This window comes from Lepidochelys kempii, chromosome 2 (assembly GCF_965140285.1).
Source record: "Lepidochelys kempii isolate rLepKem1 chromosome 2, rLepKem1.hap1, whole genome shotgun sequence".
NCBI classification, from domain to species: Eukaryota; Metazoa; Chordata; order Testudines; family Cheloniidae; genus Lepidochelys; species Lepidochelys kempii.
The window spans coordinates 79781246-80037947 of record NC_136381.1 but is presented as its reverse complement, the minus strand read 5'-3'; the positions used below and the strand labels follow the sequence as shown (position 1 = coordinate 80037947).

The following is a 256702-nucleotide window of genomic DNA, read 5'->3' as shown; positions in this document are numbered from 1 at the left end:
GCCAAAATGTGAACCCATTGACCCGCAGGCCATGCTGCAAAATCCATCTGTTTGAACCAGCTCCTGGGGAGAGAGGAGAACAGCCAGGACTGCTGTGCAGTAGGATAAGGATACACAATTTCAGCTACGAGAATAGTGTAGCTGAAGTCGACGTATCTTAGATCGACTTAGAATCACTTACTTCGCATCCTTGCTGCGCGGGATTGACGGCCGCCACTCCCCCATCGATTCCGCTTCCACCTCTCGCTGTGGTGGAGTTCCGGAGTCGACGGCAGAGCGATCAGGGATCGATCACTACCTGCTGATCTGGCGCGTAGTGTAGGCGTGGCCTAGGCTGCAAACTTTGATTTGGGAGCTACGAAAGACCTGCCCCAGCCTAGCCAAATTGCTGCCACCTCCAGGCATAGTTACACTTCACCTGTACCCCTTATACAAGCAAACCTTCCCATAGGAGTTTTGCCTTGCAAGGAATACAAGATAGAGTAGGAATTGGTTACAGTAGTGCCCAATGCAGATCTACCTGAATGAGCCAAGCTGTGTTTTCACATTCTATAGTCAAGAATGTTTAATTTCTAATCCTTGTATCTATTTAAAAGAAATAATTGTACTGAAATTCTCATAAAGAAAACATGCCATTGAAGACTCAGATCAGTAAATCAGGAGCAGTACCAAGAGAGCAGCCCGGCAGCTTCGCAGCCTGTTTGAAAAGCTTAAGCAGGTACCACTGCAAGCCAGTTGTCCACCACCTGTAATAGTTACATTTACTGTAGTGGTTAAGGTGTTCGCCATTCCGAGTATATGAAATATTGAACTAGAGATAAAGCCCTAAATATACAGAAGTGCTGTTGGGTGCCCAATATGAGACACCATGAGGCCTGATCTTTCAGAAAGTGTGGGGTTCCTGCCCTTGGACAAGCAAGCCCCTTTAAGTTGCATCAAGCTGGACACCCAGAAGATGGAGGGGCTCACAAATCACTAGTCCCTTTGAAAAATCCAGGCCAAAGCCTGAGATGGAATAAATGGCCTTGCTTTAATTGTGCAAATTATCAGCGTAACAACACTTGATTTTTTTTTTCCCATCAAGAAAGGTAACGCCCAGCTGGCTCTTTGGGAAAAGTTTAGCTCTGTTTTAAAGATACATCTTAAAATGGCCAAGTAATTTGCAGCGTAATGGGCAAGAGACTTTGGTGCTTAGCAACACACATAGGAAGACAAACACCCCGGTGGAGCTCCCTAAATAATATCTAACCATATGTGTCTTCATGTCTCAATCAGATGGTATCTGCTTTACCAAAGTCATCAGCCTATTTTGCAATAAAATGTATGCAGCATTTATTAGAACCAAGGCCTCTTACTACTCACTGATGAGCTATTATGCAAGAAAATGTTCCTTCCACATTCCTTGCTGAAGCAGAAGCAGGTGTGTTACTTTGATGGTTGAATGAAATAATCTTAACTTTGCCTCAGGATATTTATAATCAAAACATACACAATTATTGCGCCATAAAGCCTGCTTCTCTGGGTCTTGCTGATTAAAAAGAAAAAAAAAAAAAAAGAAAGAGAGAGAAGCTAATGTAATTTAAAAAAAAAAAAAGAGACAAGAACACCAAATATAGTCCAGATCTTCAGCACTATATAACCCCAGCAATGCTTCCATACAATTTAAATCCTAAGGAAAAAGCCAATTCTGTTGAAACACTGCAAATTAACAATAGCACTGGCCCTGTACATCACTTCTCCAAGACAATCAACTCATCAAATACCTTTTCTTTGTGCAGAGGCACTGGGGAGGGTGGGGGTCGGGGGGAACAGCATGAAAGTGAAATGGTTTCTCTTGCTCCCTGCCGCGCTGGAGGCAAATGCCAACTTTTGCTGTTGTAAAAGCTACGGCAAAGCAATCTAAGGAGTTATGGAAGGAAAGCGAATACCACCCATGCTCTGGCAGGCAGAACAAGACAGAAGCATGTTTAATTGATGTGAAAAGAACACAAGGATACAAAGCTGGCATTAGAGAGTAGAGTCTTTTTTCTCTTGATGCCAGGCACCCATTTAAAAAGTCTGGCTTACCTGGGCACATCACCAAAGGGCAACATGAAGTCAATAGCCCTATGGTGTTTGTCCTTGGGCAACTGCCAGTAAAACTGGTTTCATCTAGCAGATGTGTGTGCAAGCCACAGTAATTGGTGTGTTCTTTTCTGTCCCAGATTTATCATCCCACACTCTATTTTCCCATTACCTCCCTTGTTCAATCTCTGTGTTTCTCGACAAAAAAAGTATTTACATTGAAATAAACGAATGGGAAGAGTTTCTAGCTCACATCACAGGGAAACACAGATGCAGGGGAACGCCAAAAGCAGTCAATACTGCACTGACAGCAATTTCAAAAAGAACCTAGAAATAGAGGACTTTTTCTTGTGGGACATTTTGTAGGAAGAGAAAGGGTTTAAACAGGTCCTGTTTGATAAAGAAGTCTAGCTTAGCTACAGCTGCCACTGTAGTTTAAGGATGCAGTGCATCGCAGCCCATAGCTGTGTATCACAACTGCAACTTTCCCCTTCAAGAGCATTTTTTTGTGACTGTTTGAAGAAAAAAACCTACAAAGAATGGCATATCAGAGAGTAGCGTGAGGAATTGCTCTGCCCTTGCTCTATCAAGTTTATAAAGAATCATAACAGACTGGTGCCAGGTCTACAGTGAGAAGGCTTTGCCTGTATAGCTATAGCAGTACACTATGCTCTTCCCGGGGATGCAGCAACCCCGATGAAAGTGAACTCTTGGCACTAAACTCTATTGCCATCTCCCTGAGGAAAATAAGCTGTATGGGGATGGGTAAAAGCAAAGTTTTGTGGCTATAGCTGCATCATACCAGGGACTTTTCTGGGCCCACCGATGTTGGTCACAACTCATGCCTCATTACAACCCTGACTGAACTGTGCCAGCAGAAGTTTGAAGATCTGTCCTGGGATTAAAAGGAGCAGTGGTGGCTTTAGCATGCAAATAGAATAGGCCTGGGGCAGAAAACTGTTAGGGACAGCACAACACTCAGGCAGCTTCTGAGTGAGTGACTGGGCTGGTAGGGACTGCCTTTTCTTGGGCAACTCAGCTCCTAGAAGAAGTTGGGGAAATATATTTCTTACCTCCTCCCCAGGCTTTTACTCTTGAATATAACTATAGCACAATAATTTGGCATGGCATTTACAGAGACTGACAAAAGATACAGCCCCTTCTCTGAAAGTTAGATCAACATTTCCAGACCAGGACACCTTCAGTTAGGCACCTAAATCCATATTTTGGCACCTACATACATGTGGCCTGACTTCCAAAAATGGCAAGCATCTACAAACCTCTTGAAGTCAATGGGAGCTATAGGTGCTTGATACCTTTGAAAAATCAGGAGTTAGAAGCCTAATTTTAGCCACACAAGCTTGAAAATGTTGGCCTTTACAGTCTAACAGCCAAATCCTGCTCCCACTCAAATCAGTTATCCACAGGAGCAGAGTGGAGTTCTCAGTCGGCTAACACTAAACCATGATAACAGACAAAGGCAAGAGGTAAACAAGATGGCACAAGGATTAATATAATAGAATTATGTTAAAGATCCAAGAAGAAAATTGTCCAATTGTACAGGATTAGAAGAGAGAGATGAGACAAAAGGCGAAAAATGGTAAGTGAGCTATTGAAGAAGTGGGTTTTCAGGAGGGATTTGAAGAAGAATGGATGAGGGATGTAATTCCCAAAAGAGGGAGAGGTGCAAGAAAGGCTCCCAGGTGAGTGTGGGAGGAGCCAAATGGAGGAACAATGTGTGGAGAGCGTCCCAAGCACACAGGGTGAGGAGCAACCAGAGATATGAGCAAGGGAAGGGCCCTAGAAAGCAGGGTGAGGAGTTTGAACATCATGAAAGAGACAGGGAGCAAGTGAAGGCGCTTGAGGAGGAGCTGACATGGTAGACAGTGATTTTAACAGTAGCATGTTGAATGTCTTGGAGGGGAGTGGGAATCAGAGCAAGGAACATGGGGTGGAGGAGGAACACAGCTGCCCTTCCTTTGCCAAAAGCAGAGGGAGAACTCTCCTCATGTGTGACAGGAGCTGGGATGGTGAAGAATATTTGGAAGTGGGAACATAAGGAAGACCTGGTGCTTGCTGAGAAGTTTCTGGGGCTCCCAGGGGTGGAACAGCAGCAATAGCAAGAGGAAGCCTTAAAAATAAAAGAGGGCCAGCTTTTCCAGAGGGGCTAAGCCCTGCTGTTCTCATTCAGTTCCATGGGAATTGAGGGTGTGCAGCACCCTTTAAGGCTGTATTAGTTTAGGTTCCTTCATGTGGATTTAGAACCCTAAATTTAGGCCCCCAAGTCTGAAAAGTTTGGCCTTTGTATGTTACCAGACTCTCCAAAGAGAAGCAATAGGGGTCACGTTCTGGGGTGCAATTCAAACCAGTGAGATTGTGTCGCTGCTTGTCTTATAACCCTGAGTGCCCCCAAAATGCTTCTGCTACTCGTGGATCCTTGCCTGGAACATGCACACAGCCAGCATACACTCTGTGTTCTGTAGGCTGTTCAGACCTGATCCCAACACCGCCCCAGTCCTGAACTTTCCCAAACGTATGTGCTCTGCAGTGTCCAGCCCCCTCCTGCAATGTTCAGAAGAAGATCCATTTGCTTCTTTAAAGAGACAAAACCCACCAGTTTGCTGCATTAACTGTCGTTAACTAACATTTGAATTCAAATAGAGCACTGTTGGTTTAGATGAAAAGTAAAACAAGTATTGTTAACAAAAGAAGAGAGGATTTTAAGCAAGTTTAAGAGATAAAGTTGAAATGGTTACAAGCAAATAAAAGTGAAAATTTGCATCTAAAAGATTAAAACAAATCTAGCAAGGTATAGACGGTCTTTAAGATGGCTTTTCTCACTCACAGTCTTCCAGCAAGATGGTGGCTGCCCCCCATTCAGGATCTCCTCCAGAAGCCCAAAAGTGCTGGTTCCTTTGTCTTCTTAGGTGAGAGAGAATTTGGGATTTTCTGCCCCTTTCTTTTATAGTCCAGTGAACCTTTGAGGTGGATTCTAGGTTACCCCTCAAAGTACAGTTTATTAAAGCTGTAGGGAAGCCAACATGGAGTGTGGTGGTGAAGGAAGCTCCAGGCTGTTCCCTTCCCCCCATTAGTATTTGCAGAAAACTGCTAAAATGCAAATTGTTTTCTCTTCACCCTCCGTGTCTTGATGGTCGTGTTTACTGCTTATATGTAAACTGAAGTTAACCCACCTTCCTTTGTCTAGTGCAGACCTGTTTACCAACTCCCGCGACATGCCTGAACTCAGCACACTTCAGTCGTAATTTTAGCATATATCCACAACTTCATACACACTGCATACATACATCACACTAGAATATTAATGATCAGCAAGTTATTTGTTTTCAAATGATACCTCACAAGGCATATTTTGTACAAGGAGCATTACAATAATGCGTAGGGTGTGAATACCTGCATGCTTGGGGTTACATACTGTCTACTCCACTTCCCACTTTGTCCAGTATAATCTTTGCCCAGCACCCATTGTAGGGGCTCAGCCCCAGGGAGTTTAACAAACACAAACACATATTTTTAAGATTTGTAAGCATGATGAAATGAGGCAGCTGTTTGTTTTGTCTATGGTGGGTAATTTAACTCAATGTGATGCTGAATTCATTTGTTTAATATACCCAGATGCTACAGCAATGAGTACATAAAAATCATTCAATAAATAATGGAAAAGTAGATTTTTACATTTAAAAAAAAGAAAATGGCAAAAGTAGTGGTTTGCTACTGTACATCAGTTATTTAACATGACATCTAACTGTAGTAACATTCCATCAACATCCACTATTATTCATGATTCATAAATAGGTTTATGACTGCAGTGGAGCTGTTACTGCCAAGTCAATTATATATATTTACAATAAATTATATATATTGAACTGAGAATGCTGGCGTGTTGATTGCTTGCATTTTTGTAGGGGGGGAAATGTGGATCATGGAGTGATTATTAGGGTACTGAGAACACAGCATAAGAGGATGCTAAATCTGCAGTTATTTTTACTTGGGGAAAGATTTAATCCTATGTTACCAGCACTTAAAAAAAAAAAAAAATCAAAAAATCAAACCAAACCAAACCAACCAGACAACCAACCAAACTGGCTAAACCTTTCCGATTTCTTCTATCCCCTCTTCCTTCTGGATACCTATGCCCCAGCTCAGCAAGGTACATAAACATGGGCCTAACTTTAGCATCATGAGTAGTCCCACTGAAGTCAGGACTACTCAAATGCTTAAGTATTTTGCTGAACTGGGGCTCTATATACAAACTCTAATAGGTTCTGGCACTAGCGATTCCAGTCAGCTTTCTAAGTCCTCTATCATTCATTCTTCAATAATGAGAAGTAACTATGAACTACTGTATGGTTCTACAGTTCATAAAACTTTCAGGAGTATTAACTTTAATATAGTCTCTCACAGAAAGTTCTGTATTGATACCTGACTGTGTATTTCTAATCTGCAACTATGAAAGATTGTTGTAAAAAGTCTTAAGACCCCAAGCCTGGTCTCTTTGTCTAAAGAAAAAACAAACCCCAGAGAATGGGAAAGGAAGGCAGAAAAGGAGAAGAAAGTGGAATGACGGTTTTGGGAACCTGCAGGACAGTTTGATGCTTCAGCAGTGTCCAACATAGCTTAAAGGTGACTGTACAGGAAGAGACATGTTTGTGTCCCTTTTTGCATCTTTATAATGGACAAGGAACCTTGAAAGTATGCTTCTGATGGCTTTTTATTCTAAACAGAAGGCGCGGACTTTCCTTTGCTTACAGAAGGACTAGAGAACTAATAGGATTTAGATATGAAACTAAAACAGAGAGTGTAACCAATTTTTAGACTGTTTAAAATGTTTTAGCTTTGTGTACACTTATTTAACTCCAACTCCCAAGAAGCACTGGGGAGAAAAAGCTCTTTCTGAAAGATTCAACAACCGTACCCTTTTGTGTGATGACTCAGAAGTCTTCCCCTGCAGATCTCTGCTTCCCCAAGGAGTCCTGTAATTTCTTTTGCTGTTACTGGTATGATATTTCCCAGGCTCCAAAACACAAACAGAACAAACATTTTTAAGGGAATATGTGTGGGAGGGAAGGTCAGGCAGTCAGTATATATAAAAGAGTAAAAAAAGGTTATATTTCTTTTGCAGGTCACTTTTAAAGTCCATTACACACTTTGTTCAAAGTATAGTGAGGTAATGGTCAAGCTGAAGACACACATGGTCTGTACAGCAACATACAAATCTTGGGGAGGAGAGGAGGAAAAAAGGCAAAACTTAATTTGCAACAGAGCAACTTTTCCCAGAAGTCTCTTCTTCCTTGCTTGACATAACTTTAACATGGCTGACTTGTCCCTTTCATCACACCAGGAGACATAAATTTCCTTTTCCCCTTCTTTAAAGAATGAAGGAATTCAATGCCATGCACCCATCCCCACTCCTATGCTTGACTTAGGTCATTCTGCTTCCTCCCACTATTATGAGTTAAGGAGAAAGTACATTGCTGTCTTTTACTCCCATAAGTTTCATACTTGTAGACATCTTTAGCACTCCCAGGCTGTTGGCTTGCCAATTCTGTTCACAACGGACTTCAGTCCATGCAAAATACTACTCCCAGAGTTGTCAGTGACTCTCAATGCTCACTCCATGCTAATACTGTGCATAACTCTTTCCATCAGCATCTGGTTATTTTGATAGCTAAGGCCCTTTCTGTTTGCATAATATTGCTCCTTTGTATCCCCACGTGCACTTCATGCTTCTCTGGCTCTGAAGTTCAGTGTAGATTAATGATCATGGAAAGCTAGGACTGGATGCTGCAGTGTCCTGGCATGCTGGCCCCCCATCCAACAAAGTACTCAAACATGTGCTTAATTTTAATAAAAGGAGGACTTGTGGCACCTTAGAGACTAACCAATTTTTTTGAGCATAAGCTTTTGTGAGCTACAGCTTATGCTCAAATAAATTGGTTAGTCTCTAAGGTGCCACAAGTCCTCCTTTTCTTTTTGCAGATACAGACTAACACAGCTGCTACTCTGAAACCTTAATTTTAACGTAAGCCTATAATTAGTCCCACTCTACTGCTGTTCTACTTTCGCCTCATTCTCAAAAGTTAGGCATGTGCTTAAGTGCTTTGCTGAATCAGGGCCAGCACGCTCACTGTGTTGCAGGTCCCTAAAGTCTTTTCATGTAAGGCTTTGTGGGTCTTCTCTGGCCCCTTTTCCCTATTGCTCTTTTTAAAAACAGCTCTTGAAGATGTGGCTAATTTCTCCAAAGTGGTTGCAAGCTCTAGACTCAGACTGCAATTTGCTCATGTAAACTGTTGCTTCACAGCACTGTGCAATGGATGCATGGCACTGAATCTTGTCTGGACCCACAGTGAGGACCAAGTAGACACTCATGTACAGTGTGTGTGTCTGTGTAACCTCGCTATATGCCCACCCTTGTGTTGTAAGCTCTTTGAGGCAGGAAGTATTTCTTCATTTAGGGTGACCATATTTCTCAAAGTGAAAACGGGACACAGTGCAGGGCGGGCCTGAGCCGCTCCCCTCCCCTCCTGAAAATTCCTTTGTGCCCAGTTGGTGGGGGGGGTGCACCCCACTATTTTTGTAAAAAGTGGGCGTTTATTCTGTTTGCTCTTGCCAACTGAACATCAGAGAAAACAGGACAAATGCCAAGTTTTGCCAAAAAAAGTTGTGACATCTGGGACAGAGCTTAAAAAGGGGACTGTCCTGGCCAAAATGGGATGTATGGTCACCCTATTTTTATTTACTGGCCATGAAGTGGCTGTCATGCTTTGAGCACCCTGACAGACACATTGGCATAAGCAGTGCTTTGGTGTTACTGTCCTGGTGCATTAGATGTCACAATGGTATAAATTCCTGAGCCCTGTCTACACTACTGTATCCATCATTGCTACCATGAGGTTGTGCTGATGGTGAATTATGGGTAATTTTTACTGTTCATGTTGTGATCTTGACACTTCCCTGTTCAGATCTCCACTGGATTAGCTATCACCAAGCGATATACCTCATAGACAGTGGGCACCATTAAAAACTAGACACTTACCATCCAGAGTCATTTACCACAATATTTTTCATTTTAAGATTAGGGAATGCCACCTCTTGTCTATAGAGGGCCTAGCACAATTGGGTCTTCTTGGTGCTTCTGTAATACAAACTGAGTAAAGCTAAACAGTGAGGTGTGGTAAATATCCAGTTTTAAATGAAACTCACTATAAGAGGCAATGTGTCCTTTACTGGAGCTGTTGTTGTGCCATTGCAAAGAAAACATTCAGCCTAAGATGTGGCTGACATAAGGGTGGATAAAAATCAAGGTTTTAAAAAAATAAAATAAACCTCAGACTTTATTTAAAATCAGATTTTTTTGATAAAATGCTTTTTGAGGAAAAAACCTACCTAAAGATAGTTTTAATTAAAATACATTATAGCCCAAAGATATCTCATCATGGAATAGGGATTATAAATTCTGACTCTATAGTATGAGACAATATATTCATGTAACGTTTAAGAAAAGTTTTGTAAATGAGTTCCAATAGTTCATGGATTAGGGACCCAATCTTACGGGGTTCTAGGGGTTTCTGTATAGATTACTTAGGTTAATCTTTTTATCTACCCAGCGGGACTCAGTACTCCGTCTAGAAGATACCATCAGAGATGCTTAGTTTTGCAGTTCTCAAACTGTGGATTTGTGTCTCCAGGATAACATTCTTGTTAACAGCAAAAATGTTTTTAAATAAATAATATATAGAGGTGAGAAACAACAGACGTCAACCCTATTGTCCCTCTGCAAATTTGTGTACACAGAGTCAAACCCTTACCTCTCTCTAAAAGTGCAAAGTTTCAAAAAGTTCAATGACTAGCAGATTGTTGGGGGCGGAATAGATCTGGACAAGGAGAAGAAGTCCGGAGATAAATGTGAGAAAACTGAGCAGCATATTCCAGAAGTCTTGAGGTCTTTCTGAGTGTAGCCTTCATTGATTTGAGGTCTACCATACCATTCTCTCACTGGAAGGGAAAACCTATAATGGCAGCAGGCCGTAAAAGAGACCCAGTTTGGGAATAAGAACCATTCAAGAAATATACATTTGCTGATGGTGTTTTAAAGTTAGTCACACCAGGGAACTGGTGGAAGTCACTTAAGCACTTGGATTCAGAGACTGTTGAAGTGATAATCTCACTTCTATCAGCAGTAGCTTCTTCTGCCAGTGTAAAAAGAATATTTTCTTGCTTTGGACTAATTCATTCCAAACTGAGAAATCGTTTGGGATCTGAAAAAGCAGGAAAGCTTGATTTTCTTTTCCAGATTATGAACAAACAGGAAAATGAAGGTGAAGACGACTGAGTTATCTGCAGAAGCCAGTATTTTAAGTTTCTCATGTTGACCTGGCTGACACAGTCAATTTAATTTTTTTAAAAAAAATGTCATTTAACTATTTTAGTTAAAAACAATTTTAACAAAAACAAACCTGATATTAAAAAACTTGAATGTTTAAATTCAAAAATTCATATGCTTGTTTTGTTAAAATATTATATGTTTGCTGTTGAAGAAAAAACCCCAGAATACGTAACATTGTTGTTTTAGTTAAATAAAACAATTTAAATGTCTGTCTGGTGATGTTCTCCACCTGATACAGCATGGCAAGAAAATCCTCCAAATATTAACGATTAACCTGTTGAATTGGAGATCATTCACCGCCCAATGACTTCATAAATATCTGCTTCAATTACCTTTGGTAAATGAAATAACCAAACACTCATTCATTTTCTGATATAGCTGTAAAACTAATCTGAAAAGTTTTCAAATAAATCACTTTAAAAATGTATAGTGTGTACCTTCTAAAAATGAAACCTACATCCATCTCTGAGTTGTGAAGAATATGTATGAAGGTTATAACAACCAACAAGAATGCACTTTTATGTAAAAAACCATGATTAAATTGTGTCTTCCTGTCTAGTGATTTAAATCAAATCCATCCTGGCTGACACGGTGTACTAAAGAAGAGAGCAATGGGGTCAAGTATGTGACCAAAAGGGCAGACAGGTCAGGGGATTCCAGAAAATGGGAAAAGGTAACAAAGTAGTACTCACCTACCTGTAGGTGCAGAAACATCTCCCTTCTCACCTCCTGACCACAGCACAGACTCAGGTAGGTATGTAACACTCTCCCCCAAAGGAGATATTAAGAGGCCTATACAACATAGAATGGGGAATGGGAAAGATACATTTCCTAAGCTTTGTACTAAAAACACTTATTTTCCATCAAAATCTGACTATATTCCAGTCCCTTTGATATATCACCTCAGCAGCACTGTTAGGGCTTGATGGACACATTAACGTTAAATATGTGAGGGCTTAATAACTTAATATACAATTTACAGAAAAGTATTAGAACAGATCAATTTATGTTACAGTATCTTGAAAAAGTCAGCAATGTTCTGTTCACTTTATAAAAAAGCCAGCTGTGTTTAAATGCATCAACGATAAAGTGTGAAGAAAACAGAAGTGAGAGGATCTCACTATTTAAACTAGTGCAAGGAACAATTTAACCCAGTTAGCTTGGCCATACAAAGATTGCCAGCACTCTTGGGTGTGAATACGGATTTGCTCACAGAAAAGAGACATGGGTCTTTTAAAAAAATGTTTCTCCAACAAAGGGGAAGATGAGTCAGAAACAAATATGAATGCATCAGACATGTTAAATACCCAAGTTATATGGAATATACTTGATTTTTCCTAAACATTGTTTCTTTGTACTTCCCTATTAGCCTTCAAAAGTACTTAAAGTCCACTGCTCATGCAATGTCTGGCAAACAGCATGGCAGTTTGCCTGAGTAGAAAACACATTACTGAAGTCTGTATTCACAGGTGACTAACATTCTAAGGAAAGTGCTTGGGGTTTTTTTAGCCTGAAAGTGTCACAAACATGAATAGAATTATAGGCTTGCTCTCCCTAACCCTCTTTACCTTAGGATAAAATTATACACTTCCATTTACAGGGCCAGTTAAGATCAATACAAAGGTGGGAAAAATAGATCATTTTTCTTATGGAAGTAACTGTTTTCATTAATTTTTCATTAGTCCTGCTTTTGTTTTGCTATCCATCACTGGAAGAGCTGATATGAAGTAGATTACATTTAGGTTATCTTACATGCTTCCAGGATTTAGTAGATATTGCCTGATAAAGCTGCAAGTTTTATGGCTTTAACTTATATCTATCAGTAATGCATCAGAAGACTATTTTGAGCAGTACTGTTATCTCTAAGCCAACCAGTAGAGTCTTTAAAGGTGCATTGGCTAAGGTTGTTAATATGGTACTCTTTTTAAGCTACTCATCCAAACACAGTACTACTGTGAGAAAGATAAGCAGATACTGAAGGACCAAGTTAATGTAGAGGTTTAATCCTCATCTTTTTTATTTTGCAATTTCAATTTTGGATTGTTTGAAGCTAAAATCAAGCCATGCCTTGAACAAACATATCCATTAGCACCCATAACTTTAAAAGACTCCTGTCATTGATAAAAATCAAAACTGAACTGTAATCCCTTTAAGCAGGTGTATTTTCCTGGATTTTTTTTTTCAGATAGCTAATATGAATTACCAGGCCTCTTTCACTTATTATTATACAGCTTTTTTTTTCCTATGATCCCTTAGTTCTATGGAAGGGAATTGAAATCTCAGAAATAAAAGACTACAGATATTAATTAAAGAACTGGCCCAGAGGACGAAGATAAAGAACCAAACAGAGGTTATTTAAACACGTCAGTTTTTTGTTTTATAACTGGAACAAGAAAAAAATCCAAGAGAATATGCAAGATCAACACAGGAATTTTAAAAATTGAGACTGAAAGGCAGTGGCTATAAAGCTTCTATGCCATATTTGAGCAAACTGTAAAGTAATACATCACAGTATATCAATGTTCCCCAAGTGGTTTTGTATAGCAAGTGTAACTGTGAAGGAAATGAAAGGACAGTTAATGGCATGGTGGATTAGTGCCAAGAACACCTGAGTGTGAATCCTGGCACTGCTACCCGCTTTGCTTGCAGCTTTGCACAAATCATTACTCTCTAATAATTCAGCTTTCCCATCTGTAAGAGGAGCATGCTTGCACTTACCTCCCTCACAGGTGCCGAGATGTTTAATTAAAGATTTGTACCATCTTCTGAGCAGGCAAAGTATTACTATGGAACTTCTCAAATACACCCAAGCAGAACAAATACAATATAGAGGAAAAGACAAGTAGATTCACAACCAATTTCACCATTTATCTGACAATAACTGTATTCAATGCAAGACACCAAATACAAATCTGAAATAGGTTATTTATTAGGAAACTGTAAGGATTAGTGAAACAGCTGCTACAGATTGAACTAGCATCCCATGTGCTGATTTGTATACCAAGTGTAATTTCTTCTGGATTAAATCAATTGAAGCATCAAACATCAATTTATTTGATCCTCACTAATCCATAAATTTGAATGTAATAGAATGGAAAATCAGAACAAATACAACTAACAGTACATTAAGCTAGAGTGTCAACGTAGACTTTATGTATAGATTAAAAAAAGATTGGACACCCAAATTGAGGTGTGTACTTAACATGTTGCATACCTATAAATTTCAGGCTGCTTAATAGTGGTGACTAGGCAAGGTCAGGCATCCAATATAACATATTTTCCTCAGAAAAAAAATACTGACAAGCTACATAGTAGAACAGAAACAGAAAGACTATTTGGTGTTATAGATGAACTCATTTATCAGTCCCAACTCAGAGTACAGAGACAAATCACATGGATCTTTCTCTTTCCTCCACCATCCATCCACAAAAGCTAATCAAAGCTGTACTCTTAAATGCAATAGAGCTGACCAGTGTAGCTCAGCAAGTGCTCAGCATGACTTACACGTACAGACACAGGAGCTGGTCACTTCAGGGCAAATTTTTCACACTAATGGGAAAATAGGAGGAGTTGTCAGGAATGCAATGTTTAAACTTTGCTGTGAGATAAGGTGTGTTTCTCTCACTCTGATCTGATATTAAAATGTAAGGTTTTTTTTTAAAATTTTAAAATACAGGATTGTGGGCAATTGATCATTTTGGTCCAGATTCTGACCCCCTACCCCCATTACGTAGCGCATTTCTCCATGAAATAGTCTAATCAAATCCAAACGAGATTAATTAAGGAGTAAACTACTATCCAATGTGAGCAATGGGGAGCAGAATCTGGTTCTTAAAAGAAAATCTGAAGTTAGCTATTGATAATTTCTCTTGTTTATTTCATGGACATATGGCACAATAATGTATTAAACTGCAGGCCAAGAAAGTTATAAAAATATATATATTTACAGAAAACAAAAAGTATCCAGCATCTCCCACGGGACATTTCTACTTTTGAAAACAAGTGTCTTATCCAAAAGAAGGACAATTTCAAGTGCTAATATTAACATGCCATCAAATACTGAAGTTAGTCATTGGCTAATATGAAAACAATGCTCTCGCTCAAGTTACAGTTATAGAATGTTGGGAGGAAACTTTTGTACTATCAATTCAACTATATATCTTGCATCTGTGTTGGAAGAGGGGTGGTGATTTGATTTCAACAGCTTCTATCTCAAACACAGAACATCTAATCCAACATACTCAGTTTATTTCTGGGGGTTTGAATAACCAGCTCGGTGAGGTAATAGCCAAAGACAACACAGAGACTTAATGCAAAGTATTGATTTTGGTGCTGGTGATCCCTGCAGCCCCTCAAGAAATAATAAACCATTCAAACTGAAGTCTGAGAAAAATCAACTGGTCTAAAGGCCCTGAGGGTTTCTTGGTTTCATTTCCACTGTAAATAAACCACAGGCAACAAGAATGCCTGCATTCAAATCCCAGTTGTCCACTAGAAATGATTCATAATATAGAATTTCTCAGTAAAGAAGTGACAGATTCGAGTAAATTGTTTTATTTCTCTAAAAAATAAACACTGGTCAATAGAATTCCAAGTTATCTGTTAAAAAAATGTGGACTTCAAAGAGAAAGTGTATTTGATAATTCACTCATGGGAATGCAAAACCTTATAATTAAAGTATGAACCAATTTGAAAAGGTCTATGGAAAATATTCAGGGTCCACGAACAAGTTATTTCTTTGTAAATTAAAAATCAGCTCACGTTTAGCATAATAATGTACCTTCAGATGGTCCTCTGTAGCCAGAGTCAGGCTCCACTGATGTCCCTGCTGGCTTTTGTTACATCTTCAGTCATATGACTTTTCATCCTGTGGATTAACTTCACTGTGCAGCATGACCAACTTAGTCAAATTTCAGTGTGATACAGCCCTCCCTTCCTCCCCCCAAAATTGCTTCCCAATTACTCATGCCCCTGCTAGCCAACAATTGAAAATATGAGCCTGGTGACCAGTGCAGTTTAAAAGACACAATTCAGCTTTCTCCTAGATTCATGGCAATGAATTGGGAAAAGAAATTGCAGAATGGAACTGGGCAAAGCTCCTGTTATAAGAGGAGTGGGGAACAGAATTACCAACTACTTTTTGGTATGTAGCAATTCTACAAATGTGACTAAAATAGGGACTTAATTTTTTCCCACCTGATCAAAGGGAGAAAGGATTGATTAGTTCAGTTTAGGGACTCATCAGATCTGGGAGTTTCAAGAGTCACTATATATAAAGACTTGCATTACCTAGTGTATATTAAGGTTGAATTTGGGAAAGAACTGTACTGCATTTCAGAAGTGAAACCTTTGAGAGCTACTTGTAAAAATCCAGTGTTAACTTTTCAAAAAGCAACAATGCTACCACAGTTCTTTGGAAGTCAGAATTTTTCCTCCTCCAAAATTTTATTTCAAGGAAGGGTGTGTCACGTGGCATTTTCAGAGTACATGCACAGCAGTCCCTTTGATAGTTGCTTAATCAACCTGCCAGACATGTAGAGTTGGCATTCATTGCCATTTTTCCACTTGGTATAGCTAAATAAAACACCCACTGATGGCATAAAATACAGTTATACTAAAAAAATAGATAAATAAAACTATTGTGCAAGTAAAAATTATTAGCCTCCAGAAATGAGCTGTCCTTATACTCATCCTTTCTGTTTCTCTTACTGGATATTTTGCTCGTGTCTACTGATCAGATTTTCTAAGCAACATTTTAAAGACACATTGTTACAAGCGTGACCTTCATGTGCACAAAACTAATCTGTTTCCTCTCTAAAAATCTATGTTTTGTTTATTCCTGCATCTTATTACTTTTCATTAGTCATTACTTTGTCTGTGACCTCTTACTCCATAACTACAACATAATTACAGTGACATTTACATTCAGGGTCTCCGAATGATTTATGACTCATTTCCTAATGAATGAACATTCAGTGAAAGCATATCTGGCCATTCAGGGATTTGGAAAGAACAGGAAGTTTCTCCGGCTTCAGGGAGCTGAACAGGTATGTTGTATAAAGAGCCACAAAACTGCCATCTGAACAAAACCCAGAAACTTGAAAAAACAGCAACAAAAATGTTTTGTGGTAGAATTTAAGAGGAAAGATAAAGTGAATTCTTTTGATGCCTGTTTCCCATCCACCCCAATGATCTCTGTGCTTACACAGACCAGAGGACAGACAGGTGCATTGTAATAAGTCAAGGTCCCAGTAGCTACACTACACTCAGACAGCCTGGCAGAGTTTCCATAATGTATATTCAAGTTTTTCAGATTCAGATTCAGTTGCAACCATTTCAGACTACTTTGCACCAATGCAAATATCAATTCCTGGGCTGTGGGTTGTTGTTTTTCAAAGTCACAACTGTTATTCGACCATCTCCAATTATGTTCAGTTTAAAGATTGGTTACAATATTTATTTCCCATGGATTCAGCTGTTTCCTTTTCCACCTCTGTGCAAACTAACAACCAACTTCGGGGGGGGGGGGGGGAGTACAAGCATTTATTTATTTTGTAAGAGGAGTACTTACTATTACTCAAAAACAAGCATTGTTTTGCAGCTATTTTAGCTTTTCCTAAGTGTATACCTACAGATCAGCAGGAAACTAAAACCTTATAACTTAGATTTCTGGAGTTCCTCTCCCCCTCCCCCCCCGCCGTGATTCCATAACCTGCTCATTTCAAATCACAATGGGATGCACTGCCAAGAAAATATTAAATATCCCTCCCTCTCCTAAATGTTAATAAAAACCAGAAAAAATGGTTTACTTTTTTCAGTTATCAGAACTATATTAAAAACCTTGTTACATGGAGTATTTACTTTTCACAATGTTTTTTTAAATAAATAGCAAGGTCTCACTGAAATGAATGGAATGCCTGCACCATTGATTCAATAGGATTTTCCATAGTAATACACAGTCATATAGTGTAATATTGCATAAAGAAATATTTTGGACGAAAGATAATGTGGTTGCTGGTGCCTCTTATGTGATAAAATCATCAACCCATGAACAGTTTGTGCAGTAGTGTCATTTACGCATTATGTTTACTTTGCAAAGTCTAACTGACATCAACTGGGCACGTGCACAATTGATTTCAATGAGATGTTGCACAATAAGAATAACTTGCAGGATAACTGTGTACAAAGTTACTGCCTAGTAATAAGAATAATAAGGTCAATGGTGTAGCCAAAGGGTCTCACTTCCAGGCAGAAACTTATTAGCCCTAAATGAGGGAAATTAACAACATTAAAAACAAACATTCTGACTTACAGTCATTAAGGTAATTCAGAGTTACAGCTGCCAACTCCATGTTTAAAAAAGGAATGATGTGACTATTATTAGTTATAGGTTTCAGAACATTTACCTGGCATTATTTTCATGACTGATTTCTCTGGGCCAAACTTTTATTATTATTATTTTAAGTTTTACCAGTATTGAAAATGGTCCCATACCACAATAGCCTCTTTTCAAACTCAGACAAAGCTTAAAAAACTAGTGTTGAATGTAAACCAGCAATATAGGGTGCACCAGACAGGTTTTCTAATATAGGCCAATGAGAGCATCTATTTCCTGTAACTCACTCTACCCAGCATGGGAATTGCAGTTTGCTCTCTGTATGCAAGATAACTTGCTATTCTGCAACCCGAATAGGACTAGGGGAAGCATAACAGAGTGAGCTACTGACTGATTATTTTAATTAAATTTCTTTTGCTTTTGTTGGTTTAATCCACACCCTCATTATTTTAAACAGAGTTTATTGTATCCTATCATTATACAATTTAAAAAATTGTAGGAAAGCAGCTGATTCAAACTAGAGCAACTCTACCAAGTATTAATTCTGGTCCCATTGCAAAAACAAAAAACTCAACTCATTTAAAACAAAAAAAGAGTAACTTTTCACATCTGTGAGGGCAGACAAAAGTGTTTGACATCTGTACAGACTATGTTTAAAATCTCAGTCAACTATCTTTCACTGCAATGGATGGATGTTTCCTGAAGTCCTCCTGCCTGGTTACCTCTAAAAAGACACCGACACAAACCTCCATATGCAAATAAACTTGAATCAAGACATACACATGGGAAAGTGGATGGACTCTGGTAATGGAAAATGTATAGGAGAACTCTGTCTCCCCTCTGATGATAATGGCTTGTTTACCGTTAAGTGGGCCTAAAGAAGGCCTAGGACACTTAATGGCTATCACAGCACCAACCCTACCTTCCCATTTCCCCCCCCTTCCTTTGTTTGCATTTCCTATCTTTTGACATATAATTACACCTTGAGGTTATTATTATTACGATTCAAAATGCTCCCATATTAATTCAGGTGTGGTCTCTATATTTCATACAAAGGCGTCTTTATTCAATTTTAGTTCCAGGACTTGTTTGGTGTCCAAACTGCACATGTAACGTCCCTTTTTTGCATAAAGAAACATGTCCATTTAGTCCAGAGGCTCTTGCTTTATTCGAATGACGGAGGGTGCACGAGATGTCCTTCTGAGTTCTCGCCTCAGTACGTATTCACTGAATTGGGAAGAGTCCACCCCTCCTCCACATGAGCCAACAATCTCAAAGCCTCTTTGCTGCAACCTCTCAAGTACCTGCAAAGAGAGAAAATAAATGTAAAATAAACAACAAAAAACCAAGACTGCTACTGCTGGTGAAGGATGATCAACTTGCAGTAGCTAGATTGCGACCTTGTATAAACTGTGATCCAGGTGAAGAACAAAGAATGCACAGCTCTGCTAACAGACTCTGCTAGAATGTCTTAATTAGTAGCTTTCCTTTAGATACCATTGCATTCCCCCCCACCCACAACTTTCTAATGCATTTAAAAAAAAAAAAAAAGAGAGGTTACTTACCTTTCAGTAACTTGAGTCCTTCACTTTGTTTTGTCCCTATGGGTGCTCCACCATAGAATGTGCGGGCCCATGCGCTACCAATCAGAGATTTGAATCGACAGTGTCCGTGTCCTTGTGCTCCAGAGTGAAGGTATATAAGGAGGATTGAACCCACTGCTGCTATGGTTCCTTCTCAACTACAGAGTCGGAGACTCTGCAGATGAAGGGAAGGAGGGCGGGAGGTGAAGCATGACCTCCAGAGCTGAACACCCCCTTGGGAAGCCAATAGTACTGAGAGAATCTTCATGAAGACACATGGGGCAATGGAGAGTTAGAAGGGAAGGACATGGTATTGATAGTGTTCTGAGCTGTCGATGTAATGTAGAAAGCGTTTTTGGGAAGGGTGCATAGCAATGTGAAAATACATGTCTTGAATGTCAAGGGTAATAAACCAACCCCCCAGATTCAAGGATGGGATTATGGTAGCCAGAGTCACCATCCTCAAGTGCTGGAAAAGAATGTAGGTGTTTAGTTTCCTGAGGTCTTCAATTGTCCTCCAGCTGCCATTTCTTTTGGAAACCAGGAAATATTTAGAATAAAAACCTTCTCCCACAAATTCTAGGGTAACCGGCTCTATTACTCCCAGATGCAGGACAGGCTGAGATGGGTTCCTGAAAAAGGAGTGGAAGGGGGGACAGAATGGAAATGAATAGAATATCCCATCCAAACCACCTTCAGAATCCACTTGTCTGTGGTGATAAATTGTCAAGTAGGTAGAAATTGGGCTAGGCGGTTCCTAAAGGGAGGATGGAAGTTGGGTTCACAGAGCAGATCCAGAGGGGATTGCTCATGTCCCCTGACCCAGCTGTCAAAATAGTTATTTAGAAGGAAGCCCAGGTAGGGGGGTTGCTGTCAGGGGTGGTTCTCTCTTATGAGGTTTGGACCTTATAGGTGTGATAGGGTGGGTACTGGAATGGTTGGAATCGTTGTCCTGTCACGTATATAAATGCCAAGTGACCTTAAGGTTGCCCTTGAATCCTTGAAGGAGTGGCGGGAGGCAACAGTATCACCACTGAACAACTTAGGCCCTTCTAAGAGGAAGTCTTTCACCATGTTTTGCATCTCCCTAGAAAGGTTGGAAGACTGGAGCCAGGATGCTTATCAGTCATCACAGTAGTGGACAGAGATCATGAGGCTATGTCAGCAGCATTGAGGGCGGTCTGCAAGGAAACTCTGGTGATTAGTGGACTTTGGAAATGAGGGCTTGTTACTGCTCCCTCTTGTCCTGTGGCAAGTGATCAATAAAATGAGTAAATTTTGAACAGTTGTTGAAGTATGCTCCGGTATGAAATTGCAGAAAAACCTGAGAGTCTCTGAAATAAGTTTAGAAGTGTGAGCAACAAGGGTGATGTCGTGGTGGGAGTCTGCTACAGACCACCGGACCAGGGGGATGAGGTGGACGAGGATTTCTTCCCGCACCTAACGGAAGTTACTAGATCACAGGCCATGGTTTTCATGGGAGACTTCAATCACCCTGATATCTGCTGGGAGAACAATACAGCAGTGCACAGACAATCCAGGAAGTTTTGGGGAGGTATAGGGGACAATTTCCTGGTGCAAGTGCTGGACGAATCAACTAGGGACCGAGCTCTTCTTGATCTGCTGCTCACAAACTGGGAAGAATTAATAGGGGAAGCAAAAGTGGAGGGGATCCTGGGAGGCAGTAACCAGGAGATGGTCGAGTTCAGGATCCTGACACAAGGAAGGAAGGAAGGAGAGCAGCAGAATACGGACACTGGACTTCAGAAAAGCAGACTTTGACTCCCTCAGGGAACTGATGGGCAGGATCCCCTGGGAGAATAACACGAGAGGGAAAGGAGTCCAGGAGAGATGGCTGTATTTTAAAGAATCCTTATTGAGGTTACAGGGACAAACCATCCCGATGTGTAGAAAGAATAGTAAATATGGCAGGTGACCAGCTTGGCTTAACAGTGAAATCCTTGCTGATCTTAAATACAAAAAAGAAGCTTACAAGAAGTGGAAGATTGGACAAATGACCAGAGAGGAGTATAAAAATATTGCTCAGGCATGCAGGAGTGAAATCAGGAAGGCCAAATCACACTTGGAGTTGCAGCTAGCAAGAGATGTTAAGAGTAACAAGAAGGGTTTCTTCAGGTACGTTAGCAAACAAGAAGAAAGTCAAGGAAAGCGTGGGCCCCTTACTGAATGAGGGAGGCAACCTAGTGACAAAGGATGTGGAAAAAGCTAATGTATTCAATGCTTTTTTTGCTTCTGTCTTCACGAACAAGGTCAGCTCCTAGACTACTGCACTGGGCAGCACAGCATGGGAAGGAGGCGACCAGCCCTCTCCGTGGGGAAAGAAGCGATTTGGGACTATTTAGAAAAGCTGGATGAGCACAAGTCCATGGGGCTGGATGCGCTGCATCTGAGAGTGCTAAAGAAGTTGGCGGATGTGACTGCAGAGCCATTGGCCATTATCTTTGAAAACTCATGGCGATTGGGGGAGGTCCCGGACGACTGGAAAAGGCTAATGTAGGGCCCATATTTAAAAAAGGGAAGGAGGAGGATCCGGGGAACTACAGGCCAGTCAGCCACACCTCCGCCCCTGGAAAAATCATGGAGCAGGTCCTCAAGGAACCAATTCTGAAGCACTTGGAGGAGAGGAAAGTGATCAGGAACAGTCAGCATGGATTCACCAAGGGCAAGTCACGCCTGACTAATCTAATTGCCTTCTATGACGAGATAACTGGCTCTGTGGAGGAGGGGAAAGCAGTGGACGTGTTATTCCTTGACTTTAGCAAAGCTTATGACACTGTCTCCCACAGTATTCTTGTCAGCAAGTTAAAGAAGTATGTGCTGGATGAATGGACTATAAGGTGGATAGAAAGCTGGCTAGATCATTGGGCAGAATGGGTGGTGATCAATGGCTCCATGTCTAGTTGGCAGCCGGTATCAAGCGGAGTGCCCCAAGGGTCAGTTTTGTTCAATATCTTCCTTAATGATCAGGAGGATGGAGTGGGTTGCAGCCTCAGCAAGTTTGCAGATGACACTAAACTGGGAGGAGTGGTAGATGCACTGGAAGGTAGGGATAGAATAAGAGGGATCTAGACAAATTAGAGGATTGGGCCAAAAGAAATCTGATGAGGTTCAACAAGGACAAATGCAGAGTCCTGCACTTAGGATGGAAGAATGTCATGCACTGCTACAGACTAGGGACCGAATGGCTAGGCAGCAGTTCTGCAGAGAAGGACCTATTTTATTTTAGGGGTTCCAGTGAATGAGAAGCTGGATATGAGTCAACAGTGTGCCCTTGTTGCCAAGAAGGCCAATGGAATTTGGGCTGTATAAGTAGGGGCACTGCTAGCAGATCAAGGGACGTGATCATTCCCCTCTATTCGACAGTGGTGAGGCCTCATCTGGAGTACTGCGTCCAGTTTTGGGCCCCACACTACAAGAAGGATGTGGAAAAATTGGAAAGAGTCCAGTGGAAGGCAACGAAAATGATTAGGGGACTAGAACACATGACTTATGAGGAGAGGCTGAGGGAACTGGGATTCTTTAGTCTGTGGAAGAGAAGAATGGGGTGGGGAGAGATTTGATAGCTGCTTTCAACTACCAGAAAGGGGGTTCCAAAGAGGATGGATCTAGACCGCTTTCAGTGGAAGCAGATAACAGAATGAGCAGTAATGGTCTCAAGTTGCAGTGGGGGAGGTTTAGGTTGGATATTAGGAAAAACTTTTTCACTAGGAGGGTGGTGAAGCACTGGAATGCGTTACCTAGGGAGGTGGTAGAATCTCCTTCCTTTGAGGTTTTTAAGGTCAGGCTTGACAAAGCCCTGGCTGGGATGATTTAGTTGGGGATTGGTCCTGCTTTGAGCCGGGGATTGGACTAGATGATCTCCTGAAGCTCCTTCCAACCCTGATATTCTATGATTCTATGAAATCATATTTTGGCATCAGGGCATGACAATTTGTTACTTAAAATTGAAGAGCAGCGGACGAGTGTCTCTTCCTGCTGGGGAGGTCTAGGTATTGAGCCTCTTTTTCAGAGGGTGTTAATCTTGAGTGAGTTTGGTGGTTTTTCTTGTTGGCTGCGTCCACCACAACGGAGCTGGGGGGTGGGGTGAGGGAAGAAATACTCCAGCCCTTTCACTCATACGGAATATTTTTTGTCTGTCCATTTGAAGGTACATGCAAGAGTGGCAGGGATCTGCCAGGCTAGAGGCAAGAGCACCTCATTAATAGGCAGAGTTATCTTACTTGCGGGTGGGGGATGGGGGACACATAGAATATCCAGAGAGGGCTGAGATACTTGTACCTCCTCTGAGGAGATTTGAACAGATTTTGCAGGTTGTGTCATTAGGTCCTGGAATACCATAACATTTTCTGCATAGGAGGGTGGTGGCGGCGGCAGCATCGCCACACTGTCGGGCGGGGGAGGGGGGCGGGAGGAGAAGGACTTGTGTGAGGAAGTAGCTCCTCTTCTGCAAGTAGCTCCTGAATGTCCTCCAATATTTATGAGAAATATGGTACAGGAGACTATTGCTGCCATGCCAAAGGTCGTTGCAGCCCCTGTGGGAAGTCAAAACACGGCTTTTTCCATACAGGAACCCTACAGAATTGGTGCCCTTAAGACGTCCAGCGATTCCAATAAGGTGGGTAAGGGGAGAGTTGCCAGGAATATTCGTGTTCAAAATGCCCAGAGTGCCTTCTGGGTTCTGGTGATTTCTCGCTAGGGTACACCGCAAGCAGTGTAAGATGGTACAGCAAGGAAGAGCCCTGCCCAGACGTTTCAGAGTCTGAGGTAGCGTCCCATGTCCAAAGCAGAAGCTCATGGTGTTGTTGCCAGAGACCGTGCTGGGGGCTATGAAGGCACCGGAGGATGGGTGAGTACTGGGAGCCCGGCTCCTAGTGTGAGATGAAAGAAGGAGATAACCAGTGGACATATCTGTATTGGCAGGTAACTTCTCTCAGTGCCCCTTAAGCGGTAGAGACTTCAGTTCCTCTGAGATGAGCAGATCCTCCTCCAAAAAGAATTGCTAAGGTGCCAGAGGCCTATGGCAATGGGCAGTTGGAACTGGGAGTGGTACCGAAGTTCTAGCTGCTAAAGAGAAGTGGGAGCTGTTGACGTCGGTGGTAGAGTGGCCACTGAAATATTAGCTCTATGCTCCAAGTGCATGCCACCCAAAGTTAATGGTACTGGAGAGGGAGCAGAGGCTTGAAAGGGTTCTATCTGACTTCTTGGAAGGCTTTAGTACCAGCATCTCAGATTTTCTTGAGTCTTTGGATTTAGATGAGTCCCGATGTCAAGATGGTGCTGGGGAAAGTGCTTATCAGTGCTGTTTGCTGGTAGGCTAATCTGAACAGGACCTCTGCTTAGGTGGTACCGAGACCTCAGTGTCAATGTCTGTTCGACCCTTGCAGGTACTCATTATGGGACATGAGGTCTCCCTGGGATCCATTCTAAGGAGGTGACTTACCCCTTTTTCTGGAGGTTCTCTCAGAAGAAAGGCTCTCTTTTCTTAGGGTGCTTCATCTCTGAAGCAACCTCAGTCACTCCCGAAGCATTGCGGGGAGTGGAGGAAGGACTCGGACCCTACAGGAGTGTGCCATGAGGAGAAGCTTCAATCTTACCTTCCTTTCTTTGTGAAACATGCTTTTAATCTCTGTGCATCTTTGCACTTAGACATGATGTGAGAGTTTTTGAGACACCAGAGACAGCTAGAATGCCTGTCAGTCTGGTGAAAATTCTATTGTAGGTCTGGCAGGATTAGACTCCTGGAGCCACTGGCATACCCCAGAAGTTAAGCCAATGAGGAAGGCCAAGGAGTCAGTGCCAAGGAACCCAGGGTGGAGGCGGTCACAAATAAACACAAATTTATGCAAAATTTAAAAAGGAAAGCAAATATTGAAACAAAACCAAAACAAATACTGAGTAAATAAAACAAAAGAAATAGCTTCCAGGAAGCAGTGGACACCTCAGTTGTTCCAACTCAAGTGGCCGGCATTTTGGAAGGAACTGGAGTGGTGGTGGGTCTGCTCCTCCCTATATACCATTATTCTGGAGCACAAGATTGTGTAGTGTGCAGGCATGGAGCCATAGAACATTGCTGATTCAAATCTCTGGTTGAAAGTGAATGGGCGCACGCACATCTTACAGTGGAGCACCCATAGGGACATATACTTAAAGAAGAATTACTTCTGAAAAATTATTCCTAGTCTGTCTTTAAAAGGACTGACCTCATCTGACCTGGTCACTGAGTGTTACATATGTAACATAGTGATGGGTGAGTGGGAGAGGAAAATGTGTAGGTCTAATTTAGAATTTTTTGCAGATACAAGTATCTCTGTGTAAAGCATTGCACAGGTGCATCTAAATAAAAACAACAACAAAGGTATTGATGAAAATTCCAGAACTGAAAGATACTTTACCTACAAACACTTGTTGAATATGGTGCAGTTGCTAAAAGAAGAAAATTCCTTACTGTCACCAATCCAGGGGATGAGGGAGAGAACACTGCAAGTGACTAGTTTATTACAAACTTACTCTAGATTTGCTAAAAGAAAAGGAGTACTTGTGGCACCTTAGAGACTAACCAATTTATTTGAGCATGAGCTTTCGTGAGCTACAGCTCACTTCATCGGATGCATACCGTGGAAACTGCAGCAGACTTTATATACACACAGAGAATATGAAACAATACCTCCTCCCACCCCACTGTCCTGCTGGTAATAGCTTATCTAAAGTGATCATCAGGTTGGGCCATTTCCAGCACAAATCCAGGTTTTCTCACCCTCCACCCCCCAACACAAATTCACTCTCCTGCTGGTGATAGTCCATCCAAAGTGACAACTCTTTACACAATGTGCATGATTTGCTAACATTTATCTCTCAGGGTTCCTCAGCCATTTCAGGACAGATTTATTTTACACCAAGGCGACTCACTTTATGTACTATTGCTTCTCATTATTTCATAATAAAATGGAAAAAATATCCAAGAACAACAGGAAGAAATCAGCATGTTTCCATGGACCCTGAAATAAATATGCCCCACTTTGTCAGAAGCAGACACATGTCCTCACTGATGTTTCCTCATAGAACAGGAAGAAAGAATAGATCTCACATCCAACACAAAACATAAATGGCAACACAACATGCACCAGGGTGCTCCTGATCAAACACAAAACACTTGACTAACACTGGGGAAGTTGTATGGTTTTCAAAGTAATTTGTTTCAGCAATGTTTGTTCTTTTGCAAGGATGTTTAGGAAATATACATGTGAAATAAGTTAAGGAAGTCAGCCCTAACCTGTGGAACTAAACCTATTCTTACTAGCCACCTCAAAGTCCCCAGTTGCTTTTGCCTACTGAAACCTTCTGGAGTTAAGGTAAAGAGAGTCAGTCCGTTGGCACAAAATCAATCATTGGTCTACTTTTAAAATGATACACTCATGACTTCGTACCTGAACTGAGTTGAGGTGACAGTATCCATTCAATGGAAACCTGATGACATGGGTGGAGTCGTGATTCCAGCCAGCATTGACGGAATTACACATCACGTCGCCAATTTCTGGAAAAACTTCTTCTATCAAAGATTTATCGCCACTCAGCGTAATCCTCTCTCCAAGATCTGGGGCAACACGCACCACCAAGCACTCACAGGACCTTGAAAAACGGCCAGTCTCCCGATCTTGTTTCCATCTTTCCATTTCACCTAGCATGGGCTGGAGCTGAAAATACTTTGCCTCTTCATATAGCAAACTGTAGTCCTGAAAGATATATATTTTACTGTGCACAACTAAATAAGATGCATTGTGAATATACAGTAACTGCTTATTTGTACGGTTATTCTGGCAAAGAGGCTAGGATAGCTCGAGAGTTGAAACCACTTCTACACGTTTCATAGTTACTATATGCACAGTTAAGGAACAAGCAAAAACGGTCTCTTAAAATCTACTGACTGAAATAATACGTAGAAAAATGTTTTTTACTGCTTTTTTTTTTTTTTTAAAAAAAGAAGTGTGTATTATGGAGCACATCAGATTGTCGCAATCCACCTTTCTCTAAATTTTTATCCCCATAGTGATGTCATAAAATGACAACCTCCCTGAACAGATGGAACAGAACTAAATCAGGATTCAGAAAATCCATCATTAGGATCCATCATGTCTTACAGCAATACTAGCAGGCACAGGTATAAGCATGTAAATGAGGAAGACGGCAACTTTTTTAAAAGTAAAAGGATTCAGATATTTGCATAGTGATTTGCATATATTACTGCAGTTTAAAAGTTAAATATTTTGAATATATCCCATTTTGTCAACAGTATTGTTTTTGCTATGTTGCCTCAAACATAATAGAAAATGCATTTTGAAGCATTGCAAATAGACCATATGCTCTTAGGTTTGCTTGCTTCCAAATTTTATATTTCTATTTTGTTGTTGCTGTATCTTTTTTAGTTTAAAGCATGTATTTGGGAAAAAAGTGTCTGGGTGAAGAAAACCAATGTGAGAATCAGGGAAGGTAGAGGAATGTAATGACAACAAAGGAGCAGTAGTAACAAGGTCAATATTGCACTGAAATTGAGCAACAGACAATGCTTAATAGGCACATGATAAATGGATAATTGTCCATCTGCATTTATAATTAAATGAGAGTCATCAACTAACCCAAGCATCTGTCCTGAAGAGGGAGAGCTATTTGCTTTAAACATGCGTCTTTTTAGAAGACTCAAAACGTGACTAGAAGGGACCTGCTGAACACCACAGTGAACGTGCTGTCAAGAGCGTATTTTTTTTCATTTTCAGCAGAGTTATAATATAATTATGTATTAAACTACTCTGCAAGAGTGCACTATTAATGTTATGAAGAAGGCAGCCTTTAGATACCTATGTTACTTAGGCGGGTCTATACTAGATATGTATAAAAAAGGATAAGCGTGTTGATATCAGAGATTATTCAAAAGGTTCCTGCAATACAGCTCTTAAACTGAAACTAATGTTCAGTTCACCAGCCAGGCAAATTAATTTTCCTGCTACTTAAACAATTAGGGCCAGATTTTCAAAAGAGCTCAACAGGTTACATGCATTTAAAGATGAACAAAAAGTTATACAACATTCTAAACTGCCTTCCATGTCATCTTTCCTATCCCATCCTAATGTCATGCCTCCTTATGTAAGCATGTAATGGCGGAACACAATGCATACTCAGATGTACATTCACAGGGAGAAAGGATGATAAAGATCCCTTCTGAGCCAATCTGTGGCCTCTAGTTTGCATTTCACTGATGACCCTCCCCCCACACAGGAAGTTCTAAGATTTTCACAATTTTCATTAAAAGAACTCACTCTCTCTCAAAAAAAAAAAAAAAAAAAAAGCTTAGACCAGACTGATAAATATCTGGCTTAGATAATGGGGTTGCAAGAACTCACCCTTGATTTCTCAGCAAAGATGCTAAGAACAAGTCACATGTGTCTCTCTCAGAGGTTAAGGGAAAATGAAACTCTGCAGTTCACCCATTATACACATTTTAACGTTATTTACTTTTGGCTGTCAGGACTCACACATCATTCTTCCAGTGTCAACCTGTGATCACAGGACAGAGTCCTTTTAATTGAAGAAGGAGAATTGATGGGGAACCCTCTGCAGAGGTCATATAGTTTAATGCATAAGCTATACTATGTTACAGTCAGGAAGGCAAAACTTAGCATTAATACCATTCAAGAAAAGGCCAACGGATGTCACTTTAGTGAGACAAACCTTACTTCTGCCAAGTGACTAAAAGCATTGTCAAATGCTCCAAAACCCACTCCTGCCTCGTAGACTTTTAATTACACTCCTAAATGTAGTGTAATTACACTCCCACTCTGAGGAGTGGAGACATTTGCAGAATAATTTCAAACACACTTAAGTCACTTAAAATCTCACCTTGAAATCATCAGGAATTAGGAGTTTTGATGTTCGTAGAAAATTCAAGATATATCTGAACATTTGCCCATCTCTGTCAATGAAATAGTGCTGCTTGAGACTGTCCAAAACAATAGGCTCCGTGCCATCAAAAAGCCTTCCAATTCTGGAGAGGAAAAGAGGCGATCATCAAGGTCAAATTACAAACCACATTTTAGCCATTAACTACCAACATTCACATGAGCAGTTCAATGCCTTCACAGTAGTAGCTCCTTGACTTCAGTAGGACTATTTTTGCATGTAACTACTACTCAGTGTAAGGGCTCCAGATTCTGGCCTTTAAGGAATGCTACTGCTTACTAGGGAGAGCTACATAACAGAAATTGGAACTTCAAGACACTTTTGTTAAACCATGTACAATTAAATAAATTATACGAATAGTGGGTGAGGAGATTTCATAGTAGAAATTTAATGTGATTGTAACAGGTGCCTATTAACTTTAGAGCAAGCTACAGGCACTTTTGTTCACCTTTATAACATCCCCCTCTCCCAAATCTCATGTGCTTAATCTTCCCGCAACATTAACCTTTAGGTCTGAAATTTTCTAGGTTTGGTGTCTAAGGAAAATATTTTTTTGATGGGAGAGGGGAAGAGGGGTGTAAAGTTTGAGCTAAATCCCTCATGCTGTGTTAGAATTTTTTTCAAAGAGAAAGAGTGAGTGCGCATGTCCGTACATTTAGTCACTAAAACTCACCTAAGGTCACTTTTGTGAACAGAGCTGCATCAAATATTGCATAAGTCTGAAATGTTACATGGACAGTTTTCAGGGAGGAAAATCGGGGCTTTGCTTGATTTGCGATCCCACAATTTTAGAGCCCTGTTGCAATTTGCTGTATTCTGCAAATTCTACCTTTTCATTTTCTTAATGAAATAAAGGCTCATCTCCACACAATTTTTGTACCGATTTATTTATATTGGTTTAAAGCTGATCTAGCTAAGTCAATGCAAGCTCCTAATGTGGAAGTTATACTGGTACAAAAAAGGTATGTATAAGCTATACAGGTATAAGCACCTTTATACCAGTTATAACTGTCATACCAGGAGGTGATACCAATTGAAACAATATTGGTTTCCAAATCAATAAAGTTAAACCGGAACAAAAACTCTGTACATCTGGCCAAAATCTCTTTTTCCATTTGGAATATACAGTCACCACATGTAAACTACAGAGACTGTTTTCATACTAAAATAGTAATAGCAGGAACAACCATCCCCTCCCTCCCCCGTCCCTAACTATTAGATCTCAAATAACTTCCATTGTTGTATGCAGTGTTGTTTTAGACGTGTTCGTTCCAAGATATTAAAGCGACAAGGTGCGTGAGGTACTCTCTTTAATTGGACTAACGTCTGCTGGTCCAATAAAGAAAAGGTCTGCATAAGCTCAAAAGTGCGTGTCTTCACCAACAGAAGTTGGTCCAATAGAATAAATTTCCTCATTCACCTTGTTTCTCTAGGTAACAAATAAGACAAACAGTGTAAGCATTTCGTGATCATAACCCACATTTAAAATCTATTCCATTTCAAAATTATACAAAGAGCAATAAACTGACTTTAAAATGAATCACATACCAGTACAGAATAAGTAGCAAATATCTCAGTGACATACACTATATTCAGGCTAGGATTCAAATTTAACCTGCTTTTTCTGATCAGCTTGGAGAGATGACAACTTGAAGAAAAACAGAGGACCATTAACCTTAGATGGTCATTTAAAGTTCTGCAGGAAATGCCCTAGGCTGAGGTAATCATTGTTATTACAGTTGAGTGAATAATTTGTAACACATAACTTACTGAATGAATTCTGCTTCTTTCTCTTTCAAGAAAGATTGCATAACAGGAATAAAAATAAATGATATTTTAAAAAATATATACTTTTAATTTAAAATCAGTTTTGCTAATTTAAATTGGATTTTTTAATTTAAAGAAAATACATTTTTCTTTTTAAAAACTAATTTAAAATTACATTTGAAATTATGGCAATTATAAGCTATTAAAATCAAAAATTAAATAAAAAAATATTCAACAGAACACGTTTGCTGGCAAAATTTTCAAAGAAAGTCAAACCACTGAACTGGTAAAAGCTAAGCACCAGAAACTAGAATTTGCCGAAATGCTCAACAAGCCTGTGCCAGCAGTAGCCTCTTCTGCAGGCACAGAAAGAATATTTTCTTCATTTCAGTTTATTCAACTACTTCAGTTTAGTAATTAATTCATTTAAAGTTCAGAAAGCAGTTTAGAGCTGAGAAAGCAGGAAAGTTTGTTTTCCTTTTCTAATCTATGAATAAAAACTAGATATGAGAGGATGAGATCTACTAGTTCTAAAATCTTGAAGGACATGGTGACCAGAAACAAATCAGTTTACTTTCTTTATTTAATACATCAGTTTTAAACACAAAATATGTTTTGATAAACACTTTCCCCCTTCTGTATTCAGCAGATTTAAGGCACTTTTACTTAACTAATAAAAAATATTAAAATGCTGTTTTTGTGCATTTTGATTGAATTCCAGTTTCTACCAAATACAGCTTGGCATAAATCATGAGTAAAAAATTTAGTCATTATCTAGTAAATAAGAAATGTGTCATTCACCATCTTTTAACACAATAAAATTGTGTAAGTTAAGAATCTGAATAAAATATTAAGCTATATAATTGCTTGCATCCTCCTGGTTAGCAAAAAGATGTACCAAATTTAGTGTAAGATCTATATTTAGTTGCAAATCAATATGTGTGAATAGTTATAAACCAATGAAAATAGTTACATTTCTGAAAATAGCTATGAAGTACAAATGTAAAACAAGATTTGATTTAAATCAATCCACCCTGGGCTGCAACAGCAATTTTCTATTCATAATTATTCAACAAACTTGTTCATGCATTTTATTTACTATTTGGCTCACTACTCAAAAATTCAAGTTGCGACTGGTCACACAATATAGATTCTGTTCACTGATTTGATGAGCATAATTTATAGCCAGGTTTGTGACTGTTTGCGTGAAAGTGTGCTGGTGAAAATATGCCTTTAAAACTCACTTTCATCATCATTTTGAGCCTGTGACCTTAGCATTCACACTGGAATGCACAGTGTGTGTAAACATGGCTAAGTATAACTTGTTTTTATCATCCAATCAAATTGATATTCACAAACAGCGTTTTGCAGAATGGTTATTTTAATTAAATATTTGAAACCGTATGGTTTTATTTCATTATTAATTGGTTAGGAAATTACAACTGGTAGCGAGGACAGAATCTGGCCTGCAAAATTGTTAACTACTGACAATGATGACCCAGGATTAGAAACAGAGAACCCAGCTTGATTTCAAGTTGTGAGGTTGAGTCTGCTGGGTTAGAAAAGCTGTATTAAAAAGTAGCACATTTGATCTACAAGTCTCTTAGAAACAGTAAACATGGAACCCCAGAGTGCCATTCTTATAATTACTTTCCAGAACAGAACCAGACTTTAATATTAATAGCGAAAGACTGCAAACTCCAGTCAGATATATTTTTGTAAGAATTAACAGCTACTTCATTTTTAGATAAAATTTGCAATTTTTCAATTCCCCTCCCTCAAAAATCAAATCAAGGGAGGGGCTTCTGAACATTGATCTGATAATGTGTGGAACGGGAGCCACGAACTTAATGCCCCTAAGCAGCAACTGCAGCAGTTGTGTCTAGGAGCACTGCGCTGTGCTTGAGATCAAGGAAAACGCTCTGTTCCCTTCCGTCCTCCCTCTGCATTCTAGCTTCCTTGGAAGCTGAGCAGTAAAAATCTTTGCCGAATCTTGCTTTGCAGACACTGCCACCTCCCAGATACCTGGTAGGTTCAAGCAATGCCTGCTCTCCCCCACCTGTGATAGGGCTTAGAGGGCCCCTTCTAATATGCTGGTTTACAGCGGAAGGGGGCAAAGAAGGAACATTTATTTTACAGTCTTGTCAGCTGGGCCTCCTCTGTTAGTGAATGGTAACGGACAGCTCTTCATCCTACACACACTTTAAATATTATAAGGTATCTGCATTCTCCTTGGGAGCTGCTCTGACAACTTCTGCCCTAAGTTATTTGTAATGCAGGAGCATCTAGGCTCCAGAGCAGGATGAAAAATCATGGAGCAGGTCCCCAAGGAACCAATTCTGAAGCACTTAGAGGAGGGGAAAGTGACCAGGAACAGTCAAAAGGATATAGAGGGCCCTAGACAAATTAGAGGATTGGGCCAAAAGAAATCTGATGAGGTTCAACAAGGACAAGTGCAGAGTCCTGCACTTAGGATGGAAGAATCCCATGCACCGCTACAGACTAGGGACCGAATGGCTCGGCAGCAGTTCTGCAGAAAAGGACCTAGGGGTTATAGTGGACAAGCAGCTAGATATGAGTCAACAGTGTGCCCTTGTTGCCAAGAAGGCCAATGGCATTTTGGGCTGTATAAGTAGGGGTATTGCCAGCAGATCGAAGGACGTGATCATTCCCCTCTATTCGACATTGGTGAGGCCTCATCTGGAGTACTGTGTCCAGTTTTGGGCCCCACACTACAAGAAGGATGTGGAAAAACTGGAAAGAGTCTAGCGGAGGGCAACAAAAATGATTAGGGGACTGGAACACATGACTTATGAGGAGAGGCTGAGGGAACTGGGATTGTTTAGTCTGCAGAAGAGAAGAATGAGGGGGCATTTGATAGCTGCTTTCAACTACCTGAAATGGGGTTCCAAAGAGGATGGCTCTAGACTGTTCTCAGTGGTAGCAGATGACAGAACAAGGAGTAATGGTCTCAAGTTGCAGTGAGGGAGGTTTAAGTTGGATATTAGGAAAAACTTTTTCACTAGGAGGGTGGTGAAGCACTGGAATGCGTTACCTAGGGAGGTGGTGGAATCTCCTTCCTTAGAAGTTTTTAAGGTCAGGCTTGACAAAGCCCTGGCTGGGATGATTTAGTTGGGGATTGGTCCTGCTTTGAGCAGGGGGTTGGACTAGATGACCTCCTGAGGTCCCTTGCAACCCTGATATTCTATGAAACACCCATTGTCCAGGCCAGTGGTTTTCAACCAGGGGTCTGGGGTCCCCCGGAGGGCCATGAACAGGTTTCAGGGAGTCCACCAAGCAGGGCTGGTATTAGACTTGTTGGGTCAAAGGCAGAAAGCCAAAGCCCCACCACATGGGTTTGAAGCCCGGTGACCCAACACCCGCCATCCGAAACCTGAGCAACTTAGCTTCGGAGGGTTTCCTCTGGCTCTATATGCAAAAAAAACAAACAAAAAACAACAATAGTTGTGAGCTGTGGAGTTTTTATAGCATGTTGGGGGGGCCTCAGAAGGAAGTAGGTTGAGAACACCTAGTCTAGGCCCTCTACAAAACACACAACACATGGTCCCTGCTCCAAAAAGCTTATGATTTGTCATCAAGGCAGCGCTCCCCCAGCCACCCTAAGTCCCATAACAGAAATTGCAAATTTTACTTTAAAGTAGTAATTAAAAAATTATGTGCATGAAATTACACACACACACAAACCTAAACATTAAATATTGAAAGAGTGTAGGTAAGCCAAGAGCCATCCTTTAACAATGCTGTGAAGTTTTTGCACTTAAGGTTTTGAATAGAATAGTGTTTGAATAAACTCTCACCTATAACTCAGCTTGTCCTTCTGCTTGGTCTGACATAGAAATTATAATGCTTAAATGACATCAGTCTGCTAGCATGAAACAGGATTTTGAAGTTATGTTTATTAGAATTTCACTTCCAACGAAAGATAGGAAGATATGGTTTCCACCCCATGCTCCCTGACAATCTTGGTTTAAAAACACACAGTTGATGATCAGCAAAGATAGCAAAAAATTTATGACAAATTAACAACAGATGAATGGATTTCAAAATACGGAAGCGGTTTGAAGGTAGCTTGCAAAGCAAGTTGATAATAATATACAGATTTAGCCAAATAGCAAGGGTGAAGGGTAAAAAAAGCTATAGTACATTTAGAGGAAAATGTGCTTAAAACATATTTAATTAAAAGTTAGACTGGAATTTTCTGTATATAAGGAAAATTAACATCCCATGGGTTGAAAAGGTGACCATCAAAGAGCAATAGTTAATTCTTCTGGCTTTAAGTATCATATTCCACAGACAGCAAACTATTGCTTCTAAGGTTGAAAAAAAAAATCTACTCTAAAACTCAACTTCAAACAGAGAGTTTTATTTGCAGAGCCTAAAACCGGCACTATTATTTTTGGAAAGGAGGGATGGGACACAGAAGAGACCAATCTTTTACTCTAGTATGTACTTTAGAGGACATTTCCCCCACGAACAAGCACACAACAGAATTTTCAGTCTGTGATTCTCTCAAGAAAATCCAGACATTTGAGCAATGGAAGGTGACATTACTAAAAGGAACACCTGTCTTCTTCAAAAAACAACCCCCAGTTTGGCTGTTAAATGAAAAGCCTTGCTGATACCCCGCCTGCAGGAAAATTATAAAAAATTGATTTTCTGCTAGTGTCTTGTGCCTCAGTAGAGAATTCAGGGAAGAAGAAAAAATGGCCAGTGCCAATGAAAAACAGAACATTGGCACAGATTTCATAACATAACATAATACAATCCTGCTGATTGATGATTGGTGACTTCACTGGATTACAGGTGACAAAAAATCCTCTATACTAGACAGAAACATAGGAGGCTGAAACAGAAGCAAACACTGATTGTCTACAAGTATTTGGATCATTACATTACTTTTGGTCTAAAGTAGAACGAGCACAAAACAAGGACTGCAGAACGAAAGTATGGCATGCAAGTTTATTACTGAATATACTTTTGTTTCCACCGACACTATTAACTAAAAAAACAAAAAAATCAATCTGACTGAAAACTGTATATGTTCTATTTTATAGACAGTACCGAAGATTATTATGACAAAACAATAATGGAAAAAAGTTATTTCCTTTGTACGTCACAAGATTTGTTTTATATAGTCATCATCACTGTTTTCTCTTTCCTTTGCATCTTGCACAGAGAATGGGGAAGAGGGAAAACTGCAAGTTAGGAATGCAACTGTTTAAGCCACAAAACTGGCAGGCAGAATCCACAGGCGGGTGAGTACAATGAACTACTGCAACTCTTTTACAAACTGTCTAGATCTCAAGGTGACTGTGTCCCTTTACCAAAGGTTTTCCCTTCACAGCCTATTTTCTCCTTTTGCTTGCTCCAGCAATGAAGTAATAATCCTGTGTTTATGACACTACAGCATGCTGATGGTACTGACTGAGGCTTCATGATCAATATTAAAGATTTCTGCTGGAGAATAAAAAAAGAAGGAAGAGAAGAGCTGTGAAGGAGCAGAGCACTGATGAAAATAATTATCTCATTAAAATTAACATATTGGATGGTAAAAAATTTCTTCAAAAAAAGCATTTAGGGACAAACCATACTCAACCTTACTCAGGAGACTAGAGTTACTGGAGTCACCTGAGTGAGCACAGCATAGCCTTAAAAGATAAATGGGTGTAAGTTTCAGTATCAAATCATTTTGGGGAATGCTTACGTACAGTTGTTTTGAAGTTGGTTATTGAGGCAGTGGATTATTGGCAATGGGTTTTTATTTCTGCTCAACCATTATATTAGTTCATGTCATCTTTATTAATTTTTTTGTAGTTCTATTTTGTTAAGTGCTCAAAGACAATTTATGTAAGAGCAAATTAGAAATCAGGTCTATTTAAGTGTGTGTTCATTTCATGGCAGTTTAGTTTTACTTCCTAGTAAGTTTAAATAATATTTTGAAGGGTTTTGTTTGTGTTTGTTTGTTTGGCCATAAAAAGATACTCTCCTAGAAGCTAGCACATACCAAGGGACATTCACGGCAGAGAGAAATGCGCAGCTAGACTATTTAAGCTTGGTACAACCATATGATCCTGAGTTTTTAGTTGTTTTACAGTGGACTGCTTTCATCTCAACAATCTGCTTTTCATCTCACAGACATTTCCAGAATGACTGAATGCAAAGGGAGATTTGTCTCAATCTGCATGACAAAGATGCCATGTAAACATGAAGCAACCACAGAAATGTGCATTTTTCAATGACAAAATACACAACATAACTTTAACCAGATAGTCAGTTGTAACCCTTCACTGTGAATATTACGCTAACCCTTTCTATTTTAATCATCTCTGCCTCTCTATGTATAACTGAAGGTTTTAAGTTTGAGAGTCCTGGAGATCTCCTTGGAATAGATAGGTCTTACATTATTAGATTGACTAAAGCTTAACAGAAGAGGCATGAATGCAATAAGTATAAAGAGACAGAGCAGTGAGGGAACAGTGTATTAAAAACTAACTACCCTAGAGATGAAGTTTGTATAAAAAAGCCAGCAGAGAGCAAGCAAGCATCAGGTCCAACAAGTCAATTATGGACAGGAAAGGAGTATTAAACACCGAGATACATAGGTCCTGCCGCACCCCCTGGCTTGAAGTGGTTTCCATTATATACAGGGCTTACAATTTGGTTCAGTGGCTCTCAGCACCCCCACTATACAAATTGTTCCAGCACCCCTGCTGAGATATACAAGAAAATGTTATAGAGAAAACTCAGGGGGAGTTTTTAAAAGAATTCTCTACAGAGACATCTTGCTAAAGAATACTTTACACAAAGGCCATTTCAAACATTGTAGGATTGTTATTTAAATGTGGAAGCAAAAGAAATATCGAAAGCAAAGGTCAACACAGGGGGCTATACAATTCTCATTAGAAACTGAGATAGATTCAAGATTCAAGTGGCAAGTAGTCTTACATGCAGAATATAGTTTGTAAGCCCCAGATCGGGAGATCTGAAATGATGAGCAAGGTGAAATTATTAGGGGACACATCAGAGACAATAAAATGAAACAAGGCATTTGCTATAATCTGCCACATCACAAGCAGCACCTACAGGAGACAAATGCAAACAAAATATTTGATAAAATGAACTAGTAGAACTAACCCACATGGACAAACTGTCACATTAATTGGAAAAGAATAAATTGAGCCACACATTTGTAATCACAACAGAAGAATGCGCCATATCTTAGAGAGAGAACAAAAAAGAAGGACTTTTTCATTAGTTTTGGGCAATAAAGACAAGACTGGAGATGTAGAGGTGAGCAAGTAACTAAGTTATACCAAACAGAAGAGGAAAGTTGGGACACAATACTGGAGCAAATGTTGGGGAGAATTCAAGTGGGACGAAGCAATAACGGGAAGAGGCCCCTCCCAAAAGAAAACCGAAGCACCCTAGTTTCTAGCTGCTTGATAAATAGCTTGTTTTCCTTGAGAGGTCAAATCCCTAGTGTCACCGTTTAACACGTGATCTACCAACCTAGGACACTGACATCACACTGGCAATAACCACCTAGCTGTGCCTTTATTAAGAGCTGAGGTTCTTGATTCAGAAATGTAGATCCAAGCATGAGTGTTGAATGGGAGGGAAGCTCTGCTACTTCAGAGTCACCAATATGCTGCCAGCTGCTAATATCCTGGCCAAACTAAAATAGTGTTTCACTCCAGATGGTGAATTTACTTACCTTTAGTTACCTGAAGTAGAGAAAGTACAGCAATTCTCTTTGGCTTGTGTGACATATTAGTGCAAAGTTCACAGGTAGGGGTGTAGTAACCAAGATGGAAGAATTTCTAGTAGAGGTAGGCTGCAGAAAGTAGGCTCTGTACAATCGCTACAGGGATATTTCAAAATGCTTGTGGCCAAGTAAGGGAATATAAATTTACTAGCTCTGATGCCCATTTGTAGAAGTGAAAGGAGTAGATGGGAGGGGATGCTAAGAACTAATGATTCATGGCTGGAATACCACATATGTGGGCAGAAGGAAGCCATCTCCCACAGGCAAGCCATTAAATTCAGGGTAAGGCCACAGAGCAGCATTCCAAAACTTTAGGTGATGAAAAAAAAAAGTTTTGCTGAGTTTCTTTTGGTTCCCATTTGAGTTCCCTCTCTTGCCGCCATACATTTCAGTCAGTTTCCATGTGTGCCGTAGAGATATAGAAAATGCAATATAGGAACAAAAGCAACAGGATGTGCGACCTGAATATATACAATTACCCTCTAAACTAGGCAAGTAAGTAATCTAGGGGTACATTCTATACTCTGCTATCTATGATCAGCTCTCATGCTCTGTCCCCTTCCCCACTAATTTTTCAGGTTTCCTGCACACTGGATCTAATGAAGAGAAGAATAGAACCAAAACCATAAGGGTCCACATCGCCTATAACACCTGTTATCTTGCAAATATGCCTCATAAGTTCCTCATGTTTTAAAACACATCAAAACATTTTTTCATAAAATTGCTTAAACTGATCAATCATGCAAATACTTTCTCCAGCCACATTTTTGTAATCAAGTTCCTTTGGCTACAACAACATTTCACAGAAATTTTAACAAATACTCTGCTTGCCAAGAGAATTTTACTAAATTCAAATCCAATTCCATTGAAGTGTGTTATTTAGAATATAACTTGAGGGAGGCTTCTTATTAACTTAGTAACAACCACCATGTCCTTTTGCCCAGGATATTACCAAGTTATCAGGAAGTACCCTCCAATTATTCAAGTGGAATGCCAAATTAGCTACTTTGAGGCTAATAATTTGTGAAGGGTTTCTTTTATCAGGTTTATGAAACAGAAATTTAGATGGACAAGTTTGTTGCCAGTGTACACAATACAAAGGATGGTAGGGAAATAAGAGTGTGTACTGTACAATTACTGAAAATCATCAAGCAACCGAGTCATTAACAAATAGCATCCATGTGCTCTGGCTAGCTGAGACTATTCTATCTGGTGTATTTTAGGATATTGAGCCACTTTTGCAATCATTGATATTATAACACTGAACTGTACTTCAGAAATCATATTAAAAAAAAACAAAACTTGGTCCAGTCCCCCTCTCATCTTAGTTTACAAAACTTGCCTTTAAAAAATATACACATGAACAATGTCTATCTTTAAATAGCTTCAACTCTTGCACACTTAACTTCTACATTGACACTGGAGAGTTAATGCTACTAAAAATGAAAGCTAAAAGAGAGTAACAGTTACCTCTGAATCAGCAAAACCACAAAAAAGTCTAAAATTCAAGAACAGTAGATAATTCAGAGTTAAAAATAATGCTTCTCACACAGCATACACAGACAACCCTGACTTTGCCCCTTTCGAGGAGGATATTAAAGAACTGGGTGTCACACTGCCTCAGGAAGAAGTTGTGCTGGACACATAAAATGACAACATTGGTAAGAGAGCCATAAAGAACTTAAGTTTCCTTGTTCCTAGTGCCATGATTCTGTTAACTGGGGCTGCCTAGCCACTCAGCTAGAAATTCCGTCTATTACTATTTAAGTAGCAGTTTCCTCTCACTAACCATTTCTTCCTCCTTTCCTCTTCTCTAAAGAGGAGCTTCTACAGATATGGCAAGAATGCACATTCCTTTCCTGTTGTAAATTACACAAAACTGTGTCCACAGTTAAACCCATGAGGGTAAGATTTTGCAACCCCTTAGCTCTGTGCAATGGATCACAAGCTTGATTTAGCAGTTTATCCTATAGGATTACCCCATAATGGAGAAAAAAAGCCACCTGCTGAATTAAGGCTGCAGCAAAGCCTCTCACTAACTAGCAAATCAAACCAACAAGTAAGGAACTTTTAAAAACCTTCCCTGGTTAATCCCCAAGCCTCTGCTCTAGAACTGGCATGCAAGCAAAGATGATATTGTTACTCAAAGAATTGTTTCTTGTAGAGCATAAATCACAACAAAAATTACATACTTCAGCAAAAACTAGCCAACCAGTTTAAAGGTCACGCATTATGCAAATTCTTATTACAAGAGGATCTGGTAGCACTGCCTTTTATTAAAGTTGCCCCATACCTCCCATTATAAGACCCTGTTTTCAGTTGCTTATAATTTTGCCACTCTTTTAACCGTTTAGGCTGAAATTTTCCACACTGGGTATCTGCCTCCAGCTGATTTTTTTTTTTTTTCAAATTTCACCCAAAAACAGTTCAGCCATTTCTGAGAAGGGGGCTAGGGAAAATATGTTGTTTTGTCCATGTTAAAAACCCTGGCAAACTTTATTTGAAATGCTGTAGTGCAGGGGTGGGCAAACTTTTTGGCCTGAGGGCCACATTGGGGTTCCAAAACTGAATGGAGAGCCAGGAGGGAAGGCTGTGCCGCCCCAAACAGCCTGGCCCTCACCCCCTATCTGCCCCCCTCACAACTCCCAACCCATAAAACACCCCTCCCCCCCTACTCCTTGTCCCCTGACCTCCCCCTCCTGGGACACCCTGCCCCTAACCGCCCCTCCAGGATCCCACCCCCTCTCCAACCCCCCTTGCTCCCTGACTGCCCCAACCCTTATCCATACCCCCACCCTCTGACAGGCCCCCCAGGACCCCACCCCCTATCCAACCCCCCCTCTAAAGCCCCTTTCAGAATGTGGCCCAGCGAACATGGGCGGAGGACTCAGGAGGAGCAGGTGCAGCCAGAGAGACGCGACGGTTTCCCCTTCAAAGCACCGCTTCTCAGTGAGTGCCCCTCCAGACCGCCCCTCAGTGAGCACCTTCTCTGGAGAGCCCCTCCAGAGCCTGGAATCGAACCCAAAATTCCTGAGTCTCACCATTCCTCTACTGTCAGCAACTATCTGTGAAACCCACTGGCAAAGCAGGTCCTCGTCACTACTGAAGGTCCACACAGAGAATGACCACCTCAGCTACTCTGTTAGTTCAAGTAGTGGAGGTCTGGGCAGTGGATCTAAAGGTTCCAACCCTGCTGATGATCCATGTGGGTGTCAATATGATGCCACTGAACGCAATTTGTTTTTTTCCAGTTTGCTTTTTTAAAACCTTGGAAAATTATACCCGCCCGCCCCCAGTTAGAACATTAAGATTGTAAAATCAAACACTCAGAAGTTAGAAAATACTCAAATTAAGGATTGTTTGCGCAACCCTAAATGGGCCCTCCTGTGTGCTTGCATTATGATACAGTCTTGAGTTTTGTGATTGCATACTATTTTTCCCACAGGACCCTGGCCTCCTTCAGTGCACAGCATGGACGCATTCTGGGGATGAATCAGGGGTGTGTAGCGAAGAAGGCGGTTGTCTGTAGGACCCCTGATAGAACTCACTGGCCCTCAAAGGAGTCTAAGGAGTCAGTGGATACTGCCCAGAACCCTGCACCGATGAATAACTTCACAAAGGATCAGAAATAGGCCCCACAATTGCAGAGCACTGCTCCCTAACCCCAGTCCAGCTTTCTCCTCCTGGAGCGATGGACAGTCATCCTAGCCTGCACCAGGAGGCTGACAAGGTGTCTCACAACTTTGGGGGACCATGGGTGGGGTGTGCATAAATGAGATGCAGGGAGAAATGTAGCCAGAACCTCAGTAAGCTGAAACGGGATGCAATCTGATGCACCCTACACAGAGGGGTAACAGGGTCTCCCTTTTGCTGAAGAAAGGGCAGGTGCTGCATTAATGAATCGCACTAGGTACACACCTGTGCTCACAGCGCCGTAGAGGAGCTGTCAACTAATATCCACGGCAGGTCATTGAACTGGAGTAGAGTACAGACTGGCCCACCAGGGTCCCTCCTCAGGTGGCAGCAGGTCCCATCAAGTGGTGGGCCATGAGGCCAGGGAAGCAGGTGATGTGAAGCACAAGTGCGCACAGATGTTTTCTGGGTGCGGTTCTGAGGCAAACCAGCTGGATATTTTTCAGCCAACTTGGGGGCATGTCAAGTGCGGCTGGGGAGGCTCGCAGGGCAGGGGCCCAGTTATGATTTCAGGAAGGTCGGGGTAAAGGGTAGATGGGGAGCACCCTCCCACAGCACCCACTTGAAGAGAGAGAGAAAAAAGTAGTGAGAGGCAAGGCTGCTCTCACCTTCTCGAGCACACGACAGGGGACAGTGGGACATACAGGGTGGGCACCCCCATGCCTGGCTGAGCACTGGTGGGCAGGGGGAGGAGGGTCCACTCCACTCAGTCCCTCTGATTGTAGTCTGGGAGGCCTCAGATTCTGCTGGCACCAACCAGGACGACCCTGCGGTGCACCATAGGGGACTCTGCCACCTGTGTTGGAGTGAGGCAGGGCACTTCAGGAAGAGAAAGGAGGGTCTCCTTGTTAAGGCAGTTGAATGCTGCACTGGAGAACTGGATTTTATCCCTGCCTGTGGGGCAGCATTCATTTGTGATGCTGAGCATGTCACTTAAACTAAACTTTTCACATGTGCTCACTGATCATGTGTTTTCCATTTTTGGGTGTCCAACTTGAGACCCAGGGCCCTGATTTGCAGAAGTGCTGAGCATTCCCAGCTGCAATTGACAGTAGCAGGAGTAGTGCTTTGAATATCTGAAGTCCTACATAATATTACTTAGGCTGAGCAATCACATTCTCACCTCATAGTGGGCACCCAAAAATAATGGACATGTTTTGGCCTTAACTGCTCTCTGTATCAGTTCCCCTTCTGTAAAACAGAGTTTTACTCTCATCTCACAGAGATGCTGCGAAGACAAATTAATTAATTGTTAGTGAAGCACTTGGCTATTCTACTGCTGAGCACACGAGGAAATTAATAATTCTGTCTTCAGAACAGGGGTTTGAATAGTGTGCAGTAAATCAGGCCTTGGGCCACATAATGAACAATGAGAGAAAAACAAATATTGAATAGCTGCTTATTAATTGATCACCATCCATTCTATGCACCAAATGAAGCAGAGGTACTGTTGAAAAAATAGTATGCAATCACAGACCATCATAATGCACATACATAAGGGCACCAAAATAAGGTTGGGAAGGCAGCCTTAATTCTGGCATTTCCTAACGTTTTAGTGCTTCATTTTGAAACCATAATGATGTTTTGATAACTTGTATGTATAATTTTATTGAACAGAAGCTGTAATGTAGTGTATATATTTTATTATATTCTTTACTCTTTCCCACACTCTTATAGTGTTACTTAACTTCTCAGGGCCATAGTCCACCAACCCTTACTCATGGTGAACAGTAGCTTACTCTACTGGAGCGTAAACTCTTTGGGGACAGGAACTACTTAGATGTAGCAGTATCTAAGAAGCTGGGGGTGGGGGAGAAGAATATTACCTATACACAAGTAAGCAATAGAAGTTGAAGAGTCTGTCTACACGGTGTGTGTACTGCTATAACTATATCAGTTTGTACCCATTACAATGAAATTTACATGCTCCCTAGCAAGGCCACAACTATGCTGGTATGAAGTTGCTTAGATCTGACTAACTTATGCCTGTACGCAGGTTAGTTCTGATCGTATTGGTCCCAAGATATTAGAGAGATAAGGTGGGTGAGGCAATATCTTCTACTGGACCAACTTCTGTTAGAGATTTTCGAGCCACACAGAGCTCCTTCTCAAGTCTGGGAAAGGTACTCTCAGCATCATGTGGTTATGGTGCTGTAAGGCTGGGAGTAAAACCTCTGTATGGCTCGAAAACTTCTCTTTCTCACCAGCAGAAGTTGGTCCAATAGAAGAGATTACCTCACGCACCTTATCTAACTTATTCCTGTAAATTTACAAAAATATGCTATACTGATAAAGTACAACCTCTAGTGTGAAGGCAGTTAACTTTCTCAGTTAAAAAAAAAAAGTCACACCTCTAACCAAAATATTTAAGTCAATACAAAACCTGTGAAGACAAGGCCAAAAAGTTTCCAGACACAGGAAATTTCACATCAGAACAAGTTATAGAGCAGTTACAAGCACTAAGTAGCAACTAATGCATGCGGTAGAAGTGTTGGTCACACCTGCATCCTGCTTATAGGGGAGGTGAGAAATACAATTCTAAAAAGCATATAGGTAAATGTTTCAGCTGACAAACACATACACAAAGCATTAGTTTTATTGTTTATTAGGTTAGTTGCTGTCATGTGTGTATACTCCCTACAGCAGTACCTTTCCCTATTGAACTAAGAAGGTATTTGTGCAGGGGAAGGTGAAGATGGAAGAAAGTTATTTAAAATAGGAAAGAAAAGAAAATACAAATTATGAAAGCAGTAACATGATTCATAGACCAGTTACTGGACAATAGTGAGTGGCCAGGTGAGCTGATATCATTAAGGACTTGTATGCAGGGAGAGTTATTCAAGAAAACTGTTCCACATTTACTCTAGAATCAGAGCATACATAGATGGCATTAGAATACTTTATTCCTGTCATAAATATAAAGGGAAGGGTAAAACCCTTTGAAATCCCTCCTGGCCAGGGGAAAGCTCCTCTCACCTGTAAAGGGTTAAGAAGCTAAAGGTAACCTCGCTGGCACCTGACCAAAATGACCAATGAGGAGACAAGATACTTTCAAAAGCTGGGAGGAGGGAGAGAAACAAAGGGTCTCTGTCTGTCTATATGCTCGTCTTTATCGGGGATAGACCAGGAATGGAGTCTTAGAACTTTTAGTAAGTAATCTAGCTAGGTATGTGTTAGATTATGATTTCTTTAAATGGCTGAGAAAAGAATTGTGCTGAATAGAATAACTATTTCTGTCTCTGTATCTTTTTTGTAACTTAAGGTTTTGCCTAGAGGGGTTCTCTATGTTTTTGAATCTAATTACCCTGTAAGATATCTACCATCCTGATTTTACAGGGGGGATTTCTTTATTTCTATTTACTTCTATTTTTTATTAAAAGTCTTCTTGTAAAAAACTGAATGCTTTTTCATTGTTCTCAGATCCAAGGGTTTGGGTCTGTGGTCACCTATGCAAATTGGTGAGGCTTTTTATCCAACATTTCCCAGGAAAGGGGGGGTGCAAGTGTTGGGAGGATTGTTCATTGTTCTTAAGATCCAAGGGTCTGGGTCTGTAGTCACCTAGGCAAATTGGTGAGGCTTTTTACCAAACCTTGTCCAGGAAGTGGGGTGCAAGGTTTTGGGAAGTATTTTGGGGGGAAGGACGCGTCCAAACAGCTCTTCCCCAGTAACCAGTATTAGTTTGGTGGTGGTAGCGGCCAGTCCAAGGACAACGGGTGGAATATTTTGTACCTTGGGGAAGTTTTGACCTAAGCTGGTAAAGATAAGCTTAGGAGGTTTTTCATGCAGGTCCCCACATCTGTACCCTAGAGTTCAGAGTGGGGGAGGAACCTTGACATGGTGGCATAGTGGTGGAATTAACCTGAAATCATTTTGAGATCCAGTTGAGATTTTTTGAACTAGAAATACAGATTTTAAGAAGGAATTTTTTTTTTCCTGTGGAAAGGAAGTCCAGAAAGCAGCTTTGAAACTGAAAGCAGTTTGTTTTTCTCTGCTTTGTGGCCAAGCAGAGACAAAAGGGGATTATCTTGTGAATTGCAAGTTTTCTTTGCCTGGAGGCAGGGTACTTACCTCCTGCAGGGAAATTCACAGTCTTCCAACCCAGAGGTTTTTTTTTCTTTTCTTCCTAAAAGTAAATAGGGGGTGTGTGTTCTACCCATTTGCTTTTTCTTTGGGCTGGGTAAGCAGGTTTCCAAGTAGTTGGAGGTTTTTTGCTTTAATTTGGGCCCAGAGCAGAGACGAGGGAATTGTCTTTTTCTGTAGGCTGACAATCACTATCAGAGAATAGGTATTCTATTCCAGCACAGCAAAATTTTACAGCCAAGTTTTGTTTGTTTATTTCTAAACCTCGGGTGTAAAGTTAGTTAAAAACAGAGAGGTTAGAATGACCAAATCCTCAGCTTGACTACAGCTGGAATTAGCCAAATTTCAGGCTGAGGAAAAACAAGGGGAACATGAAAGACAGATAGAACTCATGCGGCTGGAGAAAGAGGTACAGGAGGCTGCCCACAAGAGGGAAATGGAGGCAAGGAAGCATGTGGAGGAGGAGAAGGAAAAAGAGAGGAAGCATGTGGAGGAGGTGGAGAGGATAAAGGCCCAGCAGAATATACCAACAAACCCTAGCAATCCTTCTCCAGGTACCACTTCCCATCCCAGAAAGTTCCCCACCTACAAGGCAGGTGATGATACTGAGGCCTTCTTAGAAAACTTCGAAAGGGCCTGCCTTGGGTACAACATCTCTATTGACCAATACATGGTAGAGCTGAGGCCGCAGCTCAGTGGACCCTTAGCTGAGGTGGCAGCTGAAATGCCTAAAGAACACATGAACAAGTATGAACTGTTTAAATCCAAGGCGAGAGTCAGAATGGGGATAACACCCGAGCAGTCTCGTCGGAGGTTCCGAGCCCTAAGGTGGAAACCAGACATGTCATTTACCCGACATGCCTACCACATTGTGAAACATTGGGATGCCTGGATATCAGGAGCAAGTGTTGAATCTCCAGTAAATTTGCCCTTCCTAATGCAAATGGAACAATTCTTAGAGGGTGTTCCTGAGGAAATAGAAAGACACATCCTAGACGGGAAGCCCAAAACTGTAATCGAGGCAGGAGAGATTGGAGCCAGATGGGTGGAGGTGGCAGAGAAGAAGAAAACTGGTCGCAGTTGGAGCGGAGACCAGAAGGGACCACCCCAGACCACACCCTATTACCGGGGGCCGCCCAAAGCCCCACCTACCTCCCAAAGAACCCTCCAGACCCCTTATTGTCCCACCACCCCGTTCTCCAGCAACCCTCCTTGCCCCAGTGACCCGTCAGCTGGACGATGTTTTAAATGTAATGAGCTGGAGCATGTAAAGGCCAACTGCCCCAAGAACCCCAACAGATTACAGTTCATTGCACCGGAATCACACCAGAGGTCCACAGGCCCAGATACCTCCCAGATACCCTTGGAGCGGAGGGAAACTGTGAGTGTGGGTGGGAAGAAGGTCACCACGTGGAGGGACACCGGAGCACAAGTGTCAGCTATCCATGCTTCCTTAGTGGACCCCAATTTAATCAACCCAGAGATCCAAGTGACGATTCAACCCTTCAAGTCCAACTCTTTCGATTTGCCTACAGCCAAGTTGCCTGTCCAGTACAAGGGCTGGTCAGGAATGTGGACTTTTGCAGTCTATGATGATTATCCCATCCCCATGCTGTTGGGGGAAGATTTGGCCAAGCATGTGAAGCAGGCCAAGAGGGTGGGAACGGTCACCCGCAGCCAGGCTAAACAAGCCGTGAGGCCTAGCTCTGTTCCGGAAACTTCTATCAGGACCCGGTCAGAGGTGATGGACCTGGACCCCAGGCCAATGTCTGCAACAGCAGTAGTGGATCCAGTCCCAGAGACCCAGACGGAACCAGTCCCAGAACCGGAACCAGCCGAACAACCAACACCAGACCCCGTGTCAGCACTGAATCCAGTACTTGCAACCTCAACACCAGAGGGCCCCACCGAACCTGAACTGGCAGCAGCCGATAACCCTACACAAGAGGCTCAGCCGGAGCCTGAATCCCAACATAGTGCACCAGCGGAGAGCGGTTCACAGTCAACAGAAACAGCTCCTCCTATATCGCTTCCAGAGGGACCAAGCCTATGTCCCCAATCCAATGAGGGACTGATGTCTCCAGCATCAAGGGAACAGTTCCAGACCGAACAGGAAGCAGATGAAAGCCTCCAGAGAGCTTGGACGGCGGCACGGAGCAACCCACCGCCTCTCAGCTCTTCTAATCGATCCAGGTTTGTTGTAGAAAGAGGACTTTTATACAAGGAAACTCTTTCTGGTGGACACCAGGAAGACTGGCATCCTCAGAGACAGTTGGTAGTTCCAACTAAATACCGGGCCAAACTCTTGAGCTTAGCCCATGATCACCCTAGTGGCCATGCTGGGGTGAACAGGACCAAAGACCGTTTGGGGGGGTCATTCCACTGGGAGGGAATGGGCAAGGATGTTTCTACCTATGTCCAGTCTTGTGAGGTGTGCCAAAGAGTGGGAAAACCCCAAGACCAGGTCAAAGCCCCTCTCCAGCCACTCCCCATCATTGAAGTTCCATTTCAGCGAGTAGCTGTGGATATTCTGGGTCCTTTTCCGAAAAAGACACCCAGAGGAAAGCAGTGCATACTGACTTTCATGGATTTTGCTACCCGATGGCCGGAAGCAGTAGCTCTAAGCAACACCAGGGCTAAAAGTGTGTGCCAGGCACTAGCAGACATTTTTGCCAGGGTAGGTTGGCCCTCCGACATCCTCACAGATGCAGGGACTAATTTCCTGGCAGGAACTATGAAAAACCTTTGGGAAGCTCATGGGGTAAATCACTTGGTTGCCACTCCTTACCACCATCAAACAAATGGTATGGTGGAGAAGTTTAATGGAACTTTGGGGGCCATGATACGTAAATTCGTAAATGAACACTCCAATGATTGGGACCTAGTGTTGCAGCAGTTGCTCTTTGCCTACAGAGCTGTACCACATCCCAGTTTAGGGTTTTCCCCATTTGAACTTGTATATGGCCGTGAGGTTAAGGGGCCATTGCAGTTGGTGAAGCAGCAATGGGAGGGATTTACACCTTCTCCAGGAACTAACATTATGGACTTTGTAACCAACCTACAAAACACCCTCCGAACCTCTTTAGCCCTTGCTAAAGAAAACTTACAGGATGCTCAAAAAGAGCAAAAAGCCTGGTATGATAAACATGCCAGAGAGCGTTCCTTCAAAGTAGGGGACCAGGTCATGGTCTTAAAGGTGCTCCAGGCCCATAAAATGGAAGCATCGTGGGAAGGGCCATTCATGGTCCAGGAGTGCCTGGGAGCTGTTAATTATCTCATAGCATTCCCCACCTCCAACCGAAAGCCTAAGGTGTACCATATTAATTCTCTAAAGCCCTTTTATTCCAGAGAATTAAAGGTTTGTCAGTTTACAGCCCACGGAGGAGACGACGCTGAGTGGCCTGAAGGTGTTTACTACGAAGGGAAATGTGCTGGTGGTGTGGAAGAGGTGAACCTCTCCATGACCCTTGGGCGTATGCAGCGACAGCAGATCCAGGAGCTGTGCACTAGCTATGCGCCAACGTTCTCAGCCACCCCAGGACTGACTGAACGGGCATACCACTCCATTGACACAGGTAATGCTCACCCAATTAGGGTTCAACCTTACCGGGTGTCTCCTCAAGCTAAAACTGCTATAGAACGGGAGATCCAGGATATGTTACAGATGGGTGTAATCCGCCCCTCTGAAAGTGCATGGGCATCTCCAGTGGTTCTAGTTCCCAAACCAGATGGGGAAATACGTTTTTGCGTGGACTACCGTAAGCTAAATGCTATAACTCGCCCAGAAAACTATCCCATGCCACGCACAGATGAACTATTAGAGAAACTGGGACGGGCCCAGTTCATCTCTACCTTGGACTTAACCAAGGGGTACTGGCAGGTACCGCTAGATGAATCTGCCAAGGAAAGGTCAGCCTTCATCACGCATCTCGGGCTGTATGAATTTAATGTACTCCCTTTCGGGCTGCGAAATGCACCCGCCACTTTCCAAAGACTTGTAGATGGTCTCCTAGCGGGATTAGGAGAATATGCAGTCGCCTACCTTGACGATGTGGCCATATTTTCGGATTCCTGGGCAGACCACCTGGAACATCTACAAAAAGTCCTTGAGCGCATAAGGGAGGCAGGACTAACTGTTAAGGCTAAGAAGTGTCAAATAGGCCTAAACAGAGTGACTTACCTTGGACACCAGGTGGGTCAAGGAACTATCAGCCCCCTACAGGCCAAAGTGGATGCTATCCAAAAGTGGCCTGTCCCAAAGTCAAAGAAACAGGTTCAATCCTTCTTAGGCTTGGCCGGTTATTACAGACGATTTGTACCGCACTACAGCCAAATCGCTGCCCCACTGACAGACCTAACCAAAAAGAAACAGCCAAATGCTGTACAGTGGACCGAAAAGTGTCAGAAGGTCTTTAACAAGCTTAAAGCGACACTCATGTCTGACCCTGTACTAAGGGCCCCAGACTTTGACAAACCGTTCCTAGTAACCACAGATGCGTCCGAGCGTGGTGTGGGAGCAGTTTTAATGCAGAAAGGACCTGATCAAGAATTCCACCCTGTAGTGTTTCTCAGCAAAAAACTGTCTGAGAGGGAAAGCAACTGGTCAGTCACTGAAAAAGAATGTTACGCCATTGTCTACGCTCTGGAAAAGCTACGCCCATATTGTCTACGCTCTGGAAAAGCTACGCTCTGGAAAAGCTACGCCCATGGGGACGGCGTTTCCACATGCAAACCGACCATGCTGCACTGAAGTGGCTTCACACCGTCAAGGAAACTAACAAAAAACTTCTTCGGTGGAGTTTAGCTCTCCAAGATTTTGATTTCGACATCCAACACATCTCAGGAGCTTCTAACAAAGTGGCTGATTCACTCTCCCGTGAAAGTTTCCCAGAATCAACTAGTTAAAATCGTCCTTGAGATGTGGAAAATATTGTTAGTCTTTATGTACTTGGTAGTATATTTAGAGATGCATGTGTCTTATTAACTCTGTTTTTCCTAGAGCTCCAGGAAGAAATCCCAGCCAGTGTTTCACCCTAGCTGAGATTTGGGGGGGCGTGTCATAAATATAAAGGGAAGGGTAAAACCCTTTGAAATCCCTCCTGGCCAGGGGAAAGCTCCTCTCACCTGTAAAGGGTTAAGAAGCTAAAGGTAACCTCGCTGGCACCTGACCAAAATGACCAATGAGGAGACAAAATACTTTCAAAAGCTGGGAGGAGGGAGAGAAACAAAGGGTCTCTGTCTGTCTGTATGCTGGGTCTTTGCCGGGGATAGACCAGGAATGGAGTCTTAGAACTTTTAGTAAGTAATCTAGCTAGGTATGTGTTAGATTATGATTTCTTTAAATGGCTGAGAAAAGAATTGTGCTGAATAGAATAACTATTTCTGTCTGTGTATCTTTTTTGTAACTTAAGGTTTTGCCTAGAGGGGTTCTCTATGTTTTTGAATCTAATTACCCTGTAAGATATCTACCATCCTGATTTTACAGGGGGGATTTCTTTATTTCTATTTACTTCTATTTTTTATTAAAAGTCTTCTTGTAAAAAACTGAATGCTTTTTCATTGTTCTCAGATCCAAGGGTTTGGGTCTGTGGTCACCTATGCAAATTGGTGAGGCTTTTTATCCAACATTTCCCAGGAAAGGGGGGGTGCAAGTGTTGGGAGGATTGTTCATTGTTCTTAAGATCCAAGGGTCTGGGTCTGTAGTCACCTAGGCAAATTGGTGAGGCTTTTTACCAAACCTTGTCCAGGAAGTGGGGTGCAAGGTTTTGGGAAGTATTTTGGGGGGAAGGACGCGTCCAAACAGCTCTTCCCCAGTAACCAGTATTAGTTTGGTGGTGGTAGCGGCCAGTCCAAGGACAACAGGTGGAATATTTTGTACCTTGGGGAAGTTTTGACCTAAGCTGGTAAAGATAAGCTTAGGAGGTTTTTCATGCAGGTCCCCACATCTGTACCCTAGAGTTCAGAGTGGGGGAGGAACCTTGACAATTCCAAATCAACTTTATCCACTTTGAAGCAGATTAACTCAGAATCAGGCACTCTGATTCCAGAATAAGGGTATCTACATAGTTAATCCAGAATAGTTAATCCTTTTAAAATTTACTCTCTATCTTATTCCAGATTAACGTTAATGTGCAGACAAGCCCTAAATCTACTGGTCACTAGCTTTCCAGAAAATACCACATATCAAGTCACTGATTATTACTCAAAAACATGTTTAAAATGTAGGTGGCTCACATGACTTTCAGTAGCTGGAAAATAAGTGTAGTGAAGTATGCATATTAACTACAAAACAGCATTGTATTTTGATGGACATCAGCATCTGGAAAAAAGAGAATGGATTTATGTGATAGAAAATGATGTGAATTTAAATATAAAACATAACACAAGCTAGTGGCATTACTAGCTAAGAATCAATAACATCCCTAAATCTACGCATCCTCTTGCCCTCAAGCTTAAGAACTGATTTTTTTATGCTCTTTCCTAAATCAGCTTTAGCAGAGGCAATTATATAAAAGATTACCAATATGAAGTAATATGAGACAAGCCCATTATATTAGTCCCATATTTTCTTAATGTGTGCACTCATTTTTGTGTATGACATACACACATTTAAACTGGGGATGTGCAAGTATGATCATACAGGATAAAAGTTACAGGACAACTGTAATCTAGCAACTAAAAAGGATTAATGAGTTCTAAAATGTGAACACATGGGCCAGGTATTCAATTAAGCAGATACTCCATAGGCCTCAATATAGCTAGGTGAATTACACCCACCAAGGATATTGTCCTATGTCTGCTGTTTTCTTATTGGCTGGAAACCTGGCATGACTGAAAGGCCATCACAACCATCTGTGGATGCTAATTTACTAGAGTTGCTTGAGCGCTTTAAGCAGACTGAAGAATACTGGTTATGGAGCAATCAGATTGCTGTTTTAACCTATATTATTCCTTGGAAACAGTTATTATTTGTGAAGAGTTAGAGGGGCATTCCAGGTTCTTCCAAATTTTCAGATTAAGAAAACAACTGATTTAACTAGACTTGTATCAAACACAAGAGATTGTCTAAGGTCTTGTAGACACTGCGGGTTTGCCCTGATCTAAGCTATTGGTGGCTGGATACTGGTGTAGCTGCAACCCCTCATATATAGACAAAATAAGATGCCATTTGCACTGGCATAGTTTATCCCAGTTTCAGTCAGGGGTAATCTGCACTGGTGCAAATCACCCTTTTACCATGTCTACACTAGGAGTTTATTCTGGTGCACTAATGGCTGGTCACTGATAGTTGGAATATGCAGCAAAACCTGAGCACAGATAAGGCATGAGAACAATAAAAATGGTTAAAAAAGTAAGTAGAAAACTTACTCAAAAGCTACAATCTCCTACTAACAGGCAGAAAAAAACCAAACAACAACAAAAAAACCAACCTCTGCACCAAAATCAATGGGAAAAGGTCAGGATTTTGAAGGCTGAATTAGAACAACTAGGTACATTTCAAGAGTTTTCAGGTAAGTCAGGTTTGATCTAAAAAAACCTTTGGTATTTTTACCACTAGATGGTGTCCAGCATTTTCAGAAGATGATAGGATAACCTTGCTCCAGATTTTTTGAGAAATGGTGTTTCCCAGTCTCTGTTCTCCTCTTCTACTTCTTCAGTCTACTCTTCTCAGGTGAGTTTCCCAGCCCATCCTTCCTCCTTCCAGCCCTGAAACCTGAACTCTGAATTAAACTCCACATAGATTTGTCTCCACTAGAGAAGTAGTAACAAGAAACACTCATTCCCTATCTCTCTCCGTTCCCCACTCCCTACCACACTGTTCAATGGGGCAGACAGGCAGGGAGCAGTTTACAGTGGCTGATGATAGTAGTAATTTTTTAACAGAAAATCACTGCACAGAATCAGAGGATTAGAAGGGACCGCAAGGATCATCTAGTCTAAACCCCTGCCAAGATGCAGGATTTGTTGAGTCTAAACCATCCAAGACAGATGGCTCTCCAGCCTCCTTTTGAAAACCTCCAATGAAGAAGCTTCCACAACCTCCCTAGGCAGTCTGTTCCATTGTCCTACTGTTCTTACAGTTAAGAAGTTTTTCCTGAGATTTACTCTAAATCTGCTATGCTGTAGTTTGAACCCATTGCCTCTTGTTCTCTTTTGCCATAGAGGGCAAGACAACTTTTCTCTGTCTTTTTTATGGCAACATTTCAAGTATCTGAAGCCCACTATCATATACCCCTTAATCTCCTCTTTGCCAAACTAACCATACTCAGTTCCTTCAGCCTTTCCTTGTATGGCTCGCATTCCATCTCTTTGATCATCTTAAGTCTTTTGCCTCTGTATCCTTTCTATACATTGATGACCAAATTTGGACAGCTGAGTAGAGTGGTACTATCACCTCCCATAACTTGCACGCTATGCAACCTAAAATTGTATTTTGCTTTTTTTTGCAACAGCATTGCATTGCTGACATGTTGAGGTCGTGATCCACCATAACTCCCAGATTCTTCTCAGCAGTGCTGCTGCCAACCCAGTTTGCCACCATTCTGTATTTTTATATTTGTTTTTTTTTTAAGTGTAGCACCTTACATTTGTCTTCGCTGAAGTTCATTTTGTTGTCTATAGCCCAGTTCTCCAATTTATCAAGATCCCTCTGAATTTTAGTTCTGTCCTCCAAAGTATGAGTGGGAAGGACGTAAAAATTAAAAAGTCTGCAGCCACAGTGACAGCCCATGCAGAACGTAGCCTGTGTTAACACAATGCTTAAAGGCACTACCAAAAACCTCCAGGGCTAGACAGTACATAAAGGCAACATGTGATACAACCTTTTCACGAGTGTAGTGTATCAGCTGATGGATTGCAGATCCTAGTTTGCTACACTCTTGGGGAGTTACGGAAGCCTGACTTTTCCCACTCAGGAGGTTTGTTAGATTTCTGGGTAAGACAAGCCTCTCCCGAACTCACAAACCCACTCCAGTAATTTATCAGCTGAACCACCTGATGGTTTCCACACCAAGGCCTGGAATAACTGCTCTCTCTTCTAGACTGGGATTTCCAACAGAACCTCATCATCTAAGGGCACAGCGGTCTGGAATAAGTTTGAAATAATCACACAGCTGGTGCTGCCCAACCTTAAAAAGTCTCCCCCATTAATGCGATCAAACAGCACCATCTTGCCTTCAATCACTCTTCGGCATGTTCCCCTACCATTCTGCACTTCAGTGAGTAGCTTAAAATGGTCTCCTGCCAGGTTGATGGAAATCAAAATGATCCTTCATCACCCACGGCTGTAGAGGGTAACCCAGGTCAACTGAAATGGGCACAGAAACCGCAGCGAGGATTACCGCTAAGAGAGAATAAAGTACCAGCTTGCCTACAATGATTGGACCTCCTGAATACCCAGGCATTGTACACTCTACATAGGTGCCCACGAATCTGCCACAGTTATCTACAAAGGCCTGCATAATGACAGCAGTAATTATGTCTGTCTATGATAGTAATATTATTACAGTTATAGACAGACATAATACTAAGTAATTATTATCCTTTCCTGTTCATGTACTTATTTGCTGCAAACAGTGGACATAGGTTGGGTACATACATGCCATCAACAGCACCTGCCCAGCTCGGGAACCCCTTCTGCTCAAAACCTGCAATTATTTCATAGTTTAACTATCCTGAGTTGAAGTTGTAGCAGTAAGTGCACTGCAAAACACCCAGACTGAGCCAACCATGGAATTGCCAACCACAAGCTGTTTACCCACAGATCTGTAACCATTTGGGCTTGCCAGGTTCCACAGGGCAACAGCAACATGGTTCTAGATGGTTATTGCCTCTTAGCTGCTTGTTCTAGTGCTGAAGGATGAGGGTGAGCTTCTCAAGCAGGTCCAGGAATGTTGTTTTCCCTCACATGAAAGTTCTGGGCTCAATGACTGTTATCCCACATTTGTGTCAGGATGTACTCCTACCACTCTGCGTTTGTCATCCTAGTCCAGAAGTAGTGGTCTGCATAGGGGTGGGAGGTCTGCCATGAAATACAGCATCAGCTCAGTACATGCCTCCCTATCTGCATGATGTTGACCTTTTCTCCTTCTCCTTGTAACAGCAATCTCTCTGCTGTCTTCTCAGGGCAAAAAGCTGCCTCTTGAACACCTGCCACTATCACTTGACAGGAGCGCCTCCAGAGACATGCTATAGAAACAACTGCCTCCATAAAAACCAGAAACTGTCAGTCCTGGTTAGGATGAGCGGGAGATAACAGCACACCAGCTTGGGTCCTGCCAAGAAAACAATTTTTTGAACCTAGACCATTTCCACTCACAATCCCCAAACAAGACAGAGAAGTTGTTGCACAATACCCTGTGAAAGTGAGAACAGACTGATAGTAAGTTACAGTGCTAGGAACCACAGGATATGCACCGAGAAGTCTTTGCCTCTCTCACAATTGACCACAGTGCCAATGTGGACTTCACTGCTGTTCTACAGTGCGGTAATTTTATATCAGTTTAGTCATCTTGCTTTAGCCTAACCTGTGATTACCCAATTCAAGATTACACTTTGAAGACAAAAGTCGCACACTTGGTTCCTGCATCCTGATCTTTTTTTAAACTCTACCCAGTCTCTGTGGGAGTGGTTTGGCCTGGTATAAGAGTACCAAGAAAGTGAAAAAAATCAGCCACAAGTTTCATAAAATGGCTTGAATGGAGGGAGCGTACCTACATAAATTACCTTTCTTCCTGCCTCTTCATGGATTAAAGAGGCAAATCCATTCCCTTTCTTTCTCGTTAGTTTTCAAACGTGTTTCTATTGAGAGTCATTTCTTAGGAGACTCTCTTGTGGACCATCCATCCTCATAATACTGTCCCTATATCTTTCCCTGTCCCTATGACAGTGTTTCATTAATACAGACTAATAATATTAGGACTATAATAAGACAAGATGAAAATAAATATCCACTGATGTGGTCGTGAATGTGCCTCCATTTCACATCCGCGCTGTTTATATCACCACCCTAATGGTATTGATTTTGTGTTTCTCAGCACTAGATTTCCCTTGCTTGCCTATAGTCCCCACTGATCCTTTCTCTCTAGGTCTCATGCCAGTTTTGTTTTGGCCTGAATTTCTTCACTCTCTCTCCAATTTTGGTGTCATACAGTTTGACTGTTGCATTTACTTGGAGGAAATATCTTTCTTTGTTGGCTGTTAACGAGCCAATCAGGTGCTCTATTTCTGTCTTCCACATTCTGAGTTTAATTTTTTAAGTAAAATAAAAAACCTCACTAGAAACCCTTAAAAAAGGTTCTGGATTGAGCTTACCCAACAGAAGAACCACTGCTTGAAGACAGACCTAATACAACAGGAGTTCTGAGGACCACTAGCAGGCTTTTGAACATAACATGAAAACAACTGCCTATTTCACTTCCACAAAACAGAAATGCATTGTAAGCACTGGATTTTTCTGTGGTACCAAAAATCAGTCAGTTCCCAAATCCCTTATATCTGTCACACTTTCAGTGTTTAAGTAGTACACAGAGGGAAGGATGAATTACCTCTGATTGAGCTTAGATTTTTAGAAGAAATAAAACTAAAATGACTCAGTTGGGATAGTGCCACTGAGGCAGCAGTCAGGCCAGCTGTTCTATTTTCAATCCAATGCTTTTTGCCTTGTAATGGTGCCAACCAGGCAGCAGCAGCTTTCAATAACGTCCCTTTTAACTTTCACTTTAAGTAAACAGAAGAGAGGCACGTGAAACATACCTGATTTAGGCTTTTGTTTCTATTTTTAAAGTAAAAATGTAAACATTTACCTGAACCCAGGCCTCTTCAGCTCTTAGAAAGCAGCAGCCATTCAGTTATGGAAAGCTATTCCATTAATCCAAAGAGAAAGTCAAAAAGTGATTACAGTTTTGTTGCTATTAGCCAGCCAGCTAGTAGCCGGATGACTAAACCTATTAGCTAGAAGTTTGTATGAAAGATGAGCTCTGCCCAAGGCCCACCTTTGGGAGAAGACCAGCTACTGGGATTTGGAAGAATATGGCGATTCTTATCAGGTTTATACCTGCACTACTCCTCCTTTCATATCACCTTCGTCAGTAGGTGTCTGATAAATTTGAAACTCTCTGTATTCATCTCTTTGGCTGCTGGAAAGAGCAGCACTCTTTCCATTCCCTTCCACTTCCTGGGTGCTGGGGAGTTTGGAAAGGGTGTAAACAGGAATCTCTGCTACTTTACCCCTCCTCCAATTTACCAGCTCCTGTGACGAGAGTCATCTTCACTTCTCTAATTTTGCATCCTTCTCACCACTGAATAGGTCTAATACCTGCCTCGGAGCTTTCCTCAGCAGAAATACAGTTTCACAGTACCAATAAAAAAGATCTTTTGGGGGAAAAAAAAAATCTCTGAGCAGCAAGATTATTAATTGGCACTATGCATGACAATGAAGTCACCGGGCCAAGGAAACTGTGAAAATGACTCTATAAGCTGGGTGGTTAAGACATTCATGTAGGATGTGGGACACCTAAGTCTCTGCGCCAATGAAAATTTATTTATATAAGTGGAACATCTTCAACATGAGACCCACATCAAAATATCCCATAGCCAGGTCAATAGGGTGCTCTCCTGTAATATGGGAGACCCAAGTTCAAATCCCTTCTCCACATCAGGTGGAGGGGAGAATTTAACTTAGATCTCCCAGGGCCCTCATGACTGGACTGAAACGTATAAGGAAAGTATTACCACTTAGGGGGAGACACCATACAGTATTTCTTGGCAAATAAACTACTTGTCAAAAAATTTTGCCTAGCTCTACTCAGGAGTTACCATCACCATGTAACTCACACACCCCTTCCCCACCCATGGCGAATTAGGATTCTGAATCGTGTCACTGCAGAGATAGCCTAAAATTCCATGTCATAAGTCAAGTATCAGAGGGGTAGCCGTGTTAGTCTGGATCTGTAAAAGCAGCAAAGAGTCCTGTGGCACCTTAGAGACTAACAGACGTCAGTAGGGTATCTCCAATATCATTTGGAAACCTCAAGTAAGAAGAGAGGCTGAATACCATTTGAGAATATTTGAAAGGCTCTATCATTCATGTCTAAGAGACTAGAAAACACTTAACTAGTCAGACTCTTGAGGGTATGTGTTATTGGGTAATAACTGAATAAGTTTGTTGACAACATTCTGCCTTTGGGATCATCATGACCAACAATGCACCCCGGTTTGTATTACTGTGTAGGAAGCAAAAAAAAACAAAAACAAAAAAACCCAACCCCCCACAAAAAAAAAAAGAAAAAAAAGAAAAACTAAGATCTTTTCATGCCAATATCTGATAAAAAAAAGAAGAAAAACCACCCCAGGATAGACATTTTTAGAACAGAAGAGTTTTCAAAAATGTTCCTTATTGTTTAGGTTGTGGCATGCTAACAACAACCAGGAAATTCATCGGAGAGGCCTAAATTATGATCCTGTATCTAACCCCATAAACCTTTGTCAGCAAGAGCTAAAAATGCAGTGACAGTCAGTTTCCTTTTTTCTTCCTCTGCTTTATCTTTTATCTATCTTTACCAACTTATTCTTGTAAGGATGCATATGATAAAAATATGAAGGAAAGCAAACAAGGTGTTCTGATCCAACGCAACATACGTGTGGTTATAAATACTTAACTATATTTTTCATACTGAAAAGAAATGCTTGTAACACTTCTAAAACAATTGCTTTACATTTCAAACATGTAAAATGTAATAGGGTTAATTACAAGAAGAGAACACAGTATCAGCTTTCCATTCCCTGCTCTTTTTGAGTTTACCCTACTCATTGTGAAACTACATTTAAGCATATTGCACTATTTTCTCTGAATTTCACCCTAGAACACCACCTAATTCCTTCTGCAATGTATCGTCAAGAGGATGATGTTTTGATGAAGTATCGCACATGGGGCCCTCAAGATAATGAATTCAATGGGATATGCTTAAAAGATCATTTTTCTCTTTTGTATTGACTGCTCACACTGCTCCAAGACAGGAAGGGTTTTCATTTTTTATGTAAGCTGTAAAGGCCCGCAGGATCTCCCAAAGTGTTTAAAAGAAATCAATTTTCAGATGGGTAGAAGGGGCCTAGGAAAGCCTAATGAGCCTGAGCAGCAGTTTTGGATCTCATTCAGCTTGAATCCCAAACAAGTTGAGACAAGCTTAAACCTACCTTTTAGCCGAGTAGCTCTCCAGCATGGAGAGCTTCTCAGCTCTCAGTATTTGGTACTGTTTAGAACAATGGTTCTCAAACCTTTTTTTTCGCAGACCACTTGAAAATTGCTGAGGGTCTCGGTGGACCACTTAATGATCTTTCCAAATGTCGTTTGTACTGTTAGCTGACTATTGTAAAGCGCTTTGGATAAAAGCGCTTTATAACACCCCCCCCCCCCCAAAAAAACACACCTTTACTTTTTTTGTTCTACAAATAAAAGTACACAACTCATATTTTGTAACCCCCAAAGAGATTACCTAGATTCCTGGGGCTCTGTCTGCTGGCAGTTCAAGGAGAGGCACACTGTCCCTGGTCAGGAGGCAGAGCCAAGGCAAACTCAGAGTCTGCCCTGCAACCAATAGGGAGTGAGATGCCCCTGCCAGGGAGTTCAGGAAAGGGGAGAAGCTATTTTTGAGCCAGCCAGGGCAAGGGCTAGGGCAGGGCTGGCTGTGCTGGGAGCTGGTGAGTCCCAGGCCTACATACAGGGTTCCCCCTGAGAACTGGCCTCTAGGGACTTGAAAGCAAGATCCCTCATCTGGGCTTTTCCTTCTCCACTAATGATTCCCCGTTTGGTTTGTAGAGTTTTGCTGTTAAACTTCCCCAGCTAGGCCGAGTTTGCCCTCCAGCTCCCTAGGTGAGACCCGTTACCACATGGTCAGCTCCGCTCTGTCTGCTAGTTCAGGGCTGCTCCCTGCTGTGCATGTGTCTAGTCGCTGGGCTAGGAGGCTACAGTTTGGATTTTAGTACAGTTATGTAATCTGCACCTTGAGCCCTGCACCCCTCTGTGGTGAGGGGAAATCCTGGGACCAAAGCAGCCTGATTCCTGCCTGAAGAGGATCCCCGCCAGCAGAGATCAGCCCCTCTGCACTGACTGAGGAGTCCAGAGTCTTCTCTGAACCTGAGGATCATTCATGGAGTTTGTGAGTGCACTATCTTTTAGTCAGTCAGTTAGGGAATTTGTTTTGGGGACCCCCTACTCCTTGAACTGTGTCCCCAAGCCAGGGAGTAAAGGTTTGGGGATTTTATAACCTGCTGCATATTAAACCTGTGGAGGGATTTACCACCTTCTCCCACTTGTGAGTCCTTTGGGCTGTACTGAACCTAGTCAGCCACACTGCTAAACCACTGCAGAGAAGAATTTTGTGGTCATAGGTCATCAAGGGCCCCAACAAAGTACGCGTACCAACAGGACACTAACTTTACATTTGCTACATCAAGTCACGTGACTGGGGAAAGTCACAGGTATTAGCAGCGTGGGCACCAGTGAACTTAAAAATAGTGTTTTACCCTGTTATATTTGTCTCCTGTTTAATATAATTATTGTGTTGAATATATTGTATGTGTTTGTGTTATTTCTTGGAAGTCTCCAACTATCTGGCAAGTAAGTGGGGATTACCCTGTGGTTAGAATTTTCCTCCCAAACTGCCCTGGTGACCCTGCCAGGAAGGAGCGAGGTGAGTGGAGGTATCACCAAATAAATTCATAGGAAAAAATAAAGAAGATACACCCTGCTGAGTGGGTGGCAGGATCCAGAAGAACCCAGAACTGTCCATCCAAACGTGCAAGCAGATTGGCATTAAAGAAGGTAAGCAGGTGGAGAGGGGGTGCTACATTTTAATATCAGTAGTTTACCCTTCTAATACAATGGATATGCCCTCTCTCCCCTGCCGCGGCAGCCCCTGAGTGGGTCTGGGAAGCAGGGAGGTCTCCCCTGCCTTAGCAGCCCCCGAGCTGGGCTGGGAAGGGGGTGGGGGGGTGTCTCTCCCTCTCTCCCCTGCCGCGGCAGCCCCTGAGCTGTGGCTGGGAAGGAAGGCCGTCTCTTCTCGGCAGCCGCAGCTCTGGAGCTGGAGAAAGTGGCCTCTTTCTCTGGCTGCTGCAGCCCTGCACATCCCAAGTTCCTCCCACCCCTTCTTCTCACCCCACTGCCCCCTCCCACCTACCTCTTATTCCCCCCAAGGCCACCACCTCACCTTACATGGGCGTCTTCTCCAGGGTCCAGGCACCTAATTAGTGGAGCCACGCCTGCGCGGCTCCACTAATTAGGCCCTTCATTGTCTTGTGTGTGGCTGCCCACGCACGCACCTTAGAGGGAACTATCCACAAACCACCTGAATGGAGCTCACGGACCACAGTTTGAGAACCTCTGGTTTAGAATTTGTGGTTAGCTTTTGCATAGAGCTATACATTATACTATGTATATGGGAAACATGATAAGAGAAGTTGCACAGAAATGCAAATAATCACCACTGCTAAAGAAGATGAACAACAGTGGAGTTACTAAGCAAGCTAGCATTTGGCACTGATGTAGCAGCAGGAAACTATTATCTTGTGACAATGCTCCAGTCCACTGAAGTCGTAGCAAAATTATATTCAGGCAGCCCAGAAAAACAAGTACATTGTCTGGCAGAAAAATATTTTCAATTCAATACAACAAATCTATACACACACATTTTTAAGATGACGGTATAGTAAACAGTTCAGGGATTTGGGGAGTATGTAGTCCATTGTATGTTCAGAAGTGACACTTTTATGGGAAATGCTCTATATGTTCTAGCATTCTGTGTTACAATAAAGTGTCCATAAGCCTATTCTGAGGCAAACAATGCAAAGAGTTTGGGGACCAGGGCTTGTGGGATGCTGAGTGCCCACAATCTCCCTTGATGTTCATGGGAGCTGAGGGCACTCCACACAGTGCAGAATCGGTCCCTTAATCACTAATTTCAGTTTGTGTGCGTTTAACACGTTGTAGCTTCCTATCTGACAATTCTCAACAGAGAAGAACTTCCAGTCCATATGAATATGGACTACTTGAGAATAAATAATGTTTTAATGAAAAGCAATGGCATTTTCATAGTTCATTTCAAGAGCAATAATGTATTGCATTTTGACTTGCACTGTAACTAACACACTAACAAGCTCCATTGTGATCTAGTAAACACACACCTAAGCTGGGTGTGTAACTAAGTGCCTTTATATATTAATGGACCAATAAAATATGTTCTGTCACATTTAATACCATTATGCTTAACTGTTTAGATATTCAAAAAATCCTATCCTTTCACTATAAAAAAAATAGGTAATAGCAGCCATTCTAGCATCTTCTTCAGAGACAGTACAAGCTAAGCAGGGTTAGCTCAGGTAAGTACTTAGATGGAAGATCTTTAAATCAGTGAGTTTCCAGGTTTGTTACCCCATACTATGGGCTATTTAGCAAAAAAAAAAAAACTGGCTATAAAACAGTCCACCTTCCTTCCCAACCTACCCCTGCTTGGCTCTTAAAATGACCTGGAAGAGCTCTCTGGACCTCAGGTGATCCACAGACTGTAGTTTGAAGTAATCTCTTTCAACTTTGACTACCTAGTTTCTGTAAGAAATAGCGTCAATGATTCAAAAGGTTGAAATCTTTTGAACCAGCAGGATTGTTAATGTAGAAAGCGTACATGGCACTTTACAAAACAAGCTTCTGTCAGGTCACTGTTCAAAGGCAGCTTACAATGAACAAAACCAAACTAAAGTCCAAAGCAAGGATGTGCTGGACAAAACTGGTGAGGAGATCAGCACAGGAAGCGTTCTTGGAACAAGCGGGTTTTCCGGAGGCCACTGACGGCGCTCAGTGTACAAGAGATGGGAAGCTGTTCAAGGGCAGGAAACAGCATGAAAGAAGGCACAAAGCAGAGAGGAGGTGGAGTAAAATGGAATGCCAGGGAGAGCAGACAATGAAGAATACATGGATCAAGAAGGAGAAGAAGGAAAAATGAGAGCAGAGAAGAAAGCTCATCTTGAAGTCTTGTCCTCTATTGTTTTCCATGACCAGGTCCTCTCCTGCCTCCATAATCAATCTTCAGCAAGTCCTTCGGAACATTCTCTTCATTCCCCCTCCAACTTTGTGTATGGGTTCTTGGTCCCTCTCTCTTCTGCTTCTATGCCTTATTTCCAGGTAATCTCATCGGCAAAACACAAATTCAGATGCCATGTCTATGCTGACAATTCACAGATCTACCTCTCTACTCCAGATCTGTCTGCTGTACAAACTAAAATCTCAGACCGCTATCTCATGTCAGCTCAAGATAGCTAAAACAGAGCACCAAACCCCCAACCCTCCTCGTTACCTCCTTTCTCAATCATGGACACAACCACCCTCCTGCCTGTGACTCAGACGCGTAATCTGGGCATCATCATCGACTCAGAGCTCTCTCTAGGTCCTCACATCCCGATTATGTCTGCATCTTGCTGATTCTTTCTGTGTAATATCTTTAAAAATCAATACTTTCTAATCCATTTCCACAGCTAAAACTCTCATCCAGTCTCTCATCACCTCACATCTTGATCACAGTAACATCCTTTTCTCTGGCATCAACAAATGCAGTCTTGCACATATCCATTCAGAATGCGGTTGTAAAGATAATATTCTAGCCCATCGCTTTGACCATGTCACCCCCTCTTTGCATCCGTCCACTGGATTCCTCTCCTCTATCGTATCAAAGCACTGTCTTCACTTTCAAGGCCATTCACAGCATATCTCCACCCTACCTATCGCCTCTCATTCAGTATCACAGGCCTATCAAAAATGAGAGTCGGCACCATTATGGTATGTTCCATAACCCACTTGTTAGATTTTCAAACAGGCACCTTTGGGCTTTCTCCCATGATGCACCTTGCTCTTGGGAGGAGCTCCCTGTAAACATCTGCAAACCTAATTAATTATCCTCCTTCAAACCCTTCCTCAAAACTCTCCTTTGCCATGTCTACAAATAACTTGATAGTGGTTGGGTTGCTGGTGTGCTGAGACCCATGCTGACCAATACTGTCTCATCGCTTATTTCTACTACTCTGTCTGTACCCATCGTCTTATACTTATACTCGTCTTATACTTATACTGTAAGCTCTTTGTCTTTTTGTTCTGTTTGTACAGTACCTAGCACAATGAGGTCCTGGTCCATGATTAGCGCTCCCAGGTAGTACAGTAATCCAGATAATAAATACATAAATAAATAAATAAATAATGAGATTAAACAAGCAAAAGATGATACGATGTATGGCCTTCAAGGAGAGGCAATAGGCTGAATTTGATGCAACAAATGAAAAAACTTTATAGGCTTCTTCAGGCAGGGATCAATGTGGTCAGAGTTGCAGGAGAAAAAGATGAATTTTGCAGTAGTATACTGGACAGGCTTCATTGAAGAGAACTACCTTACAGCAACACAAGTTTCTTAGATTTTGAGTTCCTGGGAACAGAGACCTTGAGGGCTTAGAAAACAGCTAGCACATAGTGCCCACTATGATAAATTAACAGTAATGGGGAGGTCAGAGAGGCAGTGGTTACAGTCGTTACAAAAAGAAATGGTCACTGCTGGTTTTATCAGTATGGATGGGCAAGGAAAGAAGTGGATCATGTTGATGTTACAAAGAAAGAGAACATTTTCTGGGTATGCAGGGAGAAGGACAGAGTGAAAAAGGTCACTGGGAGATGAGAATAGTAGAGCTGTCAAAATGGAGATGGAAGAGGGAGCAAAGAAAGAGATGAGAAATGCAGTTTAGATAAACTGGGCTGAATTAATAGCTTGTGTTTAAGGTATGTTTGTACCTGGTAAGTTTGGCCAATTGAATTTGAGATAGTCGTGCGACTTCCAGTAAGAAGAAGTGTCAGCAACCGATAGAGATGTGTGGCGATGGAAACTGGTGACATGAAGAGAGGTAGATATGGAAGCCATCAGCAAGAGGGATGTAGCTGAAATTATGGAGAAGAGGGTACGTGGAGAAGAGATGACCAGGGTTGGACCACTGAATGATGCCAGGGAAAAAAGGAGGGGGGAAAAACAAGTTGTCACCAGAAATGGCCCTGAAGGAGAGGTCAAGCAGAAGACCTAGGAGCACACAGCTGAATAAGCCCGGCGGTTGGGGAGAGAGGAAGAACAACTAATAATATTGTAGGCAGCTAACCGATGAAGTACAACATGAACAGACATGATTCTTTGATTCTGCTAGGAAGGAGTCACTAGTAACCTCCATAAGGGTGGTTTTTGGAACAGAGAAGTAAAAATCCAGATGAGAAAGGGATCAAGACACAAGCTGAAGTAAACCTGGACAGCAGAAATAGGCAGCTGGTGAGGATCAGGAAAAAGATTTTTTCCAGGATGGAGGATAACAGCATGAATGTAAACTACAGAGATGCCAGAAAAGAGTGAGAGAGAGACCCATAGAAGAGGGGGAGGATGACAAATGGCAGCAAGGGATGGAGCCGAGGGGGCAGACATAGCAGCTGGAGAGGGACAAGGGAAGGAAACCTCAGAGTTGGACACTGGGGTGAAGGACAGGGTAGAAACTAGGGATAAGTGAGTATGAAGCTAAGACTCTACCTCATTTAAGAAAATAGCTAAAACAGTAAAGCCAAGCTTTACTGCTACATGCTACAGGAACAGACAACATATTCCATTGGCTAGTACCTATGCATTACTTGCACTGGTAAGTGTGGTTACCATCAGTCCCTGGGCAATCTTCCCACCCCACTTACCCTCTCTTTAAAAGAGTTCTGCAAAAGGAGTCCCATGAAATAGGAAACGTAAATGGATGCTAAGGCAGCAGGAAAGCGGATTACTGCCAGAAAGACACATTCCAGAACTTGGCATGTATAGCCTGAAGCTCCAAACACACCCCATGGGTGGCTGGTGGTATTGACTCCAAAAGGTGGAAGCAGAGTGTGTTTAGATCTGCAATTATATATGTAACGTATGCCAATTTGCTTACCAACTACACTGCAATTTAGAAAAGACCAATATAACATAAACCAGTTATGTGGGAGTAAGATCATATGCTAGGACAAACGTACAGAATTTCATGAATACAGAGACTGAATAGCGTAGGGGCGTAGTGGTGCAATACAAAGTATTTAACCTTGAGATCACTGGTTCAAATCTAGCTTGAATCAGAAACTACTACTTAGCAGTTATCTGATGACTCTTCAGTGTCTTATGTGAAATCATCAGTCCAGTTCCTAGTGAACCTTCATCACATTTCCTTTCTCTGAGTTAAAAGGGCCACAGATCCAACTCTCCCTTGTTTTGAGTATTTTGTTGGGCAGTAGGGTAAAAAGTCTTATTTGGTTCATTCAGATGGGTTCATAAAGTTATACTGTGCAGTAGGAATTTACAGTTTGTTGCTGTGGGAAAATACTGCAGAAGCTTTGAACTATGAAGGATTAAAGTATTTAGTATAATCATAATTCAGCATTCTGATGCCTCCCTTTTATAACTATGTATTACTGACAATACCAGGTGTATAGGAGGTTGAAAGTATTTTAGATTCAAAATGACAAAGAGGAAGATATGTTTTGCACATTATAATCCTATTGGTTAAAAAAGCATATAGTTTTGTTTAAGCTACATGTTTGCACTCCACAAGTTTGACAAAAGTCATCAATTGCTCGTCTCAATTACTGGCTTCTAAATATTTGCATTAACACGCTGCTTTCTTTTAATCATGATCTCAATGCACTTTACAAAAGGTGAGATTTTCATTATCTTACATAAGAGAAATGGAAGGACTCCATAGTTTCGTAACGTGTCTCAGGTCACAGAGCAGGTCAGTGACAGACAACAAATAAACCAGATCTGATTCTTCTCCAGCTTCTAACCTTTAAGTCATGCTCCCTTCTAAGCTGAAGAGCCAGCCAGGGGCCATGTAAAATAAAAGCTAAATAACTAGATGAGCAAACCTGAAACTTTGCTAAAAATTTGGAATGAAATCAAAAATATAGAAAGTTCAAAAGTTTCAGTTTTCTGCCTTCAACTTTCATCCATAGTAGAAAATATTGAAAAACTATAACCTAGACCATTGACATGATATTACATGACCTGCTGAAGTCCAACAACACTGGAAATCTCATGAGAAAATTTGATCTTTTCAGAACACTTGTGGTTTGCCCATCACTAAATGTAAGATGACTCCTCAAGTCCTTAGCTATTAGATTGTTATTGTGATTTAAAACAGCCTACAGGCTAGACGCATGAATGTTCCCACTCCACAAAGGGTCACCAAAAAGTTTTACAAATAAAAACAAGTAGATATAGACTGCTGTTGAGGTTAATTCTGAAATTCAACTAAAGAGGTGAATGCTGACCAAGATTAATAAAATAAAATCCACATTCACATTGCAGGGAAATGAAATTGGATGTTGACTGAAAACAGTAGTTTAACATAAACTAAATTAAGTTTTCCCTCTTTTTGCTGGCATCTCTTTCAAAATAAAGATTGCCATTAGCTAGCAATATCTTATCTTTATCTCAGAGAGAGGTTACCTACCCTATTGCAACTGGGGTTAGAGATGCGTTGCCCACACAGACTCTACTCTTGGTATGCATGCTCTCCATGTACACAAGATTGGATTCTTTTGGTCAGCAGTGTCTGCTGGGACTGCACCTGCTCCATAGATGTTCTCATGTCTCCTCCATCTGAAGGCATAAAGGATGTAGCAGGCCCAACCCTTCCTCAGTTCCTTCACCAATACAGAACTTCAGAGCAGGAGGAATCCAGAGTAGCGGGGAAGGAGGGTGGTTAATGGAAACCATGTGGACAGCATATCTCAACGAAACACAGATATTGTAAAGTGAGCAACCATTCTTCTTCAAAGTAACTGCTCACACGGATTCCACCCTTGGTGACTAACAAGCAGTTATTCATCTGCCTGGAGGTGAGTAATAGGAGCCCTATTTAAATAATGAATGCAGGACAATCCTATGAAATGGATACCTGATTTGGAAGCTTCTGCCAAACAGTAGTGCTGGTAAGTGTGTAAACTGAGCATCACATAGCTGAACTAGAGATTTCAGAAATAGGGACATTCTGATATTATATTGAGATCCCAAGAGGAAGGGGTCTCCTAAATTGGGGAAAAACATGAATAAGGCCCTTAAGGAATATTGCCACTGTAGGATGAGAAAATACTGCATTGCCTTGGATAAGATGGCAGCGTGCAGATATTGCTGCTAGCTGAACCCTTCTGAAACAGTTTGCGCTTCGTTAGTTCCATAGCTAGGAAATAGTCCAATAGTACTGAAATTGGTGATGTCCAGGGAGACAGCTGGTGCTAAGATGCTCAGATAGAAAACCTCTTCCATTTAACTTTGTAAGCCTGACAGTATCCTGTTTTGGAGCAGAATGTTTTTGAACCTCAGCTGAAGAACTTCTTCAATGGATGTCAACCAGCCAACTTCCAGGCTGTCAGATATAAGGAAATTGGGTCGAGGTGTAGGATCTGACATTTGTTCTAAGAGACTGATGCAATGGAGGACTGTGTTGAAAGATTCATCATCAGATCTGAATACCAGAACTTCTTGTCCCATGCTGGGATTATCAATCATCAGTCCTTTAACTTGCCTCAGTTTCCTCAGAAACCTTTGTATCCTGGAGATTGGCAGAAAGGTAGGTACCAATCCCAGTGTCCCGCATGTGAGAAAGGTATCCAGCAGGGTTCCTGGGCTTGCCTCCCCCAGAACACAATGTCTCACGCTTCTTGTTCTGGTCTATGGCAAACAGGTCTATTTCTGGAAGGCCTAACTTATGAAAAATGTTTTGTAGGATTGCATCTTTGACAGCCCACTTATCGTTGTCCAAGAACTGCCTGTGTATTTGATCTACCCAGGGTGCTCTGAAGGCTGGGAAGATACAGAGAGCCACCAGTGTGATTTAGACATGAATGCACCAATTCCCACGCCACATGCCTCCTGATAGAGCCTTTTCACCCTCTCGCTCTTGCCTATGGGAATAATGCTAGCAGTCGTGCTGACTATCAGCACTTGTATTGTGAATACCTAGAGATTGGTAAATGGCTAGAGATACAGGATATTTATGGGAGGCAAACTTCCTGAGGGGACCATAGGCCTTGATTTGAAAATCATCTAGATGCGTCCCCGATGCCTGAATAGAAACATCCATCACAAGAGTCTTGGTAGGTACAGGTGCAGAGAAGAGTACTCTGTTGCACACTGGAAGAGGATCTTTCCACCAGACAAATGAGAGGACTTCTTGTGGGTCTGTGACCATCGTGTCTGTGCAATGTCTGTTGGGTAGATACACTCATTTCAACCACTTCTGTACGGAGCTTGGTGAAATCTGCCAAATTGCGATGCACAGGTGCACGAGCCCATATGTCCCAGAAGTCAGAGGCGTGCTCTCATCAGTGTTTCTGGGTAAGCTTGAAACTCGTTGATGGAGTTTACTACTGTCTGACTTTTTCCTGTGGAAGGTAAGCACTTGCTGATCTGGAGTTTAAACCTATTCCTAGGAAGTCTATACTCTGAGCTGGAGTCAATACAGGTTTTTTTTTTTCTCTGTTGACTTGGAGGCTCAGCAAAGCAAAGAATTGTAGGGTTACCTGAATAAAGTTGTTCACCTGTTGGAGTGATTTTCCTCAGGTTAGTAAACTGTCAAGGTACTGATAGACCTGGATTCCTTGTAGTCTTGGATGAGCTGCCATGACCTCCAAGTACTTTGTGGATATCCTTGTGGTGGAAAAACCAAAAGGCAGGGATCCTGTACTGGTAGCATAAAGTTTCTAACAGACATCGGAGGTATTTCCTGAGGGCTAGACAGATTAATGTAAGGGAACAGGTATCTTGTAGGTTGAGAGCCATAAACCAGTCTAGAGGATCTAACAAGAAAATTGTGGAGGCTGGAGTCACCCCTGAACTTGAAATGTTGAATAAAGCGGTTGAGACACTGAAGGTCCGGGATGGACCACCGATTGCCTTTCTTCTTTAGGATCAGAAAGCAATGGGACTAGAAATCCCTGCCCTGAAATCTAAGGGCACCTACTCCACTGCTCCCAGCTGTATAGGGAGTCCACTTTTTGTTTTAACATTCTTGTAAGAAAGGTTCCTAAAAGGGGACAGGAGGAAAGGGATGAGAAGGGACTGGAACTGGCTGGAATACCCCTTGTCTACAATCTCCAGGACCCCTCAGCCTGAAGCAATCCCAGTCCAACCTCCCCCAGAATAAGAAGCAGTTGCCAAAATGTAAGCAGTTAGAATGGGGAAAAATCCTGGGGTGATTCTATTAGGCTCTCAACATTAGCATCTAATCTGCTGCTGCTAGGAGCCCTAGACTGTGGGGCAGAAGAGGGCCACATATGGTGGAATCTGTGTCTTCTTCTTTGGCTCTACGCTCCTCTCTAGCTGATAATATTGGGCAAAGGTGCACTGCCTGTAGTTATCCTTCAGACATGTTTGCTTCTTCCTTGAGGATGAAACATTACAGCCCCAAAGAGTGTAGAGTCGCCCTTGAGCCTTAAGGAATAAAGGACCTGATCCTTTTCAGAGTTAAAGTTTGTTACCCTCAAATGGGGGAAGAGGGAGATCAATTGTGTGGATCTCCCTGGGGAACTCCAAAGTCTGAAGCCATAACAACCACCTCATTGTTACTGTCGTGACCATAATAATTGGAGCCCTGTCAGACACATCCAGCATTACCTGCAAGACAGTGCAGGCAGTCAGCTGATCTCTGATCTCTTCCTGGTGTTTGGAAGCTTGTCTATAAACAGACAACGTATCCCAATTTAAATAGTCACATCTGAAGAGAAGAGTGGTGATTCACCACCTGTAGCTGGATCCAGCTGATGAATACACCTTCCATTCAAAGAGAGTTCCAATTTCTTCAGGCCCTTCTCTCTTGGTGTGGGTTTCTGAGGTCCCTGTTGTTTTGACCTCTCCTGAATAGCAGCCACTACAAGACAACAAAGTGCTGAAGGTGAGTAAAACTATTTCAGTCCCTGGCAAAGAACCTGGTACCTCCTGTCAGCTCATTTCAGAATGGCTGGAATGGATGATGGTGCAGGTCATGTGTTTTTCAATGGCGTCAAGAGTCGTTCATTTATGGGCATGGTGTAGAAGCATGTAGAATCTCCAAGAGTTTTAGGTCATTTCTCCTTAACTACCTCCAGGGGCATACCTGGGGGTCTCTGCCATGTGCATTATGAGATCCTGGAACACCTTGAATTCATTCACTGAGGCAGACGTGGTCACTGCCTCATCTGGGGAGGAGGAGATTACAGCAGGGATAGTTTTTCCTTCTCTTTGCAGCTGATAATTTTCCTCACTTTCCTCCTCCTTTCTGTCCAGTATCTGAGGCTGTACCAGCTGCTTTTGTGACATAGTTAAAACTCTCTTTGGGGAGGGTGCTCTAGTCTTGGAGACAGTGGATAGTACAGGTTCTCAGGAGTACTGCTATGCCATAGGCATCCAATAGGGCCTCAAATGGTAAGGATATGAATACTGAAGTGAGGGACACCTGGAGGGTAGAAAGAGGGCTATGAAAAGCAATGTCTTTTCCTGATACCTCTCACTGAATCTTTTCCAAACTCTCACTGGGCTACCCAGGAAGGGGTGGGAGACTAGTCCCTACTATGCCCAGAGAAGAAGGAGAAAAGGTGTATTCTTCCTCCCAGAGAGGGGCCACTACATTGAGAGGATCTTGTGCCTGTATGGAGGAGAAGTCACTACTGGAGATAGGATGCCTCTTTAACCTGACATACAGATGATTTTTTACTTTATTTATTTATTTTTTATCATAAGACCTAGTGGTTTTGATACCACCACACTCAATCTCTCAAGGAGAGATGACAGATACTGGGCTCACAGTAAGTCACTCCGTGCTATGTATGGTTTAGATACCAAGATAGCTGGTGCTGAGATACTAACTACCACAAGACATTGTTCCAAAGCTCCAAGTATTGAAGCACTCTTTGTCAACGCTCCTGTTACCAATGCACTCTGCGCTGGGACCTGTATCAAGAGAAACACACTCCACCAATTTAATTTATTGTATGTGCACTCCTAGCAGTTGGTACAGAGACACTGTCTGGTGCCTTTGCAGGCTTTTAGCCCTTAGAAGATGGCACCTGAGACAAATTGTGTCTGATGACTCTCGTGTCTCAATTTGCTAGGTGCCAGAGATAGTGACCTGTGCCTTGGCTCATCCCTTGAGCAATGCTCCTTTCTGCCCCTTTCAGAGGATAGAAATACCAAGATAGTAGATGAATAGGGCCTTTGAGGAGATGGGGCTACTCGGACTGGAATCTCAGCTCTCTGGAGCAATAAGGGTATGTGCAAAAAAACAAAACCAAGTTGTGGCAGCAAGTCTCAGAGCTCGGGTCAGCTGAGTAGGCTCATGCTATGGGGCTAAAAATAGCAGTGTAGGTAGGGTGTTTTCACTTGGGCTGAAGCCCAGGATCTGAGGCTCACCCTCCATTATCGGGTTTCAGAGCCCAGGCTCCAGGCTAAGCAGGAACATCTACACTGCTATCTTTTGTCTTGTAGCACAAACCCCATGAGCCTGACTCAGTTGACCCAGGCTTTGAGACCCATTGCTGTGTTTTTTATTTTGTTTGCAATGTAGATGTACCTTAAGGGAGACTGATTATATGAGTGAGGCCTGGCTGTAGCCTTCCTCTCGGTGTTCAAGGAAGCTTGCATTGAGCTGTTAAGAAGGAACAACTTCACGTGAGCTTCCCTGGCTCTGAGTGCGTTTTGAGAAGAATGACATGCCAACATTGCTACTGGAGGCGTCTCTCGCCTAGGCAGAGTAGGTACTGGGAGCACCAGTTGCCATCAGGCATAGAAGCATATCATAAAGGACAGGTTCTGAATCTTGGAGATTTAGCTTCTGCCCTGTTGCTAGCACATGTCTATAGAGCTAAAGTAGGATCTATCCTAATTGAAGCTTATTTACAAAGCTATTAATAAGTATTTAGTCAATAGGCTATTAACTATTCAACTAATAAAATAAAGTAACTAGTTAGGATTCCAGCCAACTAAGCAGGACTAACCAGTGTGCAAAGAAAGGATGGATGCTGTACGGGTTCCATCTCACAGCTTTCGGCAAAAAGAAGGAACCAAAGGATAGTTGGGCTTTATGCCCTTAGGTGGAGGGGCTGGGGGAGAAGGATGTATGAGGGTACTATAGGTGCAAGCATGGCCATAAGCACTACTGGCCAAAAAAAATCCGATCTTGCGCGCATATACACCCAGAGTGGAATCCAGGTGGACAATCACTCAGACAAGATCTCAGCTGAACCATGTCAGTTTCATGGTTTGTTCTGGGGAGATGTGAAACTGTGACCTTGTGCCTCCAATGATAAACAACAGAGGGCATTTAATATAAGGTCCACATTTTTACAAGAATCATGCCTTCTTTCTGTTTTCCACCTTAGTCAAAGTAGAAATCAACAGTAACACTGATTCAAGTTCTGGAATTTTGCCACAAAAACCTGCTAATCCAAGGGACCAGTTATATATGTAAGGTTGAATGTCAGGTTCTTGTCAACTACTGGGGCTAAAATTTAATGTAGTGTATCACTGGAAAGTTTATATTCCCAACTCTTCAATAAATATAAAAATAAATGAGTGTGCTGGAAGACTGTGAGATATCTGACCTTAAATAAAAATAAAATAAAAGTCACATCATGATTACCATCTTATCACCTCACAGCCCTTGACTTGACTTCTAAACTGGTTTAGTAATTGCTCTTTTGAGGCTGCCAATACTAAAAATTGTGTTTTAAACTTTCTAGAAGTGGCTGTGAATCCCCACTATCAAGTAGTTAATCTGTGTAACTCACTCATCTACTGGTTCAAGAGACACGGACTACTAAAACAAACAAACAAACAAACACACACACACACACAAACAGTGCAGACTTGAAACAAAAGAGGTTATCACAATGACATGAAACAAGACAGCTGTTACCTAGCGGTTGTGGGTTTTGTTTTGTTTTCTTTAAAGTCAGTACTTTTGCTATTACATTTTAAATTTATTAAATTCTTGATTCTAACATAGGCAGCTGCCATTTCCACTTTCATAAAGTGTTACAATGGCACATTGAACAGAGAGGAGAAAAGATTAAGCTGAAATTCCGTCCCACCCATATGATGTTTTATTTTGGTCACTTAAATTTGCTGGACCAGCATATTGCCTCTAACTTGGAAACAGTAGCTGCATATATTAGCAGAAATGGTTTCTCAAATTTCCTAGAAGAGGAAAACAAGAGGAGTAGAAATATTTCTTTAAAGCTTCCATGACTGTATCAATAGCCTGATCCTGAGACATGCTGAATTGCCCGAACTCCACTTCATATGGTTGTTCTTCACTTCCCTAAGAGAGGTTCCCAACAAGGCTAGAACCAGTTTTGCAGACCACTACAAATGCTTTCAGGGTTAAATTTTTTCCATACACTGTTCCTGGACCAGGAGAAAAATTTTCAGTTCTTGGATGAATCACATCTCTTGTATTTCTTTTGTCCCTTCATGATGCCTTGGTCTCCCCCTTCTGATACACACACACACACACACACACACGAGGCAGTGCTCCTTGTTCTGAAAATAAATGCCCTATCAGGTAGGATAAACTTTTTATTTTCTGTTTTTCTTTCTTTCCATAAGCATTCTCTTCTCTCTCTCCACGAGCCTTTAGTATTATAATACTATTGTCACCCTTACTAAAACTATAAGCTATATTGCATTAGCAGAGGGAAGAATAAAAAAAAAAAAGTGTCATTGCAGTGATGTGTATGCTCAGAACAGAACCCTATGCTTTAAAATGGACTGTATGTGCTATTAAAAAAAAGGAAAGTACAGCTACATAACCTGAAAATTTTTTTAACCAAAAAACAGATAAAAGCAAAGAGCTTAAACTGCTAAATGGTTTAACAGCATAATTGTTCCAAGGGTTCTATTATTGTTATTGAACTAGATGAACAGTAGGTGTGAAGTGTGACACTTAGAGCAGTCATGTGACAGGACTGTAATCAGGAAATATGGTACTTTGCAATGTGGAGGAAACTCAAAGCAGAAGCAGTACACTGACTTGTGCACTGAATGTACATTTACAGCACTTGTAAAATGCCTAAATTATACCTGTGATTTAAACAGGAGGGATATGGTGCCACCAACAAGAAATACTATACAAGAGGATGCTTGAATAGCCCAGCTGTGATGTTCTGTACAGAACTGGTAAAAAAAAAAATTTAGTCTGAATGATTTACTAACAAAAAATGCCCTCTTTGCAAAACTTTTACTGCAGAATTTTCCTTTTCTCTGACTCTCCAGCTCCTGGAGCTTGTGGCTCAGGTGAACTGAGCAGCCAGAGGTTTTTGGTTCTACCAAGGCTGATTTTTTTCTTGAAATCTCTTCCTGTGACAAAATTTATGTTTTTGATGTTTCATCCCAGTTCAGGACAAAAATGTTGCAAAAACTGAAATTTTTTGTGGAAAGGAATTCCCATATCTTGGCCAGCTTTAATTTTGAACATCACTTTTGTGCATAGCTCCTTTTTTTCGACTTTGGAGTGAGACTTTTTAGGTCTTTATCTATTAGAGTGAGGAATTAATATCTTGCCCATGTAAAGCTTATCAAGAGTATGTTCAGGGCTTTTTTTTTTTTTTTTAAATAAAAGAGAATAGACACCCCCCCAGCTCTACGATGGAACTTTACTCCATTGACATCACACAATTGGTCTGTGGATGTAAAAATTTCCTAGCATTATTTAATATTCATGATCTATGGGGATCCCCAAGCCATTCGCGTATAATTGGGGATATAAGAGCAGATTTAGGATTCCACAGATAATTGCAATTGTTTTAAAAATACAAATGATCTAATAAGGTTTTAAGTGAGTGCTATTAGACATGTTACAATCTTAACTGTATTTTAAAACAGTGCTGTCTGGGATTACAGGTCAACAGTGTGGGAAAGTAAATGGTGCTAAAAATGTTGTTTTAAATTGTATGTAAATTTGTAACCATGTCATTAGATTTTTCATATATGAAGACAGAGAAAATTAGTGCATAGTAATAGACTTTATGCAAGGGTTAAGAACATCTGCCTTGGTGCCAACTTTATTTTAGGTCATAAACAAAAGGGATTTGCCAATGTGTGTGTCTTTAGTCTAAGGTGTACGGTAGGAGAGGAAGAAAGATCAACCTTCCACCTACTCAGAAACACTAAGCTCATTTTAAAGCAAAGGAGTGAAATGTAACATTTTGAGAATAGAGTCCCATAACGTCTAAGCATAAATCTGAATCAATGAATGGCAAAATACATGCAATGCAATCTTTACCCTTACCTGGAGTCAGGGTATTTAGTAAGCGTGGCCAAGCTGCTGGTGTACATGTGCCCACCCACATCAATATGAACTGGTGCGTTGGATTTTGTGAGCTGTGCTGGAGTGGGGATGCCTTGATTGTTCAACGGAGATGCAGGGGATCTAGTGATCAGAGGTCTTGACATATTTGGCCGACTGTCCTGTAAAGAGACAGACATGAGTCAGGAATTTCCTTAAGGCTGCCCGGCTGCCCCAAAGACACAGATGCCCACTGAGCAGCGAATAGCCACCTATCACTAAATCTCATTTTCAGCCTGCAACTTTAATTTATTGCATCAGAGACTGGTATTAGTTGTTGGGTTTTTTTTTTTAATATCAATTCAACTTTTAAACTTAAATATTGTTAAGTTGAATAAATATAAAACCCACAAAACAAAAAACAACACAAACAAACAAAACAAAACACAGAACCATTAGTGTTGAATAAAAAAGTCTGTTTCCAAATACTATTAATTATAAAACTATTATATATAAGATAGGAATATTCGCTTATTTAAGAGCTGGTAAAGTCACTAACAAATACTAATAGTTTTAAAGGAGTCAGAAAGGATAAAAACAATACACACTTTTTAAAATTAAAAAGCACACAGGATTTGGGTTTCTTTCCAAATCCCACCCATTGCTATGCAGTTAGGACAGACAAATACAAACCCTCAGCTCTTCCATTCTGCAAAGGCTTCTCTTGAATTTCCAATCCACATATCATGAAAACAAAAGAGGAAACACCTGGACTAGCCAACTGTTCATGTACTGTAAAACAATGGGTACCGACAGCCTTTGAGAAAGACATTTTCCATTAAAAATTATACTATAGTGACAAGTGCCCCTATGTGCCTCAAATAGACTGCTGTTCTGAGCAGCTTCCCAATCCAAAGCAAGCTCCAAAAGTAGAACAGAAACAGATGCTGATGAAACAAACTTTTAGTCACAGAGGAGGAATAGGTGTAGTGCAATCTGTGCATGCAATAGGGTGGGGCAGGGTGAAGTGCTTTGCAGAAGCCAGTAAGGCAGGCTATTTTCAAGGCTCTGGGATTCAAACAGAAACTCAGTCTAGATTTGTTTTGAGACCATTTCACTTCTTACCTACAGGAAGGATACATATTCAGTGGTATCCTATTAATACATGCTGAGAACTGCTAATTATTGAATTTTTCATTTAAAAAATAAGCAAAATAGTGAGAAATCAAAAAAACATGCTTTGTTCATTTGGCAAGTCATTTAGTTGTAAGAGGTAATACATTCTTAGTACAGCACTATGATATTAAGTCTTTGAGAAGCAGGGAGAGAAAACAGCTGAGTGCAAGAATTATGGGGTATTCAGATTAATGATCAGAGGGGTAGCCGTCAGATTAATGAGGTTCTTTTGTGTTTAAAATATTTATAATTTTTATATTGCTCTTAAAGACTCAAACTAGAAAGGCAGCATGAGGTAGATACTTGTCTATCTGAAATAATATAGTGGCCACTGTTGCCAATAAATTCAAACACAAGGCATCTATAAACCATAATATAGTTAAACAACTAATTTTCTCTTTCATACACAAAAGTGAACTTGGGTCAAATATAGATAAGAGGGAAGGGGACGGAGTAAAAAGTCTGGCTAATTTTTGCTCATAAAATACACCTTAACATTTGCAGAATATCAATCTTTAACAACTAGAATTTCTTGAGGACCTGCTTGGGGCAGAACGAAGACAAGTCCAGACAAGATACTAGATATACACGCTACACAAAACCCTGGCATCTACTATAAATGTGGTGTGGCACAACCACCACTCCAAGATGCTACTGATCTGCATAATAAGATTGGGTTAAAGGTATTCAAAATAAAAAAGGCTACGGGAAAATAGCTGGAGAAGTGACAGCGAAAGGAAAATGCAAAAATGACACAAACCGGAAATAAATGTGATAAGTAATAGCCATGACAGGAGTGAAGAAAAGCACATTAAAGTAAGAGCTTTAAAAATTAACTAGAAAAGGTGATTAAAACCAAAAACAAATTCTGTGAGGTGTATGCAATGTACTATATTATCTTTCTTTCTAGTATTTTTTTTTTTTGGTCCAACACACATTCCTGTTACAATTTAGCATACTGCAGCTCCATGGAGTATGAAATAGTTTTTCGGTTGGACATATCGTACTGTATATCCTGCCTCAGGGTTCTCAGGAGAAAATGAACATATTTGCAGGGTTAAATAATGTAGTTAGACTGGGACCTCATTCAGCATAACTGATTGTGCAAGGTGTACAAATTGGTAAAAAAAAAAAAGGTACAGCATAATAGACCATTGCAAGGATGGTAGATTAAAAACTGTGGTCACTCCACAGTCTAGGTAAGTCACAAGAGGAATGAAAGTGGTTTCCAGATGTAAGCTATAACCAACAAAGCTATCATTCATAAATAGTTTTTACCTTAAAATTCCATGAAATAAAGATGCTTTCCTACAAAACTTTTGCGATCCTGTTAAATTCTAGAACATTCTTCCTTTCAAGCCACCTGCATCTGTTGTTCCTGAAGAAAGAATGCCCATCTCTCAAAATTTAGTTGCTAAATAGAACAAGTTAAAAATTTCCTTCACCCTTAGCTTACTATTTGGCACATCTCACTGGACATGTCTAGTTAGCTACAGTTTTAAGGCCACTCTGAAAGAGGACAATATGACATGGTGGTGCCTAGAGAACTTAAATCAGGATGGGTTCCAATTGTGCTACACACCACAAGAAACTGTTTATAATCTTAATAGGTACAACCCTCAAGCATAACATGAAACAACACCGTCCAGTGGACAGAACACAAGACTATTTTAATAAATTGTTCAGAATTAAAAGGCAAATCAGTGCATGCCATGGGAGAGATGAGGATGTAGATTTGATGACCGAGTGACCAACCCAAGAAATACATTACTTGTCTGGGTTAGTATGAATAAGGAACTGAACAATGAAGGGCAAAGGGGTTGAGGGGAAAAAATGTTCATAGCCAGAAATTGTTAATGGAAATTATTGATCAGACAAGACATTTAATTTGGCATTTGTATTGTGTTTGTGCACAATTACAATTCCCATTGTCTAAACTGCTTACAAATACAGTTTCCCTTAAAAATAAAACACAAGAGGGGAAAAAACAAGCAGGTGGTAGAAAAGATCTGAGAACACTGTGAGCCTGCCTCCACTTCTGTCGTCTCATGTGGCCATTCGGGACACAATGGATGGAACAAATCACTGTTTTAAGACTGGGGACATTTGGACATTGTTCTTGAAGCAGACAACAATTTGGTTTATAAAAACTGAGTCCATTCGTTACAGAGGGCACTGTTAAGCACAGCTACGGAGCCCCATAGACAGCAGCTCCCATAGTTTTTTACCCTCTCATCTTTCACTTTATTCTTGTTCATAACAATTTTTTCAGTCCTGTTCCAATTTTAAAAGCCAATGCATATTTCAATTATTTTGATTCACTGAAATGTTGTTCAACATGCCTGTTTCAGATACCTGTGAATTACTGATCAGCAGCAGAGTGTTTGAAGGGATTTGACTCCAGGCACATTTCAAAAGGTGACCTTGGATCCTAAATCCAGGAACACTTTTTAACTGATATTGGGGTCAAAAGCACTACAGAAGCCTACATGGTAGGCAGATTAATTTTTTATAATTTAGCCAAGTTCAAAAAATTTTCAGTTGACAGTATGCCTTTCAAGGCTGTGATTGAGAACACTGAAATTAAAAATATTTAAAAGCAGTTAAGAGTTTCTCTGCTTCCTTGCTGAAATTTACAGGGGTCTTCTCAACAAAGGACAATGGGTGGTGCAAGAACTCCACTAAACATGCTTAGACCTGCCCTCCTTCCTGCTCCTCTGTGCCCACTCCTGCCTGCCTGTTCAACAACAGCCTAGGATGTGAGACCGTGAGAGACTTCTGTAAGTCCTAGGGGAGGAGGTTCGGAGTCCTTGGCAATGAAAAGTCTCTTCCCCAGACAGGGGTCTGAGGAGTATACAGAAGGCAGTCCTTGGCTCCCTCTTTCTCCTCCAATTCGTGCTGCTCCCCAACACCAGAGGTTTTGAAAAAGAGATTTTCCTGGCCCAGATTCAGAAGCAGCAGCAGCCCTCTTGCAGGGATTGGGGAAGAGTGAAGTACATGGGAGTGATGTCAACATGCTGGTACATGAGAGAGGAAATGCAATTATCATCCATAAAACAGGGAAAGAAACTTTACATAAAGATTAGCATGGTGCATTTGGCAAACCAACTGAAAGACAACAATTCCCCTCCGTCTCGGGTAATATCCAGACTGAAGCATCATTTACCAGTTGACTGTAAATTCCTTTAAGCAGGAAACTGGAATTATTTTACTCAAGTCAGAAAAAAATATAATGGTTCTCACTGTTAAAGTCTAATACAAACAGGCTGAGGTAATTCACTGGGGAGCAGACATCTAGAGATAAAATTCTAGCAGAACCACAGTAAGGATAGATTCACCATGTCATTTTGAGTATGCCCAAACAGAACTATAATCTAGGTAACATGACACACGTTCCACATATTCTTTGTAAACCTTTAATTTTGGGTCCCTCTGACTTCCTTGAAAATTTTATTTATTTATTTATTTATTTGGCCTGCAGTTTCATAAAATTGAGACCTAGAGTTGCACTGTCTTGCTGTTAAACACAAACATAGGTAACTACTTTTTTTTTTTAAAACTATTGTTGTCTCTTGTGGGAGAGCTCCACTTCCCAGTAGAGGGACAAGGACAGGACTGGATGGACTGACAGATAAGGTGGGGAAGCCTTAACGCTTTAACAGCTGATCTCCACCAGCCCTGGGCTCAGTGAGGCTTTGAGCAGCTCTTCTAGTTTATGCCAATGATAGAATGGACCTTATGTAACAAAGCTCTGCTCTGCCATATTCCTCCCTGCCGATTTCTTTCACTGGCACACTCCTATTCCAAGGAAATTCCCTGCTGGCTACTTGTGGCCAGATTCCGGCTCTCTGCACCACAAAGAAGCCAGATATCATTTCAGAATCCAGCCCAAAGTTTGTTTCCATCTGCCATGTTTGTTTTCTTAACTGAAAGAAGTTTGAAGACTTTCAAATTAAATTTTCCATGGACTCAGTCTTCATTCAAGACACCTGACTCTGACCCTCTGAAGAAGTCTCATTTACAAACAAAGCTGTGTTTGGAATTTGCACTAGACTGCACACAAGTCAGATTTTGCATGATCAGAGGCTGTATTGTCAATAGAATTTTGTAGCCTTTCTAGAGAAAGCAAAATTTAAATGCATCAGGCATAAGGTGTCAGAGTAAAGCCCAACAAATCTGCTGTGACTATTCCAAGGATGTCTAAGTGGGGGAAGGACACCTATAATTTCAAACCATTTATTCCATTAAGATGCTTATCTCAATTCTTAGCTGGCTTGTACTGTACTGAGGTAAAACTGTGCTTTTGGAGAAATTGGGAGGATGTCTGATTTGCTTCCTCAGTTTGATCCTTCTATACTATACAAACTGCCTGATTCAATAGGTTTCAAGGAGTGTATACAAATGCATCGTAGTGATCTTAATTAAGCTACCACCACCAGAAAGGTAAAAGAAGAGAAGATTCTGCCAGATACAGCAAGAGAGAGAGTCAACATTTGCCAACAGATCTCTTATTCTAAATAGCACTTTAAAAACGTTAGCGCCTCCAGGGAATATCACTTTCAGTATCGAAGACCGACTCAATAGCAGCCCTATGGCCACCATAAGTACAAGACACTGTCTCTAAGCTCCTGCCATTAGAAACAGCTTTCCTGTAAATTTAATTAATTTCTCTTTAAACCCAAAAAGATCTTTTCTCCCTTGCTTATATTATAGATCAAATAATAAAAAGTGAGACAAATCACCTGAGTTTTATATGAAAGAAGATATACAAGAAGGTGTGTGCAACATGCTTTCAATCAGTTTTTCAATTGACAATAGGACCGAAAGTACTGCATGCCCACTAAGGTCAGTTTTCCCTTCTAAGCACTTATCACTGATGCCAATGAGTAGCAGGGTTAAATAATGAATGAATATCCTGGACCACTGAACCCTTGGTATGGCAGGTGCAACTTGCAAATTACTTTAATAGATGCTGCACTTAGAAACATCAGGGCTAAATTTAGTCCTTGGTTTTTGGATGCTAGCATTATGTTGTTACTACAGCATGACAATACTACCTGAACAAGACAGTGGACAAAGATCTAACAATATTAAAGCTTCTTTCAAGTTCCTCTTAAGAATTCCCTTTTCAGTCTGTACTTGGAAGAAAATCAAACCCTTCCTCTTAAACAAAGAAAAAAAAATGTAAGAATCATTAAATCAAGGATTTAGATTGCCCTGATTTATCAACTTCAAGTGGAGATTTCTGCCCTAGCAGGAAGTTCCTATTTTTGCAGTGTCTTCACAAGCAGTGGAATAACATTTGCTTTTATTGATTTAAAGGGGAAGAATTAAGGTCTTTCTGGAGTTGTGTTTGTGCATCTTGAATTTCTAGAAAGATCACTAACTTCCTAAACATGTTTCAGAGTAGCAGCCGTGTTAGTCTATATCCGCAAAAAGAAAAAGGAGTTCTTGTGGCACCTTAGAGACTAACAGATTTATTCGAGCATAAGCTTTTGTGAACTACGAAAGCTTATGCTCGAATAAATCTGTTAGTCTCTAAGGTGCCACAAGTACTCCTTTTCTTTTTTCCCCAAACATGGTGTCAAAAAATGAGTAAATACTGGTCACGCTATTCTTGTACTGAGCTTATGGTCTTAATCCTCTTGCTGAGAGGTATCAGGCTAACAAATACCCAAAACCAACAAGAGCTACTAATCCCCCCCCCTCCAAATTAAAATTCTCTCTCTTTGGTATTAATCTTCCTTCACATATCAGCAATTATAAAAAGTCACATCTGAAGATTTAGGCATGCCCATTTTAAAAACCCACATCTGCTATAGAGAAGTCTTCTTCTGAGGAGACAAAGTAGATCATCCAGTAAAAGATACTGGCTCAACTACTGTTGGTAAAAGAAAGAGAAAGCTTTCAATGAGGAAGAGCTCTGTGCAGCTTGTAAGCTTGTCTCTTTCAGGAACGGAAGCTGGTCCAATAGAATATATTACCTCACCCACCTGGTCTCTCACATATCCTGGAACCAACACAGCTACAACAACACTGCAAACTTCTTCTGAAGAATCAGTTAACTGTCCATTTGAACAGGATTTTTTTTTTTTTAATAAAAAAATCCAGTAGCGTTTTTTTAAAAGCACAACAAAAATATATACAAATCAACTTTGCATGAGAAAATTTCTACTATAGTTTCTGGAGTACCTCCCCTTGGCAGTGTTCCAGAAGACTGTCTACCTCTTTACAAAGCGAGGCTAACACCCATTGTAAAACTGCCAGAGGCACATTACATGTTTGTTCTCCCCCTAGCACTTTCAGCCTCAGAAGTGGAAGGAACACTGCCAGTTACCATCTCTGCTGAGAAAGCACGAGATTCAATTTTACCCTGGGAAAACTGCTGAATGGGAATCTTCTGGTGTGGCATAGGCCTTGCCTGCACAATCCAATGGCTCTTTTGAATCAGAGAGGCCTGAAACAGTGCTGATGAAAAGCATAGCATCTCCCTTACAATCAGCTAGGTTCCTGCTTCCCTCTGTACTTAAATATGTTTTATTAATTTGCCCAGCAGCAGAAAGAGATCATTCTAACTCATGTGTATTCTATAAATTTTTGGCAGCAGCAAATGAGACATTATCAACTTGAAGTCCAAACAATTAAGAAAGGGGATTAGCTGTACAGGAGAAACAGTGAAAATTATAAAAAAATGCTGTCAAATGCAAAAATTGACAATACTGGGGGGGACACGGAGAGAAACAAAAACAAAAAAAACAAATGTTTCTTGTAACAATTGTTGGCAAAATCTTTTCATACTGATGTGCAATTTTAAGTGGATTGGGTCCCTTTAATACTCATAGGAATAATAATTTTTAAAAAAATCATACAGAAAGATATTTCTAGCAATAATCCAATTACAGAATAACAGAAAGGAAAAATAATTGATCAGAAGTACAGCAAGAAGGTATTTATAATATACATAATTTGAGGTGAAAACATAAAACCAGTACCATGAGTAAGCCACTCCAATTCAGAATCTGGTGCAAAATTAAGGAACAGCAGTGTGGAAGAGCAAGCTTGTCTTATAAACTACTCATACCAGCGTTAATACAGTAACTCCTCGCTTAATGTTGTCGTTATGTTCCTGAAAAATGCGACTTTAAGCGAAACGATGTTAAGCAAATCCAATTTCGCCATAAGAATTAATGTAAATGGGGGGGGGGGGAGTGGTTAGGCTCCAGGGAAATTTTTTTCCAAACACACACACACACACACACACACACCCCCCCCCCAAGTTTTAAACAAACAATTTAATACTGGTACACAGTGATGATGACTGTGAAGCTTGGTTGAGGTGATGGAGTCAGAGGGTGGGATATTTCCCAGGGAATGCCTTACTGCTAAATGATGAACTAGCACTTGGCTGAGCCCTCAAGGGTTAACTCGTTGTTAATGTAGCCTCAAACTTTACAACAGTGGTTCTCAAAGCCCTTGGCCCGTGCCACTTCCTGCAGCCCCCATTGGCCTGGAGCGGCAAACCGTGGCCAGTGGGAGTTGCAATTGGCCGAACCTGCGGACTCGGCAAGTAAACAAACCGGTCTGGCCCGCCAGGGGCTTTCCCTGAACAAGCGGCGGACCGGCTCTGAGAACCACTGCTCTACAAGGCAGCATGAATGCAGGGAGGGAAGACAGCATGGCAGACAGAGAGACACACCCTGTGTGTTAGAAAGAGAGATGCGCATTGCTCCTTTAAATATGCTGACCCCACTCTTAAGTACACTGCCTTTTTAAGTAGATCAGCAAGCTGAGACTCGACTGCTGCCAGTAAGCTCCTTCCGTCCTGAGCCCTGTCCTGTGTCCCCCCTGCTCTATGGAAGATGGGGTAACTGGGCTGCAGGGGCGAGGAGGACATCCTGACATTAGCCCTTCTCTTCTCCCTCCCCTGCACCGCACAGCAAGCGGGAGGCTCTGGCGGAGGGCAGGAGCAGCACATGGCAATGGGCGGAGGTTCAGCTGAACTGCCGGCAATTGTTAGCCTGCTGGGTGGCTGCACACAGGGAACTTAGGGGAATGGAGAGCTGATAGGGGGCTACCGGTCCACCCTGGTTCCAAGCCCCCACCAGCTAGCTGCAACGGGCTGCTCTTTCTGCAAGCAATGGACAAAGCAGGCGGCTACCAAATGACATTATAAGGGAGCATTGCATAACTTTAAACAAGCATGCTGTCTAATTTATCAGCAATGTAACAACATTAACTGGGATGACATTAAGTGAGGAGTTACTGTACAACACTACTGTTCATGGCCAGAAAGTGTTCTCTGATGAGAGGGTTTTATTATTGTTTCTGGCACCGTCAATCAGGTGATAGATAATATATAAAATATAAAGGAAGGCATGATCTCTGTCCCAAAGGAAAAAACACTAAATGCATAAAAAGTGGTGGAAAGGGGATACAAACATAAGTAAAGTGATCAAGACATGTCAAAGTGTTGACTTTGCTAACACTTTTTGTGGGTGTTTTTTTGTTTATTTGAAGTTCTGGTTTGATTGTACGGTTTTGTAACTAGTAAGTGTGCTCTAAATTAAAACTGCATCTTTATGCTTTGATAGTTTGAAAAAAAGTTTTGTTTTAACCATGGGACAATATTCCTGCCTTCATCCCTAAATGTACCACACATATGACTATTAGGGATCGTTTGAGGAATACGGCGGCAGGGGAGGAGGAAATAACGTAGAACATAGTTATTGGCTTACAGAACAGAATAATTCTGTGCTTGGCAAGAAGGAGAACATCTGGCATATGAACAAAGAATATTTTATATTTGGTTCATTTGAATCCATTATGTGTAAAAGATACTTTGGGATCCAAGGCTAAGAAATAGAGTTTTGAGGATTACTGTTTTCGGACCTGTAGGGATTTCTTTGGGTAGCTATAGGAGCTGCCAAATGGGTGTTTGTGTCACATAAGATAATTTTAGCATTTTTGCCCACAAGGGTGGATTAACCACAGATCCATATAACCATGCACTACATAAGGGGACCACTGCTGCCACCACCACCAGACAGTTACTGCTGATCCCATGAAGCTGTGACCGGCTAACTAGTTTAAGGCAGAATTATCTGTCTGAAACTAACTTAGCTACCTAATAATGAGGCAATCTACTGAAAATGTCACAGGAAGCTCTTCCCACTCTGGGATTTTATTTGAGAAAGGTTTTTCGTTGATACCATAGCATGATACATCGTACACATTTTCTTGAGAAGTGCAGACAACTTTTTAATTCCATAGAGATTTGCAGGTGAGATATGCAATCCAAGCACTTCTAGATCTGGTTCATGCTTCTTTGGTTTTAGATGCCTTGTGAAAACAGATGATAGAGATTCTATGTTTGATTACTTAGTGAAGATTTAAAACGGTCAAGCCTGGAGAAGAAACAAGTTGATGGGCATGAGAGAGACATATAAAAGAGAATGAATGACATAAAGAAAGTAAATGGGGCATTCCTATTTAACTCCTCTGATAACAGGAACAAAGCAAGAAATAAAGAGACTTAAAACACACACGCAAGACATAACTCATTGCCACAACATTAGAGGGCAAGAGCGAAGGAAGAATCACATGAGAATTAGACAATTTTGAGGAAATCTTAATTTAAAGAAAACCCACAGCAACAGGCAGTCACAGCAGGAAGGCTAATGCCAAATGTAAAAACACAAAGATTAAAGCAAGCATATTAATTACAAACTTCCTAGGAAATACAGATCCTCATACTACAGAGCAGAAACCAGCAGTTAGCAGAAGCCAATCACTGACTGGTAGGGGTTAGGAATAAGTTATCTCTATGAGCGAGTTACTCCTTAACTGCCTACTTCAGAGGAGCATACACAAGAAACTCTGAAGCATCTGGTACTGGCCATTTTCAGGCACAAATTATGGACTAGATGGACAACAGACACAGGCAAAACTCTCTTTATTTGATAGAATGCTCTTAAGACATTATAAAAGCTAGACAAAAGTTACATTGAAGCCTCATCTCACTGATCAGCAACTAGAAAACACACCCTAAAAACCACAGACTCCCTACCACATGTATTTTAAGTCAGAGTAACCACAATTACACTGGTACAAAGCTAACAGTGTATGAATTTCTGCTAGGAGCTGTGCAAGTAGAGATTCTCGCCAAAGGTCCAAACCTGACAGCTCTGAACTGCCTTTAGCATCTCTGAAGGATCACACACTACAGAAGGATGGGGAAATAGATTGACAGAAGCACTGAAAAAAATACAGTAATCTTCTTAATACTAAACTTAGGTTCAGATACTAAAATGCACCTGAGCTCCCAGACCCTGCTTAATGTAAAAAAGTCAATTGTAGTTCTGAGACTTAAAAAAAAAAGACAACATTTTAAAGAAAGACTGTATACCACATTACTTAGATATGGCTAATTCACCAGACTAAGTAGTGGATGTGGTAGCTCATTTGTTATCTCTAAAAAATTCTGTTTGCTTTTCAAACACCCCTTTATTCTGTGTGTAATATGGAGCGTGCCACACTCTCTCATGGAAAGTAGTTAAAACAATATATTAGTAGGCAAATCAATTACAGTACAGTATCTTTGCATGAGTAACTAACTTGAACAGAGGAAATACTTGCCTCACTCTTAGAAAAAAAGAGTGACATTTCTCTTGCAAAAATACTATGCTATAAATCCATTATAGGTAGGCTGTACCATTAACTACTCCATGTTCATAAATTACAATAGAATTACATGTTCAGACCAGATTTTTCTATAGTCAAAGTTGGATTTTAATTCTATAAAATGGATGCTTTAAATAAAATAAGGAAAAATAATTAGCCCGTAATTATGCTTCTTTGAAGCTATGTTACAGGATTCTCAACTCCTGGGTGTCATGCTCCCAGCATGAGAGGGAGAGGAAAGAGCTCCCTTCACACTAAGATCTGTCCTCTGACATAATGTAGGCCAAGGAACCAACAATGCCTTCTCTGGAAGGTAGGAGACAGAAAGACTGAAATGCTGCTGCTCCTGCAAGGTGAGGAGGAAGCAGAGGCATCAGGTAGAAAGAGAGATGCTGTGAAGCAGAGGGCCTCCTGCAGGAACAGCAAAGCTCTACAAGAAAGGACGGGAGGGGATAGTTAATGCTCTGCCCTCTACAAATTAAATCTAAGGGCAGAGCTGATTTGACTGGAGGGTGGGGAAAAGAGTGAGGATGTACCAATGGAAATTAAATAAAGGTGAAAGTTAAGGAATTTCCACCCCGCAAGCCCTGTACATATCCTAGGCAAGGTATGTAACAATGCCCATAGTTAAGGCTGCACAAGAATTTCCTTTCAAAAAGGCAGTCTCTCTATTTCTTATTACATTGTTCAATGCTTCTTTCAAGCTGAAATTTTTCGTCTCAGCTCAGGAGCAAGTGTTTGGAAAGCTTTAAATTTAGCAGCAATTCTTAAGTCACAGATTGCTTTGGGTGGTCACGTTTGCCCAACTTGGTTTTAGACACATTTTGGGCATGTACATGGACTTTTTTTAAAAAAAAAAATATATATATATACATCATTCAACAAAACTATTAAAACCAGTGGAAAGCACTAAATCTCCTACCACTTTCGTTGGCACTGCCATGCAAAATAAACAATTTCTATCACAAGGATATGTGGGAGGGTATGCATATTCCTCATTTCATATAATATTTGAAGGAACTACGCATGAGATACGGCTAATAGAACTTATAAATCCAATCCTAACTGGAAATAGCTAGATGGCAACTAGGGCAGGGGGTCTTGTCATCCAGATATGACAAGAGGCCCTGTTCTTTTGATTCCTCTAGTAATTCAGGAACTGAAGAGATTTTTATATGGAGATATGCCATAAGTAATAAACACTATTGCAGCTAGAGGGACTAATTGTCACCATATAGCCTGAGCTGCTGCTTGCTGGCTCTGACAAAACCTCTGGGTGGGTTTTCAAAAGTGCTCAACACCTAGCAGCTTCGTTGAGAATATCAAGTTCCTGTAAAGAGCTCTTCACTTGACCACAAGCAAGAACAAGCTGCCGGGGAATTTCTAGAAGGCTGAGGTAATGGTAGCTGGTGGGATGGAACCAACAGGGGTGGGGAGGTCACATGATGTTATCCATAGCCACTACCTTTGGAGCCAAAAAGATTTAAACAAGGGGAGTTATGCACTGGGACTGTGAAACCCAAGAGAGAACACAGCAAGTATGGAATGCTTAGAGCAGTACAGGTTACATGGAAAATCAGAGTTTTATTTAAAAGAATTGAGCAGAACCCCAAATTAGCTATAGTGTATATATACAAACTGGAATCAATGGGTCATGTTTTTCATTGATATGTATGATAAAGGGTCTAATGATTTACTGCAAGCCACTTCCTTCCATCCAAAATCTGGTGTCACTTGGTATCTTTAGCTTAAGAACATGAGGACCCATTTTACTTTCCTTCTAGCTTGTTTGCCACTCTGATGCTTGGTTATATTACTCCTGTTTTGAGCTAAATTAAATAGGAGAAGCAAAGCTTTAACTCAGTTGTAGTAATAAATGGGGTTAGCCTGGCACTGATCTGTGTAAAGGGGCCAAAGCTTGGACTGCCAGAAGCAAAATGTGGTCAGTGAACTCTACTGCACCAAAACAACACTGACCTGCAGCTGAATTTAGCCCAGATTACAACAGAAGCAGACTTGCTTCTCAGAACAAAGGATATTTCAGGCAGCACATTAGTAAGTGAAACTGTTCTTATAACAGCTGATGGAGGAGACACTAACCATTAAAAAAAACCAAACACTAGTATATTTTAGAAAGGTGACTAAAGTAATACAGAACACACATGTATCTTGTTCTGCATTTCTGTTGCACTGACCAAACACTAGGACCACACTCCAAAGAAACATCATCATTATTCTGCATCTTCAATAAATATCTTCAGTAAAGGGAGTACACCACTGCAGGACTTAAAAAGCAACTATTTCAAGTGCAGCATGTTTTAAATTTTAATGTTTTGCAGAGTGAGGTAAAACAAGTCTCAAAATCCTACAGAACCAGGAGTCTTGAGTTTCCTAAAAGGGAAGGTCCCTTTCACATTTATTACTTAAAATTCAGTCCACAACATTTACAGAATGTAGTATTCCCACAATAGTTAGGAAACATGGCCCAGATTAACTTGGTTGCTTTGTGCCACTGTACAATGCAAAACAGCTGGAGGGTGCCGATGAATCTGGCCCCATGACCATCAAGTCATGTAAACACACACTACACATATGGTTTAGAACAAGATGCTTCTTATCCATGCTATGCTGTGATCACATCTGAGCTCAAGCCAAGCAGGGTTAGTCCAGGTCAGTATTTGGATAGAGAATCTAACACCTAGGCACTACAAGAACTGGTACTGGCAATTTCAGTAGTGCCATTCAAAGTCTGTACTGAGTCAATCAGGCATGACGTTAGGGCACACAATATTTCTGGAAAGGCCAATAAATGAGGTATTGGCCACTTGTAAAGATCCAAAGAATCACCTTTGGATCTTTGACCACATTTTGTAAAGGTAAATTTGCTGTTCAAACTCCTGCAGGGAGCAGTGAAATTGTCAAAAATCACCATTAATTTTATACTGATGTTTGGCAAAGTTAAGAGATGATGGCTTGTGGACAATCTTTGAATTCACAGCATTTGTTGTTAGACACTGTACCAAGTACCAGTCAGTGCTCATTTACAGGATTTAGAATTGCAGTCTTAAAGCTCAATCCAACTTCCACTGAAGTCAATAGGGATCTTCCCATTGACTTCAATGGAAGCTGGACAGAGCCTATTGAGAGTTTCTACCAACAATAAAAGGGGGTGGGGGAGAAAAGAGATGTGCCCCAGGAGTCTGTACTGAGAGAAGTCCTATTCAACATATTCATCACTGATCTGGAAAAAGAGGTAAACAGTGAAGTGGAAAAATGTGCCGATGATACAAAACTACTCAAGATAGTTAAGTCCCAGGCAGACCACAAAGAGCTACAGAAAGATCTCTCAAACCTGGGTGACTGGGCAACAAAATGGCTGATGAAATTCAATGTTGATAAATGCAAAATAATCCACATTGGAAAACATAATTCCAACTATACATATAAAATGATGGGGTCTAAATTAGCTGTTACCATTCAAGAGAGCGGAGTCATTGTGGCTAGTTCTCTGAAAACCATCCACTTAACCATCCACTTAATATGCAGCAGCAGTCAAAAAAGTGAACGGAATGTTGGGAGTCATTAAGAAAGGTATAAATAATAAGGCAGAAAATATTATATTGCCTTTATATAAATTCATGGTATGCCCGCATCCTGAATACTACATGCAGATCTGGTCACCCCCATCTCAAAGAAAAAAAAAAAAAGATGTATTTGAATTGGAAAAGGTTCAGAAAAGGGCAACAAAAATTATTAGGGGTAGGGAACAGCTTCTGTATAAGGAGAGATTAATAAGACTGGAACTTCACAGCTTGGAAAAGAGAAGACTAAGGTGGGATATGATTGAGGTCTATAAAATCATGATTAGTGTGAAGAAAGTGTTATTTACACCTTTTCATAACACAAGAACTAGGGGTCACCAAATGAAATTAATAGGCAGCAGGTTTAAAACAAACAAAAGGAAGTATTTCTTCACACAACACATAGTCAACCTGTGGAGCTCTTTGCCAGAGAATGTTGTGAAAGCCAAGACTATAACAGGGTTCAAAAAAGAACTAGATAAATTCTTGGAGGATAGGTCCATCAATGGCTATTAGCCAGTGTGGGCAGGGATGGTGTACCTAGCCTCTGTTTGAGGGAAGCTGGGAATGGGGTACAGGGACTGGATCACTTGATGATTACCTGTTCATTCCCTCTGGCATTGGCCACTGTTGGAAGACTGGATACTGGACTAGATGGACCTTTAGTCTGACCCAGTGTGGCCATTCTTATGTTCTTAGAAAAGACCATCCTAGATCTGATTTTTTTAATCAAATCAACTGGTCCTACAAAGTGCTGTCTTTCTCTGATCAATTTTCATAGTTTAAACTCTATGTGCCAATTAACACAAACATTTATTTTAGAATGAGAATAGTAAAATACCCAACCATTGTCGAAACCTTATAAGCAAATTGTAACAGTCCTCCTTCTCCATGCTGCCCAGGAAGCCTCATACCAGCACTATTTTTAAATAAAAGTTTTGGGAAAAAAAAAAAAATCCACCACAGTAGACAGACAGCTTGTGGGAGGTCAAGTAAGTTACTTTGAAAAACCATATGGCTCAGATCTGAGAGACTTTTGAACTACACTTGAGATATAAAGCTGAAATACTGCACTACACACTTAAATGCCACTTGTTTGACCCTCCTCCTTCTCCAAGCCCATTATGGTTTGGTTCCATTCTTTAGTGGTGTTTTGTGGTAGCTATGTCATCAGAGCACAGGACATGTGGTTGCCACAACAGAGTGGAAACAGGCCAACTCATTTATGAGGACTTACATGGACAAAACCAAAAGTTTTTGATTCACTTATATGCTGAATGCCCCTTTTACCTTCAGCATTTTTACATTTAAATAGTTACATTTATCTGAGGGTCAGTACTCAGCTCCCTTCAAGGGAAGGGGTAACTAATTCAAGAAGTTATGTTAAATTTGATCGTCCGTTAAGCAAATCACAAATCATTTTCCTCAATGTTCAATAGCAAGATATTCAATCGCCCAATTTTGTAACTAAATCTGTAACAATGTAGCTCTAAATTACCACAAACTATTAACTGAAACAGTAATAGCAAAAGGTGTAGGCCCTTAAATATTTCATTTCATTACTTAAATATATAGTTATATGTACTACTTTAAGTTCACATTAATTCTATAAGCTTTACATAGGGCAGACACGCATTACATAAAAACATCTTAAGTCTAGCATTTTAACTTCTTTAGTCACCTTCCACATTAAATGTTTTCAGAAATATTCTAGGACACATATAGATTCATAGAAGGTTAGGATTGGAAGGGACCTTAGGAGGTCATCTAGTCCAACCCCCTGCTTGAAGCAGGACCAATCCCCAATTTTTGCCCCAGATCCCTAAATGGCCCCCTCAAGGATTGAACTCACAAATGGCCCCCTCAAGGATTGAACTCACAACCCTGGGTTTAGCAGGCCAATGGTCAAACCACTGAGCTAATGAAGCTACAGCAACATGTGCAACTAAATTCATGGTCGTATGCAACATAAAACTGAATGCTATTTCTTCCCCCACTCCAACTATAGAGCTTGGGAAAGAGGGAGGGAGATATGTAGGTTGTATTTCTGTGATAAGAGTTTGTTAAAGAGAAAGCAGTCATGAAAGAATGCAAGTTCCTAAACATCATTTGAATCCAGCTGCAAATAACGCAGCAGTATGTTACTCAAAAACATTAATCAGAGTCAAAACATTACTCCGAGTGAATAAATATGTTCTTGATACAGTAAATTCAGCACTAGATAGTTTACCTTTAAAAGAGTCACCTAATCACACCAATCAATTTAGAAGTGTCCTTAGGAGGGCAATTTTGACAGTGTATTCAACACACTTACGTTAAGTCTCAATCATGTAATAGTAAATACTAAAGACTCAATATTGAAGATTAGCCTTCTTATGTTTTAATATAGTTCCACTTCTGATATAGCATTAGAAACTGTTTCCCCATTAAATAATTACATTTATACAATCTTATATAATTCTAGTTTAAAAGAATAAACAGTAAGATCTTTTCCCCCATATACTATGTGCCAACATAATTATGTAATACAATGCACAAGGTTTATATACCGCAGATGGCACTCATTAAGGGCAAGTTTTTTTTTGTTTTTTTTTTTTAAACTAATGGTTTATCTGGAATTTTGAAATTACCAAGAACTGCACTTGAAATTACAAAAAAAGCTGGTCTACACACAAACACATTGAAATAAGTAGATCTGTTCTAATTCATCCTGCATTATTTCAGTGCAGGTCTGTGCAGCCTATTTCTATTTACGTTATACTGATTCCTCCCCACACCCCGAGTTAAGGGCACTTATTTGTGACACCGCCAATCTAATTAAACCTTTCAGTGCAATGCACTGTTACAAATAAGCCACATCCACTGTTGGCAAAAAAAGATGCTACTCCATTAAAATTGATGCATAAACACAACTTTAAGTGACAAGAAGATTGGAAAAATATAAATAGGAAAATGTTTTGAAGGAACCTTGGATACTGTTCCCCTAACTAAAGATCTAGACAGAAGCCCAGTTTTAGGCACCACTGAGATCCACAAACTTGGCTACCGCTTAACCGCATAGGCACCTAGATTTTGACTGTAAAAGTTCTCTAGCCACTAAGTTTCTGCCTCTGAGCACATGCACTGCTGCATCCCTCTATGAATCAGGGTACCTAAACCCCAGTGCAATTTTCAAACCAGGGGAAGACAGACACTCCTCCTCCTGTCTGGTCTGCAGGACTCAACCTGGTAGGCATGCTCCGAGCATCCCTATTGGATTGGGCCCCATTCAAAATACTGGCAGCAGTGCAGCTTCCCATATACAGCTTTAGCCCTGTGGTTAGAGCACTTACCAGGTATGTGGGAGAGCGCGGTTTAATCCCCTTCCTTCCTCCAGCCTGATAGGGAGAAAGGATTTGAAGATGGGTCTCTAACCTCTTAGGAAAGTACCTTAATGACCAGGCTATGGGACATTTTTGTGTAGGCCTCTCCTGCTATTGTTCCGCTTTGGAGAAATACTTAAGTAGTCATTGGGCCAGAGAAAGAATGACTCTATAGCCTGGTGTGTACAGCACCCACATGGGGGGTGGAGGGGAAGATGTGGATTCAAGTCCCTCTGTTCCAATGACCAATTATCCAAAGTGGGACTACTTCAACAAGAGAGACTGAGGGATCCACCCATCAGAATATTCCATAGCTCAATGGTTAACCACTTTCCCTGAGAAGTGGGAGACCCCTGTTCAAATCATCTCCCCAACAAGAAGAGGGCGGGGGGAGAATAGAACTTGGATCTCCCACATGCCAGGAGAGTGCTCTAACAGCTGGGCTAAAATTTTTAAGGTAGGCACCACCATCTCCTCCATTTCTAGCAATAATGTCTTCGGCAACTAAGTTGTCTGACTCTAAGGCCATGTCTTCATTACAAAGCTAACTAGGTGCTGCTGCATTGAAGATTTAGCGGGTCTAATGAAGACGTGCTAAAACCGATGGGAAAGCGTGCGCGCCCGTCAATTTGCGTACTCCACTTTCCCGAGAAGAGCAAGGTAAGTCGGTGGGAGAACATCTCCCGTTGACACAGTGCAGTGTAGACACCGCTGTAAGTGGATCTAGCTATGTTGGCTTCTGTTACATTATTCACATAACTGAAGTAGCATAGCTTAGATCTATTTACTGCGGTAGTGTAGACCTGGCCTTAGAGAGGGATTCCTGGTTGTGGATTTCAAGGAGACACAGGTACTTCCCTGCAACCCAGATTTAGGTGCCTAACTCCATGAGAAGGGCAGGGACTACAACTCATCTCTCTTGTCAGCATCTGCTATTGGCTATCTTAGGCTACTTCCCATTTCCTGTGCTGGCTTTTGAGGATCCCATTCTCAAGTCCCTATCTCTTCCCATTCACTATACAAAGAGTCTAGGCACTTAACTCAGGCTTTGTCGATCCCATTGTTGTTCCATTGATTTTCTAGGTGCCTAAAAAGCTACACTGAGCATTGCAACACCTAGGTCCCCATTGTAGTTCTGGGCCTGAAAAACCAATTGATGCACGGACCCTAAAAATGGAGCAATAAGAGAAAAAAATATTTTAAAATTGCAGAGGACGTGCCAATAAAATTGACAAGGAAGATATTCAAATTTTGGTACCTCTTAAATGGGCTTGTGACCTCTTTGCACAATAGGCTACACCAGTTGAAACAAACATTCCCGTTCAGTCAAAAGGAAAAAATTGTGACTGAACAAGGCAGGGAATAAACATAAAAAAACCCTTTATTTGTATATTGTATATTTGATTTTAATTACTGCAACTTAAATAATCATGCATTACGCGGAGTTTCTTACCTCTGGGGAGGGAAGGAACTTCATAATTTGTATTATTAATGAACAAGGTACAAACAAAACTAAGCTTAACTATTACAAACTGCTTCTGTATTATTATGATGGGTGTGCCAATACAAGGGACTTAAGAAGGTATTAAAGTACTGTTAGGACATCATTAAAGAATTTATTCTCCACTTTTACCCTTTTTGAAGCTTGGATTCAGCCTCAAAATGTATGCCTTAGACTACAGAAAGAAACTAACTTATATTTGCTCTGTCTACCTTAAGTACTTATATGGCACCGATTATTGCAGTATCTGAGCACCTCACAATCTAGCCACACTCCATAAAGGGAAACTAGAATACTAGTGGTAGCAAATGTATTACAAGCATTTTTTCATTTGTTTTAATCAAATCAAAATCTGATTTCTAGATGCTAACTTGACTCCTCAGAGTCAGGTTAGAAGGGGCTGGGCACACCAAATGTGGAAATATTCTTTGCTCCTTAGAATGTCTTTTATGCTATCTCTGTCTGTCTGCGTCTATGAAACTCATATACCTCCTCCCCGGAAGGAGTTGGAAACAGCTTTCGCCCAAGGCAGGAATCAAAGTGGTGGAGGGAAACAGCAAGGATTTTGGGGGACAAGAGGACCTCACTCCAAATCCAGACAAATCCCTAAACTGATCTGCTAATTAAGTGATGAGTAAACAAAAAACATCAATCAAAATCAGGTCAATTACGTTTCCGAGATGTCAAAACCAGAGCAGAGAGCAATGATGCATGTTTTTCATCACTCCCATCAAAAAGTGTAAGGAAAGAGTTAAGATTTGGTAATGAGTCTTAGTCTCCCTTAAAAAAGGGGAGGGAGTCTGCTACTTTTGAAAGGTATCACACTGACAGTCCAGGAGACCATCAATAGAACAAATACACCATGGGCAGAGCAAGTTTCCTCACACTGCTGTCAGTGTGCCTTGACCTGAAGAAACAGACCTCTAGGGATGAATGTGGTTTATTCTCTATGCCCATTTAATCCTTTAACTCTCTACCGAGACTGCCATCAACAGTGACAATTAGTGTCAGTTGCGATGGTTTCTTTTGTAGTGTGTCCACTAGGGACTGAACTAAGACCACCCATTCTTGTATGTACGCCACCAAATAGCTTTCTGAATATCTAACAACTTTCAAATCACTACATATCTGGACTTGGGTTTGAACCAGCAATTTAGAAGTGAAAGGCCAGGAATCCCATTACCAATCTCTTAGACCAGCAGTTCTCAGCCCCACCGCAGCAGGACTGAAGCTGAACCCCACACCCAAGCAACTTAGCTTCATGGGGCCCCCTTCGGCATGGAGCCACAAGCAATTGCCCTGCTTGATACCCCATAACACTGGTCCTGGCTTTTATATGCAGAAAACACAGTTGTTGTTGTGGCACAGGTGGGCCCTGGAATGTTTATAGCATGTTGAGGGGCCGCAGAAAGAAAAAAGGTTGAGAACCTCTGTCTTAGACCACATGGACTATTCCTGCTTAACCCCAAACACTTCTATTTCCTGCTTCTGGAGGAAACAGTATGGAGGAGCTACTACTTTAATCCTAAAGCATTAAAAACAATGTTTTTACTACACTGCTCACTGTAGTGACAAACAATAAAAAGACTTGTCCACTTTTATAGCTTCTCATAAAATTTTTAAACTCTATTTCCTATCACAACTAAATGGCATCTTCTACAGCAGGGATTCTCAGCCTCTCTCTCTCTCTGAGCACCCTCAGCCCTCCCAAACATGCTATAAAAACTCCACCACCCACTTATGCCACAACAGTTTTTCTGCAATATAAAAGCCAGGACCAGCATTAGTGGGTAGCAAGCAGGGCAACTGCCCGGTGCCCCATGTCACAGAGGGCACTGTGAAGCTAAATTGCTCAGGCATCAACTTCCGCCCCGAGTAGCAGGGCTCAGGGCCCCGGGCTACAGCCCCATGCAGTGGGGCTTCAGCTTTCTGTCATGGGCCTCAGAAAGCCTAATGCTGTCCCTGCTTGACGGACCCCCTGAAACCTGCTCACTGCCCCAACCTGGTTGAGAACCACTATTCTACAGTGACACCCTATCATTTTGCCAAAACACAGTAGAATTGTTTACCGTGACTTTACACACTGTTAGAGTATAGCTAACAGATCATAAGCACTGTCTGATTTATTACAAACTGTAAATTAAAAAAAAAACCTCACTTCAATTACACTTGTAAAATGAGAGTTTAAAAATACATTGAGTCATGCTCTATCTTTGCTTATGGTATGGAGGCAAGTGTGATTTATAATGAATTTTTATTAAGGACTACAAGCTTGAGAAGACTACTTCTCAGAACTGAGATAAAAGGAGGGTCGGTTCAGAGTTTAAGAAATGGTTTACAAATAAATTATTGGGAAAAGATTTATACATTTTATAGTAGTTATCCTTTTACAAATAATCAGTTTGATCAAAATATTTTATCAAGGATACCACTGTACCAACTGGAAACTAATATTTCCTTAATTCTAAGGCTCTGAGTTTGCTTCTCAAGGTACAAATAATCAGAACTCTATATTTAATAACAGAACATACCACTGAAGTATGCAAAGTTGCCACATAGCATATAATTGAATGCACAATGAAAATACTGCCTTAAGACAGAATAGCTAGAATACAAAAGAGTTTCTCGAAATATGCATTAGAAGGAATAATCTAACAATAACATTAGCATTTCACTAAGAGACACTGGAAGGTGTTTGACTAAAAAAAAGGGGGGGGGGGTTAAAGGAATTTGCTCATCTTCCTTTTCCCTAAAACCACTGACTCCATCAATCCTGCCCCCACCATACTGTCCCCAGCATACAACCGCCACACACAAAACAAGAGTTTGTTCAGCTATCCCGAAGGAATATGTCTTACTCTGAAACGAGAAAATCACTGGGTTCTTTTCAGGAATTTTAAGAAGCAGCTTGAAGAGTAATGGAGTATCGAAGATCACCAGTTTATACAGTAGTTTGATCAAAAACATGTTTCCCCTATTTCCTTATGGAGTTTAAATTAGATGGGCATGAGAAACTGATCCAGACACTACTTCACAGGAGAAATTTCAAGTAGCTTAGGGAAATTAGTTTACTGTGCTTTAGAAGTAAAAACAGTGTTGTCCCTACATGCCACATAAACTACATTATTGAAAATTGATTTCTTATTCTTCAGGCACTTATTCAAGAGCCCAGACTTGAAATAAAACTTTGAAATAAAAACTTTATGGTGATCCATTGGTTTAATTTCAGCTTTGTTTCAGGTAGGAAACTTTCATATGGATGATAGGAACCCAATATTTCCGTTCGTTTTGTGACAGCATCTCTTAACTGCTTTGATAGCTGAAGGAAATAAATCAAATGCAAAACCTATTTCAATTCACTGTTCTTTTGATTTTTCTCTTATGCCTCCACCTTAAAGACAACGATTTGCTCTTTTTCTCCCTCCTCACATCCCCATTACTTATCTCTAAATCTTCTCCACACCTTTGTTTCAGTCTCTGCTCAGTTTATATTTGGCTGATTCACACACTCCCCTTCTCTCTTTTCTAGTCACCTTTCTCCTATTCTATTCTCACCTCCCGCAACATCACACATGCACAGATACTCCAGCACACCGTGCTCAACCACAGGACTGTTTTTATGGGTTTTGGGGTGGCCAGTGACCCAATTCTTTGGATTCTACCAGTAAGTTATCTAATTTAAAATAAAGGGGGTGGAGGTTGGAGAAGGAAGAACAGGAAGGAAATCACGACACAAACCCCAGCTTTATTTACTGGATTTGCATACATGGTGAAGGTTATTTCAGAGAAAGAAATATGAGATTAGCATGGAGTCTAAGGATACATCTACACTGCATTTTAAAATCCACGGCAGCATATCTCAGAGCCCAGATCTACAGATTTGGGCTCAGAGATTACACTACAGCACTAAAAACAGCATTGTAGATGTTGTGGGTCAGGCAAGAAAGACCACCCCTCTCCATGGGCTCCACTAGCCCAAGCCACAGCTTCTATACTGCTGTTTTTAGTGTAGTGCTGGCTCAAGTTTGCAGACCTGGGCTCTTACACACTCTGCCATGGGTTTGAAAATGCAGAAAATGCCCTAAAGGGCCTCAAAATTCAAGGAACACAGAGCTGCAGGTTCCATAACCTTTAATGTAGGGTCACAGAGTTTGGGTCTACATTTGCACTTCTAATATTTCTATTTGTTTGTGTGAGAAAGAACAAAATCAAGATCATGCTCCTATAGCACTGCAGAAAGACACAGACAGAAGTAGTAAAAATGTACATCACTGAACTAGGCAAATATGACTACTACATAGGAGGAGCATGTACTGTAAATTGAATAATAAGATGCTATTGTTGTGGAGTCCATTTTTTGACTATAGCTACACTAACAATTTGTAACTGACCCCATCTCCCTATTAAATCTTAGCTGCAGATTTCCTAGTTTTGTTATCAATTTCACTGACATCGCAACCCACATAAACAAGATTTGAAAGAAACATTCCCCATTTTTTAATTTCCTTGCTTTATGGTACTTCTTTATCCAAATATCTGAAGTATGTCCGACCACCAAATTAGCAGTGGAAGTTGAGGGAGGTTTTTTAAAACAATGATTTGGGCATAGTCTAGTGTAATATCTGATACATCATTTGCTGAACAACTACTGCATTCTACCCTTACAGGAGAACAGACTTCATCTGATGGCTCTGTACCTCTAAATACTATGATCCTAAAAATCTCTAAACAACTGAAATAGTATGCAAAACCAGCTGAAATTTTACTGTCAGAAATCATTTATCACTGTAACAATTACTACAAATTCTGTACTCAGTGTGTCAGGTCTGGGACACCTTTTGTATTTGTGACACTGCATTAATAGTCAGGAAGTGAGTATATTTATAGAAATTTAAACATTACTATAAACTATTCATTTGTCTCAGTTTATATTTTGAAGAAACTGACCAGGCTGCAGTCACATTTTAAAAGGGTTCCCCTTAGCTGTGTTACTAACACCATGTTCGTGAACTGAATACAAAAAAATTAAAAATCTCTGTTATTTCTGCTATGTTCCCACGCTTCGCAATTCACTTAAGTATATTTTTAGTTCCATACACCAGCACAATGCTTGGGTTTAAATAATTAGTGAAAATGTTACTATTTAATAGAAGATTTAGTAACATTTTAAAATATTTCTAGTTTTAGGTCCAAGCTACTTGATAACAGCAAGTGGATAATAGCCTATTTTGAGAAATTACATTCCTACTCCGCTATAATGAACTTGGGACACTTCTAAGCTGCTCCTCAACATTCTCTGATTTAGACATTTTTGCAAAATGCTTTAGAAGTAATGAAACAGCTTATGTTTAAAGTGCTTTTAATGGAAACAGTCATAACAAATGTAATCAGCAAGTGTCAAACTGTACCCAAGGCTCATTTTGGAGAGAGATGTCAATACAACATATGACAACTGAATGTTTTAAATTTGAGGAAGTATAGTTTTTGACCAAGTTGACAAAATTAAGAGATGCTTTTTAAAAATAATGCATTATTTATGCTGGATATCTAATAGAAGGTGACTTCTAAATGTTTTTGAAGAGATGAAAAAAAATAGGACAGCTTTAAAAATGTACCAAATACTCAAAAACAAAAAACCTAGGACGAAGGGAAGGAAGCTTTCAGCATGTGTTTAAGAAATGTCAGATTAGAAGTTCAGTTTATTCACAAAAAAATTCCTTGGCTATACTACAAATACCACTTTGGATTACCGGAATTGAACATCTTAAAAATCTAATTTGTTTTATCACTAGATCTACTGTTGGCAAAGACAGCGACATGAGAAAAGGTAATAGAGCAGAGTAGTCAGTTTCATTTTTATTTATAACTGATATCTGGAAAATTTTACTGGCAGGCTCTTGGGCACCATGTTGCAATGTTTGGGTTGCAACCACGAATGGAGAATGTTCATTTTAAATGTTTCCACTGGAATTATTAAAACACAAAATTAACTCATGGAAACACTGGCCTTCAGTTTGACAAAAAGCTTGGTTTTTACATAGCTGTAGGGACAATTTAGCTTCACAGGGTCCCTTTAACTTCAAAAAGGGACTTTTCATCACCTTGCAGCCCCATTTTTGCTGGCTACTGTTTGGTGCAACCTCACAGCACGCGTTCTGTTGGTGACATCACACTCAGTATAGAATCCCATTGTAAACAAAGCATGTTCTTATATACAATAATGCTTTAGTGTCTAAAAATTTAGGGTTTGCAATATAGATATTTTTTAAAAAGTCTTTGAAGCCCGTGAAATAGTATACAGAAAATACTTAGATATGGGCCTGCTTCAGTGCACAGCAGAGTCCTCGTAGAGTAGGAGAACACCTGCAGTAGTGTCACCAACTAAAAGAAAAATGCAAGATGTGTTAAATGTAATGCCCCCATTTCTTTGGTAATTTGGCACATCACATTTAAGTTATTTTAATTTTTATACTCCAAAACAATCTCTGCAACTCATCTTTTGTCTTGAAATTCTTTATAAAAAGATCTATTGGAAATGTAGGAGAGAGAGAAAAAAACCTCAGTTATAGACCTGCTATGGGTTCTAGACAGCGCATCCAGAAACAAATTTTAATCAAGACAGAGGATACACTATAATAAAATTCTTGTACCAAGGCCACAATCACAGTTCACTGAATCAAGTTTAAACTCATAATAAAAATCTTTCCAAAAAGGGTCCCTTTAAAAAGTGAGATCTTATGTCTATTACAAACTTTTTAAACTGTAGAATTTCTAAGCCAATTACTTGCAATGAATGGCAGATTCAACAGTGATGGGCACTGAAGAAAAAACAAACCTTAATTTTCCATATCAACATATCAAATATTCATAAAATTCAAGAGCTGAATGATTAGAGACAGAGGAGAACCCTTAAACAGGTAACTAATTTGCACATATTCTGCATATTTTTATATATGCATGCTATTCAGCACCTTTGATTCTTTAGCCTGTGGGGTTGTCTATTATGACAGCTAAGCCCCCATCTATGCTTTCCAACTCATCTGCAGAACTATCACTACTAGATGCCACCTCCCCAACAAGGTTTCCTTCTAATTATGCATCAAGACTGTACGTGATAATTACAGCACTTACAGTCACTTACACATTGCTAAATAGCATGCGATCCTTCCCTCGTATTACATCAAGCATATGAAAAGTAGCTATTTGTCCCTTATTAAAAAGGGGTGAAGGAAGGAAACTACTTATCCTATAATCTGAAATACAGCCAAGACTGGGAGAGAGGAAGGTTAGGTGTAAAACAACCCAAACCAAAACAGATCATCCCAGCTGAATTAAGTTCTTGACAACATTGGCTCCACGTCTAGTTGGCAGCCGGTATCAAGTGGAGTGCCCCAAGGGTCAGTCCTGGGGCCGGTTTTGTTCAATATCTTCATAAATGATCTGGAGGATGGTGTGGATTGCACTCTCAGCAAGTTTGCAGATAACACTAAACTGGAAGGAGAGGTAGATACGCTGGAGGGTAGGGATAGGATACAGAGAGACCTAGACAAATCAGAGGATTGGGCCAAAAGAAATCTGATGAGGTTCAACAAGGACAAGTGCAGAGTCCTGAACTTAGGACGGAAGAATACCATGCACCGCTACAGACTAGGGACCGAATGGCTAGGCAGCAGTTCTGCAGAAAAGGACCTAGGGGTTACGGTGGACAAGAAGCTGGATATGAGTCAACAGTGTACCCTTGTTGCCAAGAAGGCCAATGGCATTTTGGGATGTATAAGTAGGGGCATTGCCAGCAGATTGAGGGACGTGATCGTTCCCCTCTATTCGACACTGGTGAGGCCTCATCTGGAGTACTGTGTCCAGTTTTGGGCCCCACACTACAAGAAGGATGTGGAAAAATTGGAAAGAGTCTAGGGAGGGCAACAAAAATGATTAGGGGACTGGAACACCTGACTTATGAGGAGAGGCTGAGGGAACTGGGAATGTTTAGTCTGTGGATGAGAAGAATGAGGGGGGATTTGATAGCTGCTTTCAACTACCTGAAAGGGGGTTCCAAAGAGGATGGATCTAGACTGTTCTCAGTGGTAGTAGATGACAGAACAAGGAGTAATGGTCTCAAGTTGCAGTGGGGGAAGATTTAGGTTGAATATTAGGAAAAACTTTTTCACTAGGAGAGTGGTGAAACACTGGAATGCATTACCTAGGGAGGTGGTAGAATCTCCTTCCTTCGAAGTTTTTTTGGTCAGGCTTGACAAAGCCCTGGCTTGGATGATTTAATTGGGGATCGGCCCTGCTTTGAGCAGGGGGTTGGACTAGATGACCTCCTGAGGTCCCTTCCAACTCTGATATTCTATGATCAAAAAGTGAAATCCTCTGTTTAGGCACAGGTTTGGAAACCTGTTCATTAGGCTAAACACATCACCTTCCACATCCAAAAACAAAACAAAAACAATTATAGGAAGATCAGAGCTCTCAATGCTTCTTTCCCAGATTCTCTGTATAACCCTGCCATAACACTTGGTAATTTACCCATTGATGACAACGGGTCTCACCAATAGGGAAGTTTCCTGTTCTAGAGAATGCTTTTGATAACCCTTAACTACCACAGCAGATACTCATGTGCACAGATAGCTTACTAATGAAATTAGATCCCCCGCCCCAATCAATAACTCAAACCCAAGCTCCTTGTTAGACAACACAGAATGCTATCCATTTAAGATTCTAATATTCTTTAGCCTACCTCTAGCAACTCAAGACCAAACAACAAAAAAATTGCAAACTGTTCTTCATTCAGTCCCACTGTGCTTTGTTGCCATTTTAAGCCACACTGCAAGAGCATATATTTAACATCATCACACAAAGTAAACACATTCATAAAGATAGTACAAACTTAAGGATAGAATGCCATTGAAAGTTATGGAGAAATCCTATTTGGAATTTCTCCAAAAACTCTTAAGGATTCTGAATATGGAAGAATGAACATGCACAGATTAAATGTAAACATCTTAAAACATGTTGAGACTATAGATGCACATGAACAAGTTATGTTGAGATTCTCACAGAAATTGTGGTTCAGTCCCCATGTGCATAAGTAGTAGCATGTGTACTGGAGGGAGAAGATGAAACCTTACTAGCGAAAGGTTAAAACCAAAAATTGCCTTTCACATGAACCGTTGTATCTTGTCTCCCATCTACAGAATGCCTCATATCAGAGCACTGCCCTCCTCCAAACAGACTGCGGAGCTCCAAACTTTGGAACGCCCTCCACCCTCCCCACACACGCTTTATAGGATCAGCAGAAGAAACTTCACTCTTATCCTTATCCTCATAGCTGCTCAGTATTGAAAAGCTACACTCAAATGTTCTTCCCCACCCTACAAGCTACCAGGAGAAGAGGTTGGAAAGAAGAGAACTGTTTCCTTCCTGTACCACTAAAGGATTTTTTGGGTTTAGTGTCAGCAGGAAAGTTAGTTCCCTTCCTCCAAAGTTGTGTTATTGTATTTTATTTTAATAAATCAAACGTTTATGATATAGAACATGACAGCTCTGGTTGCTGAAAGGAAATAAAAAGTTATTTTTAATTAGTGCATTTAATCTTTAACAAAGATGAATTCATGTAGTTTTATTTCAATTGCAGTCCCTCTCCCTAAAAATAAGGGAAACGAAATATAAATGTGCAGTGTGAAATTTAACTGTTTTCATATGTTTATGTAGTCAACGTGTAATTCATAAAAACATGGAATGTCTGTTTAATTAAAATGCATCTGTCTTAATTACAAAAATGCACAACTGCAAATAGGCATGCATATTTCTGTGCATGCATGTGCCTGTGTGTATTACAAGCACCATGTCTTGGGAGTCACAAAGCTTAGTGGAAAGTTATATACTCCATATGTAGAAAAGGAGTTCAGTTATTTCTAAAATTAAAAATTACATTCAAATACATTAAAGGTACTTGCCTTTATTAAGAATTAAGTGCTTAGGACATTTGAAGTTTTCAGATTAATTTGTTTGAATTGTCAGAGTGCAAAGATGCATGCAAGGTTGTAAAAAAACAAGAAAGGGACGTTTTTTCATATGGATAGCTGAAAAACAACCAAATGGGATTATCTCTCATGTCTGCCCACTATTTCCCCAAAGTTATATATAGATTGTATTAGCATAAAAAAAATCATCTCAGGAAAAAGAGAGAGTCCCTCAAGCATAATTGTATACATTTGTTATGAAATAGATTTATTAGTGATATCAGACAATTCCGTCACTGACATTTATTCATTGAATCCAAAACATATGATATATATAAAAAAATTAACTGGCACAAAGATATGTTACCATATCCTTAATTATTTCCCCCCACCTCCAAAAGAGTGTATGTGCTTCCGAAAAAACAGAAAGGCAAAAAAGGACACTTGGAAGAGAGATTATGAACAAAAACTCTTCTAAAGTGACTGAAAATCTACAACACAGCTAATTAGGTTCCAGCTTCTAACACAATAGTGGGTATACCATGGTCTGTTATCAAGTATATAGCCAACGGCACCAGACAATACAACCCCACATTCAATTTAATTACAGCCCATGGCTTTTGCAGAAGTGGTGTGTTTCAAAGGGTTTAAGCACTCATTTATTTCTAGACCTACATGAAATAAGGCAGCTCACTGTCATACAGACTCACCAATTAGACTCAACAGTTTCTGATCTCTTGCTCTCTGGAAGGAGAACAGTGGGCAACGAGAAGCCTTTTACAGCACAATCCCACAAGCTTTTTAAAAAGCTTTCGGCTTCCTGTAACATTAAAAGTTTGTGCATTTCAGCTTTGATGTTCACAGAACAAGAGTACTGACTTAATCATTTCAGATTCTATAGAAGAGTAAAAAAAGCTTTGTCAATGCAACACTCTAGTCATGATGCTCTTTTCTTTCCTTGATTGTATCAAAAAGGTCATCTGTCTGATTTATACAAAATTGATTTCTTGTTGCTTCTTATCAAAGTCTTCTGAAGACTTGCCCCATGAAAGTCTACAATAGCTCATTTTGATCAAATGGCATGATGCAATTAGCAGAAAAGCCTGGTCAACTCCTACTTTTTATCGGGCTGTCAATTAAATCGCAGTTAACTCACGCAACTAAAAAAATTAATCACAATTAAAAAAAATTAACCGTGATTAATCGCGCTGTTAAACAATAGAATACCAATTGAAATTTATTACATATTTTGGATGTTTTTCTACATTTTCAAATATATCGATTTCAATTACAACACAGAATACGAAGTGTTCAGTGCTCGCTTTATATTATTTTTTATTACCAATATCTGCACTGTAAAAATGATAAAAGAAATAGTATTTTTCAGTTCACCTCATACAAGTCTTGCAGTGCAATCTCAATCACAGAAGTGCAACTTACAAGTGTAGTTTTTTTGTTAAAAAACTGCACTCAAAAACAAAACAATGTAAAACTTTAGCGCCTACAAGTCCACTCAGTCCTACTTCTTGTTCAGCCAATCGCTAAGAGAAACAAGTTTGTTTACATTTATGGGAGATAATGCTGCCCACTTAGTCACCTAATGTCTGTTTTCACTTTTCACATGGCACTGTTGTAGATGGCATCACAAGATATTTACATGCCAGATGTGCTAAAGATTCATATGCCTCTTCATGCTTCAGCCATCGTTCCAGATGACATGCTTCCATGCTGATGACGCTCATTAAAAAAAAAATGCATTAATTAAATTTGTGACTGAACTCCGTGGGGGAGAATTGCATGCCCCTTGCTCTGTTTTACCTGCATTCTGCCATATATTTCATGTTATAGCAGTCTCGGTTGATGACCAGGCACGTTTGTTTTAAGAACACTTTCATTGCAAATTTCACAAAATGCAATGAAGATAACAATGTGAAATTTCTAAAGATAGCTACAGCACTCGACCCAAGATTTAAGAATCTGAAGTGCCTTCCAAAATCTGAGAGGGACAAATTGTGGAGCAAGCTTTCAGAAGTCTTAAAAGAGCAACACACTGATGCAGAAACTACAGAACCCAAACCACCAAAAAAGAAAGTCAACCTTCTGCTGGTGGCATCTGACTCAGATGATGAACATAAACTATTACTTACAGTTTAATAATTAATAAATAATTAATTATTAATTACTATCCTTGCAATAAAGCCCATTGCCAACTGTGTCCACATATCTATTCAGAGGACACCATCACAGGGCCTAATCACATCAGCCACACTATCAGAGGCTCGTTCACCTGCACATCTACCAATGTGATATATGCCATCTTGTGCCAGCAATGCCCCTCTGCCATGTACATTGGTCAAATTGGACAGTCTCTACGTAAAAGAATAAAATGGACACAAATCAGATGTCAAGAATTATAACATTCAAAAACCAGCTGGAGAACACTTCAATCTCTCTGGTCACTCGATTACAGACCTAAAAGTGGCAATTCTTCAACAAAAAAACTTCAAAAACAGACTCCAATGAGAGACTGCTGAATTGAAATTAATTTGCAAACTGGATACAATCAACTTAGGCTTGAATAGAGAGTGGGAGTGGATGGGTCATTGCACAAAGTAAACCTATTTCCCCACGTTTATTCTCCCCCTCCCCCCATTCCGCAGACGTTCTTGTCAACTGCTGGAAATGGCCCACCTTGATTATCACTACAAAAGGTTCCCCCGCTGGTAACAGCTCACCTTAAGTGATCACTCTCTTGTTACAGGTTTCAGAGTAGCAGCCATGTTAGTCTGTATGCGCAAGAAGAAAAGGAGTACTTGTGGCACCTTAGAGACAAACAAATTTATTTGAGCAGAAGCTTTCGTGAGCTACAGCTCACTTCATCGGATGCCCCGATGCATCCAATCTTGTCTTTTTTTTTTTTATTATTATTATTATTATTAATAAAGTAGTGCCTGGAGTCCCAGTACCATTGTACTATGCACTGTACTAACATATACCAAAGCAAGGGCCCTGCTCTGAAGAGCCTACATTCTAAGTGGCTTTGTTATCTTATATGCTTGTACAGCATCCAGCACAATGAGGCTTTGGTTTTACTATGGTACAAACAAATTTTAAAGCAAACAGAATTATTTTTCCACTTTTATAGTAATGTTATATTTCTAAGTTTCAAGAATTAAACCAAGTAGATAGGTTCTTAACCAAAAATGAACCAAAAACCCCAGACAGACTTATCAGCTGTGTCTGCTGCATACTTAAGGAGATAAAGTACTTCACCCCCCCGCGCTTGCCTTTTCAGAACTTGAAATCAGAACCAGCTTTCTAATTCTGTCAACATATGGCTTTTCTCTGAAGCATTTAAGGCAATGAAAACTCTCATGCTCCATAAAAGAAAGCTAGCCCTGGTTTCAACTTTGAAAGCCTGATGAACACTTGCAACATAGAGTGATGACAAACACAAACACTGCTCATGCTTTAACTATTATAAGTTTGATAGGATTTATATTTTGATATTTATGGAATTCCTCAGAAGTACCTAGAACACAACTATGCTACAGAACCATCATAGCAGAAGCTTTTTCTGAAATGATGGGTAATTCCCCCCCAGGCAGAAGCCGATCTGTTTTTCTTAGATCTCTTTTTGGCTATTATAACTGTACTAAGTTCAGTATGTATCAAGTCTATAAATCTCAACAGCTACCACATTGCAACATCAAAAGCTTAAACTTCAGCTATTATTCATCTTTCAATAATACTAGAGATGAACAACAGCTAAATTACATCCCTCTGTCATCAACTTCAGCTGAAGTACTGTTGTTAGTGGCAGGAAAATTGCTACGCTTCAGAGCAAATAAAGACTGAAGTGAAGGTGGTGGCACGATGGTACGGTAGTGTATGTTTAAAATATACTGTATAATGTCTCTCAGGACTGCAACCTAAAGCAATAGCTGGATCAAAATGTGTCAAGACGAACACTTAATGTACCTTTCCCTGGCTCAGGAGGAGGCTCCTACAGCAGTTCTGCAAACAGCACTAAAAGACATCTCAGGGTTAAGAAGAAAGACGAAGCAGCAATGATAATCCATAAAATTAATAGCCTTATCAAATTCTGAACTAAATAAATTAAATAAATCCAGTTTAATACTTTTGTTTCACTCCTCTTTTATATCTTGCTTAAAGTCACTAACGCTATGAAAAACACACACATACACAGCACAAACACACTGTAACCCAGTTTTCATGGTGGGCCAGATTCTGCCACTTATTCACACTGAGTCGTACCTTATGCCACTAGGGAGGCAGAATCTGTCCCTTTATGAATAAACTCATAATAGAGGTCAATAACAGCAGTCTGCAATTGTCAAGTTGACAAATATTACTGATTTCTTGATAACAATGGACTTCAGTGTCACACCGCTTGAGGAGATCTACTCAGTTAATAAGGCCTAGAAAGTCTTTTTTTTTTTTTTTTATAAGCAATAATGATGGAGGGCCAGGGCATTTCCTGGGGATTAATGACCAGCTGGGATAGCTGATGGTTTGAAGCGATGCCTCGGGCCATTAACCCGAGCCAGTCATTAATTTCCCCAGGAAATACCCTGGACCTCAATCATTATAGCTATATTATACAAAAGTAGCTAAAGGAGAAAAAGTTTAACATTGACTTTCTATTTAAAAATGGCGGGGAAAAAAAAATTCTATCCCACATTTACAAAGCAACGGTATATTTTCATTCTGTGATATGTCCCATAAGAAAAAAAAAAACAAACACAACTGCTCATTCCAGCATCAGTTGGAACAGCAAACTTCCCCCAACTATCAGTAAGGATTTAAATTAATCAGTTTTGTAAAGAAAGCAAAATGAGTCTTTTCTTCAGAAGCGAGTGTGTAGTTTGTTCACCATTAGATGAGCTATACAAGGATGAATTGGACGTTCCCATATAATTACTTCAAAATTGACGCTAACGTTGTCACTGAGTTCTCATTTTCTTTCTTGATATAGTCAAGAAAGAAAACAAACATCTACTTTATATATTTCTGTCTTAATAGCCTGGCTTTTTGTCTGTAATTGTCATTGGTATTAAAAAAAAACAAAAAAACAAGACAGTACAGCACTTACATAAAGCTTACCTAAGGGGAAGTTTAAGTATTATAAGCAGCAGTAGAAATTTCAAGATATGGCCTGGTATCAAACTATACAGTATTATGACTCAAAGATAACTACATTAACTAAGACGAATAAAGTGGCCCATCTTGATAAAAGTAAAAGTGTGTTTAACCATAAACATCTGTCTGTCAAGCTCAGTTGCCTTATTCCCTTTGTCTCTTCCTTACTCATGTACACAGAGCTATTCTAAACTAAAATACCTTTAAATTTTTAAAATCTTTCCAAGTCATAAGCCAATGAATGGGTAAGTTTACAGTTAAAATATAGTGAAGAGAGTTAGCTTATATCTGAAATAATAAGCTAAAACAAAAACACTATCTGCTCATAATCAACCCTCTAAGCTATTCAAAGACACCAGATATACACAGCAGGAGATCAAACTACAGTACTGCACTCAAGTGACCAAAACCCCCCACTAGTAAGGAGAGGTCACATTTATTTTAGACAACATAAATACTATAATTCACAGAAAGATTCTTTTTTTCAATTAGCCTTCAGGCTGGTTGATTAGCTGGCAAACTGTTTGAAAGGGTCAGTTTGTCCAGAACTGGTATTTCCACTTTGAAAACTGCTCAGGCATGTCATATACCTGTGTTCACTGAACACTGCTCTTTCAGGCCTATGACTGAGATGATTATTGCTTGACACCAGAATGTCAGAGGGTGTTTTGTAATCACCTACTGCAGCTAGCATTAAAAGTATTGCCCGAAACATAGTATTTTACAGAGTGCAACATAACTGAAGAAAGTTTTACAGATTTAGTTAGAATGAATTCCTACTTCCAACTCAACAGAAAAAGTATTCTTCGGTATATCTTTTAATTAAGAGTCCTAAGGTAACTTTGGGTTTAAACCCACCAAGAAAATCAACAGGAAAGGATTGGGAGAAGGGGGAATGTGTATAGGTGGAAGGGTTGTTGATGCATACACCAAAACCTATACCTATTCAATGGTTCTGACAAGGCTAATTTGCTTACATGAAACATACCTACCCAATCTCATCTCCTTCCACAGTTACACTATGGCTAACTCAAGGAATTTTGCTGTTGCTATATATTTTGACATTATCGAATGCTGTCTATTTTGACGCAATGGTAACTAATGCAACTGTGCAACTAAAGCCAATTTACTTTTTTTAAATAATGGTTGCCAGGAAACAGAGCTATTTTAATAAACACACACAAGATGAATGCAATTGTCACATTAACTCTCTTGAAAACTTCTACAGTTTAAAATTACACCCTCTTTACTAAGGTGTAATTGAGTATTTTCTTGACTGGTTCCTGCATTTATGAGGTTATTTAAACAACTCACTAGCACATCAAGATCATGCATGCTAATTATCTTTCAAATTCTTATTTAATATTTTGACTTGATTTATGTAAAACTCACACCTACTGTAAAAAGAAAGCAGGAGCCTGCACAGTCCATTTACTAATCCTATCGTTCTGGGAACACAATTCTAAACTTTAGCTTAGGAGTGATTTGGGATTTCATACCTCCTTCTCACAAGGAAGGTGATTAACTCTAAGCTTGCTCTAAGTCACAGAGAGCCCAAACTTGCAGCTTTAACATCAGAAATCAGGAATCAGTGCAACTACTTAGAGAGCTCCATGGGGGGCGGGGAATGGGGGGCGGGGCGCGCTAAGAGCACGGAAGTTTAGTAACTTGCAACAAGACTATTTCATGCCTGTACAGTGAGACTTGCACTAGAAGGTCAAAGAGGCAGCAGCTGCCTGTCTGAAGTGTCCCAGGGTGCGCAGCGTGCTTTGGTCCTTGCAAAGGGGTCTGGTGTTGGCTGGAGCAGGCGCTGGAGGGGGGAAGGGTTGGGAAGCGAAGGAGGGGTTGTGTATAGAGATGGGTCGGGTTTTCTTGTTACCTGTGTGGGGGAAACAATAGCAGGTGAAACTACTGTGGGTGAGTTGGTGCTTCTGTGCCCATTGGCTTCGGGGAGGAGGAGAGGCAGGGGGTCGTGTTTCACTGACACCACCACCACGGAGGCAGCGGCGGCAGCAGCGTCCAGCGGCTCGGCGGGGCGGAGGCAGAGTCTTTTGGGGGACGAGGAGGGGCCGCAGGCATCCCCCCCGGCTGCGGCCGCCCCAGTGTACACCGCCTCGTAGAGGGAGCGCTTGGCCGGGGTCACAGCGGCCGCTTCCGCCTTCACGTGGGGGACGTCGCTGTCTTTGGGGAGGATGTAGGTGTTGGCTGGGGCGGGCGGGGGCCGGTGCCGGTGCCCGCCGTTGAGGATGGCCTGGGCGGCGGTGTAGCAGCCCCCTGCCGCCCCGGCGGGGTGCGGGTGGTGCCCGCCCAGCTTGGTGCCGATGCCGGCGATGCTGTTGAGGGTGGCGATGGAGACGGCGCCGATGCAGTGGTTGGTGTAGGTCTTGGAGAGCTTGGCCGCCTTGGAGAGCATCTGCATGCGGGTGCCCAGCAGGTTCTTGCCGATGGCCTTGTTCTCGTACCAGGTGACATCGCCCTCGCTGCAGTGGTCCCGCGGCCGCTGGAAGAAGGCCTTGCAGAGCGGGTTGCGCTTGGCCAGGTACTTGACGAAGCTGGAGTAGGGGCAGAACTCGGTGCCCGTCTCGTACATGCGGGGCAGGTTCTCCTCGTCGCTGCTCTCCGCCCGCTTCTTGCTCCAGGAGGAGGAGCGCGACTTGTGGTAGGGCCCCAGGGACTTGAAGTAGACGAACTTGCGGCCGTCCTCGTCCATGGCCAGCCCGAAGGAGTCCTCCTCCAGCTCGCGCTGGTTCTCGCGGCCCCGCGTGCAGAAGTACATGCAGGTCTCGAACCAGACCTTGTTGAGCAGCCCGAAGGGGCTCTGCGTGCTGAACACGCTGCAGGTGTACAGCTTGCGCAGGTCCGCCCGCGTGATGGCTTGTTTCTGGACCACCGGCCCCGCGCCCTGCTCCTCCAGCTTGCGGATCACCGCCGCCAGCGTCAGGTTGGCGGCGCGCAGCTCCGGGTCCTTGGTCAGGTCCAGGGTGCGGCAGTAGGGCGGCTCGTTGAGGTAGCGGTTGAGGGAGCTGCGGATGCTGATGAGCGAGGACTTGGAGTAGAGCTGGCCGCTCTTGGAGCGGGCCTCGGCGTAGAAGGAGCGCAGCACCCGGCACAGCGCCCCCTTGTCCATGGTCTCGAAGTCCGGGCTCTGGGACTTCTCGCTCAGGTACTCCCGGAAGATGCGCACCGCGTAGCGGGTGGCCAGCCGGGTGTTCTCGCTCAGCCGGGCCCGCTCGGGGCGCTGCAGTAGCAGGTCGGTCTCCGGGTCCGAGTCCTCCGCGCCCCGGGCGCTAGCGGGGACTGGGGCACCCCCAGCTGCTGCTGCCCCGATGCCGCCGCCACAGCCGCCTCCAAGGCGGCCGCCGCCGCCGCCGCAAGAGGAGTCCAGCCCGCTGCTGCCCCGGTCCATACTGATCATAAGGACCGGCTCGGGCTCCAGCGGCTCCTCCTCGGCGTCCCACTCCAGCCCCATTTCCTCCTCCTCCTCCTCCTCCTCGTCCAGTAGCAGGAACCCCCCATCGGCGCCGTCCTCCTCGTCCCCCGTTATCTGCACCTCCTGGATCTCATCGTCGTCCTCCCCGTCCTCGTCCTCCCCCGCGCTGCAGTAGTGGTGGGGGCGGTGGGTGCCGCCGCGGCCCGGCGGCCGGTCCCCCGCATTGTTCTCCCCGCCGCCGCTGCCGGTGTTCCAGTCGCCGCCGCTGCCAGGCATTCTCGCCATATTGCCGTCTCCCTGCCAGTCCTCGGGCAGGGCGCATGCGCTATATTGGACCGCAGCGCTGGAGAGCTTTTGTGTTTAATGACCTTCAGCTACCGGGAGGCAAAGCTGGGCTCTTAAAGGGGCCGCGCGCTCCCAGCGGCGGCGGGGGCTGCCGCGCGGCGGGAGAGGGAAGGGAGAGCGCGGCAGGGGCAGGGCGGAGAGGCAGGCGGCGGTGCGCGGTAGGGGGGACGCCAGCGGAGCGACTGCCGGCCTCAGCGCCCAGGCTGCGGGAGCTACTTACCCTCACTCCCTGCCGGCCAGCCCGCGGGCTCTAAGTGATGCCTGGAGAGCAGCACTGCGGTCCCCCCGCCCCACATCGCCCCCCCCCGGGGGTCCCGCCCCGTGCTGGGCGCTGGAGCAGCCTCCCAGGCGGCTAAAGCCCGCTTCCCCCACCCACCCCCAGGCCCGCGGTGCAGCGAGAGCGGCAGCAGGTGAGACACCTGGGGAGGGGGGCAGGCACTGCACGCGGGCGGCTCGGCTCGGCTCCTCCCTGCCTCGCCGCTCTAACAAGCCCCCAGCAGCAAAGTGAAACTCACTCTGGGACGCCGGCGGGAGCGAAACTTCGTGTCATCACTTCAGCCTGGCTCCCCCTTGCCCTCGGCGCCGCTTCGGACCAGGCTCGGGTTCCTTGACGCTGCAGCGGCCGGGAAGCAGAGCCCCGGCTGAAGCCCACAGAGGCCGAGTTGGCTGTGCAGGCTGTAGGTACAGGTCCCGCGCAAAGTCCTTTCCGAAAAGAGCTCTGCTCTCCCCCCTCTGCTTGCTAAAGACCGGCTCGCAGCCTTGCTGCGTCCGGCTTTGCCAGCAGCCCGCTTGGTTCCTGCCTTGTTGTTAAGAAGCCAGCAAGTAGCACAGGAAGCCGCCGGGGCTAGGAAAACCCACACAACATTCCGCAGGCAAAGAGGCAGTCCAGATCTATCCGGACCGCGAGGCCAGGCAGCCGCACACACGCAAAGCGCCGCGCCAGCCGTGCAGAACACAGGCACCAACGTTTTCCTCCGCTCCAGCTTTGCAAAAAGCCTGAAACTTATTTTCAGCTTGATCATTTTCACACTGGATCCTAGTGACAAAATCCACCACTTGGTACCCTCTCAGCAGCTCCGAGTCGTGCTCGGTTTCTCATTACTATCATTCGGTTTTTTCCGGTGACATTTTGAAGATTTCACAAACTTATCTCAGTGTTGTTCTGATCGTCTCTCTCCCTTCCTCTCACTTTTGTTCTCTACATTGTGAGCATTCAAAAACTTCGTCAAAACAGCACAAAAACATACGCAGCGTCTTTTTACAAACAATCCCCCCCCCCATATGGAAAGGAAGTGATCAGAAACCTTAAACACTACCATCACTACTTAATATCACAAATCTGGATAAATTAATTGACGTTTACTCGGTACTTTTGCTCCTCCTCTATCCTCCTCACTAACCAAAAATACCCTTCCCCCACCCTTTTCTGTAGTTGGTGTATTTTCAACTAGAACAAAGGTAGGAAGAAATCATGTGAAGAGACAGACAAGTCAGAACAGGTACCAGAATACCCCAGATATGATTCATAGGTAAAAGGGGAGTCTGTGGATATTGTGATCTACAAAGGTGATGGAAAGTTATTGACATTCTCCACATGAATTTTGTTTTTATAATATTAAGGGATTGGTTGTAGAGCAATTTTGTTAAACCAGATCACCTCTTTCTGAGATGGCACAAATGTCAGCAAGAACTCATAACACATTTTAACTCCAATAATAATTTGCATTTGTTTTTAAAATACCCACCTCAGTCTATTTGCAAGAGTCTGTCAGCCTGTAGGCTTACCACTAATAATCCTCATTTATAAACAGGTAATGGCCGGAGCCTTGGTAGTGGGCAGTTTATATGGAGTTCAGTTCAGCAGTACAGTGATCCATAAAAACTATGGATGAATAATACAAAGGTAGTCTAATACACAAAATTTGAAGGGGAGAGTGCACATTCTTTACTAATCTTATTGGAGGATATGAAAGAATAATGGCAATCTTCTCTCTCTTGCGAAGAAGGCCTCTGCTTCTATCTATATATGGTTCACCTATAAGTAAAAAAGTGTGGTCATATTTTGACAAGGGACTTTGTAAAAGTAGGATCAGGTGGTTTCTACATGTATTATGTCAATTTCCAAATCCGAAGTTCTAAGTTTACAGATGTAAGGGTTTTGTTTTTTTTTTTAAACCTACCAGCTTTGAAAGCCAAGATGGTGTTGTGTGCACTTCACCACCAGAAATATTCAGATGACCAAATGATGCTTTCAATTACACTTGTGCATGTATTGCCTTCTCTGTTTTATCTATGCAGCCCAAGTGGGCATAATTTGAACAAAGTGGAGATCCTATTGCAGCACTACCTGTGTAACTTAGTTAACAGTTCTGTTGATCAGTCAAGAAAAAAATCCAATTTTTTCTTATGCTTACCATATTTTTGCAGTAATGAGAGAAAAATTAAAATAAAACAAAACATCAGAGAAACTGAATACTCAGAGAAAGCAGATCTGCCTAATAAAGTTTTGCCATTTTTGGTCACTTTTTGGAGTACAAATTCATTTTTACAGCCTTTTTAGCCCTGGTTCTATTTCACTGCATGTAAACATACATTTATATTTGAGAATTACTGTGGGATGAAGCCCCCCTCCCTCCTCAAAAAAAAAAAAATTACCATTATTATATTCTCTGAACAGAACTCTTCATGCTCAATGGAAAGCTACTTTTCAGACCACACTCCCAAAATAAATAAATTTGCACCTCCACTAATAGGTTAGTTACACCCATGTATGGTGCAGTTCAGTTTATATTTCATCAGTAAGAATTTTCTAACTCCATTCAGATAAATATTTGTAGGCAAAGCTTGATATTCCTCACTATACTATGAAGTTCAAATATGGTAGCTTGTTCCTGATATAGATTCAGATTCAATACAAATTTAAGTTCCTCCTCCACTCCACCTCTAGTACTGTGGGAGTTTTGGTGGCTGTTGATCAGTTTGTGGCTATTTTTTGTCAGACAGGTGATTTCTTGATATATAGTTTTATCAATTCAAATAAATATAAGCTGCTACTGTGGCTGGTCATTGCACCTGAAATCAATCTTAATTGCAAAATTGATGGATGGCAATTAAAGCAGGCATATGAATTTGTCAGAAATTCTTTAATGCTGAGAACCAAGGACTTTTACTCGTTAAGCTTTCTAGAACAATTTTAAGTTTAAGTAATCTATGTGAGTCACAGACCAGACAGCCAGTTATTTTACACAAGGCTAAGCTTCAGTATAGCCCCTGGAGGAGAAACACATATATGAAGTTTGCAAAAGCAATAACACTCTTTCTGCTGCACTAAAATTATTAATGCTAATTGCAAGAGACAAATTAGTATGTAGAATTGATGTGCAAATTTTAGAGTAGATTAGACAAATTTGAAATAAGCACAACATGATGCTACAGAAAAAGTGCCTAACTATCATGCCCAAAATATAATTGAAAGGAGTACTGTGTTACACCAGAGTAATTATACAGAAGTCAAAGAAGTTACTGTGCTTACACTAATATAACAGAGCGGAGTATTAAAGGCAGTCATCATATAGGGAGATTTTTTACTATCCAAATAATCTCCTGATACAAATAACTTTCTATCATCTGCTATTTGCAGCCCAGTCCTGAGCCAGAATCTAGGAGACTGTACACTGAAGAGGACTTTAAGTCAGAACAGACATTTACAAAGCTGAGAGACTACGCTGTGGATAAGATCTGAAAGACACAATGAGAAATTGTTCACCTTGGGAAAAAAAAAATCAATCTCAAGGGCTAGTGATCTACCAATGTCCTAGAGTTTATTTTTAAATTTAATTCCCATATGTGCTAAAAACAATTAGCTAATTAACAATTGACTTCCATTTTTAAAAATGGTTACTTTTATCCTATAGGAGGATCACAGAAAACATGAACGCATGTATCTAAAAGAATTCCGTACCCCTGAGGACAAAAGGGGAACCTCCCCGCCTCCCCCCCAAAAAAACCACCCTTATTTTTAAGGTGTAAAAAAAGAAAAGCCATCAGCTTGACAGCTTCTTTGTCTGGATGTTCTTTCAATCATTGATTTCTGATTACAGGAAATATATAATGTTGACAGACCTGGAGTTGCATGTGGAGTCAAGTACATAATGAGTAAGTAAAAAGGAAGTAAAAAACTTTGAGTGAGGCTGGAGAGGAGAAAGGACACCCTGGGCAACCTTAATACAAACTTCACTACATGCTTCACTACATATTCTAGACCTCTCAACAAACAGGAGGGAATTTAGAGAACGAAAATAGTTTACAAGGGATTGTAATTGGGGAGAAATTAACAGTTCATCTTGAATATCAGGTCAGAAGTCTTCCTGGAGGGGAGACTTAGCCTGCACAGGTGTATCCCAAAAGAACTGGGAGCCCTATTGCTCAAGACATTTAAAACTAGATTGGTTAAAAGCAGCAGAAACTGGACTGTAGAGAATAATTCTACATTGCCTAACCCCCTTTGCCGAAGTCATCTAATTCTAACTGTCATGGTATTACTTAAACCCCAATCAACACATCTACTCCACCTTCCTTGGAGCTCAAAGCCCCAGTTCTGCAATGAGTACTGTGAACATTGTAGGATTGGGGCCTATTCTAACATAAGCCCTATGCACACTGATAAAATAAGGCATATTTCAAGCAGCATTAAACACATTTTAACTAACAGGATGTTAAACACCACATAACAATATCAAAGTACCTGCCACATTAAGGTTCACCACTGGCCTCAGTTTCCCTTTTTTTCCAATCCCTCTAAGTATTCATATGCCACAGAACTAGTATTCCAAACTAAGATCTCCCCTCTGGGTTCTGGTTTATTAATGGTTTTACACTAAAGGTATTCAACTCTTTACCCTTGTATCCAGCTCCCCAGCCCTTTGAGGACTTTTATCACTGCTTCCTGCTAGTCTTGCTCCTGTTCTGATCCCTCTGCACAGGCAGCTCACCAGTTCCACAGTTCTTCACAGCAGTCTGCAAAAGGATAGCTGCCTGGAGAAAAGTCCCACACCAGATCTTTTCCAGTTCCTAATCTCCTTCAACCTGAACTCAGTCTACTTCTCATATAGTCCTTGTAGTTAATCACCAGTTCCCATTATTCTTCCTGGTCATGTGTCCCTTCTAGTCAGGTGCTTCATGGGGATTTCCCCAAGAACTAAAAATACCCAGAAGTCCATCCTTAAAAGGCCACCTGCTGTAATGGACATGTTAAACCTATTTGAGCTTCTGTAGTGGGCAGAGCCCAAAAGGAGATTCTGTTTATGAAAACACTAACATTTTCCCCCTTAGCAGAAACTAAGGAGAAACAGAACACAAGGGTCACCTAAGTGGCTTGTGGAAATGAAGAACGAAACCAGAATGGGGACGAGGAGATCAAGGTTCAGAATGAGGGATTTGGAAGGGGTCATTGAGAAGACACGCACTATTACCAAAAAAAAAAAAAAGAAAGTGCCATTGAACACCATCCAGAGGAATTCTGCCCAAATGTGTGATCCAACAAGTGTAAGGGAGTAGGTCCCTCATCCTGCACTGAGAAATGGCTGTTTTGGGCAGTGCTAAAATGATCCTATTTAATCCTTGAGAAGAAGTGGGTTCCTCCCAGAAAAAACAAATGATCATCTCTGAAGGAAAGGAAGAGGTTGCAAAACAAAAAGGATCAACTACATATGGGGGACAAATAATGCAAAAACAGGGATGGGAGCGAGGTTACAGAGTAAAAACAAGGAATTCAGACAACCCTGAACAAAGAACCCTGGACAACGCCTACCACTCAGAGAACAAGTCCTAGGAGTCAGTGGATGCCACCCAGAGAAATTCTGCTCAAATATATGAACAAACAGGTGACAGGAAATAGGCCCCTGTGTCACAGATAATCCACCCCGTTGTCTAGCTTCCTCTTTCTGGATTAATGGGAGGCCATCTTGGACAATGCCAGAAGCAGAGTGATGACGTCTCTGGACTTTGTGGGACCACAGATAGGATGTACATAAATAAAAAGAGGTGGGGGGATATGCAGCAAAACTTTAATAAAAGATTGTGGAAGAGGCAGAAAAGGGCCTGCAAACTGGCCCATTGTGGGTATGTATACTCCAGAGTCTCCCTCTGACTGCAAAAAGGCCAAGTGTTGAGGACTCCATGAACCATACCAAAAACCACATATGTGGTCACAGCTCCATGGAGCAGCCACCAACCCATATTCCTGGCAGGCTATGGAACTAAGGTGGAATGCAAGCTGGCTCACAATGGAGCCTCTTCTTTGGAAGGTAGTAATAGGTCCTGTCACTAGTCATCTGAATGGGGTAGGAGGGTGAGGAAATGGATGGTATGGAACACAACTATGTGCATATAGCTGTTCATGAGGCTTGACTCATTGACAGACTGTCTGGATGTCATTAAGCCAGATAGTGCACTGGAGGGAGCCAGGGGAACAGGCACAATGTGATATGTGTACAGTGGTTTTCAAACTTTTTCCTGGAGACCCAGTTGAAGAAAATTGTTGATGCCTGTGACCCAGTGGACTTGGGGATGAGGGGTCTAGGGTGTGGGAGGGGGCTCTGGCGGCGCAGGAAGGGGCTACGGTTTTGAGGGGGGGGCTCAGGGCTGGGGTAGGGGGTTGTGGTGCACGCTTACCTTCGGCAGGTCCTGGTCAGTCAAACAGCTGGGGTGCAGAGGCACTGTGTCCCAGAAGTGGCCAGCAGCAAGTCTGGCTCCTAGGTGGAGGCATGTAAGCAGCTCTCACCCACAGGCACCACCCCCCACCCAGCTCCCCCATTGGCTAGTAACCAGCCCATGGGAGAGCAGCACCAGTGCTCAGGGCGGGGGCAGCACGCAGAGTCCTGTGCGCGCCCCCCCCACCCAGGAGGCGGACCTGCTGTTGGCTGCTTCTGGGGCACAGCATGGTGTTGGAACAGGTAGGACTAGCCTGCCTTAGCTGTGCAGCACTGCTGACGGGACTTTTAACAGCCTGGTCAGTGGTGCTGACTAGAGCCGCCGTAACCCAGTGCCTTACATTCCGTGACCCAGTACTGGGTCGTGACGGACAGTTTGAAAACCACTGGTGTACACATTTAACATTGAGAGAGAAGAGAAAATAAAAATAAAATATTTTTTTTAACACAATGCATTTTCCCTGAGCCTACAAGGTCATACCAAAAGTGATGTGCCAATCAATACTAAAGGCATGGAACTCTAACAACTGTTTTTTTGCAATGTTGTCTATTTCGACTGTAAACTCTTCAGGGAAAGAACTTTAGCATCATATGTCTCACACACCTTGCTAGCACGATGAAAATTAAGACCTTTTGAGACTCCTATTTTCAACTGCAAAAGAAGGGGATGCATTTTTTCTCCCAAAAATACAGAAGAGCTATACTCAGGTCTCTCGAGCCCTTTGAAGTCACGTTTTATTCGTGCATTCCCATTTATGGAAGTTTTAGCAGCTTTTTCAGAAGTTGTTTGAAGTTACTATGGAATGCATTATTTAATTTTTACTTAAACCATTAATGTTTCAACTTATATTTTTCTTTGGTTCTGTGATGCTGACGGCAATTTAAAACAGCTGGTTTCTACTACATGAAAACGGTTTGTTTAGCTAGTCTTTGTTTTGTAGTGTACTTTAGGAGTTCCTTTTGTGGTGTCTATGTTGTGAGGAGTGCACCACTAAGTAGGGTTGCCAACTTTCTAGTCACAAAACCGAACACCCTAGCCCCACCCTTTCCCCCCCCAAGCACATACCCATTCCCCACCCCTTCCGTGAGGCCCCGCCCCACTGACTACATTCCCCCTCCCTCAGTGGCTCGCTCTCCCCCACCCTCACTCACTTTCACTGGGCTGGGGCACGGGGTTGGTGTGTGGGCTCCAGGGTGGGGCCAGAACTGAGGGGTTTAGGGTGCAGGAGAGGGCTCCAGGCTGGGGCAGAGGGATTTGGAATGTGGGAGGGCATATGGGCTCTGGGATGAGGGTGCGGGCAGGTGTTCCAGGCTGGGGCTGAGGGATTCAGAGTGCAGGAGGGAGCTATGGGTTGAGGCAGGGGGTTGGGGTGCAGGAGGGGATACAGACTCTGGGGTGGGGCCAGGGATGAGGTGTTTGGGGTGCAGGAGGGGGCTCAGGGCTGGTAGTTAGGGCTCAGGGTTGGGGTCTGGGCGTACCTCAGGCGGCTCCTGGTTAGCAGCCCAACGAGGCTAACGCAGGTTTCCTGCCTCTCCTGGCACCATGCTGGGCCCTGGAAGCAGCCAGCAGCAGGTCCAGCTCCTAGGCAGGGGAGGGTGGGTAGGAGGCTCCGCCCACTGCTCTCACCCACAGGAACCCCTCCCCCCCCAGCACAGCCAATGGGAGTGCGGAGCCGGTGCTCAGGCAGTGTGCAGAGCCCTGTGCGCCCCCCCAGGAGCTGGACCTGCTGGCCACTTCCGGGGCACAGCAAGGTGCCAGGAAAGGTAGGGACTAGCCTGCCTTAGCCCTGCAGCACTGCTGACTGGAGCTGCCAGGGTCCCTTTTCGACTGGGCATTCCATCAAAAACTGGACACCTGGCAACCCTACCACTAAGTGTCTGTCTATCTGGGTAAAAAAGGTGGGTTTTTCCAATCAAATTGGAATTAGAAAAGGTACAGAAAAAAGGGCAACAAAAATTATTAGGGGTATGGAACAGCTTTCATATGAGGAGTGATTAATAAGACTGGGACTTTTCAACTTGGGAAAGAGATAACTAAGGGGGGACATGATAGAGGTCTATAAAATCATGACTGGTGTGGAGAAAGTAAATAAGGAAGTGTTATGAGAAGGAGTAAACACAAGAACTAGGGGTCACCAAATGAAATTAATAGGCAGCAGGTTTAAAACAAAAGGAAGTATTCTCTCCCCCCACACACACACACAGCACAGTCAACCTGTGGAAGACTTTGCCAGAGGATGTTGTGAAGACCAAGACTATAACAGGCTTAAAAAAAAAAAAGAACTAGATAAGTTCCTGGAGGATAGGTCCATCAATAGCTATTAGCCAGGATGGGCAGGGATGGTGTACCTAGCTTCTGTTTGCCAGAAGCTGGGAATGGATCACTTGATGATTACCTGTTCTGTTCATTCCCTCTGGGGCACCCAGCACTGGCTACTGTCGGAAGACAGGACAGTTGGGCTAAATGGACTTTTGATCTGACCCAGTATGGCTTTTGTGTACTTAAAGTTCTTTAACTTGATTGAAAACCCTTCCCCACATTTCTGGGGACACATTTTAACCACTTTAAAATTGGATCAGCTCACATGACACACAAAACGTATTGTCATTAAGAATTGCTGTAGCTTCCCTCAGATGGTTTTAGCAAAGAAAATGCAGTCTCTGGATTGTCATGACTGACATTCAAATACAATTAATTAGTTTCTTTTTTTCTCTCTTAGCTTCATTTGGTAGTGTTTTGGCAAAGTAGGTTTATATAATTCCTGCACCGACATCTGCTCTTGGCCAACTCAAGAAGTTTTCTGGCATTGTAATAATGCAATGACATAATTAATATTGCCTTCTCACTGCAATGTCACATATATAAATCTCTAGTTATGCTATAAGATTTATACACACAAACTATATAAGTAGAGTATGCATCAAGGATTACGCTAGGATATTTTATTTATCAGCCTTTGAAGGGGAAAAAGCATATCCCCTGATTGAGTGAGAATAAACTGCATTTCCTTCTTGCTGTCCACGATATAATATTTTATTCATATCACTAAAAGTTTTAGACTATTACTGTGTTTGGCAGTATATTAATGGGAATGAAAATGAACAGAATTGTTTATGTGCCACAGCAATTTGGTTTGGCTGGCACTTGAGAGGGACTAGGACATGATGTTGGTGTATATAACTATTCATGCAAAGTCTGTGGTGAGATCTGTTCAGAATTTCAGTGCTTGAGGTTTAAAAGGCAGAGGCCAGGATGCAAGACAGAGCTTAAGGCATGTAGGCTGCAGCTGAAATATATTCTATATTATTTAGGTTAAAGGCTCAAGACAGTTAAAAAAAAACCAAACAACAACAACAAAAACCCCACAAACCACCTGAAACAGTTCTACATTTTTAAGTAAAGAAAGGAGAGAGCGAGCGCGCACTTCTGCTAAAAGCAGAAGAAAAGGAAGACTTGGTGAGAGTTGCAAGCGTATTTTGTTGGGCATATGGTATGTTAGAAAAAGGATAGGAAATCTGAGGATTTTTTTTTTTTTTTAATATGCAACCCTGTTCAGACATCCGTTTCTTCATCACTAAGCTGCCCCTTGTTTTAGTTAATCTTTCACTCATATAAGCAAGCAGCTAAGGGCCTGATCCAAAGCCCATCAAAATCAGTGGGGGTGGGTTTTTTTCATTGAAGATCACTATTCAGGTTCCTTTCACAACATTTAAATTGCTGATAAAATAAATTTAAAAAAAAAGGGGGACTCAAATTATGCTGTCTAGCCAGACTGTCTCAAAGCCATCGTTTTGCGCATTCCAGGGCTGAAATTGTTATAGAATTATTTGATAGAGGAGTCCTTGGTTCTTAGGACTTCTGAGCTTTGTTAAAACAAGCAAACAAATAACCCACAAGGTCACGATTAAAATGTACAAGTGCACAATCTCTCCATGAGCAGCCTTGGAAAATGGTTATCAAGTTATTTCAAATATTTTTCTCCAAGTTAATGTGGCAGTTACCCCCTTGTGGAGCTGTTCCTACAATTTAGCTTATTTATTTGTGTACTGTCAGTTTCTTTCTTTCAGAATGGTGTCAAAGCACCCACTGCAGAGAAAAACAAGTCACAAATCAAAGCCCCAGTGTAGCAGGATACAAAAGTGTGAAATCCAGGCCCATTGCTTTCATTCTAGCTTTAATGATCATAAAAACCTGCTGTAGGGCAGGACTAATCTTCCAGAAAATGATTATTGAGCCCTGGTAACTCAGTTATATGTGAAGACTTAAAAATGTTGTTTCTTGTGCCAACTGAATGTTCTACAAGAACCTCATGTGGTGTCCTGCACCTGGCTGAGAAATACGATGCATTACACTATATAGGAAAGGAAGTGTATTAATTCCCAGGCAGCTGTAAACAATTTAACCACCTCTGTCTCAACAACCTGAGATTTTATATCAGTCTGGTTTTCCAAATTTAAGTAAAGTTTCCCAGGGAACAGGTGGTTTGGCAAATTCATAAAACGACAGATAAAACCTTCGTTTGCTGGTACGAATGCGGCCCATGCAGTAATATCCATGACAGCACTGCCAACCCTTAAGTCTCACACGTTTTTTTGTTTCTCTTAAAGCTCCATATGCTGGTATCAAGAGATTGCATGAAAATTTTAACTTTACTTTTGTTTAAATTGAAGCTTCTAGCTTTCATGGTTGCAGAGACAAGCTCGAAAATGTGAAGTGAGTGCACCCTAAAGGCAAAGAAAAAGAACTCACATTAAAATAACCCTCATGATTTTTAAGCTAGTCTCATGATTTTTGAATGCTTGGGGTTGGTAATGCGGTGGCCAAATGATACGAGACCAGTGTGAAATAAGTTGTTAGTTTGGGCCTATTTCCTAATGGATAGGTCCCCACATCACAAACAGACATCTTGGCAACTTTGTTGACAGTCTCAAAAGAGGGGGGGGGGGGGTCAAAGACTGAGAATGAACTGCTTTTGGCCTCAAAATGTTCAGGACCAGATTTTCAAGCGTGCCTAGCCCCAGTTAGTGGATGCTGAGACCTCTGTATCTAATATTCTCATTTTGGCACCTAAATGAAGTGGCCAGTTTTTCCACAAAGGCTTATCGCCCAGTAGTTCCTAATTTTTTTCCAATGGGATCTAAGAGTTAGTGGGTGCAAAGCTCTTTTGAAGGCACCTAGGCAGAACAGCATGAGAACACTTGCAGTGATTTACCTATTTCTGTGTCTCAGTACTTGTACCTAGTACTATCCATCTGGTTACCTTTAACAAAAACTCAATTTTGCAATATTTTTTGTAATAATGATGGTATGCTTCTGCCCATCTCTAGATATAGCATTACACATCCTCAGTTCTCTTTTTTTGGCTTCTGTAGTTTTAATTAAAACCTCAAAAAACTTACTTCTTCTCAGCAAGGCCTATTTGTTATTGATATCTTCAAAAAGTTCAAATAAAAATAAAAACCAAAAACCTCTCTAAATCCAACAGTATCTGAATGTTTATGGAACCTTAGTAATACACATAGCACAGAGGTAGAATTAGTTTTGAAAGCAAAGCAGCCATAAAAGACTCCCTCAAAAGACCAGGATTGAGATAGGCAAAACTCGTGCATCTTAAATAGGAGCTAGCTTGAGTTTGTTCATCTCTCCTTCCCAAATGAGCTTGTCAGATCCGAGAGAGTTAGGGTTTGTTTTTTTAAAATAGCTACTTGACTCCTACTGAATTGTTCTGATTAAGTCAAGGGAGAAGGCTCCTCACTACACCACTGAATATACTAGGGAAAACCTCACATTCCTTTGAGATAATTAGTAATTAATATTCCATTGGCAGCACATCAAATTTCACATGCACTTCCTAGCTTTGGTCACATCTGAAATAATACAAGAAGAGAATTCTCATACCATATTTTGGCTAAAACAAGGAAGCGGTGCACATCTCGTGAGCAAACTTGTTCTTTAAGGTTTTTTTAATCATCTTCACCTGATGGGGGTGCTGAAGTGCTGTGGCAGACTAGCCCTTTTTAGTACTTAGTAGAGCACCAAGCGTACCACAACTCAGAGGCACCTCAGTTGCTATGATGACTAGGCTCTGTTATCTGATGGGTCCCATTCTGACACATGACTTGACTAGGGCTGGAGAAAAGGTCGCCATTAACTTAGTTTCCCTCTTAGTTCATTTCAGCCCTAGAGGTAATTGGGTATCTTGCAGGTCCCCTGGCCAGGGCTAAGGACTACCCAACATATTCTTTGTGGCCCCTTCATGTTGCTGTTCCACTTTTACACAGCTCCACATCTAGGTCGGTTTTTAATAAAGTCAGCTTAGGAACAGCTTTTCTAGCTCCTTACCCACTGGCTCTCAAACATAACTACCTTCAAATACCACGCTGCCTCAACGAATCACTCTTGACCAACTGTCACTCCAACTGCCAAAGAACGTTTTCTTTTTCTGCCAGCCCGTGACTGCTCAGCAGATTCATCACAGCTCACTCTTGTACAGTATTTTTCTTCCAGCATGCCACTATTTCAGCAAGTACAGAGGGGTTCATTGCTAGATAATCACATAAACAACATGGCAGAACTACATAGGCATATTCAAGAGGAAAAAAATGCTTTTTATAAAGGAACGAGCAGTCATTGCTCAAGGCACCAGTTGGAATAGATCAATAACGGCTCACCTTCATGCTGCAAATACATTTATAAAAGGCCTATATTGGGGGGGGGGAGGGAGGAAGGAGAAGAGGGAAGAGTGTGGAAAGGTGATGTTAGCTTTTTGTACGGTCTCACCATGAATGCAAAGTTCATGGAGGATCTCAAAGTCCAAGGACAAAGAACATTACCTCACTCCACTGTACCTCTAACAAGCCAGCCAATCGTACAATCTTATTTCGTCATGCTTTAGTTTTAACACAGGTATTCTGAACTGGCCACCACACTTGTAGACGGAGGACTGCAATATCTAGAGCAGACTAACTTATTTTCTATTAAAAGTGTCAACCAAACAAAATCACTTAAAACAACTTTAAATATAGATTCCCCCCCCATCTTTTTTAATTTCAAAATCATGGGAAAATGTCCACCTTTTCTCATGGTTTTTAGTTTCCTCCTCCCGCACTCCCCACCCCCCCTCCCTCCCCACTGGAAATCGTGATACAAGTTTTAAAAAAGTTAAAAGTGAGAGAAAGTAAGACTTTTTCCTCCTACTTTTCAACTGGAAAGAAGGGAAAAGTGGTGGTAGGGAAACAACATTTTCATTTTCACTCCCACTCCCCCCCCCCACTGAAAAAGGTGACAAAAAGTAATATAAAAGGTGAGAAATTTGGAAAAACCCACACATTCTCTCATTCCCCTACTACTCCCCCCCACACACTTCCCTCTTCCCCCACCCTCTTTTTTCCAACCTTTTCCAATGGGAGAAAAAAAGGAAAAGATGTTAGAGGAGGGGATTATAATAAATAATAATTTTTGACAACAGAAACAAAGTGAAGATTAAAAATTAAATGAAAATTTTCAATTCTTTTCATCAAAAATATCAAATGCTCAAATTTTTTTCCCACCAAAATAGAATTTTTCAATAATTTCTAACTGTATCAGGCAAATCTCCTGTGTATGGTTCAGTGATATAACCTCCGTTAACCATGTGGCTCTGTTTTTTGACCAAAGTCAGTAATGTAGGCCAAACCTCTGCAGAGGAGCTCGTTGAAATGACGTTCATAAACAAGTCTTCACTGATGTAATAGACAAAGCAGCACTTGATTCACCATCCATGTCATCCTCAGAGACCCATTCCTTCCAATAAAGGACGTTATATTTCTATTCCTTCTCAAAAGGACAATGTATCAAAAATAAAATCCCGGTCATCTGTTACCTATTCATACTGGGGTCGGCTTACATTTAGGAACTGTTACCTGCTTTTTAGAACGGAGTAAAAAAGAACCTTCAAAGGTAACTCAATGTGAAGTAGTCTGTCAAGAAAGAAGCAGGTACAATATAGACAGCAATAGCTGTAGCGGAGAACACATGCAATGCAGTTTCCTACACCATGTTAAAAAAAAAAAAAAAAGACTTCTCCAAGTTCCCCTGAAATCCTATTCAAGTAAAAAATGACACAAGAAATGAACATTAATATAGCTCTTAATGATGTAATCAATCAGTTTTGAAAGAGATTTGCTGGATAATGAAGTGGCTAGGTTTGTCACATGGGCATTACAGACATACTGCTGATGACTGCAAACCAACACTTCATGAACAAGTCAAAAAAGAAAAACCCAACCAAAATCCCCTGGATCCAAATCCCCAAGAATACTCTTTAGCCCAGTGATTAGGGTATACCTGTGGAGAGATAGCTGACCCAAGTTCACATGCCTGCTCCACATCAGGCAGAGCAGGGAATTGAACGCTGGATCTCTCACAACCCAGCTGAGTGGTACCACCTCTTTCTGCTCCTCCTGCTGCCATTTTAGACAAGAGAGTTGCTTTAGTTCAAACAGGAATTATTTTGCGGGAGTCCTGTAGCAGGTGTTATACAGGAGGTCCCTTCTGACCTTGGAATCTGTGAAAAAAATTCTGTTTCAATAAGACCCATTCTTTCCTAGTCCCACAGGAAACCCCACATCTTTGCATCCGCAGGTACATAGTATTGATCAGCTAATACAGCCCAAAAAGAGGTATTCTGCCTCAGCTATTTGCAGTCGTCTGAGAACTATGATCCATGCTATGATGTTTATGTTCACTGCAAAATGCATAAGCCTTCAGGAAAAATCACTGGTAATCTGGGCACCAGAGCTAAACGCTTTCCAGTAAAATCAGCCATATCAAATATTTGGCTTTGTTTCTTCAGAGGTTAGACTGGGGAACATGGGACTTCCTCTTGCTCTGCGCAGTCATAGTTGTTGAGCTACTTTTTTTAGATCATGGGCATTAAGCCCCAAGAATACTGGTACTGCTGCTGCTCTAACAAGATCTGTATCACTTTCATGCAAGAATTTACCATTCTGCAGATAAGAGATTTGATTAGTAGAGGTTTTCCAAAAGGGGCAAATAGTCTAAAAATCATCCAACCATATGTTTGTAAGCTGAACAATATTGGAAAATGATGGCTCTTGACCTGTGGAAAACTCCCCTGTTGTAGAGTATGGTGTCCAAAGGCTTTCAGTGTAGCTGTGCAATATAGTTTAGCGTGTGCAGCTCCATGCTTGCCATTTCTCACTCTAGATAATCACAAGATAGATACTCTAGATAAAAACAAGTCACTATTTTCCCTCAGCTTTTCTCTCTTCCATTCTAACCATAACCACAATGGTGCAGAGTTGGAAAGGACACAGGACCTCTATCCCTCAGGCCTCAGAAAGTCAGTGTGGGGGTTGGGTTAGCCAGGAGCAAACATGAGAGCCAGTGACAGTAAGAGGCAGGTAGCTGAAGGGAGCCTGTGGCAGCTGGAACAGGGGAGGGTTGTTGAGGAGGCAAGGGATTGGGGTGGGTCTTGGAGATTGATAGACTGCAAATAAGTGTTAGAAGATTCTGGAGCAGCTTTTCTCATTCTGTCCCTGCTTCCCATTGGTCTTCCTTCTTATGTCCTTATCCCCTTTCAACTCCTGCCCACCTTTCAACCTCTGCAACCCATCCTATCCCCCAGTCTGCGCTCATTTCACCTTCCAACTGCTCCCTGACCCACAGATCCACCAGGAGAGCACAAAATGGAGGAAGAGGCAGCCTGGCTTCTTGCAGTTTCTCCATCACAGCTACCTCTAATGGACAAGAGGAAACACCATGGGCGAATTCTTACAGCCCTGCTGGATGTATGACATTCCTGCTGCAGGGAGACAACAGGGCTGCCCAGATGCACATGCGTCACCTGAGATGCATACCACTTAGCAGCGTTTTCTTGGGTCCAAATCCTGGTTCCACAAGCAAAGCCTAGGTAAAGGAGATTTGCTGGCAAAAAGTACACAGCACCCAACTTGCTGGCTTGTAGCGATTCCTCCTTTCCTGCACCCCTCTTCAACATCTGTAGAGTTTCTGCCAGGAAGACTATTTTGTTTTAGCTTTGCTTGTAGAACCAAGATTTGGACTTTAGACAGGGCTCCCAAGCAGTACACATCTTACATGACTCATGCATTTGGCAGCCTTATCCAGTAGAGTAATTTTGCCCCAAAAGGTGATGGAGGACAATAGGAAGATCGCTCCAAAAGCGCTAAATCCACCCTGCCTCCCTTCACTGCCACCCCAAAAAAGTTCCAGCATCACCAGTTTCTATCTGGCTGTCCGACATGGAAAAAACAAAAACTCCCAAGCATTTACTGTGGCCTTCTCCTGCCTTTCCTCTTATGGTGCCATCTTTAACTGGCTCTGGTTTTGAGCGGCAGCAGTCTTTAGATAACATGCCAAGTTCTCACCTTCCCACTAAATGCCCAGGCTCCTCTCTTTCCCCTTCAAGACTTCTACATGAAGGCCTTCCAGGCTCCCCTATTTCCCACAAATTCCTTCTAAGATCCTCCAACCAGTCTCTCCTCAGCCTTCCCCAGGCTCACCTCATTCTCTTTCACCCCACAAAGACCTAGCACTCTGCTCCCTCTGCAATAGAGGAATCTTTTGGAAGGAGGCTGCAACTGCAGTTTGCTCCTGCCTAGTGAGCCTAGCTGCTAAACACATATTAGGCATGGGTTGTCATGGAAAGAAAAGATGGGGGGATGAGGGAGAGAATCCACTGAGCTGTTGCTCAATGTACCTTCAGACTTTGCTCTTTTCTCCTCTTGTGTCATCAGTTCCCGCACCCCCTGCAACCAGCCAAAACTTGTTGGAAGAACACTGTTGTCCACAACCAATTTGAAAGTTGTGGAAAGGAGATATTCCCTCATCCCATCACCAAGCATATACCTATAGCCCTGTTGCACCTCCTCACATCCCTGCTTGAATGTCACAACAGCTGGCTACTCCAGTGCCCCAATGGCACCTTGGGGCTCAAAGAGCCAGTTGAATAGACACTGCTGGTGTGTATGGGAAAGAGATGATGCAGCCCATGGTCTCTCCTTTTTCTATGGGCTACAGCATCTCAATATATGCGTACAGACCCACCTGCCAAGTTCTTTCCAAGCCACATTTCAGCCTCCCCACCATGGCAAACGGCATAAAGCCACTGCAAGGCATACTGGACGAACAGAAGTAGGGAGCGAAAGGAGTATGTGAGGGGGAAAGTGGCAGAGAAGGAATCCATTCACAGGAACATTTTGGAACACTGACTTCAATTTCCTGCATTTTAGAAAAATCAAGTTGCTTTAAAACAAATTTTAATTATTTTAAAAAAAAAAAGGAATTCTGTGCTAGGATAACTTGCCAGAGACAAGTTATGTTCTGTTAATTGCCAATTGCCTTGCACCAAAGCCACAAGTCCCCAAATGCCTTTGCACATTTCTCATCAAACAAGCACACATACAAAGAAGAACATTCAAGCAGTCATTATCAGAACAGTTTAAAAAACAAGAACAAAAAAAAACCCCACACACACAAAACCAAAGCAGGTTAGCTCCTTCTCTTTCATAGAAACACTGGGCTCTCATGCCCCTGCTTCCTATCATCTGCTCGGGCTTCTGAAAGTCTGTTGAGCTGCTACTCTTTCTCTGCCCTTGCTTGAAGGCAGGGAGTGGGCTCCAGGGACTGCTCCTCAGGACTGAGCATATACAGCATTCACACACTTAGATTTTCAGCTTTATCTGGTTTCTATCAGGAACTTCGGGTAGCCTAGACTAATTAATTTTCTGAATGTTCCCCTTTGATTTCTTCTCACCTACCCATGCTCTCCAATAGCTCCCTCCACAGCTCTCCTCTGCCTCCTCTTCTTCCCTTTCCTCCTTATCACAGTATTTCCATCTCCCCAACCCTCTTGCCCTCTGCCATTCCCTACCTTCTCTACCTCTGCCATGATGCCCATAAAACCCAGCCAACTGATCCTGACTAGACAGGTGACAAGCTTCCTTTTTGTTCCTTTTCCTATTTCCTTCCAACCTATTGCTAATCCCCACAAAAACAACCTACAATACATGTAATGAACAAAGCTGTGCCAATTCTTCACCATAACCTTTTGCTTGTATGTTGGATCCACAATCCACTATCTTGCATTTGTTTGTCTTCAGATTGCAAGCCCTTCAGAGCAGTGGTTGTCTTCGTGTTTGTCCAGTACCCAGCACAATGGAGCCCTAGACCTTGGGGCACTATCAGAATATAAATATCATAATCACAGACTCATAGAAATTTAATATCAGTCTCTCAAGGGTACTCTGATGCTTAATTCATTAAAGCTGGCAGAGCATTTTGAGCTCTTTAGATAGAATGTGCTACGGAATCACAGAAGTGTAGGGCTGGAAGGGACCTTGAGATGTCATCTAGTCCTGTCCCCTATGCTGAGGGAGGACAAAGTAAACCTAGACAATCTCTGACAGATGTCTGTCTAGCTGGTTCTTAAAAACCTCTGATTATGGGAATGCCACAACCTCCCTTAGAGCCTATTCCAGAGCTTAACTATCCTTATAAAGTTTTTCCTGATATCTAACCTAAATCTCCATTGCTGCAGATTAAGCCCATTACTACTTCTCCTACCTTCAGTGGACACAAAGAGGATGGTGATCAATTGTTCTCTATTAACAGCCCTTAACATTTTTGAAAACTTGTTATCAGTCCCCTCCCCGCAGAGTCTTGTTTTCTCAAGACTAAACATGCCCAGTTTTTTGTTTGTTTTTTTAAACCTTTCTTCATAGGTCAGGATTTCTAAAGCTTTAATCAATTTTCTCCCCCTCTCTCCTCTAGACTCTCTCCAATTTGTCCACATATTTTATTAAGTGTGCTGTTCCAGAACTGGACACAGTACTACAGCGGAGGCTTCACCAGTGCTGAGTAGAGAGGAATAATTACTTCCCACGTCTTACATACAACACTCCTGTTAATACAGCCCAGAATGATATTAGCCTTTTTTGCAACTGCATCACATTGTTGACTCATTCAATTTGTGATCCATTATAACTATGGCCCTACCAAATTCACGGCTGTGAAAAACACATCAGTTTTCATGGTCTGTGAACTCTCCTGTGAAATGTGGCAAAGAGTTCGTGGGTGAATACCCATTGCGTCGAAAGTATCTGACGAAGTGGGTATTCACCCACGAAAGCTTATGCTCCAATAAGTCTTGTCGTAAATATAAAGGGAAGGGTAAACACCTTTAAAATCCCTCCTGGCCAGAGGAAAAACCCTTTCACCTGTAAAGGGTTAAGAAGCTAAGGTAACCTCGCTGGCACCAGACCAAAATGACCAATGAGGAGACAAGATACTTTCAAAGCTGGGGGTGGGGGAGAAGAGAAAACAAAGTGTTCTCTCTGTCTGTGTTTTTCCCCCCCCCCTCTCTTTTTTTCCCCTCTTAACTGAAGAGCAACTAGAGGGGTTTTCTGTCTATTTGCCTGGAGACAAAAGGTGTTCTTTTTTAAAAAAAAAACAAAAAAACAAAAAAACCCACTAATTTTTCTGTAGGCGGATAATCACTACCAGAGAACATAGGTATCCAGTTACAGCACAACCTATATATATATATTTTGACAGCCAAGTTTTTGTTTGTTTTATTTCCAACTCTCGGGTGTAAGTTTAGTTAAAAACAGAGATGCAAACATGACAGAGCCCAAGGCAGAAACAGCCAAAGAGGCTGCCCACAGGAGAGAATTGGAGGCAGCGAAAGAGACAGAAAAAAACTAAGAGGCTGCCCACAAGAAAGCTATGGAGGCAAAGGAAAAAAGAAATGGAGGAGAGGGAAAAAGACAGGAAGCATGAACTGGAGTTGGAGAAGGCAAAGGCTGAGTGGAATCTACCGGGTAACCCTAACCATCCTTCCCCAACAATCCACAAATGGGAGCGACTATGTCCACAGTATGATGAATCCAGTGATAGTGCTGAATATTCTCTCACCTTTGAGAGACTGTGCACTCTCCATAAAATTCCTGAAGCTCACATAACCACCACATTGGTTGCAAAATTAACTGGAAGAGCTCTGGACATATTCAATAAGATACCTATTGATGAGGCTTCTGACTATAATAAGTTCAAGGATTTGGTTTTAAAGCAATTTCAAATTACATCTGAAACGTACAGAGTAAAATTTCGAACCCTTAAGAGAGGGCCTGGATTAAGTAATGTGGCTTATCTAAACCAGATGAAGGATCTGTTAGATAAATGGGTCCAAGGAAGGGGTGTCACTAGCTTTGATGGAATGTATGATTTGATAGCTCAGGAGTTATTCCTGACTATGTCCAAGGAGGAAATAAAACAGTGTTTATGGGATAAGGAAATGGACTCACCAGAAAGTAATGCTTCTTATGCTGATCGATATGAGCAGTCCCAGACCGCCAGAGAGGTGGGGCAAGCCAGAACAAAATGGGTGGAGGGAGGAGAGAGGTACAACTCTGGTCGCAGTTGAAGCACATATTAGAAGGGACACCCTCAGACCACACCCTACTATCGGGGGCAGCCCAAGGCCCCAACTACACACCAAGGAATACTCCAGACACCTTATCATCCTGCCACACCATTCTCCAGCAACCCACCTCACCCCAGTGACCCGTCAGCTGAATGATGTTTTAAATGTAATGAGCCGGGGCATGTAAAGGCTAACTGCCCCAAGAACCCCAACAGATTACACTTCATTGCACTGGAATCACACCAGAGGTCCTCAGGCCCAGATACTCCCCAGATACCCTCAGAGCGGAGGGAAACTGTGAGTGTGGGCGGGAAGGTGGTCACCGCGTGGAGGGACACCGGAGCACAAGTGTCAGCTATCCATGCTTCCTTAGTGGACCCAAATTTAATAGACCCAGAGATCCAAGTGACAATTCAACCCTTCAAGTCCAACCCTTTCAATTTGCCTACAGCCAAGTTGCCTGTCCAGGGCTGGTCAGGAAAGTGGACTTTTGCAGTCTATGATGATTATCTCATCCCCATGCTGTTGGGGGAAGACTTGGCTAATCGTGTGAAGCGGGCCAAGAGGGTGGGAATGGTCACCCGCAGCCAGGCTATGCAAGCAGTCATTCCTAGCTCTGTTCCTGAAACTTCTACCAGGACCCGGTCAGAGGTGATGGACCCAGACCCCATGCCAACGTCTGCAACAGCAGTAGTGGATCCAGTCCCAGAGACCCAGACAGAGCCAGTCCCAGAACCGGAACCGGCGGAACAACCAGCACCAGACCCATTGCCAGCACCAAATCCAGTACTTGCAACCCCAACACCAGAGGGCCCCACCGAACCTGAACGGGCAGCAGCCGATAACCCTACACAAGAGGCTCAGCCGGAGCCTGAACCCCAACATAGTGCACCAGCGGAGAGTGGTTCACAGTCAACGGAAACAGCCCCATCCCCTACATTGCTTCCAGAGGGACCAAGCCTAGGTCCACAATTCAATGAGGAACTGATGTCTCAGTTCCAGACCGAACAGGAAGCAGATGAAAGCCTCCAGAGAGCTTGGACAGTGGCATGGAGCAATCCACTGCCTCTCAGCTCTTCTAATCAATCCAGGTTTGTTGTAGAAAGAGGACTTCTATATAAGGAAACTCTTTCTGGTGGACACCTTGAAGACTGGCATCCTCAGAGACAATTGGCAATTCCAACTAAGTACCGGGTAAAGCTCTTGAGCTTGGCCCATGATCATCCTAGTGGCCATGCTGGGGTGAACAGGACCAAAGACCGTTTGGGGAGGTCATTCCACTGGGAGGGAATGGGCAAGGATGTTTCTACCTATGTCTGGTCTTGTGAGGTATGCCAAAGAGTGGGAAGACCCCAAGACCAGGTCAAAGCCCCTCTCCAGCCACTCCCCATCATTGAAGTTCCATTTCAGCGAGTAGCTGTGGATATTCTGGGTCCTTTTCCGAAAAAGACACCCAGAGGAAAGCAGTACATACTGACTTTCATGGATTTTGCCACCCAATAGCCAGAAGCAGTAGCTCTAAGCAACACCAGGGCTAAGAGTGTGTGCTAGGCACTAGCAGACATTTTTGCCAGGGTAGGTTGGCCCTCCAACATCCTCACAGATGCAGGAACTAATTTCCTGGCAGGAACTGTGGAAAGCCTTTGGGAAGCTCATGGGGTGAATCACTTGGTTGCCACCCCTTACCATCATCAAACAAATGGCCGGGTGGAGAAATTTAATGGGACTTTGGGGGCCATGATACGTAAATTTGTAAATGAGCACTCCAGTGATTGGGACCTAGTGTTGTAGCAGTTGCTCTTTGCCTACAGAGTTGTACCACGTCCCAGTTTAGGGTTTTCACCATTTGAACTTGTATATGGCCGCGTGGTGGAGGGAGGAACCATAAGGGGCCATTACAGTTGGTAAAGCAGCAATGGGAGGGGTTTACACCTTCTCCAAGAACTAACATTCTGGACTTTGTAACCAACCTACTAAACACCCTCCGAACCTCTTTAGCCCTTGCTAAATAAAACCTAAAGGATGCTCAAAAAGAGCAAAAAGCCCGGTATGATAAACATGCCAGAGAGTGTTCCTTCAAAGTAGGGGACCAGGTCATGGTCTTAAAGGTGCACCAGGCCCATAAAATGGAAGTGTCATGGGAAGGGCCATTCATGGTCCAGGAGCACCTGGGAGCTGTTAATTATCTCATAGCATTCCCCACCTCCAGCTGAAAGCCTAAGGTGTACCATATTAATTCTCTAAAGCTCTTTTATTCCAGAGAATTAAATGTTTGTCAGTTTACAGCCCAGGGAGGAGATGAGGCCGAGTGGCCTGAAGGTGTCTACTACAAAGGGAAAAGTGCTGGTGGCGTGGAAGGGGTGAATCTCTCCATTACCCTTGGGCGTATGCAGCGACAGCAGATCAAGGAGCTGTGCACTAGCTATGCGCCGACGTTCTCAGCCACCCCAGGACTGACTGAATGGGCATACCACTCCATTGACACGGGTAATGCTCACCCAATTAAAGTTCAACCTTTCTGAGTGTCTCCTCAAGCTAAAACTGCTATAGAATGGGAGATCCAGGATATGCTACGGATGGGTGCAATCCACCCCTCTGGCAGTGAACCGCTGGAGATGCCTGTGCTAGTTCCCAAACCAGATGGGGAGATAGGTTTTTGCGTGGATATTACAGGCGATTTGTACCACAATACAGCCAAATCACCGCCCCACTGACAGACCTAACCAAAAAGAAACAGCCAAATGCTGTTTGATGGACCAAAGAGTGTCAGAAGGCCTTTAACCAGCTTAAAGCGACACTCATGTCTGACCCTGTACTAAGGGCCCCAGACTTTGACAAACCGTTCCTAGTAACCACAGATGTGTCTGAGTGGGAGCAGGTTTAATGCAGGAAGGACTGGATCAAGAATTCCCCCCTGTAGTGTTTCTCAGCAAGAAGCTGTCTGAGAGGGAAAGCAACTAGTCAGTGAAAAAGAATGTTACGCCATTGTCGACGCTCTGGAAAAGCTACGCCCATACGTTTGGGGATGGCGTTTCCACCTGCAAACTGACCATGCTGCGCTACAGTGGCTTCATACTGCCACAGGAAATAACAAAAAAATTATTTGGTGGAGTTTAGCTCTCCAAGATTTTGATTTTGACATCTAACACATCTCAGGAGTGTCTAACAAAGTGGCTGATGCATTCTCCCGTGAAAGTTTCCCAGAATCAACTGGTTAAAATTGTCCTTGAGATGTGGAAAATATTGTTAGTCTTTATATACTTGGTAGTATATTTAGAGGTGAATGTGTCCTATTAACTCTGTTTTCTCCTAGAGCTCCAGGAAGAAGTCACAGCCAGCATTTCACTCTATCTGTGATTTGGGGGACGGGTCACAAATATAAAGGGAAGGGTAAACACCTTTAAATCCCTCCTGGCCAGAGGAAAAACCATTTCACCTGTAAAGGGTTAAGAAGCTAAGACAACCTCGCTGGCACCTGACCAAAATGACCAATGAGGAGACAAGATACTTTCAAAACTGGTGGGGGGGACAAAGGGTTCTCTCTGTGTTTTGTTTTTTTTTTTGCTGGGACCAGAGCAGGAATGCAGGTCAGAACTCCTGAAAAAAGTCAGTAAGCAATCTAGCTAGACATGTGTTAGATTCTGTTTTGTTTAAATGGCTGATAAAATAAGGTGTGCTGAATGGATGTATATTCCTGTTTGTGTCTTTTTGCAACTTAAGGTTTTGCCTAGAGGGATTCACTATGTTTTGAATCTGATTACCCTGTAAGGTATTTACCATCCTGATTTTACAGAGGTGATTCTTTTACTTTTTCTTTAATTAAAATTCTTCTTTTAAGAACCTGATTGCTTTTTCATTGTTCTTAAGATCCAAGGGTTTGGGTCTGTGTTCACCTATGCAAATTGGTGAGGATTTTTATCAAGCCTTCCCCAGGAAAGGGGGGTGTAGGGCTTGGGGGGAAAGACATTTCCTAGTGGGCTCTTTCCCGGTTATATTTGTTAGACACTTGGCAGCAATAAAGTCCAGGGACAAAAGGTAAAATAGTTTGTACCTTGGGGAAGTTTTAACCTAAGCTGGTAAAAATAAGCTTAGGGGGTTTTTCATGCAGGTCCCCACATCTGTACCCTAGAGTTCAGAGTGGGGAAGGAACCTTGACAGGTCTGTTAGGTGTCTTGTGGCACCTTATAGACTTTTACAGGTCCAGACTAACATGGCTACCCCTCTGATACTGTGAAATGTGGTTATTGTAGGGGAGGGGCAGGGCTGGGGCCACCCCAGCCAGAGGCTCCTACCATGGGCCAGGCTCCAGCTGCTAGTCCTGGCTCGGGCTGGGACTTCCTCTTCCCCTGCAGACTCATCTCCAGGAACCCCCACAGCTGGAAGCCTGTGACTGGGGTAGAGGCTTCCAGGAAAACCTGGACTTATGGTAACCCATCCCCCATACCCTGTGACACTCACTTCTGCTGGTGGTGCCCAGCCAGTAGCTGCTGCTCTGTCTGCCCAGCTCTGAAGGCAGTTCCCTGCCTCAGCAGCAGTGCAGAAGTAGGAGAGTCATGGGACTGACACCCTTACAATAGCCTTGTGACACCCCCTCCCCATGATCCATTTTTGGGTCAGGACCCCCACAGTTACAACGTTGATATTTCAGATGTAACCATCTGAAACCATGAATTTGACCATTTTAAAAATCGTATGACTGCAAAATTGACTAAAATGGACTGTGAATTTGGTAGGGCCCTAACTATAACCCCCAGAATCTTATCAGCAGTACTACAACCTAGCCAGTTATCCCCATTTTGTAGGTGAGCTGCAATTTTTCCTTCTTAAATGAAGTACTTGGCACTTGCCGTTATTGAGGGTCATCTTTTTGATTTCAGATCAATTCTCCAATTTGTTAAGGTCATTTTGAACTCCAATCCTGTCCTCCAGCGTGCTTGCAACCCTTCCTAGCTTGTTATTAGCTGCAGATTTTATATGCACTCTCCACTCCATTATCCAAGTCATTAATTAAATTATTGAGTGGTACCAGACCCAGGACTGACCCAATGAGACCCCACTACATAAGTCCTCCTTGTAGGAGAGTGAATCATTGATAACTACTCTGAGTTTAGTCTTTAGACCAGTTGTGCACCCACCTTATAGTAATTTCATCTGGACTACATTAAGTTTGCTTATGAGAATGTCGTGTGGGACTGAGTCAAAAACTTTACTTAAAAAAAAATTCTTTCTTGGCCATCCCAGAACATTCAAGATTTCATGTAAGCACATTTTTCAATGAAAATATTTGCTAGCAGCAGAATAAACTTTCCAGTAGAAATGTGACCACTGTGGGAGGAAGGATTAAAAAAAGCCACTGTAACAGGAAAAGTAGCCTCTGGATTGGAAAGTCTCCATAGGGGGACAATGTGTAGGACTCAATCCTGTTCGCTTTGAAATCCATGGCATCTATCCCACTGGCTAGCACAGGCGTGGGCAAACTATTTTAATCCGGCCTTGAGCTCCCGCTGGGGACCAGGGTCGGGGGCCGCTCCATGCGGCTCCAGGAAGCAGCAGCATGGCCCCTCTCCGGCTCCTACGCACAGGGGCAGCCAGGGGATCTGCTCTGCATGTTGCCCCCACCCCAAGCTCTGCCCCTGCAGCTCCCATTGGCCAGGAACCACATCCAATGGGAGCTGCAGGGGTGGTGCCTGTGGACAGGCAATGTGCAGAGCTGCCTGGCTGCGCCTCTGCATAGGAGCTGGAGAAGGGACATGCCGCTGCTTCCAGGAGCCACTTGAGGTAAGTGCTGCCCAGAGCCTGCACTCCTAATCCCCGCCCCCCCCATACCCCAACCCCCTGATCTCGTCCTGATTCCCCCTCCCACTCTCCAAACTCCTCAATCCCAGCCTGGAGCATCCCCAGCCCCACCCCAGTACCCGCACCCCCAGCCGGAGCCCACTCCTGTACCCTGAACTCCTAATTTCTGCTAGGTCAGAGCCTGCACCCCCAGCCAGAGCCCTCAACCCCCTTCCACACCCCACCCCCAATTTTGTGAACATTCATGGCCTACCATACAATTTCTATTCCCAGATGTGGCCCTCAGGCCAAAAAGTTTGCCCACCCCAGGCTAGTAGGAGATAAGATCAAGCTCATAAAAATGAACTCGAAAACTGCAGGGAGGTTATCACTCACCAGATGGATTTCTGACTTCATTGTTGCACTGACATGGAACATAAAATAGATGTCATGAGAATGAACTAGGTTTTCACATACAGCTCATGAACTTTACTTTGCAGTCATAAAATATATACAAGCTCTCCTCCCTGGTTACTAGAATCGTACACCCTGGAATTATTTTGACAGTATTTGCTGCAAGTTTATTCAAAGTCTATTATAGTTGTGTCGGTTTATAGCTCCATGTTTACTGATCTCCAACACAACAGAACACAATTAAAAATAAATCATATTTAAAATAGACTAACTTTCTGATAGTGTTACAACCACCGATTAGCGGTTCCCAGGCTTTTTTTTGTGGAATCTCCTAGATCCTTAGGATGGCTTTGTGTAACACACACACACACACACACACACACCCCATATCCTGATGCAGTTGTGGTCATCTCCCCTTTTTTGGTCCATTTTCTCACTTCCATCTGTTCTCTATTTCCTTACCTTTTCTGTGCAGTTTTTCCTTCCTCGCTTCCTCTCATTTTTATGCTTTTTAACAACTTTTATACAGTCGTCTCTCCCCCATTAGCTCCAATCACATACCTCTGTTCATCAGAAGGCTACACACTGCTTCTTCTGGTGTATGGAGTCTGACGGCGCAATGAATTAGATGCTGGGGAAGTGATGTAGCCACTCTATCATGGCAGGATCACACAGACATCAAGCACATCCATCTACCATCAAGCAGTCCCAACAGTAAAAACATAAGTTAAACTGCCTGCAACAACACATCCTGTTGTAATGAAGAAGGATCTTTTGGTTCATATGGCTGTTCTAAGGGGAATGAGTGAGCTGATCCAGAGAGACTAGAGGACACAACTACCAAGAAATGCGTCCTTGATCCAACCACAGGTTGCTGCTGATCCTTAGAAAGGTTGTGTCTGATGTACTGTCTGAGAGGCTCAACTATTTCAGAAAAGGAGCATCTTGACTTTAGCTGGTGTTTTTGGTGGGGCTTTAAGATGCAATCATGAAGTAAGCCATCTTGATAGTTGATTGTGTGCAATAACGTGGCCAGGGCCCTGACTTCATGCCTAATTGCTTGGCGAGCAATGCCAGCCAGGACCAGAAGGCTGGCATGTTGCTGAAGATGGGTGGCATCCATTGCTACCACCCAGAGCTGAACTGAGTGAATTATAGTAAGCTCTTGCGCTTAGTGGTACCTGTGTCCAGGAGATCCACAGGTAAATTATGAAGTGGGTAAAATATACATTTCCTTGCATCAGTTTTCAATTTGCGGACATTCCATTTTATTAAATGTCCTCTTGGTGAGAATGTGAACTGTTTCTTTAAATCTATAACAGAAAGTCAGATTTGGGCGGCTGGGGGGTGAAGGGGTGAGTTCTGGATAGAAGCTCTTCAGAAAAGCAGAACACACCTTTGGGATAATACTAGTTTCCATATTCTAATAAAGTTCATGGTCAGAAGAAAGCTACTCTTTAAAAAGCTTTCCCATTGTTACACCACCCCTCTTGTGGTGTTCTAGGAAAGATTAAAATGAAGTGCGCCTCCTCAACAACATTATTTATTTTGTACATATTGTGTGTTCTCCCTTACAGGTCTCCTCTCGAACCTTAACAGTCCCAATATTTAGACTTCCATCTGAGTATTCCTGGGGGATTTAAAATAAATAAATAAATAAATAAATCGCAAGCACATCTTTGGGCACCTTCTATTTCTTTTTTTAAGACAACGTGACCAAAACTGACACCGTATTGCAGGGATGACAATTTGGGTGGTGCCTCTTAGGTGCAGCACAGAGCTCGCAGTCCAGAGGGAGAGCTGTGAGAGAATCCTGGAAGAAAGAAATGCCAGAACATACTTCCGGTACTTCTGGCACAGAAGTACCTGCATGCCCCCAAAAGTGCCACAATGGCATTCAAGAGAGTTCTGCCACATCTTGTGCACTGGCTTTAAGCCACCTATGTGCCCTCCCAATCCTGGGCTGCTCCAGGGACTGGAGAGACTCCCAGCATCACTTAGACAACTCTGGGGCCTAAGTCACAGCAGCCTCCCCAGGCTGCCCTGAGAGCTGCAGTGCTGTTCAGAATCTCCACAGCTATGCCAGCAGCACTCCCCCTCCCACCTGCAGCCAGGTCCCTACACCAGAGCTTGCAAGAGGTGCTTGGAAGGCAGCCTAACAGTTGTCTACCTGCACTAAAGAAATCCTCCTCCAGCTGGAACCTTGGCTTTGAGAGCCTCTTTATGCTCAACTCCCTACCCTCCCACCCCCTTTATGGCACTCCAGCACCATAACCTAGCTCAGTGGGGCTGGAGTGAATGTAAGGATCTCACCCCAGGTGAGACTGAATAGTTGAACTAAATTGAACTGTTTTCTATCCCATTCTTTATATGCCCTCACGTTTTGTTTGCTTCTCCCCACCCCTAATGTGAGGCAAGGTTTTAATTGATTTGTATACAATGATGCCCAGGTCTTTCCCCAATTTGGTACAGTTTTTTAGAACCCTGTAACACATACGAATAGTTCAAAGTATTTCTACCTGTCTGTATTACATTGCATTTGTCAACACTGAATTCCACTGTGCTCCTTCACCGAGCTTTAGTAGGTTCCTTTGAAGTTATCTAGTCTTCTCTGGCCTTGACTAAATAATTGTATCTCATTTGCAAATTTGTCACCTCACCATTCAGATATTTAATAAATGTATTAAAAATTAGTCCTAGAGAACATTTTTGGCTGTCAATCTAAAGGATTTGTAACTCCATAGTTATTTTCAACCAATTTTTCTGGTCAACGATTAACACCTTTGTAAGAGACAGACATTTGCCATCCTCCCATTCTCTGATGCAGGAAGGTAATGGATTTTAATGAGATACAGTACAATTTTGTTAACCACTACCAACCACTTCATTCCTAAATTTCTTCAAAATTCTTGGTGAATGTCATCTGAGCTGGATGTCTTGGTACTTTATCATTGTGATCCTCTACTTCCTCTTCCAACACCTCAATCTTAGGGCCCCATTTTTATTATCTGAATAGAGCTGGTATGGGGTGGGTATCTTCCCAGCATCCTCCCTGCAGAAGGCCAAAGCAAAAAAAATAATTTAGCCTCTGCCATGTCCTTGTCATCTTTAATTGCACCCTTAACTCTCAGCTAGTCTAGCAGACCCACCAATTCTCTTGAAAATATTTGATTTTTTTAAAAACAAAACAAACTTATTCGATGTATTTGGCTATTTGTTCTTGAAAATTTCCTCCTAGATTTCCTCCTTCCCATTTTTACATTTTTCCTGCCTTAGTTTATGTTCCTTTCCTTTGCTAAGGCAGGAAATGGAAATCTAGAAGGTCACCTGTTTGGTTCATCACTCTGTTTGTTTGGTCTTGCCTTTCTGCTTCCTTTTTGGTTTCAGGGTACGCGTGCCTTCTGTGACGCAATTATGGTATACTTAAAGTAGTTCCATTCTGATGCTAAGGATTTTAATATTTTTCTTTTTTTAAAAACTAGTTTCCTCCTCTTGCCACACCCTTCTCTTTCCTCCAGAGCCAGGGTATTTATTGGTTTATTTTTACTTCAATACAGTGCAGGGGTTAGTTGTCATGCTTCTCTTCCTGCTCCAAAAGGCTTTCACTGGGTCCTACTTTTTGGTCTAGTTGGCATTTTTATTTTTTTTCCCCCTTTAATACTAGCCCAGTCATAAGACTGAAGTTTCAGTTGTGTTTTTGTCACAGCTGTATTTCACACAGACAGTAAATGCAACCTTAAGCAAAAGTCATTGCAGGGCATTTAGGGTGAAAATGACAAGTTTTTTGGTGCTGAAACACGCTTCACAGAGATCAAGGACACTAGCAGGATTCTAGAAAAGAGCTGAATGTGTTATCAAGCTGACATGCTCCAGAGAGTAAGTGGAAAACAAGAGAGAAAAGTCTTGGTTTAAAAACCTAAAAACACCACGTGTTTTGTTTTATCATCTCACTGCTATTTTAGGACAAACCACTTTAATCAGTTTAAAAACCAGGTGCACAGCATTTAAACCTGGATAGAGAAAACAAGTATTGAGAGAAAAATGCCAAAATCTTGAGAGAAAGGGTTGAGAGGGATGGGAGGATCTTTTCCTGTTCCCACTGAGGCCAATGAGAGCAGAGGGACCTGAAGTGGAAAGTCTGAGGAGAAAGACTAGGATATGAACATGATGAGCAAGGTGTTTCAGTTTGGAGGCTGAGGACTGGCAGCTTTACTAAGTGAGAGACTGAAGGATTGAGGCTCCAGAGCTGTAACCTACCAGATCACTACGCATGCTGACTTTACTGGGGCTCTGCAAGGGTACACGGTCCGCCTGCTTGTGGCCTCCAGAAGTCAGTGTGGGATGAGGGGCCATCTCTCTGATGCAGCTGTAGGCTTGGGATCAGAGGTGGGGTGGGGAGAGAAGAAACAAACCCACTTTTTTGTACTATAACCTGTGTGGTCCAACAGCCTGCATAAGGAAGGAAACGTTACACTCAAATGAGCGGTTTTAAAGGGAATCCATGACAGGGGAACATCACAGATCATTTTAGGGCACAGAGTAATTTTAAAAATATATATTTCTGAATATACCCAGCAACTGACCCTTGGCAGCCTGTGTAAAAGAGCTTCAAACTATCTGAACTATACAAAAAAAGGAAAAAAAACACATGCCCGCTAGGGCTGAAAAATCACTTTGGCAATAGATGACTTTTAACTTTATGTTAGGAAATGTTTGGAAGGCACAATTTTGAAGTGTTAGGGAAATGTGTGTGATAACTGCTTGGGTGAAAGAGCAAATATAGTCCATGGTTAGATTTACATAATGGTCACAGCAAGTAGTGAGAGACTGGCAGAGCCAGCTGCCCATCAAGTGGAGGCAAAGGGAAGCACAGGTCTAAGCTTTGAGAATCTGATAGATTCCATTGATTTTCACAGGAAATGTTACACCCCCCCAGCAGCTTCATCTGCAGTGGAGGTGGGAGAAGAACAAAAACAAAAAAGACACCCCCACCACCGGCTTCCACTGCTAAACAATGCAGTCCAACCCCCTCTTCTTTTAGAGTTGCAGAGAAGATACCAGCCTTAGGGCCAGTTCTGATAACCTTAATCGTAGAAGTAACCCTACTGACTTCATCAGTCTCATGTGAAAAATCTTGCAGGGTTGGGCCCCCTCCTTAGAGCGAGGGGAACAAAGACCAAACAAATCGGGGCGGGGGTGCGTGTGCGATGGATCCTAGACAGGATCTGAAAGTAGTACTACTTAGAATTTTCTTGAGAGTGCTACAGGAGAAGAGAGGTGCCAAGGACGAAGGGAAGGGAGAGGAATAGGCAGATATAGAGCAGGTGAGAAATACCTCAATTACGACCAAAATTTTGTCTCCCCAAGTTTCACATTAAAAATTAGGTTGTAAACCCCTTGTGTTGTCCCTAGCATCCAACTAGTTTGGTCATCCCTAATAGTGCTTTTGAAGAGCTTGGTATTCCTAATTTACCACGATGTTAATTAGTCTATTTAAACTGGGGACAAGCCAGCAGTCCTTATGGCCTCATCCTGAAACCTACTAAGCAGGAATGGGAGTGGAGGGTACTTAGCACCTTACAGGTTTGGGCCCTGTGCTACTATAAAGGGGATCAGGGACTGCTCTGTATTTCGCTCCCAACAGGGCTTAAATGGGGGCTCTCTTAGGACACATTACAATCATGAGTCTATTTGTCCTGTCTCTTTGATGTTTATGGTGAACATCAAATGGAAATGACCCAACTGAATTTATTTGGAACCTAATGTTGCATTAGTGTAACCGATACAAAACATTCCTATGATATGCTGTTAAAGAGTTAAAAAGGAATTACACACCTCAACAGCTAAACATCTTGGAAAAACAAATTAAATTACTATATTTCATATGCTGCACTTCTACAGCCCCTTCCATCCAATAGTCAAACAGCACTTTACGTTAATTAAGCCTCACAACACCCATATGTAAAAGTTATCATCCCCTTGTGCAGCTGGGGAAACGGAGGTACACAACAGTTAAACAAGAAGCCCAAGATCACATTGCAGGAGATCTGGGAATAGAACTTTTGACTCCTCATGATACACTTTAACCACAAGACCATCCTTAAGTTTCCTTCCCGCTGATGGCTTTTGAACTAGCTTTAAAACATCCAGTGAGAGGAGGAGTGATAGATTACTAAATTAGATAGCTAGAGGCAATAAAAGTGATTAGAAACATGTGTGTGGGCGGGGGGGTTTCTAAACAGAGAAAGATTAAGACTAGAACTATTTTATTTGGAAAGGAGAGAGTAAAAGAGGACAAAATTGAGGTACATAAAATAATAAATTGTCTGAACAAGGAGAAACCAGACACCTTTAAAAATAGAAGGAGTAGAGGGCACCTGAACGAATTTAAAAAGGCATCAGCATTTCAGTGGGTAAGAGGGTTAGTTTATGTATAGATAAACTGTGGCATTTACATCTGTAGTATATTATTGAGGCAAATAGCTTAGTAAGATTTTAAAATAATTTAAGGTTTATATGAATCTGTAGTTACACTAGCTGGAATAAGAGTTATAATAAATGAATTACCACCTAACTCTTACAGAACACTTTTTGTCCATAGAGCTTCAAGTGCTTTACATTTTGAAGATGGGAAGACTGGGGCACAAAGGGAAAGTAACTTGCCCAAGGTCACAAGCAGAACCATGAATAGAATCCAGGTATCCTGAGTGCCAGTCCAGTGCCATGCTAGTGGATTAAACAGCCCTTTCCCTCAGCTTTTCACACAATAGCTTCTATACCTTCTTTAACTTGGACCCCTATGTTTGGTACAACCTCCCTGACATCATCCACAAGATGATGGCCCAGCTAGTCTCATATTTCAGACCATACTGATCACAATTCAGATCAGGAAGAGGTTTCCTTCATTACTATCTTGGCTCATGACACTATATTGTAAAATAAAGCCACTATGGTAGTATATAGAAAACCACATTGGAACCCGTTCTCACAACTCACATAAGAATCCTTCTCAAATGGAATAACATCCTTCTCTGTGAGCAGGTTATAACTTTATGTTTCAACTCAAATAGAAGCTGTGCCTTAAACCACTCTGGTCATCTAGAACTTTGGGACAGGCAGCATATAGTTCTATACACATTTAAGAGCAAGAGATAAATGAATATAGAGGATTTTAGCCTAGGGATAAATCAGACACATACCAAACTCCACTTTGAGTTACGGAGAATTCCTCTCTAAACCTAGAGTCTTCTCCTATAGCTACCAGCTCTTGGTCAAAGGCATCCAGGCCTATCTATGAATGCCTAATTGGATGATGAGCCTTACCTGCTCTGAGTACTCCAGGTTCAACAAATAACTCAGGCCCAGATCCACAAAGGGATTTAGGTACTACTGCTATACACAGAACACCCACTCAGCTACCACCAAACCCTGTAATTACCTAAATTCATTAGGTGCATTTCCCCTGTAAAAGTTCCCTAGGCATCTACATTTCTGCCCGTGACCAGGCATGCTGCTGCCTCAGATAGGCATCTAGGCCCCTATTTTAACCTAAGCCCCAGCTCAATCTTTAAACCAGGTGAAGATAGGGATTGCCCCACCTATCTCACCTGCAGGTGTGCTCAGAATTTACCTAACTCCACATAAAACGTGGGAGGAGGCGGCTCAGGAACTCATCTGGGATATGGGAAACCCCAATTCAGTGCTTAATTTGTAATGAAAGAGGTGTAGGGGCTCAAACAATTTTTCTACATTCAGAACTGATGCAGCAAGCCTAGAGGTGCTGGGGCTCAGCCCTAGCAAGCCCTGGCACAAATTAAACACTGTCCTAATTCAATATTCCCCCCTTCCTGATGATGAGAAGGGTCTCCCCCTTCTCAGGTAAGTGCCCTAGACACTGGACTACACAATATGCTAATGTGGGGCTCTCTCAATCTCTTCTGTTGAAGCTGTTCAACTTTGCATTCACTAATTTAATATTAATTGGCCAGCAAAAGAGTGAGAATGACTCTGTTGTCCAATGGTTGGGATGTTTATCTGAGAGATGGGAATCCCTGTTCAAACCCCTTCTCCTCAGTGGGCAGAGAGGGAAACTGAAACAGGGTCTCCCACATCCTGGATGAGTACATTAAAACCACTGAGCTAAAGATTATAAGAGAGCACCCCTCTCCAGCCCCAGCTGTGTGTGGAGGTAGGCATGCACATAAGCTACTTTTGCAAGAATGGCTGAGGCACCTGACTCAAGGAGAGCATTGCCAGTTGTGGATTGCAAGCAGAGAGAAGTGTTTCTCTTCAGTCTGGACTTAAGTACTTATCTTGGTGACAGGAGTGGGACTTATGACTTGCCCCTCTCATTGGTATCTCCCATCAGTTGTCTTAGGTGGCTCCATGCCTCTTGTGCTGGCTTTTGTGGATGCCATTCTCAGGCACCTGTCTCTCCCTATGCATAATATAGTGAGCTTAGGTGCCTAACACAGGGATTGTGGATTCCAGTGATTATAAAGTGGTTAGTCTCTAAGGTGCCACAAGAACTCCTTTTCTTTTTAGTAATTTTCAAGAGTTATGCCATATAAGTTAGGCATTTGAACACCTAAGTCCCTTTTGAAGTTTGGGTCTCAGCTGTTTTCTCTCACCTCCACGGAACTGAAAGAACTGCCCAGACACACACATCACCTCTTTTCAGTCCACACAAAACAGAGCCACTAAACTCATGTTCCTTGCTTGCCAATTTGATCGGGTAACTTCCATCTTTGAACCTCTCAGCTGGCTCCATATCTGCCATTGCATATTTAAATTTTAACAACCCTGAAGGCTCTACATAACTGTCCCCATCCCAATCCTGCTCCCTTGTCAAGCTTCAGGTTGCTCCCTGTCTCCTCTGCCCTGCCAATGTTTCTAGCTTTGTTTACCCCTTTCTCAGCTTCTCCCATGCTCACCTCTATGCCTTCTTCCACGTGGCCTCCTATGCTTGACACAACTTTCCTGACATCATCCAGATTTAAACCCCTCTTAAAAACCCTCTGACACGCTGCTTACAGTGAATCAAGCTGCCATATATAAATTAGGCTTCATCTGCCTATTATTATTCCCCTTCCCTTTTCCTCTTGCCTCTGGTAACTTATCTGTCTACTTGTTAGTCCAAGAGGCCCACAGAACAGGGACCATCTGTCTTCACTGTTTGGAAAGTTCTTGGTATATAGTGGGCACATAGCGAGTTAAAGTATGTTCTGAGGCATTCAAGCTTGGTCACTGATAGAGGCAAAATGTCAGATTAGAAATGGATCATTAATCTATTCTGGTAGGATGATTTAAATATACCTCTAATGCAATTCACATGGAGAAATAAAGCAGCTCTGACTCTACAATATTGCTTTACCCTAATTTTGAGCTTCTCTAGTAAGCCCTTAAAGTCTTGGCCTCTGAGGATTATCAATATTTTCAATGTCTGCTACTCCTCCCTTTCCTCCCTCCCTGCCTCTGGCAATACTGTTCCTGAGCAGCAGCAGTTATTATTATTATTTGTTGAGTGCCAGTAGTATGCTCTGCTTTGTGCACAACAATGAGAAGGCTTGGGCCCTTCCTCAAAAGAGTTTATAATCTAGTTTTACAAATAAACTGATTCTCACAGAGAGCATGCCAGGTGATCAGCAGATCAAAAGGGAAGTTCCGGCTGCTGAGGGTTTGGGAAGCTGGTGCAAGGGACTTTCTGTTTATATTTCTTGATTAAATCTTTATTCATTTTTACAGAGTAAGATGGAAATGAAAACAATACAGACAAATAAACCAGAGAAACATCAAATAACATAATCAAGTAATCAACATTAATTTTGTTATATTGCAAGAAAGAAGACAAAGAGAAAAGCCTAGAAGACACAGCCAGGACGAAAATAAAGATCCTATCCATGGGGCAGATTGCAAACCTTTTCCATTGGTGAGCACATGTTCACCCAAGCAGTCCTCTTTATTTCAGTGGTTGTGCTGTTCAGTATTTTTTTTTTTTACTGTGAAAAACGTAGACAAAGACATTCCTGTTTTCATCAAATTCTCTTTGAAATTGTTTGGGTTGTTGCCTAAATGTAATTTAAAGCCAAAGAATTTTGGGTTTGTCAGGGTTCCCTCCTCACTCTGAACTCTAGGGTACAGATGTGGGGACCCGCATGAAAGACCCCCTAAGCTTATTTCTACCAACTTAGGTTAAAACTTCTCCAAGGCACAAATTCTTTGCCCTTGGATGGTACACTGCCACCACCAAATGATTTAACAAAGAACCAGGGAAAGGACCACTTGGAGTTCCTATTCTCCCAGAATATCTCCCCAAGCCCTTACACCCCCTTTCCTGGAGAGGCTTGAGCATAATATCCTAATCAATTGGTTACAAAGCGATCACAGACCCAAACCCCTGGGTTTTTAAGGACAATAGAGAAATTAGTCAAGTTCTTAAAATAAGGATTTTATTTAAAAAAAAAAAAAGGTAAAAATCACCTCTGTAAAATCAGGATGGAAAATAACTTTACAGATTAACAAAAGATTCAAAATCACAGCAGAACTTCCTCTAGGCTTAGTTTCAAAGTTACAAAAAACATGAATAAACCTCCCTCCAGCAAAGGAAACATTCACAAGCAGAACAAAAGATAATCTAACACGCCTTGCCTGACTTTTACTTACAATTTTTGTAATATGAGAGGTTTCAGAGTAGCAGCCGTGTTAGTCTGTATTCACAAAAAGAAAAGGAGTACTTGTGGCACCTTAGAGACGAACACATTTATTTGAGCATAAGCTTTCGTGAGCTACAGCTGAATGCATCCAATGAAGTGCAGCTCACGAAAGCTTATGCTCAAATAAATGTGTTAGTCTCTAAGGTGCCACAAGTACTCCTTTTCTTTTTGTAATATGAGGGACTTTTAGGATGGTTTATAGAAGGAGTTTTCTGACCTGATGCTTCTCTGCTTCCCAAGAGAACACACAAAACCAAAGCCTTCTTCCCCCCAAGATTTGAAAGTATCTTCTTTCCCCATTGGTCCTTTTGGTCAGGTGCCAACCAGGTTATCTGAGCTTCTTAACCGCTTATAGGTAAGGAGGAATTCTAGGCTACCTTTAGCTGTATGGTTATGACAGGGTTTGGGTTATGAAAAATTGTGGTTTTCAGTCTGATGAAAACTCCAAAGTTTTATTACAAAAATGGACATTTTTAAGAACACAAGAATGGCCCTACTGGGTCAGACCAAAGGTCCATCCAGCCCAGTATCATGTCTACCGACAGCAAGCCCATGCCAGGTGGCCCAGAGGGAGCGAACCAAACAGGTAATGATCTAGTGGTCTCTCTCCTGCCATCCATCTCCACCCTCTGACAAACAGAGGCTAGGGGCACCATTCCTTACCCATCCTGGCTAATAGCCATTAATGGACTTAACCTCCATGAATTTATCCAGTTCTCTTTTAAACCCTGTTATAGTCCTAGCCTTCACAACCTCCTCGGGCAAGGAGTTCCACAGGTTGACTGTGCACTGAGTGAAGAAGAACTTCCTTTTATTTGTTTTAAACCTGCTACCCATTAATTTCATTTGGTGGCCCCTAGTTCTTATATTATGGGAACAAGTAAATAACTTTTCCTTATTCGCTTTCTCCACACCACTCATGATTTTATATACCTCTATCATATCCGCCCTTAGTCTCCTCTCTTCCAAGCTGAAAAGTCGTAGCCTCTTTAATCTCTCCTCAAATGGGATCCGTTCCAAACCCTAATCATTTTAGTTGCCCTTTTCTGAACCTTTTCTAATGCCAGTATATCTTTTTTGAGATCAGGGGACCACAACTGTACACAGTATTCAAGATGTGGGCGTACCATGGATTTATATAAGGGCAGTAAGATATTCTCTATCCCTTTTTTAATAATTCCTAACATCCTGTTTGCTTTTTTGACTGCCGCTGCACACTGTGTAGACATCTTCAGAGAACTATCCATGATGACTCCAAGATCTTTCTCCTGATTAGTTGTAGCTAAATTATCCCCCATCACATTGTATGTACAGTTGGGGTTATTTTTTCCAATGTGCATATTACTTTACATTTATCCACATGAAAATTTCATTAAAATTTGTTTTGTTAAAGAAGGTGTTTTCCATTGACAGAATGGTTTGATGGATAACTTTGACCAGTTCTATTGAGTGAGACTGCTCAGGTGAGTAACTTCTCACAAGTATAAGGGGTTCACCATGTGGCCCTGTAGATTTATTTTGTGTAACACTTCTTTGTTGAGTAGCCTAGGTTTTACAAGCTTTACAATATTTTAAGGCTGTAAACATCCCAAGAGGAGCTCACAATGCCACATCTTTTGGATTTCATGACAGAAGGCATTCTTTGAAACTTTATAAATAATGTTATTGATAGGAAGGAATTAGCTGTGGGACTTGTATAGTGTTACTTCACTGTGTCTCTCCATTTCTACATCACTTAAAACTGACTGACACATTAAACAGTTTGGCCCAGATCTTCAGAAGTATTAGGCACCTAACTCCCATTGATATTAATAAGAGCTAAATATCCAAATACCTTTGAGAATATAGGATTACTTTTGTCAGTAATAACTCCCAAATTTTAAATAGGTTGCTCTGTCCTAGACAACCTAACAAGTGTTGGCGAGCTCAACTGATACCTTGAGGTCCTGATCCAAAGTCTACTGAAATCCATGGGAGTTGGTCAATGGATTACCTTTGACTTTGGCTCAACCCTTAAGGCCTGAATCAACAAACAGATGCTGGTGTTGAGACACTCAATGTTACGGTGCCTCACTTTTAGGCATCTAGAAAATCACAGGAACACTGATTCACAAAGCCTGAATTAGGCACCTAGGCTCTCTATACAATGAATGGGGAGAGAAAGGCACTGTAGAACATGGTCCACAAAGCCATGCTAGGCAGGGAGCCACCTACACTTGCCAATGGGAGATGCCAAGGAGAGGGTGAATCCTAAACTCTATCCCTCTCACAGAGCTAGGCACCTAAGTCCAGGCTGCAGAGAGATGCCTATTTCTGAAAGCTATCGGTGAAGATAGGTGTTACTTCACATAAATCACATACAGGGCCCAATCTAGTAGGTGTGCCCAGAGGCTGCCTAGCGCCACACAAAATAGCGGGTATGTGTGGGGGGAAGGTACAGGATTTCCCTCATAACCTTTAGCCTAGTGGTTAGGGTACTCACCTGGGATAAGGGAGAACACTCTGCAAAGGGATCTGAACAGGGATTAACCACCTCTCAGGTGAGTGCTCTGACCACAGGACTATTCTGATGTAGGTCTCAATCTCTCCTATTGACGTTGTTCACTTTAATTAAATATTAATTGGGCCAGAGAAAGAGTGAATGACTGTATAGCCCCTTGGTTAGGTAGTGCCCTGAGAAGTGGCAGATCCTTGCTCAAATTCTTTTTCCTCATCTGGCAGAGGGGGGATTTGAACAAGTGGTCTTCCAGTCTGGGTAAGAGCTCTAACCACTAGGCTAAACATTATAAGCAAAAGCCTTATAACCGGGCCCAGCTGACCAGAGGCTGCTTGGTTTCAGTGGGTACTGCCCAGTATATGATTAAACAAGTGGTTTCAGGCAGATATCTGAACCTATCGTGAATTTCATACAGACACCAAGCTTTGAATTTAGCACACAGGCATGTTTTGCTGTATAGTGACTAAAGTTGATCCAAAAATGCTAATGATTTTTGAAGAAAGTTTTCAAATTCATTTTCATTCCAGATTTCAAAAAGGACTGATTTTTCATTTATTCAAAATATTACACAATTTTTAAAAATCAAATTAGTTGTTTTTTCTCCCCAGTGTTTTTTAATCCCAATTTTTCCTTTTCCCTACTTTCCCCATTTTTTCCCCCATTTGTCCACTGAAAATTAGGGGAGAGAAGAAGAAAAAAGGGAAAAAATCAAGACGCAATTTTTTTAAAGGGTGGGTTTAAAAAAAAGGGGAAAGAACACAATTTAATTTTTTTAAGTCTCTTTACAATGACAAATTTTACATTTGAAAAATGTTGATCATTTCAATAGTGACAAATCATTAAGACAGATGCTTTGCAGATGTGTTGCATCAGAAAGGTACTTGGAATTAATGTATCTAAATCAACTGCACTGAAAGTTCACTCCAGCATGGGAGTGAGTCCCTTCTCTAGTTCAAACAGTTTCATATGTTCACTTAAGGGTTCCATTCTCTCATAATCATAAACTTGGAGTTACTTCCTGATTTACACAAGTGAAAATAAACTTAGACTAAGGGCCAAAGAAGCTAATGCTGGAACTGATGGTTGGTACTGAACTTAATGGAGAACCAAGATCAAGAGGGAATGACCACTGTTGAAAAGATCAAGTTTGAGACTCGTAGACTGAGCGAGCCACTTGATTGTCACAATTCTGGATATAAGCAAGAATCGCCTTCCCCATCACATGGAGATGATTATGCATTGCAATTTTAATTTAGTTTTTAAAAGCCCCTATCCAAAAGGTGTATTAATTCCCATTCAAGTTTGTTCAGTATACTGGAGAGGAAAGACCAAGAGGCATGGAAGAATGTCAGTATTTAGAGAGTTTTCTCCTTCATAACACACTTGGACTACACATGCATCACATATCAAAAGAGCTGCATTTCCAATCATGTGCTACCTATCTCTAGGTCCTAAGTTTTGCTGTCAACTGGAGTATCCATATGAACAGTATTCAGAAAAAGGATATTAGGTGAGCTGTTTATTCTGCATTGGCTCACAGCAACTGAACAAGCATCAAAAGCAAATCTGGGTCAATCTGATATGGAGTGTTAATCGATTTTTGAATCAAAAGCCTGATTAAAATTCATATTACCAAACCTAAACATGTTAGTATTTTTGTTAGTGTTGTATTAGCATACATCATATATGCAAAACTGGCTTATGACATTCATAGACTTGCCTTTTAATTTTAAGGTATCAGTTTAAAAAAGGAACCAGTTACAGCTCTCTCTCTCTCTCTCTCTATATATATATATACACACACACATATATATTACCTGAGAAGTAGAGCAATGGATGTTACTTATAAATTGCACAAACAGCAAAGCAGATACAATTAAAATAAAATGAAGATGTGCATTTTATCTGTTTTTCTTCCAAACTGCAAAAGTGAGATTATATTCCACAAAAAGTAGGACAACAGAAATATATATTTTAATATAGTAAGGCAAATTAATTCTTGGTGCAAGAGCATAGAAATCAATGCAATTATCTCACAGCTTAGTTTTACCCAATTGTAAAGATATCAAAATAAAATGCAGACCAACAAAAGATTTATTAAATTAAATTAAGAATTATGTTTTGTGAAAAAAAAACACTCCTCTCTCCCTCCCCCCCCCCCCCCTTAAATTTGTTTCCTGGAAGGAGATCCAACTTGGCTGTACTGCAGCTGCACACTAGGGATCCAAAATAAGGCATCTTTGCAGATAGCCATTTCTGATTGACATCTTTTTTCCTCTGGGAGCACAGCAGTGTTGAACACACATTGCAAGTGAGGCAGTGTTGTTTACTGGACTGAGCATGAAACTGGGACCTAGGACCTCCTTAACTAGCTCTGCCACTGTACGTGGTGTTGTTGTAGCTGTCAGTCCCAGGATATTAGAAATACCACACGGGTGAGGTAATATCTTTTATAAATTTATTGAACCAACTTCTGTTGGTGAGAGACACAAGCTTTCAAGCTCCACAAAGCTCTCCCTCAGAGTGATTTCAGGCAAGCCACATACATTCCATGGGCCTGATTCTGTTCTCTCTTACAGTTTTATAAGTATCCATTGACTTCAGATAAGTTACTCCTAATTTACATGGCATAAAGCCTTCTGTATCTGTTTTCTGACCTTACAAAAGTGTTAAATCACTGATTAATTATCAATCCTTTGAAGATGTAAAATGCTACGTAAGTGCTGAGTATGATTATTAAGGAAATTTATTAGATTAACTGATTGTTAGCTTCATGAAATTAGAAACTTTCCATTATATTTTGCTGATGCCATGTTGTATCTATTAATACATAATAATGACAAAAAATTAATAGTGAAGACATTAGTCAAAACCCAAATGCACGTATTTTGCAATATCATGACATTTTCTAAAGCAGTAAGGATAGAAAAGGGCAAAAACATCACTCCTGTACATTCTAGCTCATCTGAAGTACTGTCTGAGAGTGGTAGCTATGTTATTCTTTAATTGTGAAAGATTTTAATTTTAAATCATGCACCCAGATGTGTTATGATCAGTGGGTATTTCCCCTCACATTACATTTTCTGCATACATAAACTCATCCTAATCCTATCAATGATAATGTGTATGCGGGTCATTTACATGTTGCATTTCCTTTGTGAATGAAAAGAAGAGGCATTTTTATACCCAATAAAGTCACTTAATTTTTCATTTCTATATGAGTAAGATTTTTAATGAATGGAAGTCTTGATCATGCAAAATAATTTGTTCCCCATTTTCTCCACCCTAAAACACAAGATTTCATCCAGTGAAACTTCTGAGAAACCAACAACAAAAGCAACACTAGATCTGAGAAATGAGTTCATTTTAAAAACAAACAAAACACCCCAATTTTTGAATCATGCTGATACAAAAAACTGGAACAGAAAATAAAAAGTCTGGATAGCAAAAGTAGTCCTAAAGTTTCAAATGTTTATAGTAGAACAGTTAAAAAGTACTTACAAAAATCCACTAAGAACCACTACTAAACTTTTACTTCTAATTTGGCCCCGTTCAAAACTGAATGTCAAATCAGAGTGCTCTCTCCCCTGAGTAGACATCTGAATCTGATTTAAATCAAAGTAACTCTGCTGGAGTCAATGGTTACACCATCTTAAACTGGCAAGAGATTACAATCTGTCCCACTAATCCCAACTCTATCATTTACATGCTAAGGGGCCTCTGGCAAATCATTGAACCAATTTGTATCTCAGTTTCTCCACCTGTAAAATGGTGATAATTCTTGCTTACATTACATGGAAGTTGTGAGAAACAGTTAATGTTTGTAAAGTATTTTGAATAAGTGTGCTATTATTTTCATCACCTAATCTTACTTAATACTCAGCTCTTTACTCACTTTAATATTTTTTCCTTATTAACCATGAACCAAAACCTGGGATCCTTATTTATTTGTAGACTTCAGAGAGAGTTTTACCTGAGTAAAGATTAAGCAACTCTAAGAAATTTAGGATTTGGGATCGACATTCTTAGAACAAAGATATTTAATTTATAGATATTAAATCACTTTTCCCTTTTCAAATCTCTTAAAACCAATACCTAGCACGGGTTCTCAAACTTGGGGTCATGACCCCTTAGGGGGCTGCAAGATTATTACATGGGGGGTAGGGTTCGCAAGCTAGCAGCCTCCACCCACAAACCGCACTTCGCCTCCAGTATTTTTAATAGTGTTAAATATAAAAAAATGTGTTTTAATTTATAAGCGGGGGGGGGGTCACACTCATAGGTTTGCTGTGTGAAAGGGATCACCGATACAAAAAGTTTGAGAACCACTGGCCTAGAATTAGTTCCAATCTAATCAGTTTGTTAGAGCTTAGACAGATGAATGCGCACGTTATCTCAGTCATAAGTACCCAAATGACAAAAAAGTAGTGTGACTGAAGTCACTGCTTCATTACTGTAATAGAAATATACTAAGTTGATATTTGCAGGTACAGTTGATGTTATTCAAACACAGACTTAAAAGAACTGTAAACGCACTAGCAATCTTACAGGTATAAGAGGGACCTCTAGGGTGTGCAAGAACATTTCCCTGTTATGCTTCAGACATAATTAATACACCAAAATCACTGCAGTCATTTTGAATATATGGTATTAAATTTCACGAAGTGTCTCTCAGAGTGAACTAGTTAAAAATGTCCTCTTAAGTATGTGGTTTAACCTAATGAGTATAAATTGAAGATTCATTTTTATGAATGACAAACTTTCCTACATTTGGAAAACTTCTACACTGTTTGGTCACCTTCATTGATATCACACTGTGCAATTACCAAAAATCCAGCAGTGTTATCACTATAGTAACTGCTAATCGCTTACATTCAAGTAGCTGTTGGAGTGGAGATCAAGATAGTTTTAGCCAGCATGCAATCTAGTGAACTAATAGCACCATCTTACATCACAACAAAATATAAACAGATTTCCCTTCAACTATGAATCAAGAATAGCATATATAAAATATTAACTTAGAAATGGCTGAAATAGCTTTGCAACTTGTTTAATAAAAAGGGCTAGATAAATGTTTAGTTTTAAAATATATATAATCTAATAGCAGTTTACTAGTTAAAGGGGACTATTTAAAGAAAACTCATTTTGTCTTTTCACACATTCAGAGATGTTTCGGGTATATCTGGATTTCCCCCCCCCCTCCCTCTTTTGCTTAAAAACATGAGGTCTCTTCAAAAGTCTACTGCTGAGAAGGTAAAAGCATTTTGCTCGTTTTTAATTTGCTAAAACAATCCAAGCATGCTTGGTACCCAGAGGGTATTCGCAAATAAACTCGTATCTAGCTGCCAGCTTAGTTGATTGAAAACAGAAGGGGAACATTTCTTAAAGAACGGGTATGTTAAACCGTCCTCTCTCTACCGCGAAGGGGGAGGGAAGCCCACACACTCACAAGATTTATTTGAATGGGGCTACGTTGCAGTATCCAGCAGACTGAGCGCACTGCGAGTGCACCGGGATTTCGCACCCCAGAGACAAGCCAGGGCGCCAAAGCCCCAGGGAGACCGAACAGTTCCTGGGCGCTGCTGCTGCCCCCAACCTCTCCCAGCAGCAGCAGCGGCTCCCCACGGCAAGTCGCGGGAACTCAGCAGGTTGCCTCCGCCCCAGCCGCTCGGGGCCGTCGGAAGAGGCTTTGGCAGGACAATGGCTACGTGCTCGGCAGGGGCCCAGGCACAGGGGCCCGGGGCACGTGCCGCAGAGCGGCATCAGCTGCTCGGCGAGAGGAGCTCAGCCTTGCCTGGCCCCGCGGCAGCGCCGAGCGGCGCTTTCCAGGCACCAGCAGGTTTCTCCCCGCGGGCAAAGCACCGCGCGCCGCTGCCCCCCGGGCACCTCGCCCCCCATAGTGGCGGCGAGGGAGCGCAGGCCCCCGAGGAGCCGAGCCCGGCCCGGCGGGAAAGGAGCGAGCCCAGCCCCGGCCATTACCTGCCGCTCCCTGCAGCCCCGCGCCGCCCAGGGGGACAAGGGGACCCGGGCCGCGTGTGCAGGGAGCGGCGGGGGGTCCCCGAGCGCGCCCGCGCGGCCCGGGGACGCGAGCTGCTGCACCGCCCGCACAATGGCGCCGCGCCCGCCAGCCGCTGAACAATGCGAGGCCGCCCGGGCCCGCCTGGCCCCCCGGCCGCGCTCAGGGGAGCCGCTTACCCCCCCCAGCAACACACGCGCCCCCCCAGGAGCCGGGCTGGCAGTGCGCAAGGGAGAGCAAACGGCGGCAGGAAGCCCGGGCTGCAGCAGCCGCGGCGAGCTCGCAGGCAGGGCTGGGCGGGAACGGAGGGGGGGGGGGACGCGGAGGGAAAATCCCGCCGCACCTCCCTCCCCCGCCGCCCAGTCCGTTCCTGCACGCTCGCAGCGGAGCTCGCATCCCCCTCGCCCAGCGAACTAGCGGTGGGAGATTTGCCAGCCCCGTGTCTCTCTCCCTCTCTGTGGCTATAGGAGGGTGCAGCGCTCTCCCATTGCCTGGCACATGCGTAAAAGCGAGTTGCGCCCAGAGTCCCAGCCATACCCTCCTTAGCAAATAATAACAATCCCAAACAGTCAGATCTTACCTGAAACATTGAAGCCGCAAAGTCTCCCTCTTGCTCTCTCGCTCTTCTCACCCCAAGTCCTTTCCCCCTTTTTCCTCCCCACTTCCGATATTTCTCTCTCCCAGCAGCGATCTGCTCTCCTCGCTACACCAGAGAGAAATGCAATAGCTTGGCTAAGGTAGACAGAACAAAATACAGAGAATAGTTGCTCCAGGGCTTTGAAACCCCTCAAGGCAAGGATCAGGATACAATTAGCTCATGTCTCTACCTCTAGTCTAAATCAATCTCCACAATAAAAGTTAAATTAAATTAACTGATCACACGGGCATAAAATTGATCTCCTTCAAAACGTGCATATATATATAGATAGATCGTGTAATTTTTTTCAGTTTTTTGTGTGTGTGGAAAAAAAGAGTCTCATTCCAGCCTCCAACTTGCGTTTTACTCTCCTCTTGCACAGAAAAGCTGATTTTAATCGTTGTGATTAGTTTTGATGTAACGTTTCCGCGGGCGATTTCTGCAAATGGATGGAGTGTTTCTTTGCCAGAAGAGGGAAAAGCAGCAGATGATGATAATTATAAGGATTGTTGGTTGGTTTTTTTTATTATTATTTGTATTTAGATTTGCCTCTTCACTTTCCCAAGTTGACCTGACATTGCCATTGCACTAAGGTCGCACAACTTGTTGATTAGGATCACCTCCCGGTTTGATCAAGGGATACGTGATAATTTGGCAATGGAGCAACACATTTTCTGTTCCCTTGGCTATATAACTTCCCAAATGACGTGTATAAAAATAAGCACATGGAGTCTGCTTTGCCCCAATCAAGTCTAAATCAATGCCTGGGGGTAATACACAAACTCATTTCAAATGCTCAACCATGCAGAATTGCAAAAAGATTGAAGGAGTTTCACTGCATTTTTTTAAACAGTAAAATTAAAATAAAACAAAAACCATGTAAGCAAATCCAGGAATTTACCATTTAGGTTCATATGACACTGTTCACAGACGCTGCTAACTTTCTTTTTCCAATTATCCAGTTAAAATGGAACCCTAAACATTTCATTTACTTGATTAGTGAGTTTGTCATCCCTCTTTCTCTGAAGAAAGCTAAACCAGGATGACTGAAATAATGTTAACATCCATTACTTGATGGGGGTTAGTTTATTGCTACCTCCTTATCCTAGACACCCCACTATTTTATACACAGTAGCTTTGAACAAAGCCATATGTAGTCGTATTAATTCCTTTTTTGTTACAATGGGATATTTTGTCAGAAACCCATTGGTCACCTCCCATTAGTGTCACATCCTTGCAGTATACTTTTTGAAACGGTATGTTTCTGAGCACTTCACAGTCCATTAATTCAAAGACTTTGCTGACATTTCTTCTGAAAAAGACCAGACTGTAAGGCCAAAGATGCTCAATAAACCCTTGTATGGAACCAGACATGCCCAGCAAATGCTGGCAATTGGCTTTTAATTTTTTTAAAATGTAAATAACATAAAAACCATCCCTTTCTCCTTAAGGCAATTGCTGCAACACACACAAAAATAAGGAATGACTAATTTTTTTCCCTAAACACTTTCAACAAAATCAATTCATTTTTTGGAATGGTAGTGGATAACAACTTGGCAAGATTTCCCACAAGGAATCGGACCATTTTCCAAATACTTTGTCATTACAATATTTAAGACATACATGCCTACAGACTAACTAATTGGGAGTGATTTACTGCAATTAAAGGGGAAAACTTTGTTGAGGTGACCATGCATCCTAACTATCCTAAGAAATACTCAGTACAGTAAAATTCCTGGCTAGTTCAGTTTCATTTTCAAATTAAACTTTCCACTACCTTCCTAATTATTAATACTATTAAAGAAAAACTCCATTCTACAATACCCTTTCCCATATGGAAAAGGAGTACTTGTGGCACCTTAGAGACTAACCAATTTATTTGAGCATAAGCTTTCGTGAGCTACAGCTCACTTCACGAAAGCTTATGCTCAAATAAATTGGTTAGCCTTTAAGGTGCCACAAGTACTCCTTTTCTTTTTGTGAATACAGACTAACACGGTTGTTACTCTGTTTCCCATATGGGTTTGTGAAATCTGGGTACCATAAATTCTAGAGATGTTATATATGGTCAGGTTTCAGCTTTGGTAGTTTCGTCATTTTCAAGAAACCAAAGATTGGTTTATATTCTGAAAGAAGCTTCTGTCTTTGTGAATAAAATATAATAAACTAAATTTTAAAAGTCTGCCATTCACCAAATGGCATCTTAAAGGGACACTGCGCAAAGTGTGATAGACCTAAATTTTCACCTTTTTTCTCTTACTTTGTGTCTTTTTGCAGATTCTTTATGGTTCTTTATGTGTATCTATTTTAAATACTTCAGTGCTCTCATTCTAATAAATAAATAAAGCAATGCCAGCAGCCTGGCACTCATTATCAACATGCATAATGGAGGGGAAAAAAATCAGTAAAGAAACAAATTTCAATCTTAAACTGGTAAATGGTTATAAACAAAGGGAAAGAAAAAACAATATTCTTAAAAGTTATGAAAAACACCTTCACGCCATTATTTTACCCTCAGTAGAAACTTTATCAAACAATGTCAATGCTTGATAAGAAAAATATGTTTTCTTAAGAAGCCAGAGCAATATAGTTATTGCATCCAGAAGGCTCATTTGGTAACACTTCCAGCTCGGAGTCAGATAATCATAGGTCTCACATCAGGACTTGAATTCATACCCAAAGTTGACACTCCAGTGCAGTACCAGTGGTGGTAGTGTTTCTTGCTAGATATGTCATCCTTTCAGTCAGATGAGGGGCCAGTTCTTTGTCTGTAAGTTGTAAGTTTTTTGGGGCAGGGACTGTCATTTCCTGTATGCCAGTGCAACCTAACATTATTGAGTTCAAACTTGGTTCTCACCTCTAGATGCTACTACAGATGTTAAATAAATAAAATCTACATAGCCCAGGTGAAAGAGGGGACTACTCTGATTCACATCAGAGAAGGATTTAACCTGACATATGAAAATAAGGTCCCTCAGGTCTCTAAATGGTGGTTCAGATGAAAGTTAAAAATTCCATAGTGCTTTGCTTTCCAAAAAAAGAACACAAGAAAAATCCCCAGCGGGTTCTGGTTATTGTACTCCTCTCTCCGGCCACAGCTTCCAATGTCCATGGCTCTATGAAACTATTGCTAAGAACATAGGGCCAACTTGATTGATCCCTGGTATGATTTTGTTGGAGATCTAGGCTTATATTACTGAAATCAGTAGAATTTCATGAAGGATGAATTGGACCCATAACATTTGCCACATATATCTATACAAGTTATTTTGTTGCCACTGTTTAACTTTATTAATTGCTTGGGGATATTTTGCATACAGAGGGCAACATGTGAAACCAAACTCTATTCTATTTGGGCAAATTTTTTAAATAAGTTTACATAAAACTATATTTTGTTTGTGAATTATGAATATTTTACTGAAGCTGAATAGCAACATTAATGAGCTCAGTATTTGATTTATGAATTTGTGCTCAAACATCACCTATTTGTAATTAGCCTCTGGAAAACTACAATAGTTTTTCTATATAATTGTCAATGTTAACTGTGTGGAAAATTGCAGCTTTTTGAAGAGGAAAGTCTTCTAAAGGCTGCAGATCATATTTGTCCGCTTACCCAAGGGCATTTTGATTTAACTGTAATCCTGTCTGGAAACAAGTACAGAGGCCATTCTTAGGAAGGCTCTCATGTCAATTTGACCTTATTTTCAAAGTTTTCCACAACAGTAACATAACTTTCATACCTGTTGTAATCTCAGATTAAAAAAATACATAGAAGCTAAACGCAGAAATAAAAGCTAGCAACAGTTGCATGTATTGGCCATTCCATATGGGATGGATTTTTTGAAGAAACAATCAGAAAGGAATTTAAGTAGTGTTTTGAGACAGGAGATTTATGGATATGGTTCCTCCATATTCATTATTCCCTCATGAATGATTGAAATATGCATTTGTGTGCTTCATCTGCAAAATTTCAATACAGTACTTTAAGAAATAGATTTCCATGGTTATATTTTTTACAAAACTGGTTTGTAATTAAGTAGTGTGAGCCATAAAAAAAAAGAGCATTGAGAAAAAAAGCCTCTGCTCAAAAGTCCATCAAAAGGAGGTGGGTAAGCTTGTACAGCAGCATCTTCCACTACCCTGACCCTGTAAAGGCCTGAACATCCCAACTTCACACAATCATGACTAAGGCTACGATTTAGTCATGGATAGGTCATGGGCAATAAACAAAAATTCATGGCTCGTGACCTGTCCATGGCTGCTGGAGGAGCAGCTGATGTGGCTGTCCCTGGGGCCAGCCACCTTGCCCCCTGAAGAAGTCACGGAGGTCGCGGACAGTCACGGAATCTGTGACTTGCGCAACCTCTGGGACAGACACGGAGCCCAAATTATGACTCAGCAGTTCTGGAAAGTATGGAACTTGAGTATTGATGCTCTTCACAGGCTCAACCCTTCCGACCTTCAAAGGTTTCCCTGTATCAGGTAACACTGTCATATTCTGCATGGCAAACAGCCACAGAGAAGGCAGAGGCACAGGCATGAATTTTCTAGCCCTTTTTGGCTGCCCTGAGACCTCTAGAATGTCACAGGAGATCTTGGAATATCCACAGGTTGGAAAGGCCACAACTGTTTGTTGTCTGGTGTACAAGGAGGCAACCCCTTTCTCTGCACCATAACATGTATCACCAGAATCTGTGGCATTAAAGTTGTTTTCTACCCAACTTTGACCTTCCTTCAGAATTTTCCATGGGTACACGATGCTACTGATTTCATGAAGAAATTGTTGCTTACGTTATCATAGCAGGTGAAGCTTATTTAACTCCTCATGGTAGATACCATGGTATGATAACACTTGTTCATAATTATGGGTTAAATCATATTCATCTCTAGAAAAACATCAGCATATTTCAGGGGATTCCATGCAGTCCGACACATGGAATTTCTGACATTCCTGACAAACATTTAAGACACTTCATTAAGTGCCCCAAAAGTCACTATCTTACAATTGAGGAATAAGGCTATATATTAGTTAAAAAACTCACCTAGTTCAAAGGGGAAGTGAAGACAGCTATAAAAAAAATATACGTAGTATGGAAGAAAGATTTATATTCATAGTAATGAATATAAATCAGAACCTAAGAACTGTACAAATTTGATAAGGGAAGCAAAGGTATACAAAGAAAAAATCTACAGGTAGCAAAGTTAAGGATAATAAGGACTTTTTCAAAAGATATATTAGAAGCAAAAAGAATCCTAACAATAGTATTCATTCAAATGGATGATAGAATAGAGGTATCAATAATTAAACAGGCATGTTTCTAGTGGACTCCCACAGTATCAGTTCTTGGTCCTATGCTAGTTAACATTTTAGTAATAACCTGGAAGAAAACAAAATAATCAATAAAGTTTGCAGATGATACAAAAATCGGGGGACTGATAAATAATGAAAAGGACAGGTCACTAATACAGAGTGATGTGGATCACCTGGTAACTTGGGCACAAGAAAACAATATGCATTTTAATATGGCTAAATGTAAATGTATACATCTAGGACAGGGGTGGGCAAACTTTTGGCCCAAGGACCACATCTGGGAATAGAAATTGTATGGCGGGCCATGAATGCTCACAAAATTGGGGTTGGGTTGCGGGAGGGACTGAGGGCCCTGGGTGGGGGTACGGGCTCTGGGGTGGAGCCAGAAATGAGGAGTTCAGGGTGCGGGAGGGGGCTCCAGTCTGCGGCAGGGGAGTGGGATGCGGGGCGGGGGCAGTGAGGGCTCCGGATGGGGGTGTGGGCTCTGGGGTGGAGCTGAGGATAAGAACTTTGGAGTATAGGAGGGTGCTCTGGGCTGGGACTAAGGGGTTCAGAGGGCAGAAGGGGGATCAAGGCTGGGGCAAGGGGTTGGGGTGTGGGTAAGGGCTTCAGCTGGGGGTGCATGCTCTGGGGCTGGGGATGAGGAATTTGGGGTAAAGGAGGGTGCTCTGGGCTGGGATCGAGGGGTTTGGATGGTGGGAGGGGGACCAGGGTTGGGGCATGGGGAGAGACTCTGGGGTGTGGGCTCCAGGCGGTGCTTACCTCAAGCGACTCCTGGAAGCAACAGCATGTCCCCACTCCGGCTCCTACATGGAGGCGCACACTGCCCCATCTGCAGGTACCGCCTCCACAGCTCCCATTGGCTTTGGTTCCCGACCAATAGGAGTTGCAGGGGCAGTGCTTGGGGAGGGGGCAACGTGCAGAGTGGAGCCCTCTGGCTGCCCCTACGCATAGGAGCTGGAGGAGGGACATGCTGCTGCTTCCGGGAGCTGCGTGGAGCCCTGCTCCCCGGCTGGAGCACCAGAGCACCAAAGTGGAAAAAGCCCCAGACCCTGCTCCCCAGTGGAAGCTCGAGAGCCGGATAAAAACGGCTAGTGGGCCGAATCCGGCCCCCGGGCCATAGTTTGCCCATCCCTGATCTAGGAACAAATAATATAGGCCATACTTACAGAAATGGGAGAAACTATCCTGGAAAGCAGTGACTCTGAAAAAGATTTGGGGGGGAGGGTAATGGTGGATAATCAGCTGAACATGAGCTACCAGTGTGATATTGTGGCCAAAAGGGCTAATGCAATCCTTAAATGCACAACATGGGAATCTTGAGTAGAGGTAGAGGGGTTATTTTACCTCTGTATTTGGCACTGGTGCAACTGCTGCTGGAATACTGTGTCTAGTTCTGGTGTCCACAATTCAAGAAGGATGGTGATAAATTGGAGAGCGTTCAGAGAAGAACCACGAGAATGATTAAAGGATTGAAAAATGTGTCTTATAGTGATGGACTCAGAGAGCTCAATCTATTTCATTTAACAATGAGAATGTTAACAGATGACTTGATTACAGTCTTGAGTACCTTCACTGGGAACCAATATTTAATAATGGGCTCTTCAATCTATAGAGAAATGTATAACACAATCCAATGGCTGGAAGTTGAAGCTACGCAAATTCAGATTGCAAATAAGGCTTAACTTTTTAACAGTTAAAGTAATTAATCATTGGAAGAATTTACCGAGGGTCAAGGTAGATTATCCATCACTGACAATTTTTCAATCAAGATTGGCTGTTTTTCTAAAAGATCTGCTCTAGGGATTACTTTGGGGAAGTTCTATGGCCTATGTTATACAGGAAGTCAGACCAGATGATCACAATGGTCCCTTCTGGCCTTGGAATCTGTGAATCCCTTGAAGGGAAAGCGTTTGTAGGCCCATGAGAGGGCGGGGGCAGAGCTTCCCAACTGTGTGGGTGACCCAAGGACCACAGAGAAGTTCCACAGGAAGCCTCTCTCTGCTGCTGCTCCTGGCGCTTAGTACGTTATGGAGCCATGGGGCAGTATTTTAAATTTTCCCAGTTTTCAGAACTGCTGAGCTCACAAATCCCATTTACATCAATGGGAGCTGCAGGTGCTGAAAATCAGGCCATTTATAATTCAGATGCCTAAATATGGATTTAGAAAGCTAACTTTAAGCACCCAAGTTTGAAAATGTTGACTATGGTGTCATTGGCGCCTATCTGCACCTGTGCCCTACCCCAGCCTAACTAGAAATTGATGCTTGAAATAATATAACTAACCATGAGAAATTCTCTGCATTTTCTGGGGACTATGTTGTAGAGAGCTGGTGTTTCCTAGTTCCAGACTTCTTCAGACAGCCATTCTTCTGGAAAGCCATAGAGGCCCAATTACCCAGTGTTCACAAAGAGGAGCCTTCTGAAAGCAAATGGGGGACAATCCGTCCTTGTTCAAGTGCCTTTGTAGTTACTAAGGATGGGATCCACAAAGGTACTTATGCACCTAAGTCCTGTTTTTAAGTGCCAATGCAATCCAGAGAACTCCTGCTCAGCTGCCACCTTACCCTGTAAGCTCCTAAACTCATTTGGCACCTACGTTTGTGCAGTAAAAGTTTCTTAGATGCCTCTGTTCCTGTCTCTGAGCATGCGCACTGCAGCCGCACTCTAGGCACCCAGGGCACTATCTCCTGCCTAAGCCCCAGAGCGATCCACATACTAGGGGAAAGAGAGGCATTCAGCCACCTAAATCACATGTGGGACCTGATCTGGTAGGTGGGCTCAGAGGTCACCTAACTCCACACAAAACAGTCCAGCAGGAGGACCACCTCCCTTATAACCTTTAGCCCAGTGGTTATGTTACTCACTTGGGATAGGAGAGACCCCCCACAATTCAAGTCCTCCTCTGCATGAGGAGAAGGAATTTGAACAGGGATCTGCCCCTTCTCAGGTGACTGCCCTAGCCACTGGACTATGGAACATTCTTATGCAGGGGAGGGGTCTCCCTCAATCTCTTCCGTTGAAGTTGAATTTAAAAAATTGAATAATTAAATATTAATCGGGCCAGAGAGTTACAATGACTCTATAGCCCAGTGGTTAGGGAACCCACCCGTGAGGTGGGTCATCCCTCTTCACATCCCTTCTCCTCAGGCAGAGATGGGAGTTGCCCGGGGGGGGTGTCTCTCACACCCCAGATGAGCACCCCAACCGCTGAGCTAAAGTTTAAGGGAGGACCTCCTCCCCGCAGCTGTTTTATGTGAAACTATGCAGCTTCTGGGCACATCTACCAGATCAGGCAGCGTTACCCACACAAAATTATCTGTTACCCACACTCTAGGGCACCCATCTTTACCCTTTCGTGGGCTCAAGGCGTAACCCTGTTAACTTAGGCACTCCTACCCTTTCCCAGTTCCTAAGGCTCCGGGTATAAGGCACTCAACTTTACCCTAAATCTGTGGCCTGAACACTCTAGGACATCCCACCTCTACCTAATTCTTAGGGTTCAAGGTATAACTGGGTTGATTTAGGCCCCCCCTACCCTTTCCTAGTTCCTAGGGCTCTGGGGGAAAGGCACCTACCCGTACCCAGTTCCTAGGGCTCAGGGCTACCCTTACCTTGTTCCTACAGCTCAGGGCATAATCTTCTGTGGGTTTATGGGGTCTTTTACCAGCGAAAGAGCCTTACAAAGAGCTTTAACTGCTATTTATTAACAATCACCAAAACAAAATACATGCACTAAGCATACAATTCTCACCACTCCCAGTAAGTCACATGGAACTTTCTTGATGGCCAGTGAGAATCAGGTCATCTGGGGACTCCAGCTTCTGCATGGTGTGTGATTGGCAGGGTGTTGAGGTCTAGCAGCTCTGATCTTGGGGCTGTCTCCTGGAGTTGGTTCCGAAGAACTTCCTTTTGGACCCCCATTTATACAGTAAGTCTTGCTTAGCTGTACCCTAACCAATCATTTTACTAAAATATCACTAAACAATTTTCTAATCCATCTTAACATATTGTAAAACAACTCTTTAGCTAATCATACCCCACCACCATAGTTGATTTACACCTAGCAAAATTAGTTATGCAACAGACTGAAACAATTAAAGAATGGGACAGAGACCATACAAATAAACAATCAGGAAGTGAGGACCATAAAGACAAAACAATAAAGAAGTAGAGATTTCACACCCACAACTGTTGATAAGTGATTTCTTGCCAGACAGAATGCTATCAAACAAAGTTTTCTTTAACCATTTTAAGATGTGTTTCTTTATCTGGTGATGGTGGCTACTATTAGGACAGGATCTCCTCCTGAACAGCCTATTACATTGTTTTAATGTAGTTGAGGTGGAATGTGAGGATGTGACTTTTTGCTTCTTGACTCATGGCTGCTGCTGTCCTAAAATGGCTGCAGAAAAAGACCTCAGGCCTTACAGTGCCACACATGACTTAGGTGGAAGAGCATCTGTCTTCCCCCGATTCATGGATTTCTAGCAGAGCTAGGTGCCTCCCTGCTGTCTGGACTTACGCACTTGTCTCTGTGAGAGGAGAAGGGTGTATCATATACCCATCTTGTCAGCATCTCCCTCTGGCTACCTTAGGCAGCTCTCCACCTAGCATGCTGGTTTAGTGGATTGCATTCTAAAATGCCTGACTCAGGCTTCATGGATCACAGTGCTATTCCTGTGATTTTCTAGGTGCCTAAAAGTCAGGCATCGCAATGCTCCACATCCCATTGCCTAAGTCCCATTGTGGAGCCGGGCCTATAGACCTATTAGAGCCTGATCCTGTGAGGTACTCAAAGGAGTGGGCATTTAAGAATGGTCAATCCAACCAGATTAACAGATTAAAGGCCAGATCCAAAGCACATTGAAATCAGTGAATGTATTATAGTAAATCTCATGCTTTAAGAATTGTTCTTAGATTGTTCCAGTTTATCTGCTTGGCTGTTCTAATGAGAGGTAACACTGAGGCACAGAGGTGTGTGTGTGTGTGATATGTTTGGGGAGAGTAAAATAAAGGAGTCAGCTAGTTTCTGATATTCCATATTTCAGTGCTTTCCAACAAACTACACAGTATCTGAAGCTAGATCTATTTGCAGCACAATCTGCCTCATTCGCAGTTCATCTAGTTATAGAACCACTCAGTTTTGCTTCACTGTCCTACTGCCTGAACCAAAACTGTTCATGAGAATCCCTATAATACAATGGAGTACCTTCAGGGCACCATATAAATTTCTGTAAGTGTATCTCTTTGTGCCTCCTTTGGGTGTCAGAACCTCTCAGCTTTGCTAACCATAAAAAGTACTCCCTTAGCACGCCTCTATACGTACAGAGTATGAATACAGATTTATTTGTTTTTAAAAGAAAAAGAACCTAGATAAAAAAAAAGATTTAAAACCACTTGTTCTCCAAAATTTATCACACCTGTATCATGAGTCATCAAAAATAAAATACATATTGAGACTATAGCTACATTGTAAAACTTATCCAGCAAGCACGAGACATTAGAACAATGAACGTTGAAGGCTGGGATTTGAAGTATGAACCCCAGCCAAACGTCTTTCGATTCATTTGAGAAAACAGGAGAGTACAAAAGAGAATGGAGTAAGAAAGCTGTGGAATTTCAATCCAGATCTGGAATTAGAATGTTCCAAAACTGGGGTGGGAGGAGGCACAGAGCTCTGTAATTTTGGGGGGTGGAGGTGGAGTGGGAGGTCCTTCACCTGTTATAAAAATAGGGACAATTTGCAAAATTTGGATCTAGAGTTGGATTTTGAGTATCCGCAAAGTTCAGAGATGTTCAGCTTCAGGGTTCTAGGTTTACAAATAACTATAGTGTACTTTTATTGAGGAAAGACCCATGGGTTTTGGAATCACATATGTATAATTCCAGATTCAATTTTCCCAGCTAAGACTGATTTTTGTAGATAATGTGTATCTTAAAGAGCTCTTGTAAGAGATACCCATTGCACGGAATCTTCTGCTGAAGGAGGAAAGGCTCTCTGTAATATTACTGTCCAAAAGGCTGACTTTTGTACTGCAGTTCTATTTGGACAAGGGAAACCTAGAGAGCTGCTAGCATTACCTTCTTCATTAAAGTTGAGCATGAGAACTGGAAAGCTACCACTAAGAACCTTGCTCCCTCTTTGCAGGAAGAGGCATCCAGGAGAATAGGGTTATATCTTTCTGTATGCAAATGTCTAAAGAACTCCCTGCTTTAGCTGACTAAATTTCTATCCTGGACATCCTACAAAAAACAGACTTTGGGCTGGATTCTGATCTCACACCAGTTTCACCCCACAGTATCTTCACAGACTTCAATAGACTTATGCCAATATAACTAGGAGCAGAATGAGGCCATTCATGTTTATGCAAAAGGTGAGTAATGTGCCAGTGTTTAACCACAGTGGGCTTGATTCTGGGTGACACAGGTAAAGCGAGCATTGCAGCTGCAGTTCTATGGGTAATTCTCAAGTAATTGACACTCAGTTACACCTTCCTAATGCTCCATGAGTTGGTTTTTACACCAGAAATGCACAAGTGCTGACAGATAATGGTAAGAAAGAGCCAAAGGTGTGGGCCTTACAGCCATGGCCCTTTTTTTCACTTATTCATCCCCGTAGCAACAGCAGCAGCTCTCCAAAGGTATTTTAATCTGCTGCTCCTGTCATGACTGCTAGGGGAACATGAAGAGTTCTTACAAGGGTAAGAAGGATTTCATGGGCTCAATGTGAAAATAGCTGCTGTCATTTCCTAAGGCAAAGGCTGAATAAATTTGGAGACGAAAAATGCCAATCTGGAAAACTCTTCCTTCTATGCCCCAGCCACAGGCTTGCGCTGGCGCAATACTCATATGTTAGCCTGCAAAGTGACCCTTCCCACTCCCAACAAGCACTGGCCCTACTCAGCTGCTTTGGTTTTTAATCTCTCCAATCTCCTGGGTGAACAAATCCTGAGTGACTTCTCCAAGCAAATGTGTTTGGTGTAGGTGATCATCCATATAGGAAAAGACAGACAGATTGCCATTTCCACGCTCTGTATGCTAGCCATAAAGTTGGGGACAGCAGCAAAAGGGCATTGTTTCATGCTTCTACTGAGTGTTGTCTGTATACATCAGTTTTACACTTGTGATTACAGCAGACTTCTGGCTCCTCTGGTTTTCCAGCAGCCACTTATGCTGCCTCTACTCAGATATCTACCTAGACAACAAGAGCATTGTGAAATTCTGCTAGCGTTGTCCCCTTCTGGCTCAGCTAAACCCTTTTTTGGAGTTGACAGCACACAGCTCCACTGCAGCCTACCTTCTGTGCTCCCGAGTCACCACCTTGGGGCAGAGCCCTCACCCCAGCCTACTTTCCTACAATCCTTACAGATTCTACTTCAGTTCAGAGCCTTCCCCAGGAGCCCAGCGTGCTCCCTGTGCTTCCTCAGAACACATCCCCCACATCACAGTTACTGCTCTCCTGCAGCTCTTTCCCTCAGGCAAGTTTCCACTGTGCCTTTTGTCTCTTCTCTGTTTTCAGATAGTTCCCACCTGCCCCTTCATGATTTGCTCAGGCTCTGCCCCTCCAGATCTTTGAATCACCTGATCTTCTTTCCTCTAGAGCTCAGGTGCTCTCTTTCAAGCCCAACTCGGAGTCAGCTGACAAGTCACAAGGGCACTGGCCTCTTCTCGCTTAAAGAGCTAGTGCCACCCTGTGACAGGGAGGATCAGGCCAGCAGTCTTCCAAGCACTGTATACACATTAACCAATTTGAATCATAAAACTCCTCTACACAGATGGGACACAGAGTCAGAGAAATTACATGACTTTTCCAAAGACACAGGAAGAATCAGTGTCAGAGTCAGGCTCTTTATGGAACGAATCTATAAACCAGAAAAAATAAAATTAAAAGTCAAGAGTTCCTGGCTTCCAGGCCAGTTTTTACAACATAAGATTGTGTCTTTCTTTAATCATCTTTTGTTAGAGACTTCATAAAAAACTTTTAAAAAAATCCACAAAAGTTATCTTAACTAGGTTATACACCTGGAGCTGACTTAACTTTGTGGAAAGAGCTTGAATATTTGCCAACTTTCAGTTAGAAACAACCTGTATTTTATACAGAATTTATATGATCACACAGGCCTGGATCCACAAAAGTACCAAGTCCTGTTTTTAGACACTACTGGATCCACAAAACCCCCTGTCAGCTGCTGCCAAACCCCATGGGTGTCTAAACTCACTCGGCATCCAAGTTTTTGCAGTAAAAGTTCCCTAGGCACCTATGTTTCTGCCTGCTGCCTCCTTGTAAGCAGGGGGATGCCTATCTCTTGCTTAAACCCCAGAGCAATTCATGAATTGGGGGAAAATAGGCAGTTCTCTGCCTAGCTAGGCCCTGGTAGGCATGATTGGAGGCTGCATAACTCCATGCGAAACAGGGCAGGAGGAATGGGAAGAAGAGTTCCTTTAGCCCAGTAGTTTGGGCACCTACTTGTGGTGTGGGATACAAATCCCCCCTACCTACTCAGAAGAAGGGATTTAAACAGGAATCTGCCATATACAAGTGCGGGTCCTAACCACTGGCCTATAGAGTGAATCTCATATTTTCTGTGGCCCAATTCATATTTTATTATTCAGTTATTGAATTAAAGAGTAACAACTTCAATAAGAGAGATTTAAAGGAGCCCCACAGCAGAATATTCCACAGTCTAGTGGTTAGAGCATTCACCTAAAAGATGAGAGATCCCTGTTTAAATCCTTTCCTCGTCAGACAGAGGGGAGACTTAAACTTGGTGTTTCCTGCATCCCAGGTGAGTACCCTAACCACTGGCCTAAAGAGTATAAGGGAGGGCCTTCTTCTTCCTCCCCTAGTTTGTGTAGGATTAGGTGGTTTCTGAGCACATCTATTAGCATGGATTGCTGGTAGAGATAAGCATCTTCCTGCAGCCCAGAGTTAGCCTAGCTCTGTGAGAAGGGCAGGGTTTAGGACACACCATTGCAGTTGGCATCTCCCATCAGTAGGCTTGGAAGGATTAGATTTTTGTTGGTGAATGTTGATTTCACCATACACACAAGATGAGGAAAAAAAATTTCCATTGATAATAATCAACATTTACAGAGAAGCAAAGTAAGAAAGATGCTGCTATTCTATTAGAGTTGGATTTAAGGATATTTTCTTTGCATATTTTGACATGTGACATTGGCAATTTGTGTTTTAATGGTTATAAAGCTTTTAACATTTTGAATCTCAATGTCTGTCATTAAATAATTACTGTCTGGCCCCCCCTCGATTATGTGCTATTATAGTGTGTTACTTGCAAAATAGTGTGCAATCATGTAATTAAAGACTTCTGTTCTATTTTGTTTAGGTTCTTAATGTATGCCCTCCACCATGATAGCTGAGCACTATTGTATCTTAATGCAGAGGGGCAGAGTTAAGGTTATGCATGCAGCCTTAACTTTAGGCTTTCCTGATTTTTAAGTGATTAAATGTGCAACTTGAATATTCTATTAATGGAGGATTTTTCCTATTGAATTACCTACATTTTTAAAAAGACAGAAATGGGGGAAAAAAGAAAACATTAAAAAACAGCACTTTCCAAGACTTCAAAGCTCTGTGGGTTATTAAAGAATTTCAATAAGATATGTAAATTCCATCATCTGGAAATACTATATATGGCTAGATACAATCAGTATGCCCTAGTATGTCTGCAAGAGAGAGCCTCTCTCCCACACACCACAGCTCCACAGATTGCATTTGATGTATTAGCTGGATATCTTTTGACCAGGGTTTCAACTTTTTAAAGAATATTTCGTTAGCCCTGATTAACTTGTAGACTTTTTGCTTTTTATTTTTCATGCGTATGTACACCAATCATCTGCTCCTCTGAGATGGTACTCTGAAATAGCTGGAAGCCGATTCCACGGAATTTACGTTCTTTATTTAGCCCTTCAGACTGCTAATTCCCTCAGAGTTTTAAAGTTTGCACATTAAAAGTTTTTCTTCATCTATTCACATACCAAACCTACTTACACTGTGAGCATTCTTCCCCAGTGGAGCATCTGTACTCAACTTCTGAACTTAGGCACTGATTCAGTAAAGTACTTAAGCACATGCTTAAATCTAATTGTCTTCAGTGGGATTTAAGCATGTGCCTTAATCCTGAGGACTAAATCCTGTGTATTATTGCCTCAGTTTAAGTCAAGGGTCACCTCCTCTACTCTAGGAGTTAAAACTTGCCAGTTGAAAAATGAGTCATTTATTGCATTATTATTATAAGAAGTATTTTCTTGGGCACACTTTACATGTGGTATAGCCAGCAAGCACACTCCATCCCCCCAGAAGCACAATGATTTTAAGGACAGAGATAGGGAAAAACCTAGCCCGTAGGCTAAATGCCAGGGATTCCTGAGCTCACAGCTAGTGGAAGATCTGGACAAAGATGTATTGATTAACTGGTTCTCTAAACTGTACTATGACGTACTAACCAACAAGGTAAAATAGGGTAGCTAAAATCATGTTAGTAGTTGTTATTATTGTCATATCAGATTTTGAAGATTCTATTGTTTCTTAACATACTACCTGTCTTATTATTTGATACTGGGGTTTGCAGTATACTCCTACACTTAGATCTGCAAATCTGTCACAGGGATTCCTAGGTAAATTAATTCCATCACCTTGGTCTCTTGATAGTTTCTATGTTCTTAATGTTTGATTTAATTCCTCCATTTCTGTGACCTAACTAAAATGATGCCAAACCCATTGTTTTGGTTTGCATAGCTTTGAGTTTGCTGAGTTGTGTTTTGAGGGAATCTAAAAACTTCACGTTAAACTGTGCAAACCCTTAACTAGTTTTGCCAAAATTGACACAACTTGCTGTGACACTCAAGCCCAAATCAGTCATGGGCCTAGCCAGGCCTGCTACCCTCTTTTGACTTCATCGAGGTGGGAATTGCCAGCTGGCTCACATGTGCTTCCTAATAATAATAATGATAATTCTTGGCACTTCTACTGGTGAGACCTGAGCTGGAGTACTGTGTGCAGCTCTGGGTGCTACACTTTAAGAAAGATATGGAGAAATAGGAGAGAGCAGAGAGGTGCTGGGGCTCAAGCAATTTTTTTACTTTCATAACAGATGGGGCAAGCCCAGAGGTGCCAGGGTTATGAACTGCCAAGGCTAGAGGTGCAGCCAGAGCTCAACCCTGGCAAGCCCTGGCACAAATTAAGCCCTGGGAGAGAGTCCAGAGGAGAGCAATACAAATAACACAAGGGTTAGAAAAACCTGACCTATAAGGAAAGGTTAAAAAAAATTAATGAATGTTTATTCTTGAAAAAAGAAGACTGAATGGAGGACCTGATAACAATCTTCAAATATGTTAAGGGCTGTTATAAAGAGGATGATGATCAGTTGGTCTCCATGTCCATTGAAGGTAGGACAAGAAGTAATGCACTTAATCTGCAGCTAGGGAGATTTAGGTTAGATATTAGAAAAATCTTGCTTACTATAAGGGCATGTAGGCTCTGGAATTGCCTTCTAAGGGAGGTTCTGGAATCTCTGTCATTGAAAGTTTTTAGGAACACATTAGACAGGGATGGTCTTGGTTTACTTCGTCTTATCTCAGAACAGGAGGCTGGACTAGATGACCTCTTGTGGTCCCTCCCACCTCTACACTTCTATTAGTCCATGGAACCTTTTATCCAAAGAGCTCAAAATGCTCTGCCAGCATTAATTAATTAAGCATCACACTATCTCTGAGAGACAGATATTAGCTGCTATCAGCATTATCCCCATTTTCCAGGTGACATGAGTCAGAACTGACTACAAGTTGAGTAAAGACATCAGAGAGTAACCCTAAGGATTTACCATGTGATATAAGAAAGGCAGTACACATTTATTTTTGATAACTTTATTCAGCATCACTTGGTATCCTCTGCTATTCTCTACTTTGGTGTCTTAGGATCATGACAATTAAAACCAAGCAAGGCTTGTTAGATAATGAACTGGATCCCCTCACAAGATAGTCTGCAATAGGGGATGGATCTGTTACTAAGCTGTCATTGCACTTCGTTTTGGATGGTGTCTCGCTTGTGGAGTTAAAATGCAGCATGTAGCTGCAGAATTGTTACTTCTATCCCAGTTCCTTCAGTATTATGATTTCACTGACTGTGACATCTTCTAGGTGTAAAGGAAATTTTGTGAAAGCATTGTGAGGACTCATGCAGCAAAAGGCTTAATAAGGTATCAAGACAACAGCATTAGAATCCTTGGGGTCAACTGTCCTTTCACTGATGCTTTACTTTCATGAGAGACTACAGATAGCTGTACGCTGATGTTTTTGGCATCCTTTTCAGTAAAAAGATGAAAGCAAAAGGCAGCTGCTTTGAAAAAGTTCAAATGACTGATGCATAATTACTGTCTCTTTAAGGGCTAGATCCTCCAAAGTGCGGAATGCCCTCACCTCCCACTGATATCAGTGAGAATTAAAGACTCTCAGCATCTCCAGACAGCAGCTTGCAGGATCAAGCCAAAAATGAGGGACTCTTCCATATAGTGAGATGACATTCCAGTATGCCAGATCTGACCATTCATCTATTCACCTTTCTGATTCCTTGAATTGTTTTCATTGCCCTTTTCCCTAGTGATCGTGGACACTTGTGTTTAAATAGGTGTTCTCTCTCACCTAGCTTTGCCTTCTGCTTGACCATATGAAGTGACAATGCTCAGCACTGATGTCACAGTTGCTTCCTTGGCTACATTGATGTCACAAGCACAGGGTTACAAAGTTACTCTAGGATAGAGCAGAAGGAGAAGCTGGGCTGGGAGTGAAAATCTTGCAAGCCTGTTATCTGCAATAATAGCAAGGGAAATACCTATGGTACAAGAAACAGATATTCTTGTATCAATTAGAAATTGGCCAGAATCAAAACTTCTGATCCAAACCCTTTCAATTTTTAGGTGAGACATTCATATTTGAACCCCAGATCTGACCCTTCCCTTCTGCCTTTGTTTCTGGGTTGGATGCAGAATCTCACAAGAAAAGCTAATGGGTGGAAGATGTCATAAAACTGTGGAAACCACACAATATCTGTTGACTTAGCACAATTTTGGCCTTTTGGGGCCAAAATTTCATGAAGTGTAGGCACTATCAAATCCAAAGCCCTGATTTGGCCTCAGACTGGAACCTCAGCCCTAACCCTACTCTGAACAACACTCTCTCCATCCATCCCTAGCATTAATTTTTTACCGGGCCGGGAGGGGGGCATTTTACACCTCAGCTGGTGTAAATGAATCATGCCGTTCTGAATTATGCCATGGGATGATCTAGCTCATTGTTGTTTGGCTCTCTTAGAAAGTTCCACTTGGACAGAATTCTTATTTTTTGGAAGAGGAAATGGAATGAATACAGTATATCACACATCGTTTACAATAGGTGTTTCAATTGTCCACATTCTGAGGAATGACTGGAGAGCCTGTCAACTGGTTCCTTTGTATTTTAGTCCTCTCTCTTTCTCCCTAGCATGCTTAGCACTGCTGCTTAAAGAAGAAGCAGGATAAAAATTGACTATAATCTTCCAGTGGAATCTACTGTACTGCTACTGTACAGTCTTATAATGGAATCTACAATGTGATCATAATTCAGTCTTGTTGTGTCCTATATTTTTCAGCACAAAGATTGCTTGGAGGAATAACCCCTTTTGTTTGGCACATTGAAGCTCAGATTGCTATGACTGCAGCTCATGTTTTGTTCATGTATATACATATGTATATATTTTCACTCTCTGCTCTTTTCATTCTCTTTGAGCAGTGAGGCTTGTGTGTTTGCTTGTTTTAAATTTCTGCAGCAAGGGACTGTAGGAGTTTCTTTTTCTGTTTGTTCCCCCAACTCTTCTTGCAGTTTAACAAGTCAAATACAAAACACGGGGGGAATAAACATCCACACGATGGTACTGCGCCTGATATTGCATCATTGATTGGATATACTGCACTGGAACATCACACAAAAGAGCCTGTAACCAAAAAAAAAAAAAAAAAAAAAAAAATTCTGTTGCCTGAAGCTTTGAGCTTTCAAATTAGGCTAAGAGGTTCCCTTGATAACCAGCAGTGTTGAAGCTTTCAGTATTATTTAGCTGCCCAGATATCAGTAACATTTTTCACTTAGAAAGGCCCAGAGAGCTCTAACACCAATAAGGTAACCCACCTCAACACGTTATGATCAAAAAGTCTATCTAAAAATCTTCAGTTTACCAAACATAAGTGGGAGCAAATGCTGCTCTCCATACCTCAACGTTATCTCAGTCTGTGCAGCCTATTTTGCATCAAAAGATCCATTTGAAAGTAGAGATCCCTTAGAGCTAAATATTCTAAACTGACAGAAGAATTTCTAGTGGCACACCAGCCTAGAGCCATATTTTTATGAGGACATCACTTTCTATTTCTAAGCTTCAGCATGCACTCACGCTTTCTCATTGCTAGGAGCCATGCCACATCAAGTTGCCTCCTTCCCAGCTTTTATGGTTTTTTGTTTTTTTTTTAAATGGAGTCCAGTTTTCTGCCTAAGTTATGGGTATCTTTTTGCTAAATCGCTAGACACCTAAGTAACCACAATGGAGGGGTCACCAGAGAAAAAAAAAAGTATTGTAGGACTCAGATTACCATTAACATATAACTCAGGACAAATCTGGTTTTTAATCTGATTACTTTTGAAAACAGAGATTTAGGAAATACTAAAAAATTAACAGACAATATGTGGTTCTAAACTGTAGGCTATAAGGTAAAGGTAGTCAAGGCACAACCCTTGCTCCACAGAACTTACAATTCACAGGCCTGATCCTGCAACACTCCCCTGCTCATACGAGTAATCTTTACTCAGTGTCACAGACTTCAATGGGACTACAGGCATGAGCAAAGGTTTGCAGGATTGTCCCTTCAATTATAAACTCCTTGGGGCAGGGACCAGGACTCCTTGTGCATCATGGGCACCACTGAGCATACTGCTGGTGCTTACCTAAACAATAATCGTTTTCGTACATGGCTACAATAGGATATGCTGTACGGTCATATTCAACAGAAATTCCTTGATTTCATAACAAGAGGAAATACTGCTTTTACAGTAACAAAGCTAGTTTTTCTAATGAAAAGGAACAAGGGTTTTAGCAGGTTCCAAGCATTGCAAGGGCGTTACATTTCTCTAAACAAATGGCATACTAGTTTGAATCCTAAAAATTCCAAATCCATCAAAGAAAGTAGGAATTTTTTAATGTTAAAAGAAGAAAGATGTGCTGTTATGAATCAGCATCTTAAATGCCTTTATCTATACAGCCTGCAAGACATCTGCAGAACATTCAGCAACTAAATATGCCTCCAGCTGAACAACAATTTTGCTGCTTGGTCTGCATATAAATGAGAATGAGTTAAAGGTGAGTGTTCAAGCTTGTCTTGCTTGCTGTCAATATCCTGTGCCCTAAACTGCTCATAGAATCACCCTGATGTCTGACAAGGCCACTTGTAAGGTTTTTTTGTTTTTTTTTTTAACTTATAGCAGGGATAAGTGCTAATTGTTCATCATCTTGGGTAGCTAATCGCTATCACTGAGGCTAAATACACACACAGAGTCTGCTAAAAAGCAATTGTTTGGGAGGGCTGGATGGCTCACAGGACAGGAAATGGGCAAGGGTGCAGTCCACCTTCAGGTTCCTAGCTCAGATCATGCCAGGTCAGTCTTCTTCTTTCTTGCCACTTTCCTACTTTTATAGCCTTCTTCTAAAAATCATGATTGTAGACCTGGTTGTTGTGCAAATTAGTTTCTCTAAGGTCCACTTATATCCGGTCCACGTACTGAGTCTTTGGCCTCCCCCTTAGCTGTCTTCCATTCACAATCATTGCAAGGGCTACCCTCCCAATATAACTCGTGGGTCTCCACTAGACATGTCCATACCAATGTAGCCTAGCCTCCCTCAACTTGTCTTCATTTGGAGCAACCCGCATTAGGCCCCTCACAACCTCATTTCATTTCTGATCATGCAACGTCCAGCCATTTGATCATCTCAACACATTAGTATAAAACAAGCAAGGTCAGCAAATTGGTGCCATCTAATGGCTGCACACATGATGGCTTTTATGAAATGAAATTGTGGTTGCACTCCAGTTTTCAGTGTACTGATGCCCACCCAACTGATGGAACCCTGGTTGGCAACTTTAGAAGAAAACCAAAGAACTATGTTTGCAGGCCTAAATAAGCTCTTCAGATCAGGCATGGAGCACATTAGGGGGGGAAAAGATGCACTGCTTTGACCCATTCTATTTCATTTCTCAGGACAGAGGACCTTAGTCTCTAGCAGGCCAATGGATTGCTTGTTATATATAATATTTTGAATTCCTAGAGTGCATTCTGTGAGAGCATCCCAAAGCATTTTACAAATGTTAAATTATTTAATGAAGCCTTACTGCAGTCCTGAGGTGGATAGGTCTTTTTACCCCCTTCTCACACATGGGGAAAAGTGATGCACAAACGACTTGCTTCTTGCACCTGAATACAGCATTTCCCACCTGCACTAAAGTCACTTAAGATAAAAAAGAACAAGTGTTTATCTTTGACTAAAGTTTACACTGTGGGGTCCTATCCTTCCACAGAGCAACAAAAGCCAAAAACTGCCCTGAAAATGAGCACCACTGTCCTCACTCCATACTTCCAGAGGAGCCCCTCTGTGTATACCTGTGCATTGAATGTAGCCCTTAATGTTAGAAGGCCAGATTCTGCTTGGTTCTGAACACCCTGAACTTCTACTGAATTCAACCCCAGACAGGATAGCTGGGTTCAGGAAAGTGTAGGTGTACAGCATGCTTCTAAAGAACCCAATCTTTTAGCCACTGCCACACAAGTCATAGCTCACCCATGAAAGGACTATTTACCCTGGGCTGGAATCCAGTGTTAATGGCATGGGGGTTTTTTTGTTTTTTTTTTCAAGCACACATCTGTCGTCTTTCAGGAATGTTGTGACAACAAGCAACCTCCCTTTCACTCTCATTGTTGGCTTTTCTTTTGCCTGTTTAGACAGAAGTTGTGAACGTAGCTCAGTGGGAAGGGCACCGAACATATAAACATTCTCCTTCATTTGAAACTGTCTCTGTGTTAGATGCTAAAGGAAGAAGGGATTAGCAGTTGCCTCATAGAACTCAGCCTAGCAGGCTTGCTTATCTTGTTAACCATGTAGGTTTATGGGAAGAAGATACGGGATTAACTGGATGTGGTAAATACAGTAAGATAGGCACAGTGCTACCAAGGAGAGTCAGCTAGGACTCATTTATAGAAATGTTGTCATATTTAAAGGCTTTTCTGTTTTATAGTTTTTATGACAGGTCTGTAACTACTGTACTTCGCCACTGCGGAGTTTCCTTTTTATCTCTTGGGCTATTCCAGTAGCATGTAATATATGGAGGAGAGCAATAATTGCATAGTAAACTACACATAAAAAAGTCATATAATCAATTGCTCTGATGTCATAAAAGTCACAGTCCACTGATCTGATGTCAGAGTGATGGATTGTGATTTTTAATGCCAAATACATGTCATTATTAATCTGGATCTAGCAGGGGAGATGGGATGCGGGGAGGAAGAAAAGGGGTATTTATTTATTTATTTATTTAACTGGAGAAAGGATGATGATCACATTCTTATCAAGGTAATTTCTTTTACAACAATAGTTTCTTTAAAAAATTGCATTTGGATAAGTTTACAACAATAGTCCAAAACCGGCATATTGGAACAATACCCAAGAATGATTTTAACAGTGTAAATCTGGCTACTTCTGTAAGGGTTTGTAAAACATTGGGCCGGATCCAGCAGCTATGCAAATTTGCACCTGCTGAGGATCTTGTCCAATGTTTCTGTAACCCTTCTGCCCGTCAGAGTTGGCAGCAACAAGGGCGGGTTCAGTATCTAGGGGTTCCAATAACACAATGCAAAACCGTCTTGAGCCCCCAACCAGTGACCTGGGACAAATATATCACACCCCCTGGGTGCCTCTAAGAGGCAATATTTCTCCTCTCGCAAGCTACAGAGTCTGAGTGTAGCAAAAGACTTTTAATAACAGAGAGAAACAATGTGGCATTATGTTGGGGAAACACCACCAACAGGATTCATAACACAAACCATGAGCAAAAACCCACCCCAAGCAAATTGGGCCATGTCCTTTCCCTTTGGTTCTTGAGTCCAGCAACCCAAAAGTCACCCAAAGTCCCAAAAGTCCAACAACCCAAAGTCTCTGTCTCCGTCCTTGGTGAGTCCAGAGTTCAAAAATTCATCTGCAGAGTTTTAACCCCCCCCAGCCTGTGTGGAAATGGGGGAGGGAAGGGGAAGAAAGAGTAAAGGGGCACCTTGCTTGCTCCGATGGCCGACTACCCTGCCTCTCTGTAGGTTTCTGCTGCAGCCTTCACTGCCAGCTGCTCCCTCCCAGTAGCCATCCTGCCAGCTGCTCACCAATATATCTTCAGGCCCCCTACTACTTAACACAGTACTCAGTGATTTCAGCTCTTAGTAGGAGAGCCCCAGTGCTAGGGCACCATTGGCCCAAGATGAGTTCAGCTCTACAATCTGTAACCAGACTCCTAATGGAATCAAAATTAGCTCTGCTATTACACAGTGGAGAAGCAGTTAGCACTTAGGACCCATACCACAAGGTACAAATGCCTGTCCCTAGCCTCTCTTTATTCACTGAGTTTTGGAACCCATGTCCCTTGCCTAATGAGAGCTACTTAGTTGATGGTGAGTCCCTCCATCATAACAAAAAGCTAAGTACAGTTTCACTGTCCTTGATTCACATAATCAGGATAACACCACTTTATTCTTCCTGCCCCAATAACAGAGAAACTGGGGATCCCACAGCAGCCAAAGTGACCATCTAGGCGAGGTGGATGTGCCTATGCAAATGAGATCAGCCCCTGAAGTTCTTTTCCACAACCCACCACCAGATGTCAGGGTAGAGCTCATCCTGACTCTGCTTACATTTCAACTAATAAGATAATTAAAGGCTCAATCATGGTTTTTGCCCCAGGGTAGGGGCAGCACTCTGTTGTGCTGCCCAAGGAGCAGACTGGAAGGCAGATTGTCACTTTAATAGTCACAATCTGTCTCCTGGTTTCCACATGCTCTGTAAGGGAAATACCCAGCTTATTCCTGGTGCAGTATTCTTGCCCTGGTGTGCTGGCACAGCTATGCTACTCAGCCCACTGGGGAGAAGTGTGGGGTGGGAGCAGAGCCAAGGTTCCCATCCATCTTTGTGGGGAAGAAGGGAAGGGACATACCACCCCACAGAGGCTGGTCTCATCTGCACTCCTATCCACAATCTGGGTGGTCAGCACCAGAGAGGAAGTTATGTCCTTTTACTCCCATGTGTGGTTGCACGAGCTGGGTTATAATCTGGCCCTCAAAGACAGGGATATTTATACAGTTGTTTGTGTTTTCCCACATTTGGATCCTGATCACACCACAGTGGATTTGGATTTCTACAGGTCTCATAGCCGTACAACTAGAGCTGGCCTGGAACTATGATTCCTGTCCTGTGGGAAATTCTCAAATGAAAAAGCAAACAAACAAACTAGTTCAGAAACAGAACAAAATCTTTACATTTAGAAATTCCCCCAGAATAGGAATTCAGATATTTAGTTCAGAAAAAGTCCCTTTCAACTTTGTGAAAACATTTCTTAGGCTCCCTGAGCTGCCTGTGTAGCCCCAGCAGCCCACCAGGCAGGGAGCCAGGCAGCCCTGTGGGCCCTGACTCTGAAGTAGTCCACTTGGCAGGCTGCTCTGGAGCTGGGGAGCCTGGGCTGCTGAGGAATGGGGGATCTGTGAAGCGAGGAATGATTTTTCCAATGGAAAACCAACGTTTTCTGTGAAATTTTCCTGCAGAAATTAGATTTTGTGGAAAATGAATTTTCCACTGGAAAATCCTTCCTGTGAAAAATTCCTGATCAGCTCTAACGCCAACAGAATTGGATGATTAACTGAAAAACAATGCAATTGCTGCTACTTGTAAGACAGTATCTTTTCCTAGCAGTCCAGTTTGGTTTGGTTTTGGTGGCACTTGTGAGGCAATTGAGGCATTTGGCTATGGGGTGGAGATGCAGCTCTTCTTTCAGTCCCACTTTTTGGCACGGTCAGAGATTACTTTAAATTAGAAGTGGGCAAAGTATGGCCCATGGGCCACATCCGGCCCGTGGGACCCTCCTGCCCGGCCCCTGAGCTCCTGGCCCAGGAGGCTAGCCTCCGACCCCTCCCCCGCTGCTCCCCTTCCCCTGCAGCCTCAGCGCACCATGCTGCTGGTGTGGTGTATTAAACTGCTCCACATAGGAATGGGCTACTGGTAGCAGTTGCAGAGAACAATTTACGACACTACACCCATGCAACACTCTGGGTGGTGAGGCTGTAGCGCTGCCAGCCACCGGTGCTCTGTGCTGCGCGGTAAGGGGGCAGGGAGCAGGGGGGAGGGGTTGGATAGAGGGCAGGGTAGTTTGGGGTGGTGGTCACGGGGCGGGTGTGTGGATGGGGTCGGGGCGGTCAGAGGGTGGGTTAAATGGGGCGTGGGGGGCAATAGGGGCAGGGGTTGCAGGGACAGTCAGGGGACAGAGGGGTGGATGGGGCAGGGGTCCTGGGGGGGGCCGTCAGGGAACGGGGGGGTTGCATGGGGCAGAAGTCCCGGGAGGGGGCCATCAGGGGGTGAGAAGCAAGGAGGGGGGTGAATAGGGGGCGGGGGCACAGCCTCCCCTAACCAGCCTGCCATACAATTTCTGAAACCCAATGTGGCCCTCAGGCCAAAAAGTTTGCCCGTCCCTGCTTTAAATGTTTTTAACTGGGGGACCTGAACTTTTCATTTCCCATCCCTGCAGACAGCTGCCTTTCTGTACCAATATACCTGCTGATAGTCAACAATGATGGACAAGCATGTTAGCTGGATATTTCTGCCAAAACGATCAGCAGTGAAAATAGTTAACAGTGTTGGCATTTGAAATGCCATGTTTAGGTTTCAGAATGAACATGCAATTGGCACAAATGGGGAGCATTCACAGCTCTCAGAGCTCAGGCCTGGTCTACCCTATGGGGATAGGTCAATGTAAGTTGCCAGAGGTGACGCAGGTAGGGGGGCATGCCCGGTCACGTTTCCCTCCCGCCCCCAGTTTTGCGGCTTGGCTTGTACTGAGCATGCTCATATGGACTGAGCTCCCACTATCGGCAGGCACGGGTTGTCTCTGTTAGCTGCTTTGTGTCGACCTAGCTGTGGAAGTGTCTTCATTTAAATTTGGCTCCTGCCGTCGTAAATTACGTCGATTTAGTAACACCACCTCCCCGAGCAGCGTAGGGTTATGGTCGATGTAATTAGGTTGATGCAGCGTCTTTGCTTACTTTGACTGATACTGGCTTTCAGGAGCCATCCCACAACACCCCACACTGACAATACAATCGATACAAGCACTCCTGGTGAGGACGTGCAGTGCCGACACAAGGAGCCCAGTGTGCGTACACACACGTGATTTAATAACTATGTCGGAATAGGGCCACCGGAAGTCAGGTCAACATAATTTTGTAGTGCAGACATGGCCTCAGACTTTCAGCCTGTCTGTTTTGCAGACAGGACTACATTGGTCTTATCTTTGGTTCATGTTTGGAAGATTTTCTTTATAACCAAAAGGGCTACAAATATTAAGTTATTCTTCAGCAAGTACCACAGCCATAAAATCCCTGAACACAGGGTGTTTTGAGTATGAAGGCTCCTACCACTACCTCAGCAACTGCTTGTGAGAGTTTTGCACCTGGCCAGGCTAAGTCTGGAAAAAAAACCTCGAGTCCCTCTTATTATTCACATTCTTGATAGTCCTGGATGCACTTAAAATATGATCCTTGTCACAGATAGAGACATTATCAGTTTTCTGCCAGTACCCTCTCCCTGCCCCCACTCTCTAGCCAGAGTTTTGTTTTCACTCCTCAGGCCGGAAAGGCTGCACATCATAATGATCATCCCTTTGGCTGAGGAAAACGAAACACAATGCCCTCCAGAGCATATCAGGCCAGTTCTCAAGAGGGCCAGAGGAGTCACTGCAGAATAATACAAGGGCTGCTACTCCGCAAAAGGGATTGAGCAATCCCTTTGCATTCCAAGCTCCTGCCAGCCTGGAAACAAAGGACTGAGTCTCAGACTCTAACGTGGATCCTCCAATTGGTAGTCCATCGTGCTGCCCCCCACCTCCCCGGGACAAAGGAAAACACTTTATTCACATCTGGTGATGTGAATCATTTGAGCTTTGAAACTGTGGCTTAGGTTGTCACCAGAAACCACTGATGGAATTACTGCCTTGTATTTCTCTGCGACCCATCCATTATTCAGTGTGTTTTCTCCTCCTAGAAGGGGAAGTTGAAGGAGAAATCAAATCAAGGGATCCATTCCAGGTATTTGTACTAGTGCTTATTTTTCACCACCATTTTTAAAATTTCAACAGTCCTTTCTTTCAGTGTTGAAAGCAGAGTAAGAGAACTCACATTTCATGCCCTCAGGCCTGAATAAAAGAATAAAAACAATACAACATTTGCATCTGTTTAACAGTCTCTGTTCTAAGAGTCCCTACACAGAAAAATCCCTATATCTCCAGGTTAAATGGAGCTGTTCAGAGATATTTGCAACGAGCAAAATACACGGGAAAAAATCATTGTCATAAATGACCTAGGAATTCACAGCCTTATGACTGGAAACACAAAGTCTAAAAAAGCTTGCTTCTCTGCCTACCCCTGATATCAATGAACATCAGCTAAAGGTGGCTGAAGAACCAATTTCATGCATCTACTGTAGAAGGAAATGAACTGAGCCAAGGGCAAAAATAAAATTATACAAATGTTATTATAGGCTAGCCTGCTTCTGTCCTAGTTTAATTCAAATTTCAGTGCTGCAGGCTTTGCTGCGGGCAGTAGCCTTCCTGAATAAATCAACATTTGCTTACATCTAAATTATTAGAGAAACATGTGACTTTGTTTATTGTATAAATTATACGCAAGGTTAAAGCATTAACTGTTCAATTGGCTTTTATGCAGCTACACAATAACCCCCTGCACCCAAAAGAAAAGAAAATCCACCCAAATATTATTTCCAGGGCAAGGCATGTAGGAAAACATCTATAAACAGCACCTGGCTTCAGCATATTCAACAGCAGCACTGCTAAAGGGAGAATTCTAGGATCTTGTTCTCCAGTGCACTGCCCTTTGGGAAGTCATTACCCTTGTGCAAAGCACTGTCATTCTGACTTGGTAGCATTTCACACCTATTATGCATGGGTGTGTAAATGACTGCACCAGGGGCAAAACAGTGGGGCATTTGGCCTTGAGAGTTTAGTCACATTTACAGGAGAAGATGCAAAATAAAACAATCCTAACCACACCGTTTGAGTTAAGTTATGACAGGATATTTTCATCAGCTAACAGGTCAATGTAACAAGACTAGGGCCCAATCCTGTAGACACTTACCAGTGCGGATAGTGCTTACTACCAGCAGTAGCTCTCTTGTTCAGTGAAGTCAGTCTACTTAGAGCAATAAGCTCTTTAACCAGTAGCGGGTGCAAGATTCTGTCCCAAGATTATATCTAATAGTTGCCCAGGTAGTTTGTGCCATAAACATTCACAGCAGATAGAGCTAGAACCCCAGCTGTGATATTCACTATGAAATGGAGGTAACCCTCTCAATTCTTCAGTTGCATTTCCCAGCCCATAAATCCAGAATTAAAGAACAAGAGAGGCAACAGGGGAAGCATATACATGGTACCTAGCCAGGGCTCCATCCATCCCCAGTTCTGAAACAGCAGGTGCACTGTTCTCATCTTTGACATACCCAGGCATGTCACGGTATGGCAACCATTGATATCACCAGAGTCATAGTCCCAATCTCTGTTAGTGGCCACTCTAAAGCTTTCCATGGTTCATTTTCTATGGCTTCATCCCTCCCTCCTTCCCAGTCTACACAGAGCACTTTGCTTCCTGCTAGAAAAACAGGCCTATTGAAAAAATATCACTGAACTCTGCAGTAACCATCCAAAACACTGCAGTAATTTTATTGTAAATTGGGGTGTGGGGGATCATTGCTGCAAAGTACTGTAGTGCTCTTTTGTAGGAATGTAAGCAGCTCCCCTCCAAAAATCAGGGCCGTCTCATAGACTACATCTTATAGGTACCATGCTTTTGGTTAGAAATACATGCCATGTAGCAACTGACCAAATCATCACCACAAAGCTAGCAGATGCCACTAGCTAATGGTCTAGGATATGGAATTCAAATATATGTCTAAACTCCTGGGTTTCTACATTGGAATACTATCAGAATGTGTCTGCAGCCAGACTGTACTGAATATTTTATTTACATTGCATTTCCACTTATAAACTAATATATAGGTTCAGTGCTGTTAAAGGGCCATTGAACAGAGCTGTAGAATTTTATATTCAGCAACAGGATGTAATTTCCCAATCAATAAAATTGTTGTTTGTTTTTCTCCACTCTAGATTATTATGGAAATTTCACAGTTCCTCGGCTACAGTGAAGTCTAGTGAAATGAGCAGGCTACTTATGTGAGATATTTTTTTAAACGTCCTGCTTCTTTTCTATGTATGCTAATGCTATTTCATGGTAATAGCCAACTATATTTTGCTTTGATACTAGCAAAACCTGCCTGGCTTGAGTAAAGGGAACATTTTTATAATGCTTTTGTAGGGAAGCTGCAACTTATTGAATATATCCCTGTGAAGGAGCACACCCTCACTCCAATAGAGAGGAGACTAAGGAGCTCTCTGGGCTCATTCAGCACTAACCGGGTGTACCTTTCTCTTCCTGGTGGGGAAGAGCTTAAAAGGGGGAAAACTGCCACAGGCCAGGGTGGTGAATGGGAAGAAGACTTCTGTACCTCAGAGACTACTAACCACAGAGACAGATCAGTCAACAAGGAGACAGTTGTAGGCCTCACTGCCCCTGAAACTGCATGGACCAGCTATAAAGCAGGGTGCGGGGAGAGGAGGGGTTGGAAGTAGACCCCAATTAAAGACACTAGACTAGCTGATAACTGAAGCCCCAAAGAGGTGACCGCAAAAGACTGCATAAGAGACAGACCATCATTGCCTTTTTTTACTCTTATTCTGATTCCCCTCTCTCAAGGGAGAGAGTGAGAAAAGGATCTTTCTTTCATTTGTGTGTTTTGTATGGAGAACCCCTTGTGTGCTATGAACAGGGAAAGGACATTATGAGGCTGGGGCTCCCCTGATTCCCCCCATAATCCTCAGCAAGACAGCAGTTTGGGAGAAGACTCTGTTTCCATATGGAAGAGGCTGCCCTTCAGTCCAAAACCTGAGAAACCTTTTGGACATAAGTTAATTTTGCTGACTTCTTTGTTATTTCTATTCTTGGTAAATGATAACTTGCTGTGTAATTGAGCTATGCTGCAAGGAGCTCTTCTAAGGGGAATTCAAGAAGCACATATTGTTTATATAGCAACCCATGATTACAAGGTCCTATTAACAAATAATGGGATTTGGAATTCCTACTTCACATCCCTTTGAAAAATGTGTCAGACCCCTTGAATATCTGAGATCTTCTTTCTTCTATACTGGGCTCTGCTTTATAATAACTGGTCTACAATTTCTTTGCCTGAGTGTGTGCCAGAGATCTCAGTGGGCTGTGGCTGCTGAGTGAGAGCACAATCTTAAATGAAATACTAAAAATGAATTCACCTCCAGACTGAAACGGAAACTCAGATGAACTCCATCTCCATTGCCTGAAATATATATCAAATCCATGAAAGAGAACTAGATGACTGAAAAGGCTCAATGCAGAAAATGTAATTAATATTTAGGCATTTCTAACTACAGAGTAAGGCTATCTTCGATAGTCATTCAGCTTCATGCCTGCTTTCTGATCATACAGCCCAGACAGGGAAAAAATAAAATCAAGGAAGACTGCTTCAATTTCCCTGATTGGACATAACCAAGTGGGGTGGGTAGTTTATCCATACATACTCTGAGAAATGGGTTCCTGCTGTAGAATCATAGAATATCAGGGTTGGAAGAGACTTCAGTAGGTCATCTAGTCCAACCCCCTACTCAAAGCAGGATCAACCCCAACTAAATCATCCCAGCCATGGCTTTGTCAAGCCAGGCCTTACAAACCTCTAAGGAAGGATATTCCATCACCTCCCTAGGTAACCCATTCCAGTGCTTCAACACCCTCCTAGTGAAAAAGTTTTCTTTAATATCCAACCTAGACCTCCCCTACTTCAACTTGAGACCATTGCTCCTTGTTCTGTCATCTGCCACCACTGAGAACAGCCTAGCTCCATCCCCTTTGGAACCCCCGTGATGCTCTGTACCTCGGGGGAACACCCAGCACCCCCATGTTCATCCTTTTAAAATGATTGTGTGGTATCCAATGTAAAGTTTGTCATGTTGGGTGTCTTCAGAAGGCTCATGATGCACTGACCATGGTTATTACGGTGATGTTATAGTAATTGTTATAGTAATGTTATAGGTTATAGTTTCATGTATATAGTTATGAGGCTGAAAATAAGCCCAGGCAAAAACTCTCCAAGAGCTGAGAGGCAGTTCACACCTCATCAGGGTATGTATGGGACAAACCGAGCCCAGCTTCACAGGACAAAGGCCTAGACAGCAATAAAATAATCTGTTGGACTCTCGAGGGAGTCATCCCCCTTCCTTCGGTCAGTTTGGAACTGCGATGAGATAATGCTCACCTGACTCTGAAGGAGTGGGGGGGAAAGCCAAGGGGGAATAAAGGACACGATAAAAGGGAGAGACATTTGCCATACTCTTCCTTTTTTTCTTCCACCTACATCTACAGACACCACACCGAGCAACTGAAGCGCTGATCAAAGGGAGAGCCTGGCTGAAGAGCAACCAGCCAACCTGTGGTGAGAAGCATCTAAGTTTGTAAGGACATTGAAAGTGTTAAGATCAGCTTAGAATGCGTTATGCTTTTATTTCATTTGACCAAATCTGACTTGTTATGCTTTGACTTATAATCACTTAAAATCTATCTTTATAGTTAATAAATCTGTTTGTTTACTCTTCCCAAAGCAGTGTGTTTGGTTTGAAGCGTGTCAGAGCCTCTCCTTGGGAGAACAAGCCTGGTAAATATCAATTTCTTTGTTAAATTGATGAACTCATATAAGCTTGCAACATCCAGTGGGCATAACTGGGCACTGCAAGACGGAGGTTCCTAGGGTTGTGTCTGAGACCGGAGATATTGGCTAGTGTCATTCGGTTGCACAATCCAAGGAGCAGCTTACATGCCAGAGGCTGTGCGTGAATAGCCCAGGAGTGGGGGTTATCACAGCAGACAGGGTAAAATTGGCTCCCTGAGTGAAGGATTGAAGTGACCTAACAGATCACTGGTCCAGATAACATCAGCAGGGAACGTCACACCCCACTTAAGGTAGTTGAAGGGTGCTATCAAATCCCCCCTCATCCTTCTCTTCTGCAGACTAAATAAGCCCAGTTCCCTCAGCCTCTCCTCATAAATCATGTGTCCCAGCCCGCTAATCATTTTCATTGCCCTCCGCTGTACTCTCTCTAATTTGTCCACATCCTTTCTGTAGTGGAGCCCCCAAAAGTGGACACAATACTCCAGATGTGGCCTCACCAGTGCCGAATAGATGGGAATAATTACTTCCGTCCATCTGCTGGCAGTACTCCTACTAATGCAGCCCTATATGCCATTAGCCTTCTTGACAACAAGGGCACACTGCTGACTCATATGCAGCTTCTCTTCCACTGTAATCCCCAGGTCCTTTTCTACAGAACTGCCACTTAGCCAGTCAGTCCCCAGCTTGTAGCAGTGCATGGGATTCTTCCGTCTTAAGTGCAGGATTCTGCTCTTGTCCTTGTTGAACCTCATCAGATTTCTTTTGGCCCAATCCTCCAATTTGTCTAGGTCACTCTGGACCCTATCGCTACCCTCCAGCATATTTACCTCTCCTCCCATCTTAGTGTCATCCGCGAACTTGCTGAGGGTGCAATCCACACCATCCTCCAGATCATTTATGTAGATATTGAACAAAACCAGCCCCAGGATCAAACCCTGGGGCACTCTGCTTGATACCGGCTACCAACTAGACATCAAGCCGTTGATCACTATGCATTGAGCCCGACGATCTAGCCAGCTTTCTATCCACCTTATAGTCCATTCATCCAGTCCATACTTTTCTATCTTGCTGGCAAGAATGCTGTGGGAGACTGTATCAAAAGCTTTGCTAAAATGAAGATATATCACATCCACCACTTTCCCCATATCCACAGAGCCAGTTATCTCATCATAGAAGGCAATCAGCTTGGGCATGCATGACTTGCCTCTGGTGAATCCATATTGACTGTTCCTGATCACCTTCCTCTCCTCCAAGTGCTTCAAAATGGATTCCCTGAGGACCTGCTCCATGATTTTTCCAGGGACTAAGGTGAGACTGTAGATATGGATGGCAAGAGAATTCCATGGCAACTGTGTAAGAAATGGCCTATGCTGGACTAAATTAATCTCTGGTGTAACTCCACTGTATCAGTGGCATTACATCAAGGATAAATTTGGCCAGCTGATATCTTTCTTTACCTGGAAAATTTTCCTCATCTGCCTGGCAAGACTAGCAATGGAGATCACCTGGAAGGCCTGGCTTAACTGTTAGCAAAGACATTTTCTCTCTCCTGGCTGACCTCCTCCAGCAGGTAGTTTTAAATAACTTCTCCCCAGCTGACAAAGTAAAATATGGGCAAGCAAACAGGGACAAGTTCTCTAGTGGCAGGAGACTAGGGTGTTTCCCCACATTGCATCAAAATAGGGTTCCAATTTTTTACTATTTGGAATTTTCCTCCATTATTGTGGATCATTGTGGAGGTGAAGGGAAGGAAGAAATTAGCTGAGCAAAAGGTTTTGACTGAATTTGCTTCAACTGAAACACTTATTTTGGAACAAGAAAGTGGTTTGACCCAGGACTTATGTATGAGCCTGGTGCTTAAAGACAGAGACAAAACCACTATTTCAGGACCCAGATTAGACATGTTTTACATTTACAAAAAAAATGATGCATGAAATTCAAAATTTTCACATAAAACACAGCATTTCATGGTTTGTGCCTTTTGCTTCCTTGTGATTTGTACAGGGCTTTAATTATCATGCATATGATAACAATAACTCAGTGCCATCAGTACTAAGAAAACAAAGCACAACATTGTACATTAAGTGAGTAGTTCACTCGCCAACTTTTGCCAGACAGATTCTAGTGGCTATGGGCCCAGATCTTCAAAAGTACGTAGGTGCCTAACTCCCATGGAAATCAGTAGGAGTTAGGATCCTAAATATTTTTGTGAATCTGAGTCTAAGGTCTATATCTAGACAATTGGCTGAATTTAGATCTAAATATTTTGGTCCCTGAAAACGAGTATCAACCAGAGTGTGAATCTGCTCACACTCTGGTTTGTACTACTCCTGTTTTGCAGATTTTCAGCTCATCAGAATAATCCAGGCCAAATACTGGCTATGTATTTTGCTCCTGTTCAGGAGACAGCACTGGCAAATGCAGCCATTACTATATCAGCATTTCAACTTTCACCAAAGTCCACTGTCTTGCCAATGCAAGACGCAACCACATTGATAATACATCTTCCGAACCCAGCCTGCAACCTTTGGCTTGACTCCAAAGTAGCTGGCTCAACAAGCCTTGGATTTCTGTCCAAACTGTTCATGTTTGCCAGAGATGACCTGTACCTGCCAACAGTGTGTGTGTGTGTGTGTGTGTGTGTGTGTGTGTGTGTGTGTGTGTGTGTGTGTGTGTGTGTGTCTGGGGGGAGGGGTGTGAAAGAGTGAGGGCAATGGCTTCAGCAGATGTTATTGAGCATGCCCAGTTCATAGGAGCATGCTCAGTAGAGGACAAGCAGCAAATCGGGGGGAGGGAGGGTGTGACCCCACATGCCTTACCCCCACACATCGCCTCTGATGTTCATCCTCCACTATCTAATTCCAGTAATTTAAAGGCTTATGTTTTATAAACTCTGTGAATGACAAAAGCTATTGAAGAAATGCAGTGCCAACTCGTGCAATTTTATTGCAACTCTTGCAATATTTGGTGTTTTTGTTAACCCCCCAGCTCTTGGACTCAAGTGAATATGTGAGAATCTTGGCTTTCATGTAAAAAAAAAAAAAGTTTCTAGCTCTTATGGTTGCAGAAAAAAAGCTTGAAAATACAAACTCTATGCACCTTAAAGGCTCAGAAACCAGAAAGGGGGAAAAAAAATCCCTTTTTAAAAAAATCACATGATTTTTAAGCCAATCTAATGATTTGGGGGGACTGAATCATGACTTTTGAACACTTGGACTTGACAGTACCATAAATACCAATGTATAGCTATTGACAACCATACAGTCTTCAGTGGTAGGCTGAACCTGAAGCTCAGATCTTAACATCACCAAGCTCTAAGAAAGTTCGGTTGGGATTTGAATTTTGCAGCTAGTCGCTACTTCTAAAATGGGCTGACCCAAAAAAATACACCCAGAACACCCCTGAACTTGGGGCACTTTGGCTCCTGAGCCGAGTTTTTAAGACTCTGGGTCCATCTCTAGTGTTAATGTGAAACCAGACAAAACTTGGCCATTTCAGCTGAGTTTTGTTTTGATGTTTGGATTCATTTGAACCAGAAACTCCAAGTGAAACTGGAGGGGAATCCCTGTAAATCGTTATTGGCATTAAGGGTTTTAGTGCATTTGCTTTGGCTTTAACTCTAAAATGCACTGAAGCCCTTTGTGCCAATAACGATTTACAGGGATTCTCTGGGTCTGATATCTTCATAATAGTGCACATGTGAGATCTCTGTCAACAGCCAGTAATGCACTAGTTGTCCTAATCATTGCAAGATGTATGTACGGATAATATTTAAGGAGTTATGTATCTGTACTGAAAACTATGTTCTTAGGCTATGGGAGTTCAGATAGATCGTCGTTAGGTGACAAACAGGTTCTGTTCAGGCAGGGGGTAGTAGATGCTTGACTCTCTGGCTGTGTATTGTATGGCTTACAATGTAAGTCTATTTGCATTACTGAGCCTGTTGCTAATGAAGGGATTGTGAATTCACAGGAGATAAGATCTGCAGGAAAAAACAAAAACAGAAGGGAGTGGGTGGGGAAGTGTCCTGTTTACCAGTAAAGACAATAGATTTTGAGGGTATTTTTTACAGGGCATACTGAGTGACACCCGAACTGCTTCATGAGGATACCAACTGTCAGCATGTGCTGTTTTATGAAAGGATGGTCAGCACCAACCTGGTTGGAAAATGTTGCATAGACTTTGGGTGAGATGAACTGCATTAGACAAGAAAGTATCTTGTTAATTAAGTCTAGGCCAGTGACATTCAGGAGCCATATTAGCAATCAGCATTACCCAAAAGAACCACAATAGTGTGAATTCATTATTTCATTTACTATATATTCATGTTTAAACACTATGATAGGGGAAATATTTAGCTATATAAATTTTTCCAGTCTCATAGCAAAATGACTGACCAAGTATTAATATTTTATCAACTACAATTGTAGTGACAGAAATCATAATGTTATTTAAGCCATGCTTATTCAGAATGATGTGTTATCCAAAGTTCAAATGATGATCCTTACCTGTGTGCCTGTCAGTTAGATACGGGGCACTCCTTCTCTGAAACAGGCACTGTGAAGCTGGGCTCTGTGCTGGAGACAGCAGTTCAAAGGCACTCTTTTGTGTGTTGTGGTTAACTGGTTACTAACATAGTAAAAACATCTGGATTGGTTAATAACTTAGATTGGTTAATAACGAAATCACACAGTGTTTTAATACCATGTGCTACGAAGAGCCGTAGGAGACACATTAATAGCCACTAGGGGCTCCCGGGCCTTGGTCTGAGTATCACTGGGGTCTAGGCTTTAGAAGGTACATTATGATTTTCTTTTACATGCAGCCACTTGTTTCTAATACTTTGACTTGCTACTACTCTAATCCCTATACTTTGTCAGCCCCCTAACACACACAATCAACCGTTATGTAAATGTTTACTTGTTTTCACTAAAAACATCTCTAAGTGCTGTGTGCTAAATGAAGTGGTGATCTGAAGGAAAATTGTAAGAGGGATGCACTGCTTCTTTGGGACCAGCTAATTTGTGAATTCTGTGAGTGTCCAGTGGATCATAGGCCGGACACTCCAGAGAGAAGGTCAGAGGGCTCGGGGGTTGGAGTGCAGATATTGCTAACTTGTAGAGAGAACAAGGGCTGGAGGGGAGTGCTTGTGTTGTCTGGGCCTATTGGAATTGGGGAGCTGAGCCCTGGCAGGCACAAACAAGGGTTCCTCACCATAAGGGCAAGTGGTAGCGAGGTGCCTGGGTACCCCTGGGAAGAGTCACATCCTGTGACACCGAACTACTGACTGTCTGCTCAGTAAAAAATCTGGCAGCTTCCTAAATGTTACCTTTACATAAAGCTTGCAATAGCGTATTGTTATCTGGTTATTTCATTGTGGGAGCCTACCTCCCATTGATTTCAATGGGAGGCAGGCACCTACATGTGTCTGAGGATCTGCAGAGATCCTTGCAGAAATCATTTCTAAGGCCTGAGTGCTCATTTCTACTCAGGTTCTTGTACACAGCTCTGATAGCATGTCAGGGACTTAAAGTGGAATTTATACCAGTATACTTGAAAAGCAGACCCAAGATATCTTGAGGTGGGTAGTACAAGCTTCCTTTGTGATCCCAGGCAAATATTTTAAATCTCTCTGTGCCTCAATTCCCCATTTGTAAAAGAGGGTAATAATTCCTTTTCTCACCATGGTATTGTGGGGCTAAATTCATTATCGGAGGTGCTCAGATACAAAAAGTGATGAACACCTTAGAAAAGTCTATACATAAATATTCAAGTTAACTCTAGGTATGCCAACTTTTGCTTCTCCTAATTTACATAAACAGTCACTCATTTATTAACAACTCATTCATTAGTAACATGGCAAAACTTAGGTTTAAAAAACACACATTGCAACAGAGGATAGATAATCTTCTTGAAAACTCAATCAGGCTCAGAAAACAAGCTAAAAATAAAACTATTATCTGCTTGCAAGACCCCTGGCACTTTCAGGTAGATAATGTATTCTTCAATTTGTCTCCAGCAGTCTTGTGCAGTATTTCAGTGTGATAATACTAGAAAATGCCTTCCACCCTGGAGGCACATTCACTTCAGTGGTGAAGTTTTGATTTGGAATGGGCCCACAACCTAACGTCTCTGATTGTGCCCACAAGTTCGTAGGGTCACTTATGTGTAGATGTGGTGGCTGGCACTGAGGTATCCAGATCGTGCCCAGACACCAGGCAGTTAAACATACGAACGACATCAGTCTGTACCCAAACACAATTGCAGGTGTGAAATTGAAGCTGACGTTAATGTGGCCACAATTTGCAGGTGCAGAAGGGGAGTTTGGGTTTCAAAATCTAGCCCCTAACTCACACAATCAACTGGAGGGATTTCCTTACTTCTCAGCATAGATTGAATAGCAGCGTGCTCGCTGTACTGGAGGTCTCTTCTGTGGCACTGGGTGCACTAACTGCGTTTATTTGGGGACTTCCAAGCAATTAGTGATCAGGCATGACTTTTCCTAGTTGTGAGATCTGATAGGACAATATCTTAAAGCGATAGGATTAAAGGGAAAAAATTATTGTTTGGGTTCTATAACGATCCACTCTTAATGCTTAGCCTCCCTTTCTCCCTGAACTAGAACTATGCAGATTTACAATTGAATTAATGTTGCTGTATTCTAGGTCCTTTTCACCATTACTGAAACTAGAGATGGGCCTGAATCAGCACTACAGAGACAAAGACTCCTGAATTTAGGAACATCATCTACCTGATACAGGGATGGATGCATTAGAAACACAGATGGTAGATTAGGGAAAGCTTGAACCCAGCTCCAGGTTCAAATCCGACCTCTGACATAGTCAATGCTGAAAAGTGCCAATCTGAACTTTGCTGTTCAGGCCTATCTCTAGCTGTAAGAACTGTGGGAGAGGGAAGACACCATAGCCTTTGGTGGCATGAGAAGGCCAAAAATTGGGGACTTGTCCTATCTTCCGTTCTTGTGCCCTTCCATTGCTCTGTGAAATAATATGATAATAATAATTTTGGCCTTTATAACCTACAGTACCATGACTAATGCATGAATCCAGAGCTCCTGCTTCCCATGTCCCTACTCTAATCGTGACATCATTCTGCCTTCTAATCTTCTGCACGTTGGGATGCTACTGCTCCTGAAAGAGCAGGAAGGGGTTACGTGAGACAGCCTTAAGGTGCTCCCTCCCCACCTGGGGTGTGAACGTGCTATATCTGGTAGCAGAACTGAATGTCTTCAGAATCAAAGAACAACACAGAGCCTGCACATTTGGCTGTCTGTAAAAGAAAGTGCTGGCTCCAAGCCCTGGCAGCTGGAATGCAGAAATGCAAACTGAAAGGAACAAAACTTTGCCTCCTTTCTCGTCCCTTTATCTGTTTATTCAGTTAGTTAATCTGGTCTGTGGGTGGTGTCTATTCTGAGTCAACCCCAAGCTACTGTAACCTTTAATAAGACAGGAGCAATAGCTATGCACTATGGATGCTTATTACACAGACAACACCAGACTACTAGTATGCTTTTTAAAAAGATGGATGCAGACTAATTTACAGGGTAAACAAGGATATTGCTCAAATCGCAACAGGGTTGACTCAGCCATCCATCCTTTCAGGGTAGATGCATTGAGTGACATGTAGTTTACTGGGTGTGGGTCTTGCAGGTGAGACCTTAAAAAGAGAGGTCACGGCCCTTTTCCAGAAGCAAAGGGTTGCCTGAACATCTTAGGCTAACACTTCTCTTTCTTTTTCTGTTATACAGTGTACTGCCCTCCATGCCAAAGGTTACTATGGTGCTCTGTGTATACAGTGTATTAAGGGCTTCAGGAAGCCCTTACATTAAAAAAAATTATTGTTGCCCTGCATTTGCAAATCATTGTGGTAGATGCACTAGTAAGAGCTGCTGCTGAGCTTCCTGTCTCTCAGCTCTCTTGCTTTACAGCATCTTCATCCTGAGCTGATCCCCTACCACTAGGAAACCTGAGACTTATGAACTTGAAAAGAAGAGAGAATGAATCCATGTATACACACACCCCTTTTAAAATCAGAATCCTTCCAAAGGAGAGACATATAGGGGTTCCACTGCACTGGGCACTATTAAGGAGACTCCTGGGGACATTTTCTCAGCAGGCAATGACTCCAATGATGATCTTGCTTGTGAGAGCTAAATTGGTGGCATAATTGAGCATTTCCAGCATTGGTTACCCACTTCTCCTTAGGGAGCCGGGCTCAGCACTAATCTCAAGGATGGCATTGGCGGCATATATTCCCGTGGCTTTCGTCTTGACATTTAAAGGGCTAATAATGTAAGGCCCAGCACAGCCAGATTTCTCTAAGACGTGTAGCATATGTGAGGCTGGTAAGCCAAGTGCCAGCTCTGGCCAAAGCCTAGGCATCAGCTGAGAACTGGCAAACTCACAACTGGAAGCCAGGCCACTTCACTTATGTATTAGTATAGAACAAAGTGATGGTTAAATGTATAAGAATGTATTTGGTGTTTAACCTTCATAAAACTAATGGGATGTTAGGGGCATTGTTTTCACTTATCGGTATCCTGTTATAATGTAATAGCAAATATGTACATTGTATATATCCCATAACTAAATAACCCATCCAATGAGAAAGAAGCCTTGTGTAATGAAAATGAAGAACTTTAACAGCAAAGTGCCAATTTCAAAGCAAGTGGTCATTGTGTGTGATGCTCAGCAACCAAAGACTCTAAATGCATTCCTCACCCTGTCAAAGATCGAGCTCACATTGGTAGTGAGCCTGTCAGCTTGTTTTCTGTGAGAAGAAGCTGTAAGAAAAATCCTTCATCTCTGGCCAGTTTTGGATTCTAAAAGGGAAGACTAACTGAACAAGAAGACTGAGATCCCCAGAATTATTCTGAGTAGCCCTGAGAGAGAGACTTTTGGGAAACTGGCAGATTACTACATCTCTGCTGCCATTTGGAATTATAGACTGAGACTCATCTGTACATATATTTTACCTGCTTTAACCTCTCCATAACTCATTTCTTTTCTTAGCGAATAAACCTTTAGTTAGTTAACTATAGCATTGACTGCCAGCATTGTCTTTAGTGTGAGATTAAGGATGCAACTTGACCTGGGTAACTGACTGGTCTCTTGGGACCGGGAGTAACCTGGAATATTTGTGATTGTTGGGTGTAAGTGACCATTTATCATATAGTCCAGCTTGCCTGGGTGGCAAGATTGACTGGAGTGTCTAAGGCTACTGACTGTGACTCCATTATAAGACTCCTGTAGTACTTTGAGAGTTAACATTTGGTACCGGTTTGGTGAGATCTAATTATAGAACATACCACGAATTTGGGGTATCTGCCTTGCTTTTGACAGTCAGCTCTGAGGTTGGCTCACAACTCTGAGGTTGTGAGCCACTCCAGACAGTTTGACAATATACATACCAGGGATGGGGGCTGAAGGAGGAGCTTTTAATCTACTAACTAGTGGTACAAAGAGTTTTGTTAGCATAAATACAGCTGTGAAAAAGAGAGTGCTTATTGTGTATTATGTCCGTGATGCATACACAGCCAGGACAGTGCTGGTGAAGCAGTCGCACTTGGGGAAGAGGGGTGTGTGGGGGGTTATTATTCAATAGGAACATTATAACGCTACATCATAGCTCTTCAAAAAACTCACCACCATTCAAAAGCCTGCACTGAGGTATCAATTAACAGGAGGAACATTATTGTGAAACAGTATTTAGGAATACAGTAGGGATTCAATCCAGGCCACCTTCACCTCCTCATGGTTCTGCAATCAAAACAGAAAACAGACAAGGTTGCTAACTCTATTCTTTATAAGTATAAATGTCAGCTGGAATTTGGCTGCAGTAAGGTAAATGTCATCCAAATATTAAACACTTTTTTCTTTTCAGGTTTAAAAAAAAAAAGGCGTGCAGATTTGCTTAGCCAACCAACTGGCTGCTGCTCAAAATTATATGGACAGATTCACAAAAGAGCTCAACAGCCAGCACCTCCCATTACTCTTAGTGTTCTTAGTGGGAAGTGCTGGATGCTGAGTTCTGGCCACTTCATGTAGGTGCCTACGCTGGAATGGAGCTCTTTTGAAAATCTAGCCTATGGTGTCTTGCCTGCTAAGGATGTTCATTCAGAAGTGCAAATAGGGACTTGCTCTCACTTTCCACAGAGCTCAAACTTCTTGTCCCCCACTTGTAACCTCACCTACATCTCTGCTTTAATTCCTTCCTGAACTCTTCCCAAGTTTAGCCTCCTTATTCCTTTCTCCTTTGTATATTTTTCTACTCCCAATTTCTGCACCCTGTTTGGTGTCATCACTTCCACTTGAAACTACCTTCTTTCCCTTGTGCACCAAAAAAACCTCCTGCTCGTCACTTAGGTCTCTATCTTAGAATATATTTCTCCCAGGAAGCCTGGCAGTGATGATCCCTCAGAGATATATGCCTTGCTTCCAGCTTGGGTCTCCTACCTGTGCATTTGTTGTCTGTGTTTGATTTAGACTGCAGGCCTTTGGGGCATGGCCTTAAAGGGACTATGCTCAGTAAATAATTACAAACAGCAGGTCAGTTTTAATATTACTTTAGATTAGATCAAGAGGCTAGCACCTGGGGGCATAGTTCTGCTTGGTTTGCCTTTCCACTCTAGTTTTTCCACAAAGCAAGATGGACGTTTTATAACTATGAACTTTAAATTGAACGCAATGCTGAACAGGCATCTCCAGGAACAGCAGCAGCACTTCCTGCCATTCACCGCTTCGTGTTTCCTTCACTAACCCGCTGCTGCCACTCTCCATAACATATACTGTCATAAATATAAAGGGAAGGGTAAACCCCTTTGAAATCCCTCCTGGCCAGGGGAAAGCTCCTCACCTGTAAAGGGTTAAGAAGCTAAAGGTAACCTCGCTGGCACCTGACCAAAATGACCAATGAGGAGACAAGATACTTTCAAAAGCTGGGAGGAGGGAGAGAAACAAAGGGTCTGTGTCTGTCTATATGCTGGTCTTTACCGGGGATAGACCAGGAATGGAGTCTTAGAACTTTTAGTAAGTAATCTAGCTAGGTATGTGTTAGATTATGATTTCTTTAAATGGCTGAGAAAAGAATTGTGCTGAATAGAATAACTATTTCTGTCTCTGTATCTTTCTTGTAACTTAAGGTTTTGCCTAGAGGGGTTCTCTATGTTTTTTGAATCTAATTACCCTGTAAGATATCTACCATCCTGATTTTACAGGGGGGATTTCTTTATTTCTATTTACTTCTATTTTTATTAAAAGTCTTCTTGTAAGAAAACTGAATGCTTTTTCATTGTTCTCAGATCCAAGGGTTTGGGTCTGTGGTCACCTATGCAAATTGGTGAGGCTTTTTATCCAACATTTCCCAGGAAAGGGGGGGTGCAAGTGTTGGGAGGATTGTTCGTTGTTCTTAAGATCCAAGGGTCTGGGTCTGTAGTCACCTAGGCAAATTGGTGAGGCTTTTTACCAAACCTTGTCCAGGAAGTGGGGTGCAAGGTTTTGGGAAGTATTTTGGGGGGAAGGACGCGTCCAAACAGCTCTTCCCCAGTGACCAGTATTAGTTTGGTGGTGGTAGCGGCCAGTCCAAGGACAACGGGTGGAATATTTTGTACCTTGGGGAAGTTTTGACCTAAGCTGGTAAAGATAAGCTTAGGAGGTTTTTCATGCAGGTCCCCACATCTGTACCCTAGAGTTCAGAGTGGGGGAGGAACCTTGACATGGTGGCATAGTGGTGGGATTAACCTGAAATCATTTTGAGATCCAGTTGAGATTTTTTGAACTAGAAATACAGATTTTAAGAAGGAATTTTTTTTTTCCTGTGGAAAGGAAGTCCAGAAAGCAGCTTTGAAACTGAAAGCAGCTTGTTTTTCTCTGCTTTGTGGCCAAGCAGAGACAAAAGGGGATTATCTTGTGAATTGCAGGTTTTCTTTGCCTGGAGGCAGGGTACTTAACTCCTGCAGGGAAATTCACAGTCTTCCAACCCAGAGGTTTTTTTTTCTTTTCTTCCTAAAAGTAAATAGGGGGTGTGTGTTCTACCCATTTGCTTTTTCTTTGGGCTGGGTAAGCAGGTTTCCAAGTAGTTGGAGGTTTTTTGCTTTAATTTGGGCCCAGAGCAGAGAGAAGGGAATTGTCTTTTTCTGTAGGCTGAGAGTCACTATCAGAGAATAGGTATTCTATTCCAGCACAGCAAAATTTTACAGCCACGTTTTGTTTGTTTATTTCTAAACCTCGGGTGTAAAGTTAGTTAAAAACAGAGAGGTTAGAATGACCAAATCCTCAGCTCGACTACAGCTGGAATTAGCCAAATTTCAGGCTGAGGAAAAACAAAGGGAACATGAAAGACAGATAGAACTCATGCGGCTGGAGAAGGAGGTACAGGAGGCTGCCCACAAGAGGGAAATGGAGGCAAGGAAGCATGTGGAGGAGGAGAAGGAAAAAGAGAGGAAGCATGTGGAGGAGATGGAGAGGATAAAGGCCCAGCAGAATATACCAACAAACCCTAGCAATCCTTCTCCAGGTACCACGTCCCATCCCAGAAAGTTCCCCACCTACAAGGCAGGTGATGATACTGAGGCCTTCTTAGAAAACTTCGAAAGGGCCTGCCTTGGGTACAACATCTCTACTGACCAATACATGGTAGAGCTGAGGCCGCAGCTCAGTGGACCTTTAGCTGAGGTGGCAGCTGAAATGCCTAAAGAACACATGAACAAGTATGAACTGTTTAAATCCAAGGCGAGAGTCAGAATGGGGATAACACCCGAGCAGTCTCGTTGGAGGTTCCGAGCCCTAAGGTGGAAACCAGACATGTCATTTACCCGACATGCCTACCACATAGTGAAACATTGGGATGCCTGGATATCAGGAGCAAGTGTTGACTCTCCAGTAAATTTGCCCTTCCTAATGCAAATGGAACAATTCTTAGAGGGTGTTCCTGAGGAAATAGAAAGATACATCCTAGATGGGAAACCCAAAACTGTAATCGAGGCAGGAGAGATTGGAGCCAGATGGGTGGAGGTGGCAGAGAAGAAGAAAACTGGTCGCAGTTGGAGCGGAGACCAGAAGGGACCACCCCAGACCACACCCTATTCCTGGGCACCGCCCAAAGCCCCACCTACCTCCCAAAGAATCCTCCAGACCCCTTATCGTCCCACCACCCCGTTCTCCAGCAACCCTCCTCGCCCCAGTGACCCGTCAGCTGGACGATGTTTTAAATGTAACGAGCTGGGGCATGTAAAGGCCAACTGCCCCAAGAACCCCAACAGATTACAGTTCATTGCACTGGAATCACACCAGAGGTCCACAGGCCCAGATACCTCCCAGATACCCTTGGAGCGGAGGGAAACTGTGAGTGTGGGTGGGAAGAAGGTCACCGCGTGGAGGGATACCGGAGCACAAGTGTCAGCTATCCATGCTTCCTTAGTGGACCCCAATTTAATCAACCCAGAGATCCAAGTGACGATTCAACCCTTCAAGTCCAACCCTTTCAATTTGCCTACAGCCAAGTTGCCTGTCCAGTACAAGGGCTGGTCAGGAATGTGGACTTTTGCAGTCTATGATGATTATCCCATCCCCATGCTGTTGGGGGAAGACTTGGCCAAGCATGTGAAGCAGGCCAAGAGGGTGGGAACAGTCACCCGCAGCCAGGCTAAACAAGCCGTGAGGCCTAGCTCTGTTCCGGAAACTTCTATCAGAACCCGGTCAGAGGTGATGGACCCGGACCCCAGGCCAATGTCTGCAACAGCAGTAGTGGATCCAGTCCCAGAGACCCAGATGGAACCAGTCCCAGAACCGGAACCAGCCGAACAACCAACACCAGACCCCGTGTCAGCACTGAATCCAGTACTTGCAACCTCAACACCAGAGGGCCCCACTGAACCTGAACTGGCAGCAGCCGATAACCCTACACAAGAGGCTCAGCAGGAGCCTGAATCCCAACATAGTGCACCAGCGGAGAGCGGTTCACAGTCAACAGAAACAGCTCCATTCCCTATATCGCTTCCAGAGGGACCAAGCCTAGGTCCACAATCCAATGAGGGACTGATGTCTCCAGCATCAAGGGAACAGTTCCAGACCGAACAGGAAGCAGATGAAAGCCTCCAGAGAGCTTGGACGGCGGCACGGAGCAACCCACCGCCTCTCAGCTCTTCTAATCGATCCAGGTTTGTTGTAGAAAGAGGACTTTTATACAAGGAAACTCTTTCTGGGGGACACCAGGAAGACTGGCATCCTCAGAGACAGTTGGTAGTTCCAACTAAATACCGGGCCAAGCTCTTGAGCTTAGCCCATGATCACCCTAGTGGCCATGCTGGGGTGAACAGGACCAAAGACCGTTTGGGGGGGTCATTCCACTGGGAGGGAATGGGCAAGGATGTTTCTACCTATGTCCAGTCTTGTGAGGTGTGCCAAAGAGTGGGAAAACCCCAAGACCAGGTCAAAGCCCCTCTCCAGCCACTCCCCATCATTGAAGGTCCATTTCAGCGAGTAGCTGTGGATATTCTGGGTCCTTTTCCGAAAAAGACACCCAGAGGACAGCAGTACATACTGACTTTCATGGATTTTGCCACCCGATGGCCGGAAGCAGTAGCTCTAAGCAACACCAGGGCTAAAAGTGTGTGCCAGGCACTAGCAGACATTTTTGCCAGGGTAGGTTGGCCCTCCGACATCCTCACAGATGCAGGGACTAATTTCCTGGCAGGAACTATGAAAAACCTTTGGGAAGCTCATGGGGTAAATCACTTGGTTGCCACTCCTTACCACCATCAAACAAATGGCATGGTGGAGAAGTTTAATGGGACTTTGGGGGCCATGATACGTAAATTCGTAAATGAGCACTCCTAGTGTTTGGGACCTAGTGTTGCAGCAGTTGCTCTTTGCCTACAGAGCTGTACCACATCCCAGTTTAGGGTTTTCCCCATTTGAACTTGTATATGGCCGTGAGGTTAAGGGGCCATTGCAGTTGGTGAAGCAGCAATGGGAGGGATTTACACCTTCTCCAGGAACTAACATTCTGGACTTTGTAACCAACCTACAAAACACCCTCCGAACCTCTTTAGCCCTTGCTAGAGAAAACTTACAGGATGCTCAAAAAGAGCAAAAAGCCTGGTATGATAAACATGCCAGAGAGCGTTCCTTCAAAGTAGGAGACCAGGTCATGGTCTTAAGGGCGCTCCAGGCCCATAAAATGGAAGCATCGTGGGAAGGGCCATTCACGGTCCAGGAGCGCCTGGGAGCTGTTAATTATCTCATAGCATTCCCCACCTCCAACCGAAAGCCTAAGGTGTACCATATTAATTCTCTAAAGCCCTTTTATTCCAGAGAATTAAAGGTTTGTCAGTTTACAGCCCACGGAGGAGACGACGCTGAGTGGCCCGAAGGTGTCTACTACGAAGGGAAATGTGGTGGTGGTGTGGAAGAGGTGAACCTGTGCATGACCCTTGGGCATATGCAGCGACAGCAGATCCAGGAGCTGTGCACTAGCTACGCGCCAACGTTCTCAGCCACCCCAGGACTGACTGAACGGGCATACCGCTCCATTGACACAGGTAATGCTCACCCAATTAGGGTCTAACCTTACCGGGTGTCTCCTCAAGCTAAAACTGCTATAGAACGGGAGATCCAGGATATGTTACAGATGGGTGTAATCTGCCCCTCTGAAAGTGCATGGGCATCTCCAGTGGTTCTAGTTCCCAAACCAGATGGGGAAATACGTTTTTGCGTGGACTACCGTAAGCTAAATGCTGTAACTCGCCCAGACAACTATCCAATGCCACGCACAGATGAACTATTAGAGAAACTGGGACGGGCCCAGTTCATCTCTACCTTGGACTTAATCAAGGGGTACTGGCAGGTACCGCTAGATGAATCTGCCAAGGAAAGGTCAGCCTTCATCACACATCTCGGGTTGTATGAATTTAATGTACTCCCTTTCGGGCTGCGAAATGCACCCGCCACTTTCCAAAGACTTGTAGATGGTCTCCTAGCGGGATTAGGAGAATATGCAGTCGCCTACCTTGACGACGTGGCCATATTTTCAGATTCCTGGGCAGACCACCTGGAACATCTACAAAAAGTCCTTGAGCGCATAAGGGAGGCAGGACTAACTGTTAAGGCTAAGAAGTGTCAAATAGGGCTAAACAGAGTGACTTACCTTGGACACCAGGTGGGTCAAGGAACTATCAGCTCCCTACAGGCCAAAGTGGATGCTATCCAAAAGTGGCCTGTCCCAAAGTCAAAGAAACAGGTTCAATCCTTCTTAGGCTTGGCCGGTTATTACAGACGATTTGTACCGCACTACAGCCAAATCGCTGCCCCACTGACAGACCTAACCAAAAAGAAACAGCCAAATGCTGACACTTTTCGGTCCACTGAACAGAAGGCCTTTAACAAGCTTAAAGCGACACTCATGTCTGACCCTGTACTAAGGGCCCCAGACTTTGACAAACCGTTCCTAGTAACCACAGATGCGTCCGAGCGTGGTGTGGGAGCAGTTTTAATGCAGAAAGGACCTGATCAAGAATTCCACCCTGTAGTGTTTCTCAGCAAAAAACTGTCTGAGAGGGAAAGCAACTGGTCAGTCACTGAAAAAGAATGTTACGCCATTGTCTACGCTCTGGAAAAGCTACGCCCATATGTTTGGGGACGGCGTTTCCACCTGCAAACTGACCATGCTGCACTGAAGTGGCTTCACACCGTCAAGGAAACTCACAAAAAACTTCTTCGGTGGAGTTTAGCTCTCCAAGATTTTGATTTCGACATCCAACACATCTCAGGAGCTTCTAACAAAGTGGCTGATGCACTCTCCCGTGAAAGTTTCCCAGAATCAACTGGTTAAAATCGTCCTTGAGATGTGGAAAATATTGTTAGTCTTTATGTACTTGGTAGTATATTTAGAGATGCATGTGTCTTATTAACTCTGTTTTTCCTAGAGCTCCAGGAAGAAATCCCAGCCAGTGTCTCACCCTAGCTGAGATTTGGGGTGTGTGTCATAAATATAAAGGAAAGGGTAAACCCCTTTGAAATCCCTCCTGGCCAGGGGAAAGCTCCTCTCACCTGTAAAGGGTTAAGAAGCTAAAGGTAACCTCGCTGGCACCTGACCAAAATGACCAATGAGGAGACAAGATACTTTCAAAAGCTGGGAGGAGGGAGAGAAACAAAGGGTCTGTGTCTGTCTATATGCTGGTCTTTATCGGGGATAGACCAGGAATGGAGTCTTAGAACTTTTAGTAAGTAATCTAGCTAGGTATGTGTTAGATTATGATTTCTTTAAATGGCTGAGAAAAGAATTGTGCTGAATAGAATAACTATTTCTGTCTCTGTATCTTTCTTGTAACTTAAGGTTTTGCCTAGAGGGGTTCTCTATGTTTTTTGAATCTAATTACCCTGTAAGATATCTACCATCCTGATTTTACAGGGGGGATTTCTTTATTTCTATTTACTTCTATTTTTATTAAAAGTCTTCTTGTAAGAAAACTGAATGCTTTTTCATTGTTCTCAGATCCAAGGGTTTGGGTCTGTGGTCACCTATGCAAATTGGTGAGGCTTTTTACCAAACCTTGTCCAGGAAGTGGGGTGCAAGGTTTTGGGAAGTATTTTGGGGGGAAGGACGCGTCCAAACAGCTCTTCCCCAGTAACCAGTATTAGTTTGGTGGTGGTAGTGGCCAGTCCAAGGACAACGGGTGGAATATTTTGTACCTTGGGGAAGTTTTGACCTAAGCTGGTAAAGATAAGCTTAGGAGGTTTTTCATGCAGGTCCCCACATCTGTACCCTAGAGTTCAGAGTGGGGGAGGAACCTTGACATATACTCATACACCCTGCCATTTGGGGGAAGATTTAATTGCCTCCTCCAGAAGCAGCTTCTGGGGGCTCAGAATTTAAGGCTGAGTTGTAACTGATGCTGCAGTTTTGCTTTCTGCCACTAGATGCCACTGGTAGCCTGAGCTCCTGGAGTCAGGCTGAAGTGCAGGCTGCCACCATCAGAGTGTGCTGTAGAGCTAGTAGGTTTCCCAGCTGCAGAGCTAGAAAGCACGGGACAGTAGCTAGCCATTCTCATTCAATCCTGCCATAGCGTGCTACACTGGGGAGGAGCAAAGGTGCACAAGGGAGTGGGGCAGAAAGGCAGGAGCATGTGCATCCTCCCTCCAGCTCGCTCAGCTGCACCTTCCCTGTCCTCCACTGTTTCTGGGATCCTACATGGGGGCAGGAGAAGAGGCAGGGACAGTACAGGGGAAGGGGCTGAGGATAGTATCCTGAAGGGAGAAGCAGCAGGCAGAGGGTCAAGGACAGTGTCTGGGGTGGTGAGTAGGGAGCTGCAGCCAGTCACTGGGGTGCAGCATGGAAAGAGCTGCTGGGCACAGGAAGGTGCTGGGAATGCTCTTCCCAGCTGCCAAAAATTTAAAAAAAGGAGCTCCAATGCACATGTATGGTTTTGGTACATATCTGGTGGAGTTTCCTGAACTGCTTGCACACAGAAAGGGCAATACCCACAAGAGCGCAACGTTTAGGAAGCTGATCAAGAAGAAATGGGATTTTAAGAGACAATCTCATGATTGTTAAGCCAAGCTCATAATTTGTGGTCCTTTTTTTAACTTGCAGCGTTGGTAAGACCATTAACCTTCTGTCCATCTGGTAACGTGCATGAGGGTACGTGATTCAGCTGCTGCCCAGTTTCTCTCTTTTGTACTGGCTGACTGCATGGTGGCTTGCCCCCTATGCCACCTGACTCAATGTTCAGTGTTCTTTTTCCGCTGCTTAATTTAACAGTTCAGAATCTAGCTGTAAATATGTACTTTTGCACCCAATCAAGTTTCCAGGTTTTTTTTATTGGGGAATGCTCACTCTCCAACCCTGACTTTTTCTTTTTCTTTTTTTTTTTATAAAGATGCACCACAACTCTGGGAGACTCAGCTCGTGTTAGTCATCAGAACACCAGCCTTTCATCTATGCCTAGCAGCGAAGAGATTAATGCAACAGCCATATCTGACAGGAATAATCTCTCAGCTGGACTAATATAACAGGTTCCATGTGATTGCAACTTGCCCACTTTCTGGGATGAACTGACAAGAGTTTTGCTCCACTCCTGGCATTGGCTGCATGTCGGCCCTCGGGAGAAACTGAAGATAGTGGTTACTATATATGAAGCCCTAAATTGTACTGTCCACAGGATACTTTAAGGATGCATCACTATTTCTTAACTCCATTTCTCTGGAATTCTGGCAATCACTGCACCAAGGGCGAAGCTTATGGAACAAGGAAGCTTACGTGCTCCTGGTAACAACCCCAATCCTCTTCACTCCCTACAGAAGTATGCTTAAATATGAACGCGGTTACAGTTAAGGAGGAGCTGCGAGACACTCCTTTTTGCTTAGGTCTTCCCATCAACTTCAACTAGCAATTCTGGATTGCTAGCTCCTGGGTCACATTACAAGTGGTGAGCAGCAGTGGTGCATCATTCTTTTCCCCCTGGAATTAAACTGCTTCTTTTTATGCCTGCTTGTCTTGCTCTGAGGCTGCATGGTACACGATAGGTACATGCATCTGTATTTTGGAATGGGAAAGAGAGGCAGGGCTAAATAATATTGGTTTCAGGGGAAAAAGAAGAGCAGGCCCTGAATACACAAGAAAGGTCTTGAGGTTCTTTTACCTATGCAGATCTGTGTTCTACCACATCTGTTGCAGCCTCATAACAGAGGCAATGCTGCTAAAACTTCAAGTGTGTGCTGATTTCTCCTCAGCTCTGCTAGAAAGGTTGGAAGGGGTCCCACTTAGGGAAAACTGTAAATTTTCACTGCTTCACCGCTTTCCCAAAACACTTTTTTGCTGCCAAAGTTTCAAGCACAACATTCGCGTGCAAACAAGGTTTCCTTGAATCTGTCCCGACTTTGGTGCTAAACGGTTTGCATTGCAGATGATCTTGAAGGTCAAATGAAGGTAGAGGAACTGCAAAACAGCATGATTCTGCCCCCAATTGCAAACTAATTGGGAAGGAAATAGTTTCAAACTGACAGACTGTGGCCTGATACCCTAATCCTCACAAGGACAAAAGCTTCTAATCATTTAAAGGGCTTGCATTGCTTATTTGAGTAGTGTAAACAAAAGAAATGAACCTCCCTCCTGGGATGTGATGTTCTATTAGCAGATATTACCATCCTTGTTTTTATACACTCCTATGCCACAAACCATGAACATGTGCGTTATGTCCTCAGGCACTCATTGGTTAATTTACTTGTGCAGCATAAGACAACAAAAAACAAGACATTACGCAACCGTACAACCAGAATAAAGAGCTGCACTCTTTCTTTGTGGTTTTTTAAATGTTTATTTCTTCTTAGCTATGTATAACATGAAACTACAGGTGAACTACAGTCCAATACATTAATAAAGCTTATGAGAAAAACTAAGTTAATTAAAGCAAATTAACAAGTACAATAAACTATTAATACATCTGAATCTCCACAGCTTATTTAAAATGAATCAATGCACAATTAATGGGAAGCTGAGCTCCTGTTTTTTTATGAGGCATATGTAACTAATATCATCCAATTCTCAAGCTGTTAAATCTCTTTAGCACTTTTTAGATGGAACCAAATGGGTACTGGACTTCAGGCTTCTCAGCTTATTTCTGCAAAGATACTGTGGTGATGGGCACTCTAGAAATAAGGGAAAGATATGCACTGTAACTAGAACCAGTTGGAAAATTGTAAGTATTTTCTGGAAAAAAAAATCAGAAAAACAACAAATTTTACTTTTTCTTCTTGGACATTTTTTCATTTTCAAAAGGTGCAATTTGGGGTAGGGAGGGTGGTAAAAAAATGAAACGCTTAAAAGAAGTAATTTTTTACTTTAAAAGATCTTTCATCAAAGAATGTTGACTAAAAAATGTTAACCAACTGTAAGTGTAACACTGTTTCATGCAGCTTTTGGTAATAGGATGCAAAGAATTTAAACTGAGCTTGAATAAGAGAGATTGCAAGGTGAGAAACTCAAGGCACATTCTGGACAGAGATAAAGTCAATCACTGCTACAACCTTTTCTTGAGATTTCAGAGTATGTATAGGGTCTCATTGGCCACTTGGTCAGTCCAATTTTACATTGGTGGGTTTCCACTGGTTTCAATGGAATTACCCTGGCATAAAACAGGATAAACAGTGAAGAATCAGGCCCTGTAGTCTTTAAACAGCTTGAACAGAAGTAGGCATTATGTCTTTTCTGTCATTTAGAACATTCCCGCCTATTCTATTTTTATCTGGGTTTATAAAGCACTCAAGAAACCACTGGGCTTGAGAATTTCCCTGTTTAAAAGGACACCAATTTTTCTGCTTGTGCTGGTGTTTTGTCTGAGTCAGAACTGCAAGACTTGGCTGTGAGTTGGCTCACGATACAGGTTTGAACTTTTAAGATATAAGTTGGCAAAAAGGGAAAAAACACATTATCTTGGATTTTCGTCCCCGAAGAAAGTATTTTCTTTATGTTGAGATTGCTGAAGTATTGCTACAGAAGGAGCATTCTGATAGTAGGAGGCAGCCTTCTCTTTTCATGTGAAAATTATTTAACACACACTGGGTGAGATCCTCGCCCCCATTCCAGGCCCTATATGCCAGGTAAAAAAGGCTGGAGTGGCGTAACTGGGCTACAAAAAATCACCGATCAGGTCAGAGGAGGATTCCCCCCAGAGCAGGAACTAGTCTATAAGGCTGTTTAGTGAGGACAATTTCGCAAGCCGCAGTGTAGGTTGGAGTGGGACAGGAGGGTAGGAAGAATATGTCAGGGAAGGAGACGCCATCCCTAGATGGCTGCCATAACTTAGATAGGTCCCCAAGTCTCTTTAACTTATGCTGGGGGCCTCTCCAAACTCTGGAGCAGCCTAGGACCAGGAGGGCACAAAGGTGGCTTAAAGCCACTGTGACAGAGTGCTGGGAATCAGCAACTGAACCAGCACTCGGGTCACTGTTTAACCAATTAGGGCCCCGGGGAGGGCCGGCATTCCTGATGACCAGCTCAGACTGGGGTTGGGTAGCTAATTAGCCAGGAGACTCAATAAAAGATCACAGGAAGGAGGTACAAAGAAGGAGAAGTAGGAGAGAGAGGCAGGCTATTAGGGAGTTTTCTGGGAGGAGACACCTTTTCTCCCTCTGCTTCAGGAGAAGGGGTGGTAAAACAGGCTGTCATAAATATAAAGGGAAGGGTAAACCCCTTTGAAGTCCTTCCTGGCCAGGGGAAAGCTCCTCTCACCTGTAAAGGGTTAAGAAGCTAAAGGTAACCTCGCTGGCACCTGACCAAAATGACCAATGAGGAGACAAGATACTTTCAAAAGCTGGGAGGAGGGAGAGAAACAAAGGGTCTGTGTCTGTCTGTAGTCGTCTTGGCCAGGGACAGAACAGGAATGGAGTCTTAGAACTTTTAGTAAGTAATCTAGCTAGGTATGTGTTAGATTATGATTTCTTTAAATGGCTGAGAAAAGAATTGTGCTGAATAGAATAACTATTTCTGTCTGTGTATCTTTTTTTGTAACTTAAGGTTTTGCCTAGAGGGGTTCTCTATGTTTTTGAATCTAATTACCCTGTAAGATATCTACCATCCTGATTTTACAGGGGGGATTTCTTTATTTCTATTTACTTCTATTTTTTATTAAAAGTCTTCTTATAAAACACTGAATGCTTTTTCATTGTTCTCAGATCCAAGGGTTTGGGTCTGTGGTCACCTATGCAAATTGGTGAGGCTTTTTATCCAACATTTCCCAGGAAAGGGGGGGTGCAAGTGTTGGGAGGATTGTTCATTGTTCTTAAGATCCAAGGGTCTGGATCTGTAGTCACCTAAGCAAATTGGTGAGGCTTTTTACCAAACCTTGTCCAGGAAGTGGAGTGCCAGGTTTTGGGAAGTATTTTGGGGGGAAGGACGCGTCCAAACAGCTCTTCCCCAGTAACCAGTATTAGTTTGGTGGTGGTAGCGGCCAGTTCAAGGATAACGGGTGTAATATTTTGTACCTTGGGGAAGTTTTGACCTAAGCTGGTAAAGATAAGCTTAGGAGGTTTTTCATGCAGGTCCCCACATCTGTACCCTAGAGTTCAGAGTGGGGGAGGAACCGTGACACAGGCGAACACTGTAAATACTGTGACTGCACTAGTATGTAGAAGGTGGTGGGTGAAACACCGTAAATAAATAGCACAGTGGTATCTACAGAAGAGAAGGTCCCTGAGTGGTCTGTGAAAAGCAAAGAGGATTGGAATAGAGGGTTCCTCATCACAACTACCCTAGCCCCTTCCTCCGCTTGGGCTGTGAGTTCTATGCTGCCCCTCTGAGAAATGCAGCACAGAATTTCATCTGTCTCAAAAAAAAATCTGCAGTAAGGGCACTCTTCTGGGAACTTCAATGGGGCATTTTACTAGAACACTTTTTACTGAAGGGGCTGGCAGACAGATCTCTCTTTTTTATTTTCTTTCTTATTATGAGCTATATACCTGTTCTGTAACTCTTGTTCGTCAAGATGTGGGTGTAGACATGTATTCCACTCAGGTGTGTTCATGCCAAATGCACCAGCATGGGAGATTTTTCCCTTAGCAGTACCCCTCAGAGTTGTGCCTGTGCCCTATGCCTCCTTGTGGCCCCTCCCAACGCTCTATAAGGGCAGTGCCACCCCCCCACCCCTTAGTTCCTTCACACCAGAGAAGTTGGCTGAAGACTCTGATGGAGAGGGAAAGGAATCATAGAATCATAGAATATCAGGGTTGGAAGGGACCCCAGAAGGTCATCTAGTCCAACCCCCTGCTCGAAGCAGGACCAATTCCCAGTTAAATCATCCCAGCCAGGGCTTTGTCAAGCCTGACCTTAAAAACCTCTAAGGAAGGAGATTCTACCACCTCCCTAGGTAACGCATTCCAGTGTTTCACCACCCTCTTAGTGAAAAAGTTTTTCCTAATATCCAATCTAAACCTCCCCCACTGCAACTTGAAGAAGTCACAGACTGCACCTTCATCTTGAAGAACCAGAGATAAGTAACTGTTTTTTTTCCCTAGTGGTTGCAGACATGTATTCCCCTTGGGTAATTCCCAAGTAGTGTAGTTCAAAGCTGCAATCAGAGTCTGCTTGAGCAACAGCTGCAGAGGTCCAAGTAGCAACCTTACAAATGTCTAGTTTGGAAACATCCCTGAGGAACATCAGTGACCTGGCTTGAGCCCTCAAATGAGCTGAGCGCATCTGTGAAGAAAGCTGACCAATACAGTCTCATTGTTTCCTTGTACTCCCGTCTGTATTCAAGCATTGTCTCTTGTCTTTTACTTAGACTGTAAACTCCTTAGGGCAGAGAGTTGTTCTGCGTTTGTACAGCACCTAGCAAAATGGTGGCCTGGTCCACAGCTAGGGCTCCTTGGTGCTACAGTAATACTACAAATATTAATAATATAACGTCTATTTATGCCTGGTCACTTTATTGGGTTTGTTCCACTGCCTGCCTCGAATGGTTTAAATCTTGCACAAGGAGTGGTGCAGCGCATTATGTGGAGTGGAAGTCTATGCCTTTCACACTCCCATTAAAAATGTTACGGCAGAGACACACAACCCTAAAACATACCAGCACTTGTAGATGCTTGAAAAACAAGCCATTTCTTTGACTTTTCTTTTCTAATCTAAACCTGTCTATCTAGGAGCTTAAATGATCCTTGGGACACTAGTATTTTAGTTTCTTGCAAGTATTTAAAAATTATGGGACAAATCCTGGGGCCCACTTTGGTCACTATGTAGCACCAACAGAGCACAAAGTGACCTGAAATATGCCTTAAAGGGACATCCTGGGATTCCTCCCTGCTAGAGAGATCCTGCACTGATGTAAAGAGGACAGAGCTGGCTTTATGCAGGCCCCTCCAGACCCGTGCCCTGTAAAAGGTGCATCGTGTCCATTTGAGGGCAGAGAGGAGCATCGCTGCAGCTGGCATTTGCCAATTCCTGGCCAGCAAGGGCAGTTCTAGCTTGTGTAAATTAAAGCAGCCCCATGGTAGCTTTAACTTGTGCCAGTCATGGATCAGGAGCAGCAGAAAGGTGGCATAGGGCCACCTTTCCCTCTCCTTTCTATGTGTAATTCTAAAGGTTTTCCTGGATTATGGAAGATTCTGTTTGTCAAGGTTCCTTCCCCACTCTGAACTCTAGGGTACAGATATAGGGACCTGCATGAAAGACCCCCTAAGCTTATTCTTACCAGCTTAGGTTAAAAACTTCCCCAAGGTACAAACTTTGCCATGTCCTTGAACCCTATGCTGCCACCACCAAGCGTGTTAAACAAAGAACAGGTAAAGAGCCCACTTGAATACATCTTCCCCCCAAAATATCCCCCCAAGCCCTACACCCCCTTTCCTGGGGAAGGCTTGATAAAAATCCTCACCAATTTGTACAGGTGAACACAGACCCAAACTCTTGGATCTTAAGAACAATGAAAAAGCAATCAGGTTCTTAAAAGAAGAATTTTAATTAAAGAAAAGGTAAGAGAATCACCTCTGTAAAATCAGGATGTAATCAGGGTAATCAGATTCAAAACATAGAGAACCCCTCTAGGCAAAACCTTAAGTTACAAAAAGACACAAAAACAGGAATATACATTCCATTCAGCACAGCATATTTTACCAGCCGTTAAACAAAAGGAAATTAACGCATTTCTAGAGAAGTTCTGAGTCTGCATTCCTGATCTGTTCCCGGCAAAAGCATCACACAGACAGACAGACCGACCCTTTGTTCCCCCCCACTCTCGATTTGAAAGTATCTTGTCTCCTCATTGGTCATTTTGGTCAGGTGCCAGTGAGGTTGTCTTAGCTTCTTAACCCTTTACAGGTGAAAGAGTTTTGCCTCTGGCCAGGAGGGATTTTATAGCACTGTGTACAGAAAGGTGGTTACCCTTCCCTTTATTTTTATGACACTGTTTAAGAGAAAGCTTGTGCTGTAAATGCTCAGCAGGCACTGGTTCTTTTGAAAGTCTCCATTCCAGGGTGGTTGATTGTTCCTATTTAAAAGGAATAATCCCTATTTTTTTTTAAACCCCAAAGGAAAAAAAAGTAGTATTTTCTTACTCAGTAATCTCTTCAAATGCATTTCATTGGGGGTTAAACCTGTATCTCTATTTCCTCCCCAAATGTCTTTATTAATAGCCTTCAAGTATTGGCTTCCCTAGGCCATGTACAGAAGCAGCTCTGGACATGCGAGGGGCTTCATGGCACTCAAGGAGATAAGACAGTTTAGTTTAACACAACACGAATGATTCCAGCCTCAAGTCCCAATCAAAGAGATTTACAGCTGTTTTAAAAAGACAGTAATGTTGACTTGACTGGAGAAAGAATGCATGAAACTGCACTCAATAAAAGGTCTGGTATTAACAAGTAAATACATTTTGGGAACACTATATATAGATGAAACTTTTTTTTAAAATAAATTAATGTAGTATCCTAATTCTAAGGCATTAAAAATGTTTGTACTTTTGAAATTAATAGTCAGTTCCCCACAAGAAAGACACATCTTCTAGTTATAACAATTAGCAAAAGAGACAGTGAAAAAGATCTTTGTCACCATTTAGGACCAATTTAATATATTTTGGCCCTAATATTTGACAATGCACAAATCCTATTCTCTACTTTTCCTTACAGGGCTTCTTTTCTGTGCTGACTTTGTTGTCCTTTAATTTATATTTTTAAGGCACAACCTTGTAAGAGCCTTCCTGCTCAGGACCTTACTGAATCAGGCCCTACATGGGGCATTAAATAAATGCAGGAAGAGCCGTTCTGCTTTTAAGATGGATGGAAGGAAATTAAAAAGGCAATTCCACCCCTTGTAACTGGTGGATCTGCGTGTATGCTACTGAAGTGATCATCTGCAATCTGCATCAAGTAATTATGGGTTGCCTCACCTGACTGAACTCCATGTGTTGGCACAGACTGGTGGGAGGCACACTTTTCCTTATGTGCTGCTGCCTAGGGAGAGCAGGGGGAGGGGGAGCTGATCACGTTTATTCCTTCACTACGAGGCGCACAACCTGCTGAACAGACAGGTGCTGGCTGTGCTGATGTCCATGGGCAATGAAGCCTGGTGGTCCTAGTAGCTGACATCTATATCTCAAGCTATCTGGATTTTTAAACTGATACAACATGAAGAATGTCACTCTCTGTTACTGTATAGCTGTATCTGCTGGATATCCTTTAAGCACAATGCCTTGACCACGTCTGCCCTCCTTTCCTCAGCTGATGGATTGTGCCATTATGGGGAGGGTAGTGTTGTGAAATCTTTTGGTCCTTTTATTTAGCCTCTAATTCAAATGCTCCCAGTCATAGTTCTTATTAGAAATTTCCCCAAATGCCAGAACTAGTCTAGCTGCTGTTCATACTCCGGCTTTAAAATGCTGCGAATGTTCTCTTTCTTAGGGCCCAGTCCTACTCCCATTGAAAGCAATTGGTGTGCGCGCGTGCCATTCATTTCAGTGGAAGCAGGACTGGAAATGAATTATTCTATAAAGACTTGATGCTGTGATGGGCTATGTACTCAGTTCCCACTGCAGTCAGCAGGAATGGAAGGTCCTGTGCACCCCAAAGGAACAGACCCTACCTCTGTATTTCATATTTGTTCCCTTCAAAATGCCTTTGAGCAGGTACTAAAGGAATATCGGCAATTTGGTCCAAATTTTAAATGATTTATAAAAGCTTGCTTATACAATCTAACACCAATAGAAATGTTCCTGCACTACTCTTCAAATTCCGGTGAAAAAAGGTGCCTTTAAATCAGTATTCATCCCTCTGCAGTGTCTGAACCCCAAATACTGGAGCAGTAGGAACAAGACCATGTCTAGAAACAGAAGTGAAGCCAATCTGATTGATTTTCATTGCCCAGGCTATACTGAGGAAGCAGTTAAAACTGACTATACACCAAAAGAGTTATACAAAGCAAATTATCTTTTTCACATTTGGTTATATTAGGTAGCACCTGAAACAACATCAGGCAAAACATTTTCAATCTGGTGCAGGTATCAGAGTCCATTTCAGACAGATAACACTCTCTATTTTGGGGTTTCCATCTGTCAAGTCAGTCATTACCACCTGAAGTCAACACTGGTATATGAATGTCTTTGTGTGTGTACTGAGAGGTGTGACATTTATAAAATAATCCCAGACTTTTATATTTCTGTCCACAGAGACAGTTGGGTGTTAATTGGAAGTTAAAATCCTGAGGAAAAGCTGGATCAATTGCATGACAATTCATAAATGCTAGTCCAGCTCACAAATGGTTTTCTAACCATGTTGTTCTCAGTGCTCTAGAAACAGCCTGCAAAGTCTTGGCATAATTCTAAGTACATTGAGGTATCTTTAAGAAGTATGTGTCTGTACTCAAAATGTGAATTCTGGTAATGTCCATGAATTCATAGTCATAGTAAGTATTCTAGTAATAGATAGAAATAGTAGGTAATCCAATATCAATTAGGTTTAAAGAAACACTATCATGTTATTTTGAAAAATAGAATTTAATTCTTTTTTAAACTTTGTTATTTGCTTTTAGACACTTGGAGACAGACAATATTGACAGAGACAGGCAGCCCCTTTGTCAAGGTTCCTCCCCCACTCTGAACTCTAGGGTACAGATGTGGGGACCTGCATGAAAAACCTCCTAAGCTTATCTTTACCAGCTTAGGTCAAAACTTCCCCAAGGTACAAAATATTCCACCCGTTGTCCTTGGACTGGCCACTACCACCACCAAACTAACACTGGTTACTGGGGAAGAGCTGTTTGGACGCGTCCTTCCCCCCCAAAAATACTTCCCAAAACCTTGCACCCCACTTCCTGGACAAGGTTTGGTAAAAAGCCTCACCAATTTGCCTAGGTGACTACAGACCCAGACCCTTGGATCTTAAGAACAATGAACAATCCTCCCAACACTTGCACCCCCCCTTTCCTGGGAAATGTTGGATAAAAAGCCTCACCAATTTGCATAGGTGACCACAGACCCAAACCCTTGGATCTGAGAACAATGAAAAAGCATTCAGTTTTCTTACAAGAAGACTTTTAATAAAAATAGAAGTAAATAGAAATAAAGAAATCCCCCCTGTAAAATCAGGATGGTAGATATCTTACAGGGTAATTAGATTCAAAAAACATAGAGAACCCCTCTAGGCAAAACCTTAAGTTACAAGAAAGATACAGAGACAGAAATAGTTATTCTATTCAGCACAATTCTTTTCTCAGCCATTTAAAGAAATCATAATCTAACACATACCTAGCTAGATTACTTACTAAAAGTTCTAAGACTCCATTCCTGGTCTATCCCCGGCAAAGACCCAGCATACAGACAGACACAGACCCTTTGTTTCTCTCCCTCCTCCCAGCTTTTGAAAGTATCTTGTCTCCTCATTGGTCATTTTGGTCAGGTGCCAGCGAGGTTACCTTTAGCTTCTTAACCCTTTACAGGTGAGAGGAGCTTTCCCCTGGCCAGGAGGGATTTCAAAGGGGTTTACCCTTCCCTTTATATTTATGACACCCTTCCATTAAACATTAATGTTTCCTCACACACTGAATTTCTTTTGGAAGTTACAGTGAAATTCACTCAAGGACAGAAAACCCACACATGGTCTTGTACACCATGTAAACCCTGTGGTAAGGGCTTATGTGCTCCATAAGGTCTTGAGCTGCTCCTCTGCACAGGGGCAAATTTCACCCTTAAAGAAACATGTTACATTACTCTCTTGCCTGTGAAGAATATGGATAGACACTGTAAGAACCAAAATTTTCAAGATTGGATGCCTAAAGTTAAGCACCTAGGCCCAGATCCTCAAAGGGCGTTAGGCACAACCTTTGAGGATCTGGGCCCTGGTTTCATATTTAGGCAACTAAGTGGCCTGATGTTCAGAGGAGTTCAGTAGTTGTAACTCCTACTGGTTGCCCTGGGAGCTTCAGGTGATCAGCATCTTTGAAACATCATATTTAAATGTGTTAGATGCCTCATTTTCAGTTCCCAAGTTTGAAAACATAGGTCTGATTGTCCAAAGCCGACGTTGACGGATTGTTTTGGCCTTTTTGATGAGACACCAACTCCCAGTGATGCATAAATGGGATCTCAACATGGAAAAAACACAAAAACGAACCCCCCTACATCAATTATGTTTAATAGCTTGGGTGTGTGTGTGTGTGAGTCATTGAAGAGAAACGTAAAATGATCACCTATCCTTCAATAATGCTTTTAAATAAAAGTACAGGTTTGGGATGACAAGGGAGACAAAGTCTACAAGTGCCTTCCTATCCCATCCTGTCCAGCTGTCTCTTACCACTGCTGGCATGAAAGACATGGAGAAAGATGGGATGTTGTGAGGCAGAGAGGCAGCTGCAGGGGGCGGGGGTGGGAGTTCAGTGGTAAGTAGGGCTGAAGGAGGGGCTGGGGTGTGGGAAAGAAGCAATTTTTAATTGCACCTTGTACAGAAATGCCACTGTGTATTAGGCATTCTGGCCAATTCTAATACAAAACAAATGACTACCTTGTGCTGCCCTTACTCATGCTGGGTAGTACCTTACTCCTCATGGAGTCCCAGTGAAGTCAATGGAACTATTCCTGTCGTAAGGCAGTATTCAGCATAAGGCCATTAAAACAATCTTGCTCTAAATTTGGGACCTATTTAATGTTCCCCATTTCAGGTGAGATTCAGATTCCCACACTCCCACTGAGTGTACCTTACTGTGGGAGAAGGGATTCCAATGGGACGTCTTGCAGAGCACGGAATTACTCTTTTTGGGCTTCTCTTTCTTTCACGTCTAGTGAAGACCTGCTAAAATCGACGGCCGATCACTCTGTCGACTCCAGTACTCCACTGGAACGAGAAGCATAAGGTAAGTTGACAGGAGAGTTTCTCCCGTTAACCCAGTGCAGTGTCGATGCCGCAATAAGTCAACCTAAGGTACATCAACCCCAGCTACGTTATTCACGTAGCTGAAGTTGCGTAACTTAGGTTGACTTAACCCCGTAGTGTAGCATGGGCTGAATCTGGCCCTAGGTTTTTATGACAGGAATGAGCCAAAAGTGGCATTTTGGCCACAGACTGCAACTGAAAGGGTACCAGGACTCATGAAAAATCAGAGGAGGAAGGAGGATAAAATAATCCGGAAAGCCTCAGAAAAAACTGTAGAAAAAACTAAATTAATGACAAACTCCAAACAGAAGAGAAAAAAATATTTACAACTTTATTCCTACTACTTCCTCTTATTTTTATACATGCTATTCACAGTGGGAACTTATATTGTATGAATTATACAAAACCTGGGACTTAGAAAAACCCACCCTTCTGAAGTCTTTTTAAAGACATTTCAAAAGAAGCAACCATACTTTGAGTGACTACAGGGTGTGGATTGGTACTACCAGGGCCAAAATCCAACCCACTGATGTTAGTCAGGAGTCTCCATTGATTTCAATAGGCTATGGATTAGACTCCTGGGCACTTCTTGGCTGGCTGAAGACACTCATCCCTTGGCCTCATATCCAACATCATATTAATAAAAATAATAAATAATAATAATACCACCTACCTCTCTTAGATAGTGCTTCACATCAGCAGATCTCAAAGTGCTTCACAAAGGAGGTCGGTATCATTATTCCCATTTTACAGATGGGGAACCTGTAACAGGAAGATTAAATGACTTGCCCAATGTCATCCAGCAGGCCAATGGCCAAGCCAGAAATAGAACCCAGGTCTCCAGAGTTCCCATCTAATGCTCTATCCAGTAGTTCTCACTGCCATTCTGCCTTCCTGTAGTGAACTATTGATATATTGGATGCTGTGTGTATCCAGGATCATTACTTTCAGCAAAATGCAGCTTCTGTGCTCCAGTAGACCTGTGCTGAGAACCACACAGTTGGACCATTTGAAGTCAGTGGGGATCCACACACAGAGCTCTTGGAAGAATTGGGCCTTTATCTATCTATCTAGAATGTGTTGCTAATATTTGCACTTCACTATAGTGTTGCCACTTGTGTTAGATAGCTCTTAGCACCTGCAATGTCAAAAGAATACTGTTACCAACAGAGAAAATGTACATTCTGCAGCGAAAGAGCTCAAGGGGTTCATACTGTATTTAAAAATAACTTTTTATTTTGGGCATTTAAAGATCAAACAAACCTAGAGCTAAATCATTCATTCCCAAAACAGTCAGAGCTGGTATGGTTTGTACAGTGACTAATTTACAAAGAGAAATATAATACGAGTTTAGCAAAGACAAAAATATGTTTGGTGGATTGGCAAATGTTCGTCTTCTTTTCCCCCCAGCAAAAGTCAGAAACATGAAGCCACAGTTGCAGACAAATGTTCAGACTTTTTTTTTTAGATTCAGGATTCCTCATATCGCTAATCTTTTCCACATTAGTACATCCCTTAGCTGGTTGTACCAATTAGTCAAGGTGAGTGCCTCAGATTTCTTCCATGGAGCTGCAACATAACATCTGGCATCTCTAACAAATAGAAAATTGGGTTTCTGACTTTTAGATGACATTTTTCCATTAATAGCAAACTCAACAACAGGACCTTGGGGTCCAATTGCAAATCCAAGCCTGTGATAGTCTCCCTTTTGTTAAACTGCATGTAATGTTTATGAACTGCTAGAGAATGACAATGCAAGAAGGTGAGGGCATTTATTCACACAGCAGGCACAGTATATGTATCAACAGCACAAGTTTGCTGTTGGCGAATATGTGGCCCTTTCAGCAGCAGGAGGTCATCTCTAACTGTCAGTCTATCTCCATGCTTGTTCAATTCTTTATTGTCAGCCTCACCAGAGCAGTCAAGGTGCCTGTAATGGTGTTTTTGTGATGCAAACATCTGTCCGCTAAGAACTGGAATGAGGCCACCAGTTCAATTCACAACTGCAAATGAACCATCTTCAGGTGGTAACAACATTCAGCCAAATCTGATTAGAATCAGTGAGCTAGAGAGGAAAGTTTTACCATCGTTCATTTGCAAAACCCCTTGATTCCACCAAACGGGGATAAAGCAGCCAAGTGATACCACCTGAAACATCTTCCATCACCTGAATTATGTACATATGTTCTTTTATCTGGGGGGAAATACCAGTCCTAACAGTTTGCAGCTGTATTCCCTGATTTTAATGTAGCTGCAGGAGCTGGCAACTTGTCTCCAGATGTCCACCCCACTGTTTGGTATTGATAGATCTGCCTTACCACAGTTATATACACATCCATGTCTTAGTCACCCTTTCTGCTATTAAAATGTTATACGAATAGAAAGACACCCTTAGAATTTTGTGAGCTGTACTTACTACATACTGCTCAGAAGTTTGTTAGCCAATTCTAAGATGTTAGATCAATCCAGAGGATGCCTGCATTGTATACGCTGGAGCATTACCAAAAGGGGTCATTGAAAATCAGATGTATGTTTTTCCACTCTTAATATGCATTTCCTAAACATTTGAGCTATCAGGTATAACTCAGCTTCCTCCCATTCTTGGGACTTAATACATTTTTCTGCAGCCATGAAAAAACCCTTAATTTCTTCATCATATACAATTTCGCATGATAGTGTAATTGAACAATAACGTGTCTGCTGCACCACATTATGACCTGGTATTCTGTATATAAAAAAAATTAACAGAAGAAAATCAGAGTGTGACTTTACACATCATAAAGGAGCAGTGGAGAGTAAAAACAATACCGTTGTTGATTTATCATTATTTATATGTATTACCATACCACCTAGAAGGCCTAGTCACGGAGCAGGATCCCATTGTGCCAGGTGCTGTAGAAACACTGAAGACGGTCCCTCATCTAAAGAGATTACAATCTAAACAGTTTTGCTTCACCGTTAACCTTAATCCAGGTTTGATCTTTTTACTATGCTGGTAATTAGTGGTTGGAATTTTCTGCCTTTGCAGGTTCTGGTAGAAACACCTTTACTGTGATTCAGCTAAACAATTGTTAGTTGCTTTGGAATTCAACTGCATTTTGGAGTAAAACGGAGATTAGAGACTAATGATCTTCCATGATGATTCTTGCTTACGTGGACAAGGTTAATTCTGATCACCAAATTTGTGGTCAAGAAGGAATTACCCCACGAACATTCAATTTTTTTGCTTTCCTCTGGGGCATTAAGCAGGGAATCCTTATTAGGACCGGATAGACTTATCTCAAAAGATCAGCTTTGTATGATTGTGGAGAGGAGGGATGGTGGTTCTCAGGCTTTCAGATAGTTTTCTTCTGCGTTTCTCTGTGTATCTGTAACACTCAAGATCAAACAATTGGGAAACTGGCCAAGAATTAAAAAAAAAAAAAAAAAAAAAAAACTCCTAATGACAGCAGTGAAAGGAACAAGAGATTAATGAAAAGGGGTCACTGCTGGCTTATGCCTTTACAGTTCCCTTTAATGAGGTACAATGTTGGGTAACTGGTGTCATGTCATAACACATCATATTTATGTTGGGTTCTGTCATGTCACAGAGTATAACAGGAGATGACAGATACAATGAGACTGTCAGATGAGGAATTTTATTTTTTACTTGTTATTTCTAAGGTTTAAAATTTACTAAACATGTTACAGAGCTGATCAAGAGGGAAAAAGAGTTGCCACAAGACAAAGCAGCAGAGGGCAAAAGGCCAAATCCTGCAAGTCTTACTCGAATCTCAAGCAGGCTAAACTCCCATTGGCTGCGTAAAAACATCAAGATTTAAGCCATTATCACAACTAGAGATGGGACCAAGCTGCAGAGTCTGGATTTTGAACCCACAGCATTTGGGGTTTGATCAGGTTTTGTTTCAGCGTAGTTTAGAGATGGCCATAGGAATTTGGATTCCGATGTACATTTGGATTCCAAACTCCCTGAAAGTTCAAGCATTTTGATTCAGACCTATCTCTAATTGATACATACAAAAAGCTAAATCCTCACCTTTGTCGGGTCCGAGCTTGGTGCAGCAGAGGTGGTGGTGGACTCCCAGGCCTCAGGGTTGAACAAGTGCACCTTAGATCAGCCTAGGAGTGCCCCGTCCCCTGTCACCTTGAAACAACCTCTCCCATCCCTGAAGTCAAGGGCCCCAGGATACTCTGGAGGAATCTGCTGCTGCCCAATTAGGGCAACTTTAAGGTCCCTTTGCAGTGCTCCAGTGATGACCAAGATCTGTCCCAAGACTCCATTTTTTGGAACACACAGTCTCATAGAAATAGTCACAGCTTCAACAAGCCCAGCCAACAGGGCGTGTTCCGCCCCAGCAAAATCAGAAATGCACGTCAGTGTTTGACACCCATCAGCGTTACTCATGCTTTAGCTGGGTTAAGGATCACATACTAACGTGTTGTGCTCAAACTGCCCCCTGTAGACCCTGTTGGCATGCTCTAGAAGGTACCAAGAGCACCAGCAGGGTCTACACAGGACAGTTAGAGTGCAATGTGTTAGAGCGCTCTTCAGCTTATACCCCTCTACTGTGCTCTGCTGCGCCATGTAGGCAAGCCCAAAGAGCTAGACAGTGACTTTAGGCACAGCCCTGAGCAGAGGGTGGTATGTGAATTGCATCACCACATGAATAGCCTCAGCTGACATTGTGACTCAAAGACAACCCGACGCACAATTCAGTGCCTACTGCTCTGTCTTTGCTCACAGGTGTGCAGGGTCTATTTATCGCTTGTGTAGACAAATGAAGGGTGACCTCCACCAGGAGTAATTTATTAGCTCCTACTCTTCTGAAAATTCTCCATTACTTCCATAAAAGTTGTAAGAGTTAAGGGGGACCCACTACGGGCTTCAGCATACAGCACTTGCCTCCAAACTTAAGGTACCCAAAGCATACCACCAGATTTTTAGACAGGAATGATGTATCATAGTAACAACCTACAACGAGGTCAATTACAGTACCAAGAATCATGTCAACCAAACAAAGCTTATACTGTTGAATCAGCTTTCACTGTTCCTTCTTTCTGGCTGGATGCAATCAGACCAATCAATTCAGAACAAAAGCCATTTACTTCTATGAATAATCTAGTTCATAGTAGTTCATATTCTCTCTCTCGCCCCCGCCTTCTCCCCTCACACACACAATATGGGTGCAAGGTTTTGTATATGGTCACATTAAAGTTTGGTTAATCATCTAATTTAAATGCATCAAAAACAATGAAATCCTGATCTATGTATTTCTATCTGTCCAGAGTTTACTCCTGGATTGTGCCTAAGGAGAAATATTCCATTTTCCTATATGCTTTAAAAAATCCAAAGACAATATCTTTCACCTCATTGTTTATAACTGATGTGGACATTTAATCAAGCAACCTTTGGACCAGATCTTTGTCTGGGGTAAATCAGAATAGTTACAAAGGATTCAATGGGGCTATACTGATTTATACGAAGGCATCCAGTCCTTTGTCCTGTTCCTCGAACATAAACATTAACATTACAAATTTTTGAAGTATCTAAAGACATTAAAAAGAATTGCATTGTAACAATTAATCCGACGTGTGTTGCAATATATTACAGTGGACCCCGGTATACGTCTTCCCCTTATCCGTCGTTTTGCGTATCTGTTGCTTATCAATAGGGGAACGTGTTCCAATTCACATTGGTCCCAATCCACATATTTCTCATTTGCAATTTACTCACTTCATCTTTTGCGTCTTAGCAACCATTGGCAGCCAGCCGCACCGCCCCCCCCTCCCACCACCAACACCTCCCGTCTGCCGGCAGACATGTGGGCGGCCTATCAACTCCTCCCCTTCCCTCCCAGCACCTCCTGCATGCCGCTGAACAGCTGGGATGGGGCATGCTCGAAGGAGGGGGTGGAACTGGGCAGGAAGAGGCACGGTGGAAGGGTGGGCAGGAAGAAGCAGGGTGGGACATTATTTCTTATGGGGAAAAATTCCCCGGTATCCGTCACTTTGGTATCCATTGCCCTTTTCAAAAACGCAACCCCGACGTATACCGGGGACCCCCTGTACATATCTTGTTATAGCCAGGGTTGTTGCAGCCATGTTGGTCCTGGGATATTAGAGAGACAAGGTGGATAAGGTAATATCTTTTATTGGGCCATCTTCTGTTGGTAGACACACAAGCTATCGAGTTTACGCAGAGCTCTTCTTCAGGTCTGGCTGAATACAGGATTACCAGACCTGACAAGGAATGCAATTGTCGTTTTGTTGAAAGAAGGTTTTATTATAGCATTGTGTATCTCTACATTAGTGAGCACAATGGAATTAATTTTAATCATTCATGTTTTCATAGCCTGTATTATGCCAGGTGCGAATCTGACCCTTTTAAGGCAACTATTTTGTCTGGACAAAAAAAACCAAAAACCCCACCTGATTTGACATTAGCACCAGCTTTTCCTTCTGGTACTTAGCAGAGGGCAAGCAAGGCAGCTTTCCACGCCACTGTTCATTTGCTGAGCTTCATCCTAGAACTATACTGAAGCTGCTCCTTTCTTCACTTGTGTCATGTTTTGAGTAATACAGCCTATCAGCAAGTCCTCCTCCTCAGTTATTGGCAGCTCACTTTCCTTGAATATTGCTGTAATATATCTTCAGAGCAGAACTTAACTCTAAGGCTGTTTTAGTGTAATACACTCTTCCTACTTTCTAAGATAATATAAGAGAAAAAGGAAAGGCGTTTTATGACTGAAGCCAATTCTTTCCCAGAAATAACAGTTAAATGAAATCTGTTAGTATATTTATCATATGAAAATTATGTTGGCATCAGGAGAATACATCTTGACATTAAATATACACTCTCTCTCTCTCTCTCTCTCCAATACTATAAAATCTTAAATGTCCACCTTTAAGAGCGCAGTTTCCGTGGGGAGAAGGAGATAAGTAGTACAATAGCTATGTTGCAGAAATAAATCAAGCTTGTCTCCTCTGGAAAAAACACACCACCAAAATGTACTAATATACCACATGATCCTGTCAGGAGTTTTCCCCTCTTAAATAAACTCCTGCTGCAGAGTCTAGCAAGAAAGTCTCCCCCTGTCTGGATAGGCTAATTGAGAGTCGCAAGAGGAAAACAGTGCCATCATGTCATTATCATCTGCACAGAAGCAAACCTGCTGGAGAGTCTGTATTGCCCTAATAACACAACAGTGGGGTTTTGCCCAGATTAAACCCTCTAAGAAAATGTCCAAAAATATTTTGATAAGTTCATCATCTGTTACGTTTTTCTTAAGACAATATGTACTTTCAGTGTGGATGACTTATTTTACATTAAAGGAAGCAACAAAAAACAAAAACAAAAAGTCTTCAGGACACAGAGCACAGTGTGTTGAGACTCAGTCTGGGTTTGTTTATGCAGTGAAGTTGCACCGGTTTATCATTCAGTCATTGACTGATACAACTGTGCGTGTAGACCAGGCAGTTGTAAGAGCAGGCATCTTGAATTAGATCACAGGGAGCGAGTGCCCTTGCAGACAGGAAAAAGAGTGCCCACTTTACCTCAAGGGAGCTTTACAGTACAAAGAAAGCAGACGCACCTTTACACACCTTCATGCACCACACTGTCTATGGAGAAATACGATATATAGCAGTACTGCAAAAAGCAGCGTACGCTCACATTTTTGTTGAAGAAATAATAAAAAACAGGAAATTAATTTTGATTTTCTCTAACTCTTTGGATATTTGGCAAGGAGCTAGACACCACACTGTCCAAACTTCATAGCCCTTTTCATGAGAATTTTAAAGTCAACTTTTATTTGTTTCCCTTGAATTCAAATATTTTAATGGAAATATAGAGGAGTTGTTAAGGTGTGTCTAAACCGTGGAATTCTTTCAGCAGTGTGTAGTGCACATACACGCATAGCTCCCCTAGCATGGGTATAAATGGCGATGGAGACAGTGAGGCATAGATCAAGCTGTAAAGAGACATGCCTGAGGAGTATGGGTACATACTCTACACATTCTCTACTGGCTCAAGCTGGGTAGCGGCCCACTACTTCCACAGGAAGAGACTCCTACAGTGGGGAATGGCTGCAGTAGCTCCCTGCTGCTGGAGCCCTTCTTCTCCACAGGGAAAGGCTTGGGCAGAGGGGCAGCAGGAAAAGGCTGTCAACTCCCTGCATCTTCTCTACTGTCCAGAAAGACTCTGGCGGGGGGGAAAAAGGCTCACTGACTCTCCCCTTCCCACCAGAGCTCTTCCTCTCCACAGCGAAAGGCTCTGGCAGTGGGAAGCAGCTGAAGCCATGCCTCCTGCCTCCCCTTCCCTTCCCTTGCCAGAGCCTTTCACTGACACGTGTACCAAACACACTGCAGTGTGGACACAGTACACTAAAGGCCACCAAAAGTGGTGGGTAGTGTAGACGTGGCCTTAGTCACCAAAAAATAGCTCCTCATTCCCCATGAAGGGTAATGGCCTAAGCACTGTCCCAATTGACTTCATGGGAGTTTTTCCCCTGAGACTTATTACCCAGTCATGGTTTGGTTTAAGTAAAGATGGTCGATCCAGGCATCGAAGAGCCTGGCTCTGCTGCCACTGAAGTCAGTATTAGACAGGACCTCTGAGTCAGTGATCGTTTTAAGTGAGTAACCTTTCCACTAAACAGGCTCTCTTAGCTTTCTCCACGTTGGAGAAATTTGCACTTCAGGAAGATGGAAGGTGGTGTAGGAAGGTTTAAGTTAAAGTAGCATGGGGGCTTCTGGAATATACACCTTCTTCCCATTCCTTGGTGTGTAAATTACATCAACTTACACTTAGGCCATGTCTATACATACAGCGCTGCAGCTGTACCAATACAGCTGTGTCACTGTAGTGCATCTGGTGAAGATGCTCTATGCTGACAGGAGAGCGCCCTCCCATTGGCATTAAAAACACACCTCTTTGAGCAGCAGAAGCTATGTTGGCGGGAGAAGTCCTCCTGCTGACATAGTGCTGTGCACACAAGCGCTTATTTCGGTGTAATTTATGGCACTCAGGGTGTGGTTTGTTCACCCCCACCCCGAGCGACATAAGTTATGCCGACAAAGGCTGTAGTGTAGACCTAGCCTTAGACTTTGTTAGAGTGGGTGTAAATAGCCATAATGGGGACTAAGTCAGTATAAGAGGATCTAAGTTACTCAGCATCTGTGAGGCTAATGGAGTGTAGTGAGCATCTAAATTGACATAAAACACACTGGGGTGTCTGGAAATATAAGTTACACCAACTCACCTCTCTGAATTTGAACTACTCTGTGTAAGTCTGCTTCACATTTCAAAGGTAGCAAGGTCAAATCCTGCTATAAAACTGTAAAAGGATTATACTTTTACTTACATGGTTACTAAAATGTCCCCGATCAATATGACTATATAGATTAATTATTTCCCTTTTTCTAAAGCAAAGTTTCAGATCCAAAACATTTCATGTTAAAAACCCCTACAAAATTAAAAAACCCAAACCCTTCATCCATGTAAAGATATATAAAAATATCCATGTTCAAGTTTTACAAGACAATTTGGGATAACTTGTTCCTCCTTCTTAGGCACATAAACCCAAACATGGAGCTCTGGATTGAGGAGAAGGACTGGTTGTATTTTGTTTAACTTGACCTTTTAAACTGCCAACTCTTTTTATAGATAAACCATCTTTATATAGTTGAACTATTCTAACGTGAAATATTTTGGATCAGGTCCTACACAGAGGGCTAGAGAAAGTAAACAACTAAAACACCCGCCCATTTAAATGCAAGGAAATGCCCAATAATTATCTTAGAATGGAATGCTCTCCCCACTTGTTTCAATTGACTCATTTCAATTCCCATATAACCTAGCAAGGAAATCTGCCTTCTAGGTACAATGAAACTGCTTATTCCACCACACTAAACTTTCCCCCAGTTGAACTGGTACAGCAAAGAAACATCCTTTCCTCCACATGGCATTATTTTCCATAGTTTTCTTCCCTCTGGGATCAGAGGGGTCAAAAGTGGCTGGAAATTTACCGAAAACTCTATTAGTTTATTTTTTTTTAAGGTGGAAAGCAGTCAGTGATGCCAGGAAATGAGTCCATTAGTGATTTTTCCCATATTCCTCTAGAGAGATATGCCTAAATTATATTATACATACCAATTGCAGAGTTTTCTTGTAAAAACAATATAAAGTGTAGAGTATAAACAATATACTGAGTAACTAAAAACGTGCAGTGGTTATTTATTCAGGGGTTCTAATCCAACACCCACTAAAATCAATGGGAACCTATCCATTGACTTCAGTGGACCATGGATCAGGTCTTTGAATAGGTCCTGACAGTAGAGGTGAATAAAATATTAATCATTATTAGTAATAAAGAAATATGTGCCTTTGGGGGGCATATCCTGAACTCCTTAATCAAACTTCGTAATCTCATCACCCACAAGCACCTGATCTTGGAAGGGGATTCACACTGAGTCCCTCTTTCTCTCTCTCTGCATTGGCACCTTCAAGGGCTGCTGGTTCTTGAGAGAGATTGGTCAGGATCAAATTTCCAGCAGGAGGAGGAAGGGAGCTAGTTTTCTTGAGTTCCACAGCCACTTCAGGCCTACTGTAGAACTTCTGTCCTCTTGGTACTTCTCTGGGCAGAAGTATCTAACTAGTTAGAGAGATACTTATATGACCATCATCAACACAGTATACAAGCATCACAAATATTAATACATTCATCCCCACCACCTCTCCGTGAGACTGGGAAGTGTTATCTTCATTTTAGAGATGGGGAACTGAGGCACTTGTCCTGTAGACACTTAGTCTGTGGCTAAGATGGGAATTAAAACCAGGTTTCTTGAGCCACACTCTGATGCCCTGTCCACTAGACCATCCTTCATTATTTTAGTAAGCATTCCCTATGCCCCTTCAGATTTGGCCGCAATTTACTATTTTGTTCCATATAGCTTTTTAGTTATGAAGTGTGTGTTTGATTAAATGGGTAAGATGTTTCTACAGGTCCAGTATTTGAGCCATATTACTATGTATTATACTTCTATTACCAGAGACTGTGGAGTTACTAACCTACAAACATCTACAATTGTATTGCACTCCATTGGTGAAAACAATATGATCGTATAGAAGAGAGGTCATGGGCCTAATTCTCCATTGCTCTGCACCAATGTGTAGTCAATTACACAAGGGCAAAGTGGCAGTAGAATGCTAACACTCTGATTTGGTTGCGTTTTACACCCACTTTGCACTGGAGTAAATGAGGTGCAGGGCAAAGGAGAATCAGGCCCCCAGTATGTGAACCAACCACTAAAGGTTTCCTTTTCAGCAGCTATTCTTTTCATTAGTACTGCTGGTGGTTGTTGGCTGTAGTGGGGATTGTTGTTTGGTTTAGGTTAGTATTTTTAATTTGAAAACAAAATAGAGTTTGGTTAAGAATTTGTTTAGAACTAGAATTAGAAAATAATCTATTTAAAATATATTCCAACTATTAAACATCTGGAGAATATAAGCTGGCCTTGAGCCATAACCTGTTCTTCTTAGTCACCCAAGCAGAGTCACTGGAACTTGTTTGACTGAGGAAAGAAGGATTCATCTTAAACAACTTTCTAACATGCTTTACTCATGGATTTTTTTTAAAGTGTGTGTGTTTTGTGAATTGCGACTGTTGTCACAAACTGGCCACCCTGGTGCAAGAATCTTCTCCTCTTCAGGCCCTTAGAATAGCCTTTGATGTAGCTCTCTGCCTCACTGACTCTCCACTTTTCAAATCTCATAAAAAATATTTCTCTCTCTCTCTGCTGTTATTTAACGTGTGACAAAGTTCCTGCTCTACCTTGGTGGGTCTTGCGCTTATTGGTGGATTTGCTCACCTTGGAGCTTCATGGCAGCCCTCAGCTTGGCCGTTTTTCTGAATTCAGTGTCCAGGTTGACTCCTCCTGTGTTTTACCAGGGGTTGGGAGGATTTGGGGGGAACCTGGGCCCGCCCTCTACTCCGGGTTCCAGCCCAGGGCCCTGTGGAATGCAGCTGTCTAGAGTGTCTTCTGGAACAGCTGTGCGACAGCTACAACTCCCTGGGCTACTTCCCCATGGCCTCCTCCCAACACCTTCTTTATCCTCATCATAGGACCTTCCTCCTGGTGTCTGATAACCTCAGTCCTCCAACAGTCCGCGTTCTCACTCTCAGCTCCTAGTGCCTCTTGCTCCCAGCTCTTCACACGCACACCACAAACTGAAGTGAGCTCCTTTTTAAAACCCAGGTGCCCTGATTAGCCTGCCTTAATTGATTCTAGCAGCTTCTTGATAGGCTGATTAGAACACCTGCAGCCAGTCTTAATGGTCTCCAGAAGGTTCCTGATTGTTCTGGAACCTTCCCTGTTACTTTACCCAGGGAAAAGGGACCTACTTAGCCTGGGGCTAATATATCTGCCTTCTATTACTCTCCTATAGCCATCTGGCCCAACCCTGTCACAAATGCTATAACTGTTACATTTTGTTGTACATTGCAAATCATAGGATAAAGTCTTCTCTAAGTTATTGTCACGCTGAGGGATGTCTGTGTTTTCCCATGAATAAATATGAATATTTTTGTTCTTTTCAGCTAAAAAGTCGGCATGGTCCAGTGGGTAAGATCCAGGAGAGGAAAGACATCTGAATTTCATTCCGAGTTCTGCCACTGACTCACTGGGACACTTTGGAGGTTCAGAATGTTTGACTGACTTGCCCATTTTCACTATGAGTAACATGGGGATAGTAAAACTTATCCACCTTTTTAAAGGGCTGTAAGGTGTACAGATAAAAGTGTTATCTAAGTGCTTTCAAATTCCAACTTTTTTTTTTTAAAAAAACACATCCGATTTATATCTGGAAGAAGCAACTTTGTTTGGGAAGCTTTTAAAAGAAATAAACCTTGGATTATATCCTAAATCCATTGAAGTCAAGAGAAAAATTCCTATTTACTTCAGTGGGCTTTGAATCAGGCCACCAGTGCTGACAACACTAGCCAGATCTAGTTTTAGTCAGGTACGCCCTTTGCAAACTTACCTCATGCACATAGTTTCAGCCAGCCCACCTCAGGATTGCTGATATTCCAGTCTATTGCCCTCTGCCTGCAAGTGACTCCACGAGAGCAGACCCTTGCACCTGCACTGAGCTCCGCTGACTTCATGGATGGATGGATCCACCGATGAGCATCTCTCTGCAGCATCAGGACACTAGTTTTCTTCTGAGTAACAAGCTGAAGAAAAGCAATGCTCAAGAATCTGGGTGCTTACATAGTCTAACATGGTGAAATACTGTAATCAAGTGCCTTTCCCCCCTTTTAAACTAGCAGAATGCAGTCTGATCTTTAGCCTTCCTTATGCCTCTCTCTCAAATATTCTCTGGCAGTTCACCACTGTGGATGTTCCGCCAATGAGCATTTGTGTCCCTTTTCCTTGCTTTAAAAACTTGTTTGTGTTTTGTCATGAGCTATTAGGGAGTGCCCATAAAGCAATCATTTTGACAAGAATACAGGAATTCTCTCACTTCTTGCAGGAACGCTTTCCTCCTACCAAACACAAAGCTTTACAGTTCGTTCAATCTCCCCTTCCTCCCCCCGGTGGATGTCCAGTGAGTGAACACCTTTAGTTATTTATTCAAGGACCATAGAGCTCAGAGAGTAGCAAGGTATCACCCTCACAGGAACTGCTCCAGCTCATATGTGCAAAATATATTCCCCCTGCCTGGAATTTCCCAAAGAACAGTATGTAAATTACTTCCCAAGGTTTAACACCCACAAAAGAAGCACATTTTCTGTTCAATAAAAATAGGTGTTTGGTTAGTTTGAAGCAAAAGGATGCGTCAATAATCTGCCCCACTGTCTGCGCTGGACTGGCTTAAGAACAGAGAATACTAGAAATGTAGCTCATAGGAGGGTTTGGGCATGTATATGCCTCGTTTAAAATTAGAAAACAACAGAGGAGACTGGTTATGGGATAAAGAGCTTTTCATGTTGGGAGCCACCAGCTTTCAGAGACAACCCTGCCTACAAAGTTACACAAAAGCATTTGTTTCTACTGTTACCTTGTCCTTCACCTCCATTCAGATGGGGCCTGGTTCAAAGGTCACCAAAGTCAGTGGAAAGACTGCCATTGACTTCAGTCGGCTTTGGATCAGACTGCTGTTACGTACTGTTTAAATGCTTGATTGTAAGCACTCTCAGGGGAGAGACCATGTTTGTGTTATTTGTTTGCCCAATACGGCCATAATCCTTGATTGGGGTCCTTAGACACGTCGCCAGTAACTTCTAGGACACTAGCCCAGGGTATTTCCACTCCTAAAAGGCAGAATTCCAAGTCTTCCTTTCCTTATCCGGCCTCTCATCTGTAGCACATGCTCAGTTATGTTTCTCCCTGCGTTGGGTTCTTCCTCCCAGATCTCCCTAGCTATTTCTAATATGCCACGGGGGTGGTGTCCGTATGTTAGCTCGAAGGGGGAAAACCCAGTGGAAGCCTGAGGAACATCCCTGATGGCGAACATGAGGTAAGGCAGTAGTGTGTCCTAGTCTTTCCTGTCCCGAATTACTACTTTCCTTATGGCCTTGAGGGTCCTGTTGAACCTTTCCACAAGATTATCGGTCTGCGGATGGTAAACAGAAGTTTGCAGGGCCTGTACATGGAGTAGAGTGCATAAGTCCTCCACCAGTTGGACATGAAAGAGGTCCCTTGGTCGGTCAGTATCTCCTTTGGTAGCCCTACATGGGCAAAGATCTCCACTAACTCCTTAACTATCCACTTGGAGGCTGTGTTCTCCGGGGGGGAATGGCTTCTGGGTGGTATAGTCCAGGACATCAAGCACATGCTGGTGGCCTCGGGTTGTCTTCTCCAGCGGGCCCAGCAGGTCCATGGCTATCCGCTCAAATGGGACCTCTGTGATTGGCAGAGGCACTAAAGGTTCCCTCAAGTGGGGAGGGGGGTCTGTGTGGCCGACACTTGGGGCAGGAGGCACAATACCGCTGGACTACTTAGTGTATTCCTGGCCAGCAGAACCTTTGTAGGCTTAGTGCCAGGGTCTTCTCTGTCCCTAGGTGCCCTCCAAAAAGGTGGCTGTGGGCGAGGTGTAACATCACCCTCTGTTGCTTTCATGGCACCAGGAGCTGTTGTACCTCCTGTCCCTGCATCTGTATGACCTGGTACAGGAGATCCTTCTTGATCATGAAGTAGGGTCCTGGTCCCTGGGCCTTTCAGTCTATGGATACCCCAACTCTTTCAGCCACCTCCTTCCTGATATGATATCTCGAGTCTTCCGCCTGGTCCCGCCTGAAATTCTCTGTCCTGGGACTAACCTGCCTGAGCTTCAGGGAGCCTGGCTCTGCCCCCTCTGCCAGTTCAGTAGCATCATGGTTGGGAACAGACTTAGGTTCCTCTCCCGCTGGAGCAGCCTCCCTATCTGCTGCTCATGTCTGCATGACTATGAGGGCAGCCTTCTGGCCCTGAGTCAGGATCCGGGTTCCCAAGGCCTTAGCTGTCCTTCTTTCCTGCTTAGTCTTCCTGGCCCTCCCAGGAACAGGGAGCAGATCTTGAGATATCTCAGAGAAAATCGGGGGATGGCATTCTGTTGTGGACAATTCATTAACTTTGGGATCCTCTCCTTCCTCCAACGCACCTGGTGGGAGCAAGCTTCTAAACCTGGGAAATCTCTCCCTATGAGAACGGGGTATGGGAGTTTAGGGACCACCTCCACTGTTACCCCGGTAATGTTCCCCTGGATCTCAACCTTTATCAGGATGGTGGGGTAATAACTAACTGCCCCATGGATGCATGTTACCCCTGTATATTTGGCCTGCATCAGCTGGCTGAGTTTCACTAGCTTCCCCAAGATGAGGGTGATAGCGCTCCTGCAGTCCACAAGCGCCATTGTCTCTACCCCAGTCAGTCTCACCAGCCTCGTATATTTATGTGGCATTACCGCAACCCCCTCAAAGTGGATTAGGGTACATGGTCTGCCCAGTTTCCCAGGTTACACTGCATGGGCTCCTCAGCATTGGGACACTGCGCCACTATGTGCCCCAACTCTCTGCACGCATACATTTATATGTGGCCCTTGGCACCCCTCTGTCTTTTGGGCTAAGATGACTGGCCCCACAGTTCTCTTTGCCCAAGTCACTCCATCCCTTCTTGCCCCCTGGCTGGTCCTTGGCTCCCCTCTTCTCCCACCTAGACCGTCCTGGGTGCTTGGTCGTCCAAATTCTCGGGATCGGGGCAGATCGTTTGATTTGGAGTGAATCTTCCCTGGGTGGTCATGGAAGTTCCCTGGCCATCATCCATCTCTCCATCATCTGTTCATGCATCCGGGCAGAGTTCCTCTGGGCAGTGTCTGCTGGCTCCCTTGACACCTTTGAGGAGCAGTGGGTGCTGTCCGGGATTCTCTGCTCAATGTCCTGTTCCGGTTCCTTATTTTTGGCCCTTTGACCCTCCACCTGCCCTTGTTATTTTTTCCATTGTCCCCTGTAACTACTTGAGTTCCTGGGCCTTGTGGATTCTCCCCAAAGGCCGGGGGAGGGTCCTTTTGGGTTCTGGAAAGTTCCACTGCTACACAAGCACTCTCCTGTAGCCATCTGGCCTGACCCCATCACAGTTGTTACTTTTTGTGCTACTATTTTATTTCTATATAGGCTGTAGACCAAAATGGTGACTAAAAGGAAACAGTGATTATCTTATAGCATTCAAACGTCTCTTGTTCACAGTTAAGGATGGTCCCAGTGCTAGCCCGGGACTTTGGAGACCAGGTACAGACACAAATTTCCTCAGTGAGCTTGGGCAAGTCATTTAGTTTCTGTGTCCCAGTTTGCCATCTAAAATAGGACCATCACCACCACTACTTCCCTACCTCACAGGGGTTTTGTGAGGACACACACATTAAAAGATTGTCAGGCGCTGTGATACTACAGTGATGGGGGGCCACATAAGTACCTCAGACAGACAGGTAATTCAGAATAGCATTCTAACAAATTTTTAGAAGTTCCCCTTGAGGCTGAAGTTTGAAGGTTTTTCCGTCCAAACTATGCTTTTTAAATAATGTTTTAAGTGGCTAGAAGAAGATGATCCTTAGAATGAAATGGCCATACAAGGGCTTATCTACACTATGGAGTAATGTGCACTAAGGGGAAAAAAGGTTAATTTCTAAAGCACACGAACATATTGCATATTAATTGATCCTCTGAGACCCTGCTGGTGTGCACTAAAGCTTCCCTAGTGAGCTGTAATGTAGTAACGTTTCCAAGAGCTTTTCAAAGTGTACTAGAAAGTGTTATACATTAAACAGTCCATGTAGACTCTGACGGTGTGCACTAACGATTCCCTAGTGCCAGCAGGACCTACGTGGACCATTTAGCGTGCTTTAGAAAGTGCATCACCCTAGTGCAGAGTGCCGCACAATGTAGACAAGCCCTAAACCTTTATTACAGCATCCCGACTCTAGCAGTGTAAGGGCTTGATCCAAAGTGCACTGAAGCTGATGCCCATTGATTTCAGTTGGCTTTGGATTAGGCCCTAAAATAACAAACAATAAACAAACTTTAGTAAACAGCACTTGAAGCCCTGATATTGTTACAGATGCGATGGATAAAGAAGCTGTTGGTTCAAATGTTCCAGGGCAAATTACAGAGGCTGTACCAACAGCTGAGAGCAGAGCACTGAGTCCCAATGGGATACTCAAAATTCTAGCAGTTTATATTTGTTAATCCAGCCTCTGCAACTCTTCTACACTTAGTGGAAGGAAAGTCCTGTGTAAAAATCTTGTCTTGCATGCTCTAGCTATAACCTTTGTTTCCTCTTTATAGTGCTAGTAACACAATTTGCAAAGGCTATAGACTATTCCCTGCACATGTAGTCAATTTCCTGTGACCAGTTCAAACTCTAACTTTCATGTGACTGTGTCTAATAAGCTGCAGAATGTGTCTAAATTGGTCTAACCTTCTATGTACACCATTTCTAGTAGTTTCAAGCCTCTTTGGGGAAGTGCTTGAAAGAAGCTCCACTTTTTAGAAACTAGCAGACAGTATGGGTGGCCTGGAATCCTCAAAGCTGGTTGGGGCGGGCGGGCGGTGGGGGAGAAGAGAGAGAGAGAAAAAAAAAAATAAAGAGCAGATCAACATCAGAGAAGCTGCACCACTGTTCATTAGGGAACAGCCTGGAAATGCAGCTACCATTATGCTAGTGGCAATGTCTGCTTTAACTGCTTAACTAAGGTAGTACAAAATTTAACTACCATTCACAAGGGAATCTCCCACTTTGCATTCATGACTCAGACTGTGCACAGGGAAAAACAGTGCATTTAAAAAAGAATACTAAATCTCTTTACGCTGTTTCTGACACCAGATTTCTTTAATTAAATCACTCGTAACGGAGGATGACCAGGGACTCAAAAAAGGTATTCAACTTTCTGCTGAGAGGTGCTGCAAAAACACTCCATTAAATGAGCTCTCTCTCCTCCTGCTGGTCAGATCAAAGAACTGTTGTTTATCATCACAAAAAGAATCCCTTTGTTGCTTGCTTGTCTATAACTTATAATATTCCGAACCACTTAGATTCTGTAGCTCATAGAATATTTTTGGCATGGTTAATATTTGGAACAAAAAGGCAGGAGGCTTTCATGGCTGGGAGAAAAGAATAAGCTAACTTGCTTTAAGAAAACCGCTTTTAAAATGAACTCCTCTATCTTGTGGTGTCTGTATGTGGAACCCATCACAATAGTATCTGAGTGCCAGATGATGAATACAACATAAAATCCTTACACTCTAAAACACATGCTTGTGTAAGGCAACAAAGCAATAGCTACACCTAGGAGCTAAAATAGTAGCATTTCTCCATATAGTTTATTTGGGGGAAAATGCAGAGAAAACAAGCCAGCCAGCTGTTCACGTATATAAAAGTGTTAGGAAAAATGGCGTCAGCTGTACAAAGCATGAAAACTGTAAAGATGTGTGGGCTTAATAGGGTAGGAATAGAAATAAGATGGCTATAGGGGGATTTGCTGTTTGCAACAGCTCCCTGAAAAAGAAAGTTCGTTACAAAACTAACACTGCATTTCATCAGACTGTACACTGTTTGCCTGCTAAGAAAAGAACTTGCAAGACTATGTGTAACAGTGCCATCTGGTGACTCACATCATAACAATGGGATGTTCTCACAGTTTAAAATATTTAAGTCAAATTTTCAGTAAGCCTCTTTAAATAAATCTTCAATATTTGCAAGTGTATCAGCTTTGCAAGTGCAAACCTCCATTTGCACAAACATAGGTAATTGTATGCGCAAATCAGCATGTGTGTGTAATTTATTCTTCAAAGGCTATTATCTAATTTGTATACACAACTGCCAGGTTTGCACACTGAATAAGTTTTTTGGGTCCAAGGAAGGGGGAATGTATTTTAATGAAGGTACAACAGATGCACTGAAGAAAATGCAAATGCATGCAGTGCACTTGCAAAAAGACTGTATATAAACATGGTTGTGCAAGAGTTTCTCCCATCGACCCAGTAGACACCACAAAAGGTCGACCTAAGGTATGTCAACTCCAGCTATGTTATTCACGTAGCTGGAGTTGTGTAACTTAGGTCAACTGAGCCCCATAATGTAGACCTGCCCCTTGGTGTCTCTGCAGACGTGCAGAGGCCAGGACTGTGGCCTAGAAACATCCAGAATTAGGGTGACCGTTAATATACAGTTTCAGAAAAGCCTACAAAAAAGGTCTAAGAAGGTTTCATTGTGGAGTCTTGCAGGTTCCACATATATTCACTGTTTGATAGTGAAGCCAATCAGCAGCTGGGTGGGTGGGTGGGTGGAGGGAAAAAAATCTGTATAAGAAACACCTGTAGATTTACTGCTTGATAGTTGTTGTTTAAAAGTTATTCATAGTATTTCAAATACTATTTACAATATATTATACCATTTACAATGTTTTCTGTGTGCATTAAATGTTTGTTTATTAAGAAACAGTATGGTACCTTCTCTTTGAAGTTCATTGAGAACTATTAATACCTATCTGCAATCAATAGCCCTGAGGTTTAACTCTGTGTAATGCTTTCTGAGAAGTCCTGGAGAAAAAGACAGAACTCTGGAGTGTGCTTCAGCAAAGTTAAGCGGAGGTGGAGGTGCAGGAAGACAGCACACCATCTTTCTAAGCCAAGTTGCTATCATGGCCACTGTCACCTAATCACAGACAGTATCCCAATGTTCTGTAAATCCTAGGATCATAGAATCCTAGGACTGGAAGGGACCTGGAGAGGACTAAGTATTATCTAGAACATCCCTGACAGGTGTTTGTCTAACCTGCTCTTAAAAATCTCCCATGGTGCATATTCACAGCCTGCTGGGCTTTAAACCAACTAAATTAAAGGATGGCGTGACACTGGCAGGACAGATGCCAGCTCTTGCCAAGGCTGCAGGCATTAGCTAAGAACTGACAGACTCATAGCTCGAGACCAGACCAGTTCACTTTTGCGTTAGTGTTGCTCAAAATAGGTATTTGTCTTATAGGAAGGTATTTAGTGTTTAGACGCTATAGGATGTTTGTAAGTTGATGAATGCATTAATCGTATTTGTAATGTCTGTATTCCATGCTACATATTTCCTTATAAGTTTTGCTTTATGACTTTGAAAAGGTTTTCTCTAAACTTATGACCCCAGATCGGAAGAGTGCTTTCCCCTCCCACGTCTAGAACTATCATCAAAATCAGATGGGCCATCAAGGAACATCATAAATAACAGATTGGTTAATGGCCCATTTGCACCTTGGAAATGCTACGTGCAAGGAAACTTGCCCTATGGACTTGGAGGCTTAATGAAAGAAATAAAACAAAGTTTTCCATCTCTTTGCAGTTTGAATGCTCACAGAACCAGAGCCACCAAACTGAAGCTAGAGTTCCCCAGGGACTGGCTTCTGGGTCTGCCCTGAAAGACACTTTGAGTTGACAGATCACTACAACTCTTGGAATTTAGACTGCAACTCATTTGTGCATATGTTTGCTTGCTTTAAGCTGTAACAAAAACTTTTATTTCCTTTTTTCCTAGGAAATAAACCTTTAGATATTTTATTACAGGATTGGCTACAGATGTTGTCTTTGGTGTAAGATCTAAGGTGCCAATTGATCTGGGGCAAGTGACTGGTCTCTTGGGACTGGGAGCAACCTGAATATTGTGTGATTTTTGATGTAAATGACCATTTATCACTAAGTCCAGTTTGTCTGGGTGTCAAGATAGACTGGAGAGTCTAAGGGGATTGTCAGTGATGCCATGGTGAGATTGTTACAGTGATCCAGGAGTTCATGTTGGTTTCTGGCTTGGTGAAATCTAATTATAAAACATGCCACCAGGTTGGGGTGTCTGCCCTGTTTTTGGCAGTCTGCCTGGAGGTAGGCACTCATGGCCGTCAGCCACTCCAGGTTGCGTGACAGATGGCCGGGGAGGAAGTTAACTCAAAATCTGCATGTAAACCCAATTTCATTAAAAAATAAAATAAAATAAAGATGTGCTGCCACAAAAGGGGAAAACGATCATAAAAAGGAGTATTAAAGGAAAACACTAAAGTAATGTGTAATATAGTCTAGCTACTACATCTAATTATGAAGACTAATTCACGTGAGTGTTTTAATACCTTAAATATAAAGAAAAATTAACAATGCAACAGACATCTTGACAGGTTGATGGTGCAAAAAGGAGACCAACAGCTTCAATCTTTGAAAAGGTTTGGAAAAACTACAAAGCTCTACTTTTAAAAATGCTTTAACGTACAATAATCATCACTAACCCTCATAAAAATATATATATTTTCCACAAGTGGTCCTAGACTTGAAGTAGGAGCACAATGCCACCCTCCCTATGTGGTCCTAAGTGGTTACATCAGTCCATAAAGGCCTCTTCTCTGGCTGTTCACCAATGTTCCCACCTCCTGCTCCCATACATGTGCAAGTCTCTATCCCTTCTTCTCACAAAGGTTATGCGAAACACAGCAAGCCGCTATCCTAATGGAAAAATGTTCCTCCTCAGCATCTAACCTTGACATGAGGATCCTCCAACTACTTTTCAGTCTTCCAAATGCGCATGCCATAATCCATTCTACAACTACTCAGGGTAGAACTGAGACGTTCTTTTTCCCCCCTCTCATCGGCCAGCAAAAGGCTCTGCAAGCCAGGGGCAGAGAGGATAAGATGGATCTCCCAGAATGACTGGAGGAATGGCAATCTCATTAAATGTCCATATAGACTGTGAGTGACAAAGTTCTATTAAGAAACATTAAGAAATCCAGACCTTCTAAAGATCCTGCCATTATGGATCTTTCCGGGTCACACCACATAACTATTGATGAACCATCCATGATGATCAGCAAGGTCTTGAAGCACCAGAGAGAAATATTCCTGTTGATTCACTCCAAGATCTGATGTTGGGAGCAAAGAACAGGCATAAGGGTCCCATCAATGACCTATATACAATTAAGGGACAAACCATGGAAAGCCATTAAACCACCTGTACATTTACTAGCCATATGTCCCAGGGGGACAGTGCCTTCTTAATAAATAGCAGCCTTAATAGCAACCTCCATTACAACAGCCCTGATGGTTGATCTACCAACACCAAACTGGTTAGTAACTGACTGGTAGCAAGCAGGGGTGTTGAGCTTCCAGAAAGGGATGGCCATGTCCTTTGCTGCACTCAGAGGAGTGTTCCTATAGCTGGTCCACCACTGTAGCTCTGGGGAGAGCACTGCACCGATTTCCAAGAAAGTGGCTTTTGACATCCTGGAGTTGTGCTGCACGTCTGCAGCACTAACCTGTCCCAGTACTAGCTGGCAGAGCCCCAAAGTGGCACTCCACCAAGTGAATCTGCACGAGGAAACGATGTAGAAGTGTTTGATTGTTTTCAGCCTTCCTGTATGCCCTCATCACCCTGATTCTAAAGACACGGCATTACTTTAGATATTATACCAGCAGTCTATTTAGAGTCATGACCTTGAGGAGCGCAGCAATCATCGTTTCCCCCAGGCTGCCTGACAGCACTTTGAAAATGGTGCAGGAAAGGAGGAGGAGCAATGCACTATGGGATGTCAAACCACAGTGCTGAGCATTCATTTCAAAACTTCTGTGCTGATCTTAGATTACTACTTAATGAAGATACACAAAACCCCACACCCAGTTAAACCTGTAGACATGTCCTTATTGAGTGGACACACACAAACGGGGGTGGGGGTGGGGCATTTCTAAAACTACGTTGAACATTCCTTTAAAATACTTGGTCAAAGTCAAAGGCAGTTCTTGTTAAGTCAATGGGAGATGCACTCTTCTACACCATGTTTTAAAAAGCTATAAATACAGAAATATTTCTCACTCCCCACAGCATCCAATATCAGTCAAGACACCTCAACCACCCAATATCACCATAGACACTCCTATGTCACTGCATCATCCCCATGCCCCCCCCAATCACCCACTTCTGTACTGTTCTTGGCTAAAATACTCATGTCTAAATGCCATCTCTCCTCTCACCCCCACCTATTTCAGTTCAGTTTTGTATAAGGGTTTTTCACCTCCCTGGCAGTATACGTGACTTTTTCAGTGGGCCCAAGGGAAACCATTGCAAAAGCAGAGAATCACCCCTCGACTTCCCTTCCCTGTCTCTTGGTGCCCCCACCTGCCTGCTGTCTCATCAGCTTTGCTTTCATCATTGTTTACCTATAGCAGCAGGTCAATCTCTAGCAAAGTACAGAGAAGAGATTGCAAGTGAGTGCATACTGTAACAGGGCTGCAATTAACCCTTCTGTATAAACTATTGCTAATTTGTGAGAAGGCATTCAGTGGAATTACATGGACACTTAGAGCACATGCAGAGGTGCAGATATTTACTAAAAAGTTAATGTACGTGTTTTATGTAGTCAGCAGACGTAGGAAATACCCTTTTCCTTCAACTGCAAAAGTATGAGGCCAATTTGACTTCTGTTTGACATCATATTACCATTACACCAGTCATCTCAAAGGAAATGGTCATATCAAGGTGGTCATATAGCCAGAGTCCATCTGTGCTCATATCTTTTAAAGGAAGACAGGATGAACTAATCAAGAAGAAATAGGAGAATCCCAACGATTGTCAAATCTTCAAATGATCCCCAAAGCTATAGGTGAATAGATCCCTCTCCCAAGAGCATGCAGATATGCTTTATCTGAGAGGGATTGTGGAAAAAGGCTTTTTGTGAGTCACATTTGTTTGACAAAGACACTTCCAATATTCTAGGAACCTAGCTTCATAGAAATGTCAGGCTGGAAGGGACCTCAAGAAGTCATTAAGTCCAACCTCCCTGCGCTGAGGCAAGACCAAAGTAAACTTAGACCATCCCTGACAGGTGTTTGTCGAGCTTGTTCTTTAAAACCTACTACAAAAGGGATTCCACAATCTCCCTTGGAGGTCTATTCCAATGCTTAACTATCCTTATATTAACTAGATACTAAGAAAAACAATTTAACCTAATTCTCCCTTGCTGTAGATTAAACCCTTTACTTCTTGTTGTACCTTCAGTGGCCATGGAGAACAATCGATCACCATCCTCTTTATAACAGCCCTTAACATGTCTGAAGACTTATCAGGTCCCTCACCCAATCTTCTTTTCTCAAGACTAAATATGCCCCTTTTCTAACCTTACCTCAGAGACCAGGTTTTCTAAACCTTTTATTATTTTTGTTACTCTCCTCTGGACTTCCTCCAATGTGTCCAAATTTTCTTAACGTGGGACACTCAAAACTGGACACGGTACTCCAACCAAGGCTGCACCTGTGCTGAGGAGAGTGGACAATTACCTCCTGTGTCTTACACGACACTCCTGTATACCCACCAGAATGATATTAGCCTTTTTCACAACTGCATCACATTGTTGATTCATATTCCATTTGTGATCCACTATAACCCCCAGATCCTCTTCAGCGGTACTACCACCTAGCCAGTTATTCCCCATTTTGTATTTGTGCATTTGATTTTTCCTTCCTAAGTGAAGTACTTTCCACTTATCTTTATTGAATGCTGACCAGTTCTCCAATTTGTTAAGGTCATTTTGAATTCTAATCCTGACCTGCAACATGTGTTCCACCCTCTAGGCATTTTTTTATTATTAGGAGTTTAGATTAGCAGTTTATAAACTTATCGTAGCATTGGTTCAGAATCTATAGTTAAATTGCAATTTTATTAGATAAAGATATAGGGTGAAATCCTTGCCCATTGAAATCAGTAGTTTTGCAATTGATTTAAACTTGATCAAGATTTTACCCATAATGTTTGAATTTAATAAGCTATGTTATAAGTCAGAGATAGTAGACATCTTCAATCTTTCATATGCTTTAATCCATTGTTCTAGACTAGAGGCAGTTTATTCTGAATGCCTACAGATTTAAAAAAAGCGAAGAAACAATTTCATGGGTAAATTTTTAATTTAACACATTTGCCATTGTGTTTAAACAAAGGACTTTTCAGTTTACAAATAAAATATTATATACACATGCACTTATTGACCAGCATCGAAGTCCAAATGAACACAGTTTTAGTACTCCAGGTAGGAAGCCCCTAAACACTAAGTTGACAACAAATTCTGTCAGCTGGGAGTCACAAAGAATCTTTTTCCATAATTTCACTGTCACGAAACATTCTCTTCAGTTCCTTCATCACGCACTTTTCTACGTAACTGTTGAAGCAACAATTAAACATGTAGCTTCAATCTGTAGAACAGTGGGCTCATATGCACATACCAGCTGCTCAGAGAAACTTCTCAGAAACACTAGGCATGTTTGTTTAAATGCACAAACCTATCTGGTCAGGATACTCTATAGAACTATACCCAAGTTGTTCTATATGGCGTGTTTTTCTACTTATATTAAGCCACCCAATTCATTCTGAAAATTAGCATTCTTTTACCAGTCATTCATATAGTTTCTGTTGTAGGTTATGGAAGACCTCATCTAAAAAACAACGGAAAAAATTCTATGGATTTTGCCTTAGGAACTCTGGGAGTGTGGAACATGTATAGATAAATAGCTGGCAAAAAAGAACTGGAAGATAAACATTCATTCATCCTAATCACATGGCAGGCTTTAACTCTTGGACATAGTAGGCATCAACTCTTTTAATCAAGGTAATATGAAGGACTGTAGTGGGGTGGTCACCCCGCTCCTGCCCTGAAGGGGTTAAAACAGCCCTGGGAGAGGGCTTCCCTGGGGAGCCAATAGTAAAAGCAGCCCTGGAGAGGGCTGTGGCTGGAAATAAGGGGATTAAGAACCACTGGGGGAAGTTGATTGTGTAGCTGACCACAGCTGTGCCCAGCTCAATTAGGGCCCAGCTGACCCTGATGAGAGGGCTGTGGGCCAGAAGCTGGAGAAGTCTCACTCTAGCCCTGAAGTGGGAAGGCCTAGCTGCTTGAGAAGAAGGTACCTGAACTAGAGCAGTGCTGGGGAATAGGGCAAGGGAGCTGGGGAGCTCTAGTCTAGTAAAACCCCCAGGCTGCAGGCCTTGGTAAAGGCCCAAAAGGTACTGGGGCTATAGAGGGGCAGCCTGAGAAGAGGCAGAGGCAGCTGGTCCTAACCCCTTGCCAATGATGAGTGGCCATTACACTGCAGTCTGCCCCAGTGAGCGGGGGCTAGATGATGACTGGCAGTAGCCACTGAGGCAAGGTGGGTTTAGAGGGTTGGGGGTTCCCCTGGGGAGGGGAGACCCAGAGTGTGGGGGTACTGCTGGGGCAGAACCCCAGGGTAAAGGGCACCGGGGTCTGGGAGGGACACAGGGGCCAGCGGCATGCGAGACACTGGCTTGTAGAGGGTGCTCCTTAGGCTGGAGAGCTAATTCCCAGGATGACCAGCAGGAGGCACTGCGCTGGTGAGTCTCGCCCCGCTACAAAGGACCCACTCGTGTTCTGCTTCCACTAGTGGAGCAGATCCAGGCTGGTTGATGTGTCCTGAGGAGCAGCGAGAGATAATCTATGTATGGGAGTGCTGCGTCCATGTCCTGCTTCCCCTGCTCCAAAACCTGATTGGATAGACAACATCCCTATGCCAGATACAATAAGGAAGAACAGCTTTCTGGAACAGAATTAACATAAAGGCTATTTTCTTTACTCACCATACAAGGTAATATCACTTCTACAATATAAAGACTTCAATTACTAAAGTAAATGAGGGAGAGCACTAACATCAGACAAGTCACAGTACTATCCAAAGTGACACCCACCACCAAAACAGAGCCTCCATACACACAAATATAGATACATTCCCCCACCCCCCTTCCCAAATCGCCACACAATATGATAGAAGTCCTCACACAATGTAGATTGCCACACACTCTTGATGCAGATCCCCGACACGGCCCGCTGCCTCCCAGTGATATGATGCTCCTCACAGACCCTCCTCACCAGCTGACAGTCTCTTTGCTGCTCCTCCCCTCCCATGAAGAGGGCAAATGTTTCAGCTGCTGTCCTATGGGAATAAAGCAGTATCACCAGCCTCAAAAGATTAAAACAAACAAACCAGGAATTAAACCCACAATTATTAGGGGAGGCCAAAAATCATGAGATTTTTAAAAAGACTAAAGCTTGATTTGAAGTGTTTTGCTCCTCTGCCAATGCACCTGTGAGAATTTCAGATTGAAAAGTTGACCTTCAATGCACACAGAAATGTGTGCCTCTCTCTGGCTGCTCAGATGGAGATTCTACTTACTATCACCTCTAAGATAGGAAATGGATGGCATTTCCCCTATTACTGCCTTACTCTCTCCCCTCCTAGTTTCCCACCTTATTCCAATATTCCCCTCCTGTAGAAGGGCTGGAAAATGGAGCTGGAAAATAAATACCCAGGAAACACAAAGCACTTTCTGTCCATCTCAAGGTTTCCAATTATTTTTCAATAAAGATTTGTGTGAGATGCACAGATTTTCTAACATAAGAATGTCTTTACAACAACATCAATCATCTTAGCTAAGGGCAGCCTGACATCAGGCCCTTTGGAAATAATGGGGGAGAAGGTATGCTTAAAATTACCTAGTAAAAATGGCTAACGTAACTATCAGCAGAACTTTCAGTCACAGGACTACAGCCACTCCAGAAACAGCACGTGGAACAGTTTTTCCTTCAACCTTGCTTCTCCCTTTAGCCACTAATTTGGAATGAGGGTAGGGCACACTTCCAAGACCTCCAAGTCCTTAGTCTAGAAGTGGGAAGACAGACTGCACATAAATGTCCAGTGGAAGAGTCAAAAGTATCTGTTCAAGACTACTGTATAATGAAGGAAAAATTCTAGAGTTGGGAGACTCAGAGGGAAAAGTGATAAACGAAGAGAGTTTGTGGTGCTACATAGAGGCAAACAACTGATCTTAGGACTATTTATGTGTGAGCTGCTTCGTGTCCTTAAGAGAATGTATGGCACAGAGAGACAGAAAGACAACCTAGAACCAGACAGGGAAGTGTTAATGTCATATAGGGTGACCAGATGTCCCTATTTTATAGGGACAGTCCCAATTTTTGGGTCGCTCTTATATAGGCTCTTATTACCCTCCACCCCCATCCCGATTTTTCACACTTGCTGTCTGGTCAGCCTAATGTCATATGAAGATTTATTCACAGGAAACGGTTGCCTCACAGTAACATGCAAGATACAGTTCAGAGACGATGCAGAACCGGTGATACGTGCTACACAAAATGTTGCACAAGCCCTAAGACAGAGGCTAGAATAGGACCTGCAAAACATGACGGCAAATGCTAACATTTGGAGAATAGAACAGCCAGAAGATTGGATTCACTCGTTAGTAATTGTAGAGAAAAAAGGAGGGGGACTACAGCTATGGATGAACCATAAGAACTGAACAATACTTCCACTTACCCACGAGAAGTGAACAGATGTCTGATATGGCAAGAACCAAATTCTTCAGCAAGTTAGATGCATTGAGTGGATTTT

The 256702-nt window shown here is 42.3% G+C and overlaps 1 protein-coding gene across 6 annotated transcripts; it reads right to left on the bottom strand.

Annotated features, from left to right (window-relative positions):
* Positions 1 to 18848: 18848 nt before the first annotated feature.
* On the bottom strand, positions 18849 to 164435 carry KCTD1 (potassium channel tetramerization domain containing 1). Of its 6 annotated transcripts, none has more exons than XM_073331337.1 (5): positions 164375 to 164435; positions 78027 to 78205; positions 29297 to 29441; positions 26833 to 27138; positions 18849 to 19108 (listed from the first exon to the last, which is right to left on the bottom strand). In XM_073331337.1, exons 1-5 carry the CDS (start codon positions 164381 to 164383, stop codon positions 18950 to 18952), a joined length of 798 nt encoding a protein of 265 aa, XP_073187438.1. In that variant the 5' UTR covers positions 164384 to 164435; the 3' UTR covers positions 18849 to 18949. The 6 variants fall into 6 exon arrangements, with proteins under 6 accessions (XP_073187438.1, XP_073187439.1, XP_073187440.1 ...); XM_073331338.2 differs by lacking the exon at positions 164375 to 164435 and adding an exon at positions 117742 to 118051; XM_073331339.1 differs by lacking the exon at positions 164375 to 164435 and adding an exon at positions 117447 to 117503.
* Positions 164436 to 256702: the final 92267 nt, after the last annotated feature.

Coding starts and splice junctions, on each gene's coding strand:
- KCTD1 (XM_073331335.2), bottom strand. CDS start 117,166: ATGGCGAGAATGCCTGGCAGCGGCGGCGACTGGAACACCGGCAGCGGC. Junction 29,442..78,026: donor ACTAAATACCCTGACTCCAG/GTAAGGGTAAAG, acceptor TTTCCTCTCCAG/AATTGGAAGGCTTTTTGATG. Junction 19,109..26,832: donor GTCACCTCAACTCAGTTCAG/GTACGAAGTCAT, acceptor CTCTCTTTGCAG/GTACTTGAGAGGTTGCAGCA.